General features: G+C 50.5%; 21 protein-coding genes and 1 long non-coding RNA gene across 55 annotated transcripts in view; 8 read left to right on the top strand and 14 right to left on the bottom strand.

The window, feature by feature from the left end:
- The first annotated feature begins 1,961 nt into the window (after positions 1-1,961).
- Positions 1,962-21,876, top strand: LOC138841728 (ceramide synthase). 4 transcript variants are annotated; one of them, XM_070042559.1, is made up of 9 exons: positions 1,962-2,171; positions 4,060-4,181; positions 7,047-7,160; positions 9,745-9,899; positions 10,492-10,622; positions 15,269-15,352; positions 19,921-20,155; positions 20,511-20,606; positions 20,754-21,876. In XM_070042559.1, the coding sequence occupies exons 5-9, from the start codon at positions 10,498-10,500 to the stop codon at positions 21,039-21,041; spliced, it is 828 nt and encodes a 275-aa protein (XP_069898660.1). In that variant the 5' UTR covers positions 1,962-2,171; positions 4,060-4,181; positions 7,047-7,160; positions 9,745-9,899; positions 10,492-10,497; the 3' UTR covers positions 21,042-21,876. The 4 variants fall into 4 exon arrangements, with proteins under 4 accessions (XP_069898660.1, XP_069898661.1, XP_069898659.1 ...); XM_070042560.1 differs by having other exon boundaries at positions 4,060-4,171; XM_070042558.1 differs by lacking the exon at positions 4,060-4,181.
- LOC138841729 (fertilization-influencing membrane protein-like) lies at positions 14,861-22,783 on the bottom strand. Its single transcript, XM_070042562.1, has 5 exons — positions 22,719-22,783; positions 22,382-22,540; positions 22,206-22,293; positions 21,789-22,110; positions 14,861-15,328 (listed from the first exon to the last, which is right to left on the bottom strand). The coding sequence occupies exons 1-4, from the start codon at positions 22,780-22,782 to the stop codon at positions 22,089-22,091; spliced, it is 333 nt and encodes a 110-aa protein (XP_069898663.1). The 5' UTR covers position 22,783; the 3' UTR covers positions 14,861-15,328; positions 21,789-22,088.
- Positions 22,784-33,943: 11,160 nt separating this feature from the next.
- On the top strand, positions 33,944-39,101 carry LOC138841732 (double C2-like domain-containing protein alpha). Of its 3 annotated transcripts, XM_070042567.1 has the most exons (12): positions 33,944-34,046; positions 34,362-34,479; positions 35,023-35,308; positions 35,668-35,747; positions 35,902-35,976; positions 36,406-36,515; positions 37,552-37,678; positions 37,771-37,830; positions 37,914-38,077; positions 38,179-38,260; positions 38,349-38,445; positions 38,541-39,101. In XM_070042567.1, the coding sequence occupies exons 3-12, from the start codon at positions 35,032-35,034 to the stop codon at positions 38,684-38,686; spliced, it is 1,218 nt and encodes a 405-aa protein (XP_069898668.1). In that variant the 5' UTR covers positions 33,944-34,046; positions 34,362-34,479; positions 35,023-35,031; the 3' UTR covers positions 38,687-39,101. The 3 variants fall into 3 exon arrangements, with proteins under 3 accessions (XP_069898668.1, XP_069898670.1, XP_069898671.1); XM_070042569.1 differs by lacking the exons at positions 33,944-34,046; positions 34,362-34,479 and adding an exon at positions 34,785-34,857; XM_070042570.1 differs by lacking the exons at positions 33,944-34,046; positions 34,362-34,479 and adding an exon at positions 34,845-34,861.
- Positions 39,102-39,106: 5 nt separating this feature from the next.
- Positions 39,107-48,778, bottom strand: LOC138841733 (INO80 complex subunit E). 5 transcript variants are annotated; one of them, XM_070042575.1, is made up of 8 exons: positions 48,510-48,778; positions 48,281-48,351; positions 48,047-48,099; positions 45,119-45,194; positions 44,924-45,035; positions 44,430-44,546; positions 40,220-40,311; positions 39,599-39,667 (listed from the first exon to the last, which is right to left on the bottom strand). In XM_070042575.1, the coding sequence occupies exons 1-7, from the start codon at positions 48,588-48,590 to the stop codon at positions 40,240-40,242; spliced, it is 582 nt and encodes a 193-aa protein (XP_069898676.1). In that variant the 5' UTR covers positions 48,591-48,778; the 3' UTR covers positions 39,599-39,667; positions 40,220-40,239. The 5 variants fall into 5 exon arrangements, with proteins under 5 accessions (XP_069898674.1, XP_069898673.1, XP_069898675.1 ...); XM_070042573.1 differs by lacking the exon at positions 40,220-40,311 and having other exon boundaries at positions 39,107-39,667; positions 44,430-44,495; XM_070042572.1 differs by lacking the exon at positions 40,220-40,311 and having other exon boundaries at positions 39,107-39,667.
- A 431-nt stretch (positions 48,779-49,209) lies between these two features.
- LOC138841730 (HIRA-interacting protein 3-like) lies at positions 49,210-51,960 on the top strand. Of its 4 annotated transcripts, none has more exons than XM_070042563.1 (7): positions 49,210-49,294; positions 49,442-49,562; positions 49,659-49,773; positions 50,217-51,064; positions 51,163-51,331; positions 51,417-51,515; positions 51,591-51,960. In XM_070042563.1, exons 2-7 carry the CDS (start codon positions 49,557-49,559, stop codon positions 51,752-51,754), a joined length of 1,401 nt encoding a protein of 466 aa, XP_069898664.1. In that variant the 5' UTR covers positions 49,210-49,294; positions 49,442-49,556; the 3' UTR covers positions 51,755-51,960. The 4 variants fall into 4 exon arrangements, with proteins under 4 accessions (XP_069898664.1, XP_069898665.1, XP_069898667.1 ...); XM_070042566.1 differs by having other exon boundaries at positions 49,287-49,369; XM_070042564.1 differs by lacking the exon at positions 49,442-49,562 and having other exon boundaries at positions 49,212-49,294.
- Positions 51,961-53,334: 1,374 nt separating this feature from the next.
- On the bottom strand, positions 53,335-70,932 carry LOC138841734 (serine/threonine-protein kinase TAO2-like). Of its 5 annotated transcripts, none has more exons than XM_070042579.1 (19): positions 70,161-70,932; positions 66,845-67,011; positions 66,585-66,656; positions 66,391-66,492; positions 65,872-65,917; positions 65,654-65,750; positions 65,400-65,513; positions 65,210-65,301; positions 64,026-64,119; positions 63,847-63,928; positions 62,584-62,751; positions 62,184-62,444; positions 61,866-62,027; positions 60,119-60,484; positions 59,834-60,037; positions 59,293-59,532; positions 55,955-56,167; positions 54,649-54,831; positions 53,335-54,566 (listed from the first exon to the last, which is right to left on the bottom strand). In XM_070042579.1, exons 2-19 carry the CDS (start codon positions 66,974-66,976, stop codon positions 54,045-54,047), a joined length of 3,150 nt encoding a protein of 1,049 aa, XP_069898680.1. In that variant the 5' UTR covers positions 66,977-67,011; positions 70,161-70,932; the 3' UTR covers positions 53,335-54,044. The 5 variants fall into 5 exon arrangements, with proteins under 5 accessions (XP_069898680.1, XP_069898679.1, XP_069898681.1 ...); XM_070042578.1 differs by having other exon boundaries at positions 62,184-62,462; XM_070042580.1 differs by lacking the exon at positions 53,335-54,566 and adding an exon at positions 54,968-55,074 and having other exon boundaries at positions 54,694-54,831; positions 62,184-62,462.
- Positions 70,933-71,817: 885 nt separating this feature from the next.
- On the bottom strand, positions 71,818-93,665 carry LOC138841736 (insulin-like growth factor-binding protein 3 receptor). 9 transcript variants are annotated; one of them, XM_070042588.1, is made up of 6 exons: positions 93,588-93,665; positions 81,070-81,268; positions 80,786-80,975; positions 75,925-76,154; positions 74,181-74,350; positions 71,818-71,924 (listed from the first exon to the last, which is right to left on the bottom strand). In XM_070042588.1, exons 2-5 carry the CDS (start codon positions 81,232-81,234, stop codon positions 74,213-74,215), a joined length of 723 nt encoding a protein of 240 aa, XP_069898689.1. In that variant the 5' UTR covers positions 81,235-81,268; positions 93,588-93,665; the 3' UTR covers positions 71,818-71,924; positions 74,181-74,212. The 9 variants fall into 9 exon arrangements, with proteins under 9 accessions (XP_069898689.1, XP_069898688.1, XP_069898687.1 ...); XM_070042587.1 differs by having other exon boundaries at positions 81,070-81,271; positions 93,588-93,606; XM_070042586.1 differs by lacking the exon at positions 93,588-93,665 and adding an exon at positions 82,896-83,084 and having other exon boundaries at positions 81,070-81,271.
- Positions 93,666-97,747: 4,082 nt separating this feature from the next.
- LOC138841737 (BTB/POZ domain-containing adapter for CUL3-mediated RhoA degradation protein 1) lies at positions 97,748-116,650 on the top strand. The gene is made up of 6 exons (XM_070042591.1): positions 97,748-98,164; positions 100,338-100,507; positions 110,984-111,073; positions 111,169-111,221; positions 112,708-112,903; positions 115,856-116,650. Exons 1-6 carry the CDS (start codon positions 97,921-97,923, stop codon positions 116,090-116,092), a joined length of 990 nt encoding a protein of 329 aa, XP_069898692.1. The 5' UTR covers positions 97,748-97,920; the 3' UTR covers positions 116,093-116,650.
- Positions 116,651-116,799: 149 nt separating this feature from the next.
- Positions 116,800-120,800, bottom strand: LOC138841692 (aspartate beta-hydroxylase domain-containing protein 1). Of its 3 annotated transcripts, none has more exons than XM_070042468.1 (4): positions 120,677-120,800; positions 119,325-119,501; positions 117,667-117,780; positions 116,800-117,064 (listed from the first exon to the last, which is right to left on the bottom strand). In XM_070042468.1, the coding sequence occupies exons 2-4, from the start codon at positions 119,428-119,430 to the stop codon at positions 116,955-116,957; spliced, it is 330 nt and encodes a 109-aa protein (XP_069898569.1). In that variant the 5' UTR covers positions 119,431-119,501; positions 120,677-120,800; the 3' UTR covers positions 116,800-116,954. The 3 variants fall into 3 exon arrangements, with proteins under 3 accessions (XP_069898569.1, XP_069898568.1, XP_069898567.1); XM_070042467.1 differs by having other exon boundaries at positions 120,507-120,800; XM_070042466.1 differs by lacking the exon at positions 120,677-120,800 and having other exon boundaries at positions 119,325-120,452.
- A 933-nt stretch (positions 120,801-121,733) lies between these two features.
- Positions 121,734-146,291, top strand: LOC138841738 (seizure 6-like protein 2). 2 transcript variants are annotated; one of them, XM_070042592.1, is made up of 18 exons: positions 121,734-122,350; positions 123,262-123,393; positions 123,975-124,274; positions 125,563-125,702; positions 125,972-126,173; positions 131,380-131,565; positions 132,311-132,479; positions 133,734-133,897; positions 137,703-137,903; positions 139,053-139,191; positions 139,963-140,159; positions 140,245-140,439; positions 143,292-143,483; positions 143,589-143,780; positions 144,251-144,289; positions 144,474-144,591; positions 144,685-144,781; positions 145,684-146,291. In XM_070042592.1, the coding sequence occupies exons 1-18, from the start codon at positions 122,272-122,274 to the stop codon at positions 145,711-145,713; spliced, it is 2,772 nt and encodes a 923-aa protein (XP_069898693.1). In that variant the 5' UTR covers positions 121,734-122,271; the 3' UTR covers positions 145,714-146,291. The 2 variants fall into 2 exon arrangements, with proteins under 2 accessions (XP_069898693.1, XP_069898695.1); XM_070042594.1 differs by lacking the exon at positions 144,251-144,289 and having other exon boundaries at positions 121,735-122,350; positions 145,684-146,290.
- A 1,313-nt stretch (positions 146,292-147,604) lies between these two features.
- LOC138841740 (putative protein T-ENOL) lies at positions 147,605-152,575 on the bottom strand. Its single transcript, XM_070042597.1, has 6 exons — positions 152,422-152,575; positions 151,910-152,011; positions 151,451-151,601; positions 150,867-150,900; positions 150,661-150,718; positions 147,605-147,840 (listed from the first exon to the last, which is right to left on the bottom strand). Exons 2-6 carry the CDS (start codon positions 151,988-151,990, stop codon positions 147,820-147,822), a joined length of 345 nt encoding a protein of 114 aa, XP_069898698.1. The 5' UTR covers positions 151,991-152,011; positions 152,422-152,575; the 3' UTR covers positions 147,605-147,819.
- Positions 152,576-152,973: 398 nt separating this feature from the next.
- LOC138841739 (CDP-diacylglycerol--inositol 3-phosphatidyltransferase) lies at positions 152,974-157,304 on the top strand. 2 transcript variants are annotated; one of them, XM_070042596.1, is made up of 7 exons: positions 152,974-153,148; positions 153,558-153,751; positions 153,855-153,989; positions 154,615-154,768; positions 155,354-155,435; positions 156,100-156,181; positions 156,336-157,304. In XM_070042596.1, exons 2-7 carry the CDS (start codon positions 153,709-153,711, stop codon positions 156,479-156,481), a joined length of 642 nt encoding a protein of 213 aa, XP_069898697.1. In that variant the 5' UTR covers positions 152,974-153,148; positions 153,558-153,708; the 3' UTR covers positions 156,482-157,304. The 2 variants fall into 2 exon arrangements, with proteins under 2 accessions (XP_069898697.1, XP_069898696.1); XM_070042595.1 differs by lacking the exon at positions 152,974-153,148 and having other exon boundaries at positions 153,289-153,751.
- An 8,324-nt stretch (positions 157,305-165,628) lies between these two features.
- LOC138841741 (major vault protein) lies at positions 165,629-191,358 on the bottom strand. The gene is made up of 15 exons (XM_070042598.1): positions 191,254-191,358; positions 180,846-180,989; positions 180,316-180,511; positions 178,837-178,960; positions 178,577-178,708; positions 177,273-177,367; positions 176,276-176,512; positions 172,200-172,481; positions 170,514-170,758; positions 170,219-170,416; positions 169,379-169,765; positions 168,522-168,638; positions 168,220-168,346; positions 167,650-167,838; positions 165,629-166,047 (listed from the first exon to the last, which is right to left on the bottom strand). Coding segments are annotated over exons 1-15 (2,682 nt in total). The 5' UTR covers positions 191,256-191,358; the 3' UTR covers positions 165,629-165,840.
- A 413-nt stretch (positions 191,359-191,771) lies between these two features.
- Positions 191,772-193,570, bottom strand: LOC138841743 (PAXIP1-associated glutamate-rich protein 1A). Its single transcript, XM_070042601.1, has 3 exons — positions 192,943-193,570; positions 192,630-192,712; positions 191,772-192,150 (listed from the first exon to the last, which is right to left on the bottom strand). The coding sequence occupies exons 1-3, from the start codon at positions 193,419-193,421 to the stop codon at positions 191,951-191,953; spliced, it is 762 nt and encodes a 253-aa protein (XP_069898702.1). The 5' UTR covers positions 193,422-193,570; the 3' UTR covers positions 191,772-191,950.
- A 39-nt stretch (positions 193,571-193,609) lies between these two features.
- LOC138841742 (proline-rich transmembrane protein 2-like) lies at positions 193,610-197,778 on the bottom strand. Of its 2 annotated transcripts, none has more exons than XM_070042599.1 (4): positions 197,625-197,778; positions 196,066-196,997; positions 195,496-195,628; positions 193,610-193,756 (listed from the first exon to the last, which is right to left on the bottom strand). In XM_070042599.1, the coding sequence occupies exons 2-4, from the start codon at positions 196,930-196,932 to the stop codon at positions 193,674-193,676; spliced, it is 1,083 nt and encodes a 360-aa protein (XP_069898700.1). In that variant the 5' UTR covers positions 196,933-196,997; positions 197,625-197,778; the 3' UTR covers positions 193,610-193,673. The 2 variants fall into 2 exon arrangements, with proteins under 2 accessions (XP_069898700.1, XP_069898701.1); XM_070042600.1 differs by lacking the exon at positions 193,610-193,756 and adding an exon at positions 194,262-195,321 and having other exon boundaries at positions 197,625-197,777.
- Positions 197,779-199,115: 1,337 nt separating this feature from the next.
- Positions 199,116-204,195, bottom strand: LOC138841746 (myc-associated zinc finger protein). 5 transcript variants are annotated; one of them, XM_070042606.1, is made up of 7 exons: positions 204,098-204,195; positions 203,353-203,439; positions 202,421-203,274; positions 201,986-202,049; positions 201,538-201,709; positions 200,502-200,726; positions 199,116-200,190 (listed from the first exon to the last, which is right to left on the bottom strand). In XM_070042606.1, the coding sequence occupies exons 1-6, from the start codon at positions 204,131-204,133 to the stop codon at positions 200,524-200,526; spliced, it is 1,416 nt and encodes a 471-aa protein (XP_069898707.1). In that variant the 5' UTR covers positions 204,134-204,195; the 3' UTR covers positions 199,116-200,190; positions 200,502-200,523. The 5 variants fall into 5 exon arrangements, with proteins under 5 accessions (XP_069898707.1, XP_069898708.1, XP_069898704.1 ...); XM_070042607.1 differs by lacking the exon at positions 200,502-200,726 and having other exon boundaries at positions 204,098-204,194; XM_070042603.1 differs by lacking the exon at positions 204,098-204,195 and having other exon boundaries at positions 203,353-203,843.
- LOC138841747 (uncharacterized) lies at positions 200,593-201,540 on the top strand. The gene is made up of 3 exons (XR_011376487.1): positions 200,593-200,706; positions 200,946-201,108; positions 201,192-201,540. It is a non-coding gene; the product is annotated as an uncharacterized lncRNA (long non-coding RNA).
- A 710-nt stretch (positions 204,196-204,905) lies between the features above and the next one.
- Positions 204,906-216,685, bottom strand: LOC138841745 (kinesin-like protein KIF22). The gene is made up of 14 exons (XM_070042602.1): positions 216,606-216,685; positions 213,619-213,814; positions 211,906-212,033; positions 211,668-211,822; positions 211,242-211,451; positions 210,926-211,156; positions 210,629-210,782; positions 210,370-210,505; positions 207,530-207,698; positions 206,678-206,846; positions 206,079-206,143; positions 205,318-205,524; positions 205,104-205,163; positions 204,906-205,022 (listed from the first exon to the last, which is right to left on the bottom strand). The coding sequence occupies exons 1-14, from the start codon at positions 216,661-216,663 to the stop codon at positions 204,975-204,977; spliced, it is 1,986 nt and encodes a 661-aa protein (XP_069898703.1). The 5' UTR covers positions 216,664-216,685; the 3' UTR covers positions 204,906-204,974.
- A 5,706-nt stretch (positions 216,686-222,391) lies between these two features.
- On the bottom strand, positions 222,392-224,085 carry LOC138841693 (zymogen granule membrane protein 16). Its single transcript, XM_070042470.1, has 3 exons — positions 224,003-224,085; positions 223,710-223,842; positions 222,392-222,810 (listed from the first exon to the last, which is right to left on the bottom strand). Exons 1-3 carry the CDS (start codon positions 224,055-224,057, stop codon positions 222,495-222,497), a joined length of 504 nt encoding a protein of 167 aa, XP_069898571.1. The 5' UTR covers positions 224,058-224,085; the 3' UTR covers positions 222,392-222,494.
- Positions 224,086-236,377: 12,292 nt separating this feature from the next.
- Positions 236,378-241,657, top strand: LOC138841748 (transmembrane protein C16orf54-like). The gene is made up of 2 exons (XM_070042609.1): positions 236,378-236,462; positions 237,308-241,657. The coding sequence occupies exon 2, from the start codon at positions 237,308-237,310 to the stop codon at positions 237,965-237,967; it is 660 nt and encodes a 219-aa protein (XP_069898710.1). The 5' UTR covers positions 236,378-236,462; the 3' UTR covers positions 237,968-241,657.
- A 7,791-nt stretch (positions 241,658-249,448) lies between these two features.
- LOC138841694 (nicotinate-nucleotide pyrophosphorylase [carboxylating]) lies at positions 249,449-261,092 on the bottom strand. Its single transcript, XM_070042471.1, has 4 exons — positions 261,005-261,092; positions 251,671-252,206; positions 249,870-250,001; positions 249,449-249,794 (listed from the first exon to the last, which is right to left on the bottom strand). The coding sequence occupies exons 1-4, from the start codon at positions 261,015-261,017 to the stop codon at positions 249,576-249,578; spliced, it is 900 nt and encodes a 299-aa protein (XP_069898572.1). The 5' UTR covers positions 261,018-261,092; the 3' UTR covers positions 249,449-249,575.
- Positions 261,093-267,218: 6,126 nt separating this feature from the next.
- LOC138841749 (leukosialin-like) overlaps positions 267,219-270,309 on the bottom strand; it is a 6,350-nt gene continuing 3,259 nt past the window's right edge. The window contains exon 2 of the mRNA XM_070042610.1: positions 267,219-270,309. This exon is cut by the window's right edge and continues 2,220 nt beyond it. The gene's annotated coding sequence lies outside the window, so the exon portion shown is untranslated.

The raw sequence follows: 270,309 nt of genomic DNA on the forward strand, positions 1-270,309 counted from the left end.
AAGCTGCAGTCAGTGCAGCAACCCTGGGCCTAAAAGATGACAGCACTCAGGATTTAGGCCAGGCAAGAGGTAGGATAAGACTGGCTTTGGATACCAGGCGCCAGTGGCTCATGCCTGTCATCCTAGCTACTCAGGAAGTCTGAGATCTGAGAATTGTGGTTCAAGGCCAGCTTGGGCAGGAAAGTCCATGAGACTCTTATCTCCAACTAATCACAGAAAAAGTTGGAAATGATGCAGTGCTAGCCTTAAACAAAAGGAGCACAGGGACAGCACCCAGGCCCTGAGTTCAAGCCCCAGCACCAGCAAAAACAAAACAAAACAAACTGGCTTTTGAGACAGGGGCAGGAGAAGGGTGGACTAGGAGCAGATAAATGTGAAGCGGTAGCGGTGTTTCGGGATAAAAGCCTGTAGGTGAGGGGACACACTGATCAGTTCTCGTCCCCAGAGCCCATCCTGTGACTCCCCACCAGGTTCCTCACCAGCAGGCAGTGCCTGGTCAGCAGCACCAGGCCCAGGAGCAATAAATAGATGCCCACGGCGATGAAGACGATGGCAGGAATGGGGAGCAGCAAGGGAGGGCTGCTGACAGAGGCCGGGGCTGGGTTCCACGAGCTAGAGACCTGGACAAGCAGAGGAGGAAGGGGTGATAGGGAGGTAGCAGGAGCTACAGACACACAGGAGTAACACGAGGGACACAGAAGTGGCTTGGGGTGGGGGGAGAGTCAATAGGATGACACTACTGAGTCTCATCATCTTATCCCCCAAACGGGCTTCCCTTTCCTCCATCTTCATTTTACCAAATACTTGTTGGTCATTCTAGACCTTTCCAAGACTGACAACTTACTGCTCTTTTTTTTTTTTTTTTTCAGAATGCTTCTCCCAACACAGTTCTTGTACCTGACTGTCCGTACCACTTCCCCCAGCCCACATTACCTGCACACCCCCAGATTTCATCCAACTGGCTGGTTTGTCGGTTTTTCACATCAGCTTCCAGTGCATCCCTCTCTCCCCCCTCCCTCCCACCCTCCTATCCTCCCAATCCCTCACCTTCGTGACTAAGAACCCAGTCTAGCCCTGAGGGTGTCTCTCTTACACACACACACACACACACACACACACACACACACACACACACACACACACACACAGAGCCTCTGCCTGTACTGCTTTGCCCTGCCCACAATCCCACAATGCCTTTGTCCCCCTGATCTCACACACACACACACACACACACACACACACACACACACACACACACACACACACACACACACACACACACACACACACACACACACACACACACACACACACACACACACACACACACACACACACCCTCTCTGCCTGTGCTGCTTTGCCCTGCCCACAATCCCACAATGCCTTTGTCCCCCCTGATTACTTAGTAAACCCTTTATCTGGACGGGGATTTGCTGTCCCCTGGGAAGTCCATCCCGCACCGATCGGGTCTTGGCCTTCCCCTCCTCACCCCCTCCTCACCCTCCCCAGCCCCCCCCCCATTCCCCAGTGCGGACAGTGAGGCCAGCGCGGGGCTCGGGGGAGGGGGGCCTGGCGGGACTCACGTCCATGGGGCGGGGCCGCGCCTGCCGTCCGGGAGCTGCGGGGGAGAGACGGAGGTGGGCTCAGGGCCGAGCGGGGCCGGCAGTCCCGGGCGCCCGTTCCCCGCCACCCTTCCCTCGGAGGGGGGGAACTGAGGCCCCGCGATGGCCGCGGAGGGGGTGGGACCTCGGGGGCCGGGGGTTGGAGGGCGGCGCCTCCCTCGGGGGAGATCCCCGCGTCGGCCCGAAGCGCACCTGCCCGCCGCCCGCGACGATCCCCACGCCCAGCGACCACCCGTCCGCCGGCCGGCCGCACCCTCGGGGCCGCGGGCCGTTCGCAGATTTCCGCGCCACGCGGGGTCCAATCGGCCGCCGAGCCCAGCACCGCCCCGGAGCCCGGCGCGGCTTCCCGCCGTTGCCATGGCGACCGCGGCGCCGCGCTACGGCGGCCGCGCGGACCCAACTCGCTCTTCCCGCCGGGCTTCTCCCGCCGCCCGATCATCCGCGGCCACAAGTTCCATCCTCCTCGCCATCCTCCGGGCTGCGCCGCCGCCACCGGGCCGGGATTAGCGAATTCTCACCATCTCCGGCCTAGATCCCCATCCTCTTCAGGTGCCGGATGTCAGAGGAGGCACCGGGGGTCCTGGGGGGCAGGGGGGGCGGGGGAGGCTCTCCAGAGAGGACTGAGCCCCCCGAGCTACAGGACCAACTTGCTGTGTGATTTGGGCCAAGTACTGAGCCTCGCTGAGTCCATGTCCTCATCTGCAAAAGGATGGACGGCTTCCTTCACAGGGATTTTTATAAACAACAAAACACCAAAGCCAATTCCTTAATTCTATGGAATTATCCTTATTTTTTCAACTTGGCCTCACCTCTCCATTTTTACTTTTCCTCCTCCCCCTCCCCAGTCTTCTCATCCATCACTTACAGTGATTTCCTCCACCCATGGCACGTAGATCGTGTTCCTTCTCTTTTTCTTTTTTCCTGGTGTAGGGCTTGAACTCATGGCCTGTGCCCTGGCCGGGAGCTCTTTTGCTCAAGGCTAACACTCTACCGCTTTGAGCCACACCGCACCACTTCCAGTTTCCTGGTGGTTCATTGGAGATCAGGAGTCTCAAGACTTTCCTGCCCAGGCTGGCTTCTACTTTAATCCCACTCCTCAACCTCCAGAAAGGCCTTCCCACTGACTCCAGGATACATTCTAGGTTCACTGGCCCACCCGGAGCTCCATCTACTTTCCATCTGTTCATTCACTACACACCCTGGAAGAGGTGCAGGGAAGATCACAGTTTAAGGCAAAATTTCTGCCATCCAGTTTCTGGCATTAAACTGTAGGAGAGAGTTCAGATAATACATTTATAAAAACAAAAATCTAGGGACCAATCAGCTCTTCAGGGCTCCACCTAACAAGACTAGCTGAAAGTTTGTAAGTCAGTGCAAAGGACCCATCACAAGTCCCCTTCTTCCCCTGATAAACTCTATCTTCCCTCCCATGGGTGCTGATTCTGCCCCTGTAGGTCTTGCTGTCCAAGATGGAGCTGCATACCCCCAGGCCTGGATAGATCCTACTCTTCAGCCTGGGCCTGGGCACTGTCCCTCAGCTCTTGAGCTCAAAGCTAGCACTTGAGCCACAGCCCCACCTCCTTTTTCTGTGTATGTGGTACTGAGGAATCAAACCCAGGGCTTCATGCATGCTGAGCAAATACTCTACCATTGAGCCACAGTCCCAGCCCTCTTCAGCCTTATCACAAGGTACTCTCCACATCAGCCTCTGGCTCTCACTTAAGCAGTTCTGTCTGGTCTTGGGGACCCTAGGAAAATAGATTCAGATTCTCTGAGTGCAGAAGTCCTTGTTCCCTTGGCTCTCAGGGCACCCAGGCTCCTGTTAGTTCCTCCTCAGCACAATGCCAAGATGCCTCTCCTTATGTTCACTCCATTGTACCTTGCTGCTGTCCCTCGAGTTTTCTCATGCCACAAGGCACCTACAGAAATTGCCAGAGCCTGGTTTCCCTGGACTCTGAATCATGCCTTCCACGTCAACCACGCCAAGATGTGCCAGCAGCCTCTGGCTTCTCAGAGGGGATTTTTTTCTTTTTCTTTTTCTTTTGTCAGTGGTGGGGTTTGAACTCTGGGCCTGGGCGCTGTCCCTGAGCTCTTCAGCTCAAGGCTAGTGCTCTACCACTTGAACCACAGCTTAAGCACCACTTCCAGCTTTCTGGTGGTTGATTAGAAATAAGAGTCTATGAATCATGATCCTCAAATCTCAGTCTTATGAGTAGCTAGGATTACAGGAGTGAGCCTGGCTTCAGAGAGGATTTTCAACCCAGAAAATAGGAGTCTAGCTGTTCCCAAATGTCACCACTGTTGATTCGAAACCAGGGACAGATTGTCTCATTGGGTCTGTGTGGGTGTGGTGCTAGAATTTGAACCCGAGGCTTCTGCTTGCTAGGCAAGTGTTTTATCACTTGATCCATTTTGACCTCAGTGCTTTTTGCTCTAGTTGTTTTTCAGGTCCCACATTCTTGCCCAGAGCCAGCCTAAAACTTCTTGGATCCTACCTCCAAGTTTCCCAAATAGTTGGGATGACAGCCACACACTACTATACCTGCCTTGTAAGTCAAGGTAAAATCTCTAACTTTGTTTTTCCTTTCTTTTTCTTTTTTTTTTTTCTTTTTTCCTTTTTGTTGGTCATGGGGCCTGAACTCTGGGCCTGGGCACTGTCCCTCAGCTCTTCAGCTCAAGGCTAGCACTCTACCACTTGAGCCACAGCGCCACTTCCAGCTTTATCTGCTTATGTGGTGCTGAGGAATCGAACCCAGGGCTTCATGCATGCAAGGCAAGCGCTCTACCACTGAGCCACCTTCCCAGCTCCCCCCCCCCTTTTTTTTTTCCTTTGCCAGCCTCAAGCCTCCCAAACCTCTGCTTCCTGAGTAGCTGGGATTAAAAGTGTGAGCCACTGTGCTCAGCTTGTCTTCTTTTTTGAGAGTCTTAAGAATGAGGCCATTCCCATCTTAGCCCCAGAAAAGACTTCTGGGAATACATCCTCTCTCCCTTCTTCAGCCCTGCCAACAGAGAACCATTAGTCTTGGCAAGGGGCCCCAAACACATCCATGGGCTGCAGTGGTCAGACTCTCTGCTGATGGTGTTCTGTTCCTACTATTGGCTCCCATAGTATGCAGGTCTGCTTGCTGCCAGGAACGCAAGAGGATGGGTTGGTATATACATCCCACTTTGCCAAGGCTCTGCTTCTGCCCACATGTTACCATCTCTGGGAGACTGACCCTCACTGACTTCCTAGGAGCTGAAAAGCACTAGGCCTCCCTCTCCTGGAGGTTCAGAACTGGAGATGTCAGCTGGTATAGGTCATTTTTGCACTGCCCCTGGGATGGGGAGAAAAGGAGTGGCCACTCTGGGTTGTGAGCTGCGTGAGGGATGGGAGACATAGGAGGGCTCAGGGATTCAGAGAAGAAGAGGAAAAATAAGAGGAGGAGGAAGAGAAGGAAGAGGAGGGAGAGACGAAAAAAGAAAAACTGGGTAGTCCTGCAGCCCTTCCTAAAGCTATCAGACAATACTCACCTAGAGATGAGGAAAAAGATTTGCCAACTTCCATAATACGAAAAGTGAGCCGGGCGCCGGTGGCTCACGCCTGGAACCCTAGCTACTCAGGAGGCTGAGATCTGAGGATCACAGTTCAAAGCCAGCCTGGACATGAAAGTCTGTGAGACTCTTTATCTCCAGTTAACCACCAGAAAACCAGAAGTGGCTCAAGTGGTAGAGTGCTTGCCTTGAGCTGAAGAGCTGAGGGACAGTGCCCAGGCCCAGAGTTCAAGACCCATAACTGACCAGAAAAAAAGAAAAAAGAAAGAAAGAAAAGAAAAATGAAAGGCCTGTACGTAGTTCATCATCCCAGAGGAAACAAAAAAGCTGTACTGGAGGCTAGAACTCCAGCACTGTGATCCCAGCACATAGAGGCTGAGGCTGGAAGATTGTGAATTTGAGGCCAGCCTGGGCTACAGAGTGAGGCTCTGAAAATTAATTATACATATACATATATATATATATATATATAATATATATATATATGAGGTGGGAGTGTGGCTCAGTGGTAGAGTGCTTCCCTAGCATGAGGTCCCAGATTAATCAATCCCCTGCCTCACAGAGAACAAACAAGAAGAAAAACAATCATTCATGAATCCCAAAGGGTACACTAATATTGGAACTGTGCCTTACACTGAGCTTTTTATTGTTGTTGCTGTTGGTCGTGGGGCTTGAACTCTGGGCCTGGGCACTGTCCCTTAGCTCTTCAGCTCAAAGTTAATGCTCTACCACCTGAGCCACAGCACCACTTCTGGTTTTCTGAGTGGTTTATTGGAGATAAGAGTCTCACAGACTTTTCCTGCTCGAGCTGGCCTCCTGAGTAGCTAGGATTACAGGCATGAGCCACCAGCGCCCGACTTACTGAGCTCTTGAATCACTAAGTAGTACTTTGTAAAGTTCTAGCCCAGCTGCAGTGGCTACTTAGAAGGCTGAGATCTGAGGGTCACCGTTTGAAGGCAGCCTGGGCAGCAAAGTCCATGAGACTCTTAACTCCAGTTAAACCACACAAAAGTCAGAAGTAGAGGGGCTGGGAAGGTGGCTCAGTGGTAGAGTGCTTGCCTTGCATGCATGAGGCCCTGGGTTCGATTCCTCAGTACCACATACACAGAAAAAGCTGGAAGTGGGTGCTATGGCTCAAGTGGTAAAGTGCTAGCCTTGAGCTGAAGAGCTCAGAACAGTGCCCAGGCCCAGAGTTCAAGCTCCATGACCAGCAAAAAAAAAAAAAAAAAAAAAAGTCAGAAGTAGAGGTTTGGGTCAAGTGGTAGAGCACCATCCTTGAATGATAGGACAGCAGCTAGGGGCCCTGAGTTCAAGCCTCAGCACTCTCTGTCTCTGTCTCTGTCTTTGTCTCTATCTCTATCTCTTTCTCTGTCTCGCTGTCTCTCTGTGTCTGTTTGTCTCTCTCTCTCTCTCTCTCTCTCTCTCTCTCACACACACACACACACACACACATACTCCTACCATTGTCCCATTGATAGCAACTGGAGGCTCACAGGAGTTGAGCAAGTTTCCTGGCTAGTGAGTTGTTGAACTCAAAAATTCAGGCTCAAACAATGGAGCTTTTCTAATATGTGACAGCAGCTCAGAGAGGTTCTGAAACTTGGTCAAGATCACACAGCCAGGCCGTGGGAAAACAAAAGGCCTTAGCCCCTGAATTGTCTGCCTCCTCGCACCTGTTTACCCCCACTTTTCTTTGCAAACCACAGTAGTTTGGAACTGTACCTCACCAGGGACAGGTGCAAACAAAAAGTACTAAATAATTCATGCCTGGGTGCCCTGGTTAGGACTCTCAGCGGGGCACGGGTGTGTGTGTGGGGGGAATCGGACCCTGGTGTGGGTATCAGGTGGGGAACAGCCGCTCTTGGCTGCTGACTGGTCACTTATTCACAGCCTGCGATGCTATCAGAGCTGCACAGCAGCAGCGTGGAGGAGCCAGTGCCCAGGTACAGAGGATGAACACCACGGCGGCCTCTGCACAGCCGAACCTGAAGCCACGGGGAACCGGTAAAGTCTAAGCCCAGGGTCACCTGATGGCAAGTCCCCAGGGACACCTGGTGAGCCAGGCTGGGGAGGGAAGGCACCAGGCCCCGCCCACACCACTGGCTCTGTGCTTTCTGGCTGAGCTCCCAGGCCAGGACTGGCTGGTGGTGGATCTGTCTTCTCCAGCTACTTTCTAGAACACCAGATGAGGGTGCTGAGGGAGTGGAGGGTTTCCCACTGGCGGGGAGCAGGTGTATTTTTATTTATTTTATATATATTTTTTGTCGGTCCTGGGGCTTGAACTCAGGGCCTGAGTGTTGTCCCTGCGCTCTTCTTCACTCAAGGCTAGTGCTCTGCCACTTGAGCCACAGCGCCACTGCCAGCTTTTTGCTGGTTAATTGGACAGAAGGGTCTCAGAGACTTTCCTGCCCGAAGTGGTTTTGAACTGTGATTCTCAGAACTCAACCTCCTGAGTGGCTGGGATTACAGGTGGAAGCCACCAGCACACGGCTTGGAGGTGGTTATTTTGGATGGCATACAAGTTCAGCAAAAAATGCATGTGCATGCATGGGTGGGCACTCTCTCTCTCTCTCTCTCTCTCTCTCTCTCTCTCTCTCTCTCTCTCTCTCTCTCTCTCTCTCACACACACACACACACACACACACACACACATACACACACACACACATACACACAATTGTCTTTCCAATTCCACCAATTTAATGCCAAGAGCCCTTTCACACCTTTCTATCTTGCTATCTTATCTTGCATATCTTATCTTTTCTTTAACTGAGTCTGAGGCAGCCCAGCCTCCCAGGACTGTAGTAGGGGATACTGCTGTCTTGCTTGGATATTAGAGTGAGTCACTTTATTTTACATATGTGTGTTGTGTGTGTGTATGTATGTATGTACGTGCTAGTACAGGAATTTGAACTTAGAGCCTGGATGCTGTCTCTGAGCTGTTTTTTTGGTTGGTCATGGGGCCTGGGCACTGTCCCTGAGTTTCTTTTGCTCAAGGCTGGCACTTTACTACTTGAGCCACAGCGCCACTTCCAGCCTTTTCTGTTTATGTGATACTGAGGGACCCCAAGCTTCATGCACACTAGGCTTGCAAGCAAGCACTCTACCACGAGGCCACATTCCCAGCCTAGAGTCTCATAAACTTTTCTGCCTGAGCTGGCTAGCTTCAAGCATTGGTTTTCAGGTCTCAGCCTGAGGATTACAGGCATAAGCCACTAGCCCCCAACCCATTCCCCCTTCTTAAAACAATTTCAATAGATATTTTTGTTCTATTTTCTTTTCTTTTCTCTCTTTTTTTTTTTTTTTGTTGGTTGTGGGGCTTGAACTCTATGCCTGGGCGCTGTCCCTCAGCTCTTCAGCTCAAGGTTAGCCCTCTACCACTTGAGCCACAGCACCACTTCTAGTTTTCTGAGTGGTTTATTGGACATTCCTGTCCAAGCTGGTTTTGAACCGAAATCCTCAGATCTCAGCCTCCTGAGTAGCTAGGATTACAGGTGGGAGCCACCAGCGCCCAGCTCTTATTCATTTTCATTTTACACAATTTTCTCAATTTTTAGTTGCTTGTCTATTTACAAATCATGTTGGTGTTTTATTTCCTTTCTTCCTTCCTTCCTTCCTTCCTTCCTTCCTTCCTTCCTTCCTTCCTTCCTTCCTTCCTTCCCTCCTTCCTGCTTGCCTGCCTGCCTGCCTGCCTTCTCTGTCTTTTTCCTGTGCCAGTCCTGGGCTTGAATTCAAGGTTCTATCCCTGAGCTTTTACACTCAAGGCTGGTTCTTTACCACTTGAACCACAGCTCCACTTCCAGCTTTTTTTGGTGGTTAATTGGAGATGAGAGTCTCACAGATATTCCTGCTTGAGATGACTTCAAACCAGGATCCTCAACTCTCAGCCTCCTGAATAGTAAGGATTACAGGCATGTACCACCAGCAAATGACTTGATCTTCTAAAAATTACTTCCTGTTGGAAGACAAAGTTAAAAGCCCAAACTAGAGGTCAGGCTACTAGGTTCAGAGCCCAGCTACTATCTGGATGGCCTTGCTTGACTTCCCTCAGCTGTCTGCAGAGTTAGCCCAGGTAATCTCTCTGGAAGATCTTAGGGAGAGCTACTGTACATAAAGGTATGGATGGGTACTGGACACCCAGGAAGTGTACAAATATGCGTAGGTCAAATGGGGCAAAAAAGAGAAAACAAAGCCATTTACTAACTGGGCCCTAGTGGTTCCCACCTGTAAGCTTAGCTACTCAGGAGGCTGAGATCTGAGAATCACAGTTCAAAACCAGTTCTGGCAGGAAAGTCTCTGAGACCCTTCTGTGGAATTAACCAGCAAAAAGCTGGCAGTGGAGCTGTGGCTCAAGTGGTAGAGCACTAGCCTTGAGTGAAGAAAAAATAAAAGCAAAAGGACAGCACTCAGGGCCCTAAGTTCGAGCCCCAGGACACACACACACACACACACACACACACACACACACACACACACACACACACACACACACACACACACACACACACACACACACACAATGCTTTTACAAAGCAACAAAGCCTTGCAGTAATTCACTGCGGTCTCCCCTTCATCATTCATTTCGCAGACAAGCCTGTGCAATCTTGGACTATTTTGCCTGAAACAAGAAGAAATTGACAGGGAAGGAAAGAAATGTAAGAGTCCAGATTCCAATGAAACTTGAGCATCTTTGCCAGCTCCTGGCAGGGGAGTTTTTTTCCCTTCTGAATTCTACATTCCAGGGTAAGCCACAGGTCCACAGGAAAGCCATCCTTGGGTACCCCAGGGGCCCTGTGCCTCCTCCTTCCTTCTCCTTGCCTTCGCTTTGTCTCCTCTCCTTCCTGTCTCCTCTCCAGCAGCTCTGCCACTTACTGTGTGTCCTAGGACAAGGCATTGACCACTCTGAGCCTCGGTTTCTTCAATAGTCAGAGGGGACTTGAGTATCTGATTGCAGGAAGGGACAAAGGCAAGCATTTCCCAAAAGATAGCTCAGTGTGTATACACTATGGATGCTTGAAAGGATAGCAGCTTGAACACTGTGGGAAGTCATTTATTCTCTCCATTTAACTCTCACACTGACCCTATACAGAGTAGAGCAGATAAGAGTCTCACAGACTTTCCTGCCTGGGCTGGCTTTGAACAGGGAATCTCAGCATCCTGAATAGGTGGGATTACAGGTGTGAGTCACTGTATTCAGCTTTGCCGGCCTTTCACAGTGATAGGTGATTGGGTCTCATAGGCCAGTATATCCTTTAGAGGTGGAGGAGGCTGAAAGGAAAAGTTCAGGATGTTGTGCTGAGGTGTCCATGGTCGTCTTTTCCTTTCTCTCCTTCAGACAGGCATGCTCCTGCTGTTTGTACTAGGTTGCATCTTCTTCCCACTGTGTTTTGCAACCATCCGCTGGGGCCTACAGAACCACACTAGCCTGCAGATGGAGACACGAGAGGCTGTTTTGGTGGCATCCAAGTAAGTAGATAGAGTGAGGATATCTTCCTGGGGGAATCTCATTACAGGGGGAGCTGGTAGTAGACACTGTGTTGGGCCCGGGGGTACGGTAAGTTTGAGAGTCAGATCTTGGCTGGGACTATGGCTTAGTGGTAGAGTACTTATCTTGCATGCATGAAGCCCTGGGTTCAATTCCTCAGTACCATATACACAGAAAAAGCCAGACATGGCTCTATGGCTCAAGTGATAGAGTGCTAGCCTTGAGCAAAAGAAGCTCAGGGACAGTGTCCAGGCCCAGAGTTCAAGCTCCAGGACTGGCAAAAAAAGAGTCAAATCTTAAAACAATCACACTTTAACTTGGAAATCTAGACCTCTCCTATGGAAAGGAGTTTAAAAATAACACAAGCTTCTTAAAGGACATGTGATGTGAAGGTAATGTGAGTGAAAGTCTCTAAGGGATTGAAAATTCTTGCAAAGAGCGGGGTGCTGGTGGCTCCTGCCTGTAATCTTAGCTACTCAGGAGGCTGAGCTCTAAGGATCACAGTTCAAAGCCAGTCCAGGCAGGAAGTCAGTGAGACTCATCTCCAATCAACCACCAAGCAAACATGGGTTTGAAATCTCACTTTAACCAACATATCTCACCAAGTTTTTGTTTCCTAAACTTGTTAATTTTTCTCCCTCACCTGAGGAGATTCAAGGATATATAAATCCTTTCTGTGCCCAGAATATAGTAAAACTTAGGTTGGGGGGTCTCTTTTCCTTCAGCCCTGAGGTTAGGGAAGTCAGGTCTGTGTTATTTCTGTCTGGTTCTACTCCGGTCTTTCCTATATCTTGCCACCAGAGGGCAGCATGAAACTGCAAATCACGGCTGTTGGCCTGTAAGAGAGGCCAGAGAATGAGTGGGCTTTAGTCTGGAAAGGCCAATGGCAGAGTTGGTTTTAGAGGGGGAAATTTCAGGGCCAGAAGGGGATCAGGACACACAGATAGAGGTCCAGGGAGGCCATGGAAACAGTGAGAAGTACCATCTCAGAGCTGAGCCAGGCTACTGACCTTTGGTGTAACACTGGCCTCAGTTTCTGTATGGGTGAATGAGGGGACTGAATAAGACAACTCCTTTTTTCTCCCTGAGAAACAAGGCTGTTATGTGACATGGCAGAGGAAAAAGAGTCAGGAGCTGGGCACTGGTGGCTCACACCTGTCATCCTAGCTACTCAAGAGGCTGAGATCCAAGGATCATGGTTCGAAACCAGCTCAGGCAGAAAAATCCCCACGAACCTTTTATCTCCAATTAACCACTCAAAAACAGGAAGTGGTAGAGCATTAGCCTTGAGCATAAAGAGGCTCAGGGACAGTGTCCAGGCCCTGAGTTCAAGCCCCACAACTGATGGAGAAGAAAAGAAGAAAAAGAAAGAAAGAAAGAAAGAAAGAAAGAAAGAAAGAAAGAAAGAGAGAGAGAGAGAGAAAGAAGGAAAGAAAGAAGGAAAGAAAGAAGGAAGGAAGGAAGGAAAGGAGGAAAGAAGGAAAGGAGGAAGGAAGAAGAAGAAGAAGAAGAAGAAGAAGAAGAAGAAGAAGAAGAAGAAGAAGAAGAAGAAAGAAGAAGGAAGAAGAAGGAAGAAGAAGAAGAAGAAGAAGAAGAAGAAGAAGAAGAAGAAGAAGAAGAAGAAGAAAGAAGAAGAAGAAAGAAGAAGAAGAAAGAAGAAGAAGAAAGAAGAAGAAGAAGAAGAAGAAGAAGAAGAAGAAGAAGAAGAAGAAGAAGAAGAAGAAGAAGAGGAAGAAAAGAAGAAAGGAGGAGGAGGGAGCCAAGAGCACAATGAAAGGGAGAGAAAGTGGTAGGCATTTCAGAAAGCTGAGAAAGGCCAACAGCCCAGGAGAGGCCTACTCAGGCTCCAGGTGGGTTTTCACTGGAGGCTATATTTTTTATTGTTGGTGGTGGTGGTTGTGGGACTTGAACTCTGGGCCTGGGTGCTATCCCTTGCATTCTTCAGCTCAAGGCGCTCTACTGCTTGAGCCACAGCACCACTTCCGGTTTTCTAGTGGTTTATAGGAGATAAGAGTCTCACAGACTTTTCTCCCCAGGTTGGCTTTGAACCTCGATCCTCAGATCTCAGCCTCCTGAGTAGCTAGGATGATAGGCGTGAGCAGCTGGTGCCCGGCTGGGGGCTGTATTTTATACTTTTTTCAAGCCCCTTCATTACCTCTCTGGTGCCTGACGGATGCTGCCTTATATTAACTTTGTGACCCAGGAGAATATTGTCACCCGTGGCTCAGAACCCTTTCCTGATGGTCACAAATGGACAGGCCCCGCTGCCTGGGGCTGTAAAGCGAGGACCTGGGCACTATGGAAGCAAAGTCTGGGGCGCATCAGTTTCCCCCCTCTCTCACTGGGTCGGGGCAGGGTATGAATAGTGGTGAAGAGGGGTCCAGGTGTTGAGGGACACCAGGCGTGAGGTGTTTGGGTCTTGGGGGTCCTTTCTCTCCAAGGCTTCCTTGGTGGTGGTGGTGGGGGCAGCAGGTGTGTGCTTCTTCCGGAAGGAAGCTGCTTTTCCCAGGGAGCCCCGGTGGCTGGGGTGGCGGGGGGCCCTGAGCTGTGATGCCAGGCTGGGCATCTCACACCCTCCTGGGTTGCCTTGGTCAGCTGGGTGGCCTTGTCAGAAAAGGAAAACGCCAGGCATTTCTCCCGTCAGGCCCATCTGGGGGATACAGAGTCTCTTCCTCCCGGCTGGTGTGGCGATCCCCAGGGGTCACCTTCTTTCCCAAGAGAAGCGCCTTTCCCCCTCCCCCTTGTCTCCAGCAACCCCCTGGTGCTGCAGCTGCTGTCTCTTTAAGGGCCTCCCCCTCCCTCTTTCTGTGCTCCCCCCCCCCACACCACCACCCATCTCTGTCTGTCGCAGCCGCTGCTGTGCTCAGAGCTGCTTGGGAGAAGCCCGCTGCAGGTCCAGTTCCTCCGTGTGTCCGGTCGGTGCCATCCTTACCTCCCCCCTTCCCCTCCCTCCCCCCCCCCAAGCTGGCCGCCTCCCCCTCCCCCTCCCCCTGCAGGGGGCAGGGGGCTGGGCACCAGCGCGCCAGGATGCCATGTGCAGCGTCCACGCTGGGCAGCGGGAGAAGGCGGTGGCGGCGGCGGCAGGGCAGAGCTGACCGCTGACCACTCGCCGCCCAGCCGCTCCTCTGGCTCCGTCCTCTCCCTCCCTCCCTTCAGGGCTGGCACCATCGTCCCCCCCCCACCACCACCCCGCCTCCTCGGAGCCCTCTCAGCCTCTCCACGTAAGCCCCCCCACCTGCTGTGCTGCCGCCCTCCCTCCCCTCCCCGCCCCTCCCCCAGCTGCATCCTCCTGCTGTCCCCCCTCCCTTTCGGTCCTCTCCCCAAGTCCTCTCCTGGTCGCCTCTCACCCGCTTTCTCCTGCTCCCCCCCCTCCGCACCCCCCATTCCAGCCTCCAGCTCCTGACCTGGCCAGTCCTCTCCTTCCTAGTCTCATCCAAGTAGCTCTTTTCCCGGCTCCTGGTCCGGCTCTCTCGTCCCCCTGCGGTCCCCGCCCTGTCCCCTTTGTGCCCCTTCTGCTCTTCCTTTCTCTCTCTGGCTTGGAGTCCTTTCTTCAACCTCCCAACCGCCTTCAGCTCCGTGGCCCTGGTCTCCTCTCCATCCGGCTTCCTCTCCCTGCCTGTGGGAGTCCTGAGCCACCATGCTGGCCCCGATGGTGGCTGGGGGGGTGGTGTTCCCCGGACTCTTTCTCCTCTCCAAGAACACTCTCCAGCGGCTGCCCCAGCTGCGCTGGGAGGAGCCCGACGCCGTCATCGTCTCCGCCAGGTAACCCGCATCTCCCTTCCCTCAGCGCAGCCCCTCTCCTTGTCTGGCCAGGCTTTGTGGGGATCTCTGAGCACCCTTGGCCCCAGGGGTGGACTAGGAAACCCCCATGAATGTCCAAGGGCTTTATCTCCTGCTTCCTTCTCCCCCCACCCCCTCCCGGGGCCTTTCCTAGGAAAATCTCACTGCCAACCAGCTTGCCTGCTTCCACTACTACCGACTACTGTTCTTTCTCTTCCCCCTCCTGCTCACCCCAACATCCACTAAAGCAGGCCAGCATGGGATGACAAACATTCTTATAAGATATGGTGGGGGGTAGTGAGCCCCATGGATTGCAGGGGCCGGGGCTGGAGGGGGTCATGGGGGTTACAAGGCACAGAGCAATAGATGGTGGAACTTGTCCCCAACCAATACAGGACCAGGGGCCAGCATCAGAGAGGGAGGGGAGCTTGAGAGAAACTTGGGGTCACTGTGGGGCCAGGGGCCAGGGTAGCAATCACCATGGAGACCGGGTGACCCAGTGGTCCAGGAGCTGCTCAGGGATCTCTCTGCCCTCTGAGATGTCCCCTCCGTCCTTCTCCAGGGAGAGGCCTGGCTCTTTGCCGCTGTTCCCTGGACTCTCACCTCAGGATGACCTCCTTCATGTCCTGGGAGGAAGGCCACCCAGTGTCCTCAAACTGAGTTGGAGGGCTGGGGTGGATGAGGTAGTGGTGTGGTGACAATGGTGATGGTGGTGGTGGAGCCAGGCCCCCGGGAGGAGGGTGAGCTAGGAATGGTGCTGAGAAGTGGACCAGGTTTCCAGAGCAGCAGAGAAAGCCAGGCCTTATACTCTTGTGCCTTCTGTCCCTCTTTTCTCTTGTCTCTCTAGGCTGGTGTCCTCTGTCCAAGCGATCATGGCCTCCACAGCTGGGTACATCGTGTCCACCTCCTGCAAACACATCATTGATGACCAGTAAGTGCCATGCACCCCGCCTCTGCTCATGGCCCCTGGCATACCCCAGATCTTCAGGGAACTGTCAGTGGTCCCTTAAGCCCTTCGCTTGGGTCTGAGCAAGTTCTTACAACCACTGCAACTCAACACCCAGAGATAAATTTATCCCATCCGGTTCTTAAAGGTCAGAACCAGGGGGAGCAGGATTGAGTGGGGGGGGGGGGGGAGAGGGGAGGGGCGGAATCAAAGAGAATCCTTAAAGTAGCTCCTGGTTGACTTCCCAGACCTCTTGTAGTGGCTTCTGAATGTCACCTCTTCCCCAGCCTCCTCCTGCTCTCCCACTTCTCGGACCCCATTTCTTAACCAGCACCCTAGTTGGGGGGGGTGTCCCCTCTTCTCTTGGCTCACCCACCAGCACCTCCCAGAATCCAGATGCCCAGCCCAGCTCCATGCAGAGGGGAGGAGAGAGATGACACAAATCCACTAAGGGTCAGGCAGTGGGGGAGGGAGGAGGGTAAAGAGGCCAAAAGTTGGCAAAGGCAGTTGCTGCAGTGCCTAATCCTTGCCAAAATGGCCCAGGCCTGAGAGGTGGAGCAGGAGGAGGAGGAGGAGGAGGAGGAGGAGGAGGAGGAGGAGGAGGAGGAGGAGATGGGCCCTGTCCATGGTGCTGACCAGCTCTAACAGGCCACAGGCTGCTAAGAGATGCTTGTGTCTCTGCCCAGGATGTCAGCTCAGCTTTCAACGCTGCTGCTTCTTCTCCAGTGTCTTTTGAGACCCAGAAAATATGGCCAGGGTAACCCAGGTGCCCCCCCACCTTTTTTTTCTATTGGCTCCAGTTTTTCTGTAGATAATAAATTCCCTCCATTTGTGAAATGAGGCAGGGCTGCCTGGAAAGACTGATGTAAGGAGCAAATGAGCTGATGCCTGGAATATTGGCTCTTTGCTCCTCCATAAAGATGCTTAACTCTTCTTCAGACCTGGCCCCGAGTACTTGGCTGCTTCTATTTCATATTTACTTTTTGTGCCACTACAGGGACTTGAACTCAGAGCCTGAGCCCCCCCACCCCTTGCTCTCGCTCGAGCCACAGTTCCACTGCCAGCTTTTTGGTGGTTTCACTAGGGATAAAAAGTTCCACAGACTTTCCTGCCCATGCTGGTTTTACACCAGGATCTTCAGATCTCAGCCTCCTGAGTATAGACAGGATGACAGGTGTGAGCCCACCAGACACCAGCTACTTGACTTCTCCCCCAACCCTTTCCCACCACCAGGTCCACGATGAGCTTGGGCTTCCAGGCATCGCCTTCTTCTTACCCAGAGGTCACCTTCTCGCTCTTGCCCCTACTCCTCACTCCAAGTCTGTTCTTGTCCCCCCCCCACCTTTAATCCTCAGGTAGGTGGGAGGATCAGGGTTAATCCCAGAGCAACAGCTGCTCTGGCTTCTGAGCACCTAATTGCTGACAGGGTGAGGCTGGGACAGAATACTTCTTGTGGTAGCCCAGGGCTTGGGACCTTTTCTGATTGTCCCTCACAATCCAGGATCTTAGGGGGCTCCTTCCATCCTGTCTGCTGGCTGGCTCTCTAAGTCTCTACCCTGCTTATAACTTTTTCATTTCCTTTCTAGAGTATTGTTGCCAGCTTTATTTTGTTTTGTTTTTGGGTCATGGGGTTTGAACTCTGGGCTCTGTCTCCAAGCATTTCAGCTCCATGCAAATGCTCTATCCCTTGAGCCACCGCACCACTTCCGGTTTTCTGGTGGTTCATTGGAGAGAAGAGTCTCATGGACTTTCCTGCCCAGGCTGGCTTTGAACCATGATCCTCAGATCTTAGCCTCCTGAATAGCTAGGATGACAGACATGAGCTACCGGTGCCTGGCTTATTGCTGACATTTCCCCCCTCTAACCAGCTGCCTGTCCCCTGCCAGCTCCCCCATAGAATATGCCCCAGGCCACTGCAACCATGGGTTCCTGGAAATTCAATAGAGAGGAGGTCTCTTGGCTTTTGCCAGCCAGCCTGCTCGCCACACCCTGCCCTGTCCTCAAGCCCCAGATTTCCCACCTCGCCTCAGCAGCTGCTCACATGAGGCCTTAGCTGTTTCCTGACAGTGTGGCTGACTTTACTTTCTTCCTCCAATATCCAAGGCAGGTTCCACCTCGTGTGTGTGTGTGTGTGTGTGTGTGTGTGTGTGTGTGTGTGTGTGTGTGTGTGTGTGTGTTGGTACTGAGGCTTGAACTCAGGGTTTGGACACTATCCCTTAGCCTTTTTTTTTTTTTTTGGCGGTTGTGGGGCTTGAACTCTGGGCCTGGGCGCTGTCCCTCAGCTCTTCAGCTCAAGGCTAGTAGTGCTCTACCACTTGAGCCACAGCACCACTTCTGGTTTTCTGGTGGTTAATTGGAGATGAGAGCCTCACAGACTTTCCTGCACTGGTTGGTTTTGAACTGGAATCCTCAGATCTCAGCCTCTTGAGTAGCTAAGATTAGAAGCATGAACCCCTGGCACCCGGCTTCCCTTAGCATTTTTGCTCAAGGCTAGTGCTTTACCACTTGAGCCATGGCTCCATTTCTGTTTTGTTGTTGTTGTTGTTGTTTTGGTGGTTAATTAGAGATTCAGGGTCTCTCAGATTTATCTGCCCCAGCTGACTTCAAACATGGATCCTTAGATCTCAGCCTCCTGAGTTGCTGGGATTGCAGGCGGGAACCACCAGCTCTGCGCTCCCACACCTGACCTCCCAGCCCTCCCCCTGCCCTGTTTCAAGACCACAGTGTTTCAGGGAAAGTGCGGAGGTGCTGACTCAGGAGGGAAAATGCAATGCTGCATATTCATGTGCTTTTTTGTTTACTCACAAAGTCCATGGACCTTTCTCCGTTCTCAGCAGCTTTTTGCTCAGCATTTTCTCCTTCATGCTTGGCCGAACCTGAAGAAACAGGAGATGGGGGGGCAGCACCTCTGTTTTGCCAATTAGGTCTGGCTCTGATGGCTCTCAAAACAAAAATTTTTTTTTTTGGTTGGTCATGGGGCTTGAACTCTGGGTCTGGGCGCTGTCCCTCAGCTCTTCAGCTCAAGACTAGCGCTCTACCACTTGAGCCACAGCGCCACTTCTGGCTTTTTCTGCTTATGTGGTGCTGAGGAATGCATGCAGACAGGCACACTATCTCAGGGCCTCATGCTTGCTAAGAAGGTGCTCTACCACTTGAGCCATTCTGCCGGCCCTTTTGCTTTCAATATTTTAGATCGGGTTTTGTGCTGGTCAGAGCCAACCTGGACAGAAATCCTCCCACCTATACCTCCCATGTAACTGGGATTGTGAATGTGTGCCCTCGGGCCCTAATCCCATTACATTTGGCTTATTTGTTGAGATGGAATCTCACTAACTTTTATCCTGGTTGGCCTCAAACCATGGACCTCCCAATCTCTGCCTCTCAAGTAGCTGGGATTATTGGTATGAGCCCACCCACAGTGGGCCCATCTCTTAAACCTTCTAGGGACAATGGGATTGAGAATGAGGACCCATTGGTTATTCCTTGGCCATATTGGCTAACCTCTCCAAGACTCAGTTTCCATGGGGATCAAAACCACACCTCACTTTCATGAGGTTTGATGAGGACCAAACCATGAGAAGTTTGTTGTTTCTTTTCTTTTCTTTTTTTCAAACTTGAACTCAAGGACTCACACTTGATCAGCTTGCTTGCTCAGCTGGCACTCTATCACTTGAGCCATACCTCCAGTCCTGCATCTTACTGGTTACTTTGGAGCTAAGAGTCCACAACTGATTTCCTGCCCAGGCTGACCAGGAATTGCAAGCCTCTGGCTCTCAGACTCAGAATAGCCAGGATGACAGGCTTGAGCCCACCAGTGCCTGGCTGAAGATTTGGATATTAATGTCGGTGCTTGGATAGGGCAGGCAGAGACTCCATGTTGGGCTTTTTCCACTGCTGTGTGCTGTAACCTCGAGTTTCTCTCTGCCGTAAGCTGGGTTCAGTCTCTGCTTTTTGACCTATAGGTATTCTGTATTCTGTGGTCTCTCCCTCCAGCCTCCCCCCCCCAATTATTACAGAAAGACAGATTGGGGACAGAAAGAGGGAGAGGTGGGTTCTGAGGGGTCTAGCTGGCTTGAGGCCCAGCCTTACCGCTCTCTGGCTTTGTGACTGTGCGACCTTGGACAGGTCTCTCTCTTCCTCCCTTCAGTTCCAGCATCTGTAACTTGAGACTTGCTTCTGTCTCGGAGTTCTGCAGGGTGATCCCTTGAGATCTTGCTCATGTGGTTAAAGCTGCTCACTTGAGAGTTGCCTGCTTCCTCTCTGCTGTGATCTCTCTCTCTCTCTCTCTCTCTCTCTCTCTCCCTCTCTCTCTCCCTCTCTCTCAGCTTGAGGGCTGTCCCTGCGCTTTTTCACTCAAGGCAAAAAACACTACCACGTTGAGCCACGGCACCATTTCTAGTGTTTGACTGGTGAATTGGAGCTAAGCGTCTCACAGGGACTTTCCCGCAAAGGCTGGCTTCGAACTGAGATCCTCAGATCCCAGCCTCCTGAGTAGCTAGGATGACAGGCGGGAGCCATCAGCACCGGGCTCCATCTCTCTTTCTGCCCAACAGGCACTGGCTCTCCTCTGCCTACACGCAGTTTGCTGTGCCCTATTTCATCTACGACATCTACGCCATGTTCCTGTGCCACTGGCACAAGCACCAGGTCAAAGGGCACGGAGGGGATGATGGGGCGACCCGAGCTCCCGGCAGCACCTGGGCGGTGGTGCGGGGCTACCTGCACAAGGAGTTCCTCATGGTGCTCCACCACGCCGCCATGGTGCTGGTGTGCTTCCCGCTGTCTGTGGTGAGTCCTCCTCAAGTCCTCCCAGCACTGAGTGGCAGAGAGCTGGTGCCCCATCGCTGCCCAGCCAGCAGCTGGGGAAGGGGTCGGTGGTGGGGGTCCTGGGTACCAGCTGGGCGCAGTGTCAGAAGGGAGGCTGGGAAGGGGGCTTAGTGGTAGAGTTGCTTGCCTAGCACGCATGAAGCCCCGGGTTCGATTCCTGGAAGTGGTGCTGTGGATCAAGTGGCAGAGTGCTGGCCTTGAGTAAATGAAGCTCAGGCCCTGAGTTCAAGCCCCAGGACTGGCCAAAAAAGAAAAACGGAGGGGTGGGGGGAAAAATGCACGCAAGGATCACCTTCACCATCTTCTTCCTGCTAAGGTGTGGAGACAAGGCAAAGGAGATTTCTTTCTGGGCTGCATGTTGATGGCAGAGGTCAGCACCCCCTTTGTCTGTCTTGGCAAGATCCTTATCCAGGTGAGTGGATACCTTAGGAGACCAGAGCTTGGAGGGGTGAGGGGAGGGGCGGAGATGGGGGGGGAGAACACAGGCATGGAAGGGGGGAGGGGGGCAGATGGGCCCACCCCACCCTCCCACCCCACTGTCTGTCTGTTCCATCTGTAGTACAAGCAGCAGCACACACTGCTGCACAAAGTCAACGGGGCCTTCATGCTGCTCAGCTTCCTGTGCTGCCGGGTGCTGCTCTTCCCTTACCTGTACTGGGCCTACGGGCGCCACGCCGGCCTGCCCCTGCTGGCCGTGCCGCTCGCCCTGCCGGCGCACGTCAACCTGGGCGCTGCTCTGCTCCTCGCTCCCCAGCTCTACTGGTTCTTCCTCATCTGCCGCGGGGCCTGCCGCCTCTTCCGACCCCGAGGCTCCCCACCACCCTCGCCCTGTCAGACCCAGGACTGAGGGGGAGGCTGGGCGCCCTCCACGCCACGCCCCCACGAGAGAGAGAAAGAGAGAGAGAGAGAGGGCTGTGGGACTGACCAGGGTGGGCTGGGGTGGGGGTCAGGGCCTCTCGCCTTGACCACCCCAAGGCTGATCAGGCAGACTCCGAAAAGGGGAGGGGGGTCACCTACCCTCAGGGGCTGAGAACCGGTGACCGAAGGCAGGGAGAGTGGGGGAACCTGTCTCCCCCACAATGCTCCAAGCCAGGGAGGGGGGTGATGCTCAGAGCCCTCCTCCTGCACCCCCTGTACATGCTCCCTGAGGCTGGAGCGTCCCGAGGGAGAGGACAGGGACTCACGGGGACCAGGAGTCAAAAAAAAAGACAGGGGTGTGGGCCACTCTGCTACAAGCCCCCTCAACCTCTCGCTATCCCCATCCATCTGGGAAGAGAGGAAACCCCAACTTATCCCCTCCCCCCCCCCCCGCCCCATGGGCTGTGTTAGGGCAATTGTCCCCCCCCATGGCTTCTCTCTGGAGAGGCCAGCCTGAGGAATCTTATTTATTTTATTTATTCGCCCGTATCACAGTAATCTGTAGGGGTTGGGGGGCGGGGATGTGGCTGCTGCCCCGCCCCCCCTGGCCTTCCCAGTGCTGAGCACCCACCCCACCCCCCAGGGGCAGGTGAGGGGTGCCCCGCCTCCCCCCTCCCACCAGGCTGCGCACGCACCTCACCCTCGGGGCCCTGGCTTTGTCCCTGGTGCTACCGACCTCTTAAGGCTTCCTCCAGTCTGGGGTTCCGGGGGGGCCTGGGAGGTACTTTACAGACCGCTAATAAAGACGATCTGCGTGAACGCCACCAAGGTGTTCCAGTCCTGGTTTTTAGGGGCTGGGAAGGGATGGGGGGCGGGAATGGAAAGGGGGGGCGACCCTCCCCCTCCCCAGGACCCTCCTATCCCAGCCAGTCTGTTACTAGGAGGAAGAGGTGAATGCTAAGACCTTTATTGAATCAGCCAGGGAAGCTGGATCCCAGAAAGCCCAGTGCATCGGCGCAGAGATCCTCTCCCAATCCTAAGCCCCTTTCTCAAAACTCCTGTGGGAGAATGGGGGGGAGTCACAGGGGTGGGTGACACACGGGGTGGGGGGAAGGTTGTGGGGGGGAGGGCCAGGGCCACAGGGGCGCCTCACATGTGGGTGCAGAACTGGAAAAGGAGAAACAAGAAAGCCACCACCAGGACGGTCACCAGGATATGATGGAAGAGGCCAGGGTCGGAATCTGCCAGACAAGCGGGGGTTCAAAGAGCTGCTCTCCTCCAGCCCTCCCCCGCCAGGAGGGAGGGGTGCATCCTTCAACTGGTTCATACCTGTCTTAACAAAGATGACAGGTTTCTCTCCGATAATCTGGGCCACAGCCAGAAGGCTGGCTTGGTCGGAGTCTGGATAATCAAAGAAATCAACTCTGTCTACGAAGATGGGAGAGTCAGCTTCCAGGGCTAAAGGGCCGCTCCTCTTCCGGCTGGGTGCTAGGACCCAGAGTAAAGTTTGTGACCCTGAAGACCCTGTCCCCAGGCCAACAGGACAGCTGGGGTTGGGGAGGTCTAGCGAGGAGGGTGGAGGGAAAGGAGGAAGTCCCTAGAGGTGATTGCCCCTCAATGCCCCCCCCAACACCTTCTTCCTAGTATCCTTCAGCTGGCTTCCCACCTGTGTCTATGGCGCCCAGCCCTGCCAGCCACACCCACAAGGACACCCATTGCCACAGCCTCATGATCCCCTCCACTCTTGTTCTGGGTTGAGACTCTATGACATCATAGTCCAGAGCCATTCTGATGGTTCCCTCCCGCTCAAGGGAAGAAGGTGCTAGAAGTTGTGACTGCTTCCCCAAGCACGTGAACTAGGAGAGACAGGGACCACCCTGTACCTTCACTGGTGATGAGAGAGTGCTAGTGGCTGTGGGAGGAGGGGCTGGGGGGCTGCTGAGTGGGGGAGCTCTTGCCTAGGATGTGCAAGGCCCTGGGTTCCATTCCATGCACCACCACCACCAAAAAAAACCACCAAAAGTAAAATAAAATACTATATTGTGTGAGGCTGGTGCTCATGCCTGTAATCCTGGCTACTCAAGAGGCTGAGACCTAAGGATCACAGTTTGAACTTGGCCCAGGCAAGAAAGTTCATGAGATTCCTAGCTCCAATTAACTATCAAAAAGCTGGAAGTAGAGCTATGGCTCAAGTGGTAAAGCACCAGCCTTGAGAGAAAAAGCTTAGGGGGCTGTGCCCAGGCCCTGAGTGTAAGCCCCATGATTGGCACACACACACACATATACACTAAAATACAGTCAGTGTTGCCTGTAGCTCATGCTTATAATCCTAGCTACTGAGGAGGCTGAGATCTGAGGATCATGTTCCAAAGCCAGCCTGGGCAGGAAAGTTTGTGAGAGTCTTAGCTCCAATAAACTACTCAGAAGAAAACAGACATGGTGCTGTAGCTCAAGTGGTAGAGTGCTAGCCTTGAGCACAAAGAGGCTCAGGGACAGTGCCCAGTCCCTGAGTTCAAGCCCCAGGACAGGATGGGGGCGGGGCAGGATGATAAAAGGAGGTTGTTATAAAACACAGGTTCAAAGCTTTGCTCTTTGCTAGTAGACTTGTGTGTTTGTTGGCATGGTCGTGGCTGGACATAAAATACGAAATCACTTCAGGGTGAGTGACTAATGCTCATTTTGCTCTAGAATATATGGGCTTTTTTCTTTTTGTTTTGTGTCAGTCCTGGGTCTTTTTTTGGTTGATTGAGGGGCTTGAACTCAGGACCTGGGCGCTGTCCCTGAGCCTCTTTGTCCTCAAGCTAGCCCTCTACCACTTAAGCTACAGCACCACTTCTGGTTTTTGTGTGGTGAATTGGAGATAAGAGTCTCATGGAGTCTTTTCTGCCTCAGCTGGCTTCAAACCTCAATCCTCAGCCTCCTGAGTAGCTAGGATGACAGGCGTGAGCCACCAGCACCCAGCCAGTACTGGGTCTTTAACTCAAATCCTCACATTCTTGTCTAGCTTTTTTTTGTTTAAGGCTGGTGCTCTTACCACTTGAGCCACAGCTCCACTTTTGGCTTGCTGCCGGTTACTTAATAAGTATTTTGGATTTGTCTGCCTGGGCTGGCTTCAAACATGGATCCTCAGTTCTCAGCCTCCTGAGTAGCTAGTATAACAAGGGAGCCACTGGTGCTCAGCTTATCTCTTATTTATGGTCACACAATTCATTCCTCACCAAGACACATTTGTTTCTGCATATGAACAATCTCCCCTTGCTGGAGATTGAACCCAAGGCCTCATGCATGCTGGCCACGTGGTCCACCACTGAATCACATCCCTCCAGCCTATAGACTGATTATTTATACCGAGGACAGAACCAGGAACAATGTGGGGGGAGCGGAGGGAAGAAATGTGGGGATCACACTATTCATGAAGACAAAAGTTTTCCTTCCTGGGTTACCCCTAGGGGCACAAGGGCCTCGCCCCATCCATCCACACACCCAGTCTGAAGTGAACAGCAGAGACTAACCCAGGCGGTGAGGACCAATGGCAATGGCAGGCTCTCGCCACCAGGTGGCAGCACTGCCCAGGCCTCCACTTCACCTCTTCTCAACCCGCCCGGGCCTCCTCCCGCTTCTTCCCACAGGTTGCATCTGGTGAGGCAGGAAAATGCAAAGCCAGGTGAAGGCCATCAGAGGAAGCCCCAGCCTTTCCCAGGGCAGGTCTCTTGGTCACCCACAGGGCCCCTGCAGACTCCCCTCCGTGCGTCTATTTCCCCTTTGTTGGCCAGGGCACTCCCCCACTACATCTCATCCCTGCTCCCCTCCCCCTTAACTTCCCAACAGCCATCTGCACTCCAGTGGCCCCATCTCGGCTTGTAAGAGGGAGCTGTCTTCTGATTGGCAGGTAGGCCTGTCAGTCACTGACTCGGTTCGGCCTACCGCAGCCAAGGACACTTCAGGGTCTCCTTGGTCTTAACTCCACAGATGCACAGATGGCCTCGCTGCATAGCCTCTGAGCGACCCGGTGCTATGACTCTCCCTCAAAGCCAGGCATATGTGAGGGCCTCAGTGACCCTAGGTGCTAGCCCACCTGTTTTCCATGCAGCAATCCAGGAAAGGGGGGGGGGGAGAGAGAGAGAGAGAGAGAGAGAGAGAGAGAGAGAGAGAGAGGGGAATGCTGTGTGTGTGTGTGTGTGTGTTGTGTGTGTGTGTGCTGGTCCTGAGGCTTGAACTCAGGGCCTGGGTGCTATCCCTGAGCTTCTTTAGCTTAAAGCTAGCAATCTATGATTTGAGCCACAGCTCCACTTCTGACTTTTTTTTTTTTTTGGGTCGGTCATGGGGCTTGAACTCTGGGCCTGGGCGCTGTCCCTGTGCTCTTCAGCTCAAGGCGAGCGCTCTAGAGTCTCATGGACTTTCCTGCCAGGGCTGTCTTTGAACCGTGATCCTCAGATCTCAGCCTCCTGAGTAGCTAGGATTACAGGAGTGAGCCACAGGCGCCCAGCTCACTTCTGACCTTTTGTTGGAGATAAGAGTCTCATGGAATTTCCTACCCTGGCTGGCTTCCAACTACAATCCTCAGATCTTAGCCTCCTGAGTAGCTAGGATTATAAGTGTAAGCCAGTAGCACCTGGCTTCAGCTCTTCTTTTCTTTTCTTTTTTCTTTCTTTCTTTCTTTCTTTTTTTTGGTCGGCTGTGGGGGCTTGAACTCTGAGCTTGGGCGCTGTCCCTCAGCTCTTCAGCTCAAGGCGAGCGCTCTACCACTTGAGCTACAGCGCCACTTCCGGTTTTCTGGTGGTTTATTGGAGATAGGAGTCTCACGGTCTCTCCTGCCCGGGCTGGCTTTGAACCCCGATCCTCAGATCTCAGCCTCCTGAGTAGCTAGGATTACAGGCGTGAGCCACCAGCGCCCGGCTTCTTTCTTTCTTTCTTTCTTTCCTTCTCTCTTCCTTCCTTTCTTTCTTTCTTCCTTCCTTCCTTTCTTTCTTTCTTTCTTTCTTTCTTTCTTTCTTTCTTTTTCTTTCTTTCTTTCTTTTTTTTTAGGTTCTGTCATGGGGCCTGAACTCTGGGCTTAGGTACTGTCCCTCAGCTCTTCAGCTCAAGGCCAGTACTCTACCACTTGAGCCACAGTGCCACTTCCAGTTTTCTGGTGGTTTATTGGAAATAAGAGTCCACGGGCGTTATGTCGAAAAATGAACTTTACAACTTTGGCCGGGAGGGTGGAGAGGGTGGAGGGGTGGGGAGAAAGGGGGAAGCAGGGGGGAGTGGGAGGGAAGATGGAAAGGGATGGGAAGGGGAAACTAAGGAGAAGACAACAATGCTTGATAAGAAATGTACTCATAGGAGCTGGGAAGGTGGCTCAGTGGTAGAGCGCTTGCCTTGCATGACTGAGGCCCTGGGTTCGATTCCTCAGCACCACATAAGAAAAAAGAAAAAACCCGGAAGTGGGGCTGTGGCTCAAGCGGTAGAGCGCTAGCTTTGTGCTGAAGAGTGCAGGGACAGCGCCCAAGCCCAGAGTTCAAGCCCCACAACCAAAAAAAAAAAAAAAAAAAAAAAAAAAGTCTCAGGGACTTCCTTCCCAGGCTGGCTTTGAATCACGATCCTCAGATCTCAGCCTCCTGAGTAGCTAGGATGACAGGTATGAGTCACCAGCGCCCAGCTTTCCCCTATATTTTCTCTTCAAAAGAGGGAATGGCTGGGCACATCTAAAATTCTAGCTACTCAGGAGGCTGAGATCTGGATGATCTTAGTTCAAAGTCAGCCTGGGCAGAAAGATCCATGAGACTCCAACTCTAATTAACCAGCAAGAAGTCTGGCTGGAGGCAGAGCTCAGGTGGTAGGGTATCAGCTGAGCAAGCAAAGCTGAACAAGCACAGGTCCTGAGTTCAAATCCTGGTGCTGCCAAAATGAAAAGGAAGTGACTGGTCCAAGGACACAGGGCATAGGAGGGGTAGCTGGGGCATCCTGACCCAAAGGCAGTTGCTCCTCAGGGTTAGCTAGCAGAAGAGGTCTACAGTTTACAACCCTTGGGGCTGAGTACTGAGCTTCTCGTTCACCTCTAAAGAATACACACAGAGCTGTGGTGTGGCTCAGTAGGAAAGTGCTTGTCTAAAATGTGCAAGGTGCTGGGTTTGATCCCCAGCACTGGAAAACAAAAACAAAAAACCAAACCCCAGCTCACACCACCACCAAGCCTAGTGGTACACACCTGTGAACCCAGCTACTGGGAAGGCGCAGGTAGGAGGATCAGAGTCCAATGCCTGCCTAGGCTAAAGCTCTAAGCTCTATCTGAAGAAGAATTTAAAAGCAAAAAATTCTGGGGGCATGGTAGAGCACCTGCTTAGCAAGCTTGAGGCTCTGATGTTGATCCCTAGTGTAGTGAAGGAAGACAGAGAGAAAAAGAAAGGAAAGAAAGAAAGAAAAAGGAAAGAAGGAAAGGGAAAAAAGAGGAAAGGAGAGAAAGAAAAAGGAGCCGGGCACCGATGGCTCACGCCTGTAACCCTAGCTACTCAGGAGGCTGAGATCTGTGGATCACAGTTCAAAGCCAGCCCGGGCAGGAAACTCCGTAAGACTCTTATCTCCGATAAACCATTAGAAAACCAGAAGTGGCGCTGTGGCTCAAGCGGTAGAGTGCTTGCCTTGAACTGAAGAGCTGAGGGACAGCGCCCAGGCCCAGAGTTCAAGCCCCACGACCAACAAAAAAAAAAAAAAAGGAAGAAAGGCAGGCAGGCAGGCAGGCAGGCAGGAAGGAAGGAGGGAGAGAAAGAAAGGAGGAGAGAAGAATATGGGCTGAGAATGTGGCTCAGTGGTAGAGTGCTTGCCTAGCATGCATGAAGTCCTGGGTTCCATTCCTCAGTACCACATAAACAGAAAAAGTTGGAAGTGGTTCAAGTGGTAGAGTGCTAGCCTTGAGCAAAAGAAGCTCAAGGACAGTGCCCAAGCCCTGAGTTCAAGCCCCAGGACTGGCCAAAAAATAAAAAAGAATCCATTGACAAGACACTTTTTTTAGGTGGGCAGGGGTCAGCCATGGGGTTTGAACTCTGGGCTTGGGCACTGTCCCTAAGCTCTTCAGCTCAAGACAAGCACTCTACCAGTTGAGCCATAGTGCCACTTCCGGCTTTCTAGTGGTTTATTGGAGATAAGTCCCATGGACTTTCGTGCCCAGGCTGGCTTTGAACCGCGATCCTCAGATCTCAGTCTCTTGAGTAGCTAGGATTACAGGCATGAGCCACCAGCGCCTAGCAAAGACACTTTTGGTTCAAATAGTAGATGATTCATTCATCCATTGATTGCATCATTAAATAAATATATAATGTATGCTTTTCTGGCTTTGTGCTGGGTGGGACTCCACTATTTATGGCTTAGATGGAAATCACCAGTATGCAGTTTGTGTCCTCAGAGATAGTGGGAGAGAACACAAGGGTGACTGTCATTCTAGAACAGGTGATGTCTATGAGGAGTCAACATTTACTTTTGATTTTTGTGTCAGTACTATGGCTTGAACTCAGGGATTCACATTCTCACTTAGCCTTTTTGCTCAAGTTTGATATTCTACCACTGGACCCATGGTAAGGAACCGCCCATCTTGCAGACCTAAGCTTAGCCCTCCATGACAGGGTCTGCTCAGTCGGTGAGGCCCCGCCCACTTCCGGCCCCGGTGCTATAAAAGGGGCCTCCAAGGAGCCAGATGGCACCATTTTCCCCCTTTCCTCATGAGAACTTGGCCTTGTCAGCTCTGCTGGCAATAAATCTTTTCCTAAAAGGGTGACTTCTGTCCACATGGTCTCTTAGGTTACTTTCTGCCTAGGTTACATTTTTCCTTTCACCTCTTTTCAACCTCTTTTTTTTGGGGGTGGGTGGGTGGGAGGGGTTTGGTCAGGTGTGGGCCTTGAACTCAGGGCTTGGGCAATGTCCCTGAGTTCTTTTGCTCAGGGCTAGTGCTTTATCACTCTGAGCCACAGCTCCACTTCTGGGTTCTTGGTAGTTCATTGTAGTTAAGAATCTCAAGGGGGCTGGGAAGGTGGCTCAGTGGTAGAGCACTTGCCTTGCATGTATGAGGCCCTGGGTTCGATTCCTCAGCACCACATAAGCAAAAAGAAAAAAAACCCGGAAGTTACGCTGTGGCTCAAGTGGTAGAGCGCTAGCCTTGAGCTGAAGAGCTGAGGGACAGCACCCAGGCCCAGAGTTCAGGCCCCACGATGGGACCCCCCAAAAAAAAAGAATCTCAAGGACTTGGCCAAGGGCCAGTGGTTCACGCCTATAATCCTAGCTACTCAGAGACTGAGATCACGGTTCAAAGCCAGCTCAGGCAGGAAAGTCCGTGAGACTCTTATCTCCAATTGAGCACCAGAAAACCAGAAGTGGCGTTGTGGCTCACGTGGTAGAGTGCTTGCCTCGAGCTGAAGAGCTGAAGGACAGCACCCAGGCCCAGAGTTCAAACCCCATGACCCACCAAAAAAAAAAAAAAAAATCTCATGGACTTTCCTGCCTAGGCTGCCTTTGAGCCTCGATCCTCAGATCTCAGCCTCCTGAGGAGCTAGGATGAACCTCCCAGTTTGCCAAATCGATGGTTCCTGCTCTATTCCTGTCTCTCAGCAGGCTGTCCCTCTCTCGCCCTGACTCCAAGCCCAGTTCCACGCCTGGTCTTGCCAGCTCAGCCTTGCTTGGGTCTTCTCTAGCTACATCTCCCTAGGTGATCTCATCCCAGCTTCATGGCTTTAAATATCATCTATATGCTGGTGAGTCACAAATGTATATTTCCAGCCCAGACCTCTCCTTTGAGCTCCAGACTCCTGTATCCAGCTTCCTGCTCCGTGTCTTTGGGTATCCAAAAAACATCTCAAACGCAACAGATCCAACTTGACACTCGTGATTCCTACTCCACACTTGCTCCCTCTCTTGTCTTTTCAATTAAAAAAAAATGTAGCTGGGTGCTGATGGTGGTTTGCACCTATAATCCTAGCTACTTAGAAGGCTGAGACTTAAGAATCATGGTTCAAAACCAATTCTGGCAGCAAAGTCCATGAGTCTATCTTCGATGAACCACCAGAAAGCTGGAAATGGAGGTGTGGCTCAAGTGGTAGAGTGCTAGCCATGAACAAAAATGCTATAAGGGACAGCACCCAGCCCTGAGTTCAAGCCTCAGGACTGTCACCCACATACCCACACAGAAAGCAACCATCATTTTTTTCTAGATGCTCTGCTCAACACAGAAATCTAACACCCTTCTCAGATCACAGATCCCTCCCTCCTTCTACCTGATGATCCACAAATAAACACTGGCTGGCTGACTTCCCATAGAAACCTCACATCTGTCTTATTTCCTCTTCCTTCCAGGTTTTCTCTTTCTTTTTCCTTTGTTTTGGTACCAATACTAGGTGGGGCTTGAACTCTCAGTTGGCTTTTCTGCTCAAGGCTGGCACTCTTATCCCTTGAGCCACACCTCTATTATCCAGCTTTTTGTAGCTTAAATGAAGATAAGAGTCCCTCCCTCAGATTTCTCTGCTCTGCCTGGCACTGGTGGCTCAGGCCTGTAATCCTAGCTACTCTGGAGGCTGAGATCTGAGGATCACGATTCGATTCAAAACCAGCCCAAGCAGGAAAAGTTCAAGAGACTCATCTCCAATAAACCACTAGGAAACCGGAAGTGGCATTGTAGCTCAAGTAGTAGTGCGCTCACCTTGAGCTGAGGAGCACAGGGACAGCGCCCAAGCCCAGAGTTCAAGTCCCACAACTGACAAAAAAAAAAAAAAAAAGGATTGCTTTGATTGGTTCCAAATTGTTAACATCTGGATCTCAGCCTCAGCAGTAGCTAGGATGACTGGCATGAGCTACCAGCACCCGGCTTAATGCCTGGCGCTTTCTACTCCCTCCCCGCCTCCCCCCCCAGTCCTGGGGCTTGAACTCAGGCCCTGGGCACTATCCCTGAGCTTCTTTTGCTCAAGGCTAGCACTCTACCACTTGAGCCATAGCGCCACTTCTGCTTTATTTTCTTTTCTGTGTATGTGGTACTGAGGAATGGAACCCAGGGCTTCATGCATGCTGGGCAAGCACTCTACCACTGAGCCACGCCACATGAGTTGCTCCTAATCTCACCTTTACACGTGAAGATGAGATTGGGAACAGAAAAGCCTCCCTTTTCATGGCTACATACTATCTCACTGTAAGAAATCATGTCATTTGTCCAAAAAGAAATGTACTCATTATCTGACTTATGTAACTGTAACTCCTCTGTGCATCAACTTTATAACAATAAATTTTTAAAAATCATGTCATAAGCTGAGTACTGGCGGTTCATACCTGTAATCCTAACTGCTCAGGAGGCTGAAATCTGAGGATCATGGTTCAAAGTCATGAAAGTCCATGAAACTCTTATCTTCATTTAACCAGCAAAAAGGTGGAAGTGGAACTGTGGCTCAGGTGGTAGAGTGCTAGCCTTGAGTGAAAATGGTAAGAAATAGTGTTCTGGCCCTGAGTTCAATCCCAAAACAGGCACAAAAAACAAGAGAGAAGAAAGGAGGGAGGGAGGAAGGAAGGAAGGAAGGAAGGAAGGGAGGGAGGGAGGGAGGGAGGAAGGAAGGGAGGGAGGGATGAAGGGAGGGAGGGAAGGGAAGATGGATGAAAGGGAAGAAGAGAGGAGAAAGAGCAGGAAGATAAGAAGAAGAAGAGGAGGAGGAGGAGGAGGAGGAGGGATAAGAAGAAGAAGAAGAAGAAGAAGAAGAAGAAGAAGAAGAAGAAGAAGAAGAAGAAGAAGAAGAAGAAGAAGAAGAAGAAGGAGGAAAGAAATCATGTCTTGACTGATCTAACCGCCCCCATGCATGGACATTACAGTTGTTCCCATCTTTTGGAATAAGTTGCTTAAGAACCTTGAAGGATGGGGCTGGAAAGGTGGTTCAGTGGTAGAGCACTTGCCTTGCATGCATGAGGCCCTGGGTTCGATTCCTCAGCACCACATAAGAAAAAAGCCAGAAGTGGTGCTGTGGCTCAAGTGATAGAGCGCTAGCCTTGAGCTGAAGAGCTGAGGGACAGCGTCCAGGCCCAGAGTTCAGGCCGCAGGACCGGAACCAAAAAAAAAAAAACCTTGAAGGAGGGCTGGGAATGTGGCTTAGTGGTAGAGTGCTTGCCTAGCATGCACATAAACAGAAAAAAACCAGAATTGGCACTGTGGCTCAAATGGTAGAGTGGGAGCAAAAAAGAAGCTCAGGGACAGTGCCCAGGCCCCGAGTTCAAGCCCCAAGACTGGTCAAAGCAAAACAAAAAGAAGAATCTTGAAAGGTTAGATGCAGTGGCTCAGGTTTGTAATCCCAGTTACTCAGAGGCAGAAATCTGGAGGATTGAAATGTGAGTCTAACCTGGAGAAAAAGTGAGATTCCATCTCAAGCAACAAACCAGGCATATGCATGGCACCCTAGGTACCCAGGAGGCATAGACAGATCATGTCCAATGCCAGCCTCAGGCAAAAATACGAGAATCTATTAAAAAAGGGGAGGGGGCACTCAGAGCATGGCCTAAGTTAGAGAGAACTTGCACATGCCTAGCAAATGTGAGGTCCTAGGTTCAAATTCCAGTACTGCAAAAAAAAAAAGGGGAAGGGGAACAGAACACAAAAGCATTTTTTATTTTATTATTTTTTTGGTCAGTCATGGGGCTTGAACTCTGGGCCTGGCACTGTCCCTCAGCTCTTCAGCTCAAGGCTAGTGCTCTACCACTTGAGCCCCAGTTTTATGGTAATTAATTGTAGATCAGAGTCTCACAGACTTTCCTGCCTGGGCTGGCTTTGAACCTCCATCCTCAGATCTCAGCTTCGGAGTAGTTAGGATTACAGGCATGAGCCACTGGCATCTAGAGGCACAACCACATTTCTGTCTCTTAAGTCCTCAATACTCAAGGATGCTGGCAAGCCAGCCCCAGTCTGAGGCATTGGGGACTCAGATGATTCAGCCCCTGCTCTCTGCAGAACTCCCTGGCTGAGAGGAGACACACAAACATAAACAAGGCCCAGACAACACTCAGCAGGGCTGTCCAGGTATCTAGAAGCTGAGGGGCAGCTGGGTCCCTGAGCTCCAGGAAGCCTCCTAGGAACAGCTGATCATTCCCTGGATGATCCTTGAAGGAAGAGCTGGTCTTCTGAGCAAAAGCCCAGAGGCCAGAAACTTGCTGGGGCACTGCAGGAAAGCGGCCGGCCTGAAGTGGACAAGATCTAGTAACGAGGCCCTGGTCTGAGGGCCTTGAAGGCCTCTGTAAGGACATGGCTTTCCTCTGAGGGTACGTTTGTGGCCAATGAGAGGGAAGGTGGTAGACTAGGGGTGAATGAGATGGCGGCAGGTGGGGTGACTAGGCTGCTCCCTCATTAGGATTTCAGGGTTCTGGGGGCTTTCAGGGCCAAGATCTCAGCCCCTGGCCACCTGAGGAGCCGCATCAGACAGCCAGGGTGAGAGGGGGAGGAGGGTACCCAATGGGGCTGCAAATCAGGGAGGAGACACCAGTCTGGGTGCTAGGTTGTGCTGCATGGAGAATGGCCAAAGGGAGGAGGCCTGGGGAGGCTGCTGGGGGGCCTCGTCTCCTCCTCAGCTGGGCTTGATGACCCCCAGATGCCTGGCCAGGGCTTCCCTCACCCCAAGGTAGATTAGATGCCCCTCCCCACCTGCCGGACCCCCCAGGCCACTGCGGATCTCTAGGCCCCGCCCCTACGGACAGGAGGAGGGAGGACAGACGCCCTCCACCCCTCCCAGCGAGCTCTCTGCAGGGAGGGGGTGTGAGGAGGTGGGGGGGGGAAAATGAACCAGCGTCGTCATGGCAACCGGGCTGGTGGTCTGGCCCTGGAGACCTGGACGCCAGCGTAGGGGGAAGGAGGGAAGGAGGGCGGGCGGGCGGGAGGGAGGCTGCGGGCTCCGCGGGGCGGCGGCCTGGGTCTCCCGGGAGGAGTTGGGAAACACCGGGTAATTCTCGCCGCCGGATCGGCGTGGCGCAGGGAGCCCGCGTGGTGGCGAGTGCGTGTCTGCGAAGTTGGCGGGTGAGTGTGGCCGCGCGTGTCTTGCGTCGGTGTGAGCTCGCACGCACACGTGGGCACAGGCGTGTGTGTGCGCACGGGAGTGCCCGGGCCAGACGTGGGTGGCAGCCCGGGTGCACACGCGCGCGCGTGTGTGTGTGTGTGAGCGCGGGCACACGTGCCCGGGGGGTGCACGCGTGCGTCCCGGAGCGCCCCGGCGGACGCGTGGCCCCCGCGAGGCCCGCCCCCTCCCCAGCCCGCGCCCCTCCCCGCCCCCGCTCACCCCCTCCCTCCTCCCGCACTTTCTCCGCGCTCCCTCCCCGCGCGCGGTGCGCACAGCCGGACTCCGCTCCGCCCGCCGCCCCGGGAATCGCCGCCCGCCGCCCGCCGCCGCCGCCGCCCAGCCTGCGTCGGCCGCTGCCCGGAGCCGGGGCACCTGTTGGAGGCGCAGACACAGGTGCAGGGGCCCGGCCGGCGGGGGGCGAGGGCGGGCGGGGAGGCGGGGGGCGGGCGTCCGGCCCTCCCTCCGGGAGGCTGCCTTTCTGACTCCCCTGGGGGGGATCCACGCTCTGGAGGAAGGTAGGGGTCCCTCCGCCCTGGGCTGCGGGGCAGGGGGGGGTGCGGTGAGGAAAGGGGGGTGGTGGATCAGGCAGGCAGATCCCCGGGCCGAATGGAGGGTCCCAGAGAGCACGGTGACACCCGGTGACACCGGCCCGACGCCTGCTGCAGAGGCCCGCCGGACCCGCAGGCGCCCTGGGGAGTGCAGGGCTCAGGGGCAGAGCGGAGCCAGGCTGAGAGGAAAGAGCCCGCCAGATGAGTGATGGCCACTTGAGAGGTAGGTAGGTAGGTAGGCAGGCAGGCAAGGTGACCAGGGGACCCCGGCCTGGCAGCCCAGCCAGAGGAGCCAGGCGGGGGGGGGGGGGGTCCGGCGGGCCCAGGCCTCTTGCTGTCCATCCTGGTAGGTGTGAGGAATCAGTGGGCTCCCCCCCTCCCCATGCAGGGGTGCTGCATGAGGGGCCGCAGGGGCGATCGCATGACCATCAGCATCCAGGAGCACATGGCCATCAACGTGTGCCCCGGGCCCATCCGGCCCATCCGCCAGATCTCCGACTACTTCCCTCGCCGTGGCCCAGGAGGGCCCGAAGGGGGCGGCGGCGGCGGTGGGAGCCGTGGGGAAGCCGCAGCCCACCTGGCCCCGCTGGCTCTGGCGCCCCCGGCTGCCCTGCTTGGGGCCACTACTCCGGAGGATGGAGCTGAGGTGGATAGCTACGACTCAGATGATACCAGTGAGTCAGGGGACTTGAAGGGCTTGGGCAGGAAGCCTGGCTTGGGTGTGCAGAAGGATGTGGGGTGGGGGTGGGGGAAATAGGGCCCAGTCCCCAGCCACCACACAGCTGCAATCTGGGTGGAGATGACAGCTTCAGCGAGGCTCAATATTCAATATTTCTGCTGAGACACTCCACCACCCACACAGCCCCAGTTGGCCAAGCCAGGGACCCAGACAAGCGCTCACGCACATGCCCGCCCAGCGTCCTGCAGGCATAATGGCAGGCCCAGAGAGACTGGACACACCTGCTTCCAGTGCTGGCCACACACCTCACCCATGTCTTGGCACATAAGAACCCCTACTTTCCCTCTTCTGCAGCCGCTCTGGGCACTCTGGAGTTCGACCTCCTCTATGATCAAGCCTCCTGTACTCTGCACTGTCGAATCCTCAGGGCCAAGGTAGGCCCCTGCCCCTGAATCTTCTTCCCGCCCCCCCTGCCCCCCCCCCCCGCCCCAGGGTGTTTCTGATCTTCCCCTCCCTGGTACTACACTGGTGGGGGGTTCAGCACAGGGAGGGCACAGGGCCAAGAGCCCACCATCTTCTCCCCTCCAGGGCCTCAAGCCCATGGATTTCAATGGCCTGGCTGACCCCTATGTCAAGCTGCATCTTCTGCCTGGTGCCTGTAAGGTAAGACTTCCCTCTCCTGTCTCAGATTCTTCCAGCCCCTACCTTTAGCCTCTGGGGACCTGGAGGAGCTGTATTAAAAACCCTCCATAGCTGGTGCTGGTGGCTTACGCCTGTCATCCTAACTACTCAGGAGGCTGAGATCTGAGAATCTCGGTTCACCTGCCCAGGTTGGCTTGGAACCAAGATCCTCAGATCTCAGCCTCCTGAGTAGCTAGGATGACAGGAGTGAGCCACCAGTGCCAGGCCCGAGACACTCTTTACCTCCAGTTAACCACCAGAAAACCTGAAGTGGCACTGTGGCTCAAGTGGTAGAGCGCTCTCCTTGAGCTGAAGAGCTCAGGGACAGTGCCCAGGCCCAGAGTTCAAGCCCCATGACTACCACCACCAACAAAAACCCACAAAAATCCCACCTCCATCCTAACACTCCAGGCCAATAAGCTAAAAACAAAGACTCAGAGAAACACGCTGAATCCTGTGTGGAACGAGGACCTGACCTACAGCGGAATCACAGACGATGACATCACTCACAAGGTGCTCAGGTAAGGGCCCCTCCCTGCTACCTGGGGGAGCTGCCAACCTGTTTGGGTTTGATTTAAATCAGTGGTACTCAAAATAGCCCCCTGGCATTGCTGTCCCTAGTGTCTCCTATTGCTTCTCCAAGGAGGACTAACTTCTCTGTCCATTTTTTTTTTTCTTAACAACTTCTCATCTTTATGTGCTGTGCCTCTTTTGCCTGGAGTGTTCCCAGCTTTCTCTCTGCCAGCCCTTGTCCAAGATCAGTCTCCTTAGAAGCTTTCTATGGTTGGGCACTGGTGACATATGACCATAATCCTAGCTACTCAGGAGGCTGTGATCTGAGGATTGAGATTCAAAGCCAGCCCTGGCAGATAAATCTATGAGATTGGTATCTCCAGTTAACCAGCAAAAAGCCAAAAGTGGAGGTGTGGCTCAAGGGAAAATGCACCAGCCTTGAGTGAAAAAGCTAACAGATAGGGAGAGGGGCAGGGGAGAGCTTTCTCTGGTCACCAAGACCCATTCCCAGAGCCCCTGACTTGTCAGGTCTGCATGCCTGAGGCCCTCCTGTCATCCTGTCCCATGCACCCCACACTCCCATAAATCTAAGGATGGAAGGAGTCATTGGGGGCCAAGAAACTTGCTAAAAAGCTCCAGCACAGGGAGCAGTAAGGAGAGGCTTTCTCAAGGAATAGTGAAGCAGCAAAACCCAGGCTTGGGAGAGACAGGGGGGAAGGCGATGGCTCCTGAGGGTGTGCTTTTGGCCCATCTAGGTCTCACCTGTGGCCACATGCACCAGGCGCGTCTGTGGTGATCCATCAGCTCCCGTCTCCAGGGTTAGAATGGGAGCAAGCCCCCAGGTCTGAGCAGATTGTAGCTGGACCGGAGAGCGCAGGGCAGGGAATAGTCAGATTCATTCTTCTTCCCGAGTTCTCACCCATTTTACAGCTGAGGTGTAGAGTGAGGGCAGAGCTGCGAGTAATCTAAGGTTTTTCTCCATCTTTCTCACACCAGGGCAGGGCCCGATACCCAGGGGGTCCTGACCCTGTCATTCTTCACCAGGATCTCTGTCTGTGATGAGGACAAGCTGAGCCACAATGAATTCATCGGGGAGATCCGAGTACCCCTGCGCCGCCTCAAGCCCTCACAGAAGAAGCATTTTAACATTTGCCTTGAGCGTCAGGTCCCGGTCTGTGTGTGGGGTATGCAGGAGTGTCAGGGGGAAGGGCTCCTGGGGTGGATGAAGTTGCTAGAACCTTCTTTTTGCTCCCCCCCTCTCAGCTGGCTTCACCCTCTTCCATGTCAGCGGCACTGAGGGGCATCTCCTGTTACCTGAAGGAGGTGAGGTGCCTGAGCATCAGTCGCCCTTCATGGGCGGGAGGTGCTGGGAGACCCAGGCTGCCCTCTGCATTGGTCTCTTGCAGATTGAGCAAGCTGAGCAGGGCCCTGGGCTGCTGGAAGAGCGAGGGCGGATCCTGCTGAGCCTCAGCTACAGCTCGAGGCGCAGGGGCCTGCTGGTGGGCGTCATCCGCTGTGCCCACCTGGCTGCCATGGACGTCAATGGCTACTCTGATCCTTACGTGAAGACGTGAGTCCTCACTCTTGTCCTCCCGAGGGAGCCAGATCCCAGAGCCCTTCCTCAGTGGCCTGGCCTGGCCCTAAGCACATGGCCCCTGCTTCTCCCCCCAGGTACTTAAGACCAGATGTGGATAAGAAATCCAAGCATAAGACGTGCGTGAAGAAGAAGACTCTAAACCCAGAATTTAACGAGGTAACCTAGGCAGGGCCTGGAAGTGGAGGTGGACTGAGGCAGGGCTGGAGAGGGCCTCAGGGAGAGATGGGGCGCGTCTCGTCCTCAGGAGTTTTTCTATGAGATGGAGCTCTCCATTCTGGCCACCAAGACGCTGGAAGTCACGGTCTGGGACTACGACATTGGCAAATCCAACGACTTCATAGGTGAGGGGAAGAGCTCAGCTGTGGCCCTGCTACAGAGGGAGGGCTGACTAGTGGAAGCAGGGCCCTGATTGGCCCTCCCTCGGCCTGCACTCCAGGTGGCGTGTCCCTGGGGCCAGGCGCCCGAGGAGAGGCCCGGAAGCACTGGAGTGACTGTCTGCAGCAGCCGGACACAGCCCTGGAGCGCTGGCACACCCTGACCAGTGAGCTGCCCCCCGCCGCTAGCGCTCTCCCCTCGGCCTGAGCGGGCAGCAGCTGCCCAGCACGAGCCCTCTGGGCAGGGTCCAGTACCCAACCTACGCACGAGTGTGTTGCACGTTTACATGAGGCCTCTGCCTCTGCCCTGCACTACCTGTCTTATTTTTGTGAGAGTCTCCGTGACCGTGGGTCTGTCTTCTTGTGAGGGACTGGGGAGATCTATATTCACATATGCAAACTTCCTGCCTGCAAATATGCAAACCACCTCCATGCACACGGGAGGGAAGTCCTGCTGACACCCCCCCCCTCCACCTGCCCACCCTGCTGCCTCTCTCCTGCCTCTCCAGGCTGCCCCGACCCCCACCCCACAGGGAGGAGGTCGGATTCGGGGAGGTCAGGAGGAGATTTCCAAAACAAAAAGTATAAGGAGGGGGGGAAAAAGAAAAAAAAAAAAAAGAGCCAATCCTTTAATACAGAATCTTCATTTAAAAGAAAAAAAAAAAAAAAAAGGTCCTAGCCCTGTACAGCTGCCCTTTTCAAGGGGTGGTCTCCACAGGATCTCTGAGGTGGCAGATACTCCTGGCCACTCATTCAAATAACTGTCCCCTGGCAGGGGCCAGAATGTGAGGGCAGGGCCCCTGCCCCCTTCCTAGGGGACAACTGTGCATGTTTACGCCTTTTTCTGATTGTGTCAGTGGCCGAAGTATGGCAACTGGGCATCAATAAACACCTCTGAGGAAGCTGGGGCTCTTGTGCTGGCACAGGGAGGGGTGCTGGGCAGGGCCTGGCACATGGCACTGGCTGGTCACTCCGGGATGTCGATCACCAGGTCATCATCCCCATCCAGGGCGTCATCCCCACTGCCGGCATCGCTGAACATCTGCCGAGGGACGGTGCTCAGGATGGTATGGGGGGGCATCTTAGGAGGGGGGAGGGGGGTCAGAGCTGCCCCGACCCCAGTCCCAGGACCCCGGGCAGGGAAGGTCAGTGGCCCGCCCACAGGGCAGTCAGGAGGTCCCACCGCCATCTGTAGCAGAGGGAAGAAACACAGGGAGGGCTTGTTAGTGAGGTCTGGGGCTTCTGGGAGGTTGGGACCTGCCTGTTCAAGGCAGCTGCAGGGAAGGGGCGGGGAGGGGCACTGCTGCGGGCAGGGCTGACCCCACCTCAGCCCCTTCAATCTCAAGCTAACAAGTGCCTGGGGGTGAGAGCCGTGATGGAGGCGAGATGAGGGGGTGGGGATGGGGTGTCTGACAGGAAGCCAATGGAAGAGTTGGGCCCTGCTCTCTCCAGGAAGCAGCACTTGAAGCCAGAGTCAAAGCCAGCAAGGAGTGCCCACCTCCTGCCTCTGGGCATCTCGGGTAGCACCTGCCACGACTGGCTTGCTCCCCCTCCTCCTGAGGGGCTCCTGGCTTGGAGGAGGGGCTCCCAGGCAATGCACGGTACCAGAGGGCCACCTGAGCCAAGAGCCTGGGCAGCTTTGTTTGCCCTCCCCAGGAAGCTTCTATGACAACTTGGACCACGGGCCCCTCCTGGGATCCCCGCAGCCGCTGGCCTCGGCCAGGCCCTCCTCTCAGCTCACCTGGGCTAGGTACCAGCCTCCTAACTGGACTCCCTGCCTTCAGCCTCTCCCAGATCCAGCTCCTCCTCCACACTGCAGCCAGAGTGATGGCTCTAGAACACAAACCTGAGCATGTCACTCCTCCGCTGTGGGACAGCGGTGCAGTGCGCCTGACCACAGGCTGGCCCTCTACCTGGAGCATCCTTCTCTATCTGACACAGTCCTGCTTTGTCCTCAGAGGCTGGAAAGCAACCTTCGGTTCTGCCGGGCCTTCCAGAGCCAGCCTGTAGATCCTCACACGTCCACACGCACAGCTCTCACACTATGGGTATACAAACTTAGCACCTACGCTGTGCAAGTTGAGTTCTGTCAGATCTCCAGTTTCTTTGACCACCATGGACAGGAGGAGAGGTCATATGCCACAGGAGAGAACTGAGGCTTAGATACGAGTTTAAGGAACAGACCTGCCAGGTCCCCACTAGGCAGTGTCTCAATGTGCTATGAGTATGTGGTGCCCATGAAGGCCTCCTGATTAACGTGACATACCTGATTCCATGGCCTGCTCTGATTTTTTTAAAGATTTTTTTTTTATGCTGGTCCTGGGCTTGAACTCAGGGCCTGGGTGTTGTCCCTGAGCTCTACTACTTTGAGCCACAGTGCCATTTCCATGTTTAAGTGGAAATAACAGTCTCACAGACTTTCCTACGCAGGCTGGCTTTGATCTCAGCCTCCTCAGTAGCTTGGATTTACAGGCGTGAGCCACCAATGCCTGGCCTAGGCTGGCACTCTACCACTTGAGCTACAGCTCCACTTCTGGCTTTTTGGTAGTTAACTGGAGATATGAATCTCACTGACCTTCCTGCTTGGGCTGGTTTCAAACCATGATCCTCAGATATCAGTATCCTAAGTGGCTAGCATTTCAGGCGGGGGCCATGGTACCTTGTCCTGCTCTGTTTCTGAAGGAACCTCACTTTGTTACCTTACTTGTTTACCCTTTTCCTGTCAACTCATATTCTGGATTTTTTTTTTTTTTTTTGGTGCTAATAGCGGGGCTTGAACTCAGGGCCTAGGTGCTGGCTGTCCCTTAGCTTTCTTTCTTTCTTTTTTTGGTCAGTCGTGGGGCTTGAACTCTGGGCCTGAGCGCTGTCCCTCAGCTCTTCAGCTCAAGGCTAGCGCTCTACCACTTGAGCTACCGTACCACTTCCGGTTTTCTGGTGGTTTATTGGAGATAAGAGTTTCACAGGGCTGAGAAGGTGGCTCAGTGGTAGAGCGCTTGCCTTGCATGCATGAGGCCCTGGGTTCGATTCCTCAGCACCACATAAGCAAAAAAAAAAAAAAAAAAAAAAGTTTCACAGACTTTCCTGCCCAGACTGGCTTTGAACTGCATCCTCAGATCTCAGCCTCCTGAGTAGCTAGGATTATAGGCGTGAGCCACCCTCACCCGGCTAGCTTTCTTTTTTTTTTTTTTTGGGTCCGGTTGTGGGGCCTGAACTCTGGGCCTGGGCACTGTCCCTCAGCTCTTCAGCTCAAGGCTAGCACTCTACCACTTGCGCCATAGCGCCACTTCCGGCTTTTTTCTTATGTGGTGCTGAGGAATCGAACCCAGGGCCTTGAGCATACAAGGCAAGTGCTCTACCACTGAGCCACCTTCCCAGCCCCTAGCTTTCTTTCTTAAGCCTGGTGTTCTACCACTTGAGCCATAGCTCCATGTCTAGCTTTTCCTTAGTTAACTGGAGATAAGGCGTCTAGGAGTCACATACGCTATACGCTGTCCTGCCCAGGCTGGCTTAGATCCTTGATGCTTGGATCTCAGTTTCCTGAATAGGGAGGATTACAGGCATGAGCACCAGCACCCAGCTCTGTTTCTTCTGTGTATCTCCAGCTTAGTTTCCTGATCTCCTTTTACCTCAAGACAACTCATCAAGTAGCAAGCTACCAACAACCCATGCCTATGCCACACTTCCCTGTCTGTTCCTTGTTGTCTTCCTGTCACTTGCTTTTTTTTTTTTACCTACCTTGCTCTATTCCTCCCAGCAGGGGCCAGTACCATCACCCTGATTTTCAGGTCAAACTCATGCTTGGTGCGTGCCAGGCTAAAATTCTACAGCTGAGCTACCTGTCGGCTCTCAGGCCACACCCTCACCTTTTGCTTTGTGGCTTCAGAGACCTGAGAGCTGTCCAGCTGACAACTGTGTTCTGCGCTGGTTCCTCCGCCTTGTTCCTAGGGCTCTAGGCCCAGCTCTTTTTTTCCCTCTGTGCTAACGACTTCCAAATGAGCACCATGAGCCCCAGGCCTATATATACAGCAGTCTACTCAAATTTTCACAGGGCCGCCAAGGCCTTCCAGAACCTGCTCCTACTAGTCTTTTCTTTTTTTTTTTTTTGGCTATTCCTGGAGCTTGAACTCAGGGCCTGGGCACTGTCCTTGAGCCTTTCTGTGCTCAAGGCTAGTGCTCTACCATCTGAGCTACTTCCGGCTTTTTCTGTTTATGTGGTACTGAGGAACCCAGGGATTCATGGATAGTAAGCAAGCACTTGCTAAGCCACATTCCCAGCCCCTACAATTTTCTCCTCCTCTTCCTCTTCTCCTCCTCTTCTTCCTGCTGCTACTATATCGGGCTTGAAATCAAGATCTCTCAAGTTCTGGCTTGGTTCTTTCACTCAAGACTGGTGCTTTACCACTTGAGCCATACCTCCATTTCTGGCTTTTTGACGGTTAATTGGAAATAAAAGACTCTGGGATTTGTCTGTATGGACTGGCTTCAAACCATGATCCTCAGATCTCAGCCTCTGATTAGGTAGGATTACAGGGGCTAGCTTTGAACTTCAGTCATCTAGGTCTCAGTCTCCTATGCAAGTGCCCTGCTTATATCATTTCCTGTAAGCCTCACCCTAGAGGACTAACTTTATATAGCTCGGCTTGCTGAGTGCCCCACTCCTGCCTCAATCATGGCTTTCTCTGCTGGGACCTGGTACCCATTTCATCTTCTGCACTTGTTGGGGGAGGGGGGAAGGGTTCTGCCTGCTTTGTTCACCGTACAGCTGTGGCCACCCACAATACAAAACAGAATCTACAAGACCTGGACTGTCCCAGAGGCCTGCCCCAAGTCATTCATCTCTCTCTTTCTTTCTCTCTACCAGTCCTGGGCTTGAACTCAGGGCCTGGGCACTGTCCCTGAGCTTCTTTTGCTCAAGACTAGCCCTCTACCACTTGAGCCACAGCACCACTTATGGCTTTTTCAGCTGATATACTAAGCAATTGAACCCAGGGCTTCATGTATGCTAAGCAAGCACTCTACCACTAAGCCACATTCCCAGAATGCTTTGCTTTCTTCCCCCCCCCACCTCTGTTTGGGGTGGCAACACTGGGGTTTGAACTCAGAACCTCCCCCTTGCTAGGCAGGCAAATCTACCATTTGAGTAATGCCCCTGCCTAGGCCCATTTCCCATGTTATTTTCCTTTTTTTTACCTAGGGCTGTATTCAGATCAAGATTCTCCTACCTATACTGATGGTGTAGCTGTGGTGACAGGTGCACTCTATACCAGGCTTGCTGAGTGTGATTGAGGTCTCACTCACTAACTTTACCCTGGCTGGCCTCAAGCAACAACGCTTCTTATTTCTGTCTCCCAAATAGCTGGTATTACAGGTGTGAGCTTCTGCACCTGGCCTAAGTCATATGGCTTTTTTTTTTTTTTTGGTCCAGTCGTGGGGCCTGAACTCTGGGCCTGGGCGCTGTCCCTCAGCTCTTCAGCTCAAGGCTAGCGCTCTACCACTTGAGCCACAGCGCCACTTCTGGCTTTTTTCTTTTTGCTTATGTGGTGCTGAGGAATCGAACCCAGGGCCTCAGGCATGCAAGGCAAGCGCTCTACCACTGAGCCAACTTCCCAGCCCAGTCATATGGCTTTTAACTGGGACAGGCTATATCCCTCAATTCTGGCTGCCATGGGGCTGCTTGGTATCACACAGGATTCATACCATACTCTGGCCCTGTGACACAGGCAGGACCCCAGGTCTCTTCAATCCCAGACCCAGAAGGCTGACTGTCCACCTTTGTTTCCAAAAGGAGCCTGTGAACCAAGACTTCTCTGCTTTGCCCCTAAGGGTCTTATCCTATGATCCCAAATCCAGCTTTCAAAATTCCTGGAATGATACCCCAAGTCCATCTTGAGCCTCCCTCAGACGGCTGTCCTGCCATTGTGCCCCTCCCTAGCATTCCCAAATCAGGGTACCTTGAGTTTCCGGGGCAGGCGGGGCCGTTTCTCCCGCTTGGGCCTCAGGGGACTGGGCTCGGGCAGCTGCAGGGCCAGGTAGTCAGAAGGGAATGGGGGGTAAGGAGGGGAAGCCAGCTGCTGGTGGGGGTGGGGAGTGGAGATGGGAAATGGAGGGGGTCAGGGTGAGGGGTGAAGGGAAGAAATGCACACAAGAGAAGAATGGAAAAACAAAAGAGATGGTGATGAGTGTGGCTCCAGGGTTCCTGAGAACAGAAGGGGAGGGACAGCAGCAGGACCATGTCCTGGGTCTGTTCTCCTCAGGCATGTCTGTCCCTGATTCCTACATGGGAGAGAAGTAGACAGCCCCGCCTCACACCCTCCATGGATGCTAGCTGGTCACACCCAGCCAGATGTCTCCCCAGCAGGGAGGCTTCACCCCAAGTCCTAACCTCTGGTCCAGACACCCACACCCCCACACCAGTCCTCTACTTCCCCGCCTTGACCCCACTCACCGAGCTCAGATATGGGGAGGGAGCCCCAGAAGCCTGAAGGGGAAACCCTGTTGAAGAAGGCAGGGAAAGGCTGGAGGGGGAGGGGGCTCCCCCTAGCGGAGGGCTTCTCTTCCTAGACAAAGGACAGGGGAGGAGGTCAGAGGTAGCCAGAGGGTCCAGGTTGCCCCCACCCCGCCCCGCCGAACACTGGCTTACCTCTTGGGAGCTGGTGTGTCCAATTTGGGTGTCCCCTCTGTCTCACTGTTATCTGAGGACGCCGTGGCATCGGAGTCTGTGGGAGGAGGGCTGGTCACTGGGGGCTGGGTGCCATTAACTTCAACAGAAGGGAAGCATGCTCCCCAGCTGGCACACATGCCTGAGTGCAGTTTTGGGGGAGACCAGCAGTACTCCTACTTGTCGCAACCTACTCCCTGCTCCTCCATTACTTGTTTGCTAAGCACCTGCTGTGTGCTAGGCTTCTTTACCCACACCTCATTTGGCATTCATAACCGTCCAAGGAGAAAAGAGGAATCGCCTCTGCTTCCCAGAAAACCAGGCTCGGGGCTAGGACTTGAACCCAGGTGTGTGACACCTTGGCCATTTTATGCCTCTCATCTTGTTCGCTGCTCTCAATCCTGCCTTTGCTTCACTGCCCATATTTGGCATCCTGTTAAATCCCTCCCTCAAACTTGACCTTTTACCCACTGCTCCCCCATTCCAGTGGCCACATCGGGCCACCACATCAATATCACCTGCTCATTACTCCCTGCTACCCCACTGTCTAATGGGTTGGGGAATGTCTGGCCTGGGGTCTGGCCCATAAAATCATTTGGTACATGACAGCACTGACTCATCTGCATGCTACCTAAGGTTATCTGCCTGGATTGGTAATTCTGATGGTCTGCAAATGATGGTATATTACCTAAATGGCCTTTGACAGGAAAAAAAAAAAAAAAAAAGGTTCCCCATATTAGGCCAGAGTCCAACCTAAAAACCTGATCACACCTTTCCTGATGGTGCTACCTACTGCTTATAGTGGCATTGCTACCAGCCTCAACCTATTTTTCTGGCCTCTCAGTAGAGAGGTGGTGCTGGGGATGGAACCAGGAGTCTTTCTTGTTCATGCTTGGTAAGATGTGTTCTATGCCGTCTCCCCAAAACTTTTTTTACTTCACAGCAACCTTCTTCTGCAAAAAAGTTCAGTACTTCTGCCTAGAAAGACCACCATTCACCTAATAATAGCTACACACAATATATACTATCCTCAACTTCTGTTCTTTAATTCTTTGGTTGGGGGGGTGGCGCCTGTATATAATGGAGTTCGAATTCAGGGCCGGGGTGGTGTCTCTGAACTTATTTTTTGGGTTCAAGGCTTACTTGAACTGCAGCTCCACTTTTTCTTTTTTTTTTTTTTCTGGTCATGGGCTAGCTTCAAACCATGGGCCTAAAAGGATTACAGATGAGAACCAATGGCACCTGGTATTTTTTTTTTTTGCTGGCCATGGGGCCTGAACTCCAGGCCTGGGAGCTGTCCCTCAGCTCTTCAGCTCAAGGCTAGTGCTCTACCACTTGAGCCACAGCACCACTTCTGGCTTTTTCTGCTTATGTGGTGCTGAGGAATCGAACCCAGGGCCACATGCATGCAAGGCAAGCACTCTACCACTAAGCCACCTTCCCAGCCCATACCTGATACATTTTTGAGACAAGGTTCCCCTATGTGACTCAGGTTGTTCACAAACTCACAGCCTCCACAGTGCTCGGATTACAGGTGTGTACATTCAGTCTGAATATGTCCTGAGACATTGGTTGCAGAACTCCCCAGGGCTAGTTCACTGCTAACCCTCCTAGAACCCTTTTCTCACACTGTGCTAGGAGGTGACATGATCAGATTGTGTGCTCCTCCACAGTGGCAGATTAAATCTTTGGCTTTTGCTCTTCAGACTTACTGTGCTGGGTTCTCAGGCTTCTGGTCCTGAAGTTCCCCTCAGACAGAAAGCTAAGTAGACGGCCTTAGGGATGGGAACAGCAGGGAATGAGGGGCCAGAATAAAAGGGAAACTTTTTTCTTTTTGTCGGTTGTGGGGCTTGAACTCTGGGCCTGGGCACTGTCCCTCAGCTCTTCAGCTCAAGGCGAGCGCTCTACCACTTGAGCTACAGCGCCACTTCCGGTTTTCTGGTGGTTTATTGGAGATAGGAGTCTCACAGTCTCTCCTGCCTGGGCTGGCTTTGAACCATGATCCTCAGATCTCAGCCTCCTGAGTAGCTAGGATTACAGGCGTGAGCCACCAGCACCCGGCTAAAAGGGAAACTTCTTATGGCCTATACACCCTGGTCTCAATTTCTCTAGCTGTTACCTACAATTCTCCTATCCTAATTAAAGAATGGGGGTTATGCGGTGCATCAAAACATTACTTACAAAGACTAGCTCTTATTTGCTTTATATCTGCCCTAGACCAATAGTTAAAGGGCTTGAAGAGAAGTTATTTATGTGATTCTCACCAGCAAAAGGGTTACAAATTCTCACCTTCCATCTTTTCAACCTGTGGGATTCATTAGAGGCCATGAAATCAATTTATCTGTTTGATCAGCATTAAAAGGAGGAAAACCCAGTTTAAAAAGTATCAGAATGAAATGTAATCCTAGCCAGTCAGGAGGGAGAGTTCTAAGGATTTTGGTTTGAAGCAAGCTGGGGCAGGAAAAGCCATAAGACTCTTACCTCCAATTAACCATCAAAAAAACCAGAAGTGGAGCTGTGGCTTAACTGGCAGAGTGCCAGCCTTGAACAAAAAAGTTCAGGGACAGCTCCCAGGCCCCAATAGCAGTGTGCACGCACGCATGCGTGTACATATATGTACACACACACACACACACACAGCACCCAGGCCCCAATAGCAGTGTGCACGCACGCATGCGTGTACATATATGTACACACACACACACACACACACACACACACACACACACACACACACACACACACACACACACACACACACACACACACACACACACACACTGAATGGTAGAGGCAACCAGCTAGGTTTAAGTGCCATTGGAGGCTGCATCAGCTTCCACAGGATGGGACCAAGAAGACTTGCTGAAGTGCCAAGAGCCTTGTCTTCCAAATTTTCATGACCCTGCTCACCAGAAGAGTCCTCATCCACGTTCTCATACTGCAGAAGTCGGTCTAGAAGGAAACTGAGGGAAGGGGTGGGAAGAGTGTGAGTCTTCTCATCTCAGCATCGATCTTGTGAGCCCCTGTCCCTTCTAGAAGAATCACTGGATCCTAAGATCCCAAGCACTTACGATCCTATGCCAAGACAGGGCCAGACGTGGATCTCTAGCAGTCATACCGCCCGTGCCCCCCACCGTGTCTCACCTCTTGTCCCGGGACACCTTTAGTAATTTCCTCTGCGCCTTCCTGAGCTCCTCCTGGAAGCACTCGTGTTCCTGTAACACAGGTAGGGTAGGCGCTCAGTCAGGGGCGGCTGGTTAAGAGGTCCAGAACCTGAAGACAGCTCACTCCGGCTCCCCTTTACACATGGGTAAACTGAGGTCTTCCCAGCGGCAGGCCTTGCACTCCACAACCTCCCAACACCGGCACTCACGTAGATGAGGAACTTGAGCTTCCGCTTCAGATTCCGATATTTCTTCTTGTAGTCCACTTCGCCGTCCGCCGGCCCGTTCATGACCGGCGCGGGAGCAGCGCCCCAGTACCCGGAGTCCCGCTACCCCGAACCGGCTCAGCTCGGCCTCTCACGCGGCCACTTCCGGGGACTCCGCAAGGCTGGGCCCATCGGACTACAGCTCCCAGCGTACCCCGCGCACAGGGAGCGTCGACGCAAGGACCGCCCCCGCCTGAGGAAAGACGGGGGAAGCACGCCGCTTCCAGTGGCTACGCTGAAGATGGTGTGGCCGCGGCAGGTGACGTCACAAAGATGGCGGACGCCGGAGGGCGACGTTACTGATCCTAAAGGTGCTCGGCGAGTTGAACCCACAAGGTTTCCCTCCGAGAGTCCTAAGGTCTTGGCAAAAGACTCCGTTCCTTCTTCTGCCTTTCGAGATAACAGCAGGCCTCGCTGACTGCACGAGACCTTGGAGGACGGCAGCGTCGCGAGCTGATTACGTTTCAAAGGTTTTGCCGGCGCCGAATGGTTTTCTAACGAGAACGTTTCAAAGACGATTCGTTCCACTAGGGACGGGGCCCGCGAGATCCACCAACTGCCCAAGGGAAGGAAGTTTTGCACGGCCAAGTCTTCAGCCCCAGGGGTCCGAGACCGAGGTCCAACGGCCCTTCGCCTAGGAGTGCTGCGGGGTGCGCGTGCGCAAGCTGCTGTAAAAGCCACCGAGGAGTGCCCCGCCCCCCCAAAAAGGCGGGAGTCACCAATCCCAGGTGGGGCAAAATGGCGCGGGAGGATGAGCTAAGGGAGTTCACGCGCAGTTTCTTCAGGGGCCGACCTGACCTCAGGTGCCTGGGGGGGACCTAGAGCTGGGGTTGGGTGGGCAGGGTGGGACTCGGTCTTGACACCTGTCTCTCTAGCACGACCACACACTCCGTCGTGCGGCGGAAGTACTTGGCCCACGTGGGCCGGGACCACTTGGAACCCGAGGAGAAGCAGGTGCTGAAGAGGCTGGTGGAGGAGGAGCTACTGCAGATGCTGGTGTGGGCACCAACCTGGGCTTGGGAGGCAAGGTTTGTTGCTGAGGGGGTGGGGCAGGACATAATCATGGTGTGTCTGCCCAATGTGCACATACAGGCAGATGACGCCGCAATGAGGGAAGAGAAGCTAGACCTCACCAAGAAGTTGAAGAGGTCGCCCAACTCCTCCAGTGACCCAGCAAGAAAAAGATCTCGCTTTAATTCAGAGTCAGGTTAGTTCTGTGCCCCAGCACCTGTGCCCTCCATCATGGACTCAAAAGATTATTTATTTATCATAAGTCATCGGGCTTGAACTCAGGGCCTGAGTGCTGCCCCTTAGCATTTCTGCTCCAGGCTAGCACTCTACCACTTTGAGCCACAGCAGCACTTCCGGTTTTCTGGTGGTTCATTGGAGGTAAGTCTCACAGACTTTCCTGCCTGGGCTTACTTTGAACTGTGATCCTTAGATCTCAGCCTCTTGAGTAGCTAGGATTACAGCCACCAGCACCTGGCTCAAAAAGCATTTATTGTAATTCATGTATTATGTCTCAGAGCGTTAGTTGACGAGGCGAGGAGTCAGGAACCAGGAATAAGGTGGAGGGATAATAGCTATGTTTCATTTTGACCTTCCATCCATCTCAAGAGACGAGGCAACCTAACCCTGTCTTCTTTGCAGAGCCCAGCTCTGCAGCCTCCAGCCCAGGCTGCTTGGCATCCCCAGCCAAGGAGAAGGAAAATCCAACTGGAGCCTCAAAGAAAGTAGTTGAGAGCAGTGATGAAGAACCACAAAGGGACATGATGGCAAAGACAGGATCAGAAAGCAGTGAGGAGTACAGTGAGAGCAGGAGCAGGAAGAAACCTGGGACCAAGAAAAAGCAGGCAACAGGCAAGGCCTCAGCCAAGAAGCAGACCAGGGAAGACAGTGAAGACAGTGAGGAAGAACCGATCCAGAGGAAAGCAAAGCAGGCAGGGGGACATGGAGAAGCTAAAAGCCACCGGAAAAGTGAAAGTGAGGAGGAGCAGATCCTAGCCAAGAAAAAAAAGAACAGTGAGGAGGAAGAGGAGGAGGGTGTTTGGAAGCCCAGAGCTGGAACCATTAGGGAAAGTTCAGCATGGAAAGGGAGAAACTGTAAGCAGAAAAGCAGGGCAGGGACATTAGTGAGAGACTTGGGGCAGAGTGAGGAAGAGGAGAAAGAGGCAGCTGGCAGTGGGGATAACCAAGAGCCTCTTGCGCAGACCAAGAATGTGGACAGGACTGTGTGTAAGGATAGAATACAAAGTGGAAGCAGTGAGGATGAAGACAGCGGGACGGTGCCAGTAACTGTTCAAGGCACTGCAAAGACAACCAGCTTGGGCAGTGGCAATGGTGAGGACAGTGACACAGAGAGGGAGGTGAGTGACGGTGAGGAAGGGACAAGTCCCAAGGGGGAGAGAAAGAACCGCTCTTCCAAGAACTCCAAGAAAGGCAGGACACGAAGCTCATCTTCGTCTTCAGATGAAAGTCCAGAGTCCAAGGGTGGCAAGGTGAGGGTGCAGACAGGGTGGGAGGCCACCATGAGAGAAGAGGGAGACCCTGACTCCAGCCCAGGAGGCGTGGCTTCCAGCTGCTCCTTCCTCGGTAGGCTGGCTCTGGTCGCCGTGGAGAGGACCACCCGGCAGTGATGAGACTAAAACGCTACATTCGGGCCTGTGGCGCCCATCGAAACTACAAGAAGCTCCTGGGTTCCTGTCGCTCACACAAGGAGCGTCTGAATGTACTCCGTGCTGAGCTGGAAGCCCTGGGCATGAAGGGTAAAGTGAGGTGTGCCCTGGAGGCTGGAAGAGGGAAGGCCCGGGCTTTGTGGGAGGAGAGCCTCATGAGCTGCTTCTGCCACAGGCAATCCTTCCTTAGAGAAATGTCGGGCACTAAAGGAGAAGCGGGAAGAAGCAGCTGAGGTGGCGTCACTGGATGTGGCCAACATCATCAGTGGTTCAGGTCAGAGTCTTGCTTCCCTTCTGCCCAGGAGAGCAAAAGGTCTGACTGACAACTGACCTGTTCACTTGTCCCCAGGCCGGCCTCGCAGACGTACTGCCTGGAACCCTTCAGGAGAAGCAACACCCCCAGGGGAGCTATACCGCCGGACCATAGATTCAGAGGAGGAGCGGCCTCGTCAGGCACCCCCAGACTGGTCCCATATGCGTGGCATCATCAGCAGTGATGGCGAGAGTAACTGAGCCCCATACCCTTGCCCTTCAGGAGGGTCCTCCCACCACCTGTGCAAAGTGTACATAGCACCCCCGCTGAGCCTGCAGAGCAGGAAGCAGCCTTCAAAGACAGAAGCCCTCAAAATCTCGGTATATTATTTTTCTTCACATTCTCTGTTTAGGGTGTCTACGGGGGTTATTTTTTAAGACTCAATAAAGGAATGTTTATAATTACATCAGAACCAGCCCCCGACTCTTATCCCCTGTACTTTGGGAACCAGGAACTTGAAGATAAGCTGCTGCTGCTAGTAGCCAGAGGTCTGGATCTTTACTGGTCCCCCAGTCCCTGGACCCTGTTGTCTGGTCTGTTACCAGGCTGTATCAGCAGCATGGCTCCTAACCTTCCCCCACCCTGACCAGTGGACCCCTCTCTGATCAATGTTAAGATACATCCGCTAACTAATGTCCAGTTGGAAGATCAGAATAACTAGCCTAAGAATGTGAAGCACAAACTGGCACAGCTGGTGATTGTCATCCTCCTTTGCTGTTTAGTTAGCCCAGGGCTCCCTCTCAGCCTTTAACAGATGAGAGAGACCTAACTCATCAGTTAGGGTCCTACAGACCTGTGAGGGAACTCTTGCTGTTAGGCGGCTAGTAAGGTGGGGAGACACTCTGGGAGTCTGGGCATTAACTAGACCTTCTTAGAATCTTTGAAGCCAAAGCAAAGGCAAGCAGAGGAATTTGAGATCAAGAGATTGACGTGCTTTTGAGTCCCTGGATCCAGTTAGGCCTGAAGTCACTAATACCACTGTAAGTTTTGGTTACACAGCCAGTCCTGGGACTTGAACGTAGGGTCTGAGCAGCACTCTACCACTTAAGCCACAGGGCCATTTCTGCCTCCCCCCCCCCCCCGCCCCCGCTTTCAATCCTGGGGCTTGAACTCAGTACCTGGGTACTGTCCCTGAGTCTCTTTGAGCTCAATGCTAGTGCTCTACTACTCTGAGCCACAGCTCTACTTCCAGTTTTGTGGTAGTTAATTAGAGGTTAAGAATCTCATGGACTTTCCTGCCCAAGCTGCTTTGAACCACGATCCTCAGATCTCAGGCTCCTGAGTAGCTAGGATTACAGGCATGAACCACCAGCACCTGGTGTCTGGCTTTTTCTGATAATTTATTGGAGATAAGCATGTCATGGAGTTTCCTAGCCATGCTTGCTTTGAACCACGATCCTCAGATCTGTCTCCTGATAGTGTCAGCTAGGATTACAGGTGTGAGCTACCAATACTCAGCTAAATTCACTTTTTTATTGTTGGTCATAGGGCTTGAACTCAGGGCCTAGGTGTTGTCCCTGAACCTTTTTTGTCCAAGCTTAACACTCTGCTACTCTGAGCCACAGTTCCACTTCCAGTTTTCTGGTAGTTAACTGGAGGTAAGAATCTCATGGACTTTCCTGCTCAGGCTGGCTTTGAACCATAATCCGCAGATCTCAGTAGCTAGGATTACAGGTGTGAGCCACCAGTACCTGGTAGTTAAATTCACTTTTTAGACAGTATCATTTGCCATTGAACTGTCTTTCATATGTACCTTCGACAAAAAGGGTGAGTCCTGGGATCTGTTAGAATAACCAACAGTTTATTAAAAGCTTGTCTGGGGGCTCGGTGCCAGCCCCACAGCTGAGGGGGCTCCCATAACTGCCCCCAGCCGGGGAGCAGCCCTTTTCCAAGGTCCTTCCCTTGTTCCCTGCCCCAGCCCTGATCCCAATTGGGAGAAAAAAAAAAAAAAAAAAGGACAAGACGGCACAGGACGTCAGACAATAATGGGGGATTGGAGACCTAGGCATCCTGACCTCACCCCACCTCAGGTCCTTCCCACGGAAGGCTTTCACCCACTCTCCCGACCTTGGGCTCCAGTCCTGCTCTGCCACACCACAGGTCTGGGGCCCTGTCATCCCCAGTCCACAGCCCCACTGCAAGGGTAGTATAGTTCTCTGAATATAATATATCTAGACCCGCCCTCTCCCTCCCCCAGGGAACCAGATGAATATTTGACACGCACAGCTCCCTCCTTGCCCAGGTGGTTCCGGAGGGAGACCCTGGCACCATGGTGGGGAGGCAAGGCTCCTGGTCAGCCTTAGAGCACTGATGCCCAAGCTGGTGTGGGGCTACTGGCCAGCCCCAAGAATCTCATGAGATGAGGTCTGAGGGGAGCTGAGCCAGCATCCTGTCCCACCACCCTTGGGTGGGCCTCAAGCTGATAGCCTGCCAGGATCAGGCTCTACCCACCCCCACCCGGCCCCAGTCCTCTGTTCGCCACCCTGCACTTCAAGAATAGAAGTGGGAGGATCCATTGAGGATGTGGGAAGCAACACTGGTGCTGCGGCTCAGAGGCCCAGGCACTGCAGCGGCAGGGGGGCCCACGTTCTCACTGCCACCGCCCCCCGAGGCTGCCCGCCGCAGGGGCTGGGGGCTGTTTCTTAGTAGCAGCAGAGCTCCACCACGGGGTGCCCCACTCTGTGATGGGGGTCCTAGCCAGTTTGGGGGCCCTGGAGGAGCCAACAGAGCTGGCTGGCGCCACGCTGGGGGGGGCATGCCCGGTGGGGGAGGGCCGTGGCTCCAGTGGGCCCCTGAGCGGGGGACAGGGCGGGAAGGCCAGGCAGGGGCAGGAGGTGGGGCAGGGTAGCCCTGGGCAGCAGCCTCAGCTGGGATGCCCCCCAGAGCCATACTGGAGAAGCCCAGTCTCATGCTCTCAGCATCGAAGGCCTCGATCTCACGGGCCTGCCGCTCAAGCAAACTCCGTATTCGCTCGGAGCGCCCTGTCTGCAGGGCCAGCAGCTCTTCTTCCACCTGGGGTACCCAGAAGAGGGGTGAGAGTCTCAGAATGGGGAGCTTGCCCTCCATACCTCACCCTGGAGGCAGAGACCCTTACCCGTTGCTCCAGCAGTGCCCGCCTCAGGGCTACTCTCTGCTCTAGCTCCCGCAACTCCCGCTCATGCTGGCTCTCGGTGCGGATCTTGATCTTGCTCTGGTAGGCGTTAAGCAGCTCTAGCTCCTGTTGAAGCTGCTGCCTCAGGGCCTGGAACTCTGCCTCCTGGGTCTCATCAAGCCGGAGCTGGAGGGCAGCAAGAACCAGTTTTAGGGACCTCTTCCCCTTCCCCCACCGTCCTCCCCTGCCCCAGGTAGGCCTGGGCCCTAAGGTGGCAAGAAGCAGCGGTCTCAACGTCTATCAGAATGGAAGATGATCATACCCTGTGGCACAGCAATTACACTTGCAGGAATTTATCCCCCAGGTATACTTGCACAAGTGCTCGAGGTGTTCACGGAAGCGTTGGGATAGCAAAATGCTGGAAACAACCTAAATGTCCACCAATAAGGGATGGGTTAAATAAATTTATGATACAGCCATACTAGGGAAAATTCTACATTGTAGCTGGGCTTGGTGGCTCACCCAGTGACACCAGCACTCAGGAGGCCAAGGGAGGAGGATTCTGAATTTGAGGTCAGCCTGGACTATATAGTGAGACCCTGTCTCAGGAAAACAAGATAAAACAAAAACACCAAATTCTATATTATTAAAAAAAAAAGTATACGTACTGATATGTAACCAGGTCCAAAAAAAATTAAGGGGGAAAAAAAGAGATTAGAGAGGAGTATGCAAAGTATAATTCCACTTGTATTTAATATTTGTAATTTTCCAAATATGCATTGGGAAACATCTACAAAACAGTTATCATTGGCAAGTTACCTCTGAGAGGTGCAACTGGGTGAGAATGGGGCCCTCTGACCGCTTATACTCCATGTACATTTTAAGCTGCCCACTCCAGTGATGCATGTGGTTAGTTTTTAGAACAGCAACCTTCCAAATCTCCTGAAGTTTTGAGTAAATGAGCCCCAAGGGCTACACTCACTATAATCTGCTCCCTGTTCACATAGTAAACTAACTCAGGCCCAGGAAAAAATTATAGCCACTCTTTTCCTTGGTGGTTCTTTGTAGAGTAGATAGGATGGCTTTGTCAAGACCTTAAGAAAATGCTAAGAGAAACAGTAAAACCATCGAGAATATGAAATAACAAAACCTTTGGGGAGAACACCAACAGTGAAAGCATTATCAGTTTTCCAAGCATAAAAAGGCTCATCCTTTTTGTCCGTACCTCCCACCTTCCACTGCCTGTTAACTAAGTTGGAAATACAGAGGCCAACCTCCACTGTCTCCCTCTCAGGTCCCCAGGCCTCACCGCCTGTGAGCTGAGCATCTCTGAGATGGACTGGTCATACTGCTCCGCCAAGATCGCCAGCTTTCGGGTCTGTTCTTCCTTGAGCCGCTTAAGGAGGCTCTTGTGCTGAGCTTTGGGTGTAGTTTCCAGCAAGTGTGCCCGCAGAGCCTTGTACTGCCGGGTCTGGATCTTACACGTCTCCTGGAACTGCTTCTTGATCTGCAGCTCCTTCGACTATGCAGCGGATGATCAAGGGGAAATGGGGGCAGGGGAGAGGAAGAGGAAGAGAAGGAACAACCAGGGGAAAGGGAGAGAAGAGGAGGAAGGAGACAGAAGCAGAGACAGGGAGAGGGAGAGAAACAGAAAACATGTTAGACAGAGGGGGCGGGGGGAGCTGTATACAGACAGACATGGAAAGATGGGATGGTGTTGAGACAGATCAGGAAGGTCTTGATGGGCAAGAGATGCCAAGAAAACAAGACAGATTCCAAGGGTACATCCAGAGTGGGTGGAATGCCACGGGAAGGAACATCAGAGTTCATGGACAGGGTACTGAGAATCTTTAGAGGACTGAGAACACAGAAGAAGCTTTGACCATGCAACAAGGGAGAAAATACGACCTCCGGATAGGAGCATGTGAGCAAACATAAGAATGTGCAAAGGACTAAGTGAGAAGACTTGAGTCACACAGAACACCCACAGAAGGCAGCACAACTAAGGAGAGAGGAAGGCCCAGGTCCAGAACCTCAGGGAGGAAGACAGGGAAGGAAAAGCACCGAGCTGAGAAATGGATAAGAAAGGTTTGCCCACTTTGGGCCACAGAGGGAAAGGGGGCAAAGGAGGTGGCCAGAAAGGGCTTGACATGTTCAACAGGCAGCATCTGCCACCTGGACCAGATCCACATTCCAGCCTGGCCCTACAATCTCAGCTCCCACTCCATGCCCAACCCCTCCCATGGCTCCCACACTCTTAACTGGGCCCCAGCCCACCACCCTCAACTGCGGAGGGTCTGTGGTCCCATCCCCCAACCCTCTAGGCTAATGCCTGATGCAGGGAAGAGATGCAGCTCCCAAACAGAAGGGAACCCAGTAGGCAATGGGTTGGGGAAAAGACCGAGGATGAAGAGACCTAAGGACTTGGGCCCTAAGGGCTCTCGGGAAGGGACCCACAAATAAGCAAGTGATGGGACCAGGAGGCTCTGGGGCAGCTCTGTAGGGACCCACAGCCCAGGGCTGGTAGTGGTCATGGTGTGATGAAGCTATGAAGGCAGAGGATGAGGTTGAGGAGTGAAAGGAATTGAGATAACGCAGATGGGGTGAAGAGGTCATGGAGCTGGGGGCCAAGGGTCCAGATTGGGGGCAAACCAGGAAGGCTAGGCGGCAGGACAAAGCAGACAGAGGCAGCCTGGGCCAAAGGTACAGTTCCGCTCAGATATTTTATTTGTGTTTGTCTTTTTCTTTTTTTTTCTTTTTTTCTTTTTCTTTTTTTGGTAGGGGGAAGGGGACAGGTTGGAAGGGAGACAGAAAAACAAAATCAAAGAGGAGAAAAAAACAAAAAAACAAAAAAACTGTAATTTTGTTCCCACCCCACCCCCCTGGCCCCAGGCCTGAGTCAATGAGGGTGAGGATGAACACACACACAGTGGGAGAACAGCAATAACTTAGGGGTCAGGAGAACACAAAGTGTGACTTGTGGACTCTATGGTGGAGGAGGCTGCCTGTCTAAAGGCCCCAGAGGCTGGGCTGGCCTGGGGGTGGGGGGACATGCTGAGGGAGGAGGGGTGGAAGGAAGGAGAGGACTTGGGGACTGAAAAAAAAAACCATCACTGAGTCCTGGGAGATAAAGTGCTCGCTGCTCTAGATTTGGGCAGGAAAGATTGGAGTTGGTTACCTCCAGGGAGGCAGGGCCCGGAACTGGCGCGTCCGGGATCTCCGCCCAGTTAAGGCCCCTGGTGGTGGCTGGCGGGAGGCAGGAGGACCAAGTCGGCGCTGGCTGCGTGGTAGCAGCCGTGGAATCCGACTGGGCCTTTCACCACGAAGCAAGCCCCAGCTGGCCAGCGTGTGGATGGCCCAGGGGGGCAAACGGGAGGCTAAACCTTGACTGGCCCGTGCTAGGCGCCAGTTCCAGCCCTTGCACAAAGCCCAAACCCTTGACAACAAGGCGAATGGGCGCCGAACAGTGGGAGGATTACCCCTCCGAGGTCCAGGAACAGGCAGGCGGCTTCGGAAGCCATCTTTGTTGGTCTTGGGGTAGAGCGCAAACAGGCCCCTGTCACCCACAGCCCCAAAGCCCTGTAGGGCCTGGAAGGCCTTGGGTGATAGGCGCAACAGAACCCGCAACCAGAGTCGAGAGATGCTCCTGCGGATCCAGGGGCCTTGCTGCCGCACCCATTTGCCTCCGGCTGCCATAGCTGCCAGGGGTAGAGCCAGGCCTGGCCAAGCCAGGAGCCAGGCTGCCCCAAGCCCCAGAGGCACACCCATAAGGCCTCGGCGCCAGCTCAGGCTCAGGACAGCCCCTAGTGCGCTGCTCTGGGCCAATACCAGAAACAGACTGGGGGGCAGATGAAGAGCTGTACAAAGGAGTAAGTAGGAGGCCCCCAGGCCTACCAATCCCACTTCGAGGGCTAACAGTGCTGCCTGCAGGCCACCCCCACCCTGGGCTGCCAGCAGTGGGAGCAGCAGCAGAAGTAACAGGGGCAGGAGACCAGAGGAAGACCCCACTGCGAAGGAGAGGCCAGCGAGGAGGCCGTGGGACAGGAGTCCAGGGAGCTGGCTAGCAGGGCCAGGCCTTAGATGTGGTGGAGGTGGTTCTGGAGGGATGTCTGGGGAGGGGCAGCCATCTCCAGGATCCCGAAGGGTTCCAATTGGAGCCCCCTCCTCGTCCTCCTCCTCCTCCTCCTCCGGCACTGGAGTCAGTGCTGGACCCTGGACCCAGCAGAGATCCAACTCCTCATCCAGAAAGCTTCCATTCTCCTGTCCCCACAGCCTCCATGCCCCAGCCGCCTCCTCGCCAGCAATGCTTCTTTCCTCAGGTGGCAGTGATGGGACTCTAAACTCCTCTATCTTCTCCTCTGGTGGATCCCAATCTTCCTCCTTATCCAAATTCCTATGTTTTTGTGAGCTGAGACTAAGGGTTCCTGACTCTTCCCCCAAAATCCTCTGCTCCTCTGGCTCCAAGGTGCTCCCTTCCTTTCCCAGAATCCTCTCTGACACTGCTTCCTCCTCCTTTCCCAGCACCCTCTGGTCCAGGACTGTCTCCTGGCCGGATGAGCAGGGCTGCTCTTCACTAGGAGTGCCTGTGCTAGGTGGTCTCAGAATGCCAGTAATGGGGTGTTCTGGGGGGCGCTGGCCTGCACGTACTTTGAGGCTCTTGGGCTGCTGGCGAACCTGGGCCGCATGCTTCTGTCGTAGCTCTTGTTCACGTCGCTTGTTGTACTCCAGCTGGTTGCCCAGCTCCGTCTGGTGCTGGAGGCGGGTGAGTTCGGCTCGTGTGCGCTGGACAGCCTGGAGCTGCCGAAGCTCCAGCTCCCGAGTGGCCTCATGCTGCCGCAGCAGCAAGGCACACTCCAAGTCCTTCTGTGTCTGTTTCTTGTTCAAGTCCTGAAGCAGAAGGGAGGCAGGCAGGGCCCAGGGCCTGGGTCAAGGAGCTTTGTTTGTATCAAGGCAGGAAAAATCCCCAACTCCTTGGCAAGGGGAGCTGATAGTGGGGTGGAGGATAGCTGGCCTGGGAACAGAGGCCTAAGGACCTTCTTGCAGGACCCAATGAGGATGGGAGGCAAGAAGGGTATTAAAGAGAACCTGAACCACAACATCACTCCAACAGAGGGGAAAGAAAACTTGAGGGAGGCAAATAAGAGAGAGATGCCAGAATGCTTGACTCATGGTGGGTGGGGCAGCCTACCTCTCGCAGCAGGTCCTGGTCCAGGCTATGACGGGCCAGCAACATCTTGCGCTTATACTGGCGACACTGCAGCTCAAAATACTGTCGCTGGCGCCTCAGCAGCCCTGCCTCCTCCTCTGCCTGGCACTGTTGCAGTTGCTCCTTCTGCCGCAGCAGCCACTCTGCCTTCTCCCGCTTGGGTGTGCTAGGGTTCTCCTGCAGTTCCTGGATGGGGCAGTGGGGAACAGGGTCAGGACCTTACTGCCCACCCTCAGTCCTCCCCCCACTGCAACGGCTCTAGCCTACCTCCTTCAGCTGCTCCTTCCGAAGCTTATAGGTTCGCTTCTGTGCCTCCAGCAAGGCAGCCAGCTCTTTTTTCTGCTGCCCGAGGATGTGCTGCTGGAACTTCCGTTCCTCTGCCTGGGCAGCCCGTGCTTCCTTCTCACCAATGGCCTGGTGCCGCCGGGCCAGCTTCTCAGCTTCAGCCCCAAAGCCAGCCCGCTGTGCCTCAAGTTCCCGCTGCAGCCGTGCGCTGTGCTCCTCACGTTCACCCCTCAACCTTGACTCCAGGGCCAGAAGCTGCTTCTGGTGCTGTCGCCGCATCCGTTTGTAACCACTTAGCTGCTCCCGCAGGGCTGAATCCTGCTCATGCTCCTGGATCTGCCGGCTGACCTAGGGTGAAGAGGGGATCAAAACACACTCAGCGCTGGCCCTCATTTTATTCACACAGATCATCTTGGTGCTCCATGGGGAAGAACACAGCTTTCAGACTCATGGTTTCATTCTTATTCTGGACCTTCCCACACTTAACCTCTCTCTTTGAGCCTGTTTCCTCAGAGATGATAGCAATATCATCTTACTTCGTGGGTTGGTGTGATCCAATGAGAAAAAAAAAAGGTGATGAGCACAGAGCCGGCACAAAAATAGAAATAACTCAGATTAGTTCAAAAGAGTGAACAGTCAGACCTAGGTTCAGATCCCAGCCAGACCTAGGTTCAGATCCCAGTTCTGCCTCTTCCTCCCATGTGACTTCCTTTCGCATTTCTTGCCTCATCCATGGGCAATTCATATACATACGCACAGTGGCAAGCTCAACACTTACACAGAAGAGCATCGGCAGACTCTAAACCCAAGTGCTGTGTCCTTTACCTTCAACAAACATGGAGGACACATCATACCTCATGGCCTAGCTGGGATGGATGCTGGAGAAAGAACACTGGGTCTAGATCTCCTCACCCAAGGGTGATCGCTGGTCCTATTTGCAATTACTATCACTGGCTCTTAAGCTAGTCCAGGTGGGGGCCAAGGTATTGGAAGCCAAAGACCTCTCTGCAAAGCACCACAGAGCACGAAGAACTGTGGCAACTGAAGAGCTGGCTTCATGGAAGCCCTGGCCTCAGACAGAGGCTACAGGAACACAACAGACCTACTCGGCAGCCGTTACAGGGACAGCTGGCACCCAAATGCAGCCAAGTGGGAATGTGACCTTAAAGGTTTATTAAAAGCATGAATAAATAACTTTGTCTTATGAAAACCTTAACACTTTTTTCCTGTAGACAGAGAAAAAAATGGGAATGACTTAATTCGAGAGAGGACCAAGATACTGTCTTCAGGACTTAGGACCCACCAAAGAACCTGGGCAAGATTCTCCCAGGGTGGCTGAAAAAAATGAAGTATACCACTGAACCCCATTCTGCCCTCTGCCTCCTGAATCCAGTAAGCCTGAAGGTACGATACATGGGCTGCACATGCCCATGGGTGTAGAGCACCTGACTAGCCAGAGGAGCCTGGGAAGCCCCCAGGAGCTGTTATTTATGGCAGGTTGTGAAAATGGACTAAGAATTTCCTACATTACAATACCAAGACTGGACAATGTGACAAAAGTCTGCTGGGAAAAAGGAGTAGAGTCACGGAGAGGAGAAAACTACGGAGAGCAGCCAATGAGAACAGAATCTAATTAGTTGTTTGTCCCAGGAACAAAGTCACTTCAGGACTTGAAGACAGTCTGGAGTATCCAGGTAACTTAGAGAAGGTGATGAGCGGCTGCACTCACCAGAGAGGCAGTACGAATGGTGGCAAAATGGTCCCGGTTGCGGCAGTAGGCCCGGCGGCGGGCAGAAGAGGTGGTGGAGGTGGGAGCTGGGGCTGCAGGTGGCTGGAGTGGGCTCGGAGTTATCTCCGGCTGGTAGGGATCATCATACAGGTTGTCAGAACCCTAGAGGAAGTGGAGGTGAAAGAATACCCATCTCAGAGGCCATTGAACCCAAAGGGAGTTACTAGAGGAGGAACAATCATGTTCCTCAGATAGCTCCTGAGGACAGTTCAAGCTAGGCTGCTTAACTGTCAGGCCCGCTCAGGGTGAGCCACATACCGGCAGGCGGTGGATTATAGAGCTGTGCGAAGTAACCGTGTGCTCGCCCTCCTGCATCATGGCCATCTCTCGGGCTTCAGGGCCTTCTTCCTCCTCCTCTTCCTCCTCTTCTTCCTCCTCTTCCTCTTCATTGTCCGAGGCATCGGCTAGGCTGTTGACTGAGCTGCTCTGGCTGGAAGCACTGATGGACATGCTGGGCACAGAGTGACTACTCTCCAGACTGGTCAGTGTCCCTGCCCGGTGCATGTAGGGCTCGGTCTCCTGTGAACAGGGCGTGGTCTGTTGGGCAAGGAAGGGGAAGGACAAGGAGTGTGTGCATGGAGGCAGCACAAGCAGTCAGAGGGTATGCAGAAGTAGGGGGTGGGGCAAGTGGGAAAGGTGGCAGGGTCAGCTGGGTCACCTCCTCCTCCTCTGGTGCCTCAGCACCAGGACCATTGGGGGCCTCTTGGAATAGAATCTTTTTCATCTTGCGGTACTGCAGGTTGTCCAGTTCCCGCACAGCATCCTTGGTTCTCTGGATCAGGTCCATGATGACTGTGGGTGGCCGCTCCCGGAGCACAAAGCGGTGCTAGGGGAAGAGAACATTGAGGCTTGCTGCAACTCCCACCCCATCATCCCATTCCAATCCAAGGCTCTGAGTATTCTCACTGGCCTGAAATATTCTCCTGAGGCCCAAACCCACCATGGTGAATACTTTCCTTGTCTCAAACCCCTCTCCCACAAAAATGTGTCTACCACTCAATCTCCATTCCTTAGACAGTCTCTTGTTTTACAGATGTGCTGAAGGCAACGTCAGTCAGGAGATCTGAATTCTAGTCTAGTTCCACTATTCAAGTGTTATGTAGCTGGGTGCTAGTGGCTCATGGTGGGCACCAGTGGCTCACATCTGTAATCCTAGCTACTCAGGAGGCTGAGAACTGAGGACCACGATTCAAAGCTAGCCTGGGCAGGAAAGCCCATGAGACTCTTTTCTCCAGTGAACCACCAAAATGCCAGAGCTGTGGCTCAAATGGTAGAGTGCTAGTCTTAAAAAAACCTTAGGGACAATGCCCAGGCCCAGGATTGGAACAAAACAAAACAAAAAAATAAGTGCCAGGATTGGCACACACAAGAAACATGCCATGTCATCTTGGATGTATCATAAGGTCTCTTTGGGCCTCAAAAGCTATTCCAGAATTTTCAAATAAGTAGGTCAAACTAGACTGTCTAAATCAGTCCTAACTAGAGATCCTTATGGACCCTTCAAAAGTGTTTCAGGGGATACTGGGTTGTGTCTCAAGTGGTAGAATGCCTGCCAAGCTAGTATGAAACAGAATTCAAACCCCAGAACTGCCAAAAACAAACAAAATTAAAACACCAAGTGAAATCATACATTGACCCATGATAAGACACCCTAGATTTGGGGCTTGAATTCATCAGATGAGTGTGGCATCGCCGATTATCTCATGCTAATCAAAAGCTCTAGCTCGCAATAAGATATGGGGGAAGTTATTATTGTTTAGAGATTAAAGCAGTCTGATAGAAAAAAAATCTTTCAAAAAAGGCATTAAGGATGGGGTGGGAATTTGTGAATGAAGCTCCTAGTAGAGAAGGGCGTTGGGGAGGCTTTCTTGGCCTCCACCAATCTGCAGTTTTAAGGGAATACAAGCCAGTAAGCCCTCACCTTCAGAAGAACCTCTGAGGTGGGTCTATCTTGAGGGATTTTCTGAAGGCAGGAATCAACAAAATTCCGGAAGTACTCAGACCTATAAGTTAACAGAGGGCGGGGGACAGGAGAAATAAGAATGAGCCAGGCAGCGTAACTCCATGGTCTAGCCCAGTTCCAGATACCCCAGTACTCACCAGTGTCCTGACTGGAGTGCGGGGGACTCATTCTGTGCAATGTGGTATAAGGCACTCATCGCGTTCATGTTAAACAGTGGTGGCTTCCGCTCCGCTATGGGAAAGTCAATAGGGGAGAAGGTGAAAGATGGCAGGTGCACAGAATAGACTAGAATGGAACTTAGCAAGGTTTCAAATCCCAAAGTCTAAATTAGAAATAACATGACCTTGAACAATTCACCATTATGTTGAATTTTCACTAGTTCCTTCCTCAGTAAATGTAGTATCTCCCCTCTCTGATACAAGCAGAAAAGGGATCAAAGAAAATAGCATTCAGGACTGGGAAGGTAGCTCAGTGGTAGAGTGCTTGCCTCACATGCATGAGGCCCTAGGTTCAATTCCTCAGCACCACATAAACAGAAAAAGCTGGAAGTAGTGCTGTGGCTCAAGTGGTAGAACGCTAGCTAGCCCCGATTTGAAGAGTTGAGGGACAGCACCCTGGCCCAGAGTTTAAGCACCACGATCAACAAAAACAAACAAACAAAAAAGAACATTCACAAATGCCCACAAAAAGGCAGATGGAAGCACACATTCAGTTATTAAGTAGTACTTATTAAGAAACAAATAGGAGCAAAAAACTTGCAAAGCATTATGGGGAAGATAAAAGAATCTAGACTTGGGCTGGGAAGGTGGCTCAGTGGTAGAGCACTTGCCTTGCATGCTTGAGGCCCTGGGTTTGATTCCTCAGCACCACATAAGCAGAAAAAGCCGGAAGTGGTTCTGTGGCTCACATGGTAGAGCACTAGCCTTGAGCTGAAGCACTGAGGGACAGTGCCCAGACCCAGAGTTCAGGCCCCACAACCAACAAAAAAAAAAACGAACAAACAATCTAGACTTGCTCTCAAGGAACTTTTACCCTAAAAGAAAGGTTAAACAGAATGATCAAGTAACATCAAGTCAGGCCTCGGTTCAGTAGCAGAGCACTTAACTAAGGTAGTGGACAGAAAGCCATTAACTACTACAAAACCTTTAAGGCTAAGAATTGGCAGGATTTGACAGGTGCTGATAGTCAGAGCTCCAGGATGGTCAAAATGGACTGGAGTTTGGAGGTCTAGGATGCCATCCCCAGAGGATGGGATGGGGCGAGGACAGTAATGGAAAGGAGGAAAGAAGAAAGGAGGGAGTAAAGGGGAGACCATACTTACCCAGCTCAATGCAGGTTATCCCCAAGGACCAAACATCCACTTTGCCATCGTATTGCCCCTCATCCATGGCCAAGATCACCTCTGGAGCCATCCTGAGAGAATGAGAGGAAAGAGGTGAATCACCTCTCAGTCTCCACAACTCTTACTCCTGCCACCCTGGGAGCTCTTTCCACCCACCACCACCCCTCACCAGTATGGGGTGCCCACGAAGGAGTTGGCAGGTGCCATGATGGATGCGGAGCCGAAGTCCCCCAGCTTCACTAAGCCTGGCTCTGACAGCAGGATGTTTCCAGCCTTCACATCCCTAATGGAGACAAAGAAGAGATGAAATGTCTCAAGAAAGTTGGGCAGGGACGTTAGCAGTTCCCAAGACAGTTGCAGACCAGAGAAATGAGGGGTGTGTGGCAAGCACTCTTATTCTAGCCATCTCTGGCACTGTTGTACCTGTGGATCATGTTGTGGGAGTGCAGGTAGGCCAGGCCTTGAAGCGCCCCATGGGTCACAGCTGCAATCTCCACTTCCTGAAGGGGCTTCTTGTGCACTGAAGAGGGGAAAAATATCAAATTAAAGGGGTTGGTAGGTGGGACTGGATTACGATCCCTTTATCCCTTCCCTTATAGCTTCTTTGCGCCCTTATCCCACTTATTGACCAAGTCACTTACCTTCTAGAAGGTCAGAAGCTGAGCCCAGACAATACTCCATCACCAGCTATGAAAGGGTCAAGCATTAGAGATCAACAGATCCTGGCTACACCTGGCCTAGCATCCGTGGGAAGATTCTCAAAACAGAGCTTTTCTGCCTATCCCTTCACTCAGGTGATGCTCCAGAAGACATGACAGGGAGGAAGGGCAGGCAACTGGAGAAAATGAGGAGGTGGTGGGAGAGTCCCTGGCTAGACAAAGCCCAAGTTATTCCCCATTAGTTCCATTTGAATCCCTTTAACCCTCTATTCACTCTTCCCCTCCTCCAGACCACATGCCCCCTTCCACCTGCTACCAACATCACTCTTCAGCAAACTTCCTTCCCCCCCAGACTGATCCTATTGTTCTTGGATTTGTCTGAGGACTAAAGTAGTCAGTAAAGACTTCCTCTATCTTAAGATCCCACAATGGCGCCCTGAACAAGGCCCACTAAAGAAACTGGGCCAGGACAAGATGGGCATGAGGAGGGGAACAGCTTACCCAAGCTGTGTGCTCCCTCAGGTAACAGCCCCGGTACTGAATGGTATTGGGATGTCGGAGCTTCTGCAAGAACCGCACCTCCTTGATGATGTCCTGCCATTTCTATAAAGTCAGAGTGGAAAGGAGTTACACAACCTGCATCTTGAGATTGAGGTCCTCTGTACCATAGCCTGGTCTTAGGGAGCTTGACTCACCTCATTTGATTGCTTCCCACTGTAGGACATCTTCTTGATGGCCACCACCTCACTATTTCGAACATCCCGGGCCTAGAGGACCAGATCAGAGGCTGGTGATACATCTTCTTCTCCTCCAGCACAGGGCAGGGGGAGATTTGCTGACCCAGTAGGAGGAGACAGGAAAGGTTGGTATGGTGGAATGGCTTAGAAGGACTGTCTGGAAGCTCACAGAGTGAAGAGAGTCCCCATCCTTACTTTACTCCCCAAGCCCAACTCACAAAGTACACAGCTCCAAAGCTGCCATGGCCAATTTCCCGGAGGTCAGAGAAGAGCTTTTCAGGGTCATCCTTGAAGAAGAGCTCAGCCACATCAGGGTCCTTCAGGCTCCCAGCCCGGCCCCCAGCTGGCATGGTGGCCCCTGGGGGCCCTGAGAGTAGGGCCTCACCTGGGAAAGGAAGATAGGATTCTTAGCACAGGCCAGGAGCCACAGGGAAAGGAAGAGCCCCCTCCAGTTCCTGACTTCTCCTCCCCACTCATTCTGAGGAGGAGGAGGCACTGCTGAGAAAGGACAGGGGGAGATCAGGAGCAACATCCAAGCTCTGAAAAAAATGAAGTTGCCTTGGCAACTAGATCACGGGGGCCGCGGCCCTGGAGTCCCTAAAATTGCTAGGAAGGCACTGCGAAGTCAAACACTCACCACCCCTTTCATCCCTCAACAAGTTCACATTTCCTTATAACCTGTTTTCCCTCCAGATCCCCATGTCCTGTCCCTCAAGTCCCATGCTCCCAACAATTTCCAGGCACCTTCCTGTTCCCGTTGGTGCTGAGACCCCCTCCTCCTTCAACCTTTCACACCCTGGAAGAGAACAGGAAACAGCTAGGCCGGAGGTAGTGGAAATCCGGCCATTGTTCCAAGTGGGTACTAGCCCAGAAGAACCTGGAGACTCACTCTCACAAAGGGTAGGGATACTGTGGCAGGGAGATCTAGAATGGGAAAGCCAGGGATGGAAGTGGCATCTGATTTTGAGGGCATCACTGTGATCTGGGATGCCTTGTCTAGTCCAATTGCATAAGCAGCATATACACAGGATATCTGTGGTATGAACAGCATTTGTTGACCATGGGTAGCAAGTACCTCACTGCATGCTCATCTCAATTTTATGGGGTATTCTCTTTACCCCTATTTCACCAGTGAGGAATACAAGCTTAGAAAGGATAAGTGACTTGACCAAAGCTGTCTCACCACCAGCAGGCTTTTTGGAACAGCTTTATGAAACCAGCAGGGCAGGGTTAGAATCAGGATCAGCATTTATCAGACAAGTTGCTGAGTAGCAGAGGTAAAAACGACTACAGGCTCAAACCTGTAATCCTAGTTACTCAGGAAGTGGAGATTTGAGGATCGAGGTTTGAAGCCAGCTCAGGCAGGAAAGTCCACGAGACTCTTATTTCCAATTAACCACCAAAAAGCCAGAAATGGAGCTATGACTCAAGTTGTAGAGCACCAGCTTCGAGTGAAAAAGCTAAGAGACAGCACCCAGATTCTGGATTTAACTCTAGTACTGGTGCACACACACGCACAAAGACTTTCTCTAAGGTCAGAGACCAGGCAGGACTTTCTCTTCACTAAAGCCTAATTGCTTGTCACTCAAGCTTGGCCCGTCCTACAGGAAGCCTCCCTTGACTACTCCAGGCCTTGGAGGGTGTTCCCTGATCACCCAGCCAAATACCAAGAAAAAGTTGCTGCTGGTTATCAGAATCAGACTCTCAAGGGGATTCCAGGAGAGAATCCGAGCTAAACACAAAGGCTCCTTCAGCAGAGCTAGACTCCCAAGAAAGAGTTCTAGCTGCTTAAAAGCACCTAACAATTTTAGCAGGTAATTATATTTGGTTGTGCACTGTTTCCTGTTGTGTTGTTAAATGTTGTCTCTTCAACTCAACTGGAAGCTGAAGGGCAAGGAGGGAGTCTGACTGTTCAGGGGCCCAGGAGGGTAGAGGGCTCAGAAAGGCTGTGATCCCTTGTCCTCAGCTCAGCCCACGACAGCAGCCAAGTTACTCAAGGCCCCCTTCTGCCAACAATGGTGCCTGAGCACTCCTCACCTGCATCACAGATCACAAGAGCAGGTGCTCACAACCTGCCAAGGCAATCTTCCTGACCTCTTTCCTAGCACCAACCCCATGGCTGCCAGGATCTCTGACCACGTAACAAGGGTGCCAGCCATTGGCACACAGGTTCTCTTCCTCATAAAAACAACAGCATTTGAGCCATTACCAAGGTCTGTGCTAAATCAAAACCATGTTTTAAAAATCAATGTTCATATCCTTGTGTCTGATGAGAAATCTGTCCTCATCATTGAGCTGCCCTACCAGTATATTCCATCTACACTGTTCAGCAACAGCTTTAGATAACTCCTTTCCATTCTTGGTCTTCTCCGGTTAAATGGATTATTGTAGTATGGGACTCATGAGATCTCACTGAAACACTATGCAGACACTCAACATATGGATTTTTTTTTTTTCTTTCCCTGTCTCTAGGGTTGCCATAGGCTTAATGCTTCAGGAAATCATCTTACCCCAACTGCCAAGCTTTAACTGTCAAGAGAGGCCACTATGGCCATCGTTTGTCAGAAGGGCCAGCCCTTTCAGAAACCCAAAGTCTGAGAATGTGGTAAAGATGAAGGTCATGTTAAGACAGAAAATGCACAAAGCAGAAGCAGGAGTCACAGGCTCCCCTCATGAAAAGCTCCTTAGTCTACAGCCCTCCTAGAAAGGAATTCCATCACACCCCCATTTTCAACCCTCACCCCAACTCATCTTCCTGTGGGCCTCACTGGCTAAGCCTAAGCTTGGAAGAAACATGGCCAGAAACAAGTGTGGATCAAGGGCGAGACCTGGTTGAGGACTTAGTTTAAAATTCCCATTCAGCTGTGTGACCTTGGGCAACCTCTCTGGGCCTCAATGTTCTCAACTGTAAAATGGGAAGACAGCATTAAAAGAGCTTTCACAGGGTGAATGGGATGTGTGAGGCCAAAGAGAATGGATAAGAAGTAATTTATAAAGGAAGATCACTTGATAAATGTATACCAGCAAGGTTAATTGTGGCCAGGTGAAAACACACACACACACACACACACACACACACACACACACACACACTTCCTTGCAAGGACAAGACATCCAACCAAATCAGGCATGAAAAGCAGATAAGCAGACCCACCATGGCAATCAGAGGCATGTGAACCAACACCCCAGAGCAGTCAGGAAAAAGAAGTATAATCATGAAGAAGAGGTGGCTACGAGGGACAAAGTTAACAGAGAACACCAGAAAGGTACAATCCATGTGATTAACTCAAGTACCCTAGGGCATGACATTAGAGACCTGTCACCTGAGGTCCCCCATCAACCAGACACAATGAAGGGAAGAGGAAGGGGAAGAGGGTGGCAACACAAGGCAAGGCGGGCCAGAGGCTGACCACGGGCCCAGCTGGGGTTCCCCATCCTGAAGAGAGGGCCTGCCCCGGCCCAGCCTCTCAGAAAGAAGGACTGTTTCTTCTGTGCTAGACACAGGGACCCGCGCCCCTGCACCCCGTGTCTCACCTGGTAGGGGTCACTATGGTGCCCCAGCGCCTCCGCTTCCGCCTGGAGTCCTCCAGCGGCTCTGCCAAGCAGGGAGAGGGGCAAGGAGACCTTTCCCCCTTGCCACCTCTTCCTCGGCTTTCGCCCTTCCGGAGGGGCGGGCCCGGGAAGCCGCCCCGGGAGGGGAGGGGGTGACAACCTGATCTGACCTCGCGGTCCAGTCCTCCCCCAACTCGAGGGCGAGAGTTGCTGAATCCCGGATTCCTGGTGTGGGGGTCTCGACCCCGTATCTTTACGCACGGAGAAAATGAATCCGCTCTCTGAAGGCCTGGGGAGTGAACCCCGGATACTGGTGCACACAGGGGCCTGAACCCCAGAGATCTGAAATTCTATAAAACAGACCCCCAGGTTTGGAGAGGCTGGGACCCGAGTCCCGGCTGTCTGGAATAGGAGGGCTGATACCTGGCTATTTGAGAGGCAGGGGGGGCGAAGCCCGGAAATGTGGAACCCAGGAGCCTGAACCCGGGTCTCCGGCCACCGTCCGGGGGGCCCACCCCGAGGACGCCCGGCCGCACGGCCCCTCACGCCGGGGTCCGAGAGTGACAGCCCCCGCTCCCGCCCTGGCCTCCTTCCTTCCTCCTCCTCGCTCTCGAGGACAGCTGAGAGACTGTGGCTAAGGCGCTGCCGACTGTCTCCGCGCCCTCTCTCCCTCTCCTCTCCTCCGTCTCAGCCTCTCTCCGCACCACAGCCCGGTCTCGTCCCGGTCTCCCTCTCCCTCTTCCTCCCAATTCCAAGATGGAGACCGGGCGGGAGCGCGCAAGCGCGGTAGGAACGCCAGGCCAAAAGAGGCGGAGCCCCAGGGAAAGAACCCTGCCCCTCCCGCCTGGCGGCTGCAGCCCGAGAGACTCGGAGTCACCGGGGCCGAGTGCGCGCGCGCCCCGCCACGCGGACCCTGGGTGGGAGGGGGCGGGGAGGCGGCTGGGCTTGCCGGGGGAGGAGCCCAGCGCGCAATCCGACGACTGGTGGCGGACGGAGCGGGGACGCATGCGCTCACCCCGCCTTCGCGCCTGGCTCGAGCTTGTTGCTAGGGCAAGCTTGGGGGGGCGCGGGTGGAAGGAAAACGATAGTTTGCGCCTGCGTGCAGGATGGAGGCTGGGAGGGGCTGGGGGAAGGCTGCGGTTGTTGCCGTTGCTGGACGCGGAAAAGGCGGGAAAATGGACCACTGTTAAGGTAGTAACTATTCCGTTTAGAGTAAGCCCCAAATGCAAGGAATTGATCATGCAGTCAGTGTTGGGAAACTCTACCTGTAAAAATACACCCCCCCCCCAAAGACACGGAGGCCTTGCAGGGTTGCATGACTTACCCAAGGTCACAGTGCATTTATATTAAAGCATTTTCTATGTATTTAGGTCAAACCCCCAATTATTCATAAAGTTCATGGAAAGAATCAAGACACTGAATGGCAGAGCCAATGTTTTCCAACCTCCGGAAAGAGCTGAAGTAACTATGCGCTATGCCTACCTGTTCCCCAAACTAAAAAAAAAAAAACAAAAAAAAATCAACAAAGGGAATGGGCTGAGATGGCACTGGCCTGAGTTCCCAGCACTCAGGAGGTTGAGGCAGGGGGACCTCAAGTCCAAGGCCAGCCAGGGACGGGGATAAATGGCAAGATCCTGTCTCAAAAAAAAAAAAAAAATAGCCTTTTATTTCCCCCAACTCTCCAGCTCTTCACTTTTTGTACATTTCTTCCAACTCAGAACCAAAGCCCAAGAAGTTGATTCACACCTGGAGAAAACAAAAACAAAACACAAAACAGGTCAGAGAGTTCTGAGGGGCAGCTCTGGGGTGAGAACAGATTGAGGGAAAAGCAGAAATGACAACTAGAGCTAGATGTGGGTGTTCGATCTGCCAAAGACCAGAACACCTTCCTTTCCCAATGTAAGGCTGAGAGGGCTACATCATTTCCAGTCCCAGGTAGATGGTTCAGGGCAGTGAGGTCTAGCCCAAAGCAAAATTAGCAAAGTGGATCCTGAGCTTCCAGTTCCTCTGGCCAGAGCAGTTCCCATTTCTCCCAGAGGAATCTCTTAGAACACTGAGGCCATTTGAAGCTCAGGACAGCTTAAAAGAGGATGCATCATGATGTGGTTTTCACAGTAGACTAGACAACCTGATAAGATCTTTTTGCAGAAATACTTTCTCCCTTGATGAACTGACATATAAACTAGTTAGCCAATATGTCTTCCCTCCACACAACCCTTTACCCCACTCTTCTCCTGGTTCTTTGGGAAACTGATTTCCTCTAAATATCTTGTCAGCAGAACCAAATTTTTCTAAATGGAATGATGATTGAATGTGGTACGTGTAAAGTGTTTGGACATACAGACTGGGCATCTTTCTTTTGGGCTGTTAAAGTTGAATTTTACAATTGTACATAATTGGCATCATAAACTTCAAGACAAAAGCAAGAGAAATATGATTCATATCCAGAATAAATCATCAAACTTCAACATTTTTTTTTGAGGGGTGCCATCCTGGAGCTTGAACTCAGGGCCTAGGTGCTCTCCCTGAGCTTTTTTTCCCTCAAGGCTGGCACTCTTATCATTTGAGCCACAGCTCCACTTCAGGCGTTTTGGAGATAAGTTTTATTGGAGATAAGAGTCTCATGGACACCAGGTGTTGGTAGCTTACACCTGTAATCCTAGCTATTCAGGAGGCTGAGATCTGAGGATCATGGTTGGAAGCCAGCCCAGGCAGAAAAAGTCCCCATAAGACTTCAATAAACACTCAAAAACAAAAACAAAAAACCCAGAAGTGGCTCTGTAGCTCAAGTGGTAGACCACTAGCCTTGAGCACAAAGAGGCTCAAGGACAGAGCCCAGGCCCTGAGTTCAAGCCCCACAAAAAAAAAAAAAAAGTCACAGAATTTCCTGCCCAAACTGGCCTTGAACCATGATCCTCAGATCTCAGCTCCCTGAGTAACAAGTGTGAGCCACCAGCACCTGGAGAAACCCTCTTAACTCATCATCATAGTCAAAAGGTGGATACAAACTACGGCTATGGATCAATCTTTTTAGTAGCCATAGAGTACCACCAAACTCAGGGCCTTGCACTTGCTGGGTGGGCACTCCATTGTGAAGCCACATGTCTAGCCCTTTAAAAAAAAAATACAGATTTTTTTGGGGGGAGGTCCGGTCGTGGGGCCTGACTCTGGGCCTGGGCACTGTCCCTCAGCTCTTCAGCTCAAAGCTAGAGCTCTACCACCTGAGCCACAGCACCACTTCTGGCTTTTTTCTTTTTTCTTATGTGGTGCTGAGGAATCGAACCCAGGGCCTCATGCATGCAAGGCAAGCGCTCTACCACTGGGCTACCTTCCCAGCCCCAAATACAGATCATTTTTGAAAGAGGGAACTCATTTTCTGCTTTGGCAAGTACCTGGACACCTATTCTACAAAGCTAGGATGACAGACACTTGCCTGTCATAGCCATTTTTGTTCTGACTAGTCCCCAACCCTGAGCCTCCTAAATCATTAGGATTACAGGTGTGAGCATCAGCCCTTAGCTCAGTTATGGATCAGTCTTAGAAATTATAAGACTATTTGAAAGAAATCAGTCACAAAATATGGGTAAGTCTATCTACATAAAGGTCACAAATAAGTAAAACTAAACCACACTCACCTATGGAATGTGTACTTTCATGAAACTCTAAGGTAAGATGGTTAACTTCTAGGGAGACACATGACGTCTCGGGAAGCAAGGAAGATGGGAGTTTTAGGGAATATTCAATTTCACAAGTGTCTCTAAGAATTTGCCAAGCATATTTTAATGCTTCTTTTTACTTTCCTAGTTGAATTTGTTAACTATTTTGTAATTGAAAATACGAAGATAAATGGTATTTGTGGTATAAACTGTTCCCAGTTTCTCAAGAGATAGATGTGGGGACTGATAAGCAGTATTTAAAGATGGACTCCAAGAATCTCTCTACCCCAGTTACAGCCGCCACTCCCGCCCCATCCCCTGTTCTCATAGGAGTGAAGATCCTCACCTGAGAACAAGGCAGGAACTAGGCCAGTGCCCTCAGAGCCGGGCTCTAGACCAGTGGGACTCTCGGCGGGGGTGGAAGCATTTAGCAGTGATACAGCAGAGAAGACCACAGAAGAGAAGCAGGAAAGAGCCCAACACCAGCAGCCTGGAGCCACACAGAGCCAACTCCTCCTAGGGGTGGGAGAGAAGGGGAAAATGATGGAGAGTGGGAGGATGCCTTCTCTTGGGAAGACATCTTGCCCCCAGCCCAAGAGTTATGGGTAAAGACTACATAAGAGAGAGGCTCTTTGGCATCTAGGGAGAAGCTAAAGGGAAAAATGTTATTGTGAGACAAGTTGACATTTGGCTCAATGGTTTACAGACTGCTCTCCTGCCCAGCCATGGACAAAATCCAGAATGACTGCTTGAGCCAGGAACATTCTCTCTTCTTCACATTTGAAAGGCTATGCAAACAGAGCATGAGTGAAGACGAGCAACAAACTCCCTAGCTGCTCTCCCTCTTTCACTCAGCCCATCTCCACCTAACACCAGGGAGGGAGGGCTTCTCTCCCCTCCTTGAAGGTCCTCAGAGACTCCCACTTCAGTGTCCAGTTGCAGCATCTTTGCCTGGATTCACAGTGGGCCCTCCAGTGCAGTCCCCACAGTATTTCTTGCTTCTTCTAGGCCCTTCCTAAACTGCTTAGCATGCAGTACCCTCAAAGACTAAGCTCTTCCCAATCCCAAGGCTTGTGGTCCTGGTCTATCCCTACTCCAGACTCTTGGATGGTAACCACTTCCTTATTCTTTAAGAATGGCAGGTGAGAAGGCGGGGATTACAACCCAGGCTCTGACACAAAACCAGTTGTGTGGCCTTAGGCAATTGACTCCCTCTGTCTCTAAACCTATTTCCTCATCTGTAAAATGGGCTAACAGCACCAACCTCAAAAGGTTATTTTAAGATCAAATGAGATAATGAACCTGAAAACACTTTGTACATTATGAGCTACTGTACATGATCCTTTCTTAAGTGCCACCTTCTCCAGGAAGCACTCTCTATAAATATTCGAGTTAAGGGTTAATTGCTCCTTACTTTGTGTTTGTATAACACTGTTTATATCTCTATGACAGCAATTAGCCTATTCTGCCTCTTGTTCACAGCTGCTTCATTCCTTAGAGATAGAGCTCAGGTTTTATCTTGCTTAAGGACAGTCCAACTGCCATTTATCAAATCTACTAGGTATCCTCTATAGGGCTGAGCATTTTTGACAGTCATCCTCATTCAATCCTTATTTGCTGGAATTCAGAGTGGTATCTTCTCTTTTAGGAAGCAGCAGAGGTTCAGAAAGGTTCAGATTCTTGCTCTAGCCCACACAGCTTCTCAAGTAGTGTTGGAAAGTCTAGAGATTTTCTTTCTCTTTCTCTTTCTATCTTTCTTTCTTCCTTTCTTTCTTCCTTTCCTTTCTTTCTTCCTTTTACTTTTTGCTAGTCCTGGGGCTTGAACTCAGGACCTGAGCACTGTCCCTGAGCTTCTTTTGCTCAAGGCTAGCACTCTACTACTTGAGCCACTTCCGGCTTTTTCTGTTTATGTGGTACTGAGGAATTGAGCCCAGGGCCTCATGTATGTTAGGCAAGTACTTTACCACTAAGCCATTCCCAGTCCAAGTCTAGATATTTTCCAGTAGGTGAAATTCCCACCTGGTACTTTCCACACACAGCATTCAGCAATGGCAGTTTACAAAACCAGGGGATCAACCTGAGGCTCTTACCGAAGTGAGCAGCTTGGTGAGCGCAAGGCCTTCGTGGCTCCAGACCCTGACACACTCCTCACCCATCTTAGGGCTCAGGGTGGCATTTCCTGCTCCCTCCTCTGAGCAGGATATGGGTGGCTGACTGGAGGGCAGGATTCCTGGACCAGCACTAAAATATAGACAGGTTCCTGGAGTCCTTTCTGGAGCCACTCTGGCTGTGATGAGGATCAGCTCTGCTGCAGAAGACCCTGAAAGAGGGATGGGAAAGAAAGAAATCACAGGTAGTCAGGTGTGGTGACTCAGGCCTGTAACCCCAATCACTTGAGAGGCAGCTACTTGAAATGGAGAGACAAAATCAAAGTTCAAGCAAAAAGGGAGATTCTAATCTCAGCCATACAGGAGGAAGACCAAGATGTGAGGCCTGACCCCCCAAAAGTGAAAAACCCTATATATATATTTTTTCTGTCGGTCCTGGAGCTTGAACTCAGGGCCTAGGCACTGACCTTGAGCCTCTCTGTGCTCAAGGCTAGCACTCTTCCACTTGAGCCACGGCGCCACTTCCAGCTTTTTCTGTTTATGTGGTACTGAGGAATTGAACCCAGGACTTCAAAGCGTGCTAGGCAAACACTCCACCACTAAGCCATATTCCCAGTCTCAAAAAACCCTATCTTAAAAAAAAAAACAGGCTGGGTGCTGATAGCTCATGCCTATAATCCTAGCTACCCAGGATGCTGAGATCTAAAGATCCTGGTTCAAAGCCAGCCCAGGCAGAAAAGTCTGTGAGACTTTATTCTACAATTACCCACCAGAAAAGCTGGACGTAGAGCTGTGGTTCAAATAGTAGAATACTCGCCTTGAGCAAAAGAAGCTCAGGGACAATGCCAGGTCCTGTGTTCATGACTGGTACACACACAAAAAGCATACGTGTATATGGTATTAAAAATGAGCTTGTTTAACAAGTCTCATTCTCTTCAACTCTCACAAATACCTTTCTCTCTCTCTTTGTTTTGTTCAATCCCGGGGTTTAAACTCAGGGCCTCGGTGCTGTCCTTAGCCTCTTTGTCCTCAAGGCCAGAGCTCTCCTACTTGAGCCACTGTGCTCAAGATTAGAGTTTCACAGATTTTTCTGCCTGGGCTTGCTTCGAACCATTATCCTCAGATCTCAGCTTCCTGAGTAACTAGGATTACAGGTGTGAGTCACCAGTGTCTGGCTCTAAGGCTTTCTTACAGGTGTTTGGGCATTCATGGCTATTCAAGAATTCCACATACTTTAGCACTGAGAATGAAAATAGCTGTGCATCAATGAACACACAAAGTGACTGACATTAGGTTACAATCAATGTAACAGTCACACAGAGACCCATGAGGTTATAGCAGAACAGGCAGATGCACCCTGCCCAATGTCAGTTTGTATAAATTGATTTGTCCTTTTTTTTTTTTTTGGTGGTGGAGCCTGAACTCTGGGCTTGGGCGCTGTCCCTCAGCTCTACAGCTCAAGGCTAGCGCTCTTACCACTTGAGCCACAGCGCCACTTCTGGCTTTTTCTGCTTATGTAGTGCTGAGGAATCGAACCCAGGGCCTCATGCATTCAAAGCAAGCACTCTACCACTGAGCCATCTTCCCAGCCCCTTATTTGTCCTTTTTAAAAAAAGCTGTTTTCGGAAGTGGCGCTGTAGCTCAAGTGGTAGAGCGCTCACCTTGAGCTGAAGAGCTGAGGGACAGCGCTCAGGCCCAGAGTTCAAGCCCCACGGCCGACCAAAAAAAAAAAAAGACATTCTAAAAAAAAAAAAAAATAAATAAATAAATAAAAAATCTGCTGTTCCAGGCTGGGAAGGTAGCTCAGCAGTAGAGTGCATGCCTTGCAAGCATGAGGCCCTGGGTTCCATTCCTCAGCACCACATAAACAGAAAAAGCCAGAAGTGGTGCTGTGGCTCAAGTGGTAGAGCATTAGCCTTGAGCTGAAGAGCTGAGGGACAGCGCCCAGGCCCAGAGTTCAGGCCCACGACCAGACCCCCCCCAAAAGAAAAGGTTCCCAGAAGTCTGATGATTCTACTTTTCTTCCCTTCTTTTTCTTATTTTAAAATTTTCATTATAGCCGGGCCCCAGTGGCTCACACCTGTAATCCTAGCTACTCAGGAGGCTGAGATCTGAGGGTCAAGGTTCAAAGCCAGCCCCTGCAGGAAAGTCCATGAGACTCTTATCTCCAATAAAACACTAGAAAACTGGAAGTGGCTCTGTGGCTCAAGCGGTAGAGCACTGGCCTGGAGCTGAAGAGTGCAGGGACAGCGCCCAAGCCCAGAGTACAAGCCCCACGACTGACAAAAAAAAAAAAAAAATTTTTAAGTTTTCATTATAAAAGTGATGTACAAGCCCGGAGCTGGTGGCTCAAGTCTGTAATCCTAGCTACTCAGGAAACTGAGATATGAGGATCACCGTTCAAAGCCAGGCCCAGCAGGAAAGACCATGAGACTCTTATCTCCAATAAACCACCAGAAAACCGGAAGTGGTGCTGTAGTTCAAGTGATAGAGTGCTCGCTTTGAGCTGAAGAGCTCAGAACAGGGCCCAGGTCCTGTTCAAGCCTCACAACTGGGGGGGGGGGGGGAGTGGTGTACAGAGAGGATATAGTTATGTAAGTCAGGTGATGAGTACATTTCTTTTGGACATTGTCACCCTATCCTTTGGTCTCTCCCAGTTTTTCCCTCCCTCTTTCCTCCTTTTTCATTTCCTTACAGTTTTTTTTTTGTTGTTGTTGTTGTTTGTTTTTTTGTCGGTCGTGGGGCCTGAACTCTTGGCCTGGGTGCTATTCCTCAGCTCTTCAGCTCAAGGCTAGTGCTCTATCACTTGAGCCACAGCACCACTTCTGGCTTTTTCTGGTGCTGAGGAATTGAACGCAGGGCCTTATGCATGCAAGGCAAGCACTCTATCACTGAGCCACCTTCGCAGCCCCTCCTTATAGTTTTTAGATCAGATATCTAAGGTCAAATGGCACCCAGGAATCAATGACACTAAGTGTGTCTGTCTCTCTGTCTCTCTGTCTCTCTGTCTCTCTGTCTCTCTGTCTCTCTGTCTCTCTCTCTCTCTCTCTCTCTCTCTCTTTCTCTCTCTCTCTCTCCCACTCCTGGATGGCCAGCAGACTCCACCCTCCTCGCAGCAAAGTCTCCACCCAGTACCTGCGTTACCTAGGCAACTAGGACACCTGGAAGAGTCACTCTGCATCCCCTGAGGCCACATCTGAATTTGATGTGGCCACACCTTTCTCCACCCACACCCTAGATAAGGCCTAACCCAGGCCCAGACGCCCTCTCTGTTCTTTTCTAGCTTTCTCAGCTCTTTCCTTCTCTTCTCTTTCCCAGCTCCCTTCTCTTTCCTAGCTCTCTCTTTCCCACCTTTCCCAGATGCTCTCTTTTCTAGCTCTTTTTTGTAGCTGTCTTCTCTTTCCCAGCTCTCTCTTTTCCCAGCTCTCTCTTTCCCAGGCCTTTCCCCACCAAGTGGAGGGCCAAGATGGCCTGGTGCCAGCCAGAATGATGAATAAACCTACCCCTTACCTGAATACCACGTGCATGGTGCTGTTCTTACTTGGCTACCTCTTTTTAAAAACCTAACACATAAACAGGTACTTAAAATATTAGTTTAGACTGTTATCTGAAAAAAAAAATTAGTTTAAAGCCTGGCACCAGTGTCTTAGAGCTGTGATCCTAGCTACTTAGGAGGTTGAGATTTGAGGATTGTGCTCTGAAGCCAGTCCTGGCAAGAAAGTCAGCAAGATTCTTTCTTTCTTTCCTTTTTTGTGGGTCATAGGGCTTGAACTCGGGGCTTGGGCACTGTCCCTGAGCTCTTAGGCTCAATGCTAGTGCTCTATCACTTGAGCCAGAGTACTACTTCTGGTTTTCTGAGTGGTTTATTGGAGATTAGCGTCTCAAGGACTTTCCTGCCTGGGCTATCTTTAACCCTCTATCTTTGAACCTCGATCCTCAGATCTCAGTGTCCTGAGTAGCTAGGATTACAGCCGTGAACCACCAGCAGCCTGCTTGGTGAGATTCTTAACTACAATTAATCACCAAAAAAGCTAGAAGGGGAGTTGTGGCTCTAGTAGTAGAGCACTAGCCTTGAGTAAAAAAAAAAAGCACAGGGACAGTGCTCAGGCTTTGAGTTCAAGCCCCAGGACGGGGTCTGTGTGTGTGTGTGTGTGTGTGTGTGTGTGTGTGTGTGTGTGTGTGTGTGTGTGTGTGTGTGTGTGTGTGTGTGTGTGTGTGTGTGTGTGTGTGTGTGTGTGTGTGTGTGTGTGTGTGTGTGTGTGTGTGTGTGTGTGTGTGTGCGCGCCCATGTGCACAGACACACACACACAAATACTAGTTTAATTGGACACATCATGCTTTTCCCCTAAGAGGAGATTGCTGAACTGTGCTCATCTTTTTTTTTTTTGCCAGTCCTGGGCCTTGAACTCAGGGCCTAGGCATTGTCCCTGAGCTTTTGCTCAAGGCTAGCACTCTACTATTTGAGCCACAGCACCACTTCCAGCCTTTTCTGTTTATGTGGTTGGTACTGAGGAATCAAACCCAGGACTTTGCATGCTGGGCAAGCACTCTAGCCCCCTAAGGCACAGTCCCGGTCATCGTTGCCCATCCCATCTCATCATACTTCCAAGGCCTGAATCAAAGGGCACTGAACTGAAAGGAGAAAGGCAAAACATAAGAGTTACCTACATTGTGGGTAAAACGTTTACTGAAAGTAGGCCTTATTATAGCAGAAATGATGAAGGCGCAGGGTTAGAACCCAAGGTCAATAGGATGGTGATGTCTCTGACAGGATCCAGCTCTGAGCATTCTCATGCTGCATCCCACCCTCAACCCTTCAACCCCAAGTTCTCCCTGATCTCACCTTTCAATCCCATCTGACTACCAGAGATCTTGGCCTGGAATGTCTGAGTCTTGTTCCTGTCTGGACCATCCCCAAAGTTCAAGGTAGTCAGTAAGCCCACGACGTGAGACCCTTGCCACTTCCCTGTGACTGTACCATTCATAGGGCACAAGGTCAGCTGACCAAAAGATCTCAAGAAAGAGACCCAATCCTGTGAGCAAAAGAAAAGTAGAACAGATGTGAGCTTAGATCAGCAGCAGCAGCAGCAGACCTACATGGGAAAGGTGAGCAGTGGGAGCACTTACCTGTGGAATGTCAGGGCTGCGAAGGCCAGTCCTATGGGTAAGGAGGAAGCCACCCAGGCCCAGGCCTGAGAAGCCAAGAAGCAGCAGGATCAAAGTGGCACAAACCAGAGGTGGGTGGTGGGCCAGACAGAGATGCAGGTTGTGCCCTGCCTGGCAGCTGCCCATGGGAAGCAGAGGAGTCTGGGCCTCCACGGAGAGCCTGCTGGAGGACAGCAAGGGAGAAGCAGACAGCCTACTGGTCAGATGGTACTCACCCATGTTATGCAAAAGGAAGCTAGAGCTCAGAGAAGACAAGAAACTTGCCCAAGGCCACACAGTCAGATCCTAGCACAGCCAGATGGAGAATCTAAGACTCCGGATTCCCAAAGTTTATCTCCCTGTTCTACTTAAATATTTGCTGCATTCGACTTCTAAAATAAAGCAGAAGCAGAACTGAGCATTCTGTACAGGCAAAGGGAACTTGAAAGGGAGAATTCTCAGCAGGACAAAAAGGAAGCAGCAGCTGCGACTAGGCTTTGGTGGGAGACCAGATCTAAGCAGAACTCAGACTAGGGGAAGTGGTCTAGAAGGCCCCCATTTGGGAGCTCAGGGGCTAGGTAGGTGCGACTCTCCCTTGCGACTCCTTGTCTACGTCCCATCAAGCCGGTCAACCGCTGTCAGCTTGTAAAATGGGAGTTCTCAGATCAGGAAATCAGAAGGTGGATTCCATGTGACCAGACAGCACGGTCTGCACGAATTTAGCCATGCAGGAATTCAACAGATGTCCTTTCTCCCGGTGTCATACCGGTCCTCAAAACCAGGTGAGGCAAGGCAACACTACGGTAGGGGAAACTGAGGCTCAGTGGCTTTCCCTCACACAGGAGTGGTAGGGCCAAGGACCCACTTCCCGCCTCTACAGTGGAGTCATTTATCCCACGCAAAGCGGCGACAGGTAGACGAAAAGGAGTTAAAGCATACGGGGTGAACGGAGGCCGGGAACGGGCAGGTGACACCGACGCTCAGCCCCTGCCCTCCAGCCTCGAGCCCCAGCTTATCTGGAAGGGGGAGGAGGGAAGCAACAGGAGGGAAAAGGGCCGAGCCCGAGGGGTCCGACGGCTGGGGGCGCACCCGGGCCTCCCCTCCGACTCCAAGCCCCCCTCCGGAAGGATCTCAACACCCGCATCCCTCCCCCGACCTCGCGGCATTGGGTCCGCCCGCCGCTCGCTCTCACCGGTCGGAGCCGGGCGGAGGCCGGCGCCCCCCGCGACGTCACGCGTGAAGCGGCGGAGGGGCGGGGTCCCGGCTTCGCTCTCCCCCGCCCCCCCCAGGACCCTCCCTCCCGGGAGGGGGGTGGCGGGATGCGCATGCGTAGTGGCCACGCGGACGCCCGTTCTCAGGCTAGGAGAGCGTACCAATAGGACCTGCGACGTGGGGGGGGGGAGGAGGGAGGGATAGCGGGGAAGAGGAAGAGAACTCCCGAAGTGGTGAGGACATCAAGGGAAGCCAGGCCACGCGTGCTAGCTAGCTACACTGCAAATTCCCCCGGCCTCTCTTCAGCGACACGCTGGGAGGGTGTCAATGGGAGACCCGTCTCCCCGTATTCAGCTATTCGTCTCCCACCTGCGCCCAATAGCACGGCCCAGCCACGCCCAGATCGCGGGCAAGGGATCGGGGTCCGCCCCGGTGGCGTGGCGCTCGCTCGGGCTGGCGGAATCTGTGCTCCCCGGCCGGGTTGCCTCCCCGCTGTTCTGCATCCATAAGAAGGATCACTTATCTACACCTGGGACCCGGGTCCCGGTCTTTATGACTCCCTAAAATGCACAGGATCAGAGATGAGATCATCTTACCCGAAATAGCCCTCTCGGAGAGCCAGGAACTCTCCAGTTCAAATCCGGTCTGCCGGTGCCCCTGCCTAGGCCATACTCTGTTGAAAGGGGCAGTCTGCCGGCCGCCTGTGGCTCACTCCTGTAAATCCTAACTACTCTGGAAGCTGAAATCTGACGATCAGGGTTCAAAGCTAGCCCGGGCAGTCCTTAACTGCTGAGCTCCAGTGAACCACCTGAAAGCCGGAAGTGGAACTGTGGCCCAAAGTGATACAGTGCAGAAAAAACAACTCAGGGACAGCTCTTGGGCCTTGGGTTCAAAGCCTCAGGATCGGGGCACACACACAAACACACAGTCTGTCTCTGGGCCTGGGCGCTGTCTCAGCGCTTCAGCTCAAGGCTAGCGCTTTACCTTGAGCCACAGGCTGCTTGCAGCGTTTTCTGCTTATGTGGTCCTGAGGACTCAAACCCCCGGCTTCATGCATGCAAGGCAAGCACTCTACCACTGAGCCACCTTTTCAGCCCTCCACGATCACTTTCTTAAGACTTATACCGTATTTTTTTTTTTTTTTTTTTTGTCGGTCGTGGGGCTTGAACTCTGGGCCTGGGCGCTGTCCTTCAGCTCTTCAGCTCAAGGCTAGCGCTCTACCACTTGAGCTACAGCGCCACTTCCGGTTTTCTGGTGGTTTATTGGAGATAGGAGTCTCACGGTCTCTCCTGCCTGGGCTGGCTTTGAACCGCGATCCTCAGATCTCAGCCTCCTGAGTAGCTAGGATTACAGGCGTGAGCCACCAGCGCCCGGCATTATACCGTATTTTTGTCGTTGTTTTGGTTTGGATTTTGGTAGTGGTAGCACTGGGGGTTTGCACTTGCTAGGCCAGTCACTAGAGCCACGCCTCCTCAACCCTTTTTGCAATTATTCCCAGCTAGGCCTAGATCTTGAGTCTCCTATTGACCTCCTAAGTGGGATAACACATGTATACCACCACCCCAGTTTTCACTGGTTTGCCCTGGCTAGTGTTGAGCCAGCTGAAATCCTGCACATCACAGCAGCCTTCTGAGTAGCTAGGATTAAAGGGCTAAGCCACTATGTCTAGGAAAGAGAGAGAGCGAGAGAGAGAGCATGTCTTTTCTATACCATAACCCATGACAGTTTACACCACAAAACCTTTACATACATGATCTAACAGCTTTTGCTAAGGTGTCATGACCTTTTCCATGCATGGAAGAACACAACAGGCAGACCACAGAATTGGAGGAAATATTTAAAAATTATGTATTTCTCTGATAAAGCGTTATTACACAGAACATATAAGTAACTTAATAACAACAAAAGCCAAGAGAATCTAACAAAACTAAGAACCTGACTAGATACATTAAAACAAAAATGCGAGCTGAGAAGGTGGCTCAGTGGTAGAGCGCTTGCCTAGCATGCCTGAGGCCCTGGGTTCGATTCCTCAGCACCACATAAGAAAAAAGCCGGAAGTGGCACTGTGGCTCAAGTGGTAGAGTGCTAGCCTTGAGCTGAAGAGCTGAGGGACAGCGCCCAGGCCCCACGACCAGACCAAAAAAAAAAAAAAATGCTTCACATGCACTAATCATTAGAAAAATGTAACTCACATGCTCTCCACATCTGGGAACTCGGCTTTTTTTTTTTTTTTTTTTTTCCCCAGTCCTGGGGCTTGAACTCATGTCTGAGCACTATGCCTGAGCTCCTTTTGCTCAAGCTCTTGAGCCACAGTGCCACTTACAGCTTTTTCTGTTTATGTGGTACTGAGGAATCGAACCTAGGGCTTCATGCATGCTAGACAAGCACTCTACCACTAAGCCACATCCCCAGTCCTCTCAGTTTCTTTACTCAGGGAGCAATGCCTCTTCTTCTGGCTATTTTTGAGATAAGTCGCAGTATTGTTCTGCTTGGCTACTGTGAAATGTGATTCTCAGATTCCAGCCTCTGAGTAGCTAAGGTTATAAGATGTGAGGGCCACTGGTGGCTGGCTTTTTTTTTTTTTGGCACTGGTGAGACTTGAACTCAGTACTTCATACTAGTGCTTGTTTTTGTTTTTGTTTTTTCTCACAGCTGATGTTTTTACCACTTGAGCCATACCTTCACTTCTGGCCTTTTGCTGGTTAATTAGAGATAAGAGTCTTACAGAGGCCGGTCACCAGTGGCTCATGCCTATAATCCTAGCTACTCAAGAGGCTGAGATCTGAGGATTACAGTTCAAAGCCAGCCCAGCTGGCCTGTACTTCCGTATACTTCCCAGATAACTGTGATGAGAGGCATATGCCACCACACCCAGCTATTAGTTTAGATGGGGTTTCTATGAGTTTTTATCCAGGATAGCCTCAAACTGTGATCCTCTGCATCTTTGTTTCCTGAGTAGCTGAGATCAGGAGCTACTTGATTCTTTTTTTTATTCTTTTTCTTAGTTTTTTTTCTAACTTGTGGTAAAACATACTATTTCATCACCCCAGAAAGAAATCTTGTAACTACTGAACAATAATAGCCCTTCATGCTTCCTTAAACTTTATCCTAAACACTTTTATCTACTTTGTAGATAAAATTTTCCTAGAAAAGCAATTTTATACAAGCTGACTAAAAATACTTGTCCATTTGTAACTGGCTAGCTTCACTTATAGCTTCATTTAGCATAATGTTTCTCTCTCTCTCTCTCTCTCTCTCTCTCTCTCTCTCTCTCTCTCTCTCTCTCTCTCTCCCTTTCTCCCTTTCTCTTTCTTTCTCTCTCTCTCATGACAGTACTAAAGCCTGGGCACTGCCCCTGAGCTCTTTTGTTTAGGCTAATGCTCAACCACTTGAACCAAAGCTTCACTTCCAGCTTTTTCATAGTTAATTGGAGATAAGAGTCTCATGGACTTTCCTGCCTGGGATGGCTTTAAATCATGATCCTCAGTCCTCAACTTCCTGAGTAGTGAGGAGATCAGGCCTGAGCCACTGGCACCTAGCTCTCTCAAACTTCTATGCTTGGCCTGGGCTCAAACCACAATTCCCATATTTCTACCTCCCAAGTAGCTAGTATTACAGGCTTGAGCCACTGCACCCAGCTTACAATATATACATTTTTTAATGATAAATAACAAGTGTTAGCAGGGATGTGGAGAAATTGAAATCCTTGTATCAGGGCTGTATATTACTATTACCTATGCTGTGGAAAACAGGTTAGCAGCATGTCAGTAAATTAATCATAGTATTATCATGTGACCTAGCAATTCTCCTAAGCGTTTACCTCAAATCTGAAAAGATGTTTAAGCAAAAAAAAAAAAAGCATATTGATGTTTACAGAAGCTCTATCCGCAATAGTAAAAAGCAGAAATAACCCATATGTCTAACAACAGATGAATGGATAAACAAAATGCAGTGTATACATACAATGAAATATTGTTTAGCAGTAACAAGAAAAGAAATTCTGGTCCAAGCTTCAACAAAATTAATCTTGTTGTCATGATTTCAAGTAGATAGTATTTATACTGAAAGGAAGTACTATATGCTTTCCACTTACATGAGACATCTAGGGTATAAAAATTCATAGAGTCAGACTGGGAATGTGGCTTAGTAGTAGAGTGCTTGCCTAGCATGCATGAAGCCCTGGGTTCGATTCCTCAGTACCACATAAACAGAAAAAGCGGGAAGTGGCGTTGTGGCTAGCCTTAAGCAAAAGAAGCTTAAGGACAGTGCCCAGGCCCGGAGTTCAAGCCCCAGAACTGGCCAAAAAAACCCCAAAAAACAAAAAACATAGAATCCAAAAGTAGGATGGAGGGCCCAATGTGGTGATACATGCCTCTAATACCAGTTAGTCAGGAGGCAGAGACAGAAAGATCACAAGTTTGAGGCCAGCTTTAAAAACAAAATAGAGCTGGGGGCTGGGAAGGTGGCTCAGTGGTAGAGTGCTTGCCTTGCATGCATGAGGCCCTGGCTTCGATTCCTCAGCACCACATAAGCAAAAAGAAAAAAGCCGGAAGTGGCGCTGTGGCTCAAATGGTAGAGTGCTAGCCTTGAGATGAAAAGCTGAGAGACAGCGCCCAGGCCCAGAGTTCAGGCCCCACTACCGGACCCCAAAAAAAAAAAAAAAAAAAATAGAGCTGGAAATTAGTGGCTCATGCCTGTAATCCTAGCTACTTAGGAGGCTGAGATATGAGAATCGTGGTTCAAAGCCAGCCCAAGCAAGAAAAGTTTGTGAGATTCTTATCATCACTGAATCACTGAAAACTGGAAATGGAATATAGAAATAGAGTGCTAGCCTTGAGCAAAAGAGATCAAGGAATCCAGGCATTGGTGGTTCACGCCTATAATCCTACTCATTCAGGAGGCTGAGATCTGAGGATCACAGTTCAAAGCCAGCCTGGGCAGGAAAGGCTTATCTCCAATTAACCACTCAGAAAACTGGAAGTGGTGATGTGGCTCAAGTAGTAGAACACTAGCCCTGAGCTGAATTGCTGAGGGCAGCACCCAAGCCCAGAGTGCAAGCCCCACGACCAACAAAAATTAAAAAAAAGAAAAGAAGGACTGGGAAGGTGGCTCAGTGGTAGAGCGCTTGCCTTGAATGCATGAGGCCCTGGGTTCGATTCCTCAGCATCACATAAGCAAAAAGAAAAAAGCCAGAAGTGGCGCTGTGGCTCAAGTGGTAGAGCGCCAGCCTTGAGCTGAAGAGCTGAGGGACAGTGCCCAAGCCCAGAGTTCAGGCCCCATGACCGGACCCAAAAAACAAAAAAAGAAAAGAAAAGAAAAGGAAAAAAAAAAAAAAAAGAGCTCAGGGACAGAACCCAGACCCTGAATTTAAACATCATGGCTGGAAAAAATACATGGGAGAGAGCAAAGGAAGGGATGACAGTGTCCAAAAAGAAATGTACTTATCATCTGACTTGTAAAATGGTAACCCGTCTATATATCACCATTATAATTACAATACAAATATATTAATATAAAATATATATAAGCAAAGGGCTAGGTGTGTGTCAAGTGGTAAAGCAATTGTCTATCATGCCAGAGGCCCTAGTTTGATCCTCAGTATTGCAAAAAAATTTAAAAAAGGTAGGCTGGGGTTGCACAGCTGGGAAAATGGTAATGGGGAATTAGTGCTTAGATGGTATAGACTTGCAATTTAGGAAGATTAAAAACTACTACAGCCAGGTGCCAGTGGCTTACACCTGCAAACTACTCGGTAAAGCTACTCAGGAGGCTGAAATCTGAAGATCACAGTTTGAAGCCTGACCAGGTGGGAAAGTCTATAAAACTCCTACTTCCAATTAACCATCAAAATGCTGGAAGTAGAACTCTGGCTTAACTAGAATGCTAGCAAAAAAGCTCAGGGACAGTACCCAGGTTTAGAGTTCAAGTCCCAGGATAGATGAAAAACAAAACAAACAAACAAAAAAACACTTTTGGAGATCAGTGGTGCTGATGATTCTACAATAATGTGAATGTACTTAATGCCGATGAACTGGACACTTTTATTTTTGTTGTTGTTGGTTGTGGGGCTTGAACTCTGGGCCTCGGTGCTATCCCTGAGCTCTTCAGGTAAAGGTGAGTGTCTACCACTTGAGCCACAGTGCCACTTCCGGTTTTCAGGTGGTTCATTAGAGATAAGAGTCTCAGACTTTCTTGCCCAGGCTGGCTTTGAATCATGATCCTCAAATCTCAGCCTCCTGAGCTAGGATTACAGGTATGAGCCACTGGCACCCAACTGGACACTTAACAATAACTAATATGAGCTTTAGGATGTGGCTCAGGTGGTAGAGAACCTGCCTAGCACACACAACCATCACTAATCAAACCTCACTGTGGCCAAAAAGATTTTTTGGCTTTTTTATTTTATTGTAAAGATGCTGTACAGAGGGGTTACTATTACATGAGAAAGGTAATGAGTACATTTCTTTTGGAGCATTGTTACCCTGCCTTTATTTTTCTCCTATTATCCTTTCCCTCCCCCACCTTCCTCATCTCCGCCCCCCCCCCCAATTGTAAAGTTCATTTCCAACAGTGTCTTGTGAGGGTCATTGTTGCAATGGGTCATCCTGTGTCCTTGTTTCACCATTTTGTTATTCTCCTTCCCAAATTTGATATATTTGTATATACATATATATATGCACACACACACACACACACACACACACACACACACACACACACACACATATGATGCAGGGTACCAAAATCAAGTACAGTGACAACAAGGGATATACCATAGGAGGAAGAACATACAAAGGAAACAAAAAAATCACATAGTACATTAAAAAAAACCACCACAAAGATGGTAAATTTATGTTATGAGTATTTTACCCCAATAAAAAAAAATAGAGGGCTGGGAAGGTGGCTCAGAGGTAAAGTGCTTGCCTTGCATGCATGAGGCCCCGGGTTCGACTCCTCAGCACCACATAAGCAGAAAAAGCGGGAAGTGGAGCTGTGGCTCACGTGGTAGAGCACTAGCCTTGAGCTGAAGAGCCGAGGGACAGCGCCCAGGCCCAGAGCTCAGGCCCCACGACCGACAAAAATAAAAAAATACAGGCATCAGGCACTGGTGGTTCATCCTATAATCCTGGGTGCTCAAAAGGCTGAGTTCTGAGGACTGAGTTCCTAATGCAGCCCAGGCAGACAAATCCAGGAACTTTTATTTCCAGTGAACCAGAAAAAAGCCAGAAGTGGAGGTGTGGCTCAGATGTCACAGTGCCATAGTGAAAAGGCCATATAGTGAGAGTGAAGCCCCAGAACTGGCACAAAACACATACATACATATACACACATACATATACACATACATGCATGCATGCATGCATACACAAATGAAGGAAAAAGAATGAACTACTACTACACGATACAACATGGAACATTGAAAACATAATTCTAACAAAATAAAAGTCTCCTGTTGTATGATCACACTGCTATGAGCTACCCCAGAGAGACAAATGAACACATATGCCAAGTAGATCAGTGACTGTCAGGGGAGGAGTGGAGGAGGGAGTAGGTGGAGCTGAGGCTTCCTTTGGGGTACTGAAAATATTTTAGAACGAAACAGAGGTGAATGTACTTAATGCCACACCAAATTGTGCATTTCGAAATGGGTAGAATGGTAAATTGTATGTCAAGTGTAATTGACTCACAATTGTTTAAAATGCTGAGCTGATTTTTTTTTCTCTTAAATATTGTCTTCTTACTGGATCTGCTCAGGTAACAGTAGCACCTTTTCCCCCTCACCCCCATCTCCCAAGCAGGAAATTTGAGTCAACCCTGACTCCACCCTCTGCTCTTCTCCCACACATCCCCATCCATCATTAAAATTGTCTCTGGAACCTTCCTGACTTTGGGCTTTCATTATCTCCCTTCAGGACTACTGTAGCTGTCACCTAACCCTCCCCTCTGCCTCCACTCTCTCCTCCCTTCGCTGCAGCCTCCACATTTCCTACTGAATTCGATTCCTAAAAGAACAAGTTCAAGGTTGCTCTGCTCCCTCCTTCAGCCCAATGTCAATCTTGTCCCTCCTCCTTCTCTGCGCTTTTCTACCTTTACTCGTTCAACAAATATTTACAGAGCACCTCGAGATGCCCGGATGCTGGAATCATGATGAGGAAAGAGAATGGTTTAGCCTTCACGGTCTTCATTTTAATGAGAAGGAGAAGTAAACAGAAGAGTTTTTTTTTTTTTTTAATGGACAGGAAGGAACGTGAGGAGGATTGCAGGCATTAAAGAGAAGATTTCTTTATGAGCTGTTGCTAGTGGGTGTGGTGTCAATCTTCCTGCAGTGTGCAGTTCTGGAAGGTGTCAGTTTCAGGCAAAAGGACCAGCAAGGCAAAGATCCAAAGAGGAAAAGATTGGCCCCCAGGATGGTGAATTTTCTGGGGCCATGGCTCTGTAAACAAACCATGGCAAAGACACTGGAATTTGTTAGAAAGCCAATGGAGGAGTGTGTGTGTGTGTGTGTGTGTGTGTGTGTGTGTGTGTACACACTCGCGCACCAGTAGTACTGGAGCTTAGTTATGGCCTGGGCCCTCAGCTCTTTCACTCAAGGCTGGCACTCTACCAATTGAGCCCCAGCTTCACTTCTGGCTTTTTGACAGTTAACCGGAGATAAGAGTCTCCCAGGAAGTGGTGCTGTAGCCAGGAAGAGGTAGCTTTGAGCTGAAGAGCTGAGGGACAGCACCCAGGCCCAGAGTTCAAGCCCCATGACCGACAAAAACAAAAACAAAAAAACAAACAAAAAGAAGAGTCTCCCAGACTTTCCTGCTCCAGGCTGGCTTCAAACCTCAATCTTCAGATCTTAGCGTTTTGAGTGGTTAGGATAAAAGGTATGAGCCAGGGATGCCTGGCCTTTTTATTTTATTTTATTTTATTTGTGCCAGTACTGAGGCTTAAACTCAGGGCCTCACATTCTTGCTTAACTTTTTCACTTGAGGTTGGTGTTCTACAACTTGAGCCATACTTCCACACTGAATAATAAAATACTAATTTGCTTTATTTTTCATATCTGCTATTTGCTATAGTTCACTATAATGTGAACTTCATGAAGGAGTCTGTTTTGTTCATCAAAGTATTCCAAATACTCAACATATATTTACTAAATAAATAAATTCTTTCACATCTATCTATCTATCTATCTATCTATCTATCTATCTATCTATCTATCTATCTATCTATCTATTTATCTATTTTGGTTGTTGTTGTTGGTCATGGAGCTTGAACTCTGGCCCTGAGCACTGTTCCTTAGCTCTTCAGTTCAAGGTGAGTGCTCTACCACGTGAGCGTCAGCACCATCTTTTCTGGTGGTTTATTGGAGATAAGAGTCTCATGGACTTTCCTGCCTAGGCTGACTTTGAAACGAAATCATCAGATCTCAGCCTCCCGAGTAGCTAGGATTACAGGCATGAGCCAATGGCACCCGGCTTCACCTATATCTTAAACTTCAGATTCTACATAAATCTTTTCCCAGGTGTGAACAATTCTCACTCTTCCCACAAACAAATAGAAATTATTCTCTCCCTTTTTCTTTTTTTTTTTGCCAGTCTGGAGCTTGATCTCAGGGTCTGGGCACTGTCCCTGAGCATCTTTGGCTCAAGGCTAGCACTCTACCACTTGAACCATAGCACCACTTCTGGCTTTTTCTATTTATGTGGTACTGAGGAGTGGAGCCCAGGGTTTTATGCGTGCTAGGCAAGTACTCTACCACTAAAGCCACATTCCCAGCCCCCTTTTGCTATTTCTGCACCTTGGACTATTATTGCATTTTCCAGATAATTTTTGTCATTTGCATGCTGAGATTATGAGGGCAAAAGTCAAGAGCTGATTCATTTGTACATTCATGTACTCAGCCTAAGATCTGTACATAATAAAGATATAATGATTTTTTTGTGTGTGTGTCGGTTGTGGGGCCTAAACTCTGGGCCTGGGTGCTGTCCCTCAGCTCTTCAGCTCAAGGCTAGCAGTCTACCACTTGAGCCACAGTGCCACTTCCAGCTTTTTCTGCTTATGTGGTGCTGAGGAATGGAACCCAGGGCCTCATGCATACAAGGCAAGCACTCTACCACTGAGCCACCTTCCCACTTTGTGTGTGTGTGTGCATGTGTGTGTGTGTGCTGGTAGTGGGGCTTGAGCTCACTTCTGAGTAGGGAGGCCCAAGCCTGTAATTCTATCTACTCATGAGGCTGAGATCTGAGGATCATGGTTCAAAGCCAGCCTGGGCAGAAAAGTCCATGAGACTCATCTCCAATTAACCACCAAAAAGCTGGAAGTGGAGCTATGTCACGAGTAGTAGAGTATTAGCCTTGAGAGGAGAAGGTAAGGGGCAGCGCTCAGGCCCTGAGTTCAAACCCTAGTACCATATTAAAATGATGTTTTAGGTCATCAGTTTTTTCTACAGCAAAACTTGACTTGACACTGGGAGCATAAGATGATGATCCTGGGCTGGGAAAGTGGCTCAGTGGTAAAGTGCTTGCCTCGCATGCATGAGGCCCTGGGTTCCATTCCTCAGCACCACATAAGCAGAAAAAGCTGGAAGTGGCACTATGGCTCAAGTGGTAGAGCATTAGCCTTGAGCTGAAGAGCTCAGGGACAGCACCCAGGCCTAGAGTTCAAGCCCAACAACCAACAACAACAACAAAAAAAGGTGATCCTGACCCCAAGGAATTTGGGAGTAGCCAGGGTCAGTAGTAGCTTTTGTTCTGGAGAAACAATGTTGCAAAGCAGGGAAACTGAGACAGATATCTTGTCCCACAGAGCAGAGCAAAGGGGGATGGCAGGAGTGTAGTAGTCCTAAAGATCCCCAGGACTATTCTAAGGCAATCAGAGGATATCTGAGCAGAGTGAAGGGCATACTATTATATGAGAAATGGCAAGGAGTCAGAAAAGAAGCTGAATCAATAGAGTTCAAACTCCCTTAGCCCAGGGCTATTTCTGTTCATCCCAACTCCACAAGCCAAAGCTGCCATTACAGATCTGGGTCCCTCTCTCCTGTGATTTCAGGGCTGGAAGAGACCTTAAAGATCTTCTAGCCAGAAGTCAGGATGCTGCTGGAATTTAGTCTATTCTTAAGGTGCAATCTACACACTCCCCAAACCAATAAAAGCCTCAGAGCCTCCCTCCCCCACCTCAAGGTTGGGTATGCAAGGACCCTCTTTTGCTTTCTCCTCTGAGAAGCAAACCTTCAAGAAAGCTCCTGATTGCTTCTCTTTGTCTGGCTCAAGTCCCAGTTCCTAGTAAGAAGTCCATACCTGAGACAGTTCCACTTTTTCCTCCTCCGGAGCCAGTTTAAAGTCAGGAGGTGGCACGATGCTGAGTAGCCCAGAGAGTCCCCCAGATTCCTCTGTGGTCAAGCCAGCTGTATTAAAATGAACTTTGTTCCCTGAGGATTTGTTCATGGAGGTGTTATTGTGTACTTGATCACCGTTCCCATGGCTACAGGCTCACAGGGAGAAGGGAATGGGTATGCATCAGCATCTTCCTGTGAAATAAGGATTTGACCTCATTTATAGTCAAACATACAGCAGGAAACCTTGCAAATGGCACGGCATGAATAGAATTTGGAGAGTGCTGAATGACTTAGGAGAAAAGAACATTAAATAAAATAGTCCACGTGGAAGGATGTGTTCTATCCCTGGCTCAACCTAGGTGCAGAATTGCTTCCATTGTTCCTAATAGTACTAACCTTTATCCAGAAAGGCGATCATCTAACTGAAAGGTGGCAAACTGGAAGTTTTAAGGCCAAATCTAATCCACAAACCTGTTTTCTGCAGAGTGTTTAAAACTTGTTTTGTGGAGGCCAGACACTGTGGAGCATGCCTGTAATCCCAGATGCCATGCAGGAGGTATGACTAGGAGGATCATGGTCCAGGCTAACTCAAGGAAAGAAGTATAAGACCCTGTCAAAAAGACAACTAGAGCAAGAACACACATACACACACACACACACACACACACACAATGCATACATGCACATGCATACAATGCACACATGAACATGCATTCACACACACATGCACATACGAGCTTGTTTTGTGTGTCAACTTTTTTTTTTGCTGGCCCTGGGGCTTGAACTCAGGGTCTGGGCTCTGTCCCTGAGCCTCTTTGTGCTCAAGGTTAGTACTCTACCACTTGAGCCATAATGCCACTTCCATTTTTTTTTTTTCTGAGTGGTTTATTGGAGATAAGAGTCTCTCAGACTTTTCTGCCCAGGCTGGCTTTGAACCGTGATCCTGAGGTCTCAGCCTCCTGAGCAGCTAGGATCACAGGCCAGCTTGTGTGTCAACTCTAAACATTCATCTCTTTAGGTTGAGGATGTAGCTTAGTGGTAGAGCACTTGATTAGGGAGGCTTTGTGTTCCATCCTCAGCATCCCCGCAAAAAATCAGTCTCACTGAAAAAAAGAAGAAAATCATGCTTCTGATGTTAATGTTAATACCCTCTTGTCAGGGGCATCAATAATATACCTAAAATTGAACAGGGTTGGGTTTATGACTCACTACAAGGAGGGAGAATGCAATGGGAGGAACTGCAAGGCATCTGAGAAAGAGGATGTAGAAAATGACTTATTACAGAACTTCAGCTTGTGTTGGGTTTTTGAGGAAGACTAAGGGAAACTGGCTTTGCCCTGCTAAAGCATAGTCAGTATGCAGGGAGAGTCTGATGATTGGGAATTTGCATAATGTCTACCCAAAATGTGAGAGGGAAAGAGCAAGACTAGTTTAAATAATGTTCGTGGCCAGGCACTGGTGGCTTACACATATAATCCTAACTACTCAGGAGGCTGAGATCTGAGGAGCGCGGTTCAAAGCCAACCTGGGCAGGAAAGTCTATGAGACTCTGATCTCCAATGAACCACCAGAAAGCCGGAAGTGGTGCTGTGGCTCAAGTGGTAGAGCACTAGCCTTGAGCACTGAGTGGCTCAGGGACAGCACCCAGGCCCTGGGTTCAAGCCCTACAACTGAAAAAAAAAAAATAGTGTTCATAGTTTTGACTGAGTCCTAATGTGACTAAAACTGTCTTGTTTTTTTGTCTTATACATCATGGTCACAGACTGGTCTTGTCCCTGTCAGATTGGGTATTCTATAAAACTGTTAGCCACGTGTCTGTGGCTTACCAATGCAAAATTAGGTACTTAAGGGTCTGAGATCTGGAGGATCACAGTTCAAAGCTAGTCTGGGCAGAAAAGTCTGCTGAACTCCATTTCCAAAATACCCAGGAAAAAAAAAATCCAGGCTAGAGGTGTGTCTCATAGCCATAGAGCTCTTGCTGTGAGCAAGAGAGCCAAGCAAAGGCTGGGTATGTGGCCTAGTGGTAGAGTGCTTGCTAGCATGCATGAAGCCCTGGGCTCAATCTCTCAGTACCACATACACAGTGTTACTGTGGCTCAAATGGTAGAGTGCTAGCCTTGAGCAAAAGAAGCTCAGGCCCTGTGTTCAAGCCCCAGGACTGGCAAAAAAAAAAAAAAGAAGAGAGTCAAACAAAATACAGGGTCCGGAGTTCAGGCTTTTGTTTCATTAAAAAAAAAAAGAGCCAGGCGCCGGTAGCTCACGCCTATAATCCTAGCTACTACTCAGGAGGCTGAGATCTGAGAATCACGGTTCAGAGCCAGCCTGGGCAGGAAAGCCCGTTGAAACTCTTCTCTCCAATAAACCACCAGAAGACCGGAAGTGGCACTGTAGCTCAAGTGGTAGAGCGCTAGCCTTGAGCTGAAGAGCTGAGGGACAGTGCTCAGGCCCAGAGTTCAAGCCCCACAAGTAAAAAAAAAAAAAACAAAACAGAAAACAAAATCAAACAACAAAAAATTTATTCATAATCAAAAGAATACAATGGCCTAGCTGTATTATTCTAGGTCCTGTCAACATCACAGCCTAATGGTTGTGCCAGGCAAGCCCCAGACTGTCAAGGTCTTACTGTCCCTTGAACACAAGCAAGGGATAGCAACCAAGCCTGGAGTTCAAGCTCCATGAACAACAAAACAAAAACAAAACTGGAAAAAACTGAATTGTGCTAAAAGTTCTTCTACCAGCTTTTTTTTTCCTACTGGCTTTTAAAAAATTATTTTTTTTGTCAGTCCTGGGGCTTGAACTCAGGGTCTGGACAATATCCCTGAGCTTCTTTTACTTAAGGATAGCACTCTATGACTTGAGCCACAGTGCCACTTCTGACTTTTTCTATATATGAGGAAAGGAACCCATAGCTTCATGAGAGGCAAGCACTCTATCACTAAACCACAATCCCAGCCTCCCTACTTGCTTTTTGATGTAGATTTAATTGTAGATAAGAGTCTCTCAGACTTTGTTGTTTGGGTTTGGCTTTGGACTGTAATCCTCATATCTCAGCCTCTTGAATAGATAGGATTACAAGTGAGAGTCACCAACACTTGGTTAAAAGTTCTTCTTTGTCTTGGAATAAAGACTTTTTCTCACCTTGTAGCTAAAATAACAAAAAAGTGCCCAAAAAGGACAAACATTTGAACAACTTTTAATTTCTGTTTCACAATTCTATTTAACTGCACTAGATTTCTGTGGAGGGTGGGCATCTGTGTGTGTGTGTGTGTGTGTGTGTGTATGTGTGTGTGTGTGTGTGTGTGTGTGTGGTGTGTGGTGTGTGCAGGTCCTGGGGCTTGAACTCAGGGCCTGGGTGCTATCCCTGAGTTTACTTACCCAAGGCTAGCACTCTACAACTTTAGCCACAGCTCTACTTCTGGCTTTTTTGGTAGATTGGAGTCTCATAGACTTTTGGAGATAGGAGGCTCACAGACTTTCCTGCCCAGGCTGTTTTCAAACAGCGATCCTCAGATCTCAGCTCCTAAGTAACTAAGATCACAGATGTGAGCCACCGGTACTCAGCATGGAGTGTGTACATCCAAATGCACAATTTTTTAGTTAATCTGTGTGTGTGTGTGTTGGTACTGGGGCTTAAACTGAGGGCCTGGGCACTGTCACCTCATACAGGCCCCCCCCTTAGCTCCACTATCACCTCTCCTCTGGAGACCCACCCCGATTTGGCCTCCTTTCAGAGCTTCTGTTGGTGCTCAGTGTGCACCTGTTCGGGTGCACGGGTGCTGATCAGTGCAAGGGGCTGGGAGGTGGGACTCTTGCCCCATGCCCTGCCCTGTTAGGATTCACTTTCCCTTCCCACCAGTAAAGGAACAGTTGGCCAGCAGAGACCCAGCCACGGGGAGTGGGGAGGACTTCGCTTTCCACATTCACACCGGGGAGGGGGCCGAGAACCTCCTCCATCTGCCTGGCGGCGCCCCCTTCTTGCCAAGCCCAACCCAGTCTAAACGCTAACCCTCCACGGCGTCCACAGTCGCGCATGCTCCGCACCAACCGCCTCCCGCCTCCCAGATCCAGGGGCGTGCCCAATGGGGGCGTGGCCTTAGTGCGCCTGCGCAACTGCCCAGCACCGGCTTCCGGGTGGTGAGGGCGCGATGGGGCTGAGGGCCGGAGTGGCGGAGTAGCGGCTGCGAGTGGGCGTGTTCGCTGCGAGGTCTGGCCCGGGGGCTGGAGGCCCGGGGACTTTGGGGAGCCGGTCAGAGGGCGCTGAGAGAGTCACTCACCGCTCGTCGCCCCCAGCCGGTATGTCGGCCGAGGCCTCCGGCCCGGCGGCAACCGCGGCCCCATCCCTGGAAGACCCTCAGCCCTCGGGGCCGGAGCCTGGCTCGGCCGCCTTCGGCCTGAAGCCCCTGACTCCGAATGGGAAGTACGTGAAGCTGAACGTGGGGGGCTCACTGCACTACACCACGCTGCGGACCCTCACGGGACAGGACACCATGCTCAAGGCCATGTTCAGCGGCCGCGTGGAGGTGCTCACGGACGCCGGAGGTACGCGCGCCCGCCTCACAGTGCCCCCCCCGCCCCACAGTGCCCCCCCCGCCCGTCCTCCCCCCCCAAGCCCGTCCTCCCCCCCCCGGCCCGTCCTCCCCCCCCGCCCGTCCTCCCCCCCCAAGCCCGTCCTTCCCCCCCCCAAGCCCGTCCTCTCCCCCGCCCGTCCTCCCCCCCCAAGCCCGTCCTCCCCCCCGCCCGTCCTCCCCCCCGCCCGTCCTCCCCCCCCGCCCGTCCTCCCCCCCCGGCCCGTCCTCCCCCCCCCGCCCGTCCTCCCCCCCGGCCCGTCCTCCCCCCCAAGCCCGTCCTCCCCCCCCGGCCCGTCCTCCCCCCCCGCCCGTCCTCCCCCCCGGCCCGTCCTCCCCCCCCACGCCCGTCCTCCCCCCCCATCGTGTCTCCCTCCATCTCGCCCCCATCTCCTCGCCCCCCAACTCCACTTGTCCCGGGCCCGTCACAGCTGAGCTCTTCACGCCCCGTGCTAGACTCAACTGCTGTCCCCCGTCTCCCTCCAGCCCATCCTCTCTCTGTCTTCTCCCTGCTTTCCCAGCCCCCTGGTCCCCAGCCTCACCAACATTTTATAGAACCCCTAAGTGATTTCACCAGTAACATTTCATAATCCCCATTACCTGTCCTTCCACTGTTCACTCTCAGCTCAAAAGACTTGGGAACCAACCCCGTTGTCCATCAGATTCTTTCCCACTGTCCAGCTGTTACCCCTCTCAGCCTCAGGACCACTAACAGCCTGGAGAGCTGGGACATTACTACTGCCCGAATTCCCCTAGGGAACCTACTCCCACCCAGGTTAACAAGGATTGTGAAAGTGCAGAAATAAAACAGTTGGAAAGTGGGCTGGGAAGGTGGCTCAGTGGTAGAGCGCTTGCCTTGCATGCCTGAGGCCCTGGGTTCCATTCCTCAGCACCACATAAGCAAAAGAAAAAAGCTGGAAGTGGCGCTGTGGCTCAAGTGGTAGAGCGCTAGCCTTGAGCTGAAGAGCTGAGGGACAGCGCCCAGGCCCAGAGTTCAGGCCCCACGACCGGACCCCCCCCCCAAAAAAATATATATATATATATTGAAGGTGGGGTTGGGAAGGTGGCCCAGTGGTAAAGTGCTTGCTTTGCATGCATGAGGCTCTGGGTTTGATTCCTCAGCACCACATAAGCAGAAAAAAGCCAGAAATGGAGCTGTGGCTCAAGTGGTAGAGCACTAGCCTTGAGCTGAAGAGCTGAGGGACAATGCTTAGGCCCAGAGTTCAGGCCCCATGACTGACAAAAAAAAAAAAAAAATTGAGGTGGTCACGTAATTTATTTCATAAGTATTTGTAAAGTATTGGTACTGGGGACACTTTGGTAAAGGAATCTGACAAGAAGCAAGTTTCCAAGTTTCCTTTTTGGAGTAGGAATGACCAATAAGCAAGCAAACTACAAAATTTCAGTAAGTTCTGTGAATAATGTCAACTTATTACCTTATTACCTTATAACTTTCTAGCTAATAAGAGGGTAGAGTCGACAAAAAACATGGTCAGAACTAATACCAGAGATTAGAGGTTTATTAATAAGGTAAGTCTGAAAGAAATTCCTCATGGAAAGGGCCTTTTGACCCAGGACAATTTTGGGGAGAACTCACTGGAGAGGTTTGAAAGAGATTTTATAGATATGCAGAAGGGGTGTGTGTGTGTGTGTGTGTGTGTGTGTGTGTGTGTGTGTGTGTGTGTGTGTGTGTGTGTGTGTGTGTGTGTGTGTGTGTGTGTGTGTGTGTGTGTGTGTGTGTGTGTGTGTGTGTGTGTGTGTGTGTGTGTGTGTGTGTGTGTGTGCATGCGCATGCCCCCACCCACAGTAGGACTTGAACTCAAAGGCCTTAAGCTTGCTCAAAGAGCTGGCTTTTTGCTGGTTAATAGAAGGTAACAGAATTTGTCTCAAGAATTTTTCTGCTTAGGCTAGCCTCAAACCTTTATCCTCTGAAATCAGACTCCTGAATAGCTAGGATTTATAGGTAAGAGCCACTGGCACCCAGATGGCAGATACATCGGTATCCAGGTTTTCTTGTGACTTTGGAATTCTATTTTTGGTGGGTTTTGTTGTTGTTGTTGTTTGATTATTTAAATAGAAATTTAGTTAACTCTAGCCTTTTCCTACCCCAGAGCCATCTTTTCTCCTTTCTCTCCCCACCCCACCAGGTTGGGTACTGATTGACCGGAGCGGCCGCCACTTTGGTACAATCCTCAACTACCTGCGGGATGGGTCTGTGCCACTGCCAGAGAGTACCAGAGAACTGGGGGAGCTGCTAGGGGAAGCCCGCTACTACCTGGTCCAAGGCCTGATTGAGGACTGCCAGTTGGCACTACAGGTGAGGGTCCTCCCCCACTTCCTGAATCCTTGTGCCCATGGGGCTGGAGGGCTCCCCAGCAGTGAGCATTAGGATAAGAAAAAGGAAGTACAGGAGCTGGGAAGGTGGCTCAGTGGTAGAATGCTTGCCTTGCATGCATGAAGCCCCGGGTTCAATTCCTCAGCACCCCATAAGCAGAAAAAGCTTGAGCATTGTGGCTCAAGTGGTAGAGTGCTAGCCTTGAGCTGAAGAGCTGAGGGACAGCGCCCAGACCCAGAGTGCAAGCCCCATGACTAACCAGAAAAAAAAAAAAGGAAGTACAGGATTTGGCTAAGAAAGCCTGGCTCTGACTGGCACAACTCCCAAGAATTTGGGGTACTGGCTTCTGCATTCTTCCTGCCTCAGGCAGAGTCCCCTTTCCACCTGGTGTCAGGATTATTGTGATGATTAATTAGTTGCTCTGCTTCTTTCTGTTCCTGCCCAGCCAACCCAGCTGTTAAACAGCTGAGCAATTATCCTTAAACACAGCCCTTGTCTATTCTCTTCTTTGCTTAGAAGTCCTAAATAGCTTCCTATGCCACTAGGGGAAAAATGTAAGTTTAAATTGGAATATAATAACCTCCATGATCTGGTTCTGTCCTGGGAGGCAGCAGTAACAGTCTCTTGGGTTTCTCTGTCCCCTAGGGGATTTTTTTCTTCCTGCCTATTACAATTTGAACTTGAGGCCTCATACTTGCTCAACTTGAGTCTTGACTCTTGCCATCTTTTTGCTGGTTATTTTAGAGGTAGAGTCTCTTGGACTCTTCTGCCTGGGCTGGCTTCAAACCATGATCCTTCAAGTCTTACCCTCTTGAGTAGCTAGGATTACAGGTGTGGACCACTAGTAACTCACCTCTCCCCTCCCCTCCTTCTGTAAGCAATGAAATTCTCACCTCAAATGGAACCTTGCAGATGCTCTCTGTAAAGTAGGGTTTGGGGGTACCAGAGGCCTGTCTGTTTGGCTCCATTTCTTTAGGTCCCTTAGAATTCTGAGGAGCAAGGCTTAGTAAAGAGTCAGCCTCAGGGATTCTAGGTAATCTTGCTATTGTGGGAATGATCAACCTTGAGCCAGTCTCTTCCTACCTCTGGTTCTGTTCTTAAGTTCCAAGAGAGAAAAAGCCAAAAGTTAGTACAATGTAATGATTTTTACATAAGCCCTTTTATTCTGTTCAGTTTTTTTTTTTTTTTTTTTTTTGTTGGTCATGGAGCCTGAACTCTGGGCCTGGGTGCTGTCCCTCAGCTCTTCAGCTCAAGGCTAGCACTCTACCACTTGAGCCATAGCTCCACTTTCAGGCCTTTTCTGTTTATGTGGTGCTGAGGACTCAAACCCAGGGCCTCATGCATGCAAGGCAAGCACTCTACCACTGAGCCACCCAGCCTATCTGTTCAGTTTTTACAATGTTAAAAATACCTTCCTTTATGATACAACAGAAATAGGAGATTACTGTGCGTGTGTGTACGTGTGTGTACGTGTGCGTGTGCCAATGTTGGGCTTGAACTCAAGACGAAGGCACTGTCTCTTAGCTTTTTCTCTTAAGGCTGGTACTCTACAACTAAAGCCATATCACTTCCAGGTTTTTTTTTTTTTTTTTTTTTTGTCGGTTGTGGGGCTTGAACTCTGGGCCTGGGCACTATTCCTCAGCTCTTAAGCTAAAGGCTAGCGCTCTACTTCTTGAGCCACAGCAGCACTTCCGGTCTTCTGAGTGGTTTATTGGAGATAAAAGTCTTAACCAGACGTTGTGCCCGGGCTGGCTTTGAACTGAGATTCTCAGGACTCAGCTTCCTGGATAGCTAGGTAGGTGTGAGCCACTAGTGCCCAATGAGAGTTTCTTTTTTCTGTGTGCCAGTCCAGGGGCTTGAACTTGGGGCCTGGAAACTGCTCCTGAGCTTTTTTAAAACTCAAAGCTAGTGCTCTACCACTTAAACTATAGCTCTATTTCTGCGATACTTTCTTTTTTAATGTCCTTTGTAAATTAATAAGTGAACAACTTCCTTTTCTGTGGAGGGACTATTGATTAGCTGTTGAAATCCAAAGCATAAAATTTATTTGAACAGTAGCCATGTATTTCAAACTTTTTAACTGTAGCCTGTAGGGAAAAAATGTATTTCATAAGTGTGTATAACTGTAACTGAAATTTGTGAAGGGATACTTTTAGTGGAATGTACTGGTATATATTCTATTTTAGTATTCCTTTCTCCTTCCCTCCTTTCCAATCTCCCTTTTTTTCTTTCTCTCCCTCCCTTTCCACCTCCCCTTCTTCCTTCCTCTTTAATACTGTTTGACTTCCACTACACTTATTTCATGACTCACTAATGTGTTACCACTTGGAGTTTGACATATATTGAACCAGATCTTGGAAGTACATCCCAGCTCTAATTTTAAGTTAAGCTAATGTTACTACACACTTGTTGTGTGTCAGGAGTGATTTTGCTATCTGCTTGTATTTACATCTTACACCCTAGGTTGACATAAAAAAACAAAACAAAACCATGAGAGAAGTTGGATGATGCATTCAAGGAAGGTCAAATGAGCTAGTAAGTGACAGAGCTCAGACTCAACCCCAGTTATTGGACTCCAGGTCTGGTGCTTTTCTTCCATGTTCCATACCTCCTTCACGGGTTTCCCACAGATTCTTTCTACAGCTCAGTGTGCTCCTCACAGTACAACTAGGTTTATGCAAGTGTCCCTTTTTCTTTGATTATTTTCCCTTCATTCTCAATTCCTTGCCCACTTCTCTTTTCCTTAGGGGACCTTGGATATGCTTGCATTGTGTGTATACCTTTGAAAAACTTAAGCACTGTGTCGTATATGTATGCATTTTATATTTCCACAAATGGCACAGAGCTGTGGGCCATTTTCTGTTGATCATTCAGCACTTCTTTCAAGATCTCTTCATGCTGCTGTATGTACATCTAGTTCTTTGCTTCTAACTGCTACACAGGAATCTATAGTGCTTGCTCACAGGATTTTATTTATACATTCCTCTGAAGTTAAAGACTTAGATTGCCTCTTACTTTCTGCCCCCACAAACAGTGCCATTGTGAGAATTCTAGTACATGTCCCCTTGTGGTCCTATGTCAGAGTTTCACGTGATTATAACAGAGAATTGCTAAGTTATATAGGACATGTGCATCAGATTGTGCTCCCAAATGTTTATAGTACTTCATACCCATGATCAGCAGTGCATAAGAGATCCCATGTATACATACACTCAATAACATATTTTTCTAATTTTGGCAATCAGATGGGTTCATCATTGTGGACCCATCAGACTGAGCTGAGCTCTTTTGCTCAAGGCTAGCACTCTACTACTTTGAGCCACAGCTCCACTTCGGTTTTTGAGTGGTTAATTGGAGATAAGGGTTTCTTTTTTTTTGTTATTTTTTGGTCCAGTCGTGGGGCCTGAACTCTGGGCCTGGCACTGTCCCTCAGCTCTTCAGCTCAAGGCTAGCACTCTACCACTTGAGCCACAGTGCCACTTCCGGCTTTTTTTTTCTGCTTATGTAGTGCCTAGGAATCGAACCCAGGGCCTCATGCATGCAAGGCAAGCGCTCTACCACTGAGCTACCTTCCCAGCCCCTGGAGATAAGGGTTTCATGGGGACTTTTCTGCTCAGGCTGGCTTTGAACCTCAGTCCTCAGATTTTGGCCTCCGGAGTAGCTAAGATTACAGATGTGAGCCACTGGCTGCTGGCTGGGCATCTTCTCATGTGTAAACATGTTTTTGGATACAGTCTCATTATGTAGCTCAGACTGGCCTTGAACTCCTGATCCTCCTGCCTTAGCTTAGTGTTAGGATTACAGGTGTGTGTCATGTACCTGGTGCTTCTGTATATTCTTTACCAAATTTTGTACTGTGTCCTTTTTCTTGTTGCTTGACAGGAGATTCTTGCATAGTTTAGTCTCCAGGGAAAATTAAGCCCTATTACATAAGACTATGTATTAATATATACTTTAAAGCATGTGCTGTACATAATAAATTAGCTTTTCTCTAAAGCTACTAGTATGATTTTATTATCATACCATGCCTGAGAGAGTTTAGAAATTACTTAAATTGCTAGATATGGTGGCACACATCTATAATGCAACCTTGGGGAGGCTAAGGCAGGAGGATCAAGAGTTTGAGCAAAGTACCTATGGTTCACACCTGTGATCCTAGCTATTCAGAAGGCTGAGATCTGAAGATTAAGGCTTAAAGCTCAGCTGGCTAGGCAAGCCCAGGAAGTCCATCAGACACTTTTTTTTGGGGGGGGGGGAGCGGTCCGGTTGTGGGGCCTGAACTCTGGGCCTGGGTGCTCAGCTCTTCAGCTCAAGGCTAGCGCTCTACCACTTGAGCCATAGCGCCACTTCCAGCTTTTTTCTTCTTGCTTATGTGGTGCTGGGGAATTGAACCCAGGGCCTCAGGCATGCAAGGCAAGCACTATACCACTGAGCCACCTTCCCAGCCCAGACTCTTATCTCTAGTTAGCTATCAAAAAGTCTGAAGTGGAGCTGTTGCTTACGTGGTCAGAGTGCCAACCTTGAGCAAAAAGGACAGCAACCAGGCCTTGAATTCAAACCCCAGGACAGGAAAAAAAGAAAAAAGTTTGAAATTATCCTAGGATACTGAGCAAAATTGTCTGGAAAAAAAAAAGCCTAATTGAAATTATTTCCTGGGCTTTGAGATTCAGATGAAGAACTTAGTTATCTGCTCTAGATAACAATTTGTAGGGCTGGGAAGGTGGCTCAGTGGTACAGTGCTTGCCTTGCATGCATGAGGCCCTGGGTTCAATTCCTCAGCACCACATAAGCAGAAAAAAAAAGCCGGAAGTGGCGCTGTGGCTCAAGTGATAGAGCGCTAGCCTTGAGCTGAAGAGCTAAGGGACAGCGCCCAGGCCCAGAGTTCAAACCCCACGACCAGACCCCCCCCCAAAAACAAAACAAAACAAAACAAAAAACAATTTGTATTCAGTTTTAGATATTTCCAGAATTGTTTCTTCTGTCTCACGTCTGGCATGGAATATAAATCCCCAGTGATTACTTTATACTTTAAAGCAATAGTTATCAGTTGTAGAAATTAAGGAAACACAGATAACCAAAAAAGTAAAGCACCATTTTTTTCCAGATCTTTCCAAGTATTCATGTGCATCCACACAAACGTGTCTATTTCTCAAATACGGTCATAGTATTATATTTATTTATTTATTTTGTCATGGGACTGGAACTCAGGACCTGGGTCCTCAGTCCCTGAGTTTTTTCACTCAAGGCTAGTGCTCCACCATTTTGAGCAACAGCACCACTTCTGGTTTTCTGGTAGTTACTTGTAGATTAGAGTCTCACACTTTCCTGCCCCGTCTGGCTTTGAACTGAGATCCTCAGATCTCAGTCTCCTGAATAGCTAGGATTACAGGTACGAGCCACTGGTGCCTGGCCCATTCTACTTTTTAAATTAGCTTTTTAATTGTATATATAGATCTTCGTATATATGGATCTTTTCAGAGAAATACATTTTTGTAAATGAGTGATGAAGGGGTTTGACTCTTTTGGAAAGCTTATTCTCCCAGTACCAGCTATTACACAGTCCTTGGTAACCAGCATTATTAGTATCTAAGATGGCCATCAGAGATTCTCCTTGCCTTCTGGTATCCAGATTCTTCTTTATACCCCTTCCAACATCTAATAACCAGTAGGATATTGCAGATACTTTAGAGTATCTTAGAACTAAGTTAAAGATGATATCACAGCTTCTGCGTCTCTTTTTGGATCATTGACCCTGGGAATCCAGCTGTTATGTGAGAAGCTCAAGCACAATTGGGAAAGGCCTTACTCGGTAAGGAACTGAAGCATCCTGCCTGCAGCCAGCATAAACTCTCAGCCCTAGGCATTAATTATCACAAAGGTAGATCCTCTAGGCTCAGTCAAGTCTTCAGGTGTTGTTAACCCTGTCTAGCATCTAGATTGAAACTTTGTGATAGATTTTGAGCTCGGGCCACCTAGATAAGATCTTTTAAATACCTGACTTTCAGAAAATGGGTGGGAGCCAGGAACTGGTGGCTCACGCCTATAATCCTACTCAGGAAGTTGAGACCTTGAGAATCAAGGTTCAAAGCCACCCCAGGCAGAAAAGTCCTTCAGACTTTTAATCTCCAATTAACCACCAGAAAACCAGAAGTGGAGCTTTGGTTCGAAGTGGTAGAGCACTAGCTTTGAGCAAAAGAGCTCAGGGACAGCACCCAGGCCCCGAGTTCAAGCACCACAACTGAAGAAAGAAAGAAAGAAAGAAAGAAAGAAAGAAAGAGAGAGAGCTGGAAAGAGAGCTGGAAAGAAGAAGGAAGGAAGAGAAAGAAAAGAAGGAAAATGAATGTGTGGGATAATATATGTTTATTATTGTTTCAAGTTCCTAAACTTGAAATGATTTTTACCCAGCAAGAAATGACAGATTGTGAGTTCTAGGGTAAGGAGACTTCTGGAAAACAACAACACCAACAAACTACTAAAATGTGAAAATAATTTTAGAGCTGGGAAGCTGGAAGGACTTTGAAGAGATGTTAGTAAAAGGAGCTCAGAGTACTCCTTCAAGTTTGACCTTTCAACAGGGAGGCAGCAGGGAAGACTGAAAGAATGATAGGACAATGTTACTGGAAACTGATGGAAAGGAATCCTCCTTATATAGTAGCAGAAAGCCTATTACCATTGTTACCTCCAGTGATGGAGAAAGTTGAAAATGTGGCAGATAAACTGGGTGATCTAGCTAAGAAGATTTCCAGGAATGTTGAAGCTCAAGCTACCTGAAGAGGAGAGGGAAGCTAAAGAAGAAAGAATTTAACAAAAAGCCAGAAATTGTTGGATTTGAAAATTCTCAAGCCTTTTCAGATAACAGATGGCTTAAAAGCAAAGATTAAAAAGTGCATATGGGGCTGGGAAGGTGGCTCAGTGGCAGAGTGCTTGGCTTGCATGCCTGAGGCCCTGGGTTCAATTCCTCAGTACCACATAAGCAGAAGAAGCCGGAAGTGGCGCTGTGGCTCAAGTGGTAGGGCACTAGCCTTGAGCTGAAGAGCTCAAGGACAGCGCCTAGTCCCAGAGTTCAGCTCCCAGGACTGACCCTTCCCCCCCCCCAAAAAAAAAAAAAAAGAATGCAAACGGGAAAAAAGGGTCTAATGATAAATCCATGAGTGTGATTAGAAATTCCTTGGTTAAGACCTCAGAATATCCAAGAAGATGCCTTAGAGAACCATTCAACCAAATGGTAGGATGACTTGTGGGGTGGGGTACTAAGGTTTGATCTCAGGGTCTAGGTGCTATCTCTTACCTATTAATTAAAGAGTCTCAGGGACTTTTCTGCCTGAGCTGGGGGTGGAAAAAAGTCTGGGGCTTGAACTGAGGGCCTGGGTGTTGTGCCTGAGCTTCTTTTGCTCAAGGCTAGCTAAGTAGTTTATTGGAAATAACAGACTCATGGACTTTTCTGCCTGGGCTGGCTTCACACCATGATCCTCAGATCTCAATCTCCTGAGTAGCTAGTCTTACAGGCATGAGCTACCAGCTTGGCAGGATGACTTTTTGAGGCAGGATCTTGATATGTAACTCAGGCTGGTTTTGAACCCAATATCATGGTGTCTCATCCTTCCCTGCTGCCTCCCTGTTGAAAGGTCATCAAACTTAAAAGAGTACTCTGAGCTCCTTTTACATCCTCAGTATATGTCACCACTCTTTCTTAACTAAGAGCACCTCTAAGAAATGTATAGTCACCAGATGTCAGAGGCCCACACCTCTAATCCTAGCTACTCAGGAGGCTAAGATCTGAGAATTGTGGTTCAAGCCAGCCCAGGCAAGAAAGCCCATGAGATTCTTATCTCCAGTTGACCACCAGAAAACTGGAAATGGCGCTGTGGTCAAAGTAGTAGTGTATTAGTCTTGAGCAAAAAACAGCTCAGGGACAGGGTCCAAGCACCATGACCAACAAAAAGTGACAAAAAAGAAAGCATGAGCACAAGCCCAAAGTAGAGATGTTGATCTTTGCGGTTGTAGCTTTTCTCTTACGAAGCAATTCCTACGACTTAGAAAACACTCAATAAATATAGATGTTTTTGTTGGCAGAAGCACTACCAGCTCTATGAGCTTGGACTTAAAGGGACAGGGCCTAGAATAAAAGGAGAGGAAGACTTTGGGCACTCAGATTTCCTCCCTCCCTCCCTTTATCCCTCCCTCTCTCTCTCCTTCCCTCCTCCCCTCACCGCCTCTATTTTTTTTGGCCATGGTGGTACTTGAGTTTGAACTTGGCCTTGTGCTGTTGCTAAGCGGGCACTCTACCACTTGAGCCACACCTCTTAGTCTGGACTAAGAGTGGCTGAGGAACTTAGAGCTGAGACCATCTCTTACAGGTATAGATGCTGTGCAGAAACATTCCTGATCAGGAGTAGGCTTCAGAGTTCCCAATGTTTGTTCTAATAACTTCATTGATCTCTTATCCCTCCCCCACCCACTTTGAACAAGAGCACCCCTAGTGGTTATCTTGCCTGCCCACCATGACACATTGCATGTGTGGAGTCTCTTCTCACTGGTCTTCTGCTTAAAGGCAAATGCCCTTCAGGAGCAGTAGTTGGGGAGCTGCTGTGGTTTAGGGACAGCATTCTGTACTTGGAGCTGCTTCTATAAAGAGAATGAAGCTGGGGAATCTTGAGAGGAGATGGTTTTTGCATATGAATTAATGGAGGCTAGAAAATGGGTAGACTGTTGGGCTAATCTCCAAGGCAGCTTCCAAGATTTTTGTCTCCCAAGTATTCGTTCCCTGTGTCATCTCTTTGTACATTAAAGAGAACACATGAAGCCAGGCATGGTGGCTCACACCTGTAATCTTAGCTACTCAGGAGGTTGAGATCTGAGGATCAAGGTTCAAAGCCAGCCTGGCCAGGAAAGGTCATGAGACTTATCTCCAATAAACCACTCAGAAAACCAGAAGTGGTGCTGTGGCTCAAGCGCTAGCCTTGAGCTGAAGAGCTGAGGGACAGTGCCCAGGCCCATGGCCCACAAGTCCCATGACCCACACAAAAAATAAAAAAAGAAAAAGAAAAACAAGAACAGATGAAGCGATGAAGCTATGTCATAAAAGACAATGAGGTTTCCATCTTGCTCTCTCTTGGGTTGTTTATGTAGGGAAGGGAGTTGGCTATATCAAAAGGACACTCAAAGCAACCCTCTAGAAAAGCCCAAATGACAGGATTAGATGCCTCCTGCCAAGAGCAGGTAGGAATTTACCAGCCATATGTGTAAGCTTTCCAGAAATGGATCCTCTAGAGGTACTTATACCTTCAGATGCCTACAGCACCTGCTCAGCACCCCCACATGAGACCCTGTGCCAGACTTGGCTAGGCCTCTCCTGAATTCCTAAGCCATGACACTGAAATTGGAACTATTTTTGTTAATTTTAGCTACCGAACTTGAGGCCATTTATTATATAGCAATAGATAATACCCACTCCATACTTCACCTTCACTCATTTGTGGTCTTTTGTAAAATAGCAGTTCTCATATGCATGCATGCACACACACACACACACACACACACACACACACACACGTATCTGTGCTCTCTGTTGTGATTTTTGTTTGTTTTTGTTGGTTAGGGGGCTTGAACTAAGGGCCTGGGCACTGTCCTTGAGCTTTTTCACTCAAGGCTAGCAATTTATCACTTTGAGCCACAGTGCCACTTCTGTTTTTTTTTTTTTTTCTGGTAATTGGAGATAAGAATCTGATGGACTTCCCTGCCCCTGCTGTCATTGAACTGTGATCCTCAGATCTCAGCCTCTTGAGTAGCTAAGATTCCAGGTGTGAGCCACTGGCTCCTGGCTTTCTTTTGGGTTTTTATTTGCTTCTGCACCAGAAGTATGCTGTTGCCATTCTATGGCTTTGTAGTGTATTTTAATATTTGGTAGAGTCAATGTTTCCTCTTTGCTCTTAACTTTATAAATTGGGGGCTAGGAATGTGGCTTAGTGGTAAAGAGCTTGCCTAGCATGCATGAAGCCCTGGGTTCGATTCCTCAGTACCACATAAACAGAAAAGGCCAGAAATGGCACTGTGGTTCAAGTGGTAGAGCACTAGCATTGAGCAAAAGAAACTCAGGGACAGTGCCCAGACTGTGAGTTCAAGCTCCAGGACTGGCAAAAAAAAGAAAAAAGGAAGGAAGGAAGAAAGAAAGAAAAAGAAAGAAAGAAAGAAAGGAAGAAAGGAAAGAAAGAATGAATTTACCAAATAATAGATTTTGAAATTTGGGCCAGGGTGAGAATAAGCTGCATGTATGAAGGAACAGGAAGGTGGGGTCTGAAGCCCAGCCATCTGGGGGAGAGTGTTAAGGCTGAGATTGAAGACCTCAGTAAAGGTGGATTCTTGCAGAGCCCCGGGCGTGGTGGGCAGCTTTGGAAGACTTTTAAGGGGGATGTGAATACCTCTGGTTGTACTGTTAACTGTCTTCCACTTCTTCCCCAGCAAAAGAGGGAGAACCTATCCCCACTGTGCCTCATCCCCACGGTGACATCTCCCCGGGAGGAGCAGCAGCTCCTGGCCAGTACCTCCAAGGTGAGGCCCCTGGCCCTGGAGGGTGGAGGCTGAATGGAGATGGAGGCTGAGGACTTCTTCCAGCCTCACTAGGTCCTCTCCTTCTCCCCCAACAGCCTGTGGTGAAGCTGCTGCACAACCGTAGTAACAACAAGTACTCCTACACCAGGTAACTGGCATGGGGGAGGGGGGAGGGGGTGTACACGTGCATGTGCCCCAGAAATCCCAAGGTTGAGTATAGCCCTGCTGCTGGCCCAAGGGGAGGGTCACATGGCGGGTCCAAGTACACATTCCAGCTCTACTTCTTGGCCCCCAAGTACCTGAGCAAGTATTCTCCCCTTAGCTTCAGTTTGTCATCAGCAAGCAGGATGTACGCAAGGACTAAATGATAATGGATGGCATGGACTAGGCACTTATTTTCCAACAGTATTGCTCTCTGTTGATTTACCCAACCCTTACAGTAGTATGAGGTATGTGTTATGATCTAGCTATAGAAGAGATTGAATCTTGGAGAGGGAAGTAACTTGCTTAGTGTCACTCTGTTAAGAAGTAGCAGGGGGCTGGGAAGGTGGCTTGCATACATGAGGCCCTGGGTTCGATTCCTCAGCCCCACATAAGCAAAAAGTAAAAAGCCGGAAGTGGTGCTGTGGCTCAGGTGGTAGAGCGCTAGCCTTGAGCTGAAAAAGCTGAGGGACAGTGTCCAGGCCCAGAGTTCAGTCCCCACGACCGGACCAAAAAAAAAAAAAAAGAAGTAGCAGATAGCAGCATAAGTGGTTCATGCCTATAATCCCAGCTACTCAGGAGGCTGAAATCTGAGAATCCCACTTCCAGGAAGACTTAAGACTTTTTTTTTTTTTTTTGCCAGTCCTGGGGGGCTTGAACTCAGGGCCTGAGCACTGTCCCTGAGCTTCTTTTGCTTAATGCTAGCACTCTACCTACCACTTGAGTCACAGCGCCACTTCTGGCGCATTTATGTGGTACTGAGGACTCGAAGCCAGGGCTTTATGTATGCTAGGCAAGCACTTTACCACTAAGCCACATTCCCAGCTCTAATCTAAGACTTTTATCTTCAGTTAACCAGCAAAAGGCTGAAAGTGAAGGTGTGGCTTAAGTGGTAGACCACCAGCCTTCAGCATAAAAGCTAAGTAAAAGCCAGGCATTGGTAGCTCACATCTGTAATCGTAGCTACTAGGAGGCTGAGATCTGAGGATTGTGGTTTCAAGCCAGCTTGGGCAGGAAAGTCATGAGAGTCTTATTTCCAGTTAGCCACTAAAAAAGCTGGAAATGGAGCTGTGGCTCAAGTGGTAGAGTATTAGCCTTGAGCAAAAGAGCTCAGGGACAGTGCCTAGGCCTGGAGTTTAAGCCCTATGTGTGTGTGTGCGTGTGCACGCGCATGCACGCACACACAGCTTAAGCAAGAGCTTGATGCCCGTGCCCTGAGTTGGAGCCCCAGTACTAACACATAGAGTGCCATGGCTGGGATGCTAGATGAGACAGCCTGGCTGAGAGCTTGCATGGAGAGCTGCTGTGGTTGGATTTGCTTAGCTGGAAGCTTTCTGCTGAGCAGGACCAGAGTGCCAGGAATCTGGGCCCCTTTGGGGGGAGTGGAGTAGGAAATCCATCACACTGAGGCCTGCTGGCTCCCTGGTCTTCAGCACTTCAGATGACAACCTACTTAAGAACATCGAGCTGTTTGACAAACTGGCCCTGCGCTTCCACGGGCGGCTGCTCTTCCTCAAAGATGTCCTGGGGGACGAGATCTGCTGCTGGTCTTTCTACGGGCAGGGCCGCAAAATCGCCGAGGTGTGCTGCACCTCCATTGTCTATGCCACAGAGAAGAAGCAGACCAAGGTCAGAGGGATTCAGGGCCTGGTCAGGGAGGGAGGTGAGGGTGCAGCCTGGGGCCCTGGACAGAGCAAGCTCAGTATATCAGGCTTGGGAAAATCCTTGGGAGTCAGGAGGCAGAGTTCTGGGGTCTTGGCTGTGAACTTGAGGGAGTCACTTTACTTGGCAGTCTCCTTTCTTCTACTTGTGAAATGAGTGGAATTCTATTTTATTTATTTTTGCCAGTCCTAGGGCTTGAACTCAGGGCCTAGGTACTGTCCCTGAGCTTCTTTTACTCAATGCTAGCACTCTACCACTTGAGTGAGCCACAGTGCCACTTATGGCTATTTCTGTTTGTATTGTGCTGAGGAATTGACCCCAGGGCTTCATGCATGCTAGGCAAGCATTCTACCACTAAGCCACCTTCCCAGCCCTCTATTTTGTTTTAATTTCTGTTTTGGTTTTAGTTCTAGTGACTGCTCAAGGCTTTAAGTAGAACATTCTTCTTAATTGAGCCCATAGTTTGAAAACTGTCTGCCTTCTCTTTAAAATAGTATGCAGGTTTGGAGGTACACATGTGTTTAAAGTCTCAGAAGGATCTGTTTCCAAAAGTGGTTTTGTTTGTTGTTATTGTTTTGGTTTGGTTTTTGTGTGTGTGTGTTCTAGTATCAGAGCTTGAACTTAGGGTCTCGGACTCACTTATTTTCTTGCATCATGGCCTATGCTCTGCCAGTTGACCTGTGTGCCTCCAGTCCAGCATTTTTCTGATTAGAATCTGGAGATAAGAGCTTTGCAGACTTTTCTGTCTAGGCTTCCTTTGAACTGAGATCTTCAGGTCTTATCCTCCTAAGTAGCTAGGATTATAAGTGGGAACCACTGTCCCCAGTTTTTTTTTTTTTGGTCGGTCATGGGGCATGAACTCAGCCTGGGTACTGTCCCTCAACTCTTCAGCTCAAGGCTAGTGCTGTACCACTTGAGTCACAGTGCCATTTCCAGTTTTCTGAGTGGTTTATTGGTTTATGGACTTTCCTGCCTGGGCTGGCTTTGAACCGCCATCCTCAGATCTCAGCCTCCTGAGTAGCTAGGATTACAAGCGTGAGCCACTGATGCCTAGCATTTTTTTTTTTTTAAGTTGAAAGTTTTAGGTATTTTTGCAGTACTGGGATTGAACTCAGCTTTGAGCTTGCCACGCAAATAGCCTTGAACTGAAGAGCTGAGGGACAGCGCCCAGGCCCAGAGTTCAGGCCCCACGACCGGACCCAAAAACAAAAACCTCAGGACCACAGGTCTCTTAGAACAGAGACTGACTCATGGATCTGGCACTTATCAGCTAATATTTACCTGCCCTGCACTAGGCACTGCCCCAGACTCAGATACGCTGCAGTCATCACTAGTCTCTCAGCAACCACTCTTCTCTTTTCTTGCCATTTTCCCCCTCTCCATTTGACTAAAGAACTTGTACTTAATTGTTAGAACCCAAGCTAAACATCCTTTTCAGTAGGACACCTGTTCTCATGAACTTTCAGCCTAGCCAACCCTAGATAGTTAGTCATGCTCCATTTTTCATCTAGAGACAGTATTTATCATCGTCTGTAGGTTGGGTTTTATCTCCCTAGTACTAGCCCAGACCTCACACAGTGGAATCTATGAAACATTCATAGATGTGCACGTGTGTGTGTGTGTGTGTGTGAGAGAGAGAGAGAGAGAGAGAGAGAGAGAGAGTGTGTGTGTGCACGTACCAGTACTGGGGCTTGAACTCAGTGCCTGAGCACTGTTCCTTAAGCATTTTTGTTCAAAGTTAGTGCTCTACCACTTGAGACACAATTCCACTTCCAGCTTTTTGCTAGTTAATTGGAGATAAGATTTTTGTCTGCCCAGGTTGGCTTTAAACTCAAACTCATCCTCAGATCTCAGCCTCCTAAGTAGCTAGGATTACAAACCATGAGCCACTGGTGCCCAGCTTCAGGAAATTTCTTTTGTAATTGGGAAGACAGGAAGATAGCTAATTAAAATACAGCTTTTTTTTTGGTCAGTCGTGGGGCCTGAACTCTGGGCCTGGGCGCTGTCCCTTAGATCTTCAGCTCAAGGCTAGCGCTCTACTACTTGAGACACAGCACCACTTCCTGCTTTTTCTGCTTACGTGGTGTTGAGGAATCGAATCCAGGGCCTTATGCATGCAAGGCAAGCACTCTACCACTGAGCCACCTTCCCAGCCCCAAAATAGAGCTTTTTAAGAGCTGCATTCTCCTGGGTTTGGTGGCTGTAATATTAGCTACTCAGGAGGTTGAGGAAGGAAGATCACAAGTTCAAAGCCAACCTGGACAACTTTTTAAGACTGTGTCTCAAAATAATATTAGCTAAAAGGGATGGGGACATAGCTCAGTGGTAGAATGTTTATCTAATATATTCAAGGCTCTGGAGTCAATCCCTAGCCCTAGGTTTAATCCCCAACACTAGAAAACAATTGAGAAAAAAAAAACTACAGAAGTAGAATGCCCTAACTTCTTGGACTTCATTCCTTTCTACTCTGCTCCATGGCCTAAGCCTCCTTGCTGGTCTTTAGACAACACACTACTGGACACCCCTGGCTCAGAGCTTTTACATTTGCGGTCACAGCTCCCCAGTCTGCTTTCCTTAGCTACACACCTGTCTCCCTGCTTTGGTCAAATGTCATCTTGTCAATGAGGCCCTCCCTGAATTCTCTTTTGAAAGATGTAACACTCCTAGTCATGGCTTTTCTCACCCCCTTTTCCTAACTTCCCTTCCTAACATAACATTTGTCATTATCTGATGCAGTTTATGCTATATTATGTGTATGTCTGAGAAGTCCTCTCCTTAGATTATAGTGAAGGAGAGAAAAACCAATCATTCTGCCTGCCTGGTGGTGGAAGCTGGGAGGGGAAGCAGCGCAGAGCTGCTGAGAAAGAAGCTACAGGACAGGGCCAGAGAATCGGAGCCAGGGGTTCCTGCCTTTTGCAGGTGGAATTCCCAGAGGCCCGAATCTTCGAGGAGACCCTGAACATCCTGATCTATGAGACTCCCCGGGGCCCAGACCCAGCCCTCCTGGAGGCCACAGGGGGTGCAGCTGGAGGTGGTGGAGCAACCCGAGGGGAAGACGAAGAGAACCGAGAACACCGGGTTCGGAGGATCCACGTCCGGCGCCATATCACCCACGATGAGCGTCCTCATGGCCAACAGATTGTCTTCAAGGACTAACCTTTGACCTTTCCCCTGCCTTCCTCCTGCTTCTTGGACCCAGTCTTCCTTTCTTTCTTCTCTCTTCAGATTTTTGCCCCGGCTCTGCTGGCCAAGTCGTGGGTTTTCCTTCTGTCACGTCATTGCATGGTACAGTTGACTTTGGCTCTTTCCCTTCATTTGCACTTACAGCTAATAACACGGTACATTCCAGCCCCTCCCTCAGGCAGGGCCCCTCAGAAGACTGATACTCTCCCCCTCCTTCCCCATTTATGTTCTCTGGTCTTTCCCTCACAGGTAGTTTAGAGCAATTGGAATTCCCTCTCTCTCTCTCTTTTGTAAAGTACATTGTACATAGTCAAGTATTGAGCCAGCCCTTAGTAACACCCACCAAGTTCTGAGTTCTGAGCCACCTCCTACCCTGACCTCCCTCCTACCCCCAACCCTCCTCCCTTCCTCCTTAACTCTGTACTAAGCTGGCCTGGGCCTGTGCCAGCTCAGCTATTTTCTTGTTCTGTTTCATATTATTTATTATTTTAATTTTCTATTAAATTATTGGAATAAAGTTGAGTCAAGGCACTGCTGCTGGCTTCCAGGGAGACCACTGGGAGGACCATGTCAAGGACATGCCTGACTACTTTTATCACTGAAGACCAAGGAGCCCCAAGCCCTTCCCTGGGCTGGCAGCTGGGAAGAAAGCAGTCAGGAATTGGGAGTGGATTCAGAATTTATATTTCAAGGCTCACCAGCCAATTCTTACCCTTGGCAATCCTCCCCCCACCCCTCCTTCAGTGGAGAGGAATCCTGGCCACCACTCATGCTGTCCCTGAATCCCAGAGTGCAGCATCTCTTCACCCCAGGTATCTGAAGGGCACACCTTCCTTCAAGGGTCTGGTGCAAAAACAAAGTCAAGGGCCTGACGCTCAGCCCCAGCCACGTTAGGGTGCCAAAGGTCTACAATGAAGACCACTCGAGGCCCATCTTCAGGGGAGCCTAGGACACATGGGATAGAGACAGAACAGCTGACATCAGTTTATCTGTCAAATTACATTCACCACATATGCATAAAAGCGAACAGTAAACAGGCCAGGCCCTTTTCTAACCCTTTGTTGGTTTCTATATAGCCCAGGCTGGCCTTGAACTGAGTCCCCCTTGCTCAGCCTCGCAAGTGCTGGACTTAAAGTTGTGTACCACCACACCCAACATCATCTGAATAGATGTATGGATCTGAGGCATCAAAACAAACAGGTAGTGCCATAGTTATCCCCTTATAAAATGGGACAAATAACTTAGCCAAGGTCTCACAGCTGCTAAATGCAAGTGGTAGGACAGGGCCCCAGGTGATCCAGGCCAGAGTTCTATCCTGGTATCCATTGTATGTGCTACCTGGCATTCACTGAGCCTTACAGTCACTTAATAAGGAAGGCAGTTGTCCCACAGGTCATCTGAGGAGTTGCATATGACTTGCTCAAGACGAGGTACCTAGAAAACCATGCTACTGGGACAAGGAGTCAGCCAGCTTGATCTTGTACCCTCTAAACTAGCTTGCTCTTTGGTCCCTCACCCCTACCCCCAGAAGAATGGGAGCTCCTTACCATTGTGAGCCACTGTGTGCAGGAAGGAATCATCTACCAGGAGGCAATGTCCTTCGGCCCAGCACTGGGGTTCGCCCCCGACAACCAGCTCACAGCCAGGAGGAATCTTCAGGCCTGTGTGAAGAGATGTGGCATCCAATACTCCTGCCTCTAAGGTGTCCACTTCCCTTAGACAAGGTCTTGTGGTGGTCTTCCCTTGCTGTCTGAAAGGTGATGTGTGTAATCTATATATAGTACTGTATGGAAAGGGTTAGGATAGTGGGGAACCAGTGGCTCACACCTGTAATCCTAACTACTCAGGAGGCTGAAATCTGAGGATCACAGAAGCCAGCCTGGGCAGGAAAATCTGTGAACTTCATCACCAATTAACTACCAAAAAATCCAGAAGCTGGGGCTTAGGTGGTATAGGACTAGGCTTGAGTAAAAGAACTAAGGGACAGTGCCCAGGCTGTAAGTTCAAGCCCCAACGCCAACACACACACACAAGCTCACACAATTCTAGGAGATAGGGCAAGTGTGGGAAGCATCATCTATAGTTTTCGAAAAAACAAAAGAGAAAATACCATCTCTTTCTTAGCCTCCTGACAATTCAGCTCCAGAGCCTACTATGTGCTGGGCTCTCTGTGTAGGTTGACTAGCAACTCCAATAAAAAATCTGAAAACCGGAAGTGGCGCTGTGGCTCAAGTGGTAGAGTGCTAGCCTTGAGCTGAAGAGCTGAGGGACAGCGCCCAGGCCCAGAGTTCAAGCCCCATGACTGACAAAAAAAAAAAAAAGTGGGAGGGGAGCTACTGGAACTTGAACATCTGCTGGCATTACCATCAGTAAAAGAAATGTAGGATTTGGGCATGGAGCATCTAGAGAACTAGAATATTTCAGGTGTGCCTTTTTTTTTTTTTTTTTTGGACGGGGTCTTGCGATATAGCCCAGCCTGGCCTTGATCTCACAATCCCTCAATCTCAATCTCCTGAATGCTAGTGCAGACATTCAGCTCAAGGCTTAAGTTTCAATTTTATTTGATAAGTACTTTCTTCTTAGTGCAATGCAGATGACCACATACAGTTCTGTAAAGATTCCTTTTAATTAATTATAACCAGCTAGTCACTGGATGGCTTGCACTTGTAATCAATCCTAGCTACCCAGGAGATTGAGATCTGAGGATCAAGATTCAAAGTTAGCCCTGGCAGAAAGGTGGATGAGACTCTTATCTCCAATTAACCAGCAAAAAAAGCTGGAAGTAGAGGTGTGGCTCAAGTAGTAGAGCACCAGCTTGGAGTGAAAAAGTCAAGTGAGTACATGAGGCCCTGAACTCAAGCCCCAGTAGCTGGCACAAAAATAGAATAAGTTAAGCCAGGCACTGGTGGCTCATGCCTGTAATCCTAGCTACTCAGGAGGCTGACATCTGAGGATCACAGTTCGAAGTCAGCTCAGGCAGGAAAGTCTCATCTCCAATTAAAGAAGAGAAAAAGCCAGAGGTGGCACTGTGGCTCAAGTGGTCAAGTGGTGGTAGGGTGCTGTGCAAAAACCTCAGGACCAGCAGGAATAAAAGTAAAACCAAAGGTGGGGGAGATTGGCTGTGAGGAGAAAATGCTGTGGGCAACAGGGAATCATGGGAGATTTCTGAGAAGAGAGACAGGTGGTCTGGGCAGGATCTACTTACCCAGATGGCATCTGACCCGAGCATTTGTAGGCCCACAGCAGCCCTCCAGCCGGGCCCCAGGTAGAAGGACAGAAAAGCCAGCATTGCCGAAGGTGTTGGCGCTCATGAAGCTCCGAAGCCCCCTCAGTGCCCGATAGGCTCCGGGGCACCGGCGGCAGTTGCTAGGTTGGCACCGGCCTGCTTGATACAGCAGGAGCTGGTAGCACCCAGGGGCCCGGGGCGGGGACCAGCCCCGAGGCAGAGGAGTAGTCCCTGAGAAGTCCCAGCTTATAGCCCCAAAATCCCGCAAAATGGCAGGGAAGTTGCTCTCTAGAAGCTCCACATCATGCCGCTGGGCATCTCGAGGCACAAAGGGGGCTGAAGGCAGGTCTGGTAGGAAAAGCAAGCCTGGACGCTGAATGCCCAGGACTCCTGACCCTCCTCCAAGGCTTGGGCTACCCTGAGCTGCACGCCTCACCCTACCCATCCCAGCCCAGGAGTAGCGCCTAGCATAGGCCCGAAGTCGACGGCTCACTAGGCCTTCTGTCCCAGGACCTTCTGCAGGGTCTCCAGAGCTCCTCAGGCCAGGCCTGCCAGCTTCAGGGCATCCCCCAGACCCACCATTAACCCCCCTAGCCTGGCTCCCAGCGCCTAGGGTCTGCATGTCTTCAGAGCCCAGGCGATAGCAGTACCAAAGGAACAGAGATGTGAGGGCTCCAAGGAGCAAAGTGAGGGCTGAAGAGGCCAGGGGTAGCGGCCAGGAGAGCATGATGGGCAAGGAGGCCCTGGCCAAGAGTCCTGGGGCATCTTCCAGTCCCCAGGTTCCCTGTCCCCCTAGCTCTCCACCTGTCCCCTGTATGGCTGCTTCCTGGTCTCCCCCTGGGCCATTTCCCTTCCACATCCCCAGCTTCTCTCCAAGATCTCTCTCCTCCTCCTGTCAGGTATCTCCAACCGGTCCTTTCCCTTTCTTTCCTCTAGCTCACTCTCTTCTCTTCTTCCTCCCCTCTCTAGATCTCTCTCCTCTCTTCCCTCTATGGCTTCCCTTTCTTCTTTCTCCTTCCCGCAGCCTCCTCTCTTTCCCTCTGCCTCTCCTCTATCTCCACCGCTCTCCCACTCTCCTCTTCTCTCCTCCCTCCACCCCTCCTTTGGCTCCCTCTCCCCCTTCTTTCTTATAGCTCTCCCCTTAACCGTTCCTACCCCCACCTGGACCCGCAGCCCCAAGACCCCGCAGCTTGTCTTCCTCTGTGGCGGCGTCTCTGTCCTTCCTCCCTCCTCTCCCTTTCTTGCCCTTGCTTCTCACTTGACCTGACCCGAGGTCCTGCCTCGCTCTCGCTCCCCGTCTCCCACACGCTCCTTCCCTGGCTCCCACTCACCCTGACGTCACTCCTTCCCGCAGCCCTCTCTTCTTAGCTACCTCCAACCCCTCCCGGTGGCAGCCGCAACTCAGCCCTGGGGGAGGGGGGAACTCCTCTCCAGATTTGCCTCACTACCCGCTCCCTCCCCCCACCCCAAGCCTGACCGGGCGCCACGTGGGGTACAGGGGGCACGGTGCCAAACTCCGAGCACCCTGCAATGCGAAAAGAAGGGGCGTGGCCTCGCCGCGGGCGTGGTGGGGTGGGCGGGGACTGGCGGGTGGGCGGGGTTCGCTCAAGGGGCGGGGCGAGGGCTCAGACTGAGGGCCCAGGCCGACGCTCTAGGACTGCGGGAGGGGGAGGCCGCGGCGGGTCGGTCGCGCCGCGGGTCCCCGGAGAAGTCGGTCCGTGATCTCCCCCTACCCCTCACATCCCCCTCTTTGGTCTCCACAACAGCCTGCCCCCGGCGAGTGGTCGATCGCTAGTGAAAGCGGCTCCAGCCAATGGCCGGACGCGCAGGCGGGGCGGAGAGGAGCTGTCCGCGCGCCCTGGTGCTGAAAAGGGCGCTCCCCACGCGCAGTGAGGGCGACCCAACCACAGCCCGGGCCGAAGCCGCCCAGCGGCTGGCTGGGGTCATATTGTATGTGAAGAGGGGGGTCTCTCCTCCCCAGACCCTAGCCTGTCACCCCCTTAGACTTTTCACAAGCCCGCAAAGTCGCCATTCTCCTGGGTGGGGGGCGGGGGGGGAATGGGAGAGTCAGTTCCACCTGAGCTTCGGGGAAAAGGCAAAGGGAAGTCCCGCGGGGGGTCCGGATACGGACAGAGGACATATTGGGGACCAAGCAGGGCTCGAGCCAAAGCTGAGCCGCCCCTCGGAGGGGAAGAGGAGATTCAGATTCCAGATGTGCTGGAATGGCGTGGGGGAGGGGAGCCTAATGACGGCTGGGACCAGAGTTTCCTTTGGCTCCCCTAGGGGCCGCGGGAGTGAGGATTACGGTCCTGGCTCCTGATCCCTCCTTCCTCCATCTGCACTTCCTTCTCCTCCCTCCTCCGCAAATACATCCCAAGCCCCTCCTTTCGCCCGTCCCCAGGATCTGACGTGGGCTCGACACCTTTCTCAGCTTCTCCCTCCCGCAGCCCCAGTGCCCGAGCTTAGGCTCCCCGGGTTCCGCAACCCCTTCCCCTCCGCGACGAGCCGGGCTAGAGCTCAGCAGGGACCTTCCCGATCCTGAGACCCCACCCTAGGCCCCCCGGAAGCGATCTTCCCTCTCCCCGCTCCCCTGGCTTAGTAGCCAGCCAGCCTGATGGATCCAGGCACTCGAACCCGAGGGTAACCTTCGGCCCTCTCGGCCCCACCCCCTGCAGCCGGAGCCGCGCCCCCCTCTACCACAGATCCCGGAGCGGAAGACCGAGATTGAGCAAAGGGGGTGGACTCCGGGCAATCCCTAGCCCAATTCTGCGCCTCCATCCCGAGAGGGCAGAAACATTGCCTTCCTCTGCTGACCTCTAGCAGGAAAACAAAATTAAAGGGAAAGATAAAAGGACACGGAGGAGGAAAAAGTGACAGCTATATTATTCAGGAGAGGCACAGAGGAGAGAAATTGGGGTGAGTCGCCATGGGGACTCCCAAGACCCAGCACCCACCGCCTTCCCAGCTGCTGTTCCTAATTCTGCTGAGCTGTCCCTGGATTCAGGGTAAGGACATTGGAGGGGGGGGGTGGGCAGGCCCCTACGGGTCTTTCTCTGAGCATCCTGGGTCTTCTGAGCTTATGGGGGAGGGGAGGGTACAGTTGACTGGTAAGGGAGCAAAGCAGAGCTTTGGGGTTTGTGCCTAAAACCCCTCAACTCCCAATTTGAGAAGCTACAGTAATGAAAGAGGATAACTTTTAGCTGCGTGTTAGGGATGAAATCTGGGAAGGAGGGCTGGGGGAGTTGGGGGGAGGGTGTCTGCGGAGGCGGCAGAAGCACGCAGGGTACCTGGGTGGGAGATGGAGGTGCCGGGAGAGACGCCAGGCACTGCACACACAAATGTTCTTGGACATATGGACAAAGACAGATGAACAGAGGCGGGGCTAGAGACCAGATATTCAGTCCCCCACTCCACTCTGACCCCTAGCCAGACTCTAGCGAAGGGAGCAGACTGCAGAGAATGAGAGAGAGAGAGAGAGAGAGAGAGAGAGAGAGAGAGAGAGAGAGAGAGAGAGAGAGAGAGAGAGAGAGAGCGCACTACACTGCAGAGATAGAAACCCAGAGAGAAAGATGGGCACTGCGGAAGCAAGGACTACTGGAAGACATTGCTGGACCCTCTGCAGTGCCCCGGGGTTGGGGAGATGAACAGGAAGTCAGTGGCAGAGCTCCTGCCCCACCCTGCTGGTGCTGTCCAAGGTTTGTAAGAATTAAAGTGCTTGCTGGAGGCCCACAGAGCCCAGGCTTGGGGGTGTGAGAGGATGAGGGGCCTCTAGAGCCTCACTTCCGATCTTGGCTCTCAGCCCAGCTTGGGACCCTCAGGCCCAGCTGAGAAGGGGAGAAATACTCTGGAAAAGCTGTCTATAGAGAAGGAATGGATGTCAGGGGAGCGGAGAGGCTCACCGGAGTTCACCCTCTAGGTCTACCCCTGAAGGATGAGGAAACACTGCCAGAACCTGGAAGTGAGACTCCCACAGAGGCCTCTGAGGCCCTGGCTGAGCTGCTTCACGGGGCCCTGCTGAGGAAGGGCCCAGAGATGGCCTACTTGCCAGGTGAGGCTCCCAAAGTGTCAGGAGTGGCTTAGAGGGAGAGGGAGAGACACCGGCTCAGAGAAATGGGAAGATAGGCTGGAGGAGAGGAAAGAGACTGCAAACAGGAAGGCCAGTGAAATTCAGAGAGTGGCAAATGGAGACAGACTCAAATCTGAGAACAAACCATGAGAGAAACAGAGTCAGGATAGATTAAAAGACATAGAAAAGGCACCCAGAAAGATGGGTGGGAATGCAGAGAACTAGAGACTAAAATAGGGAAGACAGACCGAATGGAAATCAGAGAATTAAGAGAAATGGATTCAGAGAAAGCAAGACAGAAGAGAGAAAAAGGGATCGTGGCAGAGGGAGGGGGGAGCTAGATCTGTGTAAGGGATAGGAAGAAGTGGAAGGGGACTGTGTGGAGGGGATGATCTGGATGCAAAAGCTTGGAAGGAAGTGGGGAAAGGAGAGGTGGGGACTTGCACCTTGTGGGGAGGTCTCTGGGGATTGTGGGGAAACCCTCTATTTCTCTCTGTCTTGCTTCCCACCCCTATTGACCAATTTGCTGCACTGGTGCCCTGACTTCCCTTGTACTGTCCCAGGATCCGATCCAGACCCCACACTAGCCACTCCTCCAGCCGGCCAGACTCTTACAGCACCCTCCCTGCCACGAGCCACTGAGCCAGCCACAGGGCCTCTGACAACAGCTGTAACTCCTAAGGGGGTCAGGGGAGCAGGTCCCACGGCCCCTGAGCTGCTGACTCCACCCCCGGGAACTACAGCTCCACCCCTGCCTGGCCCTGCTTCCCCAGTCCCACCCCTGGGTCCTGAAGGTGGAGAAGAGGAGACCACTACCACCATCATCACCACGACAACCGTCACCACTACAGTCACCAGCCCAGGTGAGGTGATGGAAAGAAGAGGGTGCTGGGGGGAAGAGGCTGTCTAGAACATCTAGAAGGAGCCCTAACACCTGCGGGATGCTGGTGACTCAGGCCTGTAATCCCAGCTACTCAGGAGGCTGAGCTCTGAGGATCATGATTAGAAGCCAGCCCAGGCAGGAAAATCCATGAGACTCTTATCTCCAATTAACCACCAAAAAGCCAGAAGTGGAACTGTGGCTCAACATAGTAGAGTGCTAGCCTTGAGCAAAAAAGCTCAGGGACAATACCCTGCCCTCAGTTCAAGCCCTGGGACAGACCAAAAAAAAAAAAAAATTAGTAACACTTAATAGTAGTAATACTTAAGCTGGGTGCCAGTGGCTCAAGCTTGTAAATCCTAGCAGGAGGCTGAGATCTGAGAATTGGGGTTTGAAGCCAGCCTGGAGAAGAAAGTCCATGAGACTCATCTTCCAGTAACCTACTCAAAAAAAGCTGGTAGTGGTGCTGTGGTTCAAGTGGTAGAGAACCTTGAGGCAAAAAAAGCTCAAGGATGGTGCCTAGGTCCAGAGTTCAAGCCCCAGGACAGGAAAAAAGAAAAAAATAGCACACTGAATAATAATAAAGGCCAGCAGTTAAAGACACTGTTGAGTACCAAATGCCTTCGGTTGGGCTTTATCTTCATCACAATTGGGAAAGAGCATTCTCAGTACAAGGAGAGAAAACATTGGAATGAGATTGGTGGCAAGCCGCTGCCGTTGGCTCACGCCTGTAATCCTAGCTACTCAGGAGTCTGAGATCTGAAGATCATGGGTCAAAACCAGCCTGGGCAGAAAAGTCCATGAGACTTTTTTTTTTTTTTTTTTTTTTTGCCGGTCGTGAGGTCTGAACTCTGGGCCTGGGCGCTGTCCCTCAGCTCTTGAGCTCAAGGCTAGTGCTCTACTATGAGCCACAGCGCCACTTCCAGCTTTTTCTGCTTACGTGGTGCTGAGGAATCGAACCCAGGGCCTCATGCATGGGAGGCAAGCGCTCTACCACTGAGCACCTTCCCAGCATCCATAAGACTCTTATCTCCAATAAACCACTAAAAAACTGGAAGTGGCACTGTGGCTCAAGTGGTAGAGCACTCACCTTGAGCTGAAGAGCTGAGGGACAGGACCCAGGCCCAGAGTTCTAGCCCCACAACTGACAAAAAAAAAAAAAGATTGGTGGCAATGGGAGGGGGTGTACTGAGAGAATTCAGTTGAAGACCTCTGAAGTTGCTTGGATTAGGAGGACAAGCACACAATCCCAACCACTTGTATCTCTTTAGTTCTGTGTAATAACAACATCTCCGAGGGTGAAGGGTACGTGGAATCTCCAGATTTGGGAAGCACCAGCAGCCGCACCTTGGGACTCCTGGACTGTACTTACAGCATCCATGTCTACCCTGGCTATGGCATTGAAATCCAGGTAACCGAACCTAAAACATGTGGCCATGCAAAATTTCCAAGCCCTTTCCTTTGGGGACCAGGGGACCTGTTTTGTAACTCATATGAGCCTGTTTTCCAATTCTGAGGTTCTCAAGAACTCCCCTAGAGTTCTACCTCATGGGGTGATATCCTTGTGGTTTGGGGGCTGCTATAACAGAAAAAACAAGAACAAAAAAAGAAGGGCAGATAAGGCTGGGTTAGGAGCTGCCATCCTACTCACGGGCCTTGGTCTACATCTGCTTTCTCTAGGTGCAGACACTGAACCTATCTCAGGAGGAGGAGCTCCTGGTGCTGGCTGGTGGAGGGTCCCCAGGCTTGGCCCCCCGACTCCTGGCCAACTCTTCCATGCTAGGAGAAGGACAGGTCCTTCGAAGCCCAACCAACCGGCTGCTTCTGCACTTCCAGAGCCCACGGGTTCCCAGGGGTGGTGGCTTCAGGATCCACTATCAGGGTGAGGAGTCTGAAGTGTTGGTGGAAGGGCAGGGACCACATTGGGCACAGGGCACATTTTCAAGGGTCTTCTAAACATAGGGTACTGAGGGGGACTTCCTCTCGACTGGGACCCTGGAGACAAGATCCTCTGAAGAGGCTGTACACACTCATCGTAACAGACCTATGTCTAGATACCAACCAATGTCCACTGAGTGCTACTTCATAGCAGGGCCTGAGTTAGCTTTTGGGATGAGGATGCATGTGGGGCTGGGAAGGTGGCTCAGTGGTAGAGTGCTTACCTTGCATGCATGAGGCCCTGGGTTCAATTCCTCATTACCATATAACAGATAAAGCCAGAAGTGGCCCTGTGGCTCAAGTGGTAGAGCACTAGCCTTGAGCTGAAAAGCTGAGGGACAGTGCCCAGGCCCAGGATTCAGGCTCCAGGACTGGCAAAAAGAAAAAAAGAATGCATGTGCCTGGTATAAATCCTACTTGAAGGATCTCAGAATCTAGGTTGTACAAACTGTTAGGTTTAATTAGGTAGCCGATGAAGAGAACATTGCGTGGTATTCAGGCAGGAAAGAGCAGTGTATTTCTGAACTGCTGCCCTGCTGTGCATGCATGGTACGTGGCTGAAGGGGTGGGAGGCCACTTAGTCTGGGCTTCTCTAGGGAAGGGTCAGGGAGAAGGTGTGGCCAGGTGGCCACATCAGATGCAGATGTGACTTCAGACCCTCCCATGATCTGATGGGAGGTGTGATGGGGGCGGGGGAGGGGCGTTCCAGGATGTGACCTCAGAGAGGGGGCAGGTAACTACCTCCAGGTGTGCCAGTTACCTAGGTAACACAGGTACTGGGCGGAGACTTAAGGACGGGGAGGTGCCTGCTAGGCCTTCCCTTGTGGACCTTACACTGACAAGTAATTGAGATGGTTATAATTCAGTGAGATAAGGCCAATGATGGAAGGATCTTAGGCAGGGATAACAATGATCAAAAGGGACCTAAATTTCTTCGGAGGAATATGGAGACACCTTCTTGGGAGGTGATGAGTAAACTGAGACCTAAAGGATGAGTTAGGCTGGGGAAAACGTGGGAGGAAGCAAAAGGGGAAGGCAGCTGTCTAGCTGGATGGAAAAAAAACATATACCAAGACCCAGAGAGGAAAGAAAATGTGACCTTAGAGTAGATTAAGTCATTCAACATGCAACTATCCTACTGATTTGCTAAACCTTTTTTTTTTTTTTTTTGTTGGTCGTAGGGCTTGAACTCTGGGCCTGGGCGCTGTCCCTGTGCTCTTCAGTGCTCTACCACTTGAGCCACAGCGCCACTTCTAGTTTCCTAGTGGTTTATTGGCGATAAGAGTCTCATGACTTTCCTGCCTGGGCTGGCTTTGAACCGTGATACTCAGATCTCAGCTTCCTGAGTAGCTAGGATTTTAGGTCTGAGCCACTGGCACCCGTCTTGCTAAACTTTTCTATACCTCAGGGTCCCATTTTGAAACATGATCCCATTTGAAACCGAGGGTCTTACCAGGCACCAGTGGCTCCTGCCTATAATCCTAGCTACTCAAGAGCCTGAGGTCTGAGGGTTGAGGTTGGAAGGCAGTCAGGACTGACACATTTGTGAGACTCGTATCTCTAATTATCCATCGAAAGGCCAGAAGTGAAACTGGCTCAAGTGGCAAAGTGCCAGCCTTGAAGGAAAACAACTAAAGGACAGTATCCAGGTTCTCAACTCCAGCCCCAGTTCTGGCACAAAAAAGAAGGATTATAATACAAACTACATGGCATTGTCAGGAAGAGCAAATGAGTTGACGGTTCAAAACTGTCTATTACTTATTGAGAGCTCAAAAGTGTCAGTCATTACTATTACAGTCAAAACACAGATGGTGGAGGGGGGGTGGGGAGGTAAGCTCAGAGGCCAAGCCTCTGAGGTCCGGGGGAAATGACAGTGGGATTCAGATTGTAAAATCTCCTATCTCTCCCAGCAAAGAGTACAAGCTACTCTAATGTGCAGGCAAAATGGAGATATTTGAAATGCTTTGAGCAGGGAGATGACAATCCCAGATTTTTGACTTTGAAAGATCCTTCCGACCTTGGAGGATCAAATGAGAGGGGAATGTATCATTTATGATTGCATTCACAAGCAGCCACCCACAGTGCTAACTTGTATGTTCGGGAACCTTCCCATGGTGCATGTATATGTTACAGCACATGTGTGCACTAGGCAAAGAGCTCAGCAATGTCCCCAAGGCAGACACTGCTCTCTTCTCCAAGGTCCCCCCCTAGTTGTTTTGGAAACAGACAGGAAATGTAGGTTGGGCCAGTGTTTCTCACATCACTTCCTGGTTTTGCTTGGCTTCATGCACCCTGCCCCTTTTGTGAGCTTGGCTGACCCCTGACACCATGAGCATCTTATCCAGGACAAAGCCTGCATCCTTCCCCCTCTCCTTTCCAGCCTCTCCTGAGGCCTCGGCTGAAGCCCTGCCCCAGGGGTATATTGTGCAAGGTAGAAGCATCTATGTGTTAGAGAGACTGAGGGCATGCACTTGGTGGCACAGACCTGATTATTGGGGTCCCATATGCCTTGCAGGCCTGGAGGTGAAGGGCTGGACTTAAGATATTACCAAAAAAAAAAAAATGGCTTCCTGCTGGGTGCCAGTGACTCACACCTGTAATCCTACTCGGGAGGCTGAGAACTGAGGATCCCGATTCAAAGCCAGCCTGGGCAGTAAAGTCCATGAGACGCTTATCTCCAATTATGCAGCAAAAGGCTGAAATAGAGGTGTTACTCAAGTGGTAAAGGGTGAAAAAGTGAAGCAGGAGTGAGTGATGCTGAGTTCAAGCCCTAGTACACACACACACACACACACACACAAACACACACACACACACACACACACACACAAATAGGCTTTTATGGGCTCCTTTAAGCAATCACTTCTCCAGGGCATTAAAAATAGGACTCTTTAGACTAAGTAGAACATTTGGGAAGCAGGGCTCTTGCATAAGTTGGCCTTCATTACCTGCCTGTATTTTCCCTGCTTTACGGTTCCTGTAGATACTGTGCAGGCACCGTTGGGACCAAGACCTTGTTTAAATCCTTTCCAATCTACTCTAACTGCTGTCTCTAGTCCAGAATGGCCTCATTAGTTCCTCTGAGTGACCTAAAGCTCCATCACTCCTAAGCTAACTCCAGCAAACGTGGCTCTGTACAAAGCCAAGTGGTTTTGTGGAAGTGGCCCTGTGGCTCAAGTGGTGGAGTGTTAGCCTTGAGCTGAAAGAGCTGAGGGACAGCGCCCAGGGCTATAGTTCAAGCCCCACAACCAACAAAGCCTTTTTTTTTTTTGGGGGGGGGTTCGGTCATGAGGCTTGAACTCTGGACCTGGGCACTACCCCTCAGCTCTTCAGCTCAAGGCGAGTGCTCTACCGCTTGAGCACAGTGCTACTTCTGGTTTTCTGGTGGTTAATTAGAGATGAGTCTCACGGACTTTCTTGCCCAGGTTGGCTTTGAACCACGATCCTTGATCTCAGTCTTCTGAGTAGCTAGGATTACAGGCGTGAGCCACCAGCGCCCATCCTATACAAAGCCTTTTTACCAGCCACTCGTAGCAATTCTGGGACTGGCCATTGCCAGCTCTGTCTCTCAGTGGAAGGAAAAGACTCAGCCACCTGCAAAGTTACTGTCATGTCAGAAATCAACCTCCCAAGTCTCTGATACCCAATCATGGGTAACTGAAGCCGAGGGGTAGGTGGTTAACATCTGAACAGTTTCTATGTGCTGGATGATTTGCACATTTTTATTTAATGTTCAATCCTTGCTGATAGGACTTTTTCTTTTGCCAGTGATGACTAAGAGACTCCCTTGGTGTGAAGTCACTTGCTCAATTATTGGCTCTGCCTCATAGTAATGACAATTATGTCACTGAGTTCAGGTTAGTCAATTGATTTGTCTGAGGTCACATAGCCAACAAGTAGAAGGGTTTAGAATAACTTCCTCAGACACATCATTTGTAAAATAAAGACCAAAGTGGGTAAGTCACAGACTAGAGGAAATTACCTTTTTATGACAGTAAATTATAAGGAGCTCAAGATTTTATTCGTTTGTGTGTGTGTGTGTGTGTGTGTGTGTGTGTGTGTACCAGTACTGGGGCTTGAATTCAAGGCCTTGCATTCTTGCTTGGCTTTTTTGTTCAAGACTGGCACTCTGCCACTTGATTCACACCTCCACTTCTAGCTTTTCTCTGGTTAGTTAGAATTAAGAGTCTCACGGGCCGGGCGCTGGTGGCTCACGCCTGTAATCCTAGCTACTCAGGAGGCTGAGATCTGAGGATCGCGGTTCAAAGCCAGCCCGGGCAGGAGAGACCGTGAGACTCCTATCTCCAATAAACCACCAGAAAACCGGAAGTGGCGCTGTAGCTCAAGTGGTAGAGCGCTCGCCTTGAGCTGAAGAGCTGAGGGACAGCGCCCAGGCCCAGAGTTCAAGCCCCACGACCGACAAAAAAAAAAAAAAAAAAAAAAAGAGTCTCACGGATTTGTCTGCTTGGGTTGGTTTGGAACATTAATCCTAAGTAGCCAGGATTAAAGCCTGAACCATAGGTGGGAGCTTGCATTCTTTTGTTGTTGTTGTTGTTTTCATACTTACATCATACTTCTAACCCTTTGCTCTGGTTATTTTTGAGATAGAGTCTGGCTTTTTGACCAGACAAGTTTGGACAGGCATCCTCCTATTTATTCTTCCTGATAGAGTGGGATGACAGGCATGTACCATCAAGCCCAGAATTTTCTGTTGAGCTTATGGTTGAGAGGGTCTCTCAAACTTTGCCTGCACTGGCTTCTAATTGAACTCTTTTTATTTTCCAGTCGTGGGGCTTGAACTCAGGTCCTAAGCACAGTCCCTGAGCTTTTGTCCTTGAGGCTAGTGCTTGACCACTTTGAGCCATAGCTCCACTTCTAGTCTTCTGGTGGTTCATTGTAGGCAAGTCACAGGATTTCCTGCTTGGACTGGCTTTGAACTGTGATCCTCAAATCTCAGCCTCCCCAGTAGCTAGGATTACAGGCATGAGCCACTTGTGCCTGGCAGGAAATTTTATTCTTTAGTGTACTCTCCAGTTTAGCACCTTTTGGTTCTCTTACCTCAGGGATGGAAAGAAATAGAAAATAATAGGGACTGGTATGAGAATATCACATGGGACAAGTCCTTCTTCTCCCTGCTCTATCCAATCCAGCCTATCTCTTGAGCTGTGGCTTTCCTCCCCGGCCAACCCATGGGGATGTGAGCGTGACAGATCTGCACCCGGGTGGCACTGCCACATTCCACTGTGACTCAGGCTACCAGCTACAAGGAGAGGAGACTCTCATCTGCCTCAATGGTACCCGGCCAGCGTGGAACAGTGAACCTCCTAGCTGCGTGGGTAAGTTTCCTGACATTCCTCAGGAATCCCTTGTCTCAGTGGTTTTCATTCTGAAAGAGCTGTGTGTGTATGGTGTGTGTGTGTGTGTGTGTGTGTGTGTGTGTGTGTGTGTGTGTGTGTGTGTGGCGCACGCGCATGTGCTGGTACTGGGGCTTGAACTTGGCCTTGGCACTGTCCCTTAGCTTTTTTTGCTCAAGATTAACATTTTGCCCCTTGAGCCACACCTGTGGCATTTTGGTGGTTAACTGGAGATAAGAGTCTCACAGATTTTCCTGCCTGGACTGGCTTCAAACTGTGATCTTCTGATCTCAGCCTCCTGAGTAGCTATGATTACAGGGCCACCAGCAGCGAGGTTCCCATTGGAGCTTTTCACCCTGAGGGGCTCCAGCCTTGGACAGTCTTCATCTTCCAGTGATTTCCATCTGGGGATATCTTACTTGCTGGTTTTCATGTGAGAGTCACCATTCCTAATGTCTGTGTCTGATGGTTCGCCATCTTGAGTCTTCATCCGTGGCTGCTCCATCCTGTGACATCTTCATTATGGAAACGTACATCTGAAGATTTCCCATCTGAGAGGTTCAGTTATGGGACACCTCAGAAGTTCCCTTCTAAGCGAGTCTACTCTGGGGAATATTTATTTTCACAGATTCATCTATTCTGCAGAAGGGCCTGAGAGGAACTGAAGCTCAAGGACAATGACAACTCTCCTTGGGCTGACTCTAATCCCTTCCTCTTCTGTCCACAGCCTCCTGTGGTGGCATCATCCACAATGCTACGCTGGGCCGCATTGTGTCTCCTGAGCCTGGGGGAGCTGCAGGGCCCAACCTCACCTGCCGCTGGGTCATCGAAGCTGATGAAGGACGCCGGCTACACCTGCACTTCGAGAGGGTCTCGCTGGATGAGGACAATGACCGGTGAGTATCTGAGCCTTAGGTCATTGGGAAAACAGAGAGGCTGCGGTGGGATGGTGAGATCGTTTTGGGATGGACCCTTCTTTACTCCTGACCCTTTCTTAGGAAATGTAGCTGTGCAACCTTGGAGGGATCACTTAGCCTCTCTGTCTCCGCTCTCTTATCTATACAATGGAGACAATGGTACCTCTCTAGATGTATAATTAATAGCCACATTAATATATATATAAAGTAGAGTTGTGTGCGGGTGATTCATGTCTATAAGCCTAGCTACTCAGGAGGCTGAGATCTGAGGATCATGGTTTGAAGCCAGCCCAGGCAGGAAAGTTTATCCCCAATTAACTACCAAAAAGTTGGAAATGGCGCTGTGGCTCAAGTGGTAGAGTGCTAGCCTTGAGGACAAAAGCTCAGGAGCATTGCCAGGGCCCTGAGTTCAAGCCCTAGGACACACACACACACACACACACACACACACACACACACACAGATATAAAATACTGGGGCTGGGAAGGTGGCTCAGTGGTAGAGCGCTTGCCTTGCATGCATAAGGCCCTGGTTCGATTCCTCAGCAACACATAAGCAGAAAAAGCCGAAAGTGATGCTGTGGCTCGAGTGGTAGAGCACTAGTCTTGAGCTGAAGAGCTGAGAGACAGTGCCCAGGCCCAGAGTTCAGGCCCCACGACCAACAAAGGAAAAAAAAAAAGATATATAAAGTACATGGTGCTTACTTAGCATGATAAGCCATGTAAAAACATTTGCTATTGTCATCATCCCCATCCTTTGTGTGTGTGTGTGACAGTCTAGGCTGGTACTTTACCATTTGATCCACAGCTCCACTTGTGGCTTTTTGGTGGTTAATTGTAGATAAGAGTCTCACAAACTTTCCTGCCTGGGCTGGCTTTGAACTGTGATTCTCAGATCTCTGCCTCCTGAGTAGCTAGGATTACCAGCACCTGCTTTATCCTTATCCTTCTTTATATAACAACCTAGTATCCCAGCTCTATTATCACTTGCTGTGTGGATGTGAGCAAGTGACTTAATCTTCTCCTCATGCGGAAAATGATGGGTAATGACAATGTTTGACTCGAGAGTCCTTGTGAAAAATCAAACGAGGTAAAAGAGTTAAGGGCTTAGAAACACACACGGCATATGAGTAATGCTTGATAATAAAGCCATAAAGATAAGCTACTTGAACAGGTAACAGGCAACTGGCCTATGGAGTAATTACACTCCTGGCCATCCTACTGTCTCTCCCAGGCTGATGGTGCGCTCGGGAGGTAGTCCTCTGTCCCCTGTGATCTATGACTCTGATATGGATGATGTCCCAGAACGTGGTCTCATCAGTGACGCCCAGTCCCTCTACGTGGAGCTGCTGTCAGAGACACCTGCCAATCCCCTGCTGCTCAGCCTCCGATTTGAAGGTAACAGTTCTACTTCCCCGCCCCCCCACTCTCCCCTCTTCCTGACACCAGGCCTTGTCAGAAGCACAAACTTCCTCCCTGTTCATCTCCGGGGTGGATCCCTGCAATCTAACTTTCCTCCCCACCTCCTAACTAGAAGGATCCCTTCATAGAAGTATTCACCAAGGTAGGCTTATGTGTGTGTGTGCACGTGTGCGCATGCTCATGTGTACATGCACATGCATGTACATTAGAACAAGGAGCTTGAATTTAGGGCCTCAAGCTCTCAAGTACTCATTTGGCTTTTGTTTGTTCAACTGCTCTACCATTTGAGCCAAACCTCCATTTCCAGCTTTTTGCTGGTTCATTGGAGATAAGGATCGTGTGACTATCCTACTTGGGTTGGCTTTGATTCCTCAGCCTCCTGGAGTAGATGGGATTACTAGTAGTACCTGGTGGAGGTAGGCGTTTTGGATCAAGCTTCATGTTTGGCTGGATCTAGGTACAGAGTCTGAACAGGGGACCAGGCATCTAGCTCTTTCTGTTGTTGTTGTTGTTGTTGTTTTTCCTGTGTTTTAACTTCATTCAGGCAGGCTTTCCCTATGTGATGGACCTGGTTGCAGACTCACAGACCACTGACCTAGTAACTCCATCAGAGAAAGGAAAGCTGGTATCTTTCCTGAGAGCATTGGCAACAGTGCCACAAAAGGCTGTCATTGACCTGCTTAATTAAGGTGCTTGAGCCAATCACAGAGGCTAGAGGCTGGTGTGTGATGATTGGCAGATTTGCATCATATGGCCATCCCTGGTGGGCCCTACTGAACTGCACAGATTGGAGGGGAGTAGGCATATTTCCCAGAATGAAAACAGGCATACAGTTACCAGGAGGACCAAAGGGTGCTAGATGAGTGAAAGAAAGTAATCATGTGAGAAAACTCATTTAAACTTGGCTTTAAAGGATGGAGGGTAATTGAGAAACTTAAACTAGGAAGACTAAGCTAAGTGCTAATGACTCACACTGTAATCCTAGCTACTCAGGAAGCTGAGATCTGAGGATCATGGTTAGAAGCCAAACGGAGCACACCAATCTATGAGATTCTTCTCTTCAACAACAACAAAACAGGAAGTGAAGGTGTGTCTCTAGCAATAGAGCACTAACCTTGAGCAAAACATGCCCGGCAAGAGCTCGAGGTCCTGAGTTCAAGCCCCAGTACCAACACCAAAAACAACAACATGCCTGTAATCTTAGCTACTCAGGAGGCTGATATCTGAGGATCATGGTTCGAAGTCAGCCTGGCCAGGAAAGTCCATGAGACTCTTATCTCCAATTAACCACCAGAAAACTGGAAGTAGAGCTGTGACTCAAAGTGGTAGGGCTCTAGCCTTGAGCAGAAAAGCTCAGGGACAGTGCCCAAGCCTTGACTTCAAACCCCATGACTGGAGAGAGAGAGAGAGAGAGAGAGAGAGAGAGAGAGAGCGCTTCTCAGGTGAAAGGATCAGTGTGAACATGGCCAAGGAGACAGAGAAGTATCTGCTGTTGTGGCTGGAGCAAAGAGAAAAACAAAGAAGAAAGGGAAGTGATTACAGGTGAGAGGCGCTAGATTTTGGTCTGAATCAATTGGTGCTGGGCCCTCATGGGTGGGTAGGACTTTGGCATGATACCTTATTAGATTCAATGACATAAGTGAAATAGGCCAGTAGATCTGTAGAAATACAGTGAAAGATTGGTTCTGAGAGTGGAGAGTCCTGTGTTAGGAGACTGGTTTCCACAGATATGGACCACTGCTGCTCCATTAGCTCTAAGCTCCTCCTCTGTGTCAGAACCGGAAGTGTTCAGAGTTGGTAGTTTTATAGCTCATGTGTGATCAAGGAGCTAAAAACTAAGACGTTTTACAAATGTTCAGGGCTTTTTTTTTTTTTTTTTTGGTGGTGATTTTTTTTTTTTTTTTCTGCTGACTTAGTTCTGAGTAAAAACTGAGCAGCTTCTGCACTCGCTGCAATTTTGGGTTCTAGCAACATCGTGGCTCATCAGAACCCAACTGTTATTTTTGAGAAGAGAACACACCTACGCAAGGCAGCTCTCCAAAGGCATCCTTCCCCAGCCCCCCATCCTTGCCGTGTCTATAGCCAAGAGCCTGTGGCTGGGATTCAAACCATCTGGGCTGGAGACCTAGTTCTGCCATTGCCTGCTGGGTGACCCCCCCCCCCCCCCCAGCCAGAGGTTTTTTTTTTGGCTGCTGTTGTTTTTGTCTGTGTAGAATAGGGGTTGGAATGGGAGCTGTGTTTCCTAGGGGTTTCCCTCCTAAGGCCAGCCAGGTAGCAGAAATACATGAGAAGTATTGGGGTTTTGAGAAACTTTTTAATGTAAGTTAAACACAAAAGGCATACAGATTTTGTGGTGGTGGTGGTGGTTGTTTTGGTAGGTTGTGGGGCTTGAACTTAGGGCCTGGGTGCTGTCCCTGAGCTTTTTCTCAGGGTTAGTGTTCTACCACTTTGAGTCACAGTGCCACTTCCGGTTTTCTGGTTGTTAATTGGAAATAAGAGACTCATGGACTTTCCTACTCAGCCTGACTTCAAACTGCCATCTTCAGATATCAGCTTTCTGAGTACTAAGATTATAGTATAGGTGTGAACCACAGGTGCTAGGCTCAGGGCACTCAGTTTTGAATGTCCATGCATTGCTGTTGTTATTGGTGTGTGTGTGTGTGTGTGTGTGTGTGTGTGTGTGTGTGTGTGTGTGTGTGTGTGTGTGTGTGTGTGTGTGTGTGTGTGTGTGTGTGTGTGTGTGTGTGTGTGTGCTGGTCCTAGGGCTTGAACACAGGGATCCTGCTATCCAGGCTGGCTTTGAACAGCAATCCTTAGGTCTCAGCCTCCTGAGTAGCTATGATTATAGGAGTGAGCCATCAGCACTGAGTTTTTTGTTTTTGTTTTTTTTAATTCAGGGCCTGGCACTTACTTAATAAGCACTCTACTACTAGAACTATCCTCCCAGTACTTTTTTGTTGTTATTTTTAATTCATTTTATAGATTAAGTCTCATGATAACTTTGTTCCAATAGCCTTAACCCTGGATCCTCCTTTCTCTGCTTACAGGGGTTACAGTTAGGCTCACTATGCTATGCCCAAGTATAGTGGTATGATGGTTTATTCCTGTAATCTCAGTACTAGGGAAGATCTCCCATTAGAGGCTACTTTGGCTACACATATTAAGACCTTGTCTTGAAAAGTTAAAACTCAAATAGAATAGAAGAAAATAAGCATCTCGAGTTGGACACTGGTGGCTCACGCCTGTAATCCTAGCTACTCAGGAAGCTGAGATATGAGGATCATGGTTCAAAGCCAGCCCAGGCAGGAAAGTCCAAGAGACTTTTATCTCCAATGAGTCACCAGAAAATGGGAAGTGGCACTGTGACTCAAGTGGTAGAACACTAGCCTTGAGCTGAAATGCTGAGGGACAACGCCCAGGCCCAGAGTTCAAGCCCCATGTTTGACGAAAAAAAAAAAATCACCAAATAACCACCTTAATATATTCCTCAAGTTTGAGGTTTCTGAGTAAGGCCTGTCCTAATGCCTAATAGTTGTTTTTTTTTTTTTTTTTTTTAACTAGTCCTGAGGCTTGAACTCTTGGCCTGGGCACTCTCCCTGAGCTCTTTTGCTCAAGGTTAGCACTCTACCCTGTGAACTACAGCATCACTTCCAACTTTTTCTGTGTATGTGGTACTGAGGAATCAAACCCAGGGCTTCCTGTTTGCTAGGCAAGCACTCTACCACTAAGCCCCATTCCCAGCCCCACTAATGCCTAATTCTTATGACTGTCTTCTTCCTAGCCTTCGAGGAGGATCGCTGCTTTGCTCCTTTCCTGGCACATGGCAATGTCACTACCACTGACCCTGAGTACCGCCCAGGAGCACTGGCCACCTTCTCATGCCTCCCAGGCTATGCCCTGGAGCCCCCAGGTCCTCCCAATGCCATCGAGTGTGTGGATCCCACAGAACCCCACTGGAACGACACAGAGCCAGCCTGCAAAGGTGAGCCCCCTACATTCATTCCACAAAATCCTCAGCCTACAGCCTGCCACTCAGGAAGAGACCTGTGTATCCAAATCTAATAAACCCAAAGCTTGGGTAAATCCTTGCCCTTTAGAGACTGTTTTCTTAGCTGAATAATTGGTGGGGCTTGTTATTGAATTCAGAGGTCACAAAACCAAAATGTCTTCAAGAGCTAAATCATGGATTAGGTGGGTAAAATGGATGGTGGGTGGGGTTAATTAAGAAGAGGGCTGAGAGCCAACTGCAGATGGCTCATACATGTAGTCATAGCTACTCAGAAGACTGAGATTGGAGGATTCGAAATTGGAAAGAGCTGGGGCAAGAAAGTCTATGAGACTTTATCTTCAATTAACCACACAAAAAAGCTGGAAGTGGAGCTGTGTGACTCAAGAGTTAGAACTTCAGCCTTGAGTGAAAAAGCTAAGGGACAGTACCCAGCCTTGAGTTTAACCCCCAGTAGCAGCAAGCACACAAGAAGAAAGGAAGAGAGGGCTGGGAAGGTGGCTCAGTGGTAGAGCGCTTGCCTTGAGCTGAAGAGCTGAAGGACAGCGCCCAGGCCCAGAGTTCAGGCCCCACAACCGGACCCCCCCCAAAAAAAAGAAAGAAAGAGAGGGGGGAGGGAGGGAGGGAAGGAAAGAAAGGAAAGAAGGAAGAAAAAAGGAAAGAAAGAAAAAGAACAAGGCTTGAGGATGCAAAAAGAAAAAAAAAAAAGATTTTGTTGGACACAAGGAAGTCTAAATGTGGCAAGAAATAGGAGGATTATCACTACCAGAAAACATATAAGGTAGCCTAGTACCTCCTTTGGAAATAATGAAAATCATGATCAAGGCAGATTTTCTGCTATGTGGGTCTTTTTTTCTTTCTTTCTTTCTTTCTTTTTTTTTTTTTGCTTGAACTCAGGGCCCAGGCACTGTCCCTTAGCTTTTCCACTCAAGGTTAGTGTGCTACCACTTGAGCCACAGCTCCACTTCTGGTTTTCTAGTGTAGATAAGAGTCTCACAGATTTTTCTGCCTAGACTCACTTCAATCCACTATCCTCAGATCTCAGCCTCCTGAGTAGCTAGCATTACAGGCGTGAGTCACTTAGCTTCCACAGGGGTCTTGAAAATGACACCTCTTCTGCCCTAGCCATGTGTGGAGGGGAGCTGTCTGAGCCGGCTGGTGTGGTCCTCTCTCCTGACTGGCCCCAGAGCTACAGCCCCAGCCAGGACTGCATGTGGATCCTGCATGTCCAGGAAGAGAGGCGCATCTTGCTCCAAGTTGAAATGTATGTTTGGGTCCTGAAGAAGATGCAATGGGTGTGGTGTGTGAGTGCATCTGCATTCCAGGCAGAGTTGGGTAGATGTATGATCTTGTGAGAGAGGCCTCTAAGAGTTCAGGAGGGGAATGGGAGACCGACGTTCCATCACTTGTTAGCCAGGAAACCTAAACAAGTAAAAGAGTAACACAGCCCCTTCCTCAAAGGTATCCTGAGCAAGGGACTATGGCATTGCTGATTTCTGAGACTGGCCTGGGTGGGCTTTCCAGGGATTCCTGCTCCCACATATCTTCGCCCCAGCTGCCACCATCTAAGCTGGGGCGTGGGTGCAAGGAGACCCCCATCCCCCAGATGATTTGGTGTGAGGCTGTCCTGTGATTGGACAGAACCCGGAGTGGGCGTGGCCCCAAAGCAGATGAAACTCAAGAAAGGGCTCATGTTCCCTGGGGGAAGAACACGGTCTGTGACTGATTAAAGCTGGGTTTGGATGTTCCTAGAGCATGGAGGAGGAGATTGAGTGGACCCAGGATTGAGCAAGGTGGGGGACTGGGAAGCAGAAGAGAGGAGCAATGGGTGGAACAGGTGGAGCCTAGAAGGGTGGGGCTAGAATAGAAGAAAAATCCAGGGATTGGTCAAAACTGGGGCGGGGGCGGGGCCGTTCCGGAGGGAGGAGGATTGGGGGCGGGGCCGAGTGCTGGCTGGTGGGGGGAAATGAGCAGAGTTGGGGTGGGAGGGGCCGGCATCAGCCCCGCCCACACTCACCCTGGGGTCTCCCCGCAGCTTGAACGTGCGGGAAGGGGACATGCTGACCCTGTTCGACGGGGACGGTCTCAGTGCCCGAGTCCTGGCCCAGCTGCGGGGACCTCAGCCGCGCCGCCGCCTCCTCTCTTCCGGGCCGGACCTCACGCTGCAGTTCCAGGCCCCGCCCGGGCCCCCCAATCCAGGCCTAGGCCAGGGCTTCGTATTGCACTTCAAAGGTACCAGAGAAGGGCCCCCCCCCCGAGTTGCCAGGGCGCCCAAGGCCAAGGGCAGCTTCCGATCTGTCCCCTGTGTCCCCTGCAGAGGTCCCGAGGAACGACACGTGCCCCGAGCTGCCGCCCCCCGAGTGGGGCTGGAGGACGGCGTCCCACGGGGACCTGATCCGGGGCACCGTGCTCACTTACCAGTGCGAGCCGGGCTACGAGCTGCTGGGCTCAGACATCCTCACCTGCCAGTGGGACCTCTCCTGGAGCGCCGCGCCTCCCGCCTGCCAAAAAAGTGAGCCAGGCCCCACCTTGTCTGGGTCTGCACGCCCCGTCCCCTGGGGGGGGTTCCATCCCATGGGGCCTGCCTCCCTCCCTTCCTTGCCTGTCCCTGTGGTCCCTGGTCAGTTCTGCGTTCCAGCCCTTTGCTCTGGATCCTGCCTGGCTCTTCTTCAGGCCCTGCCCTTATGCCCTTTGGGTTTGTTTCCCTCTGGTCCTACCCTCACCCTGTCCTTTCTGGATCCCTGCTCTCATCTCTGGGGTCCACCCTTGTTTTCTATGGTTTAGGGTCTGGTCAATGTTTCTCTGAGTCCCATCTCTTGGTTTCATGGCCCTACGTCTCCTGTTCTCGCCTCTGCTGAGTCTTGAGCCCCACCACTCCCAGTGTTTTGTTTTTGTTGTGGTGGGGTTTTTTTTGGGGGGGGGAGGGGACTCCACTGGGCTTAGCATCACTGATTCTTCATTCTGCTCTAAGTCCACCCAAACTCTTCAGTCCACAATCCTTGACCTTGTTAGAAATCACTTTGCTAGGGCCATAGCTTGTCAGAGGACTTGGCTTTTTATTTATTTTTGTGCCAGAACTAGGGCTCAAACTTAGGGCCTAGATACTGTCCCTTAGCTTCTTGGCTCAAAGCTGGCACTCTACCACATGAGCCACACCACCACTTCCAGCTTTTTGATGGTTAATTGGAGCTGGGAGTCTCTCAGACTTCCTTGTCTGGGCTGGCTTTGAACTGTGATCCTTAGATCTCAGCCTTCTGAGTAGCTAGGATTACAGGTGTGAGCCACTGGCACCCTGCTTGGCTAATTTTCATGAGGTCACTGAAGGCCAGTTCTAGAGACCAGGTTTCAGGCCCCTCCTTGCCCTAATGAAACACACAACTGGGAGAGGGGCAGATACATAAACCATCAATGGGTGACTTCTGTCAAGGTACTTAACATCTCTGGGCCTTGACTCCCTCATGGGTGAAGTGGAAATAGGGAGATTGTGAGGCGCAAACTGAGCTTTTCACGCAGCACCTGGTGATGCCTGGTCCAGGAATAAACTGAATCAGGAGCCACTAAGTACATGGCTGTGCTGCTGGAAGAGCAGTTGTGTGGACATTTCCTGGAGTTGGGAGGAGTTGGGGTACCTCTTGTAGAAGAGCAGAACCGGGTGGGGGGTAGCAGCTCATCACTTCTTCTGATTTGGGGGGGAGCCTGTTACAGGATGTGTGTGGTTGTAGATCTTCTGCATGGCCCTTGGGACTGGTGGCAGTGGACCATCTCACAATGGGGAGAAGTTTCAGGTAGCCAGTTTTGTGCTGGACAAGAGAAAGATTGTGTATAGTTGACACAGCTCCCTGTCCCTGGAAGTCTTCACAGAACAAATAGACTGAGCCTGATGTGAGCTGAGACTTGGGTCTTTACCTCTCTGTTCAGTGTTCTTGGCTAGGACCCAGGGCAGGTTCTAGCTCTGCTGCTCTCTGGCTGAGGCAGAAGAACTCAGAGCAAGGGAAAAGCCAGAGGCCTTGATCTCTTGACATAGCAGGGCTAAATATACCTCTCAAACTTTAAACAGGGTGCCAGGCCCAGGTCTATCTACATAAGTGGCTATGATTATAATCATCCACAAGAGCATCGTAAGCTCACATGCCTACTACCTATGTGAACAGAGTGTCTGGGGCATGGCAGGAATGTAGAGTACAGGAGAGCTGACCTTCTATTTATTTATTTTATTTATTTGGTTGGTTTTTGCCAGTCCTGGGGCTTGAACTCAACGCCTGGGCACTGTCTCTGAGCTTCTTTTGCTCAAAGTTAGCATGCTACCACTTGAGTCACAGTGCCGCTTCCAGCTTTTTCTATGTATGTGGTACTGAGGAATGGAACCCAGGGCTTTATGCATGCTAGACAAGCACTCTACAACTAACCCACATTCCCAGCTCCTGGCTTTCTCTAAAGAGGGCAGCCAGGCACTGGTGGCTCATGCCTATAACCCTAACTACTCAGGAGGCCAAAATCTGAGGATTGTGATTCAAAGTCAGCTTGAGCAAGAAAGCCTGTGAGACTCTTATCTCCAATTAACAGCAAAAATCCAAAAGTGGAGGTTTGGTTCAAGTGGTAGAGCATCAGCCTTGTGTTAAAAAGCTAAGGAAGAGCCTGGAGTTTGTGGCTCATTCTTGTCATCCTAGCTACTCAAGAGGCTGAGATCTGAGGATCATGGTTCAAAGCCAACCCCAGGCAGGAAAGTCCATGAGACTCTTTTCTCCAATTAACTTCCAAAGAAAGCCAGACGTGGAGCTGTGGCTCAAGTGATAGAGTGCTAGGCTTGAGCACAAAAGCTCGAGGAGAGCACCCATGCCCTGAGTTCAAGCCCCAGGACTGGCTTGCACACAGGCCTGTACACACACACACACACACACACACACACACACACACACACACACACACACACACACACACACACACACACACACACACACACACACACACACACACACACACACACACACACACACACACACACACACACACACACACACCCCAGCAGCTGTGATCCCATAGGCCTGCTATACTGGCCTGACATTTCTGGAATCTGGCTTGGTATACTCTAGTGTAACAATGAAAATACTTTGAATTTTATCCCGGGACAAGAAGCTGGGGGTTGCCTAACCCACCCTGTTTCCCAGAAACAACCTAAAACACAAACCACATTGAATTGAAAGATTGAATTTTTCCATTCTTGTCTGCTTCCTTTTGAGGAGTTGGCAGGAAGGAGTTGTGAGAGGAGTTGGCCCCAAATTCAGAGCGCTCCCTAAATCCTAAGTGTCTAGGAGATCTTTAAGCGCCTCGTTCCCCTCCCCCAACCTTTTTCTTCTTCCCCCTCAGTCGTGACTTGTGCTGACCCTGGTGAGATCACCAATGGCCACCGCACCACCTCGGATGCCGGCTTCCCCGTGGGCTCTCATGTCCAGTACCGCTGTCTGCCAGGATACAGCCTGGAGGGCGCAGCTGTGCTCACCTGCTACAGCCGGGACACAGGCACACCCAAGTGGAGCGACCGGGTCCCCAAATGCGCCTGTGAGTCTAGGGGAATATCTCACCTCAGGAATGGGAGGGGCTGGGGGAGGAGCCTATGGGCTCCCGGGACTGCACCTGCTCATCTGATTGGCCCCCTTCCTGCAGTGAAGTACGAGCCATGCCTGAACCCCGGCGTCCCTGAGAATGGCTACCAGACACTGTACAAGCATCACTACCAGGCGGGCGAGTCTCTTCGCTTCTTCTGCTATGAGGGCTTTGAGCTTATCGGCGAGGTCACCATCACCTGTGTGCCCGGCCACCCCTCACAGTGGACCAGCCAGCCCCCGCTCTGCAAAGGTGCCCAAGAAGGACAGGGCAGGAGGGTCCAGCGAGTGGACAGGGCTGGGAAAGCTGGGTAGAAAATTGGAGACCAATGGGTGACCCTGTGGGGCTTCCTGTGCTATGGATTCTCTTCCTCCAAGGCATATCTAGAGATACCCTCTACTACATCATGTAGGAGAGGGGGCCTTGGTTTGGAAGCCCCCTTGTCTTCTCTGGAGAGGCCTCAGTTTCCCTATTTGACAAATCCTAATGAGCTGATTGGCTCAGACTGTCCAGGAACTGAACCCTTAGGGATGTAGAGGAAGAAGGAGATGGCCCTGCCCTATCTGTCCTTGGTCCTCACCAAGAGGAGGTTTAGTTTAGGTTGAGCAAAGTGCAGAGAGAACCAGACTATCCAGCCCAGCCCCACCGGGCTCCGGCCCTCTCCCCGGCCTCCTTCCCTCCCTGGCTCAGACCCCGTCCCCCTCCCCCTCCTCTCCCTGCAGTGGCCTATGAGGAGCTCCTGGACAACCGAAAACTGGAAGGTCAGTGAGGCCACAGGTGGAGACCAGGCCTGGCCAGGTCGGGAGGGCAAAGTAGAGGCCGGGGGCAGTGAGGCCAGGCCCCAGAGGGGCGAGGCCTAGGGTTCAGGGCCCAGGGTAGGAGGCTGGGAGAGCCTAGTACTGGGCCAGCCTTGGCTCATTGGTCTCTTCTCCTCCTCCTCCCCAGTGACGCAGACCACAGACCCATCACGGCAACTGGAAGGTGGAAACCTCGCCCTGGCCATCCTGCTGCCCCTCAGCTTAGTTATTATTCTTGGCAGTGGTGTTTATGTATATTACACCAAGTAAGTACCCCACTGGGGGAACTGCCCACCAGGGGCAAATACCATGTCTCCTGGCTTACCTGCTGAGAAGATTCTGTCTCCTCTCTTCTGCAGATTACAAGGCAAATCCCTTTTTGGCTTCTCTGGCTCCCACTCCTACAGTCCCATCACTGTGGAGTCTGACTTCAGTAATCCACTGTATGAAGCTGGGGTGAGCCCCTCCCTGCCTCCCACAGTACCACAGTTACCCCAGACTCTTCAAAACATGTCATTGCAAAGTCAGCTGCCCATGAAGGCCATAGCAGTGGGTTCACTTAGCTATGTGGGAACAATGAGGGGAGGCATGGCAAATTAGATGTGTCCCGTCTAAGGACACAGCTGCCACAGTGGATGCTTAAGCTCAATTTTGAGATTTTTCTAGTTCAATCCAGAAATCCAAGTATCAAATATGTCATTCGGACTCTGTGTGTGTGTGTGTGTGTGTGTGTGTGTGTGTGTGTGTGTATGTGCGCCTGGACACTGTCCCTTAGCGCTTTCTCTCAAGGCTGGTGCTCCGCCACTTGAGCCACAGCTCCATTTTTGAAGCCACTTTTTGGAGGTGAATTGGAGATTAGAGTCTCACAGACTTTCCTGCCTAGGCTGGCTTTGTCGATCTTCAGATCTCAGCCTCCTAAGTGTCTAGGATCATAAGCATAAGTTACCAAAGCCTGGCCCATTTTTTATTCTATCTGATGACCTAAACATAGCCATTGGCCAGATTCAGCCCTCTTCACCAAAGTTACTTTATTTTATTTATTATTTTTGTTTTTGGTTGGTCATGGGGCCTGAACTCTGGGCCTGGGCGCTGTCCCTCAGCTCTTCAGCTGAAGGCTAGCACTCTACCACTTGAGCCACAGCATCACTTCCAGCTTTTTCTGCTTATATGATACTGAGGAATTGAACCCAGGGCCTCATGCATGGGAGGCAAGCACTCTACCACTGAGCCGCCTTCCCAGTCCCCCAAAGTTACTTTAATATAGGGTCTTTCCCTCCTTATGGAAGCCTCCCTTCCCATTTGCTGCCTTCACTACCTCCACTTTACTCCAGCAACTGACTTGATCTCTCTGTCTCCAGGATACGCGGGAATATGAAGTTTCCATATGAACCCCAAGACGAAGGCTGCAGGACCCAGAATACCCCTCCCCTCCTCATCCAAGGCAGTGGGGGAGCACAGGACCTGGTGGCCGGCTCCTGACTCCCCTCCCCCCTGCTGTGTAAATAGTCTCCCTATCCCAATGAGGGGGCTTCATGGCCCTGAAGAGCCTACAGTAAACAAACCAGCATCCTGCCGCCCAAGGCTGCCTCTTCTCCATTGCCAAACAAGGGGCCTGGCACCCCTCACCCCCCTGCCCAATGGCTTATGGACCCTGGGAGGGAAACTCAGCCCCCTTACCACCTTTGGGGTCCCTGAAGCCCAGGGCCCCTGTCTCTCAACTTCCCCCCCGAGACCCCAACAGCTCTACTGTCCCCCTCAGTTGTGAGGGCCCCTCTCCTCCTTAATGCCTGATTGGTGGGCCGGAAGACAAATGAGGGGAGAGAGCCTGGCCAGGGCTACCCTCTTCCTCCCCTCCTCCCCCTCCCCCCGCAGTCTCCCCACGATCTTTCCACCTTTGTTTGCTTCTGGATTTTTGTTTTTGAGCAATAAACAGAAAATCATCACTTGTAACTGGGGTGCTGTGGTAAACCCCTCTGGAAAGAGACTTTAGGGAAGGGTGGAAAGATGGAAATCCAAAACAGAGCACTAGACAAAAGCATTGTTCTGGCCTGGGTCAGAAAGCCTGGCCTGAGCTTGGCACTGGTGGCTTACGACTATAATGATAGCTACTCAGGAGGCTAGATCTGAGGATCATGATTCAAAGCCAGCCAGGGTAGGAAAGTCTGTTTGTTTGTTTTTTGGGTCCAGTCGTGGGGCCTGAACTCTGAGCCTGGGCGCTGTCCCTCAGTTCTTCAGCTCAAGGCTAGCGCTCTACCACTTGAGCAGCCACAGCGCCACTTCCGGCTTTTTTCTTTTTGCTTATGTGGTGCTGAGGAATCGAACCCAGGGCCTCAGGCATGCAAGGCAAGCGCTCTACCACTGAGCCACCTTCCCAGCCCCAGGGTAGGAAAGTCTGTGAGACTCATCTCCAATTGCCCACCAAAAAGCTGGAAGCGGAGCTATGGCTCAAGCAGTAGAGAGCCAGCCTTGATCAAAAAAAGCTCAGGGAAAGCAACCAGACACTGAGTTCAAGCCCAGGACACACTCTCTCTCTCTCTCTCTCTCTCTCTCTCTCTCTCTCTCACACACACACACACACACACACAGTCACAGTCACACTCCAGCTTGAGGCTCAGGCTCTGTGGAGGATTGTCTAGAACTACTTGCCACTCATAAGCCACACCTTGACATTGCCAGGCTGATTGTCAGGAGGTAGACACTTCCCATTTCTTTCATGACTGTTTTCCCCAAAGTTCAGACCCCTTGGAAGAACTTTTGTAGCCATTCAAGTATACCATTCTCTCCCCAAACCCAAACCTTTTTTGGGGGGCAGTTAATTTCCTTTTCTCCTTTTGTTGCATTTCGGTGATTCATTGGAAATAAGAGTCTCACAGGCTTTCCTGCCTGGGGTGGGTGCAAACCATGATTCTTAAGAGCTTAGCCTCCTGAGTAGCTAGGATTACAGGCGGGAGCCACCGGCGCCTGGCTCATTCATGCTTTTAAAAGAAGGAAATTGGGACTGCAATGCAAAGTCCAGAGCTGATTGCTTGGACTTCTGGCTAGAAATGAGTGCTAGAAGTGAGTACCCATGGTGGCACTGATGCTGCTCCTCCAAGCAACATGGGCCTCACAGATGCCACAGACATGGCTGCCAGAGACCAGTTTGGCAGCCAACCACTGCTACCAGAGTGATCATAACTGCCCTCCGATAACCCACCCAGCATCGACTTCTCCTCCTCCCTCACCTCCACCCCAGAGACGCCACATGAGTGCAATCACTGGCGTGAGCTGCCAGGAAGATAGGGTCCCCAACTCTTTATTAAAACCCTTTTCCTAGTGCTGTCCTTGCTGGCAGAGGATGGAGAGTCCCGTGATGGTTCTAGAGCCATCTGTTGGCTTCAGGTGTGAGCAGGGATCCCCCTCAAAAGAAGTACGTAACAAGTTGCATGCTCCAGGAGGACAAAATGGGGGAAGGAGGGCAGAAGAGGCCGGAAGTAGGGTTCATCCCCCAGTGGTCAAGCTGCTGTGCGAGCTCCCTGAAAGAGAATATCACTTGAGCCACAGCTCCTCTTTGACGTTCTGTTTGTTTGTTTCTGATTAATTGGAGATAAAAGTCTCACAGAGTTTCTTGTCCAGGCTGGCTTTTAAGTTCGATCCTCAGATCTCAACCTCCTGTATAGCTAGACTTCCACGTGTGAGGCAACACAGTGCCCCACAATCTGTGACTTTTTTTTTTTGCTAATCCTGGGGCTTGAACTCAGGGCCTGGGCACTGTCCCTTGAGCTTCTTTTGCTCAGGGCTAGCACTCTACCACTTGAACCACAGCACCACTTCCAGCCTTTTCTGTTTATGTGGTACTGAGGCATCAAACCTTGGGCTTCATGCATGCTAAGTAAGCACTCTACCACTAAGCCACATTCTGAGCCATCTTTGACTTTTTAGACCTAAGATCCAGGTTATCTTGTTATCTTGCCATCCTTCCATTTTCTTTGTTTTTTTGTTTTTTTTGGGTCCGGTCGTGGGGCCTGAACTCTAGGCCTGGGCGCTGTCCCTCAGCTCTTCAGCTCAAGGCTAGCACTCTACCACTTGAGCCACAGCGCCACTTCCGGCTTTTTTCTTTTTGCTTATGGGGTGCTGAGGAATCGAACCCAGGGTCTCATGCATGCAAGGCAAGCGCTCTACCACTGAGCCACCTTCCCAGCCCCCATCCTTCCATTTTCCATCTACCATTCCCATCTATTCACCCCTCCAACCCATATTCAACTTCCATCTACAAACTATCTGTTACTCCTCATCCTCATCCATCTTTCAACTCCTCCATCCATCTGCTATACACCCACCCACTCTCTCTTCTCTCCAGTCATTACCTCCCCCTCCCCACAAAGGAACTCAACAGCAAAGATTCTATTTTGCTAACTGCTATACTCCAACTCCTAGGATGGGCATGACACACGTGTTCAGTGAATTTTTCAATTCACCCAGTTACTTCCTATTCCACCTTTTTACCCATTGCTCCACTTAACTCTTAACTTTTTTTTTCTTTTTGCTGTTACTGGATTTTGCTTTGCTGGCCCTCTCCCATTTAAGCTATGACTTTTTGCTGGTTATTTTGGAGATGGAATCTTATCGGTTTTCTGCTTGGATTGGCTTTTCTGCTTGGATTCCTGAATAGCTAGGATTACAGGTATGAGCCACTGTGCCAAACTTTTTTTTTTTTTGGGGGTCCGGTCGTGGGGCCTGAACTCTAGGCCTGGGCACTGTCCCTCAGCTCTTCAGCTCAAGGCTAGCGCTCTACCACTTGAGCCACAGCGCCACTTCCCGCTTTTTTCTTTTTGCTTATGTGGTGCTGAGGAATCGAACCCAGGGCCTCATGCATGCAAGGCAAGCGCTCTACCACTGAGCCACCTTCCCAGCCCTGTGCCAAGCTTTTTTCTGCTACTTCGAGCTCTTTCTAATACCAGCCCAGCTGGGAGAGCCCCGGTGTTCCAAAGGCCCTAGAGAGTCAGCTCCTTGAACTCATTCTCAGCTGCAAATATGAACCTCAGGTTCATACCTTAATAATAACAATAAAATTATATTTAAAAAAAGAATAAAACAGCCAGGTGCCGGTGGCTCATGCCTTGTAATCCTAGCTACTCAGGAGCCTGAGATCTGAGGATCGCAGTTCAAAACCAGCCCGAGCAGGAAAGTCCATGAGACTCTTATCGCCAATAAACCACCAGAAAACTGGAAGTGGCACTGTGGCTCAAGTGGTAGAGCGCTCGCCTTGAGCTGAAGAGCTGAGGGACAGTGTCCAGGCCCAGAGTTCAGGCCCCACAACCAGACCAAAAAAAAAAACAAACAGAATTTTTTTTTTGCTGATTAACCAGAGATAAGAACCTGACAGACTTTTCTACCTGGGTTGGCTTTGAACTGAAATTCTCAGATCTCAGTTTCCTGAATATTTTAAGATTATATGCGTGAGCCACCTGCAAACGTCTCCCATCTCTGTCTTTAATGATGCAGTCCCTACTGTATGGAATACCCCTATTAGCCCTTGGTTTGCTGGAAGATTCTTTCTTTGGGTGTCTCCTCCTTCAGGAAGTTCCATGATTCCTTTCCTTCCTGTCCCAGTTGAAGGTGGACTATAAACAACCTTCTTATTGTTCTCATTTCTATTATGGGCATTTACCCAACATTGTAAATAACCATTTACTTCTACACACTGAATTTCTGTTTTGTTTTTGTGCTGGTACTGGAGCTTGAACTGGGGTGCTATCCTTAGCTTTATCACTCAAAGCTGATGTTTAATACTTGAGCCACAGCTTTTTGCTGATTAACTGAAGATTTGAGTTTCCACTAAGGGACTTTCCTGCCTGGATGGGCTTTGAACCTTGATCCTCAGATCTCAGCCTCCTGAGTAGCTAAGATTACAGGTGTGAACCACCGGTGTCTAAACTGAATTCTTCGAGGGCTGAAACTATATCCTTCACCTCTTTCTTTTTGCTTTCTTTCTTTCTTTCTTTCTTTCTTTCTTTCTTTCCTTTCTTTCTTTCTTTCTTTTTCATTTTTTTTTTTCCATTGTGGGGCTTGAACTCTGGGCCTGAGTCTATTCCTCAGCTCTTCAGCTCAAGGCTAGGGCTCTACCACTTGAGCTACAGCACCATCTCCGGTTTTCTGGTGGTTTATTGGAGATAAGAGTTTCACAGACTTTTCTGCCCGGGCTGTCATTGAACCACGATCCGCAGATCTCAGCCTCCTGAGTAGCTAGGATTACAGGTGTGAGCCACTGGTGCTTGGCTCTATCCTCATTTCTGTATCCCAAGCTCCTAATACAGGCACTGGCTTGTCATACAAACTAAATGGCCTTTACACACCTTTTCACGAGGAGATGGCAGGAGATGTGACTTGTTTCTAGTACGGTTTTTGTCAGAACTGGAGATGGTAGAAAAGGAAGAAGGCTAAGAACTCTGAATTTCAGTTTCTAGGCAGAAGAGAATTTCATGGTTCAGAATTCTCCTGCCCTGTTGGATGTCATCGCCCTTTCTCCCTCATCTTTCTCCCAGGACAAAGCCTCACTCACCGGGTGTCTGTGCCTCGCGTATTGGTGAACAATGCTGGAAGAAGAGGCCTCAGTTAAAAAAAAAAAAAAATGATCCCCATGACCAGAAAGAGATGTGGCTAGGGCAGAAGCAATCAAGACAATTCCTGATCAGCAGTGACATGTAGGGACTAGGTTAGTGAGCAGAAGCATTGTGAGGAGGTCTGGCAATGCAGTAGGAGACCCAGGAATAGATTTCTGGATGATTAGCTATGTCTGGAAGAGAGAGGATCAGACACTGGGGGAGGGGTGTCTTAGTGGGGTTTTGTTGTTGTTGTTTTGTAGGTATGGGAGGGTGCGTGTGCACATATGCTGGTATTGGTCTGGGCACTGTCCTTTTTAGCTCTTTCACTCAAGGCTGGCACTCTACCACTTGAGCCACACCTTCACTTCTGGCTTTTCTGGTGGTTAATTGGAGTTTAAGAGTCTCACAGACTTTCCTGCCTGAGATGGCTTCGAATCACTTTCCCAAGATCTATGACAAAGGTGACAGGTGTGGGCTACCAGCTCATTGCCTGGGAAAGTGTTAAGATACAGTGGGACTGAAGGGGGGGGGGATCACCCACCGTGTCTGGAGATCTGAGTCCCTTGGTCTTTTGTTTGCTTTTCCTTGACAGGCGGCACCGGGTTCACACAGCCAGCAATACATAAGGCCTCATCAGTGAGTTCTGCGCTGATCCGGGTCAGGAATTCCTCAGAACGGGATACTGAAAGCTTCTGAGAAAGGAAAAGGCAGCGATCTCAGCCTGGGATCTCCCCTTTGCCTAGAAGCCTTGGGGTCTGGTCACTGTGGGACTGAGGAGTCTGGAATTGGAGAGTTGAATGTTGTGTCATGTAGGGCTAGGTTAGTGAGCAGGATCACTATGTGGAGGGCTGGCAGTGAGGTAGGAGACCCAGGAAAAGATTTCTGGGGGATCCTCTATGGCTAGGAGAGGATCAGGGATGCAGTGGTTGTGGGATTCAGGGCTTAGGGCCAAAATCTCTGTCTAGTAGCTGTCCAACTCATAAGGCCCCTCCATGCTCACCGGCCCTATACTCCGGGAGGCTGCAGCTTGAGATGGCCGGCTTTGCTTTTTCTCCTCATTCTTGATGGGAGTGGATGCCATCCCTCTGGGAACCGTGGAAGCCTTTATGAGATGGGAGAAATCAGCTCATTTCCCCCTGGGCCATTCCTCCAGCCATTCCCCAGAGCCCAGGATTAAGTGAAGGCCTTCAGCCAAAACACCCTCCATCCATGAAAACAAACAAACAGACTAGCCAGGCAGTGCTGAGTGCTACTGGCCTATAATCCTAGTCCTTGCTATCAGGAAGCTGAGATCTGCACACAGTGCTTGGAAGCTCTTGGAACGTAAGTCCATGAGACTCATCCCCAAACCACCCCCTAAAAAGTTTGAAATGGAGCTGTGGTTCAAGTGATGAGTGCTAGCCTTAAGCAAAAAAGAGCTCAGGCTCCAAGGCCGGAACACACACACACACACACACACACACACACACACACACACACAAGGAGTTGGGGGGGTGGACTGATGCCTTATACTTTTTGGGGGGCCAGGGGACTCCCCACAGTGACCTCCTCCCCTTGCCAAGATCCTTCCCAAGACTTTGGCAGCCAATCTGCTGCCCCGACCTGGAACACGGGTCGGGATCTTGGGCTACTAGGCAGGAAGGGGGGAGACAAGAGAGGTAGACGGGGGGGGGGGGGGGGGACCCTGATTTTGGGTCAGGGGAGGGGGGAGGGAGGGGGAAATCAGAACTGGGGATGGGGGGGGGGAGTTGAAGAGAGGGGTAACCAGGACGGCGGCGCTCCGATTACTATAAAAGCCTAATGTTTGCGAGGGGTTCTACCGCCCGGTTGCTAGGAGCTCAGAGGTTCTAGAATCAAAGCCGGGGCGCTTTCCGAGCATGCCCCGTGTGCTCCGCCCGCCTCCCCTGCCAGACCTGGCCTCCTCGGAGGCGGGGACCGCCAGCTGAGGACACCCAAGTGGGAGATGACGCAGGGTGGAGTCTGGGATCTAATCCTCCCGCCACTAGGGGCCCCCGAGGCCAGAAACAGCCCCGCCCCGAGCGCTCGGCGGACTCTCTAGCCGCCACTTCCCTGCCCGCCGGAGCAAACTCGGTCTGAGGCTTAGGGGGCGGGGAAAAGAAAATGCGGACTGTACCAAGTGGCCTCGCGTCTGGGGGAGGCGAAGACTCAGGAGGGGGGAACCTTCCCGCCTCAGCTTCGTCTCTACGACATTGTAACCTCCGAAACCATCAAATTAGAGGTTTTTATTGGCGTCTCCTTCTCCTTCGCTCCTCCCCTTTTCAGTTCTTTCCTTTGCCCGGCTCCAGGGTTGTTTGGTTCCCTCCCCTCCTCGCTGGATTTTTGGTACGAGCCGATGTAAAGGGGGCGGAGGCAGAGAAAGGAAAAGGAAGCCGGCAGGTCTTAAAGGAGCCGCAGGCTTTTTTTTTTTTTTTAAATCTCTAGGCTTCTTTTCTCCCTTCTCCACTTTTCCTTTTTCTTTTTTCTTTTCCACGAAGCGGGGCGAGGGAGTGGGTGCGCGGAAGCCGAGCCCCGCTGGTGCTGCAGGGATCGTTGCTAGGGGGCGAGGCGCTGTCCATCGCCAGGGCGGGGGGGCGAGCCCCTGGCGCCTCGCGCACCTCTGATCCGCCCATGCTCCGGCCCGCTGGCAGCTTTCACATCTGGAGCCGGACGAGGTCCGAGGGGTCCGGAGCGCCGCTGTCGTGGCCCATGCGCCGGGGTGGAGGGTGAGGCCGAGCAGGCGGGACTGGGAGCACATTAGCACCTCCAGAGCTGGCCCTGGGCCACAAGGGGACCACCGCGATGCCCGGAGAAAACATCTTCCTTTTCGTGCCTAACCTCATCGGTGAGTGCTTGCGTGCGCCCCCCAAGACCCCAGGGTGGGGGAGCCGCGGGCCTTGAGCAGGCTCCTCTGATCCCGTGCTGTTTCTCCTGATCTCTCAACCAAGGTTATGCTCGGATCGTCTTCGCCATCATTTCTTTCTACTTCATGCCCTGCTGCCCCCTCACGGCCTCCTCCTTCTATCTGCTCAGCGGGCTTCTGGACGCTTTCGATGGACACGCAGCTCGAGCCCTTAATCAAGGTGACGGCTACCTCCTACCGACCAGCCCTGAGACCCAACAACTCCCCTGTACCTCTTTCCACCCCAGAACCTCCGAGTCCTGACAGCTTCCGTCCTTCCCCCTCTCTGTCAAAAAGAAAGAAAGAGAAACACAGAATGGGCAGAGTTTGTAGCAGAAGGGATGCAAACCAAACTCTTGGGAATGCCCTGCTTGTGAGGGATGTGGATTAACTGAGTCTGGACAGGACCCTGGCCATGCCAAGAGGTCTCTCGGAAATAATCCCATTCAACAGGTGTTTTGCTAGGGCCTCCTGTGTCCTGAGCCCAGGCAGGACGGAGGTCACATTCCAGAAGGCAGATTGAGATGGGGGTGGGGAGGGAAGCCAGTGACTTCCAGAGAGTTGACAAAGCCATTAATCTGCTCTCCAGCTAAGACTTCTGAGACTTCTTTGTTAGGCTTACCTGGCTGGCCTGGCCTTGCCCTGGATTTGGTTCTGGAGTTTAGAACTGATCCCTCCCACTCCCTACTCCATGTCCTGGCCTTGCCCATCTGACAGCTGTGGGTAGATTGTGGACATTTTAACCGAGCACCAGAACAACACACCAAGTACTACTGGGTTCTTTTTTGTTTTTGTTCATTTCTTAGGAACCCGGTTTGGGGCCATGCTGGACATGTTGACAGACCGCTGTTCTACCATGTGTTTATTGGTCAACCTGGCTCTGCTGTACCCTCGAGCCACGCTTCTCTTCCAGCTCAGCATGAGCTTGGATGTGGCCAGTCATTGGCTGCATCTGCACAGGTCTGCTTTGTTTCTGTGGGCACCTACTGACCCATTAAATTGAAGTAACCGGTGGGAGGGGATCGTTCTGTTTTGTGGATGCATGACCGAGCTCTCTGAATCAGGTTCTGCCATATTTTTTAGAGTTGGCATTAGGAAATTTCCCAGGACATTTGGGGTTGTTTTGTTTTTCTTGATGTCAGTCTTGGGGCTTGAACTCAGCGCCTGGCGCTCTACCACTTGTGCTATAGCTCCACTTCTGGCTTTTTATGGAGGGCAAGATAATTGGATATAAGAGTCTCCTGGACTTTCCTGCCCTGGCTGGCTTTGAATTGTGGTTCTCAGATCTCAGCCTTCTGAATAGCTAGGATTGCAGGTGTGAGCCACCAGTGCCAATAGATGATGTAGAATTCCAAATGGGAGGCAGTGTGGGGGCGCTTCTGAATGGAGCATCGAATCCTGACTCTGCTCCCACCTAGGGAATTGTGTGGCTTTCAATTGCATCCCTGTTTTCCAGCTGTACCAGCCCATAGGACTCATGGTAGGGTTAGGGTGGAGTCTAGTAGCAACGCAAACTCATGCATCTTCCCCCATTTTCTCCCTAAGTTCTGTGGTCCGAGGCAGTGAGAGTCACAAGATGATTGACCTTTCTGGGAATCCGGTGCTTCGTATCTACTACACCTCCAGAGTAAGTGTTTCCTGCCCCTCCCCCTGCTCCAGAGTAAGTGTTTCCTGCCCTTCCCCATCTCACTCAGTGATGGAAGGTTCTGGGCTGCACCCTGGAACCAGGTCGGGAGGGCACAGTAGCAGAGGACAGAAAGGAGCAGCCTGTGGGCTGGTGCATGGTGGAATAAGGTATTGGTGCCTAAATGAATACTTGCTCAAAGGGCCCCTGCATACCCCAGGGGAGGAGCTATGGCTGGAGAGCAAAGGGAAAGAGAAGCCAGAAGGAACAAAGTGTGGATTTTTTTTTTTTTTTTTTTTTGCTGGTCCCTGGGCTTGAACTGAGAGCCTGGGCACTGTCCCTGAACCTCTTCATGCTCAAGGCTAGAACTCTACCCCTTAAGCCACAGTGTTCCTGATTTTTCTGAGTACTTTTTCCACAGATAAGACTCTCACAGCCTTTCCTGCCCAGGCTGGCTTTGAACCTTGATCCTCAAATCTCAGCCTCCTGAGTGGCTAGGGTAACAGGTGTGAGCCACTAGCTCATGGCCAGAGTGTGGATTTTAACCTGCTGCTAAGGACATTGTCCCCGCCCTCCCTCCCTCCCCCAGGGGTACAGGCCTTGTTGGGGTGTAGATGTGGGGTGGTGCTGGTCCCTGCTTTTCCCTTAAACAGCTTTATGTGTGCAGCCTGCCCTCTTCACCCTGTGTGCTGGGAATGAACTCTTCTACTGTCTCCTCTACCTGTTCAGTTTCTCCGAGGGACCCTTAGGTAAGAGGAGAGAGGGGCTTAGGCTGGAAGGGGGGAGGAGGTCCCCACCCTGCCTGGGGAGACAAAGGTGTTTGTTTCTGAGCCTTGATTCCATGTTCCCATTCTTTCTCTCTCCCTGATGCTGGCCCCCCTCTCTCCCTCACCCCCCCCCCAGTCGGCTCCGTGGGCCTTTTCCGGTTGGGTCTCTGGATCACGGCCCCCATCGCCTTTCTCAAGTCAGTCATCAGTGTGATCCACCTCATCACAGCTGCCCGCAACATGGCTGCCCTGGATGCAGCAGATCGTGCCAAGAAGAAGTGACCCCCCCTACCCCCACCCCGAACCTCCAGTTCCTACCTGCCCACCTGCCTGGGCATCTCACTGGGCCACACGGCTCCCCCCTCCCCTTTCTAGGAGGTCCCAGTCTCACGTCTTCCTAATGTGTTCTTCAACCTGCTGGGATGGGGGTCAGCCTCTCTTTGGTGGTGTCACTTCTCTGTAACCCTGAGTGCTGGGCTCATGCCTACAACCCCAGAGACCTAAGCTACAGATCAAGGAAGGAAACTCAGCAGGTCTCACACGAACAACTGAAGCTCCGAGAGGCCTGTCTGCCATCCGATCGCCACACGCCCTGCCAGCTCAGCCTTGGGGTCTGGCCTGGCCCAGGATTTTAGGGATACTTGCATGAAGAAAGATGGTGTAGAGCTAACTTGGCCACAGAGAGAAAGCCTGGGGTCTATGTCCAGGAAAAGAGTCAGGGCCATCTAAATCCATTCCTGCAGCAATCTTCTGTCCAGCTCTGGAAGCCCCCATAATAAAGGTGGGAGCTTTTATTCTTCTGAGTTGGTTTCCTTTGGGGCATTCTTGGGTTGAGAGGGACTTGGGGAACAACTGACAAATCTACCCAGATGCTTTTCTCCCAGTCTGCTGTTGGGCTCCTGCCTGTTCTTCCGTAGTGGCCTCAAAGAGAAGGCCCTTCCTGCCTCCCAAGCTCATGTCACATCCTCTCTTCCCACCTGCTTTATGTCCCTGGCTGGCTACTACCCCAAGGAGAATGTAAACTTCATGCTCCTTTCTCCATGGCTAGAATGAAAGACCAACCTGGCATATAGTAGCTGCTCAATAAATCTTCCTGAAACGATCAGTTGGTTTCTCAGAGTGTGGTCCTTGTGATGTAGTTAGCCATGAGTAAGGGACTACTAAATGCAAAGGTAAATCTAACATGGAGGATTAGAGCATAGGTATTCTTTTTTTGTCAGCCATGGTGCCTGAACTCTGGGCCTGGGTGCTGTCCCTCAGCTCTTTAGCTCAAAGCTAGCACTCTACCACTTGAGCCACGGTGCCACTTCTGGCTTTTTCTGTTTATGTGGTGCTGAGGAATTGAACCCAGGGCCTTATGCATGCAAGGCAAGCGCTCTACCACTGAGCCAACCTCCCAGCCCACATCATAGGTATTCTGAGAAAAGAAAGCATTGTAATTAATTTACAGATTATCATGCCATGTGGGAAATAAAGTAAAAAAAAAAAAAAGTCACAAGATTTTGTTGTTGTTATTGTTGGTTGTGGGGCTTGAACTCTGGGCCTGGGTGCTGTCCCTGAGCTCTTCAGCACAAGGCGAGTGCTCTACCACTTGAGCCGCAGCATTACTTCTGGTTTTCTGGTGGTTTATTGGAGATGAGTCTCACAGATGGGCTAGGAAGGTGGCTTAGTGGTAGAGTGCTTGCCTAGCATGCATGAAGCCCTGGGTTTGATTCCTCAGTACCACATAAACAAAAAAAAGTCAGAAGTGGTGCTATGGCTCAAGTATTGAGCAAAAGAAGCTCAGGTACAGTGCCCAGGCCTTGAGTTCAATTCACAGGACTGGCAAAAAAAAAAAAAAAAGTCTCACAGATGTTCCTGCCTGGGCTGGCTTTGAACCGTGATCCTCAGATCTCAGCCTTCTGAGTAGCTAGGATGACAGGTATAAGCCACTGGTGCCAGGCTTCACAAGATTTTTTTTTATTTTTAAGTATTCTACTCCCACATAAGAATCAGTGATTTATGTCGTTCCAGCCCAAGGCAGATCAACTTAATACTTCCTAGAAGGATCTTTAGCTCAGCCTATACTGGTCAGTAAAACCTTGCTCTAGAGGTCAAATGTAATTCAGTAAACCCCTACTTTCAGGATCATGATTGTGCCCCGTAGGCCAGTGGGGAAGGGCATAAGGCTTCTGAGCTGTTCTCTTCTGCAGTCATTTTGGCAGCCATCTTGGAATCCAGCAAAGACTGGCCCGGCTGCCAGGCATAGACAATTCTTTAACAAGGTCCCACTTGAGCATTCCTGAGACAATGGAGTTTTAGATCGCCTGCCTGTTACTTGTTCTGTTCTGTGCTTCCCTGCCCTAAATTCTCCCTATTTAATGGAAGGTCAGTCTTTGTACCTTGGAAGACAGGCTGAAGTGCTGTCTTTCCCTGTGATACAGGTGCGCCACAAGGTCTTTTTATCTTCCATATTTCTGGTCTAATAAACTATCATCATTTACACTGTCTTGGAGTCTTGCCTGGATTCTTCTCATGCCAGACACAAGGGCTGAGGTTGCTGAGATGGAGTGTTTCTAAAAATGCAGGGCGGGGTGGGACGGGGAGGCGGGGTGGGACGGGAAGGGGGGGGGAGATGCTTGATTGTGCGCCAATACTGTCCATCCTGAGACTTGAACACAGGGCCTAGGCACTGTCCCTGAGTTTCTTTTGCTCCAGGATAGTGCTCAACCACTTCAACTACAGATCCACTTGCAGCTGTTTGGGTGTTAATTGGAGATAAGAGTCTCATGGACTTTCCTACCTGGGCTGGCTTGGCACCAATGATCCTCAGATCTCAGCCTCTTGAGTAGCTAGGACTCCAGGCGTGAGTCACTGATGACTGGTTTACTTGCCTAGTTTTAACTTCTAAGTCTGGCTTTTTGTATGTTTGTTGAAAATAGTTCTTTCTCTGTCTCCTTATCTATCCTGTCTCAATCCCACACTTATTTTCAGAAGCCCTTGGAGGATGGACATTGAATCTTTTTTTTTTTTTTTGCCGGTCATGGGGCCTGAACTCTGGGCCTGGGCGCTGTCCCTCAGCTCTTCAGCTCAAGGCTAGCGCTCTACCACTGGAGCCACAGCGCCACTTCCAGCTTTTTCTGTTTATGTGATGCTGAGGAATCGAACCCAGGGCCTCATGCTTGCAAGGCAAGCGCTCTACCGCTAAGCTACCTTCCCAGCCCTGGATGTTGAATCTTTATGTGGAGATTTGTGTTTGAGGAAGATATGGATGCCACACAAAGATGAGTTGTATTGTAGAGGTGCTGGGCTCTCCCTGCCAGCAGGGAGGTGGCAGGCTGTGTGATGATGCTGTCCCGCCAGCTGGGTCCTCCAGCACTTGGCACAGCCCCCCGGGGCAGGAAGTCCTCTGTGCTCCTGGCTTCCATAGACCAGACTGGCGCCTGGGCTCTTTAGCTCTATTTATAGTGACATCAGTAGTCTCTTTATGAGTCCTGTGATATATATGTGATTTTAAAAAGAAGAAGAGCCGGGTGCCAGTGGCTCACGCCAGTCATCCTAGCTACTCAGGAGGCTGAGATCTGAGGATCAAGGTTCAAAGCCAGCCCAGGCAGGAACATCTGTGAGACTCTTCTCTCCAAAGAACTTCTAGAACACAGGAAGTGGTGCTGTGGCTCAAGTGGTAGAGTGCTAGCCTTGAGCTGAAGAGCTGAGGGACAGCGCCCAGGCCCAGAGTTCAGGCCCCACGACCAAAAAAAATAAAAATAAAATAAATTCAAAGCCAATGAAGAAAGGAAGGTTCATGACACTCATCTCTAATTAACTAGCAAAAAGCTGGAAGTGGAACTGTGGCTCAAGTGGTAGAGTAAAAAAGCTCAGAAATCATGCTCAGGACCTGAGTTCATGCCCTAAGACTGGCACTAAAAAATAATAAGGCTGGCCACCAGTGACTCACACCTGTAATCCTAGCTACTCAGAAGGCTGAGATCTGAGGGTTATGGTTTGAAGCCATCCTGGACGGGAAAGTCTGTAAGACTCATCTCCATTAAAATACTCGGAAAAAGCTGGCAGGAGAGCTGTGGCTCAAGTCGTAGAGTGCTTGCCTTGAGCAAAAAGAAGCTTAGGAACAGTGCGTAGTCTGAATTCAAACCCCAGAACTGGCAAAAAAATAAAATAAAATAAAAGAAGATTGTATTAGTAACTTGGCCTATTATCACTGAGGTAGACCTCCCTCCCTCATCTGCCCCCACCTTTATGCAAATAATCTGGACTAATTTCCCTTGTCCACTAATGCATCTTCCAATCCTGTGAATTATGTGTAGTAGTCAGGCTAGGTGGTGGTAACAACTCCCCCCATGTCTCCCTTGCTTTATGCCGCAAACATTTCTTTCTCAGTCCTATTATGTGTCTTTTGTGGGTCAGTTGGGGTTCTGTTTCAGGCCATATTATTATTTCTGGGACCCGGGCTGATTGCTTAGTCTCTGTGAGAAAACATAGCTGGTCATCTCCCAGAAAGGGAGAGAAGTCAGGCACTAGTGGCTCACACCTGTAATCCTAGCTACTCAGGAGGCTGAGATCTGAGGATCTGGATTCAAAGCCAGCTCAGGGGAGCAAAGTCCATGAGACTCTTATCTCCAATTAAGCACAGAAGATCCACTAGTGGAGCTGAGGATTAAGTGGTAGAACGCTAGCCTTGAGGAAAACAAACAAACAAAAACAAACTACCTTAAGCATAGCACCCTAGCCCTGAATTCAGGGATGATATCACTTCCTCTTGCATTGGCTAGAGTAGGTCACATGCACAAGGCCTAGATGCATGTGGAGATATGACACCATAGATTGGAAATCAATCCAGAGCTCAGGGATGAGGGCAGGCTCGAGAAATGTACTTGGAAGTCCATCAGCGGAGCAGGCATGACCCAACAGACTGCTGAGCATGTAGCTAAGAGAAGGGGGCATGGGGTCCACCATGGAGAGGCTGAGCAGAAAATTTGGAACTGACCAAGGACTGAGGAGAAGAAATGAAGAGCAGGTGATGCCAAGGGATCAGGGCAGGAGAAAAATGGCCACCATGTGTGGGGAATGACAGGAGAGGCTGAAGCTGAGAACTTGGAGTAGTGGGCTGGGAAGGTGGCTCAGTGGTAGAGCGCTTGCCTTGCATGCCTGAGGCCCTGGGTTCGATTCCTCAGCATCACATAAGCAAAAAGAAAAAAGCCAGAAGTGGCGTGTGGCTCAAGTGGTAGAGCGCTAGCCCCGAGCTGAAGAGCTGAGGGACAGTGCCCAGGCCCAGAGTTCAGGCCCCACGACCGGACCCCAAAAAAAAAAAAAAAAAAAGAACTTGGAGTAGTGACTGATGACACCACGTCCATAAACTAAGAGGTGGTCATTGGAAATTGGAGTGGTTTGAAGAGCTAATGAGAAATGAGGAATGGGAACAGAGAATTCTGGAGAAATCTGTAAAACAAAACACACACAAACAAAAAAGTGTTTTGTTTGCCTTTTCTTTTTTTAGTGCTGGAACTAGGGCTTGAACTCAGGGCCTTGCATTTTTCCTTGCATTTTTGGGGGTGGGGGGAGCGGTTGTGGGGCTTAAACTCAGCCTGGGCGCTGTCTCTGAGCTCTTCAGCTCAAGGTGAGCGCTCTACCACTTGAGCCATAGTGCCACTTCCAGTTTTCTGGTAGTTCATTGGAGATAAAGAGTCTCGCGGACTTTTCTGCCTGGGCTGGCTTTGAACCATGATCCTCAGATCTCAGCCTCCTGACTAGTTAGGATTACAGGTGTGAGTCACCTGTGTCAGCTTTTTTTTTTAACTCAAGGCTGGAGCTCTACCACTTGAGCCACAACTTCACTTCTGGTTTGGGGTCGTTCATTGGCAATCGGAGTCTTCATGCACTTTTCTCTCCCGGTTTGGCTTCAAACCACAATCCTCAGATCTCAGCCTCCTTTGTAGCTAGAGTTACAGTCATGAGCCCCCAGTGCCTGGCTAACCTGGCAGAATTTGGTTGTGCAGATGTAAAGAGAGGAGAGGTAGTGTTAGAGAGGAAGCCGGGCTCAGGTAGCAGCTGCCTATGTTTTTTAAATTATAGGCATAGAGTAGTACAGTGTATTACATCCTGATGACAAGTTCTGGAGAGAGGAAGAAATGGCTGACAGGCACTTGGGAAATGGATTGAGGACAGGGGCCAAATGTCCAAGGCTGTGAATTTGCTTTGGGGAAGAAAGGAGCCTTCCTGCCCAATTTGCTTCTATTTTCTCCAAGAGGTGAGAAAAAGTAGGCAGGGGGAAGAGGAGGGTGAGAAGAAGGAGGTGTGAACAGTTGTTTTGAAGGGAGGACATCTCCTTTAAGAGAGAGAAGCAGTCAGAGACAAGAGGTAGGCCTCCTTGGGAGTTGGTGGCCAGGAGTCTAAAAGGAGAGCGGCCAGCCCTGTGGGGTGTTCCCTCCTCCAGCCTAGAGCAGCTGGAGTGGGGGGCGGGGGGGGGGGAAATGGAAGGCCCAGGAAGGGAAAGTAGTAATAAGGGATGGGAAGCTGTGGTCCCAACCTATAATCCCAACACTTGGGAGGCAGAGCAGGAGGAGGATGAGTTGGAGGCCAGCCTGGGCTATGTAGGAAACCTGATCTCAGAAAAGCAACAACCACCACCAACAACAAGCCAGACACTAGTGGCTCCCATTTGTAAATTCTAGCTACTCAGGAGGCTTTGATCTGAGGATCAATGTTTGAAGTCAGCTCTGACAGATGAGACTATCTCCCATTAGCCAGCAAAAGGTAGCAAGTAGAAGTGGGGCTCAAGTGGTAGAGAGCCAGTCTTGAGCGGAAGAAGTCAAATGAGAGTACAAGGTCCAGAGTTCAAGCCTCAGTACCAGCATACCCTGCCTCCCCCCCCCGCCCCCCCCCCCAAAAGCAACAAAAACCAGCTGGGCCCTGGTGGCTTATGCCTGGTTTGCACCTGTAATGCTGGCTTAGGAGGCTGAGATCTGGGATGGAGGTTCAAAGCCAAACTCTGGGCAGTGAAGCCTATGGGACTCTTTTCTCCAATGAACTACGAGAAAACCAGAAGTGGAGCTGTGGCTCAAAGGGGTAGCACCCTAGCCTTGAGCAAAAGAGATCAGGGACAGTGCCCAGGCCGTTCAAGCCCTATAATTGAAAAAACAAACCAAACCAAAAGCAACAATATGGTTCTTTTCTGATTAATCCTCAAGGAGGAGCAGAAGATGAATTACGCAGAAAGATCACAGAATGGAAACGGTAAGGCTGGCATGGACAGCGGTGGGGCTGCTGATGGAAGGTGGTGAGCATCAACTATTACTGAGGTCTTGAGTTGAGGTGTCAGAAGTGTATTTATCGACAATGGCAAGCAGTCAAGGGATGGTCACAGGAGCCACAATGCAGTCCCCAGGGGCCTTGGGTACATCCACAGCACTGACATAGCAGTACTTAATAGGTGCCAGGCACCAGATGAAGAACTTTAAATTAATTAGCTCTCTGGAGAGAAGATGGCGAGCTCAGGCAGAGGCTGACTCATTTGCCTATTCTACCAGGAGCCAGCACCACCCAGTGCCATGAGCTAAATACAGACCTCAGCTTGCTCAGACTCGACTGAAGCCACTGACCACACACATTGCACTTCAACTTGGAAAGAAACAAAGCTCTTGAGCTCAGACCCCAGTGGAGGAAAAGAAATAGACGATGAAAAGAGTCCTCATTGCATTTCTAGTTTATACCAAGCCTACCCAACAGGGGACCCACTGGCCCATTTGACTGATGGAAAGAGAGATCGCAGAAGCTGAGTGAGCATCTGTGGCTCATGCCTGTCATCCTAGCTACTCAGATCATCGAGATCTGAGGATCTTGGTTTGAAGCCAGCCCAAGCAAGAAAGTCTGTGAGACTCTTCCCTCCAATTAACCAATAAGAAGCTGGAAGTGGAGCTGTGACTCAAGCGGTGGAGTATAAGCCTTGAGCAAAAAAACGGACAGAGCCCAGGCCCTAAATTAAAGCCCAAGTATCAATCAGCGTGTCTGTGCGCACGCGCATGTGCATATGCGCACGTGCGCGCACACACACACACACGCACACGCACACGAGGAGAGAATGAGATACCAGAGAAGTTCCCCTCTCTAACACACAGCAAGTGAGTCCAAATTTTTCTCTTCACCACTACTAAGACTTTTGTTGTTGTGGGGCTCGAACTCAGGACCTGGGCACTGTCCCTGAGCTTTTTTGCTCAAGGCTAGTACTCTACCACTTTGAGGCAAAGCCTCCAGTTTTCTGGTGGTTCATTGGAGATAAGAGTCTCATGGACTTTCCTGCACAGGCTGACTTTGAACCAGGATCATCAGACCTCAGCTTCCTGAGTAGCTACAATTACTGGCTTCCTCTAGGATCTTTTTTTTTTTTTTTTTTTTTTTAAAATTTTTGCAGTAGATTGGTCAGGCCCAGAATCTACAGATCCACCTAGTCCAAAGCCGCTGCCGCCGCCTTCTCCTCCTCCTCCTCCTCCTCTTCTTCATCCTTTCTTCTTTTTTTTGGCCAGTGCTGGAGCTTGAACTCAGGGCCTAGGCACTGTCCTTGAGCTTCTTTTGCTCAAGGCTAACATTCTACCACTTGAGCCACAGCACCACTTCCAGCTTTTTCTGTGTAGGTGGTACTGAGGCATTGAACCCAGGACTTCATGTATGCTAGGCAAGCACTCTACCACTAAGCCACACTCCCAGCCGCCCAAAGCCTTCTTGATCTTCCACTTGTACCTAGATTGACTGCACCTGAATTCTGCTAGCCAATAAGGGTCCCTTAGTGGTTGTGAGGTAACAGGAAGAGGCCCCCTCCTCCTTGCACCTGCCCCTGAGTCCTATCTTGCTTCAGAGTCTAACATCTTCAAGGGAGGAGGTAGAGTACAGGTACCTATATACAGGCTTTTGGCATATCTGTTGGTGCTGCAGGTTGCTGACATGGCCAGCAGGTGGCACCAGAGGGGAGCTTCGAATAGGAAGTTGGGTGGGCTAAAAGGATTAGACTCACCTGGCCAAACTTGGTGCCTCTGGCTAGTAATGCCTGTAATCCTAGCTACTCAGGAGGCTGAGATCTGAGGATCCTGGTTCAAAAACAGCCTAGGAACCAAAAGACCTTGAGACTCTTATCTCCAATTAATCACCAAAATGCCGACAGTGGAGCTGTGGCTCAAGTGGGAGAGCTTCAGCCTTTTAAAGAAAAAGCTAAGGGATAGCACCTAGGCCCTGAATTCAAGACGTGAATAGGTTGTGTGTGTGTGTGGGGGGGGAGTTCACATTCATCAGGTTCTTCTTTTCCCTGCCTCAGTTTCCTTTCTACCTTATCGATGTGAATAATCTCCAGTAAATTATCTCAAGATCTTAAGTGTATCTTCCCTTCACCATTACCATCTTCCCCACCCCACCCCCAATCTTGTAATTCAAGCTTGAGACACTGGAAAATAGTTTAGTTTAGATTTTCATTATTTGTGTGTGCCAGAACTAGGGCTTGAACTCAGATCCTGGCCCTGTCATTCACACCCCCCACCCCCCATCCTCACTGCCTCTATACTTAAACTTTATAGTATAGGTTTTTCCATTTGTTTATTTGTTTTGTTTATAAGGCCGCGGATTGCCAGAATTGGTATTCGTGCATGGCTTAGCTAAGACCCGTCTTATTTGCCTGTAGAACTTTGAGAGGCTAGAGGGTCCTGCAGAATCAAGCCCTCCTGGGGGCTGGGCCTGCTGGCATCCTTTTTGGCTGAAGGCTGACCCTCTGCCCCCAGCCCCAACAACCCCAGGGCTGTGCTGAAGAGGTTGATGGGAGCGTTGCCATTGGTGATTAGGGTTGACTTCAGGCCCAGTGACTGGAGCAGTTTGACCTGCAAGAAAGGGAGAGGAGAAGACATCAGACACTCCATACTTCCCACCCTGTCCTCATAGCCCTCCGGAGGCTTGAACCTGATCTGAAGAGATGACTCTCTTCTCCTCGTAGTGCCCTGCTTTCCTTCCTTTAGCTGCGCTCTGATAGCTCATCCCTGTAATCCTAGCTACGGAACCATGCTTGGAGACTTTTCTGCCTAACTGGCTTCCAACATTGACTCTCCAGATCTTAGTGACCTGAATCACTAGGACTACTGGCATTATCACCAAGGCCTAGCTGGGCAAAGATGTCTGCATGTGTGTAAACAAAACATGTGTCCTGGAGGGAAAAAAAAAAACAAAACAGGAAAATGGCTCCCCTAGGTACCAAAAAAGTGTTTGTGTGCATGTATGCACGCGCGCATGCACACACACACATCTGTAAACCTAGCTACTTAGGAGGCTGAGATCTGAGGATCACGGTTCAAAGCCAGTCCAGGCAGAAAAGTCCCCGTGAGACTCTTATGTCTAATTAACCACTCAAAAATCAGAACTGATACTGTGGCTCAAGTGGTAGAGCGCTAGCCTTGAGCCAGGGCCTAGGTTCAGGGATAGGGCCTAGGTCCTGAGTTCAAGCCCCACAACCAAAAAACAAAACAAAACCAAAAAACCCTTAAGGGTAGATACCTTTCTGGAAGGGAGACTCTAGCAGAAGCCATGTTTTCTTTGAAGGAATGCTCAAACATCATCAAAGTTAATGAATGAACCATCTATGAGATCTCTGGACCCAAGGGATAAAACTGTGCCACAGCAAGCATCACAGAATGGATTAGATGTCACAGCTGAGGGGAGCACCGAGCTAAAGGGGATCTGAGCCCAAACCCCATAAATATCCATGACGTTGGAGCACTCATGGTCCTGTGATCCCTGGGCATCCACCCCCACATCTGGGTATGCGCCATCTCTGATCTTTCCTTTGCTTTACTGGGAGTCTTCCATGGTCTCTACCTCAATACATCCTAGAATTCTTTTCTGCAATTCCATCACTACTCAGTACCCAAGGGCCAGATGGAGACCTTCTCCCTGGAACATCATTGGTCCCAGTCTGTTCACATGAGCACTGAGCACTGAGCACAGACCAACATGGCCCCAGCAGCTCCTGCTCCCAGCAGAGTCCGGTGCAGTCCCTGAGCCTGACACATCAGGACATTGTGTTCAAGTGACACCTTCAGGCAGGGCAGTTCAGTTCCTACCCCTGGCATCTTAGATATGGGGGGAGGGAGAGAATGTGTATGTGTGTGTGTATGTGTGTGTGTGTGTGTGTGTGTGTGTGCTGGTCCTGGGGCTTGAACTCAGAACTTGGGTGCTGTCCATTAGCTTTTCTGCTTGAGACTAGCAACCTACCACTTGAGCCACAGCTCCTCTTCTGGTGCTTTGGTGGTTCGTTGGAGGTTAAGAGTCTCACAGACTTTCCTGACCCATTTGGCTTCAAACTGTGATCCTCACATCTCAGCCTCCTAGGTAGCTAGGATTACAGGCGTGAACCACCAGTGTCTAGCTCTCTTCCTAGATGTCGAGTTTGCCTTTAAAGCTAGGCCTTTCCTGCCTCCTCCAACTCTCACCTGCATCTCGGGCCCAGCCACTGCCAGGTCCCTGATGGTGCTGGGGCCCAGGGCCTCGGTCATCTGCTTGAACTTCTTGGCCTCCACATCAGCCAACTGCTGGGCCTTCTTTACTTCCAGCTCTAGTTGGGCCTGAGCATAGACCAGTTCCAGCTCTCGAACTTTCTTTATTCTGTCAAGCTCAGCTTCCTGCAAGGGGAAAATCCAGCTGGCTTCAGATCATGTGCTTCTGGGGACTGGCTAGTGAGTTGCCAGAGCCAGCAGGTCCCCTGAGGAAACTGAGGCAGACGGCTTAGGGTTGGGAGCTTTTACAATCTCCAGCCAAGCCTCAACATGAATGATACCTGGCCGAGGGTTTCAAATAAGGCCATGTCTGTAAAACACACGCAGTAGGGATGAGGGAAACGATCGTACCTTCAAGGAATGTCCGAAACACATTACCACAGGGCAACACCTACCCTTTGTGAGCCTAAGGATACGTCAATAGGACTTGTTAGGGTGCGTGGTCTCTGACTTAATTTCAGGCCTCCCCAGCCATGGCCTTCCACGGAGGGCATCTCCCCAACTCACTGTTTCAATGGCCAACGCCTCTGCCTTCAGCTTGGCCTGCAGCACAGAACCTTCCCCTTCGATCCGAGCTGCCTCTGCCCGGGACTCAGCCTCCGCCTTGGCATTGCCAGTGCTCTCTACTGCCACACTGGAGGGGAGACAGTCATGTGAGGTCCAGGAGAACGCCCTGCCCACCTGGGGCTTTGATTTTCTCTATGTGATGTGCCCCCCCATCTTTCTCTCTCACACACACACACACAGCCTCTTTCCCCAGACTCTGCTTTGCCTGGCCAGGCTTTTTCTCTACTTCTCAACCCACCCACCTCATAGCCTCAAGCTCCAAGAGTTCCTTTCGGGCTTTTTCGGCTTCTGATTGGTCCAAGATCTTCTGTCTCTCCAGCCGTCCCCGGGCCTCCTGCTCTAGTCTCTGAGCCTCATGCCTGAAACAGAGTGAAGACAGGTGAGATGCAGGCGTGGGGCCCCAAGCTGGGACAGGAGGAGCAAGTGTAGAGAATAGCACGCTATGAGGAATCAGGACAGACCTTCCCAGCCTCGCTTCCCACTCCCACAGGCATTCCAGAAGCAGCTCTATTCACAAGTCTATATGTGAGGACACAGGAATGGCGGGGTTCACCCCCCTCCTCCCACCCATACCTCTCCTGCTTTTACAGATGGCATCCACGAGTGGGGGGAAAAGCAAACAAGCAAGAATGACTTCAGACAGAGACAAGCATCTGGGAGGTAGCAAAGATGGGTGAGCAGGTAACATGGGTACTATTGCAATTGGGAGAGGAAGAAAAGGGCTTGCCAAGGCTAAGACTCTAGAGCAGAGGGGAGAGAGGAGGCTGCGTTGGAAACGCTCCAGGGAAAGTGCTGGAATGGCTGATGTGAAAAAGGCTTAGGTAGGCTGGGAAGGTGGCTTAGTGGTAGAGTGCTTGCCTAGCATGCATGAAGTCCCTTCTTCAGTACCATATACACAGAAAAAGCCAGAAGTGGTGCTGTGACTCAAGTGGTAGAGTGCTAGCCTTGAGCAAAAGAAGCTCAGGGACAGCGCCCAGGCCCTGAGTTCAAATCCCAGGACAGGCAAAGAAAAAAAAATATGGCTGCAGGGGACCGTTAGCAGACGCCATGTTATTGGAGCTTGGCAGTGGCAGAGTTGGCTCCCTGGGGTCTCACTCACTTGGCTGCAGCCTCCTGGGAGTTGGTAGTGATCTCGATGGCCAGCTGGACGCTGCGCTGTAGGGCATCTCGAGTCCTCTGGTCCACTGGCTCCACTGACTGCACATCCACGCTGCTGACCACCAGCCCATTTTGGGGAAAGACAGCCCGGTCCCGGGGCCTGGGCAGGCCCATGCTGTCAGGGCCCTTGGCTTCAGAGGTCTCAAAGCCAAAGACCGCCATGCGGATAATGCGAGCTGAGTTCTTGTGGAAGTCATCGAAGGAGACGGAGGCCACGGCACCGCGCACGCGGGAGGCAATGGCCTTGCAGGCATCACCCACGAAGTCGGGCACTGAGAAGAGCTTGGTGGTCTCTCGAGGATCATTCCGGTCACTCACCTCAAAGTGCCTGGAAGAAGAGAGATCCAGGATGGGGAAGGCATTTCCCCCAGAAAACAATACTGTCTTAAGCTCTCCCTCTCTCCCTCCCTCCCTCCCTCTCTCTTTCTCTCTATCCTCTCTACTCTTTCCCTATTCCCTTTTTTGTTATTCCAACTCGAACTCAAACCTCACAGTTTTTTTTTCTTCTGCTCAAAGCTGGTGCTCTTCCACTTGAGCCACCGCTCTGCTTCCAGCTTTTTGGTGGTAAGTGGAGATAAGAGACTCACGGACTTTCCTGTTTGGACTGGCTTTCAACCATGATCCTCAGATCTCAGCCTCCTGAGTAGCTCTGATGACAGGCGTGAGCCACTGGCGCCCAGTCCATCATCAATCTTGCAGATCAGGGCACAGACTCTCCACCCCCAAGCATCCCTCTTCCCCCGGGCTTTCTGGGGGCAGTGCCCAGCTTCGCAATCCTCACCAATTGTAGGCAAGCTGGAGCTGCAGCCTGGCGTGATCGGCCGTTTCAATGGTGATGACATCCGTGAAGAAGTCAGGCCCAAGCAGCAGGCAGAGAGCCCGGCGGGCGTGAGGACGTTTGGGTCGCCCAGCCGAGAGGGACAACATGGTGAACTGCTCCTCAGGACCTAAGGACACCAGCTCAGGCCCAAAGACCACCCTGCAGGGGTGGGGTAGGTGGGTGGGGAAAGGGAAGAGGTCAGATCCACGGACACCCACCACCCCTCCCCAGCCCCCCTGCCCGGCTGGCACCTCACCGGGCTTTCTTGGCTCTGTAGTCATAAACCTGTACGGCTGCATTGTGGGGGACGCGGTAGCTGACCACGCGGGTCTTGTTGCGGGGAGCTGAGGGCTGACGGGCCTTGGCTGAGTCCATCTGGCCCCTGTCTGCCAGAGGGTCGTACCCCTTGTTCAGTAGCTCCTCCACCCCAGGGGGCAGCTCCTTCTCCCACAGGACCTCATCCTGGGTCAGCATATAGGTGCTTCCGATCACAGCACGCACCTGGGGGACACAGCTGAGGTCATCAATGCATGAAAGACAGGGAGCGGGGGGGAGGGGGGGGGAGGAGGAAGAACTCCCACCATTCCAGGCAGAACTGGACCAGGAGTGCCATCGTTCATCCGGGTTAAAGGTGGCCTCTCTACAAAAGCAAGGCTGGCCTCTATCTCAGCTTGCTGCCACCTCGCTCTGGCATCTGCTCACAGCTGCCTTGTCCCCTGTGTGACTGTTCCCTTATCTAGAAAATGCACGGGACAGCCAGTGGCTCATGCCTGTAGTCCTAGCTTTTCAGGAGGCTGAGATCTGAGCATCAAGGTTCAAAGCCAGTCCCAATTTATTGCCAAGCAGCCAGAAGTAGAGCTGTGGCTTAAGTGTCAGAGTACTAGCCTTCAACAAAAACACTTAGGGAGAGGACCTTAGGGATAAGACCTCGTTCGGCCTTCAGTTCAAGCACCAGGACTGGCACACATTCAAAAAAAAAAAAAAAAAAGCCGGGCGCTGGTGGCTCATGCCTGTAGTCCTAGCTACTCAGGAGGCTGAGATCTGAGGATCTAGGTTCAAAGCCAGCCCGGGCAGGAGAGACCGTGAGACTCCTATCTCCAATAAAGCACCAGAAAACCGGAAGTGGCACTGTAGCTCAAGTGGTAGAGCGCTCGCCTTGAGCTGAAGAGCTGAGGGACAGTGCCCAGGCCCAGAGTTCAAGCTCCACGACTGACAAAAAAAAAAAAAAAAAAAAAAAAGGAAAGAAAGAAAGAAAGAGCAGGGTACCACTGGCCTATGCTTGCAATCCTAGCTATTCAGTAGAGTAAGATCTAAAGATCAAGACTGTAAGCCAGCCTGGGCAGGAAGGTCCATGGGACTCTTATCTCCAATGTATCACAGAAAAAACGGAAAATGAAGCTGTAAGTCTTGTGGAAGAGCACTATTCTTGAGCAATAGGAAGGAGCTCATAGATAGCACCCAGGCCCAGAGTTCAAGCCCTGAGATCAGCAAAACAAAACAAAAACAAACAAACAACAACAAAAACAGAGCTGGGCAGCACTGGTGGCTCAACACCTGTAATCCTAACTACTCAGGAGGCTGAGATCTGAGGATCTCAGTTCAAAGCCAGCTTGGGCAGGAAAGTCCCTGAGCCTCTTATCTCCAATAAACCACTCAGAAAACTGGAAGTGGTGCTGTGGCTCAAGTAGTAGAGCATTAGCCTTGAGCTGAAGAGCTGAGGGACAGCGCCCAAGCCCAGAGTTCAAGCCCCACAACCAACAACAACAAAAAGATATGCATAGATAGCAAATGTGCATGGATTAACCCCCTTCTTTCTTGTCAGCCTAGCAGCAGCTGTGACCAATGAAGTTGAAGACCCCTCCACACCTCCATCCCATGCTCCCCTTTCAGGAAGTCACCATTGTGGTCCCACAGCAAGAAAGGGCCCAGTCCTGAGCGTTACCTTTCCAGTCTTGACATCCTGCACGTAGATACCCTCGTTCTCATCCAGCGGGATGGCCTGCCGCTCCTCCACCACCTCCACCTTGGCAGATGGCACATATTCCAGAGGTCCACGGATGAGCCAGCGGTCCCCAGCCTGGCGAGACACCTTCTCCTCCTCCTCGCCCTCCTCCAGGGACTGCAGAGCCCGTAGCAGCAAGCCCTGCTGCTCTGACAGCACATATACATCCTGGATGCCTCGTTCCAGCCTCTCTCCCGGCTGCAGGAAAAAGGACTTCTCTCCCTAATAGGGAAGAAGAGGCTGCTTAGGAACTCACAGCCATCTGGGGCTCCTGTGGAGGACAGGGGTCCCCACTAGAGTACTGTGAGACTTGGCAGAAATTCCTCTGTTCAAAACACATTGTGAAAGGTTTCACAAACTATGATGACCAAGATCTTCAGACACAACAGTCAAGAATTAACCTAAGCTAGGTGCTGGTGGCTCACGCTTATAATCCTAGCTACTCAGAAGCTGAGATCTGAGGATCTTGGTTCCAAGCCAGCCTGGGCAGGAAAGACCCTGAGACTCTTATCTCCAATAAACCACTACAAAACCAGAAGTGGCGCTGTGGCTCAAGCGATAGAGCACTCGCCCTGAGCTGAAGAGCACAGGGACAGGGCCCAGGCCAAGAGTTCAAGCCCCATGACCAACAACAACAACAAAATTAACCTAAGTTGGTATGATGAATCACTCCTCTAGTGCAGGTTTAGGAAAAAGAAAAAAAAAAGGCCAGCTGCTAGTCAGACTACCAAAAAAGCTCCAAAAAAACCCCCAAAAAGTCAAAATGAAAAAGAAGTTATTGACAATTGTTTAAGGTGATAGGTAGGCTAATTATTTGGTCATTATGTTCTGTACATATGCATCTAATTATATTGCACTCCACCAATATGTACAATTAAGTGTTCATTTAAAAGACAGATATATAAGCTGGGGGCTGGGGGGCTCATGCTTGTAAGCCTAGCTACTCAAGAGGTTGAGATCTGAGGATCACAGTTCAAGGCCAATCCAGGCAGGAAAGTCCTTGAGACTCAGCGCCAATTAACCATCAGAAAACCAGAAGTGGAGCTGTAAACTCAGGGACAGTGCCCAGGTCTTGAGTTCAAGCTCCATGATAAAATAAAATAAAATAAAAAATATGTGCACTCTGTGTGTGTGTGCGTGCGTGCGTGTGTGTGTGTGTGTGTGTGTGTGTGTGTGTGTGTGTGTGTGTGTGTGTGTGTGTGTGAATTAACCTACTATCCCTCTTCATCTCATTTTTTTCATTTTTTTCTTTTTTGTGCTGGTACTGGGAATTGAATTCAGGGCCTCCTGTTCACACTTGGCTTTTTTGCTCAAAGCTGGCATTCTACCACTTGAACCATACCTATACTTTTTTTGTGCTTGTTCTAGGGCTTGAATTTAGGGCCCAAGCACTGTCCTAGAGCTTCTGTTTGCTCAAGACTAGGATTCTACCACTTGAGCCATAGCTCTGCTTCCAGCTTTTTTGGTAGTTTTAGTGGAGATGAGTCTCATAGACTTTCCTGCCTGATCTGGTTTTGAACGATGATCCTCAGATTTCAGTCTCCTGAATAGTGGGGATTACAGGCATAAGCCACTGGCACCTGGCTCCACATCTATACTTCTGAGGCCGTTTTTTCCCATACTTTTCAACCCTTCTTAGTTGAATCTACAGGCATAGAACCCATGGATCAGAAGAGATGAGTGTGTTTTTCACTGAGATATAATCCACATACAAAATCTACCCAGAGTATACAAGTCAGTTGGCTTAGTATTTTCAGCATTGGACTATATAAGTCTACAATAGTTTGATCACCCTGAAAAAGAAACATTGTATCTAATAGCCTCTGTCATTCATCATAACCTACCCACCCGGGCTGGGAAGGTGGCTCAGTGGTAGAGCGCTTGCCTTGTATGCCAGAGGCCCTGGGTTCGATTCCTCAGCACTACATAAGCAAAAAGAAAAAAGCCGGAAGTGGCACTGTGGCTCAAGTCGTAGAGCGCTAGCCTTGAGCTGAAGAGCTGAGGGACAGCGCCCAGGCCCAGAGTTCAGGCCCCATGACCGGACCCCCCCAAAAAAACAAACCTACCCACCCTTACTACCCTGCTATCTCTCTAGGTTTATATATTCTGGGCATTACATATAAATTACACACTCATGTTCTTTTTCTTTCTTTTCTTTTTCTTTTTTGGCCAGTCCTGGGGCTTGAACTCAGGGCCTGGGCGCTGTCCCTGAACTTCTTTTTGCTCAAGGCTAGCACTTTACCACTTGAGCACAGTACCATTTGGGCTTTTTCTGTTTATGTGGTGCTGAGGAATCGAACCCAGGGTTTCATGCATGCTAGGCAAGCACTCTACCATGGAGCCACATTCCCAGCCCTTTAGTTCTTTTTACGGAGGAATGATATTCTGTTTATGGTTATGCCACAACTTTGTCAGGTTGGAGCTTGAACTCAGGGCTAAGGTGCTGTCCCTGAGCTTTTTTGCTCAAGACTAATACTCGATCATTTAAAGCCACCACGCCACTTTTGGTTTTCTGGTGATTAATTGGAGATAAAGTCTCACAGACTTTCCTGCCTGGGTTGGCTTCAAACAGTGATCCTCAGATCTCAGTCTTGGAAGTGGCGCAGTGGCTTAAGCTGTAGAGCATTCGCCTTGAGCTGAAAAGTGCAGGGACAGCACCCAGGCCCAGAGTTCAAGCCCTACGACCCACAAATAAAACAAAACAAAACAAAAGACAAAAGATCTCAGTCTCCTGAGTAGCTAGGATTACAGGTGTGAGCCACCAATGCCCAGTTTATGACACAACTTTTTTTTTTTTTAATTGTATTTTATTTTATTTGAGAACATACTGTACAGAGGGGCTACAATTACATGGGCAGGATAATGCATACATTTCTTACCAAGCATTGCAGCCTCCTCCTTTGTTTACCCTTCACTTCCCTTCCCCGCCTCCCCCTCCCCTATGACACAACTTTTTATCCATTCAGTTGGTGGATATTTGGATATTTTGACATTTATTCTAGGGGAGGTGGTGCTGAGATTTGAACTCAGGACCTTACATTTTTGCTCAACTTGGTTGCTTATGGCTGGTGCTCTACTACTTGAGTCAGACCTCCAGTTCTGCTTTTTGCTAGTTATTTTAGAGTTGGGAGTCTTGTGAACTTTTTCTGCCTGGGTTGGCCTTAAGCTTCCAGATCTTAGCCTCGTGAGTAGCTAGGATGACAGACGTGAACCACCATCTACTGTGTTGACTTTTTTGTTCTCTTGGGTTTTGTTTTGTTTTTGTCAGTCATGGGGCCTGAACTCTGGGCCTGGCGCTGTCCCTCAGCTCTTCAGCTCAAGGCTAGTGCTCTACTACTTGAACCACTTCCGGCTTGTTCTGCTTATGTGGTGCTGAGGAATCGAACCCAGGGCCTCATACATGCGAGGCAAGCGCTCTACCACTGAGCCACCTTCCCAGCCCAGTCTCTTGGTTTTGCATATAAAATATGCCAAGAGGACAGCCACAGGCCTCCATTTCCATATTGTCTAGGCTGTGTTCATGACACAACACCCAAGCTGAACCACTCATAGAAACCTAGAAGCTCACCAAGCTTCAATATTCTCTCCTACCTTTCGCAGAGACAGTTGGCTGTCTTGTGGTATTCCCACATACAGTTCCAGTGGAAGAGGGAGGTGGGGGGTGGGGAGGGAAAGCTGTGAGAATTATTTTAAGCAAGCCAACAAAGGTTCCAGAATACTGAGAGCCAATTCTGGGTGTTCAGGCATAGGAGACCAGCAGGACCCCTTCCCCAAAAGAGGCAGCAGGTACTTGGGATCTGGGGTGGAGGGATGGGGGGGCACCAGGGACAGGGCACAGAAAAACCAGGGAAGCAAACAGGACAGCGTCCCATCTACATAGACTTAAGTGCATAAAGGCACTGAAGGCATTTCCACATGGTGTACCTGGCTTGCAAAGCAATTCAGGGTAAGAGCTCAGAAGGCGTCCTGCCTCGGCCTCGACTAGCAGGCAGACACAAAGGCTCTGGAAAGCTCACCTTGATGACCTTCTTTTGGCCCAGCTGGTTCTTGCCATCTGCTCCGACGGGATCAAGGACCACACAGTAGTGTTGGGGGCCCAGTGTGGTGATGGGCACCACCCCCAGCATCTCCTCGTTGACATCGGGCACGTGGGCCGCTGTGTCCTTCACCGTCACCAGCCATTCCTCCCCAGTGCGGCGGGCCACACCACGGAAGTCCAGGAAGCTCTGCCGAGCCCGCAGGTGCAGAGCTGTCTGCAGGAGACAGGGTGTTAGAGGAGCCCGCCCTCCAACTTCCTGCTCACATTTCCTTGGGGATCTGGCCAATAAACACTCCCAGATCCGAGGGAGAATTTCTACCAACCCAGGAGGACAATTCGTTTGTATGTGGATGCCAGTCCTGAGGCTCGAACTCAGGGCCTCAGACTCTTACTTAACTTTTTTACCCAAGGCTGGGGGGCTCTACCACTTGAACCACACTTCTGCATTTCTGGCTTTTGGCTGTTTAGTTGGAGATGAGAGTCTCTTGATTGGTCTGCCTGGTCTGGCTTTGAACCACAGTCTTCAGATCTCAGCCTCTTGTTTTGTTTTGTTTTGTTTGCCAGTCCTGAGGCTTGAACTCAGGGCCTGGGCCCTGTCCCTGAGCTTCTTTTGTTCAAGGCTAGCACTCTGCCACTTGAGCCAGAGAACCATTTGCGGCTTTTTCTGTGTATGTGGTACTGAAAAACCCAGGATTTCATGCATGCCAGGCAAGCACTGTACCACTAAGCCACATTCCCAGCCCCTCAACCTCCTTAGTAGTTAGGATTACAGGCATGAGCCACTAGCACCAGGCCTCAGGAGGACTTTTTAACCTTCACAGCTGCCCCAAGTTTCCTCTCAGATCATCTGGCTTCTGAATTCTCTCTAGTGACCCTAGAAATATAGCTTCACTTTCCTCCCACTGCTCACAGTGGACGGCTCACAGTGGGAGGAAAAGCCCAGGGTCCCCTGGCCCACATCCCAGGACACAAACCTTTTCTGTAAGGATGATAGCATCCACCAGATCCAGAACTTCCTCAAACACTGCTGGGAGATAGGCACCCACTGAGCGGACCAGCCATTCTTCTCCTGGGCCAAGCGAAGGGTCAAAGGTTAGACTGACTCCTCAGTTGCCCCATGCAACAGGGGACCGGTTGGTCCCCAGGCTTAAGGACTTTACAAGGTTCTTCGCTCCCTTTCTAGGAGGCCGGAGGAAAACTAACCCCCACCCCAGGAAAATCAAAAGAAGGTCTTCTAGAAGCTGGGTATAGGAACAGACACCTGTAATCTAGTACTTAGAGAGCAGAGATGGGGGACCCTGAATTTGAGGTGTGAGACCAGCCTGGGCTACATAGAGAGATCTGGTCCAAATATAAATAGATAAATGAAGAATAATAAATAAATAAAAAGGAGAAGAAGAAGAAGAAGAAGAAGAAGAAGAAGAAGAAGAAGAAGAAGAAGAAGAAGAAGAAGAAGAAGAAGAAGAAGAAGAGGAGGAAGAAGAGGAAGAAGAGGAAGAAGAGGAAGAAGAAGAAGAAGAAGAAGAAGAAGAAAAGAAGAAGAAGAAGAAGAAGAAGAAGAGGAGGAGGAGGAAGAAGAGGAGGAAGAAAAAGAAGAAGAACCAGAAGCAGAAAAAGCAGAAGCAGCAGCAGCAACAAACTAGGTTTGTTAACTCTAGCTACTCAGGAGGCTGAGACCTAGAGGATTGTGATTTAAAGCCAGTCTAGGCAGAAAAGTCCATGAGATTCTTTATCTCCAATTTACCATAAAAAAGCTGGAAAGTGGAGCTGTGGCTCAAGTAGAAGAAGTCCAGCCATGATCAGGAAAGCAGAAGAACAGAAGGCCAGGAGTTCAAGATCCAGTACACACACACACACACACACACACACACACACACACACACAAAGCAGCAGCAAACAGGCATATGGCTTAAGCCTGCAATCTAAGTTACTGGGGAGACAGAGATCTAAGCATCATGGTTCAGGCTAGTACAGGCCTAAAGTTTGCCTGGCTTCATTTTAACCAATGGCTAGGTAGCGTGGTGTATGCCTGGCATTCCCCTGGGACTAGGGGAAACACAAGATAAAACACAAGGACTGTGTTTTAGCTGCAGAATAACTATGGTGAAAAGGGGCTGAAGCCATAGCTAAGCAAGCCCTTTGCAAGCGTGAGGCCCTGAGTTCAAAGCCTAGGACAGACAGACAGGCAGGCAGACAGACAGACTAGGAAAGGCCCCTCTGCCCCAGGCTTAGTGGGCTTCCCCTCTTTCCCACTCGCAGTACCCCTCAGCGGCCCCACCTGTCACCCTCTCCTTGCCATCCCGGTCCCAGCATTCCTTGCGGGCCCTCAGCCGCAAGGCCTGGTTCTGCCTGATGACTGTTGCCTGAATGATCTCCACGACCTCCACTTCCTTCCGGGGGATGTACGTGCCTGGGAAGGGGGGGGGGGGGGAATGGAGCTGAGATCAGTGGTCAGAAGATGGCAGACCCACAGCGGGGAAAGGGGGTGGGGAGAAGGAAGCCACAACCCTGACCAAGCCCCATGAGGAGATCATGTACCGGGTCCCTCAAACAGCCATTCATCTCCTGCCAACACCTTGTCTCCATTCTTATCCTCAAAGTCCAGCAAAGCCTTAAGGTGCAGGGCAGTGTTGGGCAGAACGACTTGCAGTGGGGTGATGTCCTAGGAAGAGAAGAAAAGGTTATAGGGCATTCAGTGTTATGACTCCTGGGGGCCAAATCTGGTCCTCTGGCTGGGTGCAGGTAACCCAGGCTTGTAATCTCAGCTACCTAAGAAGCTGAGATCTGAGGATCTCACATTAAAGCCAGTCTGTCTGGGTGGACAAAGCCAAGAGACTTTCTTCAGCTAACCAATAAAAAGCTAGAAGTTATGACTCAAATGGTAAAGTGCCAGCCCTAAATGAAGACGAGTACAAGGCCCTGAGTTCAAGCATCAGTATCAGTACAAAGGAGGAAACAAAAGAGGAAAAAAAAAAGCACTGTATAGAGGGATAGGGGTACAGTGACTACTTCACATAGGCAGGCCCTGAGTTTGATCCCCAAACCAGGAGGAAGGAAGGAAAGAAGAAAGAAGAAGGGGCTGGGAAGGTGGCTCAGTGGTAGAGTGCTTGTCTTGCATGCCTGAGGCCCTGGGTTCAATTCCTCAGCACCACATAAGCAAAAAGAAAAAAAGCCGGAAGTGGCGCTGTGGCTCCAGTGGTAGAGCACTAGCCTTGAGCTGAAGAGCTGGGGGACAGCGCCCAGGCCCAGAGTTCAGGCCCCAAGACTGGCCCCCCCCCAAAAAAAAAGAAAGAAGAAGAAGAAGGTGGAGAAGGAAGAAAAGGAAAAAGAGGAGGAGGAGGAGGAAGAGGAGGAGGAGGTAGAAAGAAGAAGAACCCTAGCTACATAGGAGGCAGTAGGAGGACGGAGAGTCAAGGCCAGCCTGGGAAAAAAGAAGAGACTTCATCTCAACCAATCATCAGACCTGGTGATGGATGCCTGTCTTCCCCGCCCCCCACAAACAGCACAAATAGGGAGGCTGAGAGCTGAAGATTGAGATTTGAAGCCAGACCTGGCAGCAAAGCCTGTGAGACTCTTATCTTTAATTAACTACCAAAAAGGCCACACGTGGAGCTGTGGCTCAAATAGTAGAGCACTAGCCTTGAACACAAAAGCTTAGGGACAGTTCCCAGGCCCTGAGTTCAAGCCCCAGGATGAGCATCACACACACACATACACACACACACACACACACACACACACACACACACACACACACACACACACACACACACACACACACACATCCAGGTGGCAAGACCAGCCAACAGTCCCCAGAGGAAGAACAAATCTCTTTGGGAGCTGCTGTAGGGAATGGTGGGTAAGGAGGAGGAAGGTAATGAGTCCTATTTATTCCTAGTGAGAACCAGCCAGTGTCCTTCCCCAGTGTTTCCCCTAGCCTGTTTGTTTTCCCCTCAGAAGGCAACAGAGAGCCCTAAGATGGGGCGGCAGGCCCCCACCAAGTGGCAAGTCAGGTACCTTTTCCAGCACCTCCCCTGGGTACAGGGGAAAGGGGTCCTGGGCCAGCCGGATCTCTTGGTCAGCATGGCGAAGCCGTATTTGCCCTGTGACGTCAAACAGCACTGTACCCTGGGCATCCCGGGCCACGGGGTTGACCACCATGCAGTAGTGGCGAGGAGGGACAGTCACCATGCGCTTGGGAGCAAACAGAACCCTGTCGGATGGTTAGAAAGGCCATGAGAGCTGGGCACTGGTGGCTCACAGCTATAATCCCAGCTACTCAGGAGGCAGAGATGTGAGGATCATGGTTGAAAGCCAACCTGGGCAGCAAAGGCCATGAGACTCTTATCGCCAACGAACCACCAGAAAATCAGAAGTGGCGCTGTGGCTCAAAGTGGTAGAGCGCTCACCTTGAGCACAAAGAAGCTCAGGGACAGCACTCAGGCCTGGAGTGTATGAACCACAACTTCCTTCCCAAAGCAAGAAGACTTCCCCCCGGCTCTCCCCATTTTGGGAACAGAGAGGAGGAAACAAGGGACCCCACTAACCTCTCATTGTCTTGCCGGATATAAGTCTTTGGGCCAACTTCCACTCGGGACACATTGCTGTTCTGGTCCAGCACATGGATGTAATGGTATGGAGGGATGCGGATGATGGATTCATCAGTTGTCATGCTGAAGACCCTGGTAGCCCTGAGTACAATCAGGAAGAATGGCAGGCAGGTAGAGAATGAGCCCAACAAGATTAACACAGAAAGCCAGGCACTTGGAGCTCACACCTGTAATCCTAGCTACTCAGGAGGCTGAGATCTGAGGATCCTGGTTCAAAGCCAGCCTTGAGCAGGAAAGTCCTTGAGACTCTTTTTTTTTTTTTTTTGGCCAGTCCTGGGGCTTGAACTCAGGGCCTGGGCACTGTCTCTGAGCTTCTTTTGCTCAAGGTTAGCACTCTACCACTTGAGCCACAGTCCCAATTCCAGCCTTTTCTGTTTATGTGGTGTGGAGGAATGGAACCCAGGGCTTCATGCATTCTAGGCAAGCACTCTACCACTGAGCCACATTCCCAGCCTCGCTCTCTTCTCACACTGACTGTAGCCCTAGATGGAGCTTTAGAAAAAGCTTCCCAGGCTAGAACTTCAAGCTGGTAAAGTTAGTCCAAGGAAGACGGCGGCTCTGACAGGCTGGCAGATCCCAAGGGCTTGTCTGTAATCCTGGGCTAGCCCATGGCCAAAAAGTTATTTTCATAATTGTCAGGTCGCTGGAGGAAGTAGGCAGCTGGGGGGAAATATCAGGCTGTGAGGGAAAAACAGGCTACTGCCAAGAGAGACCATGTCCCTATCAAAAACACTATTCTTCCAGTGCTCTAGCCTAAGACGTTCAAACTGGCAAAACAAGCTACGCACCACAAGTTCCCACTCACTGTAAGTTCTGCTTTTACCCTGCCTATAAAATCTCTGCTGTGCCCAAGCACCGATGGCTCAGGCCTGTCATCCTAGCTACTCAGGAGGCTGAGATCTGAGGATCAAGGGTCAAAGCCAGCCCAGGGGCAGGAAAGAATCCGTGAGACTCTTATCTCCAATTAGCCACTCAGAAAACTGGAAGTGGCGTTGTGGCTCAAGTGGTAGAATGCTGAGCTGAAGAGCTGAGGGACAGCGCCCAAACCCAGAATTCAAGCTCCAGAGCGACCACTCTGATCCCCACCAGGGAGTTCACCTGGGAACGTACCCCTATAAACTTTCCTGTCAATCTTTTTATTCCTCTCTGCATGGTCCTTTTTTCACCTAAAATCTTACAATAATCTTTGTCTGCACTCCTCTCCCTGTGCAAGAAGTAGTCCTGGGATGAAGGATAAGTGGCCCATTATGGAAGGAATCTTAGACAAAAGTGATGCTTCCAGAAATTCAGCCAGATTAGTACCTAGGAAACCATTCCAGTCCTTTCTTTCCTAGTCCTCTCTTTGGTCCATTGTTCTGCTTGGTTCCCTGTTGTGAGCAGAGGTAAGGGTAGGGATGGGAAGGAAAGGAAAACTGGGAAATGGTTTTTTAATCCCTCCCCAACTATCCAATCTGTCATGGACTCCAGGGTAGTTTCATCCAGTGCGTGGTTTGTTCAGGAATTTTACGCATATGCACACACACAAACATTTGTCTCTATAGTCAGCACCCTTTGGACTTTGCACATGATCTCTCTCTCTCTTTTTTTTTTTTTGGTCGGTCATGGGGCCTGAACTCTGGGCCTGGGCGCTGTCCCTCAGCTCTTCAGCTCAAGGCTAGCGCTCTACCACTTGAGCCACAGTGCCCACTTCCAGCTTTTTCTGCTTATGTGGTGCTGAGGAATGGAACTCAGGGCCTCATGCATGCAAGGTAAACATTCTACCACTGAGCCACCTTCCCAGACCCCATGCACATGATCTCTTAAGTCAAACAAAGGTTAAGGAATTGAACTCAGAACTTTTATTCAGAAATTATGGTCAGACCTCTCTTTTCTTCTCCTTTTCCTTCTTCACGTGGACAGTAGTGGCTCATGCTGTAGTCCTAGCTACTCAGGAGGCTGAGTGAGATCTGAAGATCAGTTTAAAGCCACCCCAGGGCTGGGAAGGTGGCTCAGTGATAGAGCGCTTGCCTCACATGCATGAGGCCCTGGGTTCAATTCCTCAGCACCACATAAGTAGAAAAAGCCAGAAGTGGTGCTGTGGCTCAAGTGGTAGAGTGCTAGCCTTGAGCTGAAGAGCTGAGGGACAGCGCCCAGGCCCAGAGTTCAGGCCCCACAATCAACCAAAAAACACCCAAAAAACAAAAAACAGGCTAGCACTCTCTACCATATGAACCACAGGTCCACTTCTGGCTTTTTGTGGTTAATTGGAGAAGAGAGTCTCACCCACTTTCTTCCTGGGGATGGTTTCAAATCAGGATCCTCTGATCTCAGCCTCCTGAGTGTAGCTAAGATTATAGGTATGAGCCACTGGCACCTGCTTCAGAAATTGAGTTTTTACACCTTCTAATTCTGTCTTTCTTGTCATTAACTTCAAGAATTAGGAGACCCCCCCCAAAAAAAAGAAAAACTCAAAATGTTAGGAGACCAGCAATAGAAAATTTGCCTGTACTTCCATGTGTCAAAATTGGCAAGAGCTAAGCAGGAATTTGCCCCCCCTTAGATAGCACACCATTTTGTTGCTCTCCTCCACCCCTTATTATTTACACCCAGGCCACAGAACTAGTGCCTGGCCTTAATTTTAATTTAAATAGTCAGGTGGCTGATGGATCCTGTACTGAAAAGTGTAGTTCCACTTAGATGACACCCAGATAGGGACAATGAGTCATTCATGGCCACACAGAGAGTTCATGGTACTATATCAGCACTGGATTCAGGCTGCCTGGGATTATCGACAGCTGTGATATGCACTTTCATACCTTGTTTCCTTCTCTCCTTTTGAACTAAGTTACTCTAAGGTCTCAGAGGAATTCTGCTCCTCATTCTTTTATATCTTGTAACTTTGTATGGAATCTGAACTTGATCCTTTTCCCTGGGTCCCTTTCACTTGAAGTTAATGTCCCTAAATTGTAGGAAGGTGGCTTTTGTCAACTTCAGTGTTCCTTTTCCAGTCTTTGCAAACCAAGGGGGCCTCCTCTCTAAATTCCTGCTCTCCTAGCCCAGGGCTTCTTTCTTTCCTCTATGTCTCAACTTGGTTTCGCTTCCCTCCTTACTCTTTGGTATGAAATGAGATATCAATTTCTGGACAGTCTCCAAGGCTAGGGCTGCCTGGTCGGTGGCTCAAACATTTCTTCAATGAGTGACCGTAGCTGAGTTCCTAGATCACATACCTGTCTGTAGAACTACAGACCAGAATGGATAGCAGTGTCTTACTCTGCATTATGAGGACATACATATACATATACATATATATACATCCATATATATGTATAATATATAATATAATATATATATGGCGCTCATAGGAGCCCAGCACCCATGGCTCACTCCTGTAATCCTAGCTACTCAAGAGACTGAGATTTGAAGATCAAAGTTCAAAACTAGCTTGGTCAGGAAAGTGGGTGACACTCTAACTCTAAGGACTAAAAAAAAAAAACAAACCAAAACAAAACCCCCAGAATGTGGAGTTGTTGTGGCTCACGTGGTAAGTTCTAGCCTCCAAGGCAAAAGCTAAGTGAGAACATGCAGCCCCAAGTTAAAGCCTCAGTATACTCCAAAAACAAACAACAAAACAAAACAAAAGCCAGACACCAGTGGCTCAAGCTTGCAACCCTAGGTACTCAGGAGGCCGAGATCTGAGGATCAGGTTTGGAAGCCAGCCTAGGCAGGAAAGTCTGTAAGACTCTTATCTCCAGTTAATCACCAAGAAAAAAAACAACTGGAAATGGAGCTGTGGCTCAAGTGATAGAGCACTAGCCGTAAGCAAAAGAAGCTCAGGGATAGTTCATAAGCCTTATGTTCAAGCCCCAGGACCAGCACACACACATGCACACTCAGAGCACAGCCTGCCATATGACAGTGTATGCTGTGCTATTGTTGGGTGGGGCAGTGTCTGAGACTCCTCTTTCCTTCCTGGCCAGCACCTGGCATTGTGGCTTAGCCCTCACTTGTTTACTGACCAAGAGGATGACAAATATATATATCACCTCAGCTTTAGGGTAGAGGCACAGTTAAATAGCAGCTTCCCACAGCCAAGGAAAGCTTTTCCCAGTAGCTCCCGTGCCAGCTTCTCTGCAGAGTGGAATTCTAGCCAGGAAATGGAGGAAGCGAGAGGAAGGGCTCAGCTGCAGGCAGAGGTACAGGCCAGGCTCTGAGGCCCCGGCAGGAAAGAGGTGAACTCCAGAAGGCCCTAGGAGGCTGGAAGCAGGCTCTGAGAGGCGCTCCCATTGGCTCCTTATTGGACAAAGTCCTACTCCCCACTGCCAAGGCCTCTCCACCATCTGCCACCCCAGCTGGGCCCAGTCAGGGGGCTGAGAGCCTAGCCCAGCTCAGTGACTCAGCGAGTCGTCTATGGCTGATCCCTCTGGGCTTCTTCTGCCTTGGGGGTGTGGGCTTCTTCTGCCTTGGGTGTGTGTGTGTGTGTGTGTGTGTGTGTGTGTGTGTGTGTGTGTGTGTGTGTGTGTGTGTGTGTGTGTGTGTGTGTGTGTGTGTGTGTGTGTGTGTGTGTGTGTGTGTGTGTGTGTGTGTGTGTGTGTGTGTGTGTGTGTGTATCCCCTTCACTGGGGCTTGAACTCAGAACCTGAGCACTGTCTCAGCTTTTTCTGCTCAAGGCTGGTATTCTACTACTTGAATTCCACATCCATTTTCTGGCTGTTTAGATCTTCCTGTCCGAGCCAGCTTCAAACTCCAATCCTCATTTCTCAGCCTCCTGAGTAGCTAGGATTTTACAGGCATGAGCCTCCATTGTCTGATTCTTCCTGCCTTGTTGTAAGACTGAGACTCTGCCTTAGTACAAGTATCTTTTTTTTTTTCTTTTTAAATCAGTCATGGGGCTTGAACTCAGGGCCTGGGTGCTGTCCCTGAGCTCTTTTGCTCAAGAATTATGACTTTGAGCCACAGCTCCACTTCTGGTTTTCTGATGGTTCATTAGAAATAAAGGTGTCACAGACTCTCTTGCCCAGGCTGGTTTTGAACAGTGATCTTCTGATCTCAGCCTCCTTGAGTAGCTAGGATTACAGGTGTGAGCCACCAGCACCTGGCTTAGTACCCAGATCTTGTCTCACCTCCCTGACCACCCCCAGTGTACCCTAAAACAGGGCCTTCCATGGAGTTTACTTACCAAATTTCTTCAGAGCAGGTCTTGCTCTACATTCACATACACTCTGACAAGTATAACACTGAGACTTTTATGGCTTACTACATTACGTGTAAAGTTAGAGATGATTACTTCCAGTATGTTAGGGTTCTTCAAAAATTAGAAAGTTGTGTTGACCTTTGAAAGGCCTCACCCAAGAGTGAGATTGTGTGTGTGTGTGTGTGTGTGTGTGTGTGTGTGTGTGTGTGTGTGTGTGAATCGTGGGGTTTGAACTCTGGGCCTGAGTACTGTCCCTCAGCTCTTCAGCTCAAGGCAAGTGCTCTACCACTTGAACCACAGTGCCACTTCCAGTTTTCTGGTGGTTAATTGGAGAGAACAGTCTCACAGACTTTCCTGCCCAAGCTGGCTTTGAACAGTGATCCTCAGATCTCAGCCTCCTGAGTAGCTAGGATTACAGGTGTGGGCCACCGGGGCCCAACAGCAGTGAGATTCTTTTCTCCAATAACCAGCACAAAGCTAGACATAGAAGCATGGCTCAAGTGGGAGAGCACCAGCCTTGAGTGAAAAAACTGAGAGGGCTGGGAATGTGGCTTAGTGGTAGAGTGCTTGCCTAGTATGCATGAAGCCCTGGGTTCGATTCCTCAGTACCACATACACTGAAAAAGGTAGAAGTGGTATTGTGGCTCAGGTGGTAGAGTGCTAGCCTTGAGCAAAAGAAGTTCAGGGAGGGGCTGGGAAGGTGGCTCAGTGGTAGAGCACTTGCCTTGCATACCTGAGGCCCTGGCATCGATTTCTCAGCACCACATAAGCAAAAAGAAAAAAGCCAGAAGTGGTGCTGTGGCTCAAGAGGTAGAGCGCTAGCCTTGAGCTGAAGAGCTGAGGGACAACACCCAGGCCCAGAGTTTAGGCCCCATGACCAGACAGCCCCCCCCCCCCCAAAAAAAAAGAAGCTCAGGAACAGTGCCCAAGTCAAATCTTAGGACTGGCACACATATATAAAAAGAACCTCAAAACTTCCACTTCAACCAAAGTAATGAGTCATGAATCACTATGGATCAGAAATCTTTCAAGGTCATCTGTGCGTGGCTGGCACAGTTCATGTGAATCTGGCAATTCCAAAGTGACATGGCCGCATGTGCTCTGCTGTGAGCAGCAGGGCACCTCTGGGAAGCTTGCTAGTGATGCAGAATCTCGCCAGAGCTTAGAAATGAATCGACCTTCTCACCCAATTCACTGAGGATTTGGATGCATTCAAAGGCAAGCAAGACAGGCTACAGCAGCTACTCTCAACCTGGGCTGGACATTAGTGGCACCCAGAGATCTCTCTCTCTTTTTTTTTTGTCAGTCATGGGGCTTGAACTCTGGGCCCGGGTGCTGTCCCTCAGCTCTTCAGCTCAAGGCAAGCGCTCTACCACTTGAGCCACAGCGCCACTTCCGGTTTTCTGGTGGTTCATTGGAGATAAGAGTCTCACTGCCTTTCCTGCCCGGGCTGGCTTTGAACCAAGATCCTTAGATCTCAGACTCCTGAGTAGCTAGGATAAAGGCGTGAGCTACCAGTGCCTGGTACAGAGGTCTCTTAGAGCCACTCTTCTCTGGGGATTTTTTTTTGGGGGGTGGGGGCAGAGTTGGTCATGGAGCTTGAACTCAGGACCTGGGCACTGTCTCTGAGCGCTTCTGTTCAAGGCGAGCGCTCTACCACTTTAAGCCACAGTACCACTTCCAGTTTTCTGGTGGTTAAACAGAGAAAAGTCTCCCAGTTAACTGGTAGAGCACTAGCCTTGAGTAAAAAAGCTCAGGGACAGCACCCAGGCCCTAAGTTCAAGCTTTAGGACCAACACACATATATTAAAAAAAAAAAAATTAAAAAAGCCCCAGCATTACTACAACAGCAACACTGGGTAGGAGTCATGGTTCAAATGCTCTTTAAAGGAAGATTTCACTCATTCTCCTCCACCTCTCATGGCCCAGCTCCAAGCCACCAACCATCCTGTCCCCACCCCTGCCATTAGATCAACACCAAGCTTAGGTTTAAGAGCAGATATGTGAAGTTTTAGATGCTCTCTTCAATGAGGTTGTCTTTCACTGATTTATTTATTTTTATGCTGGTCTTGGGGCTTGAACTCAGGGCCTGAGTTTCCCCTCCTCCCTCAAGGCTAGGACTCTATCACTTGAGCCACAGCTCCACTTCTGGCTTTTTTAAATGATTAATTGGAAATCAGAGTCTGTCAAACTTCCCTGCCTGGGCTTTGAACTGAAATCCTCAGATCTCAGCCTCCTGAGTAGCTAGGGATTACAGGTGTGAGCTACAAGCATCCAGAGTGTCTTTCACTGGCTTGAGATTAAACATTCTAATACTGTTTGGAGGATGAGTCAAATGGCTCAGGACCGTCCAAGGGTTTGCAGCTTCCTGGTTTTTCATAACCACTTCCTGTTTTAGATGATTATTACTGAGAATTGACATTCTGTCAGATGTAATTCACTTTTTTGTTTTTCAGCAGCAATTTTGAGAGAGGGGCACCCTAGCAGTCTGCTCCTCCCAGCTCCCCTGGGTGCTAGTGAAAGTCCATCATTGAAAGTGAGGGTGTGTGTGTGTGTGTGTGTGTGTGTGTGTGTGTGTGTGTGTGTGTGTGTGTGTGTGTACTGAGGCTTGAATTCAGGATGTCCCTCAGCTCTTTTGCTCAGTCCCTACCACTTGAGTCATAGCTCCACTTCTAGCTTTTTGGTGGTTAATTGGAGAGAAGTCCCAGGGACTTTCCTGCCTGGGCTAGCTTCCAACTTCAATCCTCAAATCTCATTCTGCTGAGTAGCTAGGATTACAGGTGTGAGCCACTGGCACCTGGCTCAGAAAGTTAGGATTTCTTAAGACTGGAAGTCATCCAGGAATCCAGCTTCCGGAACCACTGAAAAACCAAAAGATCTGGCTGCAAACCTTTTCTGTCTCTCTCTTTCCCTCTGTCCCTCCTTCCTTCCTTTTTTTCTAAGATAATGAATCTCTGCTGGAATGTGGTTCATACTTGTAATACTACCACTCAGAAAGCGGGGGGGGGGGGGGGGAGGTGGGAGGGGGAGAACAGAGAGAGAGAGAGAGAGAGAGAGAGAGAGAGAGAGAGAGAGAGAGAGAGAGAGAGAGAGAGAGAGAGAGAGAGAGAGAGAGAGAGAGAGAGAGATTCTTGCTATATTGCCCCAGCTAGCCTTGATTTCCTATATTCAAATGGTAATTCTGAAGGTCTTCCAAGCCTGGCGTGGACGGCGATGTTATTTTCCAGACCTCAGCCAATGCTGAATGGGTCAAGGTTTGCAGGAGAGCCAGACACCAGTGGCTCACGCCTGTAATCCTAGCTACTCAAGAGGTTGAGATCTGAGGATTGCAGTTCAAAGCCAGCCCAGGCAGGAACATCCATGAGACTCTTATCTCCAATTAGCCACCAGAAAACCAGTGGCTCAAGTGGTAGAGTGCTTGTCTTGAGCTGAAGAGCTCAGGGACAGTGCCCAGGCCCAGAGTTCAAGCCCCACAACCAACCAAAAAAGGTTTTCAGGAGACGCTGGAACTTGTGTTTGAGGCAAGGGTCCTCCCATGAACAGCTCCCACTTGCCTTGAACTTAATCTACACCCAGTGAAGGATTAGGTGCCCTTAAACAATTCATTTTATCCTCCTTCAAGCCCAGAAGGTACAAAAATTGCTCAGTCACTGAAGTTTGGGCTGGAACTCCACCCAGGGCCATCCTGACCAGAGGAGACAGAATGGCTTCTCCGGCTAAATCGTCGACACTGAACAAGGCCTTAGGGCTCTGGGTAGGGCTAGTATTGCCCAGGAGACAGAGCCAATAGCAGTTCAAAGGTGGGTGTTTTCTGCAATCTGAACCAACACCCAGACTCTACTACCCCAGAACCTGGGAGAGCAAAATCAAACAGGGAGCTCCCAGGCTAACTATGGCCCTAAAGGAGAGCTGTCCTGCCCAAATGGCTCCACCCCAGGGTAGGGCAAATGCTCTGTATGCCAAAGGCAGACACTGGCAGGCATTCCCAGAGATCTACCAGGCATCCATTTGACCAGCAAGCCTTTCCCCCACCTCCCCAGGGTCCACTCAGATAGGGAGTAAAATACACCAGGGAATCTTCTGCCTCAATTACCAGCCCCACTCCAATGTCACAGCTCAAAATCACTAAGTCCTGCTGGAAGGTCCGACCGAGCTTTCTATTCTTCATTTCTCCTTCCCAGAAGAAAAGAGTCTGGTTTACCACTCAGTGAGGCCTTCTTCACCACAGCTCTGCTAGACTTCCCACCCACAAGCCAGGAGCCTGCAGCTCACATCTGTAATCCTAGCTACTCAGAAAGCTGAGATATGAAGATTGTGGTTTGAAGCCAGCCAGGGCAGAAAAGTCTGTAGAAAAAGTCCTGAGACTCTTATCTCCGATAAATAACTCAGAAAAAGCCGGACATGGTGCTGTGGCTCAAGTGATAGAAAGCTAGCCTTGAGCACAAGGAGGCTCAGGGACAACACTCAGGCCCTAAGTTCAAGCCCCAGGACCAGCACACATACACACACAAAAAAGACTTCCCCCACCATCTGTTAAGGCCCACCGTCGGCCCTGCCCTGCCCAGGATACCAGGAAAACCTATAGACTTTTGGCAGAGTTAACGAATCTCAATGGGGATGATTCATTCACATTCTAGCAACTCAAGGGGAAAAGCCAGAGGTCAGCTCTCTAGATGATAGCAAGTGGTCAGGGAGTAGAGCCAAGAACCAATCAAGCTTCAAGATGGAGTCTGAATGCACCCAGTAGAGCTCCCCTCTTCTTAGGGTGCTGGGGAATGGAACCCAGGAACTCAGAGTTGCTAAGCAAATGCTCCACTTTGTGAGCCACACCCCCAGCCCACACCATTACTGGAAGACGAACGGTCTTGCTCTGTTGCCCAGAAATCCTGGAGATCCTCAGCCTCTAGGGTGGCTAAGACTGCAAATACGTGCCACAATGCCTGACAAGGTCCTCTCTCTGACTTCTGTGGGGGGGCCCTGTGCCAGAGGCCAGAGATTTGGGGAGTGTGAATGCAATGTTCACTTCAAAACCCAGAAAAACCTCACGGAGGGAAAGTGAAACCTCTTAACAGCAAAGCCTCCTCCCTCCTTTCTTCCCCATGCCTGGGCAGAAGTCCCGAGGAAGCAAAGCAGGGCTAGAGGCAGCTTTGGGGGGCATCGAATGACCTTACTCACATCGATAAGCAGGAAGGCTGTTGCACTTCTCCAGATAAGAAAACTCCCAGGACTAGCACAGAGGATCACTTCCCAGCAGGGCGGGGTCGGCAGGGCGGGGCTTAGGTATTTAAAGGGCCCTTGCAGCTGGGCTGTCTCAGTGGGTAAAGCACCATAGCCAATTCCATGCCTAGGAATTTCTGCCACAGAGCCAGTTGGCACGGTCGCAAAAAAGACTATGGAGAACCAGAGAGCCACAGTCAGGGGAGCTGAGCTTGACTTTGCCCCATCTGTCTCTGATTTCCCAATCAGAGTGAATGCAGTCACGCCTTCTGGGCTCAAGTGGGTAAAGCGGGTTCCAGCTACAGCCTCGGAAGAGAAGATCATTCTGAATGTTTTGTTATTTTTATTTATTTGTCGGTCGTGGGGCCTGAACTCTGGGCCTGGGTGCTGTCCCTCAGCTCTTCAGCTCAAGGCGAGCACTCTACCACTAAGCCACCTTCCCGGGCCCTGAGTGTTTTATTTTTGAGTCAGAAAAATCCACGTCTCTGAACATATTTAATAGAAAACACACACACACACACCACACACACACACTTTCCTTCTTCAGGAGTTTGGAGCTTGAGCCACGCCTCCAACCCCACTCAACTTGCTCTGGTTAGAAGGATCCAGGCCCCATCAGGTACAGAATCTGCACCTGGAGCAGTAGCAGTAACAGTCAATATTTCCGTTGCCGGGGGAAGAGGCTACTCCCTGAGGACCGGAGTGGGGGACTGGTGGAGTTGGGGTCCTCTGAATCCAAGCTGAAAAGGTCCCTCCCAGTCCGAAGGATCTGCTCCTCCAGCTTTTTGTGTCGCTTCATGTCTGAGAGGACCTTGTCCAGACGAGCCTCTCGTTTCTGGCTTCTGGCTGACATTCCTGGAGAGGAGGAAGACAGGAAATGCAGACAGGACCCTGGCACTGTGCTCTAGCCTTTTATAGCTTAAAGGAGCATAAAGTTGGGAAACTGTTTAACCTATAGGTTTTGGTTGTGTGTGTGTGTCCTGGGGCTTGCACTCAGAGCCTGGGCACTGTCCCTGATCATCTTTTGCTCAAGGCTAGCACTCTAGCACTTGAGCCACAGCACCACTTTTTCTGCTTATGTGGTACTGAGGAATCGAACCCAGAGCCTCATGCATGCAAGGCAAGCACTCTACCACTGAGCCACCTTCCCAGCCCTGTGAAGGCAGATAGCATTAACTTAAGCCAGAAAGATGGTGCCACTGTGTGCACATTCCTTCTGGTTGCCAGGAGTTCGGTGACAGCTCAGGCACCTAGAAAGATGTCTTGAAGAGAACGCCTTTTGGAGTAACTGCATGGAGAGGAACATTCCCTCCCCCAGCTCCTCCCTTTTGTACCTGGGGTGCGTCTTCGGTCAATCAAGGAGTCCTTTGGTGTCACCGGCTCATCATCGAAGTCAAATTCAGTAGGCATGTGAGGTCTGAAACAGAAGGACAGAAGGAAGGGTGAGGAGTGGTAGCCCAGGCACATACACACATTTCTCCCCAGCCTGTGGACTCTTTCCTGCTACGTTCCCTTCTTCCTTCCCTTTACTTCCTGCACTTCTGGGTCCTACTCTTTTTCTCTATTTCCCCCTAGCAGCAGAGGAATAGAGCCCACCCCCCTTATCCCCCCTTACCCCCCCCCCAGATACAAAGCAGTGACCCTCACTTTTGCTCCTCCTCCTCTTTGGCCTCCGGCTCTTCGTCCGATCTCTCCTCTTCACTCTGGGCCTCGGGTGTAGGTGGCCGGCGCGGCAGGATGGCCGCTTGAAGCTCCAGGGTGCCGTGGGCAGCCAGCAGCTCGTAGAGCCGCTGGATCTCCGAGGGCGGCGGCATCCACGCCTGCCCATCCGCGGGCCGCTCCAGCTCCTCGTCGCTGCAGGGCACGCACCAGTCCTCGGCCTCCCCGTCCGCGTGCTCTCCCCCCGCGGTGCTGCCGGCTTCTTGGGTCTCCTCCACCCGGGACCCCTCGAGATCAGCCTCCTCTTGGCTTCCTTCCCCCTCTTCCTCGGCCTTACTGGCCGAGACCGAGGGGTCTCCGGTATCCTCCACGGCCAGAGCCTGGAGGCCCGAAGTCACTTCCCCTTCTTCGGAAAGAGGCGCCGCGGTGGTGGCCGCCAGGTCTCCATGACTCCGGGAGAGGGACATTGATGGGCCCGGGAGGGACGGGGCCCAGCAATGGGAGGGGTCCCCCCCCCCGCCACGCAGGCCTCAACGGCTGTCCCCCAGGCGGGGGCGCTCGGACCCCGCCCCGCGGACGGGGATCCGAGGACCCGCGCCGAGAGAGAGGCGTGCCTCGCCCCTCGTCCCCACCCCGCCCGCCCTCCAAACCCGGACCCAACTCGCCCGCTCCCCACCGCCCGCAATTCTGGTCAACTCAGCCGCCGTACACACCTGGCGCTAAGACCCGCCTCCCAGGCTGCGCAGGGTCACAGTACGCAGGCGCAGAGAAAGAGCGCGAGAGGGCTCCGCGCTAGTCAAAGCTACTTGGAAGAGGAAAGCAAAGGGAGGTTTGCACATGCGCGGAGACACCCTCGAGGGTGGGGGCACCACAGGCTTCGGGGCCCACAGTAAAGATGGCCACCGCGGCGGCGCATGCGTATACCGCCCAATCAAGTTCTACGGGGAGGCGGTGCCCGGGCCCGGAGGGGGGGGGGGGAAACCAAGTGAGACTGGAGGCGAGTCTCATGCAGTCTCTGTTTATTGGTGTTTCAGACTCATGCAGCATCCAGCATACAAAAAGGGAGAATCAGTTTGATATATCTTTTTTTTTAAAGGAATTTTAGTTTGTCCCGACTGTTTTTTTCTTTTTCTTTTTTTCTTTTTTTTTTAGAAAACAAAAAGCCCGCCAACTCCGACCGTGTCCTAGCTGGCTCCCAGCCTCCCCCTCCTCCTCCCCCTCCTCCTCCCCCTTCCCCTCCTCCTCCCTCTCCCCCTCCTCCTCCCCCTCCTCCTCCCCCTCCTCCTCCCTCTCCCCCTCCTCCTCCCTCTCCTCCTCCTCCTCCCCCTCCTCCGCAGGCTGTTGCGTGCACCCAGCCTCCCTCGCCCTCTTAGAAACTCATTCTAGAACTCCTCTGCCCCTAACTCGCTTCCTGCTGCTGCGGGGAGTTTTGGTCCTTTTTTTTTAACTTTTTTTCTTCCATTACAAAGTATGTGAATGGCCTCAACTCCTAGTTTCTCCAAACAGGAAACAGGTTTAAAAAAAAAATCCAGGTGAGCTGGTTAACTCAGATTAATCCTTCAGCTGCTTGGGGCCCTAGGTGTTCAGAACCTGGATTTCCACCCTTGTACAAGTCTCCAGGCTGGACCTGGCTTGCTACTTCTGGCACCCAGTAGGTACCCGGGTGGATGGGGGGAGGGGGAGGAGTGTGCCAGCAGAGAACAGTCCAGCCCTAGGCCGGGTTGCCCTCTTCTGACAATGGCCCCTCTCCTTCTCCAGCCTTATCTAAGTACTGGAGTATTTGCAGAATAAATAGTGGCCAGAGGGGTGAGAAAAGGAGACTAAGGGAAGATGAGGAGGCAGAAAGAGGAAGGGGGGGGGGGGCGGGAGATGTGGGAAAGGGGGAGGGGAAGATGTTACAGGAAAGGAATGGGTTAGGTGCCAAGACAATGAAATTTGGGAGGGGGAGGCCAGGGTTGAGGCTCGGAGAATTCAGGAGGCTGGAAGAAGTGCAGAGAGGCTGAAAGAGATTCAGGGAGACAGAGAGCGTGCTGATTTTGGGTGATCAGTGCAGGGAGATTTCCAGAAGTGCAGGGTTGGGAAAGCCAAGAGGCTTGGGGGTGGGGGGGGAGGGAACATCCACAGGCAAAAGTGCAGGGAGGTTGGAAACAGTGCAGGAAGAAGGAAGGCCCACAGTTGGCAGAGGAGCCTGGCAGGATGCAGGAACAGGAAAGAAGCTGTAAACAAGGCTGCTCAGGCTCCCTTGGTCCTTAGGGATGGGGGCCAGGGCCATCAACTGGCCTTCCCCCAAGGGAGGAATGGACCCAGGGCAGCTCCCAACAGGAAGAAAAGTCTTGGGATGCAGGGCAGAGCCCATTCACTTATACACTGTGGGAAAGGAGAGGGAAAGGACAGACAGACAGACAAGGAAGAAGGGGAGACAAGGAGAGACAAAGGAATAAGTGGGAAAGACAGACAGGAGAGAGCAGGGGGCAGGGGTTAGTAAAGCTGCCCTCATCAACCCTTCCACTCCACCCCTACCTGTCCCAGACCTTCACTCACCGCCTAAGTTGATGACGCAGGAGGCAATGATGATGAGGACCCCCCCTACCAGCGCCACGATGCTTAAGAGTTTGGCCACACGGCCCAGACGCTGGGCCCCATCCACGTCCCCCTGCTGCAGGCTGTTCCGGGACTGGGGTTAGGGTGAGGGGTGAGGTATCATGGACCAGGTCAGGAGTAGCCAGCCCCGCAGGGATCAGGTGAGAGTCATCCAGAGAGAGAGAGAGAGAGAGAGAGAGAGAGAGAGAGAAGGAGGGAGGGAGGGAGGGAAAAAGAGAGAGCAGCCAGCCCCATGGAATTAAAGGAGAATTGGAGAGGGGTGGGGAGGGGCTCAGGTCAGCAAAGTAGTGTAAATCACAGCTCCACGTCCCTCCCACCCACAGGGATAGCATAGTGGTTGCTCTGGGAGGGTTTGGTCCAGGGAGAGGCAAGCAAATGTAGCTAACAAGGGAAGTAGGATCCATGCAGAGGAAAGGTAAGGCATGGTTATTTCTGGGTCTCTGTCCCAGCACTGGCCAAGGAGCTGGGAGCCACCACCACAAACCTGGGCCCGGGTCCCCTGGGGCTCACCATGACGGCATAAGCGAAGGCCACGATGTTGACAGGCCACATGGGGCAGAAGCAAGACAGGATGGCAAGAATGATGTAGTCCCGAGGTTTCTGGGTGCCTTCGCCCCCTTCCACCCCAGACCCTGCCAACTGTGAGCTGGGGTGGCGGCTCAGGCTCCCTCGGGGAGATCCTGGGTGCCCACTGTGGGCCCTTCCTATTCGGTCCTCCTCAACCAGCTGCTGTAGCACTCGAGGGGGAGCTCCATTGGCTGGGGGGGCTTTGGTGGAGGGTGGTGAGTGAGGCTGGGGGGCTGGACCCTCTTCCCCATCCCCAGCCTGCAGCGGGACCACTGCTCCATTCTCCTGCTTTTCCCCTATACTGTCTGTGTGGACCTCAGGGGTGGGGTCCTCCTGAGGAGGGGGTGCTGGCTGGAGCACTGATTTGGAGGTGGGCTGGGGAGCGGGCTGAGGGTCTGACTGGGGAGCGGGCTCTGAGGTTGGCTCAGCAGATCCCTGGTCTGCTTTGGCAGTAGCCTCTTTGTTTGCCTCTGGTTTGGATGCTGGTTCTTGGCATACTTCTTCAGGGCTGGAGCTGGCCTTTGATTCTCCTCCTGGGTTTAAGCTGAGGTCTGTGGCGGGGGCTGTTTCTGGGGCCCCAGCTGGGGTCTCTGGGGTCTCAGGGGCCAACCCAGTCTTGGAAGACCCTGACTCCACAGGGGCTGCAGTGGTGCCTGAGCTTGGCTGCGGGGCTTCTGGCTGGTCTAGGACCTCTGCGTGGACCTGGAGAGGGCCAGTTCCAGCTTGAGAAGGGCCAGGTCCTTCACCCTGGGTCTTGGGACTCTCCTGCAACCCATTTATCTCAGAGACCTCAGAACTGCTGGCTGCCATCTTGAGATGGGAGAGGGGAGAGGGCCCCTCTGGGGAGGAGGGAACAGCAGAGACAGTAGCAAATCCTGGAAGAGGAGGAGACAGGCTTGGTGTAAGGGAAGAGGGGCTCCCGGCCCTGCAGGCCCAAGAGGACCAGGCTTGTGTCTCAGAGCCAGTCTGGTGCCGTCTCTAGGGAGCGGAAGAAAAGTTGGGGTTTCCTTTGCCTAGGGGTGGGACATCCCTGGGGGAGATGCACTCGACTGTCTTCTGCGATGAAGAGCCTTGGGAAGATAAACCCTTTTCGGAAGCCTCCCCAGGGGGTGCCTTCTTGGGTTTCCCCCCCAAACACACCCCAAACCCGCAAGATCCACTCTGAGATCCCAGCAGGTGCCCCGACACCCCCAAAACAAGCAGCTGTGCACACACCGGCCGGGCAGGCGGGGCAGGGGCCCGGGCAGGCTCGCTGCACACCCTCTGCACGCTCTGCGCCCCCCGGGGGGCGCGCGGCCCGGCGGGGTTTCTTGCCCCTCCTCGGGGCCCGGCTCAGCCCCCCCCCCTCCCGGGGACTGACTCCCACGGCCACGGGGGGCCGGCATCTCCGCCTCCCGGCGGCGCGGCGCGCCCAGCACCACCCCAGCGCCACCCTCCATCCAGCTCGCCAGCCGCCCGCATTCCCGTGCAACTCCGCGGTCGGTGTGTCTGTCCACTCCTACCCGCAGCCTCCGTCTGTCCCGACCTCACCTCGACGCCGTCTCCAGACAGCTGCCGAGCCCCGCCGCCGCTGCAGCAGCCGCAGCCCGGGAGGGAGCGATCCGGCGAGCGCGCGGAGGGAGGCGGCGGGTCTCCCCTCCTCGCTGCGCGTCTGTTCGTCCCCTCTCCCCGTCCCCTCCCCTACGCTCCACCGCGCGCCGCCCCCGCCCCTCGCACGCCGCCGGCCCCTCCCGGCCGGTCCAAGGGAGCCTCGCGTGCCAGGCCCCGCGTTACCAGGGCAACCGGCCGGGGACCACTCGTGCCCCCTTCCCACGCGCGCCTCCACCGGGGCACCCCTTCCTAAGTCTCGGCCCCTCCCGCCAACGGTCACCAGGGCACCTGGCAGAAGACGGGGTCTTCAGGACGGGACCAGCGAGCCAGGCAGGACCGGTGGAGCCAGCCCCACAGCACCCCGAGGGGTCGGGGACCAGGGCAAGATTTGGGGAGGCTGCAGAGGAGCAGGGCGGGGCCCGGAGGGAGGAGAGCCTGCAACACTGAAGCCCTCCCTACCCCCAGGGAAGCAGCCACAGCAGGGTACTGGAAGACTCGAGAAAGGGTCTGGGCAAAGGAGAGGAGGCATTCCAGAGGGCCGAGCAGACACTGCAGGGCCCGCCTGGAGCCGGGAAGCCCGGGAGCGGAGACCAAGTGCAGGCAGGTCTCGATCCTGCAGCGCCCAGCCCCGTGGCTCAGGATTTGCAAAGCTTTCTGCAGCTCCCTCAACACCCCCTTTCCCGGGTCTTCGGGCTGTCCAGGCATGAGTACTGATGTTAAGTGGACCAACAGGGGTCTTTATTTACTGCCGGTACTGGGTCTCGAACCCAGGGCCTCTACCACCTGAGCCACACCCCCATTTCCGGCTTGTTAGTAGTTAATTGGAAGAAGTTTCTCATGCCTTTTCTGCCCAGGCTGACTTTGAAAGATGATCCTCAGATCTCAGACTCCTGAGCAGGTAGGACTACGGGCATGAGCCACCTACACAACCTGTGTGTGTGTGCACGTGCATATGTGTGTGTGCAAGTGCGTGCGTGCTCATCTTGGGGCTTGAACTCTAGGGCCTGTGCTCAGTCCCTCCCTGAGCTTTTCTGCACAAGGCTACAGTTCTTATCAGTTGAGCCACACAGCTCTACTTCCAGCTTTTTTTTTTTTTGGCAACAACCCGGACCTTCATAAACCACCAGTGGCTATTCTGGGCCTGGCCAGATTGGGTATTCTCAATTTGGGAGTCCTGCCACATGTTCTTCAGAGCCCCAAGAGCCCTGCCCACCCGTAAATCTATACTGTAGCTATTCAGGCAGTCTTTAGGGAAGAGACAGAGCCCCAGAACCACACGGGCCAGTCTGGATACTGGGCTCAGAGAGAAATCACCTGGGGTGTGTGTGGGTGAGAGAGAGAGAGAGAAAAGATAGGGAACTTATGGGCTTGGTGAGGGCAACTCATTGAACCTGGAACCAGAGCCAGTTTTTATTTAAAATTTATTGTAATGGGGTCCGCGCAAAAGGAGGGAGTGGAGGGTGGGGAACATGCAGGGGACACAGGAACACGATGACATGGCCAGGGCCACAGCTTCAGTCATGGGGAAGAGGGATGAAAAGAAAAGACCAGGGCTGGAGCTGGGGTGGAAGAGGGAAGGGGGAGACACTGGCTGCATTCCCCCACCCCCAGGAAGCACCTCTAGTCCCTGGTTTCCCTCCTTTACCCTGGCCCCCTAAGATTCTATCTCCTGCCTCTGGCCTTAGTGGCTCCTTTTGCTCCCCTTGATTTGTCTTTCCCCTGATGGATTCTCAAGTAGAATGATGTTTAGGGCCTAACCTCAACAACCCTACCTTACTGAAGGTACAATCTTTGCCTTGCCTGCTTCTGCCCATTCTCGGATCTCCCCTTATCCCTCTCTGGGACAATCTTTTGATTTCCCTCTTTCCTCACTTCCCTCCCCCTGGGGGGGGAAAAACAACAACAAAAAGAAAGCACCAACTCCCCAGGGAGGGGCAGCAGACAGTAGAGGGAGAAGGCTAAAGGGAGGAGAGCAAGGACCATGAGGGAAAAGGCTCACAAATCCCTGGGAGGGAAGGGCAGGGGGCTGCAGAGAGGAGAAGGGGGGAAGGGCAGTGGCTACTCCTGTTCTCTGCCACCCCTGCCCACTGTCCAGGGGATTTCAACACAACCAGGGGGACAGGTGTGTGTAGGGTCAGCTCTTGACAAGGAGAAGAGAGGAGCAGGAGAAACTGTTAAAACCTAGCGAATTCCCCTAAGAACGCGTTTCTTCTTCCTTTCTGGAGGCTCCTTGGTTGGTGTGTAGTAGTGAGGAGAGGGGAGAGACCGTACCAAGGGACTTTCCTTCATGCTCTCCTCTCACCCATCAACACTGAGCTCACCAGGGCTGGGAGGGAAGTGGCTGAGAGCTCACTGGCACCCCCTCTGCCCCAGAGAGAGAGCCCACAGCTGTGGGAGGGGCTGCCACTGCTGCTGCTGCCGCTGCAGCTGCCGCCGCCGCCGCTGCCGCCGCCGCCATGGGACAAACCTCACCAGTACCTGCAGTGAGAAAGGAAAACACCACGGATCACAGCACAACCTGAATGGCAAGAGCCATGCATGCCTCTTACCCCAATACTGTCCCAACTACTTCCCCTGGGACACAGCCGTTGCTCACTTCCTATCTGATCCCCAGAGGCGTGAGCCTGCCTCTTACCAACAGCCCTACAAGGCCCTCCCTGGTCCAGGCTCCCTAACCTGAGTGACAGATGGGTATCCTTGCCTTCCTGAGATCCCCTAATGGGCCCTTTGAACCCCCTTGTCCCACAACCCCGTCCCACCCCCACCCCCAGCCATGCCCCACGCCTTGCCTGGTGGGTGCAGGGGTCCCCCTCAGCAGGTGGGCTGTGGCTGGGGGGCATCTCCCGGGACAGGGGGGGCGGCCCCCCCCAGATGGGTCTGCATGTGGCCGGCCAGCTGGGCAGGGGTCTTGCAGTGCACGCTGCACAGCTTGCACAGGATGCGGTCAGCCCGCGGGGCCTGGAGCCCATGGTCCTTCACCGCGTGGATGCGCAGGTATGCTGCTGTGGTGAAGCCTATGGGGGGGGGCGGATTGGGGTAGGGGGATGGGGGTCAGCCAGGTGGAGACCCCAGAGACGGGGCTGTTCTCCTAGGCTGGGGACGCCCTCTTCAAGATGGCCCTGTCCTCCTCCCACCACATCCTTGCTAGGCTGGGGCCAACTACTCTGCTGGGGCTGGTGAGGACAGGCCCTCCCTAGGCTTGGGACCTGGTTTGAGTGGTGCCCATTTCTCAGGGTTGACGCCTACAGTTTCCTCCACTCCACATGGCTGGGAGAGCTCTCTCGCGATGGCCGGACACTTAACTGATGCCTAGCTACTTGCAGGGTTGACTTCTCAGTAGAGACGGCTGTGTCCCCTCCCTCCAATGCCCCAGTCCGCAGCCCAGTTAGTAAACAAGTACGTTTAAAGCAACTTTTCACCACTGCTGGGGCAGGGTGTATGTTTGTTAAACACCTGCCAACATGTTCCCCTTGCCCCAGGAGCTGGAGACAAGAACTTGTGGCTGTGCAGCTGAAACCTTGCCTTCCCACCCTGGGGGATTGGCTCTCCCCGAGACTGCTCCTTTCCCAAAGCAGCAGGCACCACTCCCACTGACCCACGCACACCCAGGAAGTTGAGTCTTTTCTGACATGTCTCCTCCAGCCATGGCTTCTTAGAATTGGTGATGTTCAGTTGTCCCCAGTGCTGCTTTGCTTGCTTCCTGAAGGGCTCTAGATGCCACGAGCTCTTGGCTACAGCACCCTTCCCCCACATCCGTGGAAAGGTCACTAGCTCTGTGCCCTCCTCCCTCTGTCCCTGGCCCTCCTGGCATCCCTTAGCATGTACCTTTGTTGCAGAGCTCACAGACATGGTGAGGGCCCTGGCTGTGCACCTTCATGTGGTCCGAAATATAAGCCGAGCTCAGCATCTTGCCACACACATGACATGGCACCTTCTCTTCGTGTCGTACTGTGTGCGCCCGGAGTCGATCCTTCGTAGCAAAAGCTGCCTCACATTTCTGGGGAGGGGGGAGGGGCGTGGGGGGTGTCAAGGAGAGTTAAAGCTTCGGGGAACGGGGAGAAGGGAGCAAGAGGTTAAAAGGATCAGAGCCTTGGGGGTCTTTGATCTGTAGGAAATGAGAGTGAGATGACAAGGTGGTGAAGAAGGAATGAGAAAATGGAGTGAAAAGGCAAAAAGAAGAGAGAGAAAAAGGGGGTCTGAGAGGCTGAACTCAGGCAGCTACAATGAGGATCAAAATCATGAAAACCAGGACAGGAGGAAGCGGGCTTCCTACCTCACATTTGAAGGGCCGCTCTGTCGAGTGCACTTGTCTGACGTGACTGTTGAGGTGATCCGGCCTGTGGATATGTTGGGGTGAGGATTAGGTCTGAGGCTGGGCGGCGGCGGTGAGGGGGAGGGGGGGTGCCCTAAATCTGCCTAGCTTCCTTTAACAGGTCTTTTTCCAAGCCACCAAGCTTTACAGTCCTGCCTGGGCAGGAAATCCCTCCCCCTTGAACCCCTGCTTCTTCCTCCTCTCCCTCCCCCCCCCCCCCCGAGGAGAAGACCCACCTCCTTCGCAGAGGCCCACCCCCTGGCTCCCCGGTACCCGGGAGGCTCCCAGCCTCCTCCCTCCCGGCCCAGCTGGCCTCGCTGCAGTGCCCTGGGTGGCTAGCCCTCCCTCCTGCCCTCCCTCCCTCCCGCAGCCTGCGCGGCCGAGGCCCCTGCACACCGGGAGAAGCTCTTGCCACAGTGGGAGCAGTTGTAGGGCTTGTGCACAGCGCCGTCATGTGAGCGCACGTGGTAGCTCATGCGGTCCTTGCGCTTGAAGCGCTGCTGGCACACCGGGCACTGGTAGGGCTTCTCGTCCGAGTGCGACAGCTTGTGCCGGTTCAGGTGGTACACGTCGCGGAAGGCCTTGCCGCACATCTCGCACGCGTGGTTCTTGCGGATGCGCTTGCCCGAGGCCGTGGTGGTCACCACGCCGCCGGCGGCCACGGCGGCCGCGCCGCCGCCCGTGCCGGTCTCGGGCCCGCCGCCGCCGGCGCCGCTCAGCTGGGGCACGCTCAGCAGGCTCAGGGGCACCATGGTGGGCATCTTCATGGCGCCCGTGGGGACGCGGCCGGCCTTGGCGCCCGTGTGGATGGCCTCGTGCCGGCGGAGGTTGTAGCCGTTCTTGAACTCCTTGGCGCACAGGGCGCAGATGTAGGGCCCCTTGCTCTTTGTCTTCTTCTCCAAGGCGGACGCGACGGGGGCCACGGAGACCGTCGAGGTGGGGGCGACGACGGCGGTGGCGGCGGCGGCGATGGTGGCGGCCGCGGCGGCGGCGGCGGGGGGCGCGGCCTCGGCGGCGGGCGCCGACACGGGCGGGGGCGGCGGCGGCGGCGCCGGGGGCTGCTTCAGAGCCGCTGTGTCCACCGTGGAGGCGGCGGCGGCGGCCGGGGGCGCGGTGACCACGGCGGCGGCGGCGGCGGCGGCGGCGGCCGCGGCGGCGGACTCCTGGGCGGCGGCGAGCACCGGGAGCAGGTCCACCTGGAGAGACTCGGCCGCGGGGGCCTGCGGCGTGGGCGGGGGCGCCGGCGCGGCCTGCGGGGACAGCGCGTGTGGGCCCGGGCCTCCGCCCGCCCGCTCGCGGCCCGCCCGCCGCCCGGCGGCCCCACTCACCTGGAATGGACTCTGGGCGCAGCCCTGGGAGGCAAAGAAGCGGGACTGGAGCTCAGCCCCGACCTGCAGGGGGTTCTGGGCGTGACCCTGAGGTGGCGGGAAGGAGTTCATGAGGCCGCCCACCCCCCGGGAGTCCAGGCCCAGCACGGGGAAGGGGGGGGCCAGCAGCGTGCAGGGGAACACGGGGAACATGGCCTCGGCCGTGGCGGGGCCCCGGGGCTCAGCGGGGGCCGGGGGCGCGGGCCGCGCGGGGCCCGGGCTCGGGGCGCCGCCCCCGGCCGGCCGGGCAGGGCCGCGCCGAACGCATGGCCCGCGGGCCGCCCCGCCGCCGCCGCCGCCGCCGCCCGCGCACCCCGGCCGGCGGGAGGGCGGGCGGGCGGGAGGGAGGAAGGAGGGCGCCTAGCGGGCCGCGGAGCGCGGCGGCGGCAGCGACGCCCCCCGGGTGGGGGCGGGAGGCCCCGCGGGGCTGGGGGCGGGGGCCCGGGTCGGCGGCGGCGGCGGCGGCGGCGGCGGCGGCGGCGGTTGGAGCCCGGCGGGGCGGGGTGGGGGGAGCGAGGGAGCAGCCTCGGCCCCCGCCGCGCGCGCTCCCAGCCGGCGCCTCGGGGAGGGCGGGGGAGGGCGCGAGGGAGGGAGGGGGACAGCTGCGCGCGCACCGGGCGCGCGGAGGGGGGGTGGGACGAGAGGGAGGGCGGGCGGGCAGGAGGGGGTGTGGGCAGGGGGTGGGGGCGGGGGAGGGGGTTGTTACCTGGAAGATGAAGCTGCTCCAGTTGCTGGGATCCATGGCGGAGGGAGGAGGGAGGCGGCTCGCGCTCACCCCGGGGCGGGAGGAGGAGGAGGAGGCGGCGGCGGCGGTGGGGGAGGGGAGCCCGGGAGGAGGCGCGCGGGGCGGGCGGGCGGGAGGGGGGAGAAGGGTGGGGGGAGCGGAGCACACTGCGCGCGGGGAGGGCGGGCGGGGGGCGCGAGGACACACCAGAGGCTGGAGCGAGCGCGAGCGCGCGCGAGGCCAGCGGGAGGGGGGAGGCACGGGAGGGACTCTGGCGGGAGGAGGGACCGGGGAGCCACCCGGCAGCCCGAGCCACCCCGAGCGCGAGACCCCCGAGACGGCTGCGGATTGGCTGGCGACGGCGCAGGTGGTGGGCGCGCGGGAGACAGGGCGGCTTCTCTTCTTTTCCCCCTTTCAACGATTCCGCCCCCCCCCCCCCACTTCCCTCCGCCAGTGGCCGTTATTTCGCGCGCACGCGCACACAACACCGCTGTCGTTGTCGAGCCTGAGCAGGGGGAGCGCGCGCCGGCGCTACGGATGGGGCGGGGCCAAACGCGAGGCGCGTGCCCGCCTAACGGTCGCCCTCGGGTCTTTGGCTTCGGTGTTTTGTTCCCTATCGGCCACCGTCTTCTTCCCCGGCCCAGAGGTTTATTTACAATCTTGCCAGTCTGGGTCGTAGTTTCCTCAAAGATGGCGCCCGGAGTTCACAGGAACGGACCGTGGCCGACCCCCAACCCACACTGTATCTCGACTCCCCTACCCCCCCCCCCCAAAAAAAAAAGAGTCAGGCTGCAGCTCGGGGTACAGACTGTATTTACACGAGGCGCGGTGGGGCGGGGCGGGGCGGGGCGGGGCGGCGTCAGCGGGGCGCGCAGCGCTGGCCGGCCAGCAGGCTCAGGAGGTTCGCCTGCAACACAGGAAGGCAGGGCGCGTCAGGGCGGGCGGCGCCCTCGCCGGCGGGCCGCGAGGGGGGCGGCGCCGCGCTCACCTTGAGGAAGGTCTCCACCTGCTTGGCAGACATGCCTTCCACGCGCTCCAGGTCCTCCACCTGCGGAACGCGGAACGAGCGCGGCCGTGGAAGCCGGGGAGGGGGAGGGGGGAGGGAGGGCCCGCGCGCCCCGCCCCCTCCCTCCTCGTCCCCCTCCCTCCCCCCCGCCCGCGCGCCCCGCCCCCTCCCCCCCCCCCGCCCCGCCGCCAGGTACCTGGCTGAAGGGCCCGTGCAGCTCCCTCCAGCCCACGATGAGTTGCGCCTTCTTCTGGCCGATGCGCTGCAGGCCGCGCAGGTCGCGGGCCGAGCCTTTGTTCAGCAGATCCAGTATTTTTTGGCGCCCCAGGGCCAGAAGCTCCGGGCTGAGCTCGAGGTCCCAGCAGTCCTCGCCCTGGTCGGGCTGGGAGGCCGGTGCCTCTAGCTGCGAGAGTGACAGGGCAGGCAGCTCAGACGCCGGCAGGACTGCTGCTCACTCCACTCCACAGTGGCCCCCCTCTCTCCCAGTTAAGGGGAGACCCAGTGACGTAGTAGACATAAAGCAGAGCACACTCTTACACCTCCCTCAGGCTAGGAGGTGCAGCCCCACTAGAGGTCCCGGGCTGGAGGAGATGGCACAGGGGGGAAAGGCAGTCAACACGGCCCCCACCTTGAGTCCTCACAGTTGTGGGAGGGCTTCTAGTGGTAGGTCTGTCACTTGGGGTGCAGTGTAGGTGTGGGGGCAGTACTAAGTTTGCAGAGGGGGCAAGAGCCAGGCTACTGAGTGGGCAGACATCCTTTCCGCTGGATACAGCCGCACCACTGCTAAAGGCTGTGGAGGCACCATCACCCCATGTAGAGGGGTAGAGCTGCAAATATTGGAGCTAACAGGCTGTGAGAGAAGGCCAGTGCTCTTCCCCTAGAACTCAACACCCCTAACTAAATTCACTACCCCTAAAGGGTCCTGGCTGAAAATGTAGCTTGGACTCCCAATGTCACCTTTCTCTTCCGGCCTTTCTTCAGGATGTGGATCGTGGCATTTGGGGATGCTGCCTGTTCCTGAACTGAAAGCAAGAATTGCAAGTGAGTCAGATCACAAGCTCCACTCTTTTGTATGGTCAGTCCTGAGACCTGAACTCAGGGCCTAGGCCACTGCCCCTGAGGTTTTGTGCTGAAGGCTAGCGGTCTACCACTAGAGCCACAGTTTTACTTGGCCTTTTTTTTTTTTTTTTTTTTTTTTGAAGTTTTCTCCAATTAACTACCAAAAAAACAGGAAAGCAGGGCTCTCTTGCTCAGGCTAACTTTGAACCAAGATTTTCAAATCTCAGCCTCCCAAGTAGCTAGGATTACAGGCATGAACCACTGGCAATCTGCTTGAGTTAACTTTTTGTGGCTCCCACAAGACCAGTAGGTCTCAGTTGCTCTTGAGTTATAATCAGTCTGCCCCTGACTGTTCTTTCACACCAAGGGCAGAGCCCCAGTGCTCCTTCAGATTGTCCTCAGTCCTCCTTAGGGCTAGCATGTGCTAGGAGGATATGAGTAACATGAAGACAGCCCTCCCTCATGGGACATGGGTTTTCTGGGCCCTGCTTACTTACGTAACTGTAGGGGCATTACCACAGCCTTTTTCAGAGGCTTTGCCACTGTGACTGTGCGACCGGGAAGGGGTCGGAGCATTGTAAGGGTGCAGTTTTCCTTCCCCTTTGGGTGTAAAGCTTCCTGAGACATCATCTTGGCTTCCAGTTCTTTTTGCTTCATCTTAAGCCTCTGTTGGAAAGGATCGGGGAGAGATGTGACCCAGATCACACTGCATGGCAGCTGAGTAAGAAAGTGAGTAATCAGAGCTTCTGAGGTTGAAGAAAACAGGGATTGAACCAATAGAAGAGTTTATTAGGAAACAGATGGAGACTGTTTCTAATGATCAGGGGGCTGTCTAGCAGTGGAAAAAGACTCTGGAAATGCTGAAGAAAGATTTGTTCTCAGCATGAGCTAGGTTTTTATGTGTTTTTGTTTTTTGTTGGTCATGGGGCTTGAACTCTGGGCCTGGGCACTGTCCCTCAGCTCTTCAGCTCAAGGGGAGGGCTCTACCACTTGAGTCACAGCACCACTTCCGGCTTTCTGGTGGTTTATTGGCGATAAAAGTCTCTTGGACTTTGCTGCCTGGGCTAGCTTTGAACTTTGATCCTCAGATCTCAGCCTCCTGAGTAGCTAGGATTACAGGCGTGAGCCACCAATGCCCAGTTCTTTTATTTGGTATCTTTCCTTTTACCTCTTCACATCAAATTGTGATTCTTTTTCAGAGTTCAGCCATGTCAAGGACATTTGAAAGGCAGTAAACATGCAGTGTTGGGTGAAAACTGGACTCCAGATAGCAGTCCTCTGTGTCCAAAGAGCCTAGAACTGCTTCTCAAGGCTATAGGAATCCTAGCCCACCTTACTTCAGCACTTACTTCAATCTCCAAGTCTTTCTGCTCCACTGTCTTAATGAGCTCCATCCGCTCTCGCCTGGGGGTACTCAGGAGAGAAGTCCCTTGGCACCCCTGGGAGCCCAGCAATTGGTCCAGGTTGAGGAGGCGCTCTAGCATGGCTGGGTCCATGTTGCTTAGCTTCTGCAGGGGACTTAGCAAAGAGGTTATAGTTATTCTCTATCTTCCTTCTATTTCACCGCCTTCACCAACAGAACTCTTTTTTTTGTTTTTTGTTTTGGTCAGCCATAGGACTTGACCTCTGGGCCTAGGCACTGTCCCTGAGCTCTTCAACTCAAGGCAAGTGCTCTACCACTTAAGCCACAGCGCCACTTCGGGTTTTCTGGTGATTTACTGAAGAGTCTCACATTCTTTCCTGTCCAGGCTGGCTTTGAACTGCGATCCGCAGATCTCACACTCCTGAGTAGCTAGGATTACAGGCGTGAGCTACTGGCACCCAGCTTGAGATCCCCTTTTATCATGTCTTAACTTGATAAATCTTGTTCAGGAACCCTAATATTCATTTGCTGAGCAACCCTGAATGAGTCATCCCATTCTGGGTACAGTGTCCTCATCAGATGAAGTAACCTCTCAGGGATGCTAAGAGAACAAGCATTTAATGAATATTTGTATACCAGGTGTAAGGAATCTTCTGCTGTCCTGATCTAAAAGTACTCACTGTCTAATAAGGAATGAGACCTTAAGGGCCTGGCTATTTAGAAGATGAGCTGGGGAAAACTTCACAGAAGACATCATCTTAGCCTGGTGCCAGTGGCTCAAACCTGTAATCCTAGCTATCAGGAGGCTGAGATCTGAGAATCGTGGTTTGAAGCTCATTCAGGCAGGAAAGACTTTTCGCCAATGACAAAAAGCCATTAAGTGGAGCTGTGGCTCAACTGGTAGAGACTCAGCCTTGAGTTTCGGAAAAGCCAAGCAAGTCAAGCAAAAAGCAGGTCTTAACTTCAAGCCTCAGCATTGGCACCAAAAGAAAAAGATGCACTGTTCTTATATATGGACATGTTGAACTGAAACCTTTTTGTACAACTACTTAAATAAAAAACTTTTAAGTCAGTTTGATGCCACCTTTCCCACAATGCCTAGTTTGTGCAGCTTCTTTGCTCTACTGTGAACTAGATTCTCAAGACTCTCCTGCTCTTCATGTGTAAATGTGCGGAACAAATGCTTTCAGTAATTTTTTCCTTGGGGCTCACAGAGTAAGCAGATTCCTCCCTAATTCTCTCTAGATTATCTACCTGGCATCATACACACATGTTTTTACATTTCCCCTTGTGAAACATAAGCCCCTAAGGCTAGAGCCTATCTAGGTCAGACAAACCCCATCTTGGAGTCTGTCCTAAGCTATTGCCTTTTTGGCAGAGTTTGCCTATTCAAAGTAATGCAGCTGTTTGTTTCAGCCCCTTGGAGCAGAATTATACACTTTTTTTTTTTTGGGGGGGGGGGTCTGGTCATGGGGCCTGAACTCTGGGCCTGGGCGCTGTCCCTCAGCTCTTCAGCTCAAGGCTAGCACTCTACCACTTGAGCCACAGCGCCACTTCTGGCTTTTTTCTTTTTGCTCATGTGGTGCTGAGGAATCGAACCCAGGGCCTCAGGCATGCGAGGCAAGTGCTCTACCACTAAGCCACCTTCCCAGCCCTTGTACACTTAATTCTTAGCCTTCTTGGGTCACTTCTATTTAACATTTACACGGTTTAGAATTTTTTTTTTGTCTTGTCAGGCGTGGGTGTTGAACTCTGGGCCTGGGCACTGTCCCTCAGCTCTTCAGCTCAAGGCTAGCGCTCTACCACTTGAGCCACAGCGCCACTTCCGGCTTTTCTGTTTATGTGGTGCTGAGGAATCGAACCCAGGGCCTCATGCATGCAAGGCAAGCGCTCTACCACTGAGCCAACCTCCTAGCCCATGGTTTCCAGTTTTAGGATAGTGGTAGAAACAAGGCAAAACTAACACTGCAACTGACTCCTTGGAGTCAATGGCAATAGAGAAAGCAAGACTACTGAACAGAGGTGATTGAGCATCGGTATACACTGGGTATGAGGTAGAGTGATCAGAATTATACACTAGGCATGGGCAATCAGAACTGGAGGGAGAGGCTATTCAGGATCTCAGAGAGGCTTCTGGCTTCCTTAGACCCTCTAAAGCACATGGGTACCCAGAACCTTTGCCTAAGGGTTGGGAATTATTAGACAATCATGTATATTCCCCAGAGCTCACAAAGAATAAAGGCAGCAGATAAAAGCTGCCATTTTTAAGTTTTTAACTCCCATTTCCTGCTTGGGGAGTAGCAAATGTTTATTATAATAAACTCACTTTCCCACTTCAAAAAAAGAGGCTTCCTTAGGATGGCGGGTAGAAACACAATTATGTTAAGACAACCACCTCCTTGAAGACCACCCTGCTATAGAGGGTGGTCTCTAACCCAGAGAGGTCTGGACACATCTCTCCATCTTCTGTCTCCTATGAGTTGCTGTTATCCTTGACCTGAAAGATCTGATCCAGAAGCAAAAATGCTCCTTCAGATGCCTCAAAAATGTGAGCATTTGTTCATGGCATAGAGATTAGAAAATGAAAAGAGGGAGACCAGAGGTGCAAGAAAGAAGCCTCTCTGGGTTCCCAAGACAGCAATATTGAGTACAGGTACATCTTTCCACTTTAGTGAATTACATAGAGGAGGACCTGGAACTAATTCACTGGGCAAGGAACAAGTTCACAGTTGTCTCAGCTGAAGGATCTGACAGGCTAAACCCACAACTGCTACACAGACATCCCAGCTCTACCTGCAGGGATACACTTGAGTCCCTACTGCTTACCTGAGCTTCTGGGAGGCAGGGGCAGGAGCTGCTGTGGGTTCAGGACTCTCAATCTCTTCTTCCTCAGAACTTCGGGCTTTCTTTGCCTCTGATGGGCCTAGCAACTCTTTCTGGGACAGCTTAACGGGTGCCAAGGCTAGGGAAAGATTGGAGGAGATATAAAGGGGAATGGAGTTGTCAGCCTGTGCTGATACATGGTAGCTTCAGAAGACTCTTCCTCCAAACATGGCTTTCCACTCCTGCCTACCCTAGTCCTCACCATGAGGCTGAAGGCTTTCATTGGTGAAAGGCCTGTTGATCACCTCCTTGGACCTAGCAGCGAAGTTGAGTGCAGAGACTGTGTCTAGATAGAAGCGTCTTTCAGGGGCAATGTTGGCAATGAGGATGCTGTGGGCTGAGCCACCCAGAGAGTCCTGAGGGGTAGAGAATGAAGTGGTTGGATCAGAATCTCAATCTTCTCATTGCTTGGTTGTTATGCCCTTGCCCCACCCCACCCCCCAAAAGCCTCAGAACCACCTCATCCAGCCCCTTTTGCCCGGACATGGGTGGGCCTGACCTGCAATAGTCGAGTGAGCTTGCTGTCCCTGTAAGGCACACGAGGGAGGCCCTTGTTCAGTGCATCCACCACCTTGCCCAGTACAAAGAGAGAGGTATTGATAGCTCCACTCTCTTTGAGCCGAAGGCCCTGGTTGCCGGTGCGCCGGTTGTCCTCTGAGCCAGCCAAGTCAATCAGGTAAAGTTTTCCTTCCCGCTGGCGAAATGGGGCCAAACGCTCCCGCTGATCCACCTGAGGGATGGGCAAGAACCCCAGGCTTAGCTCAAGCTCCATGGGCCTCCCAGATCCTCACCTGCCCTCTGTCAGTGGGCTTCACCTTGACTAAGAGCACTGCATGACTGCGGGAAGAGCGCTGATTGAGACGGGTAGCTCCTACAGTCCGATTTCCACTGGCTGGCAGGAAGTGTCGCTCAAAATCAGCAAAGCTAGTGATGGGCTTCTGCGTAAGACCTGGAATCAGGATGTTTCCCCGATAGTCTTCTCGGATCACTAGGTCTCCTGATGCAGGGTCCAAGAGGTCTAATACCTATTTAAGCAATGGCAAGTAAGGCTAATTCTCCATGTATAGGCTGCTTTACTTCTAAAGACCAGTCTCCTTTTTACTCTGTTGACTTCCACAGTTGTACCATCTGCTACCCCAACTATGTCTTTCCAAGTCTCACCTAACCTCTTTACTAGAGCAGAACCCTGTCTTACTTTTGATATTTTGTCTCCTCCATCCCCAACCAGAGGTAGGCTTTACCTTTTCCTGGTAGATCTCTAAGTAGGACATAGTGACAGAGAGGTCCCATGGCCGGCCCTCAGCGCCTTCCTCCCTTGTGAGCTGTAGGAGGTCCATGAGAGCCCGGGGAATTACTCCTGGTTGTTCTGGGCTGCCCAGCATTGTATGTGTCTTTCCTAGGTGAAGAGTACAAAAACTAAAGTTTTCTTCTTTTCCCTAACCCTTTTTGGCCATGGTTGTTCCCTTCAGGCTTTTTTACCTGCCCCAGTAGGTCCATAGGCCAGCACACTGGCATTCTGCCCTTCCAGCAAGTGCCTCAGGATGGGTTGCACTGAACCTGCATAGATATCCTGCTGAGAGCTCCTCTCTCCATAGAAGGCATCAAACCTGGAGACAGGCAGATTGGAAGGCATTAGCACAGGATTCTACTGATACCCAGACTTAAAGGATAGTTGCTTCAAATTTAAAAGAAAATATTCCTTATACAAAGACTACAAGTATCCACTGAACACATACTGTTCTAGTCTCTACTGGAGTTAGGGAAAGTGAAATGAATCTGATAATGCTCTTGGAGGATTTGCAATATTGTGGGACAAATACCTACAGCTCATTGTGACTCAGGAGCTAAAGATGGGAATGCATTAGAATAACTAATTTTGTTGCAGGAAAGATGGAAATATAGCAAACAGTCAAGACATGGTGTAAAAAAATGGACTTTTTAATCTTTTTTACATGCAGCACATATAGAAATATCTGCAAGCCAGGCACTGGTGGCTCACACATGTATCCTAGCTACTCAGGAGGCTGAGATCTGAGGATCATGGTTCTGTGAGATTCTTATATCTCCAATAAAAATGCTCAGAAAAAGCCAGAGGTGGCACTGTGGCTCAAGTGATAGAGCACTAGCTTTGAGCAAAAGAAGCTCAGGGACAGCACCCAGGCCCAGAGTTCCAGCCCAGGCCTGGCAAAATAAAGAAAGAAAGAAAGAAAGAAAAATATCATCTGCTTACCAAACAGTAGAAAAGATGGCACTGCTTATAACTGGTCTAGATTGAAGACAACTGTACACTGCATTCTATAGGGGAAGCTATGGTTTAGATTACAACAGGAAATTTAGTACATATTGATAAGTAAAGCTGTAGAGAAATTGAAGCCAAATTATTAAGGGCCAAGAATTAAGAACCAAATAACTTTTTGCAAAGAGACAGTAAATACTTTCAGCTTTGTGGGTCATGTAGTTCTTTTCAAAACAACTTAATTCTGGGACTACTCAAAAGTAGCTACAGCCAGGTGGATCACGCCTATAATCCTAGCTACCCAGGAGGCTGAGATCTCAGTCTTATAGTTTAAAGCAGCCCAGGCAAGAAGGTTCTTGAGACTCTTATCTCTAATTAACTAGAAAAAAGATGGAAGCAGAAATGTAGCTCAAGTAGTGGAATGCCAGTCTTGAGTTTAAAAAAAAAAATCTTAGGAAGTGTACTCATTACTTCACTCATGTAACTGTAACCCTCTGTATAGTATCTTTACAAAAAAAAAAAAAATCTTAAAGAAACAATGCCAAGGTCCTGAGTTCAAGCCCCAGTATGGGCAACAGCACCCCCACAAAAAAAAAAAAAGCTGCTATAGACAAAATGTAGATAAACAAATACAACTTTATTTACAAAAAGATTCCAGAGGCTTCTGAGCCCCTGGCTATGTTCTTTCACCATACATCCCCCAGGCAATTCTTGTGACTCCTCTCATTCCCTTTGTAGTTTTATGTCTGATTCAGCTTCCAGTCTTTCCCTACAGTATCTCACAGAGGACCTATCACTGTGTGCGCCACAAATATTTCCCAAACAAATGAAGGTTCAAAAAACAAAGCTGTGTTAAGGAGGGAGCAGAATCCTGGAAGGCTAGTGTGAGAAACTAGGCAGTATATAATAATGTGAGCAGACCTAAGAGAGGGATGGAAGAGTGGCCTGAACCTTACTGGTATTTCAGAGTCTCTTGGTAATTCCTCCAGTTGGCAACCTCAAGAGAGCAGCTGTCTAAGCCTCGTACGCAGGGGGGTTCACTTGCTCCAGCTGCTCCTTCCACAAATGGCCGAAGTCTCACAGCCACCCTTACTCGAGCTGGAGGTGGACGTCGGCCACTCCCCATCTTGCTTAGACGACAGCGACTAGCCCCTGAAGGAGAGAAGATGAGTTTTAAGCATGAAAGGATGGTGGTAGCAGAGAGGAAGCACTTTCTACCCTGAACATGCTGTGGGCACACCTCAAACTCAGCAGTAACAGCAGGTTGAGTGGGGTGCAGAGCAATGTTCACAATCACCTGGGTGATCTTATTAAATTTTGGATTCAGTGTTAGTTCCTGGAACAATATCTGAAGATTTTGCTTCCTCTGTACTGGGATTTAAACTCAGTTTTATACTTGCTAGGAAGGTGTTCTACCACTTCAGCCATTGCCCCAGCCCAACAATGGTTTCTCTTGATGGAAGGAAAGGGAGGATCATGTGAGTGAATGTGTGTGTTGTTGTTGTTATCTAGTTCTGTAATGTTTTTCATTAAAAAAAAAAAAAAGATACCATAGATATCCTTCTTTGGAAGGGATCAGGTTGAAGAGCAGTCCCCAACAGTTTCCTGTCCTAGTTCACTCTGCAAAAGGTACTGATATACAGCTCTTTTCTAATAAGCTTCATTTGCTTCTGATCACTAAATCTAAGCCATATGAAAAACAACAACAACAAAAACCAAACACAACATATGGATTCTTGTGATCACCAGAAAACATAATGAAGATAAAACTAAAAACAAACAAATAGCTGGTCACTGGAAGCTCATAGCCACCTAGTAAAAGCAGCCCAGGCCAGGAAATTACATGAGACTCTTATCTCCAATTAATCACCAAAAAGTCACAAGTGGTACTGTGGCTCCAGTGGTAGAATGTTAGTTTTGAGGAAAAAGCTAAAGGACATCACTTAGGCCCTGAGTTCAAGCCCCAGTACTGGAGCATACATGTGCATACCTCTTACCTCAGTTTCCTAGGCATTCTGGTCCTAAGATTACAAGCATGTGCCACTATGTAAGGAGTTGACTCTTTTTTCCTTTCTTTTTTCTTTTTTTTTTTGGCTGGTTCTGGGGACTCAGGTCCTAGGCACTGCCACTGAGCTTCTCTTGCTCAAGGATAGTGCTCTACCAATTGAGCTAATCGCCACTTCCAGCTTTTTCTCAGTAGTCTGTTGGAGGTAAGGGTCTCATGGATTTTCTTGGCAGGGCTGGCTTCAAACTGTGATCCTCAGATCTCAGCCTCCTGAGTAACTAGGATTACAGGTGTGACCCACTAGTGCCTGATTGACTCTTTTTGTTGTTGTTAGTTGTGGGGCTTGAACTCTGGGCCTGAGCACTGTCCCTCAGCTCTTCAGCTCAAGGCTAGCACTCTACCACTTGAGCCACAGCATCACTTCCTCTCCTTTTTGTATGAAAAATACAGCAAGAGGGTATCTTTGGCCTTTTTTTGGGAGGGGGTTGTCAGTCATGGGACTTGAACTCTGGGCCTGGACGCTGTCCCTCAGTTCTTCAGCTAAAGGCAAGCGTTCTACCATTTGAGCCACTGTGCCACTTCCAGTTTTCTGAGTGGTTTTTTTGGAGATAAGAGTTTCACAGACTTTCCTGCCTGGCCTGGCTTTAAACCGAGATCCTCAGATCTTAGCCTCTGGAGTACCTAGGATTACAGGTGTGAGCCATGGGTACTCAACCTCTTTGGCCTTCTTTATATCATTAGGTGTTCTTCCCATTCAAAGCCTACCAACTTTTTTGAAATCCACTTCAAATATTTTCTTGTTTTTATTTTTTGGTCTTGGTATTGGAACTTGAACTCAGGACCAGATGGGCACTCTACCACTTGAGCCACACCTCCAGTTCGAAATACCACTTTCTTAATGAAGCCCTCCAGCATATCCGAGGGTATATATCAGATTCTACACTATAGCAGCTTATAGATACCATCACGGTATTACACTTGTTTATGAGACTACTGAAACAGACTAAGTTCTTCTAGGGAAGGAGCAAGGGCACTTTAATACTTACCATGAATCAGTGGGTCTAAGAAGGATGAAGGGAGCTTATGTCTATGCAAGAATACTTGTGCAAAATAGTTAAAGGGCAGAAGTTCTGGAATCAAATTCCCTGAATATGAATACAGGCCCCAATATTTACTAGTTACATTACATGTGAGCAAGCTACTTAACACAATAATGCCTGGCTTCCTCGAATCAAAACAACCTGATAGCGTTCTCTGCTGGGCCTGGGAACTTAGCAAGGAAGGGCTCAATATGGGTTAGACATGCTCCTACATGTTTTTGTTTCCCCTAGGAGCCTGAGGACAGGAAGGATGATCACAGACCCAATTCTCCACTACCGGCTTTCCCAGCTTGGGCTGGCTTTGAACCTCGATCTTCATATCTCAACCTCCTAAGTAACTAGGATTAGACGCATAGGCCACAGATGTCGGGCTTCCAACCCTTTTCAGTGATCACAGCGCCGCGCCTCCGTCGCTGTCCACTCGCACCTGCCTGGTGTGGGCCTCTCAGACCCTTCCTGCATCCCCACAGATCTCCGCCCTCGAAAACCGCGACACCCCCTAATCCACTGCCAGCTTCTGGCTTCTCACAGTGAGGTTAGAGCATCAGGTAACCGCCGGACATACAGCCACTATCCTCACTTTGCAGACGAAAGTGAAGCTCACAAAGGGAAAGGTTGAAGCCAAACGCTTGGGCCTGGCGGGGCGTCCACTTAGGTCAACTGACCCCGAGTACAGCACCGGAAAACAGCGCGGCACGGGCGGCCTGACGCCCGGGGACCCCCACCCCCGCCCCCGCCGCCCCCTGGACTCTCCTAGACAGCCGCGGAGCCGGGGCCAGACTCCGACACACTGCCCTGGGAGGCTTCTAATCTTCAGTACTCCGTTTCGCCTGCGTACCTGAAGCGGCCGCCGCCATCTCGCGTCGCCTCAGAGGCGCCGAGGCCTCGGCGTCCATTCCACACCCTCCCGAGGGCCCGCCTTTCACATTCGAATTTCGCGGAGCCCCGCCCCTCTCCGGGGCACCACCAATCACCACTAGGCGCTTCCGGAAGCCCGAGCTGGTGACCAGAGACTATCCCGCCCTCTCGGGCTCACTTCCGGATCCTGCGGAGGAAAACCGACCTCGGGCGGAGGATGCGTGCGCTCTCACGTTGGCGGCGCAGCTGTTGACGTCAGCGCCGCGCTCGCGGGCAAGGCCTGCGCGCCGCTTCTGAGTCGCTGCGCCTGTCGCCTGACCCGGGAAGTTCCTGCGCGCTCAGCTGCCCGCGCCTCTGGCTTTCGTGCTTCCAGGCCTAGATGTGCGTTAAGCGTACACTTTTCGCCTCACAGCTACAAATTGGTGCGAGTCAAGCAGCGGTCGAAGGCGTGTCTCAGCGCCCGAGAGAGCGTTCTCGCTGCTTTGATTGTGCCAACCGGGAAGATGCTGTCTGGAAACGGGATTGTTCCAGTCGACTGCCTTCATTTCCTGCAGTTTTTGTCTCCGAGGTCACTTGGCGATTCTGCGCATCGGGGGTCGTTTTGTGGATTGCAGGTTTTGAGTGCGAGTCGACTGGGCCACAGCCTCTGGTCTGGGCTGTTAAGTTTGGACCACACTGGCTGGATTGTGGACATGCACCTTATGCTTGCCCTTTGCCGAGCCTAAAACCACTGCTTGTCCCCTTATGTCGCCTGTCCTGGTCCAGCACATTAGCTCAGCGCTCCTTACTAGGTAGCGGGCCTGCTTGACACCCAAGGTCTGAGGTCGACAAACTGTTAAATAGTTCTCCATCTCTTCTGGAAGCTTAGCCAGGGATGATATAAACTAAACTTTTGAGTTTTACCATTATGAGCCACCCATCAAAAGCGGTTGGCTTCATTTGCTATTCTAGAATCGGGTAACATTCATTTTATATGATAAAATGAGTGTTCCAATGACCCAAATACAAGAGGTTCGTTTACAAGCATTGAAAGAGGAGCTAAAGAAAGAAACAGGGCTGGGAAGGTGGCTCAGTGGTAGAGCGCTTGCCTTGCATTCCTGAGGTACTGGGTTCGATTCCCTTGCACCACATAAGCAAAAAGAAAAAAGCTGGAAGTGGCGCTGTGGCTCAAGTGGTAGAGCACTAGCCTTGAGCTGAAGAGCTGAGGGACAGCGTCCAGGCCCAGTTCAGGCCCCACGACCGGACCCCCCAAAAAAAGAAAAAAAAATGTGAAGCCAGGCGCTGGTGGTTCTCACCTATAATCCTAGCTATGCAGAAGGTTCAGATCTGAGGATTGCAGTTCAAAGCTAGCCAGGATAGACAAATCCAACAGACTCTTATCAACAAGTAACCACCAAAAATCTGGAAGTAGGGGTTGGGAAGGTGGCTCAGTGGTAGAGTGCTTGCCTTGCATGCATGAGGCCTTGGGTTCGATTCCTCAGCACCACATAAGCAAAAAAAGCCGGATGTGGTAGAGCACTAGCCTTGAGCTAAAGAGTTGAAGGACAGCGCCCAGGCCTAGAGTTCAGGCCCCACAACCGACAAAATAAAAAAAATAAAAATAAAAATCTGGAAGTAGCGCTGTGGCTCATAGTGGTAGAGCTCCAGCCTTCAGTGAAAAAGCTCAGAGAACCCCCAGGCCTTGAATTCAAGGCCTGAAAACACACAAAACAAAAGCCCTTCAGAAAGTCTTTATTCTCATCTCAGAAAATGACTTCCTTCTCTTCCCAGTTAGCTGGTACTCCTTTACTCACAGGAATTCAGTTATTAAGTTCCTCAGTGTCTCCCTTCTACCCTCAATGTTCCAAATTCTTCATGGTATTACTGTCTTTGTTCAGACATTCATCATTCTCTAGTCCAGATTTAGTTTATTAACTACCTTCTTTTTCTGTTGTTGTTGGTCATGGGGCTTGAACTCGGGACCTGGGTGCTGTCCCTGAGCTCTTTTGCTCAAGGGTAGCACTCTACCACTTTGAGCCACTGCACCACTTCTGGGTTTCTGGTGGTTAATTGGAGATAAGAATCTCACAGACTTTCCTGCAGCAGATGACTTTGAATCCTCAATCCTCAAATCTCAGCCTCCTGAGTAGCTGGGATTACAAGCATGAGCCACCAAGTGCCCAGCTATTAACTACCTTCTTATTCTGCTTTACCTGCAGTCTTTTCTCTACTTAGCACAGAAAAATGATGCTTTTATAGAAATATTATCCGTTTTCTGGTTAAAATTTTGGTTCATTGGCTCCCTATAGGCCATAAATGAAAGCTTAAAGTACTTAGTATGATATGATATTCATGATGCCTGCCTTTTCATGGTGTAAGCATTATGCCCACAAAGCTTTGGTCCTCAGCTCCACCCAGACCTGAGCTCCTCCCAGCCCTTGACTTCTCCCAGCCCTGGAGTTCCTGACATACAGCTGGCCTCTTCCTCTCTCCACCCAGACCCATCATAGCTCCCGTCTACCTCACTTCCTACCCCCATACTCCCTTACTATGGGGTAAGGGGATAGGGACAGAAGTCATGTGCTCCCTCTCCAGGGGAAATATGTCTCCTCAAACAAACTTTGTAATAATCTTTCTCCTGTGTCTACCTGCCTACTTGTGGATGTATGTGATGGATCCATTCACATGGGGCTTCATTGTTGCCCAGATGCAAAATACATCTAGTTACCCACCTATATTTGGATTTTTCCTTTTCCTTCCCTTCCCTTCCCTTCCCTTCCCCTCCCTTCCCTTCCCCTTTCCCTTCCCCTTCTCCTCCCCTCCCCTCCCCGCCCCTTCCTTTCCCTTCCCTTTCCTTCCCTTCCCTTCCCTTCCCTTCCCTTTTTTGTGGGTCTTGGGGCCTGCTCTGGGCCTGGGCACTGTCCCTCAGCTCTTCAACTCAAAGCTAGCGCACTACCACTTGAACCACAGTGCCACTTCAGTTTTTTCTGCTTATGTGATGCTGAGGAATCAAACCCAGGGCCTCATGCATGCTAGGCAAGCGCTCTACCACTGAGCCAACTTCTCAGCCCTTTTCTTTACTTCCTGACATCCAGCCCTCCATTTCTGGGCTTTGTTCTTGCTAAGCACAAGTTCTACCACTTACCTATACGCTCAGCCCTGTAGTTTTCATATCTATTTTTACATAAGCTGGGCTCTAGTATTGCTCACCTACACATAACACACACACACACACACGTATGTACACACATCCCTTCCTCCACAAAGTCTTCCTTGATACCCCCAGAAAAAATTTGGTTGGTTACTTCTTTGGGTGCCAGCCCAAGGATTGGAACTGAGGTTCTGGGCACTGTCCCTGAATTTTTTTTGCTCAAGGATAACACGTTAACACTTGAGCCACTGTTCACTTCTGGCTTTTTGGTGGTTAATTGGTGATGAGTCTCATGGACTTTCCTCTCCAGGCTGGCTTTGAACTGCAGTCCTCAGATCACAGCCTCCTGAGTAGCTAGGATTACAGGCATGAGCCACTGGTGCCTGGCAACGATTTTAAATATTTGATTCAGCAATTTTTAAACTTTTTTTAAGTAAAAGATATTTTTCTTCAAATACAATCAGTCAGTCATTTAATCTTCTGCTGTGGTAGCTTTACTTAGTACAGTGTGAAAACTACTGATTTGAAGGCTATCATAGAACCAGACATCTGATTTGTCAGGGAAATCTGTTATATTAAGGAATAAAATACTGAGTTCCATAAAAGCATACTAAATAAATGAAACAGACACAAAAGCCCACATTATTATTCCATCTACATGTAATGTGTAGATTAGGCAAATATAAACAAAGTAAATGACTGGTTACCAGGGATTTAAGGGCTTCCTTTTGGGATGCTGACAGTATTCTGGAATTAGAGGGATGATTGCTAATTAACCTTGTGAATATCCTAGAAACCATTGAATTGTATGTACACTTTAAGGGTATGAATTTTGCGTTATATATATCTCAACAAAAAAATTACAAATTACAGTGGCATAATCTGCTTCATGATATTAGATGTGTAGAAGAAATAAAGGAATTTGATATAAAGTAAAACAGAGTAGTTACAAGTTTATTTCTTTTTTTTCTTTTTTTGTCAGTTATGGGGCTTGAACTCTGCCTGTGTACTGTCCCTCAGCTCTTCATCTCAAGACAAACACTCTACCACTTGAGCCACAGTGCCACTTCCAGTTTATTGAGTGGTTTATTGGAGAAAAGAGTCCCACAGACTTCCCTGCCCACGCTGGCTTCCAACCATGATCTTCAGATCTCAGTCTCCTGAGTAGCTAGGATTACAGGCATGAGCCACTGGTGCCCAGCATGTTTATTTCTAAGTTAATATTTCTTTATATAATTTTATGTGACTATTATCTTTGCGTAACTGAGAAGAAATGTGATTCTCACAGTTTCTGTGAATAAATCTGTTGGGAGCAATGAGTAATTGTCTGTCACTACCAACCAAAAGCTCTTATTAGTATTCTAGGACTAGGAAGTAGACGTTCTAAAATTGACTTCCAAAGCAACGTGTGTCTTTGCCTAAATCTATCCAGTCACCTAGATGTTTTTCTGAATTCTAAAGAACCCCTTATATTATAACAACCAATAATAAAAATCTCACCACTTTGAGCTTTCCTGGTTGTTGTTGTTTTGTTTTTGTTTTTGTTTTTTTAATGCTGGCCCTAGGGCTTGAACTCTGGACGTAGGTGCTGTCCCTGAGGGTATTTTGTTTATTTGGTTTTTTTGTGCTAAAGCCTAGTGCTCTACTACTTGAGCCACAGCTCCACTTATGGCTTTGTGCTGGTTAATTGGAGATAGGAGTCTCATGAACTTTCCTACCTGGGCAACCTTTAAACCCCAGTCCTCAGGTCTCAGCCTCATGATTAACTAGGATTACAAGCATGAGCCACCATAGCGTGGCTAGGATGTCCATTTTTAAGCAAAGGGTGGACAGAATTTACCCTGTGCTATGGCTACATAAAGAAAGAATCCTAGCTCTGAAAAAGCTAAGCAATAATACAAGGGTGACACCTGGGCCAGAGAATGAGGGCAGAGTCCTTAGGCATACCGACCGACTTAACTTCAGGAGTTAAGTTCTAGGATACTGTTCCAGGCTCACTACATTCTGTGAATAGATTTAGGTCTACCGAGTGAGGTGACATTCTTCTGGCTGTGTAGTACTTTATCAAGGGAAGTACTAAGTAACACTTGAACAGGAGAATGGAACACCTGAGGTTTTGGCAACAGATCAGTAGGCTTTACTGGAGCCTCAGAACTCCTGTTGGGTCAACATTTTTAGCAGTTAACCTTGAAAAGTGTTGGAGTAAACTGGAATCTTATCTCTTTCTGATAAATTAAAAGGAAACCCCCAAAGCCTGTACAGGTGGCTAATGCTATAATCCTAGCTACTCAGAAAGATGAGATCTAAGGATCAAGGTTCACACCCAGCCTGGGAAGTCAAATCCAAGAGACTTTCCTCCAAAAGTTTCCTCCACTTTCAGCAAAAAGCTGAAAGTGGAGCTGTGGCTCAAGTAGTAGAGTACCAGCCTTGGGTGCTCTAAGCAAAAATATGAGGCCTTGAGTGCAAGCTCCAGGACCCGCACCAAGAAGAAAAGAAAGAAAATGAAAGAATGCTAGATTCTAATACTTCCCACTTTTCCCAGGTTCATGTCCAATCAATAGCCAGAAATTAGGTTAGCATATTTTTACCAGAATTAAGAAGCAGATCCCAGCTGCAGACACTATAGACACACCAGCTTTAGCATTATCACTTTATTAAGTCATGTATGTGTATGGGGGTTAGTGATCAAAGAACTTGTGCCCACTAGGGCTACTGCCAAGGAGGAGGAGGAGGAGGAGTTTAGCAGCTGCTGCACTCACTGGGGTAGTAGTCCCAGTGCAGGCCAATGGCGTTGATGAGGGAACCAGCTCGGCCACTGATGAATCGTAGGACGGTATTGGGGTACAAGGGAGCAGCATTGAAACTCGTGCCTGAGTCTTTCCCAAAAGCTAGGTAGCGGTGCTGATCAGTCACAAAGACCAGCTTCTTCAAGTATCTCTTGTACTTGCCAGACACCTGGACCACTGATTCCCCAGGGTACAGGAAGATCTCTTCCAGGTCTCCCTGCTTCCCACCTACATAGTCGCTCCACACCTTGCCATAGCGCACCTGGAGACTGGGGGTAGGGTTGAGGAGGAAAGGAAGAAAGACAAGTTTATCAATGTTCAGAACCTTTTTTTTTTCCTTTTGGTGTCAGTCCTGGTGCTTGAACTCAGGGCCTGAGCACCGCCCTTAGCTCTTCACTAAAGTCTACCACTCATCACTTGAGCCACAGCTCCACTTCTGGCTTTTCCGGTGGTTAATTGGAGCTAAGAGTCTCTTGGACTTTCCTGCTTAGGCTGTCTTCAAACCTTGATCCTTAGATCACAGCCTCCTGAGTAGCTAGGATTACAGGCATGAGTTCACCAGGACCTGGCAATTTAGGGGTCTTTGATGTGCTAAGTTTGTGTATGTTGGAAGAGGTGAACTTAGTACCTAACTCTGAACAGCACAGATCTAGAATCTTAATACCTGTTACTAGTTACCTGTTATCCCCCTTGGTGATTGAAGCAGATGTGATGCAAAGTGAATGAAGACTTTCCAGTTTAGTAAGATCAGAGAGGATCTCCAAACCTATGAACTCAGTCTTACCCTATCTTTTTTTTTTTTTTTTGGGGTCCGGTCATGGGGCCTGAACTCTGGGACTGGGCGCTGTCCCTCAGCTCTTCAGCTCAAAGCTAGCACTCTACCACTTGAGCCACAACGCCACTTGCAGCTTTTTCTGCATATGTGGTGCTGAGGAATCGAACCCAGGGCCTCATACATGCAAGGCAAGCACTCTACCACTGAGCCACCTTCCCAGCCCTGTCCCTCAGCTCTTCAGCTCAAGGCTAGCGCTCTACCACTTGAGCCACAGTGCCATTTCCGGCTTTTTTTCTTTTTGCTTATGTGGTGCTAAGGAATCGAACCCAGGTCCTCAGGCATGCAAGGCAAGCGCTCTACCACTGAGCCACCTTCCCAGCCCCTCAGTCTTACCCTACAATGTAGTAACTGTTGACACGGACACGGATGGCAGTGATTGGGCCTTCCAACTGGTTCCCAGAATGGGAGAAGCGCTGTCCTCCAGTACCTCCATACTCCCCATTAAAGGAGGAGGATCTGAGCTGAACTGGAGGGGAGAGAAGGATTTAGAGAATGAAATCTCCTGGAGAGCTCAGTTGCTCTCCACCATTCCCATTCTTTCCATCACCTCAAGTCAACTTGTCAACACTTTGACCAACAGCAATATAGAAGCTGTCTTCTTGGAGCCCTATTACCATCTTACTTACTGGCATTGGCAGAGGCTGAGGCACAAAGAAGGGCTAGGAGAGCAATGGTCAACATTCTGGGGCTGGAATGGGAAGGAGAAAAGGATGATTCTTTTTTCTCTAAACAATGTATACTGGCATTCTTGGCCTGCCATTTGGGCCTGAACTTTTCAGTCTTTTTATTCATACAAAGCAGATCTCAGTCTTCAGCCTAGAGAAAACCGTTCATCAATAGTCCTGTGCCTCTTAAATACCTGTCTTCTGTATCCTTAATCCCTTTGGCTTTCCCTGTGGCCATCCTTTTCCCCTAACTCTGTCCACATTAAGAAGAGTCAAGCCCCCTTCCATCCTCACACCAAATAGGAGTCTCATTTTCCAAAGAGGAAGAAAAGGTCATTCCCAAAATGTAAGGATGGTTTAGTTTTTCAGACTAACCATATGAATAAAACTAGCTGAAGCTGGCCTGTGGTAGATTAGTCTAGTCTATGGAACAAGATTTTTTTTGGGGGGGGGGGCGTCGATCCTGGGGCTTGAACTTTGGGCTTGGGCGCTGTCCCTCAGCTCTTCAGCTCCAAGTGAGCACTCTACCGCTTGAGCCACAGCACCACTTCCAGTCTTCTGGTGGTTAATTGGAGAGAAGAGTCTCACAGATTTTCCTGCCTGGGCTGGCTTTGAACTGTGATCCTCATATCTCAGCCTCCTGAGTAGCTAAGATTACAGGCATGAGCCATGGATGCCTGGCTTGGAGCAAGATTTAATCCCTGGCTCCTCCTCCCCCCTCCCCAGCTCTCAAATCAGAAGGCATTTTAGAGGTGCCTTTGGGACACTTAGGGACTATTGCTAGCAATAGAAGAGACGGTGGGGACACCAGTGTCCCAAGAAGCTGCTGGGATAGACCAAGAAGTTACAGAAAGATTTGGGATGAGCTCAAGATATTAGATCCCAGGTGTCTGGTCTACTTAAAACTAGCTCAGATCCATATGCCCCATTTCACTATCACACAATGCTCCTCTGCCACTCAGTCCAGCTCAGATTTGAATCCCTCCCCACCGATTCAGTCCTTACCTCCCAGGGTCAGATGCAAAGTAACCCCCCAGAAATTTCCAGATCTTTTATACCAAGCCTAAGCCCTTCCCCTGCCCTTTATCGTGTGAACCTCACCTCCTGGGCAAATATGATCAACCTCTTAGGATTAGATGTCACACAGAGTCTGGAACATCTTATCCGCCCCTCCTCCAATGATTACAAAGTGGGATCCACTCCAGGCTAATTGCCCAATTGCAGAAGGGATAGAATAAACTTCAGAAAAGTCAGCAACCACCAAGTGCCAGTGGCTCACGCCTGTAATCCTAGCTACTAAGGAGGCTGAGATCTGAGGATCACGGTTCAAAGCCAGCCTGGGCAGGAAAGTCCATGAAACTCTTATCTCCAATAAACCACCATAAAACTGGAAGTGGTGCTGTGGCTCAAGTGGTAGAGTTCTTGCCTTGAGCTGAAGAGCTGAGGGACAGCGCCCAAGCCCAGAGTTCAAGCCCCACAACCGACAAAAAAAAAAGAAAGAAAGAAAGAAAATTAAATCACCTGAAATCTGTTCTCTGTCATGATAAACATTGCCTTCTGCAGGCAATGTTGAAATATACATTTTCAGAAAAGGAATACATTCCCAACACTTTATAGTGATCAGTGCCTACCATTTACTTAACATTTTTTTCTTTCCTTATACTGATACTTTATTATGAAAAATCAAACATAAAGTTTAATGACTTGTAAAGAGAGCACTCATATTACTCCCATACAGATTCTACCATGATTCATACTTGACATATTTTCCCTCCCATCCATCTATTAATCTGCAAGACCTTCCCAAAACTCTTCTTTGCCAGGCACTGGTGGCTCGTGCTTGTAATCCTAGCTACTCAGAGGCTGAGATCTGAGAATGATCCTTTAAAACCAGTCCAGGCAGGAAAGTCTGTGAGACTCTTATCTCCAATGAACCACTAAAAAGCTGCAAGTGGAGCTGTGGCTGGAGTACTAGAGCTCTAGCCTTGAGGAGAAAAAAATAAAAAAAAGCTCAAGGACAGTTCCTGGGCCCTGAATTCAATCCCAGGACTGGCACAAAGCAAAACAAAAAAACCCTCTTTTTTATGAAAGGGGTGACTTAGAGCCGTACATGAACCCCGAGCCTGCACATTCCCTCCTCTTCCAGAAACAGTCTTGTGGGTAAAGAGGGAGCTGAGGAATGAAGGTTTATGGGTCCTTCTCAATGGATAGTTATGGATTTGGAGTTCTCAAGTCTCCTAAGACATCATGGCCGTGTCTATAGGACCATTTTTTTTTCTCCTAAGGTCTGTATAACCAAGGATGGTGTTATAGATTTCTTCTCTCTTTAGGCCCTTCTCTTCCAGGCTGGAGTTCTCTCAACCTAAAGTCCCTGGAACTGATCCATAAGTCCTACTGCCTATCTCCTATATGATTTGCCCTCTGACCTTCTGAGTCCACACAGCCTTCCTAGTGGCAGGAAGGATGGAGCCCAGGGAGAAGCTGGAATAAGCAGTACCAGTCCTTACTGACCAGAAGCTAGGCATTCAGAGCACCCTGCCCCTGCCCTTACAGGTTCACCATCTGGGCCTAAAGAGTCATCCCAGATAGTAAAAGGAGTCCTGCCCCAGGGAGCGGAAATAGGGTGTGGCTCTTGGGTGGTAGATTCTCGGAGAGGAGCCAGACTTGCTGCCAAGGATGCTTCTCCAAGTTTCAGATAAGCATATCCTGGTGACACAATTTTGACCTCATTCTTTTATTGTTACTGTTTTTGGTTTTTACAGGATCTTGCCTTGTAGCTCAGGCTGGCTTCAAATAGATGATCTTAATGCCTCGGCCTCCTGAGTACTGGAATTATAGGCAAGCACCATGACCCATCTTTGGATATTTTGTTTAGTTATGGCCTTGTACTCTCTTTGCCTCCCTCTCCCCCGCCCCTCTCTCTGTGTATGCCAATCCTGGGGCTTGAAGTCAGGACCTGGGTACTGTCTCTGGCTTTTCTGTTCAAGGCTAGTGTTCTACCACTTGTGTCACAGCTCCACCAATGACTTTTTTGGGGTCAGTTGGGCTTGAATTCAGGACTTGGGTGCTGTCTTTGAGCTTCTTGGTGCTCAAGGCTAGCACTCTACCAGCCTAAGCCATTGGGCCACTTCCAGTTTTTGAGTTGTTAATTGGAGTTAAGAGTCTCACTGGGACTTTTTTTTTTTTTTTTTTTTGCCTGGGCTGGCTTCAAACTGCAGGCCTCAAATCTCAGCCTCCTGAATAGCTAGGATTACAGGTGTGAGCCACCAGCACCCAGCCACTTCTGACTTTTTGATGGTTAATTTCCCATAGAAATCTCATGGGCCAACCACAGTGGCTCATGCCACCAGTGCTTCAAAAAAAATGCTTTAAAGTATATTTCCAAATAAACAACAAGATGTCTGTCCTGTTTAGAAAAAGGAAAGAAAGAAAAGTTCTGTGGGGCACTGAATCTTAGTTACTCAAGAAGCTGAGATCTGAGGATTGAGGTTTAAAGACAGCTCGGGTAGGAAAGTCTGTGAGATTCTTATCTAATAAACTATTAAGAAAGCTGCAAGTGCTGTGGATCAAGTAGTAGAGTGCTAGCCTTGAACAAAAAGGCTCAGGGACAGCACCCAGGTCCTGAGTTCAAGTACCACTACTTATGCACAGAAAGAATGTTTTCTTCCTATTTGCTTCCATATCAGTCTTCCACACAAGGAGGAATGAAAAGTCTTACTTAGCATAAATCACATTTGAGAACTTCTTTTTTTTCTCCCCAGTCCTGGGGCTTGAACTCAGGGCCTAGGCACTATCCCTTAGCTTCTTTTGCTCAAGGCTAGCACTCTACCACTTGAGCCATAGAGCCACTTCCAGCCTTTTCTGTTTATGTGGTACTAAGTAAGCAAATTCAGGGCTTCATGTATGCTAGGCAAGCATTCTACCACTAAGCCACATTCCCAGCCATTTGAACATTTCTTTTCTGCTCATCCTTAACTGTTCCCATGAATAAGCCAGTGACTTGGTGAAGTTGTAAGGCCTGTCCCTCCACCCCCTCAGCCCCATAGCCCAGCCCTGTGCGGGCTTATGGTGGGTCATCTCTACTTATTGCTCATGCTCCCCTAGCTACCTGAATCCCTTCCCTTCAGTCCATCTGGTAGCCTCATGTCTGCTCAGAGGATCCCTCCATGGCTCCATGCCCACCTTTCCTCCCAGCTCCTCCTCTTCAAATAGAATTCCTCCTTCCTTTCCCCGGCCTTCCTTGATGCTTCCTACATTGCCCTCCTATGACCCGAATTACTCTTTATAGTCATTTATCTGTGTACTCTGCTAAAGTCCTTCTCAACTAAATTGAGGCTCCTAGCACCCCAGCTGAGTCACCTCTAGAAGGACACCTGGCCAGCTGGGCGTGCTGTGAGGAAATAAGGAGGGTCTGTACCTTTGGTCCTGGCTGCATGGAGACTGTAAGAGGCATCTCCATGGTCCACCTTTCTCCTGTCATTGTCTCTCTTCTTGCAGATTTGGATTTGGGTTTTCCTTGATTTCTTATAGTCTTTTGGAGAAGAAACTGTATTGGGAAGAAGACATAAAGACAATTCTGGGTTGAAGTCCTTCTTTCAACTTTTTTTTTTTTTCTTTTGGTCATGGGGCTTGAACTCAGGGCCTGGGCATTGTCCTTGAGCTCTTTTGTTCAAGGCTAGCACTGTACCACTTTGAACCACAGCACTACTTCTGGTTTTCTGGTGGTTAACTGGAGATAAGAGTCTCATGGACTTCCCTACCCAGGCCAGCTTTGAACCATGATCCTCAGATCTCAGGATTATAGGCATGAGCCACCAGTGCGTCACTTCCAGCATTTCTTTATATTATTTTATTTTTTGCCAATCCTGGGGCTTGAGGTCAGGGCCTGGGCACTGTCCCTGAGCTTCTTTTGCTCAAGGCTAACACTCTACCACCAGAGCCACAGTACCACTTCCAGCTTTTTTTTTCTTCTTCTTCTTCTGTTTATGTGATACTGAGGAATCAAACCCGGGGCTTCATGCATACTAGGCAAGCACTCTACCACTAAGCCACATTTCCAGCCTCCAATATTTCTTTAGCTATGTGAACTTAAAAAAAATCGTTTCAGCTGGGTGTTAGTGGCTCACGCCTGTAATCCTAACTACTCAGGAGGCTGAGATCTGAGGATCATGGTTCAAAGCCAGCCCAGGCAGGAAATTCTGTGAGATTCTTTTTTTTTTTTTTTTTTTTGGGTCTGGTAGTGGGGCCTGAACTCTGGGCCTGGGCGCTGTCCCTCAGCTCTTCAGCTCAAGGCTAGCACGCTACCACTTAAGCCACAGAGCCACTTCCGGCTTTTTTCTTTTTGCTTATGTGGTGCTGAGGAATCGAACCCAGGGCCTCGAGCATGCAAGGCAAGCGCTCTACCACTGAGCCACCTTCCCAGCCCTTCTGTGAGATTCTTGTCTCCAATTAACCACCAGAAAACCCAAAGTGGTGCTGTGGCTCAAGTGTATATATACATATATATGTGTGCTGAGATCTGAGGATCATGGTTTGAAGCCAGCCCACACAGGAAAGTTCATAAGACTCCTATTTCCAATTAACTACCAAAAAAAGCTGTAAGTGGAGGTGTGGCTTAAGTGGTAGAATGCTAGCCTTAAGCAAAAAAGCTCAGGGAGATAGTGTTTAGGCCCTGAGTTCAGGTCCTGGAACTGGTACACCTCAAAAAATAATAACAATAAATGAAATAAAATGAGAAAATGAATTCTCTCTCAAAGAGTTAGAGTGAAATACAAGTTCTCTACATCAACATGTTCTTTGATAAAAACTATTGGTCTAGAAATGGGTTGGGACCCCACAGTAACAGTATGGGTGTCTACGTCAGTACTAATGTTAGCTCCAGAGACCAAGGCTCAGGACAGGTAAGTAGATGTTGCTAATAACCTTTGTTTTTTGTTTTGTTTTGTTTCGTTTCGTTTTTGTGTCGGTCATGGGCTTGAACTCTGGGCTTGGGCACTGACCCTCAGCTCTTCAGCTCAAGGCAAGAACTCTACCACTTGAGCCACAGCCCACTTCCAGTATTTTGATGGTTTATTGGAAATAAGAGTCTCACAGACTTTCCTGCCCAGGCTGGCTTTGAACCATGATCCTCAGATCTCAGCCTCCTGAGTAGCTAGGATTATGGGCATGAGCCACCGGCACCCAACAACCTTTGCTTATTTTTTTTTTATTTACCATTTGCTTTTGTGGGAGGGCAGGTACTGGGGCTTGAACTCAGTGCCTCACTCTCTCACTTAGCTTTTTCCTTCAGAGCTGAGGTTTTACTACTACTCAAGCCACATCTCCACTCCTGGCCTTTGGCTGGTTCACTGGAGCAGATAAAAGTCCCTCCGAATCTGTCTGGCTTTGAACCTAGATCCTCAGATCTCAGCCTCCTGAGTAGCTAGAATTATAGACATGAGCCACCAACACTCAGCTTGTCCCGAATTCTTATATTTCTCAGTTGTCTCATCATCTGTGTTGAATATGTTTAACTTTCTCATTCTAGAAGGAGGGCCTAGTTACTCTTGCTTGGAGTAGTTACCAGTTTCCCTCCAGCCAGTTCTTCAATGTGGTTGATCCGTGTGTCTGCCATGTCCACCTGCTTCCTGTGACTAGCTCCCTATGGGACAGCTACATACAACTCGCTTGATTCACCCCCAGAACTTCTACACTCTACATGAACTGTGCAGATATGCCGCAATGACCACCTCTCAGTCACAACGTGACCTCCTGGAAGTTGTGCCTGCTTGCATGAAACCCACCAGGAGTTTGGTTGTGACTCAAAGGCTCCCACCAGACAGACAGGAGGCCTTGAGTTTCATCACCAATACCACCAAACAAAAAACAACCACCACCACCACCCCCCAAAAAAACTCACAAAAACAGTCACCAGGAAATCTGCATGGGGAGCCCCTAGACCACCGGAACAGGGACTCTTTCATCCACTGTTGACCATGTGTGTTCCAAAGAGCACTCCCTGACCAATTGGCACTAAGAAATGACACCAGTGGCTCACACTTGTAATCTACGCCACTCATGAAGCTAAGAACTAAAGATTGAGATTTCAAACCAGCCCAGGCAGAAAAGTCCAAAAGACTCTTATCTCCAATTAACCAGTTTAAAAAAAAAAGCAGGAAGGGGAGCTGTGGCTCAAGTGGTAAAGCACCAGCTTTGAGTAATAAAACTCAGCGACAGTGCCTAGGCTGTAAATTCAAGCGTTGGTAGCAGCACAGTAAATAAATAAATAAGGCTGTCTTTCCTGTAATCAATGTGAGTCTGTTCTCTGTGCTGCTCACCTGCTCCTGCTTCTCAGGGAGCAGAAGGTCAGAAGCACCATCTGGAGAGGAAGAGCTCAGGGTCAAGCACATTACCTCTGTCTGCTAAACCTAAACCTAAACCTAAACTTTTGAAGTACAAAGCAACTTGTCTACTGCATTCTGTTTTGACTCATGTTGTGACCTGGACCACAAGACATGAACTTCTCCTTTGATCGTCTCCCCACCCATGGTTAACTTTGGTCTCCTGTCCCCAAGTGAGCATAGCAGGGCTCAAACATTCCATACTCAATAAGGAAGGCTGAGATGGGAGTTGGATATGCATGGATGATGATGGCTTTGAAGTTGTCTGGAGCTGCTTTTTAAAAAAGTTTTGGTTGGTCCTGGGACTTGACCTCAGGGCCCAGGCGCTGTCCCTGAGCTCTTCCACTCAAGGCTAACACTCTACCACTTGAGCCACAGCTCTGCTTCTGGCATGTTGCTGGTTAATTGGAAATAAGAATATTCACAGACTTTCCTGTTTTGAACCAGAATCCTCAGATCTCAGCCTCCTGAGCAGCTAGGAGGGAGCCACTGGTGCCTGGCAGTTCCTAATGGTCAGGGAGACCATCACTACTGCAAAAGGGTGAGTTCTGAGCTGGGTGTGATGGCTCATATCTGTAATCCAGCACCTGGGAGGCTAAGACAGGAAGATATAGAGTTCTAGGCCAGCCTGGGCTACACAGCGATACCCTAAGCAATAAATGAAAACAAAAAAAAAAGAAAGAAAGAAAGAAATGAGCCAGGCATTGGTGGCTCATGCCTGTAATCCCAGCTACTCAGGAGGCTGAGATCTGAGGCTCACAGTTCAAACTCAGCCTGGGCAGAAAAGTCCATGAGACGGTTATCTCCAATTAACCACCAGAAAACTGGACAAGGTACTGTGGCTTAAAGTGGTAGAGCTCTAGCTTTGAGCAAAAATCTCAGGGACAGTGCAGGCCCTGAGTTCAAGCCCCATGACTAACAAACAGTTTTTTTTTTTTTTAAAAAAAGGAGTATATTCTGAGTAGAAAGTAAGGAGTAGATAAATTTAGCTGTTGTAATATGACCAGTCATAGTTCCTCAAAAAGCTAAACTTAGCGAGTAATCACATGTCATAGCAATCTACTTATAGATAGATATGCCCAAGATAAACTGAAAACATATGTCCACTCAAAACCTTGCACATGAATTTCCATAACAGCATTACTTACAGTAGCCCAAAGTAGAAACAACTCACAAGCCCATGAAATGATGAATGCATAAACAAAATATAGTATATCTTGCAATAGACTATTATTCAGCTAAAAAAGAGATTTAAAAATTGGGGAAAGAAGGAAGTATTGAAGCATGCTATGGCATAAACAAACCTTGAAAGCATGTTCCATAATGAACAGGCACAGTGGTTTATGCCTATAATCCCTGCTTCTTGGGAGTTAAAGATTAGGAGGCTCACAGGTCAAGGCCAATCCAGGCCAAAAAAAAAAAAGTTATCCATACCTTATTCCTGCTAATAGCTGGGCAGCTCAGCTCAGCTACACCCAATGGGAGGTATAAATGGGAGGACTCAGATTCCAGTGACCTGGGCAAAAACTTGGTCTGGGAGAATTACTCAAGTGATAGAAAGCCTGCTTAACAAGTCCAAGGCCCTGAGTTCAAAACCCAGGACCATCAAACAAAATTATGTTACATGAAAGAGGCTGGGATGGGACTGTGGCTCAGTGGTAGAGCGCTTGCCTAGCATGCATGAAGCCCTGGGTTCCATTCCTCAGTACCACATACACAGAAAAGGCCAGAAGTGGCACTGTGGCTCAAGTGATAGAATGCTAGCCTTGAGCAAAAGAAGCTCAGGGATAGCACCCAGGCCTTGAGTTCAAGCCCCAGGACTGGCAAACAAAAGGGAGTCTCACTAGGCACTATGTTGAAAATGAACTATACAACCTGTGGATGGGGACCAGGGGAAAAACTGGGATAAAGCTAGGAAGGAGGTGACATTGTCTAAAAAAGAAGTGTCCTCTTTTTTTTGTTGTTTGTTTGTTTTTCAGTTGTGGGGCTTGAACTACTCCCTGGCTCTTCAGTTCAAGGCTAGCTCTCTACCATTGAGCCACAGTACCACTTCTGGTTTTTTGGTGGTTAATTGGAGATAAGAATCTCATGGACTTGGGAGTGGCACTATAGCTCAAGTGGTAGAGTGCTAGCTTGAGCTGAAGAGCGAGGGACAGTGCTCAGGCCCAGAGTTCAAGCCCAGGACCGACAAAAAAAAAAATCTCATGGACTTTCCTGCCTGAGCTGGCTTTGAATCATGATCCTCAGATCTCAGCCTCCTGAGTAGCTAGAATTACAGGCATGAGCCATCACTATCCAGCTTTTGCTTGGCTTTTTGTTCTCATGGCTAGCCCTCTACCATGTGAGCCACGTCTCCACTTCCATCATTTTGCTGATTAATAAGAGAGAAGAGTCTCTTGGATTTGTCTGTCTTGAACTCTGGTCCTCAGAGCTCAGCTTCCTGAGTAACTAGGATGACAGGTCTCAGTCACCGGTGCTGCTGCTCAGTGACTTTTTTTTTTGACCGGTTGTGGGGCCTGAACTTGGGCCTGGGCACTGTCCCTCAGCTCTTCAGCTCAAGGCTAGCGCTCTACCACTTGAGCCACAGCACCATGTCCAGCTTTTTCAGTTTATGTGGTGCTGAGGAATCGAACCCACGGCCTCATGCATGCGAGGCAAGCGCTGTACCACTGAGCCACCTTCTCAGCCCAGCTCAGTGACTTTCTAACTGACACAATGGCAAAGAAATGGGCCCTTGACCAATAGAGCTCATTTTAGGGTTGACAGTGTGTCAAGTGGAGAGTCCTAAAGGGGAGGGCTGTACACTTACAAGTAGCCAGACTTCTTTCTAGAGCTAAACTGTAGCCACCCTGCCATCTTTGCTCCCTTCATTCTGATATCATTAGCTGATATCATTGACACCACAGCACACACACAAATATGGACATGATCATTTACCCACACCGGCCAATTCACACTGACTTCTGTTCATGAAAAGGAAGTATCTGGCCACACTTGCAGTATACTGCTTCTGCTAGTAAACTTGGCTTGACTGGCTGTTTTTAAGAAATTCAGGCCAGTCCATCCTGGCTGGTTCCCGATAATTTCCTTGGAATGAAGCCCAGAAGTAGACTCATTCTTTAAGAGATGCGAGGTGTATAGACACGCATCGTTTATTCCTGGAAGGCTTCCCTGTATATCACAGAGAGAACTCTATCGTGTCTTTGCCTTTAGAGTAGTCATGGAAGGATTCCAAGACACGGTGTTGTAGCTGAGTACTCTGTGTGTGTGTGTGTGTGTGTGTGTGTGTGTGTGTGTGTGTGTGTGTGTGTGTGTGTGTGTGTGTGTGTGTGTGTGTGTGTGTGTGTGTGTGTGTGTGTGTGTGTACTGGAGTTTGAACTCACTTGCCTGGGTCCTGTTCCTTAGTTCTTTGCTCCAAGCCGATGCTCTAGCCTTGAGCCACAGCTCTTCTTCTGGCTTTTTTGGTGGTGAATTGGACATGATAGTCTTATAGATTTTCCTGTGCAAGCTGGCTTTGAACCTTGAGCTTCAGATCTCAGCTTCCCGAGTAACTAGGATTACAGGTGTGAGGATTACACCAATGCCTGGCTTCCAGAACATTTTCATTTTCTCAGACAGAATACTATACTCATTAAACCTACACCCCAGCCCCTGGCAATGCCCATTTCACTGTCTTTATATGAACCTAACGACTCTGTAAACACCTCCAGTAAGGATCAGCCCAAAGCACTTGTCCTTTTGTGAATGGCTTATTTTACTTACCAGAATATTTTCAAAATTCATGTATATTGTAGCACGTATTTGAATTGCTTTTTAAATTTTTTTTGCAGTGCTGGGGATCCAACCTATAGACTTTCATATGCTAGATAAGCACTCTGTCACTGAGGTAACAGCCCCAGTCTTTGTTTTTTTTTTGGAGACAAGATCGTAAGATGCAGCCCAGGTTGCCCTTGAACTCAAGATCTTCCTGTCTCAGCCTCGTGATTTTCAGGGATTATAGACTTCTGTTCCCATATCCAGCACATTCACCTCTTTTCTTTCATTTTCTTTTCTTTGTTTTAGATCTAAGATGGGAACTTGATCTTGGTACCTGACACTTTGGCTCATTGGCTAGTGCACTACCAACTGAGCTACGCCTCCAACCCCTCTCTTTTCAAAAATGAATACTCCGTTGCTTGAGAAAACTACATTTTTTAAAAATCAACTCACATTGCAGGGGACATTTGGGCTGTTTCTACTGTCATGAGCTGTTATGACCAGAGCAGCTGAGAACATAATGCACAAATAACTGTTTTCAATCACTACTTTCAGTTCTTTAATGTGTATGTACAGAAACAGAATTTCTGGGTAGTATGGTTTTAGTTTTCTTTCTTTCTTTCCTTTTTGTTCAGTTACTGGGGCTTTAACTCAGAACACTCTCACTTGGATTTCTTGCTCATGGTTGGTGCTCTACCACTTGAGCCACACCTCCAGTTCAGCATTTCACCGGTCAATTGGAGATGGAATCCCTTGGACTTTTCTGTCTGGGCTGGCCTCAAACTGTGATCCTCCAGGTCTCAGCCTCCTGAATAATTAGGATGACTGATGCCTAACCAGTCTACTGCTTGGGGTTATTTTTCAGATAGGTGGGACACGTTTGCAGAGATCAAGTGGTCTGGATAGAACAGGACAGACATGGGGCAACCTCCCAGGATTGGACAGTAAGAGTGAACAGGCCAGCGTCTCTGCATTCTTTCGAGGTGAGTGCTCTGGGGTCTGGGGCTCACTGTGCGGGTGAGACTGAGTTCAACAGAGCCATTGCTCATTGGGGCCCCACCTTACCCAGGAAATGGTTCCTCACCACAGTGACCACATCCCACCCCCAGATTGCCTTGGAAACGCTCTACTGAGGGCAGGAGGCGCTGGGGTGCCGTTGCCTAGCAACAGGTGGTAGCCACCCTTCCGGCCCTCATTTGAGACTAGCCCTCAGCCAGCCACCCCGCTGCTTAGCAGGATGCACTGGGAAGAGCCACTCTGAAGGGAGAGCCAGGGACTGATCCAAGGTGAGGTGAGGGGTACGGAGACCCCACCCATGAGAGGGCTTCTGAGGCTGGAGGAAGGTGGGCAGGGCCAGGAGACTGAGACAGGGACCAGAGGCTGGGACCATGCCCGGGTGGCCCCTGAGATCTGGCAGAGCTGCAGTGAATTCTAGAAATCAAGAAGAGGTGAAGGGGAGAAGGCCAAGTAGAAGGCCGGCAGGGGTATCAGAAGAAGGGGTACACATACAGGAAGGGACTCGAAGGAGACATTTCTTCTCATTTCTTCTCTTTCCCACTTCCTCCTTAAGCTAAGATCGAGGGAGCAGCTGTGGAGCCTTTTGTCGCAGGCACCCGGGGTGGGGTGGCCGGAGAGGCCTTCGGAGGGGCCCAGCTCCAGGCCCCGGCACAGTTCTGCCTGGCCTCTGGCTACACTTTCCCTCCTCTTGGATCCATTTGGCCCCTGTGTCTGAATCCTATGCACCCCGACTCTCTTGTGCTTTCTTTTTTGCTTTTTTTTTGAGGGTGTATGCATGCCAGCAATGGGGCTTAAACACTAGGCCTGGGTGCTCTCCCATTTTCACCCAAGCCTGGTGCTCTACCACTGGGCCCACAGCTCCATTTCCGGCTTTTTTTGTGGTTAATCAGAGATAAGAGTCTCATCGACTTTCCTGCCTGGGCTGGTTTCAAACCATGATCCTCAGATCTCAGCCTCCTCAGTAGCTAGGATGGGGAGGGGTGTGAGCCACTGGCTTGGTGCTCATGCTTGAACACTTAGGGTGTGGGGGGGCTCCCTCCTGCCCCCCCAAACACAATGTATGTGTGCCTTAGCTGCTTCCTCTTCCCTCCCCTCCCCATCTTGTGTCTCCCAGATGCCTTTGACTCCAGAGCAGCCCTTGGGGTACACAGAAGATCTCCCCATGTCCGAGGCAGCCTTGTGGCCCCCGCTCCCCTGCGGGCCCTGCATCCCCATCATGCTGGCCCTGGCCTCCCTGGCCGCCTTCTTCATCGTGACCACGGCTGTGCTGGCCGAACGTCTGTTCCGCCGCTCGCTGCGCCCCGATCCCCACCGGCGCGCGCCCACCCTGGTGTGGCGCCCCGGAGGAGAGCTGTGGATCGAACCCACGAGCACCGCCCGAGAGCGCTCGGAGGACTGGTACGGCTCTGCGGTGCCCCTGCTGATGGACAGGGGTCTGGAAACTCCTGCCCCCGGGGCCTCCATGGAGGCCCGAGCTACGGCCCCCCCTCCCCCTTCAGCCCCACACCCTGCTCCAGGCAACTTGGGAGGGCCAGTCTGCAGAGGTACCTTTGGGGAACCCCAGCTCTGGGAGGAGACACCCCCCACCACGGGCCTGGTGAGCTGGATCGGGCCTGAATTGAGACCAGAGGCCAGTGGGACACACGAGCCCCCCCAGGCCTGGAGGCAGAGGCCCGGCAGCCCCGAGCCTGATTGGAGTCTGCAGCCTCGGGTCACCCTGGAGCAGATCTCGCAGTTCTGGAAGCGGGAAGGCCGGACCAGTGTGGGGTTCTGAATCCAGGGCCTCCAGGACTGGCTGCCCAGAGATTTCTTTCTAGAAAGGGCTTCACTGCACAGAAACTTCTAGGCTGCAGCCTTCAAGCGGATCTGGAGGTTTGATGCACCTGCCAGGCCTCTTAGGCCTGGATTGCCATTCTGCTGGCCCTGCACGGTGAGCAAGCTTGAGTGTGCATCAGCCTGGACTCCAAGAAACTGCCCAGCAGAGCCTCGGTTCAGTTACCCAGGCTGCGGCTCACAGGGCCAGAGACAAAGTGGACTCCATGCCAGAAATCACAGCGGAATGCCCAAGTGAGAAAATGTATCCAGACCGGCAGGAAAGCACATCTAATCCACCATCTTCCACCTTCCATCCACAGGTAGCTAAGTTGCCCTTATCACAGTGAAAGCATCCCTGGGATGTTGCCCAGATTATGTGGTGGGGACAGGTGTCAGCAGTGTTGGCAGGAGATGGCAGGAATCCAGCTTTCCAGAGCTGCAGTTCTTGTCTCTCCCTAGCTGTTCATCCTGCCACTCACCAGGGCCACTGAGAGGTTGGTTCTCCAGGAAAATACACACAGAGGGTAAGAGTAGGCAGAGGAGCCTCTGTGCCTCTCTGCGCATGTGTGCACACACAAGCGCGTACCAGGGCTTAAACTTTGGGCCTCATGCTCTTGTTTGGCTAGTTTGCTCAAGGCTGGTGCTCTGTTACGTCAGCCACACCTCCACTTCTGGCCTTCTGCTAGTTAATTAGAGGTAAGAATTGCTCAGCTTTGTCTGCTTGGGCTGGCTTTGTACCTCCATCCTCCGATCTCTCAGCCTCCTGAGTAGCTAGAATTACAGGCATGAGCCACCAGCACCCAGCTGCTAAGGAGCCTTTACAAATGAACCTTGGCTTTGACCCAAATGGCCACAAGGACTTGCTGAGTGCAGCTGGCTGGGCCTTTTTTTGCCTCTGGTTTTCATCTGGAATCAAAGACCAGCAGGCTCTTCCATCTATCTGCTTAAAGGAGCACACGCTTCTGCCTTCTAGATCTTACCATTCACGGTGAGGAAAGCTTAGGCCAGAGACTGATTCAGTGTGAAAAAGACCTTAGTTCCAAGGAAGGGAAGCTTCTAGATGGGGCATTTGACCAGACAGGAAGGTTGGCTTTCTTTTTTTTATCTTGTGCCAGTCCTGGGGCTTGAACTTAGGACCCAGGCACTGTCCAATCTCCACTGTCCCTTAGCTCTTTCACTTAAGGCCAGTGTTCTAACACGAGCAACAACTCTACTTCCAGCTTTTGGGTGGTTTTTGGAGATTAAGAGTCTGATAAACTTTCCTGCCTAGTCTGGCTTTGAACTACAATCCTCAAATCTCAGCTTCTCAAGTAGTTAGGATTACAGGCGTGAGCCACTGGAGTTTGGCTCAGTTTTGTTTTTTCTGATCACACTCTAGCTTGGCTTTTTCTGATCAAGGTTAATACTTTACCAGTTGAACCACAACTCCACTTGTTGCTTTTTTGCTGGCTAATGGAGAGAAGAGCCAGCTCTCAATCTCTTGAGTAGCTAAGGTTATAAATGTAGCTAGCCATGCTCAATTGAAGCAGGTTTTGCTTGTAATGATCTACCCTATAGAAATGCAGTACAAATATCTGCACTCCCACTTTAAGAGAGGAGCTAGGGAAAGGGGTTTCCATTCTGTGGGTTTCTGATTTCCTAAACTTTAGTCATAAATATAAGGTAATTTGCCACATTTGTTTACCACCTATATTGTTATTTACATTATATATTTCTTTATGTTGGCTATTTGCTTAATAAATTTGTTTTGAAGGGAATATCTGCTTTACTTCTATGAATGGAAAATCGGTATCACTTTCCATAAATAAAAGGTGTAATATGGAAATATGATGTAGACAGGAGCAAATATACAAATGAAATAATAAAGACAAATACAACGTAGGCAAAGTTTATTATGTTCTTAGTAGACACTGCCTGCTGGAAGTATTCACCGTAGACTCTGGGTGTTTTTTGTTGTTGTTTGTTTGTTTATTAAAAAAGGATGAAGCCAGGTGCCGGTGGCTCACGCCTATAATCCTAGCTACTCAGAAGGCTGAGGTCTGCAGATCACTGTTCAAAGCCACCTCCAATTAACCACTAGAAAATGGGAAGTGGTGCTGTGGCTCAAAGTGGTAGAATGCTAGCCTTGAATGTAAAAGCTCAGTGACAGCACCCAGCCCTGAGTGCAAGCCCCACGATTGACCAAAAAACAACAAAAACAAAAAGGATAAACTGGGTGCAGTACACACTTCTAATTCTAGCACTGGGGAGGCAGAGGCAAGAGGGTTGAGACTTCCAGGCCAATCTGGGCTTCATGGCAATAGCTGATTTAAAAGATGAAAGAGGGTAAGTGCTGATGGCTCACATGGAAAGCTACTCAGCATCAGCACCAACCCAGAAAACCACTTGGACACACAGTCATGTAGAAGAAGCATTTAATGTCAGCTAGAGACTGTCAGGGTATCTTTCGTGGGACAGAGAGTAGCCAACTGCTCTCACAGTCTTAGAGGTAGCGATAGTGTCAGAAGTCAGGGTCTGGGGCCGGAAATCTTTGTAGGCCCAGCTGGACACTGGAGATTTCAGACAGCCAGGGCAGGACATTCAATAGCTGGCTCACAGCCAGGGAAAACTATGGCAGAGACAATACATTCTATATGTAGCACGTAGCAAAGTCGATAGATGTCATGTAGCCAGGGGAAACATCCCAGAGCAGAGACAATACATTTTATAGCTGGCAGGTTGCAATTATCCACTAGAAGCAGCGTGAGCCCAGGACTAGCATCTGGACTCCATTGCTGATACATTGGGGGCCCATGGGAATAAACAACTGTGGCCAGGCCTAGCTGGTGAAGGACCCAGGGCGAAGGCTGTCAACCCAAAATCGGGGTGAAGAAGTTTACTTTATACTCAGGAGGCTTAGATCTGAGGATCCTAGTTCAAAGCCAGCCTTGAGAAGAAAAACAAAAATCTTGAGACTCAGCACCAATTAGCCAGCAAAAAGCTGGAAGGGGAGGTGTGGCTCAAGTGGTAGAGTCTTGCCCTTAATCAGAAAAGTGAAGGGAGAAGTTGAGGCCCTGACTTCCAGCCCAGAATGAGCATATCAACAAAACAAAATAACAACAAACAAAACCACAACTAACCCTTTTCTCTTTTATCAGTTAATTGTCTCAGCCATTTCCTTACAGTAGTGGAAATGTACTAAGTTACGACGTGTCTTTCTAAGAGAGTCTGAGGCTGCTTCCCCCAAGGGTATTTCAGAACTATTATCAACCTTAAACCACATGATTAATTTTATTTGGGTTTTCCATTCCATTGAGATGGCATAATTTGAACTGCAAATTCAAACGGAGGCCAACTTTTGGATATAAATTCTGAGGGGTCATGTCTTGTTAGCATCAGTTCTCAGGGGGAGATGAATAAAGTCTTTATGCCTCATTTTCCATCTCTAGGTGGGTGCAAAAATCCAACGCCTCTTTATAACCAAGAACCAAACAACAACTCAGTCGGTTTTCCATTTCCTCTTCTTGTGTGCTTTCAGGAACTTGCTTTTTTTTTTTTTTTGCAACTTGACTGTGTGTATCTTAAAGGATGTTTGCTTAATTTTATGTGGCATATCTACCTGGTTTATAGGAAGCATGTGTTTGACAAGTTATTTCACTCCCTATATACATCCCACAAAATAAACTATTTCTTCCTATAAACACATTTCAAATCTCTCCTATCACGTGCTGGGTATGGCGGGGTACACCTTCAGTCTCGGCTATTTCAGAGACCGAAGTAGGAGACTGAAGAGTTCAATAAAACAGCCTGGCAACAGGGTGAGACCCCACCTCAAAAACAAATATCCCCCCCCTTAAAATCAACAACAAAAATGACTTCTTTTGCAGTATTGGGGTTTGAACTCAGGGCCTCATGCTTACTAAGCAGATGTTCTACTACTTGAACCACAACTCAGAACCCATATTCTTTCTTTTTTTTGGGGGGGGGGTCCGGTCGTGGGGCCTGAACTCTAGGCCTGGGCACTGTCCCTCAGCTCTTCAGCTCAAGGCTAGTGGTCTACCACTTGAGCCACAGCGCCACTTCTGGCTTTTTTCTTATGTGGTGCTGAGGAATCGAACCCAGGGCCTTGAGCATGCAAGGCAAGCGCTCTACCACTGAGCCACCTTCCCAGCCCCTCCCATATTATTTCTTTATCCTTCACATCTAGCATCACTCATTTCCTTCACGGCTCATCTTCTAGGGAGAGCTGACCACCTAGAGTCTATATATTTCCAGAAGTCCACTGAAACTGCTTTTACCAAAATCACAACCTTGAGCACTCATTCATTTATGGTGGGTGCTCTACCACTTGATCCATACCACTACTTCTGGTTTTTGCTGGTTTTGAAATAAGAGCATTTCAGACTTGTCTCCCCCTGGCTAGCTTTGAAGAATTATCCTCAGATCTGAGTCTCTTGAATAGTAGAATTGTAGGCATGAGTTCTTTCCCTTTTTCTTTCCTTCCTTCCTTTTCTTCCTCCTCTTTCCTCCTTCCTTCTTTCCTTCCTCAATCTCTCCCTTCTCCCTCCCTTCTTTCTCTCTCTTTTTTTTCCTATGTCAGTCCTGGGGCTTGAACTCAGGACCTAAGCACTGTTCCTGAACTTTTGTGCTCAAGGCTAGTGTTCTACCACTTGAACCACACACAACTTCATTTCTTGCTTTTGGTGCCTAATTGGAGATGAGTCTCACAGACTTCCTACCAAGCTGGCTTCCAACTGTGATCCTCAGTCTCAGCTTCCTGAGTAGCTGGGATGACAGACATGAGCCACCGGCATGTGGCTCCTTTCTTCCTTATAGTCTTTCCTCCCTTCCTCCCTCCCTCCCTCCCTGCCTTCCTCCCTCCCTTCCTTCCTTCTTTCTTTCTTTGGATAACCCTATCTAATACCCACTAGATGCTCCCTGCTCTGTCTTCTCAGTGGCGGGACTGTAGACATGTACAACGTGCCTGGAATAGTTCTTTACTAATGTTGCTAGTAGAGCTCCTGAGGCTTTGAGCCAAAGAACTGCAAAACAGGAAGGAAGCTACCCTTCCCACCAAACTAGATATGTGTGGTGATATGCACACACACACACATACACACACACACACACACACACACACACACACACACACACACACATGAAATCCCACTTTCCTCAGGATAAAACTGGTGTTCACAGTGATTGGTGTAGATTCATTCATTCACAGCATCGTGGGCAGGTTTCCTTCAGTCCGTACCATTTGGTCTCAGTGGCTTAGGGCCGCCAAAAGCAGTGCTTAAGTGTTGCTGAGAAACTGGCAGAATGACTTATCACTCCACTCAGGAAGTCATTAGAAGCAAATGCAGAGGTGCTGAAACATTTATGAAACTTTACCCACTCTATTGTCTTAGAGGGCCATCGATAAGTAATGTGTGTGTGCACAACACAACACCACAGGTGAATCTTCTTTAAATCTAAAAATAGAGCTGGGCACCAGTGGCTCATGCCTGCCACACCCTAGCTACTCCAAAGGCTGAGGTCTGAAGATCGCGGTTCAAAGCCAACCGGGGCAGGAAAGTCCATGAGACTCTTATCTCCAATTAACCACCAGAAAACCAGAAGTGGCACTGTGGCTCAAAGTGATAGAGCACTTGGAGCTGAGAAGTTGGCTCAGTGGTAGAGTGCTTGCCTTGCATGCATGAGGTCCTGGGTTTGATTCCTCAGCATCACATAAGCAGAAAAAGCTGGAAGTGGTGCTGTGGCTCAAGTGGTAGAGTGCTAGCCTTGTGCTGAAGAGCTGAGGGACAGCGCCCAGGCCCAGAGTTCAGGCCCCACAACCGACACCCATAAGAAAGAAAGAAAGAAGGAAAGAAAGAAAGAAAGAAAGGAAGGAAGGAAGGAAGGAAGGAAGGAAGGAAGGAAGGAAGGAAGGAAGAAAGAGTTGGGTTTGCTGAGATTTTTTGTTTGCTTTGTTTTGTGCTGGTCCTGAGGCTTGAACTCAGGGCCTAGGTGCTGTCCCTGAGCTTTTAGGCTCCAGGCAAGTGCTCTACCACTTGAGCCACAGCTCCATGTCTGAATTTTTGGTGGCTAATTGGAGATTCAAGAATCTCACAAGCCAGGCACCGGTGGCTCACACCTGTAATCCTAGCTACTCAGGAAGCCGAGATCTGAGGATCACAGTTCAAAGCCAGCCTGGGCAGGAAAGTCTGTGAGACTCTTATCTCCAATAAACCACCAGAAAACCGGAAGTGGCGCTGTGGCTCCAGTGATAGAGCACTTGCCTTGAGCTGAAGAGTTGAGGGACAGCGCCCAGGCCCAGAGTTCAAGTCCCACGACCAACAACAACAAAAACTCACCCCCCCCCCAAACTAATCTCACAAAACTTTCTGGCAAGGGCTGGGTTTGAACTGCAATCCTCAGATCTCAGACCCCTGAGTAAATAGGACTACAGGCTTAAGCACTGGCACCCAGCCTGGTGGATTTTATTTAATGCTTCTTTCTGAGAACACTGAGGCAGATTTACTGATCTGTCAACCTGTTTTGACCTCTTGCCTTCCTTGATCTTGCAATACTTCAGGTCTCTGCTGAGGGGTTTTTAGTATCGTGGAAAGAAGGATAGGGGCAGGAGGGTAGATGGATAGACAGGTTGGAAGCCAGGCAGGAGGGATAGATGAGAAGGATGAAGGATGAAGGGTTCAGAAGCTAAGTGGGTCGGTAGGATGAGAGAGTAGACTGGAGAATACTGGTGGAGTTCTGGGGGAGGGGCTGTTGAATAAATATCAGCTGCTGGCCGAATTTGGCTTGAGGGCTTTGAAGCCAGTTACCTGGGGCAATTGGATGAAGATCTGATGATGGGATTCATCAGGGGAAATGAAAGAAGCAATTCATCTCAGCTTTCAAATTCCTCTGCAGTTTTCTTCCTGAGCAGATGTTGAAATACCCAGGGCCACCTTGGCTATTGTCTGGAATGAAGAGCCAGAAATCAGAGAAAGGAAGGCAGGTGTGGCTGCAGCTCCCCCTGGTGGTCACTATGAGTTAATGGTCCTTTTTTTTTCTCCTTTCTTTTCTTTTTCCCTTCCTTCCTTCCTTCCTTCCTTCCTTCCTTCCTTCCTTCCTTCCTTCCTTCCTTCCTTCCTTCCTCTCGCTCTCTCTGTCTTTCTTTCTTTTTTTTGTGGTTTTTTTTGGGGGGGTCCAGTCGTGGGGCCTGTACTCTGGGCCTGGGCGCTGTCCCTCAGCTCTTCAGCTCAAGGCTAGCACTCTACCACTTGAGCCACAGCGCCACTTCCAGCTTTTTTCTTTTTGCTTATGTGGTGCTGAGGAATCGAACCCAGGGCCTCAGGCATGCAAGGCAAGCGCTCTACCACTGAGTCACCTTCCCAGCTCACCCTCTCTCTCTCTTTCTTTCTCTCTTTCTTTCTTTCTCTCTCTTTTTCTTTCTCTCTTTCTTTCTTTCTTTCTTTCTTTCTTTCTTTCTTTCTTTCTTTCTTTCTTTCTTTCTTTCTTTCTTTCTTTCTTTCTTTCTTGCCTGCTCATCCCTACTTCTACCCCAACCCCAGGGTAGAATGAGAATAACTTTTTCTACTTAATCATTGTTTTATATTCAGCATCTGGATATTGCCTTCCATGCCAGGTGTTCAATACACAATCCTTCAAGAAGTGAATGACAGATTTCAGAATACAGGTTTCAAATTCTGCCCCAAAAGTCAGGTCCTGGTGGCTCATGCCTATAATCCTAGCTACGCAGAAGGCTGAGGTCTAAGGCTCTTGGTTCAAAGCCAGCCTGGGCAGGAAAATCTGTGGGACTCTTATCTCTAATGAACTTCCAAAAACCTTGAAGTGGAGTTGTGAGTGAAGTGGTAGAGCACTAGCCTTGAGCAAAATAGCTCTGGGTCAGCACCCTGGCTCTGAGTACAAGCCCCAGGACACACACACACACACACACACACACACACACACACACACACACACACACACACACACACACACACACACACAATTCTGCCTCACTTTATTGATGTGTGCTATGGGTGACTGGGAGCCTCTAGCTTGCTAGTAAGATCTACTCCTTGAGCCACATCCCCAACCTTTTTTTGTCTATTTTTAAAATGTGTGTGTGTGTGTGTGTGTGTGTGTGTGTGTGTGTGTGTGTGTGTGTGTGTCCGTATTGGGGCTTGCCCTTAGGACTTTATGCTCTTGCTTGGCTTTTATGCTCAAAGTTAGCACTCTGCCCTTTGAGCCACAGCCCCATTTCTGTTTGGGGTGTTTTGTTTGTTTTTGTTTTGCTGATTACCTGGGGTTTGAACTCAGAGCCTTGAGCTTGCTAAGCAGGTACTCTACCACTTAAGCCATACCCCAGCCCACCAGTTTATTTAGGGGTAAAATAGAGACACTACTCCTCACCCCCCTTCCCTATGAGCATTTCTAAAGAAAGGAGGTCTACACATGCTGAACCAGATACTCAGTCGCCACCATTTTCTTTTCATCCACCAGTTCACAATGGTGATGCCTGTCTGGCCACACCCAATCCTTCCTCCCGCCTCTAACTCACCAGCTCCTTCTGCCCGCTGAGCCTAGACATGTCTATCCTCTGCCTGCATCTCATTCTCCCCAGCCCCACTTGGTCTGACCTACATCCAAGCCATCTTGGGCAGCCCTGCCCTGGCCCTCTGTAGCCTCTCCCCCCCCCCCCTTAAATGCATCTTCCTGCTGTGGACTGGATTCAACTGCAAATATGCTTATCTCATTTTCCAGCTTGAATCTGATTGTTCTTGGGACAGAATCCAAATCCTCTGCCCATTTTGTGGTCTGGAGCCAGTCTATCTCCAAACTGAATTGCTTTCGCAAGTCCAGCTTCCAATACTACACCCCCCCTATACAAGCTATTTCCTACCTCTGGGCCTTTGCCCATGCAATGCCCTCTGCCTGGAAGCCCAGCTCCTTGCAAGGAAAGAGTATGTTGCCTGTGCTCACCCAAGAGCCATTTCCTGCCTTCTATAATGGGATCTCCTCCCCAGCTCTCACATCTGGAGTTTCCTGTAAGTGCTGAGTGGTTTCTGGGTTCAAGGGTAAACTTAAAGGTGAACTTAAGATTCAGCCTGGAAGATCTCTTTGTTTTGTTTTGTTTTGTTTCTGTGCTGGTCCGAGGGCTTGAATTCAGGGCCTGAGTACTGTGCCTGAGCTTTTTAGCTTTTTAACCACAGCTTCATTTCTGTTTTTTGGTTTTGTTTTGGTGTGTGTGTGTGTGTGTGTGTGTGTGTGTGTGTGTGTGTGTGTGCATGTGTGTGTGTGTGTGTGGTTATTTGGAGATAAGAATCTCACAGGGCTGGGAAGGTGGCTCAGTGGTAGAGTGCTTGCCTTGCATGCATGAGGCCCTGGTTTCTATTCCTCAGCACAACATAAGCAGAAAAAGTGGGAAGTGTCGCTGTGGCTCAAGTGGTAGAGAGCTAGCCTGGAGCTGAAGAGCTGAGGGACAGCGCGCAGGCCCAGAGTTCAGGTCCCACAACTGGCTTTGAACCATGATCCTCCTATCTCAGCCTCCTGAGTAGCTAGGATTTACAGGCCTGAGTACCAGCACCCAACATCGATTTCTTTTTAAAAAAGGAAAAAGGGGAGGGGGGCAGTGCTGTAACACAATGATGTCACGTGCGTTTTCCTCTTGGCCACAGTCTACTTCCCTTGGTCTTCTTCCATCTTTACACATTTGAGTGCAGAGGTATTTGCGCTTGACAGTGCTGGTACACATTCCCCACTTACACCTCTCCTGGGCCTTCACTTCCCCCTGGAGCCTAGCGTTTTGCTTTTCAATTCCCAGACCACTCCTGGATCTAATTTCCTGGGTGCCCAGTTCTTCCAGAAGTTCACTTCTCCTTCTTTCGGGAAGATGAGGCTCTCAGATCTGAGCTTTCCAAAGCCGGACCCCATAAATGAAGAAAGACAGGACACGGGATGGAGGTGGCATCAGACAGGGCAGGTGCATCCCAGGGGCCGCCTTGGGGCTGTGCGCTGTGGGTGAGGCCTTTGTGCCCAGAACATCACCAAAGGCAGCAATCCAAGTCTGTCCAGCGTCTCTTGTCAAATGAATCTCCTTCTACTGTTGGCTCCCAGCCTGGCACAGCTGGTGCATGAAGGATAAAGGCCTTGGGGCTCCTGCCTCTGATCTGAACTCTTTATTGAAGGACTTACCTCTCCCCTTTTAGTCCATTCTTTCCATGTATCCAAAGATGGAATATGAAGGAGTAAACCCTACCTCGTTTTTCCCAGGTGCATACAGATACCAGGCAAGCCACCAAAGAGAGGCGCAGACTCCCTGACACAGGCAGGGCAAGCGGAACTGAGCCTGGTTGTAAACATTTCAGGGTGGGCCCAGCGTGTAAAGCTCTGAGGCCAGGAAAGGGTTAAAAGGTTGAAAGACCAAAAAAAACCAACCCTGTATCCTGTGAAGGTCAAACTGTCTAGGCAAGACAGATGTAGAGCTGTTTGAACATTAAAAAGCTTGAGACCTTGGAGAAGGGGTACTCTATTCTCTGCCTCCACCTGCAGTCGCCTCCCTATAGTAGACTCATACACAGCTGTCTCCTTGCTCAGTCCCTATAAAAACCTTCACTCCAAGCCTTCCCCACAACCGCCAGACCCACAGGAAGGACCGTGTCCTTCCCCGACAATAAATAGTCCTGGTCTGTTGATATGGAGTTTGGCCTATTTCCTTCCTTTCTCCTCCATCTTTCTAACAGTTATTTCTCTCTCTCTCTCTCATAACAATAACAATAATAATGATGATGAAACTGTTGGACTTTGACCAATTTTTTTTTTCTGTTTTCTATGTGCTGAAATAGCCGTTTTAAACCAGAGACCGTGAGATTCACCTGTAGTCCCAGCTAGGAAGATTGAGCTGGCAGGAACTACTCAATTGAAAGTTTGAGGTCAACCAGGACTACACTGTGAGACCGCGTGTGTGTGTGTGCGCGCGCGCACGCACACACGCGTGCGTGCTGCAACTAGGGCATGAAGTCAAGGGCCTTGCATTTTCACTTGGCTTTTTCTGCAGCTGGCACTCTACCATGTGATCCACGCTTTCCACCTCCAGCTTTTTGCTGGTTAACTGGAGAACAAGAGTCTTGCAAATCTGTTTGCCTGGAGCTGCCTTTGAAATTCTCAGGTATAAGACAGTTCTCAGATCTCAGCCTCTTGAGTAGCTAGGATGACAGGAGTGAGCCACTGGTACTGGTCTACGAGACCTCATCTTTAAAAAGTAAGCAAAGCTGCCCTGGGCATTTCAACATAGAGCCGCTATCTCTGAGTGATGACATATAGGTGCCATCCAGTCTGCTGCACAATGCCAGCTCTCATGTAACGTGTCTTCTTGTACAACACCATAAAGAGGTCCCCTGCCTTCACAGTAAACAGTGCATGTTAGTCATTTCTAACACTGACCACTTAGTGTAGGGTAATTATTACCATAAAGTTATTACCATAAAAAAGCCCATCAGGTTGTTTATTAGACCCATTTTACAGATGAGGAAACTGAGGTGAACAGAGGTGAAGTCAGGCTTGGCAGGTCACACTAAAGATGTGTCCAGCCAACCACGACTTCAGGATCGACAGGGGTAGGGCACTGGAGTGGTCCCTTCGGCAAACAGCTTGAGGGAGAAATCGAGGGCAGGGGCAGCTTGGGTAAGCATCCCCAGAGAGATGACATCAATCTGGGGCCCGCAGAACTGGGGGAGGTTGCTCAGCGTGACACCCCCACTGGCTTCCACAGTCACACTTGGGAACTGGGCCTTCACCGCGGCAGCTGTGGGGTGAAGTTCCTACAAGACACAAGCTCAGGGGAGATGAGAGCCCCTCCCCCGTGACCCCTCCCCACCAATCAGATCCGGCCTCACCTCAGGCTTGAAGTTGTCCAATAAGAGGAGGTCGGCACCTGCCTCAGCGGCCTGCATGGCCTCCTGCAAGCAGCTGCATTCCACTTCTATCTTTAGGGTGAAGTCCGTCACCTGCCGGGCAGCCTGGACCGCCTGCGGGGTTAGAACCCATGAGGGTGAAGGGTGAGGAGCTGGGACACAGAAGGGACTGGAGGTGGAGGAGAAATTTTGGGGAGCTTTCTATTAGGTTAAACCATTTTGCAGGCTGAAAACAGTAGACCAGAATTCAAGTTTGACTTGACTATTAGAACTATAAAAGGGTCTTCAAAAACATTCCTACAGGGGCTGGGAAGGTGGCTCAGTGGTAGAGCGTTTGCCTTGCATGCATGAGGCCCTGGGTTCGATTCCTCAGCACCACATAAGCAAAAAACAAAAAACCTGGAAGTGGCGCTGTGGCTCAAGTGGTAGAGCGCTCGCCTTGAGCTGAAGAGCTGAGGGACAGCATCCAGAGTTCAGGCCCCAAGACCGGACCAAAAAAAAAAAAAAAAAAAAAATATATATATATATATATATATATATATTCCTACAACTGAGTGCCCAGTGGCTTATGCCTGTAATCCTAACAACTCAGGAAACCTAGGTCTGAGGATCATGTTTGAAGCCAGCCCAGGCAGGAAAGTCCATGAGACTCTTATCTCCAATAAACTGCCACCCTTCCCCCCCCCAAAAAAAAAAGAGCTGGAAGTGGGCTGTGGCTCAAGTGGCAGAGCACTAGCCGAGAGAGAGAGAGAGAGAGAGAGAGAGAGAGAGAGAGAGAGAGAGAGAGAGAGAGAGAAACAGAGATGATGGTGCCCAGGCCCTAAGTTCAAACCCCAGGGCACACAGAGAGAGAGAGAGAGAGAGAGAGAGAGAGAGAGGGAGGGAGAAAGAAAGAGAGGGGGAGAGGGAGAGAGAGAGAGAGAGAGAGAGAGAGAGAGAGAGAGAGAGAGAGAGAGAGGAAAGAAACAAAGAAAGAAAAGAAAAGAAAAAAAAAGACCACATTCCTACAGCTGAAAAAAACAAATCCACAAATTCAAGTGAGTCCTTGACATTGTGTTCCCAACATTGTGTTCTTTGCTCTTGAACTGGCAGACCAAGCAGCAAAACAAAAAAGTAGCTAGGCAAAAGAAGTGTGTCTACCCAGGCCCTGGTGGCTCACGCCTGTAATCCTAACTACTAAGGGGGGGGGCTGAGATCTGAAGATCACGGTTCAAAGCCAGCCCAGGTAGGAAAGTCTGCAAGACTCTTATCTCCAGTAAACCACTAGAAAAACAGAAGTGCTGCTGTAGCTCAAGGGGTAGGGCGCTCGCCTTGAGCTGAATTGCTGAGGGACAGCGCCCAGGCCCAGAGTTCAAGCCCCACGGCCGACAAAAAAAAAAAAAAAGCGCATCTAGGCTCACTCCTGTAATCCTAGCTAGACAGGAGGATAAGATCTAAGGAGAGAGGTTCAAAGCTAACCTGGGCAGAAAAGTCCATGAGACTGTCCACCTAACCAGCAAAAAGCCAGAAGTGGAGGTGTGGATCAAGTGCACCAGCCTTGAGTGAAAAAGCTAAGGTACAGCGCCCAGGCCCTGAGTTCAAGCCCTAGGACCGGCCCACAAAAACACACAGGTGAAGTGCACCTGCCTCCCTCCGTGACGCGCGAGGAGGGGCTGTGGGGGGAGGCACCTTGCATCCGACTCGGGATTCACGATCACCGCGCAGCGGCGGGCGGCTCTGGTAGAGCTGTGATCAGAGTGAGTGTCGGACCCGAAGGAGAGCAGAGGCTCAGCGGGACACACACCTTGGCCACCCCGCCGGCGGCCACCACGTGGTTGTCCTTCACCATCACCAGCCCGCCCAGGTCGTAGCGGTGGGAGGCGGCCCCGCCCACCAGGAGCCCGTACTTCTCCACCAGCCGGAAGCCGGGCGTGGTCTTCCGCGTGCCGGCCACGCGCCCGGCCCAGCCCGCGGCCCGGGCCACCTCCACCGCCGAGGCGGCCGCGCTGGCCACCCCGCTGCAGCGGGCCAGGGTGTTCAGGGCCACCCGCTCCCCCAGCAGCAGGCGGTGCGCAGGGCCCCGGACCTCGGCCACCTTGACCACCGGGACCAGCTTCGAGCCCTCCGGGAGGAGCCAGGACACCTGGCAGTTGAGCCGGGCAAAGATGGCATCGAAGAAAGGCCGTCCGGCCAGGACCCCGGGGGATTTGGCCCACAGTGCCGCCTGCGCGGGGCCTGCCCCGGTCACCAGAGCTGCGAAGTTGAGGCCCGGACAGTCCTCCTGGAGCCAGCTGTCCGCCAGGGCGGCCAGGGTGGTCGGGGGCAGCAGGAGCTCCAGGCCTGCAAGGGAACAACACGGACGCCACGTTGGTGGGCTGCGGCTGCCTACCCTGTGCGAGACAGAATATGTAACAACCTGTTGCATCGGGCACTAGCCAATCAGAGAGGAGAGCTGGATCCAGGGGAGGGGGACTAGCCAATCAGGGAGGAGAGATAAATAAGGGGGCGGGGCGGGAACTAGCCAACCAGAGAGGAGAGATCCTACAGGTGAGGCCGGGCCCAGTGTGGACTCAGAGCACGGGACAAATTGAAATAACAGGACAACCTAGTGAGATTCATTTCTAATAAGCATCACATAATCTTTTAAAAAAGCCAGACCTGGGTTTCTTCCTGTCATGACCACGCTCTTTTCTTGTGGGGCTTGAACTCTGGGCCTGGGTGCTGTCCCTCAGCTCTTCAGCTCAAGGCAGGCGCTCTACCACTTGAGCCACAGCGCCACTTCTGGTTTTCTGGTGGTTCATTGGAGATAAGAGTCTTGCGGACTTTCCTACCCAGGCTGGCATTGAACCGGGATCTTCAGATTGCAGCCTCCTGAGTAGCTAGGATTACGGGCGTGAGCCACCAGCGCCTGGCACCATGTTCTTTTTAGTTTTTTTTCTTTTTTCTTTTTTTTTGTGGCAATACTGGGACTTGAACTCAGGGTCTCCTGCTCCCTGGTCTTGGCTGCCACCCTACCTCTTGAGCCACAACTCCACTTAGGCTTTTTGGTAGTTAATTGGAGATGGAGAGTCTCATGGACTTTCCCACCCAGGCTGGCTATGAACTGTGATCCTTTCAGATCTCAGCCTCCTGAATAGCTAGAATTATTATAAGCATGAGCCACCAGCACCCAGCTGGAAGTTGTTTTGGGGTTTTGGTTTTGTTTTCTTTTAAAACAGGATTTCACTATGTAGCTATGAACTCAAGATCCTCTGCTTCAAGCCTCCTGAATGCTGGCATTACAGCTGTGCACTACTACACTTGGCTGTATGTAATGTTCTAACAACGCATGCAGCTGTCCTGTGTGTACTTGAATGAAGGCTACCCTGTTTCTTCCTATCCGTTTGCCTGCAAAGATTAGTTATGTATACACATGGAAGCCCTCCAGCACTATATGAACATGGGTCTTTTTCATCTTAGTATATTAAAGATGTAAACTAAATTGGCTGAGATCATACAACAAATAGGCAATAAGATCAGAACTAGATACCTTGCTGTCTCTTGTCTGTCCCTCTGCCTTTGTTTCTACTTTAGAAATCTCTTCTAAGTTTCAGCTGGGTTGCCTTTAGTGCTAGAGGCCACTCAAGGAGGAAAGGACACAGGAAAACTGGGTTTGACACCCTCTTCTGTGAAACATGGCTTCAGAAATAAGGGGTGTGAGCAGGGTGATCTAAGGTCCTGCGTGGCCTGCTGACTTGCCTTTCTGGTCTATTGAGTAGACTACAGTGGTGGAACCCAGATGTGGGCCAGCACCGCCATCTGTCGGTCAGAGAAAGATTTACAGTCTCTTGAGTCCAGCCACCAAGGCACTTGGCTTTCCAGGGATAGGGAAGAAAAATTAGACCCAGTGTGAGGGTATTTGTTTTCACAGCTGCACGTGTGCATGCTCTCTCTTTCTCTATCCCTTACATACACACAGACAACACACACATACACACACACAGAAATGCCCAGTTTCATTCTTCTCCAAAGACAATCACTTAGGGATCACTCACCCCACGTGCCCTGAGCCAGTCTTCAGCATCTATCTACATTCCCCTAACCCCAGCTGGCTGTGCCCAGGCTGACGGTCCCTACACCACCCACCTAAGGAAAAGGCCTGGGAACAAATAGCAGAGAGGTATATTCTTCCCTGAAATTCCTCCATTCAAACTAGAAGCAGTGATTTTAAAAAACAAAACACAGAAAGGGGGGAACAAAGGATGAACAAAGGCAACCAGTGGTACTCACTAGACACTATGTTGAAAATGAACTATACAACTTGTAGATGGGGACTAGAGGGAAAAACTGGAAGAAAGCAAGGGGAGGGATGGCATTGTCCAAAAAGAAATGTACTCTTAGGCAGGCACTGGTGGCTCATGTCTGTAATCCTAGCTATTCAGGAGGCTGAGATGTGAGGATCATGGCTTGAAGCCAGCCCAAGCAGGAAAGTAAGTCTCCAATAAACTACTCAGAAAAAGAGGTGGCTCAATGGTAGAGTGCTAGCCTTGAGAAAAAGAAGCTCAGGGAGTGTGCCCAGGATCTGAGTTCAAGCCCCAGGACTAGCAGAAAAAGGAAAAAAAAGGGGAGGGGAAGAGAAGTGTACTCTTTACTTGACTTATGTAACTGTAACCCCTCTGTACATCACCTTTATAATAATGAAAAAAATTTAATTCTAAGGAGAAGCAAAACAAACAAAATGAGAATCTATCTATGCAATGCAATTCTACTATGCAATAATAAAAAAGGACCCAGCCACTAATTGACATGGTAGAAACTGTTTGCCCTAAATATAGTATTCTAAGTACAAAAACCTCATCTTGGTGATGGTGACTCATGTCTGTAATCCTAGCTACTCAGAAGGCTGAGATCTGAGGATCACAGCTTGAAGCTAATGCAGGCAGACAAATTAGGGAGACTCTTATCTCTAATTAACTACCAAAATGCCAGAAGTAGAGTTCTGGCTCAGGTGGTACAGTAGCAGCCTTGAGTGAAAAGCTAAGGGACAGCACCCAGGTTACACACAGTACAAGAATCTAGAGTCAAAGACTGCTGTTGAATGTTTCCATTCAGACAACATTCTCAACAGAATGGACATGCACTTGTCATTCAGTAACTACTCATTCAGGAAAGCTAGACTAGGCATATCTTGGTCCAGGTGCATATCTGGGCAGGAAGTGAAACCCTGTTTCAAAAACTAACAAGCACACCAGGCTCCTGTGGCTCACGCCTGTAATCCTAGCTCCTCAGGAGGCTGAGATCTGAGGATCATGGTTCAAATCCAGCTTAGGCAGGAAAGGCCAGGAGACTCTTATGTCCAATAAACCACCAGAGAACAGAAGTGGCGCTGTGGCTCAACTGGTAGAGCTCTCGCCTTCAGCTGAAGCACTGAGAGACAGTGCCCAGGCCCAGAGTTCAAGTCCCATGACCCACCCAAAAAAAAAAACAAAAAAAAACAAAAACAAAAATCTAACAAGCACCTGGCACCAGTGACTCACACCTGTAATCCTAGCTACTCAGGAGGCTGAGATCTGAGGATCACGATTCAAAGCCAGCCTGAGCAGGAAAGTCTGTGAGACTCTTATCTCCAATTAACCACTAGAAAACTGAAAGTGGAACTATGGTTCAAAACGCCAGAGCACTAGCTTTGAGCACAAAAGCTCAGGGACAGCACCCAGGCCCTGAGTTCAAGCCCCATGAACTCCTCCCCCCCCAAAAAAAAACTAACCAGCAAAAACCAGAGCTGGAAGCATGAGTTAGTGGTAGAGCATCTGCCTAGAAATCATGAGCCCCAACTTTAATCTCCAGTACCACAAAAAAAAAAAAGAATTAAAAATATGCAAATAGATCGGGATGGAAGCATGGCTCAGTAGTAGAACACCTGCCTGGCATGCTCAAAGCTCTGGGTACAAACCCTAGTACTGAAAGAAAAAAAAAAGTAAATTTGAGCCAGGCACCAGTGGCTCATGCCTATAATCCTAGCTACTCAGGAGGCTGAGATCTGAGAGTCATGCTTCAAAGCCAGCCTGAACAGGAAAGTCTGAGAGACTTATCTCCAATAAACCACCCAAAAGCCAGAAGCGGATCTACGGCACAAGGGATAGAACACCAGCCTTGAGTGGAGAAAACTAAGCAACATAACCCAGGCCCTGAGTTCAAGCTCTACTGTGCACGTGCGCATGCACACACACACACACCCCACATGCAAATAAGATCATGACCTCACAGGTTGTTATAAAAATATAGGTGCTAATATTTGCAAAGCCCTTCAGGGTGTCACCTGGCACACAGTAGGCGTGTTTGCTAATGATAGAAGCCTTTGGAGTGTGAAGGAGGCAGCCAGGAGGAGATGACTAAGTGTCAGCAGGGAAGGTTGAGTTTGCCAGGGAGAGGTGTGGAGGGAGAAGACATTGGAGACTGACTGAGCAGTGTTCAGGGCTCAAAGGCAAACAACAGGCAGGAAGAGAATTGAGATTAGGACTCACAAGAGGCCACAGGACAGAACAGCTAAACCACTTAGCTCAAGAGTGTGGGCAGGCCAGATGCTGGTGGCTCACGCCTGTCATCCTAGCTGCTCAGGAGGCTGAGATCTGAGGATCATGGTTCAAACCCAACCCAGGCAGGGAAGTCCCTGAGACTCTTATCTCCAATTAACCACTAGGAAACCATAAGTGGAGCTGTGGCTTAAAGTGGCAGAGTGCTGGGCTGGGAAGGTGGCTCAGTGGTAGAGTGCTTGCTTGCCTTGCATGCATGAGACCCTGGGTTTGATTCCTCAGCACCACATAAACAGAAAACGCCAGAAGTGGTGCCGTAGCTCAAATGGTAGAGCACTAGCCTTGAGCTGAAGAGCTAAGGGACAGCACTCAGGCCCAGAGTTCAGGCCCCACGACTGACAAAACAACAACAATAAAAAGTGGCAGAGTCCTTGCCTTGAGCCAAAAAAGCTCATGGACAGCATCCACACCCTGAGTTCCAGAACTAACCAAAAAAGAAGAGTGTGGGCAGATTCTGAAACCATCATAGAACTGGGAGCTAGGGAATAAGGTGATTGTAGCTTGTGTGTGTGTGTGTGTGTGTGTGTGTGTGTGTGTGTGTGTGTGTGTGTGTGTGTGTGTACATGCGCGCATGCATATGCGCACATGCACATGCCAGTGAGCTAGTCCTGGGGCTTGAACTCAGCTGTCCCAGTAAGGCTGTGATTCAAGTGGTAGAGTGCTAGTCTTGAAGAAAACAACAACAACAACTTAGGGACAGTGCCCAGACAGAGAGGATCCAGGGATGCAGGGGTGGGGAGTAGAGAGATCAGAGCCACCCGGGGGTGGTAACAGGACAGTGACAGCAGATGGCAGTGGATGAGGCCACGGGGCCTACACAGAGGGCTCTGGGAATTGTCAGTAAGGCAAGGGCAAGTAGCAGCGTGGCTACTTAAGAAGCAGGCCGGATGTCTGGGGTGGGGTAAGAAGAGGGTTCCAGAAGCAGGGTGTGGGCAGAACAAGTAGGAGGAAGCCTGAAAAATGGGTCACTGGACTTAGCAGCCAGGAGGTGTTGGCCACACGGTATTGATGCTGTGTGGTGCGGCCCGAAGCCACAGGAACATGATGAAGAAAGGGATGTTGGAGATGTGGGGCCCTCACACAGGGCTATGCCTTAGAAGCATCTGGAAACCTTCCAGGATCTGAGCTGCTGGGGTCCACTGCAGACTGTGGTAGAATCTTGGGGTGGGGGGTTCCCCGGTTTCCAGGTTCTAAGTCATGCCCCATTGTACTCTGTAACTTTGACACATGAAGGTCAAAAAACAATGCTCATGAATAGGGCGCCAGTGGCTCCCACCTGTAATCCGAGCTACTCAGGAGGCTGAGATCTGAAGATCAAGGTTCAAAGCCAGACCAGGCAGGAAAGTTCGGGAGACTCTTATCTCTGATTAATCACCAAAAAGCCAGAAGTAGAGCTGTGATTCAAGTGGTAGAGCTCTAGCCTTTGAGCAAAAAGCTCAGAGACAATGCCCAGGCCCTGAGTTCAAGCCCCAGAATTAGCACATACAGACCAAAAAAAAAAAAAATCCTTCTAGAATGTGGCCAGGCGCTGGTGGCTCACATCTGTACCCCTAACTACTCAGGAGAGTAAGATCTGAGGCTAGAGGTTGTAAGACCTGGCAGGAAAGTCTGTGAAGACTCTTATCTCCAATAAACTACTCAGAAAAAGCCAGAAGTGGCTCTGTGGCTCCATTGATAAAACACTAATCTTGAGCACAAAGAGGCTCAGGGACAATACTCAGGCCCTGAGTTCAAGCCCCAGGACTAGAAAAAAAAAAGCCATCAATCAATCAATCAATCAATCAATCAATCAAATTTGTAGCAAAGCCTGAGCTTCTGAGCATCAAGGAGAACAATAGCTTCCAAGTACCAGACATTTTCCATATATTGCTAGAAATTCTACCCACAATCCTTCAAGCTACTTAAGATTTGTATTTCTAGATTAAAAAAAAAAACCCAGGCATGTAAAAGAAATGATCTAAAGGATAGAGCTAGAAACTGATCAGCCAGAAAATAAGATAAACGGGGACCGAGGCCTTTCCTCTCCACAGCTGGGCTATGTAGAACACCCAGCTGTGTCTGTGTGGACCCCAGGGTTTTCCTGGCACCCACTTCAGGGAGATCCGCTGTCCTGATTGCCTTGAGCTGAGGCACTTTCCACTAGTAGAAAGTAAATAAACACATCTGGTGTTTCCTTAGCCCTCTCCACCCCCCCACCCCCCCTCAGCCCCCTGGCTCTTGAATTTCCAACAAAAGGGATTTCTGTGAGTAGCTTTGAATATCCAGGCTTTCCTGATTAGCAGCTGTTCCCCAAAGGGGCTCACTTCAACACACCAGTTAGTGTCTCTGCAGCTGCAGGAGGGGGATGGGAGAAGCGATACACGGGAGTTCTCCAGATTCTAGTTCTAGAGAGTTGGCCATTCAAAGTGGTTTCAAGGTCCCTGGACTTCTGAGAAGGTAGTTTCATCCTGGTGGGGGAAGAGGGAGGGGGGAGGAATGTAACCCTGATATCTCAAGGGAATTCCTTCTTAACCCTTTCTCCGGAGTGACTACAATGTGAATAAAAGTGGCATCTATTTCCTTTCAAATAGTCAGCAAGAAAAGCAGGACTGGAGGTGTGGTTCAAGTGGTAGAGCACCAGCAAAGCAAGCAAGCAAAACCAGCACCAGGCCCTGACTTGAAACTCAGGAACTGGCATACACAAATAATACATAAAAAAAAATAAGAATAATAACTTGTCCAACATTCGCACGGGTGGGAATTGTGATGTTGGGCTCACAAACCCTGGCAAACCTGCTCCAGGATTCACAGACCCATTTCACCCTCCCACACCACCACTGGATTTGGCAATGAAGTCTATTTTCAGTGCTTGTTGTATATTCAGTACTTGTTGGTACTGGGAATTGAACTCAGGGCCTAGAGGCCGTGGTGTTCTATCACTTGAACCACACCTCTACTCCTAACTTTTTGCTGCTCAATTGGAGATCAGAGTCTTTTGTGGACTTTTCTACCAAGGCTGCTTTTGAATAGCAATCTTCAGATCTCAGCTTCCTGAGTAGCTAGGATTTTAGGCATGATCCCTTTCTCTCCTTAGAGAAGGAAAATGACTTCCAAAAAGGTTCTGGGTAAACCCCTTACCCCCATCACTTAAGTGCTAACCCGATGTGTAGACTTTCGGAATATGGGATGCTGTAGGGGGTGAGGGCAAGAGAGGACTCGGTAGGGCTTGGGAAGAGCTGGCCTGAGCGTCTGTGGGAATTTGATGGGGGAAGGTGCTCTGCAGAGAGAATGGAGGGGCCACAGGTCACTCAGGAAAGCCCTGGCACTTGTAGACTGGAAAGGCATAGAGCAACCAAGAATCTTGGGATAGGGTCAGGCTGAGCAGGCCTCAAGGAGAAGCCAGAACTAGAGTTCTCTCTGCTCACGACACAATAGGATATTAGCACAGAAGTGTGCATGTGTGTGTGTGTGTGTGTGTGTGTGTGTGTGTGTGTGTGTGTGTGTGTGTTGTGGCTTGAATTCAGAGCCTCATCCCCCTCTCACTTGGCTTTTCTACTCAAACCAGAAGTGGAAGTGTAGCTCAAGTGGTAAAGGGCCAGCCTTGAGCAAAAAAGCTAAATGACAGCCAGGTGCCGGTGACTCACGCCTGTCATCCTAGCTACTCAGGAGGCTGAGATCTGAGGATCACAGTTCAAAGCCAGCCCAGGCAGGAAAGCCCTTGAGACTCTTATCTCCAAAGAACCACCCAGAAAACAGGAAGTGGCGCTGTGGATTAAGTAGTAGTGCAGTAGCGCGCTCACCTTGAGCTGCAGAGATGAGGGACAATGCCCAGGCCCTCCTCCCCTCTAAGTGACTTGCCCCGGCTCCCGGAGCCTGCAAGGGGTGGGGGCCTGTTGTCCTGCCGGACACCCCAAGAGCCAGTTCACCCGAGCCCCGAAGGGCTAGTGCAAGAACCCCAGCCCAGGAGAAGGCAGTGGAGGGGCAGAGAGGAGAGGCTCAGGGGGCAGTGTGGAAATTGAGGGGGCTCAGGCAAGAGCCTGTGCGCCCTGGACCTTAGCCACAGAGCTGCGGGAGCCTATGCATGGAAAGCTTACAGATTCAAGGAAATGGGGCCCTGGGGGCTCAGAGGCCTGCCCCAGCCTGTCCTTGGGGGAGTCCTGAGACCCCCCCTCCAAGTGTAATGTCACAGCCATGCAGATCCCCCATCCCCCACCCCACCCCAATTCCACCTAGCAGATTCCACAGGACTTTGCCTCGGCTTCTACCCAGCGGCTAGAGAGGGGACAGAGTCCACACCGCTGCCCCGGCCACACTCCGACTTCTGTCCCTGTCCTCGATCCTCCCTTCCCTCTCCTGGGCCCGGGGCCTCTTCACCCCTCAACTCAACGGTGGGGGGGGTCCCAACAGGGGGAGAGGACAGGGAGAGGATGCCTTTGTGGGGGTGGGGTCCTGGAGGCTGGAGGGGGAGGGGAGGGAAAAGAGTCCATAGAGAGATGGAGGGGGCCGGGGCCTTCCAGGAAAGGGCAGAGGGACAGAGCTGTCCAGGATGGGGAGAGAGAGGGACACCGGGCAGGGCAGCCCCTTCACCTTCAGCGTCCATGGTGACGGGAGCGGTCAGCTAGAGCGTCCACCGCGGCTCCGATCCGTGTTCCCAGAGGCCAGGCTGGGGGTGGGGCTGTCGGAGGGGGGGTGGAGAGGGAGGGACGGCCTTGCTGGTGACTGATCTTTCTCAATAGAGGCCTCTGGGACCCTTGCTGTGCCTGCCCCCATGGGAGGAGGCTTTAGGCCTGAGGGAGGCGCAGGTCCCCTCCCTAAGCCCAGCCCAACTGAAGGCAGAAATGGGCTCCCTCCTGAGGGCTAGAAAGCCTTTGTTTCAGGCTGGGGGGGGGGGGGTCAGTCAAGGGACTTGAACTCAGGGCCTGGGCACCATCCCTGAGCTCTTTTGCTCAAGGCTTGCATTCTACCGCTTTGAACCACAGCTCCACTTCTGGTTTTATAGTGGTTTATTGGAGATAAGAGTCTCAGGGACTGAACTATGGATCCTCAGATCTCAGTCTCCTGAGTAGCTAGGATTACAAGGCATTGCACCTGACCTCTTCTTTTTTTATTATTTTTATTTTATTAAAAATTTATTTTGGGGGGACTGGGAAGGTGGTTCAGTGGTAGAGTGCTTACCTTGCATGCTTGAGGCCCTGGGTTCAATTTCTCAGCACCATGTAAGCAGAAAAAAGCTGGAAGAGGTACTGTGGCTCAAGTGGTAGAGCACTAGCCTTGAGCTGAAGAGCTAAGGGACAGCGCCCAGGCCCAGAGTTCAGGCCCCAAGACCAACAACAACAACAACAACAAAATTATTTTTGCCAGTGCTGAGACTTGAACTCAGGGCTTGGGTACTGTCTCTCTCTGCGCTTCTTTTGCTCAAGGTCAGCACTCTACCACTTGAGTCACAGTGCCACTTCCAGCATCTTTTGTAATTTCCTCAAGATAAGAGTCTCATGGACTTGGGGCTGAGAAGGTGGCTCAGTGGTAGAGTGCTTGCCTTGCATGCATGAGGCCCTGGGTTTGATTCCTCAGCACCACATAAGCAGAAAAAGGTGGAAGTGGCACTGTGGCTCAAGTGGTAGAGTGCTAGCCTTAGAGCTGAAGAGCTGAGCCACAGCGCCCAGGCCCAGAGTTCAGGCCCCACAACTGACAAAAAAAATAGTCTCATGGACTTTTCTGGGTTGGCTTCAAACCATGATCCTCAAGATCTCAACTTTCTGAGTAGCTAGGATTTTTTTTGGGGGGGTCCAGTCGTGGGGCCTGAACTCTGGGCCTGGGTGCTGTCCCTCAGCTCTTCAGCTCAAGGCTAGTGCTCTACCATTGGAGCCACAGCACCACTTCCAGCTTTTTCTGTTTATGTGGTGCTGAGGAATCGAACCCAGGGCCCCATGCATGCAAGGCAAACACTCTACCACTGAGCCACCTTCCCAGCCCCTAAGTAGCTAGGATTATAGGGGTGAGCCACCAGAGTCCAGCTCAGCCTCTTTTCCTTTCTTTTCCTTTCCTTCCATCTTTTCCTTTTGTTGTTGGTGGTAGTAGTGGTGGTGGTGGTTGTGAGTCTTGAACTCTGGGCCTGGGTGCTGTCCCTCAGCTCTTCAGCTCAAGGCTAATGTTCTACCACTTGTACCACTTCTGGCTTTTTCTGCTTATGTTGTGCTGAGGAATAGAACCTAGGGCCTCATGCATGCAAGGTACATACTACCACTGAGCCACCTTCCCAGCCTTCTTTCTTACCTTTGACTGTTGTGGGGCTTGAACTCAGGACCTGGTAGCTGTCCCTGCAGTTTTTTCATCAAGGCTCGCACTCTACCACTTTGAGCCACGTGCCACTTCTGTTTTCTGGTGGTTAATTAGAGATAAGACTCTCATGGACTTTGCTGCCTGGGCTGGCTTCAAACTGCGATCCTCAGATCTCAGCCTCCTGAGTAGTTAGGATTACAGCCATGAGCCACTGGTGCCGAGCTAGGGCCTTTTCTTTTAATACCAGTCCTGGGGCTTAGGAGCTACCCCTTAGCTTTTCACCCAAAGCCAGTACTCTACCACTTGAGCCACAGCTCCTCTTCTAGCTTTTTGGTGGTCAACTTGGAATAAGAATCTCACCATCCGGCTGGGAAGGTGGCTTAGTGGTAGAGTGCTTGCCTAGCATGCATGAAGCACTGGGTTCAATTCCTTAGTACCACATCAACAGAAAAAGCCAGAAGTGGTGTTGTGTCTCAAGTGATAGAGTGCTAGCCTTGAGCACAGAAAGCTCAGGGACAGTGCCCAGGCCCTGAGTTCAAGCACCAAGACTGGCAAAAAAAAAGAAAAGAAAAGAATCTCACCATCCTTCCCAGACTGGTTTTGAATTGCAATTCACAGATCTTAGCATCCTGAGTAGCTAGGATTACAGATGTGAGCCACATGTGCTTGGCTTTTCTTCTTTTCTTTTCTTTTTTTTTATTTATTTTATTTTTTTATTTTTTTGTCGGTCGTGGGGCTTGAACTCTGGGCCTGGGCGCTGTCCCTCAGCTCTTCAGCTCAAGGAGAGCGCTCTACCACTTGAGCTACAGCGCCACTTCCGGTTTTCTGGTGGTTTATTGGAGATAGGAGTCTCACGGTCTTTCTTGCCCTGGCTGGCTTTGAACCGCAATCCTCAGATCTCAGCCTCCTGAGTAGCTAGGATTACAGGCGTGAGCCACCAGCGCCCGGCTTTCTTTTTTCTTTACTCTGTGGTATAACCCTCACTTCCAATACTGAATCTCTGGCTTCCAGAATGTTGTTTGCCTGGTCCTGACCACGGCTGAAGAATATCCCTCCCCCAATCATCTTTGAGCTTCTGTAAACCACCACCTGTGTGTAGTTCTGACCTATATAAAAACACTGGAGGTTGGTGATGTTCTTGATCCTCCCAGGACTAGGCAATTGTTGGCTGGCCAAATAAAACTCCTTGTCACCTTTAACTGTGCCTCGTGGATTTTCTTGACTCCGAGGACATTACAACACTGGTAATGGGACTTGAACTCAGGGCCTTGTGCTCTCCTTTAATGTTTTCTGCTATAGGCTAGTACTCTACCACATAAGCCACATTTCCTTTTTGGGTTGCTTGCTGGTTAATTGGAGGTAAGAGTCTCTTGGATTTGTCTTCTCCTGGCTGGCCAGGATCTTCAGTCTCAGCCTCCTGAGTGGCTAGGATTACAGGCATAAGCTACCCACCAGCACCTGGCTTCAGATGATTCTTAAATCCGTTTCTCGAGCTCTGAGTTCCCTCCCAAGCTCCAGACATCTATTTCTAGCTATCTTCCAAGCATTTCTCTTCATAGTTCTAAAAAACTGTTGTTTTTCCCCCAAACTACCACTCAACCAAACTGAATTTTCAAATAAATGATGTTTTCAATCTCACAGCAGAGAAACCTTGAAGTGTAATCTCACGAATCCTCATCCCCATTAATTTCATCCTTAAATCTTATGCTCTGGGGGCTAGAATATGGCTTAGTGGTAGAGCGCTTGCCTAGCATGCCTGGAGCCCTGAGCTCCGTTCCTCAGTACCACATACACAGAAAAAGCCTGAAGTGGTGCTGTGGCTCAAGTGGTAGTGTGCAAGCCTTGAGCAAAAGAAGCTCAGGGTCAGTGCCCAGGACTAGAAGAGAAAAAAAAAATCTTATAATTTGAATAGATCCATTCCAAGCCTGAGCTCTTCTTCCATCTTAAGTGATGTCTAAGTTGCCATAAAATAAAATATGTTCTCACTGTGGGTTGCTTTTCCTGAGGTCATCCTGGATGACAGAGGGAAACTCTGGTGTTGCCATGTTATTCAAAAGTCATCATTCATTCATTCATTCATTCATCTCTCTACTCAGTTTCTACCTCTCAGGTAGCCATGTGTACTGAAATGTAGCCACTGGAACTGTTGGAGATGGCGCATGGCCCTGAGGGGGCCCAATGCCAATGGTAAGTGAGGGGTCTTTTCCCATACAGTCCGGGCACCCATGCCAACCCCCTCCCCCATGGCATTGTGGGAAGGAAGAACGAACAATCTGTTTGTAGTGAGTTAGAAGGGCAACTGCACCAAGATAGTGATGGTTGAGGAGGAGTTTGGTTGGCGAGTGGAGACAAATGTGCTCTGGGGACAGCTGGGGGTGGGCTGGCTTCGGGCAGAGCGGGTACAAATGCAAGGGGGAGCAGGTGGCTTTCTGCAGGGTGACACAGTCCATTCTGCTTGAGCTGGGAGCTTTACCAAGGTGCAGGCTGGCTGTCCTAATGCCACCAGCTGGAGGGGACCGGGATTCACAGACATTCCCTGTAACTCACTAGTGACAGCAAGTCCTTCATCCCCAATGTTCCCTCATAACCCCCCCCCCCAAGCCTCTCCAGAACTAGGCAGCCACATACTGTGTCAGTTAGTTCTGCAAGGCATGTAACCGTTAAGAATCGGTGTATGTGTGTGTGCGCGTGCGCGCGTGCATGCACGCCAGCACTGGGACCTGAACTCAGGGCCTCATGCTCTCATTTGCCTGTTTGTTTTTTGTTGTTGTTGTTGTTGTTTTTGTTTTTGTCAGTTGTGGGGTTTGAACTCTGGGCCTAGTCGCTGTCCCTCAATTCTTCAGCTCAAGGTGAGCTCTCTACCACTTGAGCCACAGCACCACTTCTGTTTTTCTGGTAGTTTATTGGAAATAAGAGTCTCACAGAGTTTCCTGCCTGGGCTGCCTTTGAACCAAGATCCTCAGATCTCAGACTTCTGAATAGCTAGGATTACAGGCGTGAGCCACCAGCACCTGGCTTCATTTGCCTTTTTACACTCAAGGCTGATACTCTACCAGTTGAGTCACACCTCCTCTTCTGTTTTGTGTTTTTATTTTTGTTGGTGGTGGTAGTGGTAGATGGGGCTTGAACTCAGGGCCTGGGCACTGTCCCTGAGCTTCTTTTGCTCAAGGCTAGTGCTCTACCACTTGAGCCACTTCTAGCTTTTTCTGTGTATGTGGTACTGAGGAATCGAATCCAGGGCTTCATGCATGCTAGGCAAGCACTCTACCACTAAGCCACATTCCCAGCCTCCCCTTTTTTTTTTGCCTGAGGCATGAGCCAGCAGTACCCAATCCAGCTAAGTTTTCATATTCTATTGCTCAGTAGGATGTCTATAGCTATTAATAATAGGTTCTGTATTCAAAACATCTACAGGAGATTTCTAATGTTTCACCATAAAGAGATAATATGGTTTTGAGTAGATGGATATGCTAATTACCCTGATTTCATTATTACACATTATATACATATGTTGAAACATCCCATTGTAGCTCATAGATTTGAATAATAATTGTGTGTCAATTGAAAAAAAAATGAAACTTGACAAAGAAGAGAGGTCCCTGGGTCCTTCATAGACAGAAGGGAAAGGATCAGGAAATGGGACCAGGCTGGAAATGATGGAGACTAGAGACAAAGAAAGAAGGGATTCAAGGCCTGGGGAATTGGCTGCAGGGAGCAGGAAAGGGGAGAGAGTTTTTGAAGATGAGTTGCTGGGCAACAGACAAAGTACTCACCACATGCTGGGCTCAAGAAGACAGGCTTGGAGCAGACAGTCCGCTGACTCCCTCACTACTGGCAGAAGCAAATCCAAGCTCCCCAGACCTCCACGCCCAACCCCAACCTCCTCCTCAGCCGCAGCCCCACAACTATCCTCAACCACATGCTCTAATTTCATACCATGGAATAGTACTGGGGTTTGAACTCAGGGTCATGCACTTATTAGGCATTTGAGTGATGCCCCCAGTTCTTTTGCTTTTATTGTGTTTTTTTTTTTTTTTTTGTCAGTCATGGGGCTTGAACTCTGGGCCTGGGCGCTGTCCCTGTGTCTGCAACTCAAGGTGAGCACTCCACTGCTTGAGCCACAGCACCACTTCCGGTTTTCTAATGGTTTGATTGGAGATAAGAGTCTCACAAACTTTCCTGCCCAGGCTGGCTTTGAACCGTGATCCTCAGATCTCAGCCTCCTGAGCAGCTAGGATGACAGGCATGAGCCACCAGCACCGGGCCTGTTATTTATTTATTTATTTATTTATTTTGAACAAGGTCTTGCTTTTTACCTGGGTTGATTTGAACCACGATCCTTCTGCTTATGCTTCCTGAACAGCAGGGATGCCAGGCTAAACCACCACACTTTGCTTTGTTATTGGTTGATATGGTATTTTGAGAACATCTTTCTGGATTCAAACTGTAATCCTCCTGATCTCAGCTTCCCAAGTTGCTAAGATTACAGGCATGAACCACTGCACCGGGCTAGAACATTGTTGTTGTTTTTTAATTTTTTTAATCAACTTTTTTTCTAGACAAAAATGCAGTAGACATTTATTGTACAAAATTTGGCAAAAACAGAAAAGTATGAACAAAATAAAAATTACACTTAAACCCATCATCTTATAGCTAACTGTGAACATTTGGGATATTTCCTCTTCTTTCTATAAGTATGCATATTTTTGAGTCACTACAAAACTAGAACCATATGTATTCACAGATTGTCACTGGCTTTTTTCTCTACTTAACATCATATTGTAGGCATTTACAAAGTCTTCACATAGCTCTTGAAAACATGATTCCTAATGAGTGTGACAAGAAAAACAAATCCCTTAGAATTGTTTTCATTATCAATATATGTGAATCTGTCTCCATATTTTATAGTTCATTATTGCTTGTTTTCCTCTTTCTGCTTGTTTATTTTTTTTTCCTTTTTAGACTTACAATATCTCCTCCTACTTCTTCTCTTTCAGAACCAGGACACACTTATTCCATGTTTAAAAAACAACAACAAACTCTCTACAAATATTTACTTCTGTACCTGCCCTACCCTCTTTTCCAGCCTAGCAAAATTCTTAGCCTTCAAAATCTCATTCATCCACTCATTCATTCATTCAGTTCACTATCCCATTCACTCACTCAATCCACTATCTCATTCATTCATTCACTCAACCATGCATTCTACTTATTTAATCACTCACTCATTCATTCATTCATTCATTCATTTGTTCAGTCCCTGACATGCATTTCATTGACAACCTGCTACCAGCCAGTCACCATGCCACCAGAAAGACAGCAGTGGAGCAAAGTCCCTAGAGCTAGCTCTTCAGGGAATTGCTCTCCTCAAGAGTTCTGTGAGCTCGTGACATTTTCTTTGTGCCTCTGTTTTAACACTGACATTTTGACATTTTCTGAAGTCGCCTCCAGGTGCGTTCCCCGCCCTCCCACTCTTTCCTCCAGCGTTTGCACAGGACTTGAAAACCAGTAACAGCTCCGAAACTGAGAGCGGTGGCGGGGATCTGGGGACTTCTCCCATCCCTCACAGTGTTTTCTTTTTCTTTTTTGTCAGTTGTGGGGCCTGAACTCTGGGCCTGGGCGCTGTCCCTCAGCTCTTCAGCTCAAGGCTAGCGCTCTACCACTCGAGCCACAGCGACACTTCTGGCTTTTTCTGCTTGTGTGGTGCTGAGGAATTGAACCCAGGGCCTCTTGCATGCAAGGCAAGCACTCTACCATGCAGCCACCTTCCCAGCCTCCCTGACAAGTGTTTTCTAAACACTGAAATTGGGGTGCTTGGTTTGATCAATCTCAAACAAATAGCACTTGGTGAGATGCAGGCCAAGTGCCCAGTGTGGACCCTTGGGTGCCCAGTCTGGCTGGGGGAATCTAGGTGTCCAGCCCAGCCCAGTCCTTCTTCTCAGATCAAGCTCAGGGGGCCACAGAGCCTTGTGCGGTGGCAGCTGCGTCTATGGCCATTCTCTTCCTCTTTTCTCCTCTCTCTTCTTAGACTTCACCAGCGCACGCACACACACACACACACACACACACACACACACACACACACACACACACACACACACACCACGCCTCACCCTCCCTATCCTACCTTCCTTCTCCACCCAGGCCTTTGCATTCACACTCACATGGCTCCCACACCTCTCTCTGTGGGTCACTCTGTCTGTTTTCAGCCCTCAGTCTGACTCAACAGTTTCCTCTTTACAAAGTTCTTCCGCCACCTGGGGAAATACCAACCACCTCTGGCCCACATGTCCACGGGGGCTGTAGCCAGAGCTGATCTGAGACAACACAGCCAGGACTTGGCCCATCTTTCCACCCCAGACCAGGGCAAAAGTCCCAAGTGTGTCTCTCCTCCCTCCTCCGGCCTGTCTCTTCTCCCTTTATCTAAACAGAAAGGGAGGCGCCCAACCTCTAGAATGGAAAAGGAGATACAGACAGAAAAATCAAACATGGAAGGGAACTGGCATCAGCAAGACCAGTGCCCACTGCTGGGCAAACCCCTCTCCCCCCAAGGACACACACTGTACTCACCCCTACCTTTTGCAAACATTTCCAGGGAAAGTGGGGAAAAGCAAAGGAAGGGGTGATGTGCCCAAAAAGAAGTGTACTCAGGGAAGTGGCGCTGTGGCTCAAGTGGTAGAGCACTAGCCTTGAGCTGAAGAGCGCAAGGACACCGCCCAAGCCCCGAGTTCAAGCCCCTTGACTGAAAAAAATAAAAATAAAATAAAGGCTGTATATGACAAACCTATAGCCACCATTGAAAAAGAAAGAAATGTACTCAGTACTTGAGTTATGAAATAGTAACCCCTGTGTGAAACATCTTAATAATAACAAAAATCATATACTATATATGTATACATATTTTATTTATTTATTTTTGTGGGTTGCAATCAGGGCTTGCAATCAGGGCCCGGGCACTGTCCCTGAGCTCTTTTGCTCAAGGCCAGTGCTCTACCACTTTGAGCCGCAGCGCTACTTCTGGTTCTCTGGTGGTTCATTGGACATAAGAGTCTCAAAAACTTTCTTGCCTCTGCTGATTTTGAACCTCGATCCTCAGATCTCAGCCTCCTGAGTAGCTAGGATGACAGGTATGAACTACCAATGCCCAGCAATAAAATTACATTTTTTTCAAAAACAAAACAAACAAGGGAGGAAATGAGGGAGCAAATGGGAACAGCTTACCCTAAGGAAAGAACTCTACATATCAACCTATTTAGAAGAATTAGTTGCATTGTCAAAGTCTGTAGAGCTCACAAGCTTTATAGACCATGATAATGACAATTCACTTTGTGAAGGTTAAAATGCGTTTGTGACTTTAGCTAAGTATGACTATCCCACAGTACTGTGAAGTTTATGTAATCACTTAGTTTCAATAAAGAAATTTAAAACAACAACATTGCTAAATTCACGCCTGTGATGCACAAGCCACATCTCTGGACCTAGTCAGGTGCTGGGAATTTGGAGAACTCTGCCTAGCCTGAAACTCCCATATTAGACAGCGTCAATACAGAGGAGAGCGGAGAGAATGGAGAAGCTGGTGGTGCTTTGGGGTGGGTCACAAGCCCACCAGAGAA

The sequence above is a fragment of the Dipodomys merriami genome, unplaced genomic scaffold, assembly GCF_024711535.1.
Source record: "Dipodomys merriami isolate MVZ:Mamm:240054 unplaced genomic scaffold, mDipMer1.0.p SCAF_328, whole genome shotgun sequence".
Classification (NCBI taxonomy): domain Eukaryota; kingdom Metazoa; phylum Chordata; class Mammalia; order Rodentia; family Heteromyidae; genus Dipodomys; species Dipodomys merriami.

Bases quoted from the DNA above. Each gene is read 5' to 3' on its own strand.
- LOC138841739 (XM_070042596.1), top strand. From the start codon at position 153,709: ATGCCCGGAGAAAACATCTTCCTTTTCGTGCCTAACCTCATCG. The intron at 153,990-154,614 runs GTGACGGCTACC...TTCATTTCTTAG, and splicing joins AGCTCGAGCCCTTAATCAAG to GAACCCGGTTTGGGGCCATG. The intron at 155,436-156,099 runs GTAAGTGTTTCC...TTATGTGTGCAG, and splicing joins GTATCTACTACACCTCCAGA to CCTGCCCTCTTCACCCTGTG.
- LOC138841694 (XM_070042471.1), bottom strand. The intron at 250,002-251,670 runs GTGTGTGTCCCG...CTAACCCCGCAG, and splicing joins CCGCCGGCGGGGTGGCCAAG to GCGGTCCAGGCTGCCCGGCA. The intron at 249,795-249,869 runs GTGAGGCCGGAT...TGTGTCTTGTAG, and splicing joins TGGACAACTTCAAGCCTGAG to GAACTTCACCCCACAGCTGC.
- LOC138841736 (XM_070042588.1), bottom strand. From the start codon at position 81,234: ATGGGCAGCTGCCAGGCAGGGCACAACCTGCATCTCTGTCTGGCCCAC. The intron at 76,155-80,785 runs GTGAGATCAGGG...TCCCTCTTTCAG, and splicing joins TAGTCAGATGGGATTGAAAG to GGTCTTCTGCAGCAGAGCTG. The intron at 74,351-75,924 runs GTAAGAGCCTCA...TCCCACCCCTAG, and splicing joins TCACCAAGCTGCTCACTTCG to GAGGAGTTGGCTCTGTGTGG.
- LOC138841730 (XM_070042566.1), top strand. From the start codon at position 49,305: ATGGCGCGGGAGGATGAGCTAAGGGAGTTCACGCGCAGTTTCTTCAGG. The intron at 49,774-50,216 runs GTTAGTTCTGTG...TCTTCTTTGCAG, and splicing joins TCGCTTTAATTCAGAGTCAG to AGCCCAGCTCTGCAGCCTCC. The intron at 51,332-51,416 runs GTAAAGTGAGGT...CTTCTGCCACAG, and splicing joins GGAAGCCCTGGGCATGAAGG to GCAATCCTTCCTTAGAGAAA.
- LOC138841729 (XM_070042562.1), bottom strand. From the start codon at position 22,782: ATGAGGCTGTGGCAATGGGTGTCCTTGTGGGTGTGGCTGGCAGGGCTG. The intron at 22,541-22,718 runs GTGGGAAGCCAG...TCTGGGTCCTAG, and splicing joins GCTGGGCGCCATAGACACAG to CACCCAGCCGGAAGAGGAGC. The intron at 22,111-22,205 runs GTGAGGCGCCCC...ATTCTCCCACAG, and splicing joins TTCCAGTTCTGCACCCACAT to GAGTTTTGAGAAAGGGGCTT.
- LOC138841740 (XM_070042597.1), bottom strand. From the start codon at position 151,990: ATGGCATCCACTCCCATCAAGAATGAGGAGAAAAAGCAAAGCCGGCCA. The intron at 151,602-151,909 runs GTGAGCATGGAG...TTCCTTTCTCAG, and splicing joins CCTCCCGGAGTATAGGGCCG to AAGCTTTCAGTATCCCGTTC. The intron at 150,719-150,866 runs GTGAGTGAGGCT...TACCATCTCCAG, and splicing joins ACGCGAGGCACAGACACCCG to TTCTGACAAAAACCGTACTA.
- LOC138841693 (XM_070042470.1), bottom strand. From the start codon at position 224,057: ATGTTGACCATTGCTCTCCTAGCCCTTCTTTGTGCCTCAGCCTCTGCC. The intron at 223,843-224,002 runs GTAAGTAAGATG...TCTCCCCTCCAG, and splicing joins CTCAGCCTCTGCCAATGCCA to TTCAGCTCAGATCCTCCTCC. The intron at 222,811-223,709 runs GTAAGACTGAGG...CCCTACCCCCAG, and splicing joins AACAGTTACTACATTGTAGG to TCTCCAGGTGCGCTATGGCA.
- LOC138841742 (XM_070042599.1), bottom strand. From the start codon at position 196,932: ATGGCAGCCAGCAGTTCTGAGGTCTCTGAGATAAATGGGTTGCAGGAG. The intron at 195,629-196,065 runs GTGAGCCCCAGG...CCCTAACCCCAG, and splicing joins CCTTCGCTTATGCCGTCATG to TCCCGGAACAGCCTGCAGCA. The intron at 193,757-195,495 runs GTGAGTGAAGGT...TCTTCCAAGTAG, and splicing joins CTGCGTCATCAACTTAGGCG to CTTTGACTAGCGCGGAGCCC.
- LOC138841733 (XM_070042571.1), bottom strand. From the start codon at position 48,590: ATGAACGGGCCGGCGGACGGCGAAGTGGACTACAAGAAGAAATATCGG. The intron at 48,352-48,509 runs GTGAGTGCCGGT...CCTGTGTTACAG, and splicing joins AGCTCAAGTTCCTCATCTAC to GAACACGAGTGCTTCCAGGA. The intron at 45,195-48,046 runs GTGAGCAGGGTC...CTCCTCCCACAG, and splicing joins CGTGGATGAGGACTCTTCTG to ACTCCGATGCCACGGCGTCC.
- LOC138841745 (XM_070042602.1), bottom strand. From the start codon at position 216,663: ATGGACGCCGAGGCCTCGGCGCCTCTGAGGCGACGCGAGATGGCGGCG. The intron at 212,034-213,618 runs GTAAGGTTCAGG...GCCTGTCTCCAG, and splicing joins CAAGAGACTCTGAAATACCA to GTTTGATGCCTTCTATGGAG. The intron at 211,823-211,905 runs GTAAAAAAGCCT...CTCTTCACCTAG, and splicing joins CTATGGACCTACTGGGGCAG to GAAAGACACATACAATGCTG.
- LOC138841692 (XM_070042466.1), bottom strand. From the start codon at position 120,204: ATGTGGAAGGGAAATGGCCCAGGGGGAGACCAGGAAGCAGCCATACAG. The intron at 117,781-119,324 runs GTAAGTAGATCC...CTCTTCACACAG, and splicing joins TCGGGTCAGATGCCATCTGG to GCCTGAAGATTCCTCCTGGC. The intron at 117,065-117,666 runs GTAAGGAGCTCC...CATGTGTCCTAG, and splicing joins GCACACAGTGGCTCACAATG to GCTCCCCTGAAGATGGGCCT.
- LOC138841746 (XM_070042603.1), bottom strand. From the start codon at position 203,544: ATGTTCCCCGTGTTCCCCTGCACGCTGCTGGCCCCCCCCTTCCCCGTG. The intron at 203,275-203,352 runs GTGAGTGGGGCC...CTGTCCCCGCAG, and splicing joins GCGCCCAGAGTCCATTCCAG to GCCGCGCCGGCGCCCCCGCC. The intron at 202,050-202,420 runs GTGTGCAGGGGC...ACATATCCACAG, and splicing joins TGTGGCAAGAGCTTCTCCCG to GCCGGATCACCTCAACAGTC.
- LOC138841732 (XM_070042567.1), top strand. From the start codon at position 35,032: ATGAGGGGCCGCAGGGGCGATCGCATGACCATCAGCATCCAGGAGCAC. The intron at 35,977-36,405 runs GTAAGACTTCCC...CTAACACTCCAG, and splicing joins TTCTGCCTGGTGCCTGTAAG to GCCAATAAGCTAAAAACAAA. The intron at 38,261-38,348 runs GTAACCTAGGCA...TCTCGTCCTCAG, and splicing joins TAAACCCAGAATTTAACGAG to GAGTTTTTCTATGAGATGGA.
- LOC138841734 (XM_070042576.1), bottom strand. From the start codon at position 66,976: ATGCCAGCTGGGGGCCGGGCTGGGAGCCTGAAGGACCCTGATGTGGCT. The intron at 65,918-66,390 runs GTAAGCTGTTCC...ACCCTTTCATAG, and splicing joins TGAGGGAGCACACAGCTTGG to CTGGTGATGGAGTATTGTCT. The intron at 63,929-64,025 runs GTGAGTACTGGG...GTTAACTTATAG, and splicing joins GCACTCCAGTCAGGACACTG to GTCTGAGTACTTCCGGAATT.
- LOC138841728 (XM_070042559.1), top strand. From the start codon at position 10,498: ATGCTCCTGCTGTTTGTACTAGGTTGCATCTTCTTCCCACTGTGTTTT. The intron at 15,353-19,920 runs GTAAGTGCCATG...TCTGCCCAACAG, and splicing joins AAACACATCATTGATGACCA to GCACTGGCTCTCCTCTGCCT. The intron at 20,607-20,753 runs GTGAGTGGATAC...TTCCATCTGTAG, and splicing joins TTGGCAAGATCCTTATCCAG to TACAAGCAGCAGCACACACT.
- LOC138841743 (XM_070042601.1), bottom strand. From the start codon at position 193,421: ATGTCCCTCTCCCGGAGTCATGGAGACCTGGCGGCCACCACCGCGGCG. The intron at 192,713-192,942 runs GTGAGGGTCACT...CTTCTGTTTCAG, and splicing joins AAAGAGGAGGAGGAGCAAAA to ACCTCACATGCCTACTGAAT. The intron at 192,151-192,629 runs GTACAAAAGGGA...CCTCCTCTCCAG, and splicing joins TGACCGAAGACGCACCCCAG to GAATGTCAGCCAGAAGCCAG.
- LOC138841737 (XM_070042591.1), top strand. From the start codon at position 97,921: ATGTCGGCCGAGGCCTCCGGCCCGGCGGCAACCGCGGCCCCATCCCTG. The intron at 100,508-110,983 runs GTGAGGGTCCTC...CTTCTTCCCCAG, and splicing joins ACTGCCAGTTGGCACTACAG to CAAAAGAGGGAGAACCTATC. The intron at 112,904-115,855 runs GTCAGAGGGATT...TGCCTTTTGCAG, and splicing joins CAGAGAAGAAGCAGACCAAG to GTGGAATTCCCAGAGGCCCG.
- LOC138841738 (XM_070042592.1), top strand. From the start codon at position 122,272: ATGGGGACTCCCAAGACCCAGCACCCACCGCCTTCCCAGCTGCTGTTC. The intron at 125,703-125,971 runs GTAACCGAACCT...TGCTTTCTCTAG, and splicing joins GCTATGGCATTGAAATCCAG to GTGCAGACACTGAACCTATC. The intron at 143,484-143,588 runs GTGAGTCTAGGG...CCCTTCCTGCAG, and splicing joins CCGGGTCCCCAAATGCGCCT to TGAAGTACGAGCCATGCCTG.
- LOC138841748 (XM_070042609.1), top strand. From the start codon at position 237,308: ATGCCTTTGACTCCAGAGCAGCCCTTGGGGTACACAGAAGATCTCCCC.
- LOC138841741 (XM_070042598.1), bottom strand. The intron at 169,766-170,218 runs GTGAGGATTGCG...CTCTTCTTCCAG, and splicing joins CTCCAGCTTGCCTACAATTG to GCACTTTGAGGTGAGTGACC. The intron at 166,048-167,649 runs GTGAGAGTTGGA...CCTTTCTTGCAG, and splicing joins TGGCTGGGCCCGAGATGCAG to GTCAAACTGCTCCAGTCACT.